The sequence below is a fragment of the Lygodium microphyllum genome, chromosome 4 (genome assembly GCF_053477565.2).
Source record: "Lygodium microphyllum isolate KBCC chromosome 4, Lygodium_microphyllum_v1.1.10, whole genome shotgun sequence".
Taxonomy (NCBI): Eukaryota; Viridiplantae; Streptophyta; class Polypodiopsida; order Schizaeales; family Lygodiaceae; genus Lygodium; species Lygodium microphyllum.
In genome coordinates, this window is record NC_141138.1 from 107619126 (window position 1) to 107907483 (window position 288358).

At 43.1% G+C, this 288358-nt stretch overlaps 1 protein-coding gene across 2 annotated transcripts; it reads right to left on the reverse strand.

The window, feature by feature from the left end:
• Nucleotides 1-40216: 40216 nt before the first annotated feature.
• LOC148037447 (putative methyltransferase At2g41040, chloroplastic) lies at nt 40217-229232 on the reverse strand. 2 transcript variants are annotated; one of them, XM_087676387.1, is made up of 9 exons: nt 228901-229232; nt 169739-169839; nt 167613-167753; nt 152717-152798; nt 151028-151221; nt 76731-76846; nt 64802-64905; nt 64525-64646; nt 40217-40527 (listed from the first exon to the last, which is right to left on the reverse strand). In XM_087676387.1, exons 1-9 carry the CDS (start codon nt 229102-229104, stop codon nt 40461-40463), a joined length of 1131 nt encoding a protein of 376 aa, XP_087532513.1. In that variant the 5' UTR covers nt 229105-229232; the 3' UTR covers nt 40217-40460. The 2 variants fall into 2 exon arrangements, with proteins under 2 accessions (XP_087532513.1, XP_087532515.1); XM_087676389.1 differs by lacking the exon at nt 40217-40527 and adding an exon at nt 60714-60774.
• Between the last annotated feature and the right edge of the window lie 59126 nt (nt 229233-288358).

Genomic DNA, 288358 nt, shown 5'->3' on the forward strand with positions numbered 1-288358 from the left:
GTAGACTTTGTTTGACTAATGTTCCACAATACATTTTGTTTAATGTCACAACATTCCTCATGTTGGGTATATATGCATTCAAAGAACAATTACATTAGTCAATGGATTTTCTAATGGGAAAAAAATGTGAAATTACATGGAGCACAATGTATAATTGTGTAGCCAATAATAGGGCACCTTAAGAAGGCTAGTTTACTTCATATATAGGAGATACTTGATGCTAATGGGTAGACTATCCATTAATTGCTTTATGACATACTGATCATAGTTATGATATCATATGAGTAGCTATGGATAGACTTGCTAGATGGCAAATTTTATAGCGACAATACTAACTACAAAAAGAAAGGGCTTGAATTTTTCATTTTTGATAAGTTATCTAATCTATTGATTTCTAGAATATATTATTTGTAATAAAGACTAAACCAATTATGGAAAGCAAGGACTTAGTTATTTTATTTCTTGATAAGTTATATAATCTATTGATTCCTAAAATAAATTGTTAGTGATCAAAACTCAAAGTTCATTATGCATTTCTTGTGAGATGTCTTCATTCATGTTGGAACAAGATTGTGTCCTAATGTGAACATCATGACTCATAAAATAGACTACAAGGACTAATTAGACTTTGAAGGACATGTTATGGTAGGTTGTTTGCTTTCTAGATCATTTCTCAAACCCAGATTCCAAGGATCAAGTCTTATTTAAGTGACAAATGCATACATTAGAAAGATCTAAAGGTAAAGTTCATCTTTTAGATAAATTTCATCCTAGGGATACAATCATCTTATAAATTATTCTTTGCTACATGGAGCCATGAAAGAGTTTGCTAGAGCTTGCGGTAATGTTGACTGGGATAACAAAACTAGTATAACTCCAATTAAAGAGCTCTTTCCATAATTGAGAATCTTGACTTCAATCACTACACAATTCTTCTAGGTTGTCTTTGAGACTTGAAATCCATATAATGCAATAATGAGGTAAAATTACTCTAGGTTGTCTTTCAGACTTAGAATCCATCCCAATGCAATAATGAGGTAAAATTATGTGGATAACCCTATTCATTACAACAACAAAAAAATGATATATTTTAGCAATCTAAGTATAGAATACTATAGAATACACTCATGAGAAGCATCCAAACAAAGTAACACATGCAAAAGCCTGAACAATGCAAGTTAACATGCCAACTGGTAATTTATTATAGGAACAAGAGCGTAAATAATACAAGTTACAAATCCAAACAATTATAGGCATATTGAAGGTGTGGTGCTTAAGATAAGCATAATAAGTTAGCATGCTTTAGCTTAACTTGAAACTACAATTATATGATTTGGACATGACCTCATTAATAACCAATCACATATTTTTAATGAAAAATAGGTTGATAATGGCTCTATGTCACCATACTAGTGGTAAATTTAGTAAACTTTGTTTACACATTGATATGCTTATTCACAAATGCACAAGCATTGGAATTTCCTTGGTTTGTAGAAATTGCTAAACTTTGTTTACACATAGATATACTTATACATAGACACATAAGCATTAGAGTTTCCTTGGTTTGTAAAAATTAGGCATTAAATTGGACCAAAAAAACATAATAATGAACAACCCCTCAAATTGATTGATATATATAAATTGGACATTTGATTAGGTTTATGATGGAAAGATTTGTCTATCTTAATGCAAAACCTACACTTCCACCATAAAATCTTCAACCAATACTTGAAGGAATGTAGAAGTTAAATATAAAAGAGTAGAGTAATCCATGAGGTTAGGCATAGCTCCCTTACTAAAACAAACTTGCGCCACAAAATGTTTCACTAATGGAGGTTAATAAACACCTCGATGTATCAAAATAACAAGTGTGACAATGGCCACCCTTGCTAGCACCATTTTTTTAGTAAATAAGAATTTAATGCATCTCAATAAATGAACAAGACACTTCTACTTTAAATATAAACATTGGCATAGTGTCTAGAGACTTAATTACGATATAAACTCCTATTGTTAAGATGAATATTAGAAGAAGGTCTAGAGACTACATCTTCCATGATTGAATATATAACTAACAAAAATGCATGAAATAAATGTTCGTATATTATTTGTTTTTTTGAAAAATTTGAGTGTTTGCTATAGTTATAGCAAGACATGTGTTTGTTTAAATATATAGCAATCAAGATTCTCTTGGGTGTGGTGCACCCTTTATGCAAGGAAAAAGAGACACACCCTTTTTTCTCCTCAAGTGCAAATCTCTTTTTTACTAAACCAAATGTTAAGAAATGACCATTTCCTTAATGTGTAACGTGTATGCATAGACATTGCATGTTAACAAGTAGTGAAGTACTTCCCACTATAGAGTGGACTAATTGTTCAATAAAGAGTCATATCGACCTTTATTAACATAAAAAATAATGATAGAAGCTAATAACTACTTTATGTCAATCTCTTTAGTAAGAATTAAAGTGGCCAATATACTCAATCAAAATATGTTTTATTATATAAAAAATATAGTTGTATTAATCCTTATTAGAAATCCATTGTTGTTGTCTCCTATGACAGTCAAGCTATCATATAATCTAGTTTCCATATACATTGAGATATATCAAATGGTAGTTAGCATTTGATGTGCTTATATTCCCTACTATCAAAAGTGCCATGGCATGTTTACATTTTGTTATATAGGGTATGTAGGAATTCTATAAATTCCCTACTACTCTAGGTAGGGAATCAACTTGTATTTTCTTAGGGAAATTTGAAAGAACGTAGGAAATTCCCTACGTTGACCTATAATCCTCTACTATCACATGTGGAGAATGTAGTTCCCGACAAAAAATGTAGGAAATTCTGTATGTTGACTTGTAATCCCCTCCTATCACATGTGGGGAATGTGATTCCCTACATATACATATGGAATGCATACATACATGCATAAGAGATTTGGAGAATTTTCTACATTTTGTGAAATTTCCTATGTATAAAATGATTTAAATTTCCTTGTGTGAAGATAGGTATGCAATTAGATTAAGTGCCGAGCATTATTGCTACATTAAAGCAACATACATACACTAACACTTAACACATAACAATTTTATTGTTTCATGCTCGTATGCAAATAGAATATTTCTAACTTCATTGGAAACTTTGCATCTCAAATGATGAGAGCATATCAACCTATCATAACCCTTTTCATAAAATGAACCAACCTTAAACATGTCCTACACAAACCACTTATTGGCCACCTCTTCATCTCAAACCAATAAAATAAAAAGACATATATGCATGTCAACGTTCTCACACACTCAACAATGGGACATGATTGGATCTCCTATTGTTTCAAAACTTCAACTCCTTTGGATGGCTAGCTCTCATCTAGCCGCTCTCCTCTCCTCTTTAAACTAGCACGTTCATAAGCAAGTAAGAAAACTAGTGATTCCAAGATTGTAGTAGAATACCTCCAACTCCATGCCATCATAATTCATTCAATTCGGAGTGAGATGGTTTCACAATCCTTATGTAGCTCCATATGCTTCAAGAGCTCAATCTCCACTTTAGTCCACTTCAAGCTCTAAGAAGAATATCATAAAGAAGACAAAGAAGTTGGAGATGGAGAACTAGGAAAATTCTTATCCTACACTACAATGCACATGTTAGTACTCCGGAGTTGGATCAAATCCTAGTGACTTGGGATAATGTCCCACACTTGAGGACCTAATTACGTGCCTTTGTGGATATTGTGTAGTGCCAAGGTGATAATTCTATAGTCAAATTCATGGTGTTCTAATCCCCCTCGACAGCCAATAGATCCGCGAGGTGGCGAAGTTTAGGGAGTGGCTAGGGTATACCCAGGTGCTGTGCACATGGTCGTGCTTTTTTCTTTTGCAATGACATGGAACATAGGGAGCTTATCGCTTAAGAAGTGGAAAACTGTTTATTGAAGGTGACCTTGTGTGATTTTTTAATCCTAAATAAGACACATTCCTTTCTATTCAAGTTACAAATAATCCATTTATATGTTAAAATTATATTTAAAAAATCCCTTATATGGTTGGCTTCCAAGGCTCGAGTGAATCCCTTGAGTCTAGAAAGCCAATCATATCCATATAGATTTTGGCTCAACTCTTGTCCCCTAACAAGGATAGAAGCTTCAGACTCTTTAGTCTCAAAGGACCAAAATATATCCATAAGACGAGTTGCTCAAGGATCTTGGTTCTCTTAAGATCTCATAATATGAATGACATTCTCGATGTCAACTAGGAGACATCCATGCTATTTGTCTGGGTCTCCACAAAAATTTGGGCAAAAAATAAACTTGAATACCATCAAGTGGATAGAAGGGCAAAAATAGCAATCACTCAATACCTAGACCAAAGCATACCTTTGTAGGCCAATTAAGAGATAACTTGTCCAAAAGATGGCACATAAGGTAGCATCCTTTACAATGTCTACATGCTCAATGAAGACAACTCGAGTATTTGTAAGGGTAAAGGCCAATGGCTAATAGCCAAGCGGGCATCTCTTTTATATGTACACATGGTATAGTCATATATAACTGAAGTTAACAAGAAACAAGGGTATAATTCATTTTACACCCACATAATTTTTGTGTTTTTCTCTCTCTCAATCCTCATGCACTTTAGAGCTTCTACCTTACATTCCACCATTGCTTCCCTCTTAGAGCTCCCATTAGCATCAAACACTACTCTAATACTAGTTTTAAAAGGGAAGCAATGGTGGGATACAAGAAGCTTGAGGAGTGAAGCTTTGTCGCCAAGGTCAAGGATTCAAGTTGCTTCTTCAACATTGACGCTTGCTTTTAATATATTGGTAGATGTACGATTCTCATTGCCAAAATCTAAATCTAAGTCATGCAAATACTAGAGCCATTAAGACTTGATTTAGGACTGTAATAGTCCATTTTGGTAGTGATTTGGCAACCATTTGTGATTGGTTGTGAAGCAAAACAACTTGGTGTCGAATACTTGGGAAGAGATCTTAGTATATGATTTTGATATATGCAAGCATGTGGCCTACATAAGCACAAGGACAACTTGTTTTAAGTAAGGGATTTATTTGGATCTAGAAAAGGGCTTTCTTAAGCTCAAGCTCTATAGAGGATTTGCTTGTGCTTGTAACAGAGAGAGAGAGAGAGAGAGAGAGAGAGAGTTGATGATTTAATTTTTATGGGCTATATTGTTGATGCATTTTTGTCAATCCATTTGCTCGTATTATTTCTTCACATTTTCTCATTATTCGGAAGCCAAAAGACATTCATTTTTTGTTACAAATAACCTTCTAGAAGATTTATGCATTAGTTCACAATGACTAGTTTGCACTGGGAGACTCCCAAATTGATTGGACACAGATTTCGATGAATTTGTCATCTTGGAGGATTTATCATGTTGATTTATACTCACTTTGTAAAGATTATACAGGCCAAAATCCATTTGTAAAGACAGTTTGCATGCATTTGGTCTCTAGTGGTTATTTTATACTAAAAAGTTGTCAAAAGCTATAGAACTACTAGTAGAAAATTTATATTTCCTTGGGAGTGCTAAAATATTATTTTTATATCAATTTTATGTTAGTTTGATATTTGGATAGCCCTTGCTTTGCTTTGATAACACTCAATTTTGTAGTGCATTGGTCTATCTTGAGCTTGCAATTGGTATACTTAGTTTTTTAGTACACAAATATACTTTTTCCATTATGGCTTATTTATCGAGTTCAAAGAATTTAAAAGCTTAATGGTACAAACTTTTTATATTGAAAATAGCAAATAAACAATATATTGGTCCAAAAGAAGTAATTGAAGCCAATCAAATGTAGTGGAATTAAACCTAAGAACATGGATACAATTGTATGGATACAATTGGATGAGCTAGTATACTCTACTTTTATGTTGACACTCTCAAAGTCTATATATTTTAATGTGAAAGATATGGCAGGTGCATATGAAATATGGAAAAAGCCTACTGACTTATATGAAAAAGAAAGTGCAACTTCATAGGTTTATTGCCTAAAAAAGCTCAATGATCTACGCATGGAGGAGGGGGCTTCATGTGTAATCACCTCAATGAGTTTAACGTTGTTTTCAACCAACTGACATCTCAAAAGATTGTCTTTTATGATTTAGTAAATGCCATGTTTTTGTTAGTCACCTTGCTTAAGAGTTGGTATACTTTCATGACTCCCATTAGTAACTCTCCACACACAAGTGGTTTCACGCATATTAATGTTGGGAGTAATTTGCTCATTGAGGAGGTGAACCAAAAAAGTAATACAAGGTCAAAGCTCCCAATGCACTTATGGTGAGAGAGAGATTAAATGCAAGGGGGAACTCTTGTTAGAGGGGCAAGTCAAGAAGTAAGTCGTGTCGCAAAAATGATCTAGAATGCTACTATTGTAACACAAAGGGACACATAAAAAAGCAAGTAGAAATGGAAAAGCAAGCAAAAATGCAAGAAGCCAAATGAGGATGATGGCAAAGAAAACAGCAAGGAAGAGGTTAAGGAGATCAATGCATGTGGCATCGATGATGGTAATATTTTGTTTGTTTCCTCTTTTGGTGATACATTCTTGGTTGCCATAGATAATGGTGTCTCAAAACTAGCCTATGGGTTTTGGAGCATCATTTCACATTTCCTCACATATGGAGTAGTTCTCTACTTATGATGCAGGAAAGATAGGATACATCTATCTTGAAAACAACTATGCATGCAACATTGTTGGCATTGGGAATATATATCTATCATTACCAAATGGTTTTACTTTTGTTTTACGAAATATATGTTATTTTCTAAGCTTTGACAAAAATTTTGAGAAGTGCATGACAACTTCATGGATATGGTTATAGAGTGATCTTTGATGATCATGTATGGAAGATTTACAAGGAATCTCTTATTATGGCCAAAGGGTCAAAATCTAGTTCTGTACATTCTTTGCATGTTTCTAAATTAAAAACCATGTTATAGCTGTCATTTCATCTCTTTCTGTATGTCATCACCATGTGGGACATATATCAATAATTGGAATGAAAGATTTGTGCTATTTGACTATCTTCCTTATCTACGTTCTTCGAATCTTGGTTTTTGTGAGCATTATCTCTTTGGAAGGCAAACAAAAATGTCGCATAAGAGAGAGAGAGTAGAAGTAGAAGATCAAAATCTTTTGATTTGGTTCATAGCAATTTGTGTGGCTGAATGCCTATAGTTTCATTGGGTGGAGCATTCTACTTTGTTACATTCATAAATGATACCACAAGGAAGATTTAAGCTTATCCTTTTTGTAAGAAGAGTTGCGTGTTAGGTGCATTTCAAAAGTTCTTGGCATTTACAAAGAATCAATCATGCACGAAGCTTAAGTGCTTGAGGATTGAGAATGGTGGAGAGTGTACCTCACATGCCTTACCAACTTTTTTGTAAGTTGTGGTATCAAGAGAGAGTTGACAACTGCTAAGAATATTACTCAAAATGGTGTGGTTGAGAAGATAAACATCACTATTTAGAAAAGTGTTCGTAGTATGCTCTTTAATACTACTCTCACTATTGGATTTACGGCTAAAGATGTAAAGGCAGCAATGCATTGGCTTACTAGGTCTTCGAGCAAGTCATTGGACAGCAAGATACTAAAGGAGGTATGGTCTATTATGATCACTTGCATGTTTTTGGCTATGAAGTATTTATGCATATACCTAGGGACAAGCAAAGTAAGCTTCATAAGTCCAACAAATGCATTTTTCTTAGCTATGGAGAATCCAAGTAAAATGACATATTGCTTGTGGGATCCTTAATCAAAGAAGCCATGATGTTATCTTTAATGAGGATAAAATGTATAAGCAACTTGGCTTGGACAATCAACACATGCTAAGGTGAAGTGCCACGAGATGATGAAGAACCTTATGACTTACATAAAAGATAGATGAGACAACAAGTTGTCAAAAATAATAGATATGCTCTAATACCATGTCAAAATAAGTGACATTGTAGAGAGACAACAGGGTTTGTGGGGAATAACACAGAGTGTGTATAGCAAACATTGAGAGAGAAGAGAAACTCAAAAATACAAGAACACAATGATGATGCACTGAATCATTCTATGAGAAGAAAAGCAGATACAATGGAGCCGAAGCTCAAAAGATAATTGCACTATCCTATTTGAATCAAGCGGCAGCACCTATGGGAAATCTGCATAGTGAAGGGATCAAACATAGTCTTTAGGGCAATGGGCTATATTCAACAAATCGTTGGAAGGTGAAAGACAACTGTCGAGGGAGCAGATTGCAATGATTTGATACCATCAGAGATATGGAATATGATCATCAGCTACTATCGAGGAAGTGAATCGCAATCCTTTGATGTTGTGGAGTGACCTCGGCAATAAAATGCACATCCTGTACTGTCGGAGTTGTCAAACGTAGAGAGTAGCCCCGATACTGGCACCATGTAGATAATGATGACACCAAATGATGGAAGATGAGCCGGCTGCAAAAACGCAAGTCCCGGCATTCTCCATAACAAACAAGTGACGCCAGGGGATGGAGGAGAAGCCAAGTTGCAAAAGTGCAAGTCTTAGTAGGCCCTATAATAGACGAGTGATGCCAGATGATGGAGAAGAAGCCAAGCTACAAAAACGCAGGTCCTAGTAGCCGCTATGATAGATGAGTGACACTAGGTGATGGAGGAGAAGTCAAGCTGCAAAGATGCAGGTCCAAGCAGCCCCTATGATAGATGAGTGATAAAATCATTGACACTCGGTCATGTAGATTGTTGCCACAAACTAGGATGTTGACGCCAAGCTAGAGATGCTAATGCTAGGCAAGGAGAAGATCTCCACACTGAAAAACATAGGTGAAGGTGGGGTGGAGCCTGATGGAAAAGGGTGCCGATGCTAAGCAAACGATGGTGACACCAAGTAAAAGATGCTTCAAATGCAAGGTGTGATGATGGAATAGGGCACCTGGAGCAGAAGAGGAAGGATAAAGGCAGCCACGAGCCACGAATTGCAATGTTCTCCTGAAGGGGTGTAAAGGCAGTGGAAGGGGTTGGTGAGAGAGAGTAGAGTAGAGTAGTTTATTATCGTCCACACAGAAGGCCAAATTATGACCCATGGGACCTTTCCAGATATACAATGATTTTCCTCCCCCATGGTAGGAAAGGGTAGCTATGGTGAAAGAACGATCTATGCAACGTGGCTCTCCTGAAAGCGTAATATGCGGGTGATGAGAGCCCCTAACTTCGATATAGGAGTAGTGGTTAGAAACTAGTGAAGCAGCCCCAAAGGGATATCAAAGTCAACCCGTATGTGTGCATATGCTGGGCATGTCATAATTATGTACTCTAATTCTAAACTCTGTAGTACACAACTTGCATAACCTCGTCTCTCTTGCCTGTCCACTCTATGCACCTATCTCGATCAATAAAGTGTGTGATCGAGTTCGAAGTCGTGCCGACTCTCTAAATACCACTGAGAGCGGGTTGGCTATGTATGGCTGTGTGTGTGCCTCTGCCTTCATGTAGAATTCCCAACATGAAGTATAGATATGCATACTATAATAAGCAAGTTTGTCATTTGCTCCCTTGCTTTGATGTTTTTCTTGATGCGCTCATAACAGGTCTGATTGAAATGTGTCCATGCATATATCTTCAGATGCCATATCTAGATATCTATCCACTCCCCACTCTTTAAACCATTTTCGCATATCCAACACCCATCCTATTGAAAGCACTTTACTTTTCCACGTTTTTTGTAGACGTGTGCTAGCATCCCATGCCCGTTTGGGGAGCCTACTGTTATCTATTTGTCATACTCGGGTGGCATATCTTAGTACTCGGACCATAGCATGTACCTTAATTGACCGACAACCAATTTCCAAAAGCATAAGTACATATGGTGTGGTGCTTTTGATGCCCAAATGTCTATGAATAAAAGCTTTTTGCAGCTACTCAATGTCATTCCATGCAGATAAGAAGATGCTCCCCCCCTACACTTCCACTCCATATAATACCATCTGTAGAACATATGCATCAAAAATCATACAACGTATTTTCCAGCATTTAGTACCTGTACGATTGTAGTCGTTTTCAAAGTGATAATACTTACTTTTCCCTGCCGCTAATCGCCGCTCCACACATGTATGCCATCTTTAGTCTGTAGGTATCTCAATCCCCAAGTATTTGAAAGTAGATACTACCTCTATAGACTGTCCCATATAATGTACTTTTGGTGGGGTCTTTGATTGCTTGGTGTGCATAGTCATTAGCTTTGTTTTTGATACATTCACCATCAAACCACTCTTGAAAAAACCGTTCTTGAATCCCCATGAACTACTGCAGACGTTCCCCAATATATGTAAAGAAGACCACATCATCTGCATAAAGCAAGAGCAAGATGGCAAACATACCAATATACGGATTTTTGGCTTTCTCTTCATTATAGCTGTGAGAAGTATTTCCTCTAGCTTATCAATGCACAAACCAAATAATGTAGGGGAGAGCGAGAAACCTTGTTTGATTCCCATATTACTCTCAAATACTTGTGACAGCCCGTTGCGACCTCTGAGGCGGCACACCACTCGTTGATATATCCTGTAAGTTCCCATGCAGTTATCATTTGGGACCCCTTATTCTTGCATTCGTTGTGAAGTGGTGGTGGTGATCAAAGAAGGTGGTCAATGATTGAAGAGAGAGAGGTAGAAGTGAAGAATGAATGAAGTGACTGCCTATTTATAGGCATAAGCTGTCTAGGGTGACATACCATTGCGTGGGCGCCCACTGAAAAAGTGGCCAAAATGTGGACACCAATCCTTTTGGGGCTGTTAGTGAGAAACCCTAAATGAAGTGTATAAACTGAAGAAGTGGTTTCTCAACACAAGAGGCTCCTATTCAGCTAGATTTACACAAGTCTACAAGGATTTTTAGACCGCCAAATAGATATACTCCCTCTCTAGACTGTCATGGTCATTGATTGTAGTGAGCTTGAAGAGAGCTAAGCAATTAGAGATGGATTCTTTGGAAAAGAATGCTACTTGGAAGTTAGTTCCTTTGCCTAAGGGAAAATATACACTACTATGTAAGTGGATCTAACTTAAAGGTATCTCCATCCGATGCATGGTCTAAACACAAAGCAAGATTGGTGGCCAAATGATTTAAGTAAGAGAAGTGAATTCAATTCAATGAGATATTCTTAGTGGAAGTCAAGATAACCACCCTTCATATAGTCCTTGCTTTGGTTGCTAGAGAGGTTATGGAGTTGGTTTAGATGGATGTAAAGATCATTTTCTTGCATGGAGATTTGGATAAGGATATTTATATACAACAACTTGAGGGGTTTATTGTGGAAGGCAAGGAGCAATTGGTATGTAAGCTACATAAGAGCTTACATGGTTGGAATCATAAGTTCGATGCTTTTATGTGGTCTTAGGGGTACACTAGAAGTGAGAATAATAACTACCTATACATGAGGAAGCCTATGGATAGTAGCCTTATTATCTTGATTCTATATGTGGATGAAATGCTAATTGCTAGGAAATCCATTATGGATATGGATGCTTTAAAAAAGAAGTTGTATAAGACATTTGATATGAAGGACTTCGGGAATACTGGTTATTTTCTTAGTATGCGCATTATGCGAGATTGAGACAAAAAGATCCTCGATTTGTCTCAAAAGAAATATATTGAACATGTATTTGAACATTTCAATATGGAGAGGGGGAATGCTATCAGTGTTCCATTGCCTCCATATTTGAAACTTAGCCAAGAGGACAACTCCAAGTCATATGAGCAGTAAGACTGCAATGGCTAACGTTCCATACGTATTCGCAGTTGGTAGCTTGATGTATACCATGGTTGCTACACATTGAGACATTGCCTATATAGTGGGAGTGGTTAATAGATACAAAACAAATCCTAGCAAGAAGCATTGGGAGGCAATGATGAGTATCATGAGATACTTGAATAGCACTAGATGTATATGCATATGCTTTGGAAGAAATGATGCATTTGTTCTCGGATATGTAGATATTGACTTTGCAGAGAGTGTAGACTCTAGGAGCTCGACTTACGTTTTGTCTTCACTTTCATAGGTGGTGCAGTCTTTTGGATCTCTCGATTGCATCCATGTACGGTTTTATCTAGCACTTAGACATAGTATGTTATAACAATTGAGGCCAGTAAGGAAGTTATATTTTGCAAATAAAATATGGCTGATTATATTACCTAAAAAAAACTGATTACAATGGAGTGCCCATGCTCAACAGACTAGTTGGAGTTGATGCAAAGTCACAAATACATCATGTATACAAGCCTCTCAAGGTGGTCTGGGGGGGATGGAGGCAAGAAGCCATGGAGGGGGGGTGTATTGCCATTTGGGGCTGCCTGCCTGCATCATGAAAAACAGGTCCTGGCCGGCCCAAGTATGCATGAAATGACAATGGAGCTCCCGACAAGCCCTGGACTCGCCTTGCACCTGATCCCAACAGCCGCGGAGGGAGTGGATGATGGAGGTCTAGAGCTCTGCTAAGGTCGCTTGTACTGAAAATCTCTCTCTGCTGAAAGCCTCCTAACATTGCACCTTCTAGATATGGCATCCAGTAAGACTCCCTATGATCTCCCATACCTCAGAGCGGTCTCTGCTATGGGCTCCAGTACTTGGCGGATGGGTAGAACCTCAAAAACCGACCACTGCACGCAACCTTTTCTCAATGATGAATATTGTGTCTTGCATCCCGGCCTCGTACAGAAGGTGACGGCCCTGGCTGATTGCCTGCCAGCAGAAAGCTCCCCATTAGATACATCCAAGGCTAGGTGCTATACGACGAAGAATGTGGCAAGCTCCTCTCCACATGAGCTACGCCTCCTCACATGAACAAAGGCAGTGCTTTGGGGTTTCCAGAGGTTGTTGTATGCAGCGCATACAACCTCCCTCCTTTTGCATCTGGGAAAGCCAACTTCCCATCGCCAAGCCTCCATCTGCCACCAGCCATAGGAAATACGATACCCTCCTCGGCCTCCGGCTATCCCATAGGCGGCGCCAGAAGGTCCATCGGAGCAGATCCATGATGCTGTGCTCCGCCCCGTGTCTGCTACGTGACGAAGCCCAATCCATATCCTCTTGCATCAGTATGGTCTGCCAATCCTGGCAATGTACTCCAAGAACCTCCGTGGCTTCTTGGCGACTACAGTGGCTGGCCATAGCCACTCTCCTGGATCCCACTCCAGCTCATCAAGTGGTCTGCCCTTCCAGATCCAAAGGCGCCACTCCCTGAGCTCCTTCTAGAAAACATAGGGGTCCAGTTGCCATGTCTTTCCCTGAAGGCCCACCACTCAAATCCTCCTCCATGAAAGGGTAGCTATCCCCTCATCCTACTGTCCTCTCTCAAGGGCTAGACGCCCCCCCTCCTGAATGGTGAAGAAAGTCCCTTGCGGGGCGCCACCCACTCTACCTGCTACCTGAAGGGGGATGCCTGCTAGTGAAAACCTAGCGGCCCATACCTCCCTAGGCTCTATTGGCACTTGTATTGGGGGAGCAAGCCACTCCAAAGGTATTGCTGCGTCTATCTCCCTTCTCCTCAACTCCACTCCTCTCTGGTAGCCTGATACTTGCTGCAACATCTCCTCATCTGCCATCCTATATACCTCCCGCCATGTCCTGATGGTACGAGCTGGGCCGGCCTCCCAACCAACCCATTGGATGTGGGGGCACTTGCCAATCTGTGCCCCTTCCCAATCTTTGACCTGGGGGTTCCAAATCACCGGTTGACGGTCTATCTCCTTCTAGCAGCCTAGGGGGCTCTAGATGTGTAAGCTCATGGGGAAACCTGCGACTGATCGAACAAAAATTTGTTCGGTGTGGAGGCTGTTGATGAGGAGGAGAAAGTATGGGGCATGCAAATACGCTTTGCCACAGGTCTAGACGGTGAGCTCCAGTCCCCCATGGTGGCCCTCGGCCGACCATAGGAGTGATAGATGCTCTAGGTGGTACTATCAATGCATCTATCAGCCATGCTGAAAGTCGTGACTCCGTACACTGGTAGCAACGGGCCGCCTGTACCAGGGGCTACTCGATCACATCCCTCGAAGCTCTCCAATGTGGAGGGGCTCGAAAGATAATGCTCAAATATGGGACCTCAGCATCAGCCTACCAGTTAATGTCCATCATGCAACCAGGCCATTGCTGTGCAAATAGTGCTAGTCCTTCTCCCATCCATTGGGAGATGTGGTCTGCCACTTGACTCTTCAACTACTCCTCTATCTATGTCGTCGTCCAATCCCCTGAGTGAGAGGACTGAAAGAAAAAGCGTAGTTTGGTCCGTCCGGTGGTGCTAGTAGATAGACCTTGCCCCTCCTTGATTTGCGAACCACGAAGATCCCCACCTCTAGAGGTAGTGGGAACTATCCGCGCTCCGCAACTCTCACGTAGAACCATGGGCCACTGCAGAAGAACTCTTGTGGCAACAGCTGTGCCTATCTTGGGAAGGTGTAACAGGCGACAGGGGCAGATGAGCTGGTGGCTGTGTAGGAGGGGGAAGACTGCTGGTGCGAGGAGGATGTAGGCGTGTGTGGCTCATCACCTCCTGTGGGAGGAGCAGGAGTGGGTCTGGGAGGGGATCACTTGAAATGGGTGCGGATCAGGATGGGTGCTCGGCAGGGTAGGTGGTGGGGAGGAAGAGGGTCAAGGGATGGTGGGATGGTCAGAGGTATGTGGCGGGTGTGGGGGGGGAGGGGCTGGTGGCCCTGGAAGGGGGGGTTGTGGGCCAGGGTCAGCAGGGGGAGCCTCGGAGATCGAGGGGGTGGATGTGGGGGTTGTGGGATCTTAGGTGAGGTAGTCTGTGGTGCGGGTGGTGGTTGTGGGGGACTGCGGGTCCAGCCAGATGGGACGGGCAGGGGGGGCTACGGAGTGCTCTGCCGAGGGGCGTCGCTCACCCTTCTGCTCCCTGCTGTCGAGGCTGCATTTGAGGAGTTGACTGCAGCCTCCCCTGCTATCTCCCTCTCTATCGTTTCTGGACCCGTGTGAAGCCGTCAACGTCCACCTGCGGGCCTGTCGGTAGAGTTCCCTTGGCTCCGAAACGTATACAATCTGCTGCCTGGTGCCCAAAGTCATGGCAGCGCAGGCACTGTCCTGGTTGCCTAGTCACAATGACTTGCTGCCTAAAGGAGTGACCTCCTGCCTCAATCTCCAGGAAGTTTGGTATACTCTTTGTGTCTTTCATGGCCACTCGTACCTTTGGGACTCCTGTAGCTGTCACTGCATTCGCAAAGGAAGTAGGAAGAACTGTGCCGAAGAGCCATCCAAAGCCCTCCACTAATTGGCAGTACTCTACCGCCAGTTCGGGAAAAAGTAAAGTGACTGGGTGTCTGAGAAAACTGTTGTGGAGCGCAAATGTCTCCACTGTGAAGCCGCTATACTAGGGAACCATGTAGATGACCCCCTTCGTGGAGGTATAGGGCGAGCTCTCCACTAACTCACGAGTTGCATCCGCAGAGGTGAGTCGAACCATGAAGATCCCTTGGCCCATGAGGACTGCCTCCACAATTTGTACTGTGCCAATGCGCAATGTGGAGTGGAGCCAATCTTACAGCTAAGACCTCCATGGAGAATGTCCAACGACCTGACCGAAGATTGTTGTTTCTTCCAAGTCCAGCTCTGTGGCACGGATGGCTAAGAGCTGTTCCTCAAAGAGGATGATGTGCCAGTTCGGGAAAAAGTAAAGTGACTGGGTGTTTGAGAAAACTGTTATGGAGCGCAAATGTCTCCACTGTGAAGCTGCTATACCAGGGAACCATGTAGATGACCCTCTTCGTGGAGGTATAGGGCGATCTCTCCACTAACTCATGAGTTGCATCCACAGAGGTGAGTCGAACCATGAAGATCCCTCGGCCCATGAGGGCTGCCTCCACAATCTAGGCTGTGCCAATGCACAACGTGGAGTGGAGCCAATTCTACAGCTAAGCCCTCCATGGAGAATGTCCAACGACCTGACTGAAGATTGCTGTTTCTTTCAAGTCCAGCTCTGTGGCATGGACGGCTAAGAGTTGTTCCTCAGAGAGGATGATGCGCAAGGTGTTTGATTGGGGGGCACTCGCAAAATGCGCCGGCGTCTAACCAAAGGTTTTCATTGCGCGTCCTTGCTGGGAATCTACCTAGCATGCTGCTGCGCTACCGGGTGGGGGAGTTGCTGTAGAGGGAAGGAGCAACTGGAGGTGGGGGGGGAGGGGGGAAAGGGAAAATTGCTGTTTTCAGAAGGCGGAAGAGGCGAGACAGTGCGCATGCGGGGGGGTGGGGATGGGTGGGGGATTGGTAAAGGAAAAGGCAGGGGGGGGGACAGCGGACAGCCAAGGGGGGGGGGAAAGGCTGAGCGCGGGCGGTCCCAGGGTAGGCAGCGGGTGGAGGGGGTGGGGGGGACACAGGGTGGGCATGATTGGGGGAGGGGGCATAGGGAGGACAGGCAGCCAGAGAGGGCGGGGGCAAGCTGTCGAGTGAGAGAGAGGACAGGCGGCCAGGGGGGGGGGGGGGGGAGGACTGTTGACGCGATGGTGGGAGCTGTCGGGGATGCAACGCGATGCGATGGTGGGCGGCAGGCGAGAGACGGGGGGCGCAACGCCAGTCAGCAGGGGGGCGGGTTCGATGGGTTGCGATGGCGGGGGTGAGAGCAACGGTGTGTCGGTCAGGAGTTTTTTTCACAAGTATAGCTCCTTCATCACTAGAATTGGAGCTTTCACATTGAGTTATGACTGTTATGCTATTGGGCTAGCGAGGAAGTTATATGCCTTACTCGTCTAGAGGGAGACTTGGATATTATAGGAGAGAGACCTACGTTGCATTGTGATGGTTAGAGTGTCATTTAATTGGCATAGTATCGTGTATTTTATGCAAAGACAAAGCACATTGAAGTGAGCTAGAGGATCAAATTTTGGTATTTTGTATTATTTGCATACCTTTAGCATTAAAGACCATTAGTTGTCATTGAACATCCATCTATTTTTGTATGGCATTGTTGTTTGGGACATATGTTAGTCATTGGAATGAAAGCTTTGTGTCATTTGAACCCCTTGTCTCAAATATTTTAATCTTAGTTTTTGTGAGTATTGTCTCTTTAGAAAGCAAGTGAACATGTTGCATAAGAGAGTGTGGGAGCAGATTAGAAAGTCTTGATTTGGTTCATAGAGATTTGTGTGGCCCAATAGCCATGGTTTGATTGGGCAAAGCATTGTATTTTGTCACATTTGTAGATCATACAACAATTAAGTTTTGGGCTTATTCTCCTCACAAGAAGAGTGATATATTCGATGCATTTCAAAAGTTCATGGCATTCGCAAAGAATTTGTCACACAAGAAGCTTAAGTGCGTGGGGATTGATAATGGTGGAGAGTATGCCTTGCATGCATTCACAAACTTTTGTGCAAGCCGTAGTATCAAGAGAGAGTTGACAGCTCCGGAGAATCTTGCTCAAAATGGTGTGGCTGAGAAGATGAAGAGGACCATTCAAGAAAGGGTCAGTAGTCTGCCCTCTAATACTGGCAATCATAGATGGATTCCTTGGAAGAAAAGAATGCTATATGGGAGTTGGTCTCTTTGCTACGGGTAAACATGCATTGCTATGCAAGTGGGTCTACAAGTTGAAGGTATTTCCATCTGATGCATTGCCTTAGTACAAGACAAGATTGGTGGCCAAAGGATTCAAGTAAGCGAAGGGATTGACTTGGATGAGATATTTTTACTAGTAGTCAAGATGAAGACCCTTCATACAGTCCTTGCTTTGGTTGCTAGAGAGGATATGGAGTTCATTCAAATGGATGTAAAGATTGCTTTCTTGCATGGGACTTGCATAAGGATATTTATATGCAACAATCTAAGGGGTTTGTTCTGGAAGGCGAGAAGTAGTTGTGTGTAAGTTGCATAAGAGCTTATATGGTTTGAAACAAGCACATAGGGAATGGTATCATAAGTTCAATGCCTTTATGCGATCTCAATGGTACACTAGGAGTGAGACCGATTACTATCTATACACGAGAAAGGCTAGGATGGTTGTAGAAAACATCATACTTGGTGAGGGGAGATGTGGCAAGTGTCACAACCATCTCCTTAGACTGCATGGTCTCCAAGGGATGCCAAATCATCCCAAATCTCCATCTTGTTGATATGATCCTTGACGGTGGAGGAATCAGAGACAGAGAGTTGTCTCAACCACATCTCAAGGGTCATCTGATGTATGAAAGTGTTCACTTGATAGATTTTTGATGATCTAGTCAATCTCGAAGGCTTCACAGATGCACTAAATGTGCACAACATTTGGATCCTTGTAGTTTTGAAAGAAGGATTGGGCACGAGAATTGAGCTGAATCCAAAGAGCAAGCAAATCTACAGAAGGACCTGACTTGGGGTCCACAATCTGAAAATGCAAGACGAAAGTAAAGAAATACAAGAGAAGAGAGAGAAAATGAAACACAAGAACCTAAAGAAAAACACTCTACTCTGGACGCAATACTAGGCTGTGAACAGTCAGCCCCTGTACATGTGAGATACACATTAGTGAGGCTGCTGGACTGATGGGCTGACTGCGAAAGATGAGGAAAAATGATGGTTGGATGGAATGTGTTCTGAAGGCATGCGAGTGGCTGCCTATATGGGCAATGGGCATGACACAGGCCGACCTGACCGACCAAAAGCTGGTCCTATGCCAAAATTGGCTGCCTTCAGAGAAATGGTACCCATGCTGCCCACATGGCTCAAATCTGCAATGCACTCCACTATCTGCGATGTGAAAAAGTTGTAAGTGACAATGGATGAAATGATCAAGGCCTAGAAACTCTAATCTCTACTTGATATGTGTGTAATGGAGGTATGGAACACACAAGAAAGATTGACAGATTGTGATAGTGTTAGAGCTCCCAATATTCTCATTTAAGTCGGACCCAAGCCTTAGACCCACATTCATACGTAAGATTAGAGTGAACAAGACACTGAATAACATATCTGCTTACTCCCTCTCAAATCTGGTTGTGGCAGAATGTAAGAAAATCTGACAAAAAATTGGAACATATGAATGTTGATAAATTCTATCGATGTAGATAACCAATAGTTGAGAAGCATGAACTACTCTCTACATGAAAATCTGTTTTTTTCCAAATAAAGTGTGGCTAATTATATTACTTCAGAAAAGGTTAATTATATTACTTCAGAAAAAACCTTGAATACAAAGAAGCGCTCATGCTCAACAGACCAAGCTGGAGCTGGTGAGAGTCACAGATACATCATATATACAAGCCTCTCAAGGCGGTCTGGGGGGGATAGGGGCAAGAAGCCATGGAGGGAGGTCTTGGCCGCCCCAAGTGCGCATGAAATGACCTCGGAGCTCCTGACGAGCCCTGGACTTGCCCTGCACCTGATCCCATCGGCCTCGAAGGGAGTGGATGATGGAGGTCCAGAGCTCTGCTAAGGTCACCTATACTAAAAGTCTCTCTCCGCCGAAAGACACCTGACACCACGCCTTCCAGATATGCCAACCAGTAAGACTCCCTATGATTTCCCATACCTCAGAGCGGTTTGCTATGTGCTCCAGTACCTGGCGGATGGGTAGAGCCTCTAAACCCACCACTCCACATGACCCTGCCTCGATAATGAATATCGTATCCTGCATCCCGGCCTCATATAGATAATGAATATCGTATCCTGCATCCCGGCCTCATATAGAAGGTGACGGCCCTGGCTGACCGCCTGCCAGCAGAAAGCACCCCAAGAGATACATCCAAGGCTGGGTGCTATGCGGCGTAGGATGCGGCATACTCCTCTCCACACGACCTGTGCCGCCTCACACGACCAAAGGCAGTGCTTTGGGATTTCCATAGATTGCTGTGTGCAACACTTACAAACTCCCTCCTTCTGCATCTAGGCAAGCCAGCTTCCCACCACCAAGTCTCCATGTGCCACTAGCCATAAGAAATACGATACCCTCCTCGGCCTCCAGCTGTCCCATAGGCGGTGCCAGAAGGTCTGTCGGAACGGCTCTGTGATGCTGTGCTCCGCCCAGTGCTAGCTACGTGACGGCACCCAATCCATGTCCTTTTGCATTAGTACGTGTCTGCCAATCCTGGCGGTGTACTCTAGGAAACTCGGTGGCTTCTTAGCGACTGCTGTGGCCGGCCAAAGCCACTCTCGCGGATCCCACTCTAGCTCATCAAGTGGCCTTTTTTCCCAGATCCAGAGGTGCCACTCCTTGAGCTCCTGCCAAAAGACCAAAGGGTCCAACTGCCATGTCTTCCCCTGAAGGCCAACCACCTAGATCTTCTTCCAGGAAAGGACAGCTATCCCCTCGTCTTGCTGTCCTCTGTCAAGAGCTAGATGCCCCCCCTTCTGCACTGTGAAAAAAGTCCTTGGTGGAGCGCCACCCACTCTTCCTGCCACCTGTAGGGGGATGCCTGCTGGCGAGAACCTAGCAGCCCACACCTCCTCGGGCTCTATCGGCTCTTGGAACAAGGGAGCAAGCCACTCCTGAGATATCGCTGCGTCTATCTCCCTTCTCCTTAGCTCCACTCCTCGCTGGCAGCCTGATACTTGCTTCAGTACCTCCTTGTCCGCCATCCTGTACACCTCCCATCATGTCTTGATGGTATGAGCCAGGCCAACCTCCCAAAGAGCCCACTGGATGTGGGGGCGCTCGCCAACCTGTGCCCCTTCCCAGTCCCTGACCTGGGGGTTCCAAATCACCGGTTGATGGTCTATCTCCTCCTGGCAACCTGGGGGGCTTTGGATTAGGGCCTTACGGAGGCCCTACCACACGCGGAGCAAGCTGCGTAGGAAGGGTGATCTAGGGGGGTGATCTGGGCTGACGTGAAGATCCATCTCAGGGATGGCCTCCACTCACCGCCAAGCCTCAATCTACAGTCCTGAAGACCCTCCTGCAATAGGATCTTCCAGGTCTGCCCTCTCGCTTTGAGGCCGTGGACAACTAGCTTGCCCAGGAGGGCCATACTCTGATACTCTGGGTCGATGATCCCAAGCCCTCCCTCTGACCGATGTCGTATAATGGTCGCCCACGCCACCTTGGCCCTGGAATCCCTAGAGCCGTCTGACTTGGATCAAAGGAAATTCCGCACTAGGCGACGAAGCTGCATTACGCAGGAGGAGAAGTACCAACACGAGGCGATGTACCAGGCTGTCGCTAGGAGAACCTAGTTAACTACCAGGGCTCAGCCGGCTAGTGAGAGGCGAGCCGTGCTCCAATAGGTCAGCTTCCTTTGAATAGAATCGAGGATTGGAAGAAATTGCTCAGTGGGAGTGATGTCAAGTCCCACCTGGAACCCTAGGTACCGGACGGTTTGTCCTCTGCTCACCCATCTAAATCCCAGGTGGACGCCCCACTCCGTGCTAGAGTCCGGGTCTGTGAGGAAACCAACCGACTTTCGCCAGTTGATTTTTGCTCCCGCTGTAGAACAAAACACCTCAAGAGCCAACCTCACTCTCTCCACCATCAACTCGTCGTCCTCTATGTGGAGCGTTGAACCATGTGCATACTCTGAGTCTAACAACTCGGTCTCCTCTCTTACTCGAAGTCGGAGGCCACGTAAACCGCTCACACGTGACCTGAGGAAGTGAGACATCGCCTTTGCAAAGAGAAGAAACAGGTATGGGGCCAGGGGGCAGCCCTGTCAGACCGATCTCTCCATCCGAAACTCCTCCCCTCGCCTCCCTCCTATGAGAACCGTGTTGGTGGCCGATCTATAAAGTGTGGAGACCCCGAAAATCCAAGCCTGGGGGAAACCCAACCTCACCATGGTGCCCTCTAGGAAATCCCAGTCTACCCTGTCATAGGCTTTCTCAAAATCCAAGAGTAGTACGGTCAGTCTCTATACTGGGCCCACTTTGTCGCCTCAAAGAAGGTGAAGACATTGTCTAGGATGCTTCTATCCTGGACAAAGCTTGTCTGTGTATCATGGATGATGTCTGGAAGCAAGGGGCGTAGTCACCTACCAATCATCTTTGCCAATGCCTTATAGGCCACTAACAATAAGGTGATCGGTCTCCACTGGGAAAGCTCCTACTGGTCTCCCCCTTTAGGGAGAAGACTGATAAGGCCTGTCGATAGACTCCCTGGCATCAGTCCTGAAGTGAAAATCTCTTGAAAGGCCATCAGTAGGGGGTCCTTTACCACCTCCCAGAAGGTAGTGAAGAAAGCCTTAGAGAGGCCATCCTCTCCCGAGCATTTCTGCCCGTCTTGTATATGAAAAGCCTTCTCTAGTTCCTTCTCTGTGAAGGGGGCTAGGAGAGAGCGTCCCATCTCCTTTGTGACGAGGGACGGGATGTTATACCAAACCTGCTGTCTACATCGCTGTACTCTAGCTGAGGCTGTCTCCTGCTGAAAGAGGCGACTATAGTAGTCGGTGGCAATCTCCATCACCTCGTCTGGGCTAGAACGGGTTCTCCCATACTGATCTCGGAGGCTGCGTATCTGCTCTCCTAAGGTGCGAGGCTGGTGCACTTGAAAAAACTCCCTGCACATCGTGTCCCCCTTCCGCGCCCAGAAAGCTCTTGAGGTGCCGAAAGAGAACTCAGAGCGCCTGTCCTCTAGGCCAGCAATGGCTCGTCGTGCACACACCTCCTATGCGTGGAGAGTAGGATCCCCTGGTGCCTCTTGTAATAATCTCCACGTGGCTGCAAGGTCCCGCCGGAGTGCTCTCTCCTCCTCCTAGCTCTGTTGCCTGGCCTGTATGGCTGCCTCTTGGCAGATTCTGTTTGGCTCAACTAGGGCCTCTGCAATCTCCTCTGCGATCTGGCCCCTTCCACCCCACTCTCTGGTCCAAATCTGCTCTATCTGTCTCGTCACCTCCTCCCTCCTGTAGATTGAGTCAGGGATCTGACAAGATCGTGTATCTAGGGCAGATGATAGGGGATCTAGTATTAGGAGAACCGGGCAATGATCGGACAACGTGGTGCCCGCCAACTGCCCAATTTGGCCTCCCCGAGAGCTTCCCCACTCTCCCACATAAAGCCTGTCCAACCGCTCAAGCAGGACTCCACCTAGCCGCCTGTATCCTGAAGAGATGTCCAGGGACCTCTCCCTCCTGTGGAAGGCAAGGTCTCTCCAGGCATTGCGTGCTTCTACTGCCAGTAGAAACACCTCCCATGCCTCCTACTCCTACCCAGCCATGCCCTGGTAGTTTCTCCCTCTGCCTTGCTGGTCCTCCAAAACCTCCAGGTTGTTGAAGTCTCCTCCAACAATCCAGGAGTCCACCTCTGGGAGTCCTGCGATCTCCACCCAGAACTTGCTGCGTGCCCTAACCTCCGTAGGGGCATAGATATTAAGGACTCCAAGGCACGAGTCCCCAATATCCAATTTGATCTATAGCACCCTCCTTGCGACTATCGTGTCGTGGTCTCGAACACAAGCGGTAAGACTCGGACCAATAGAGGTGCACACGCCTCCACTTCTACTGTGGGCACCTATGGCGTGCTCCCAGTAAGTGTGCGAGCTGCCTGGGAGTACCTTCCCTATCTGCTTGGCCTGGGTGGGGGTGAGCTTGTGCTCTTGTAGAAGTAAGATGTTGATCCGTTCGGCAAGGGCAGGCTGCAACTCCTGCCGAACAATCAATTTCTTGGAACCACGTGCCCCATTGTAGTGGAGGCTATTCACATTCCAGGATGCAAGGTGTAAGCTCATGGGGAAGCCTGTGACTGCCCGATCAGGCATCTATTCGATGTGGAGGCTGCTGATGACGAGAAGCTATGAGGCATGCTGCAGGTAAGCTTTGACGCCTGGACGGCGAGCTCCATTCCCCCATGGTGGCCCTCAGCCAGTTGGACCATAGGGGTGATCGAAGTTCCAGGTGGTACTATCAATGCATCTATCAGCCAGGTTGAGAGTCCAGACTCTGTGTATTGGTAGAAACAGGCCGCTTGTGCCAGGGGCCACTCGATCACATCCCTTGGAGCCCTCCACTGTGGAGGGGCTCGAAAGATAATGCTCAAGTGAGGGACCTTGGCACCAGCCCACTAGTTAATGTCCATCATGCAACTTGGAAATTGCTGTGCAAACAATGCTAGTCCTTCTTCTCCCATCTACTAGGAGGTGTGGTCCGCCACCCGACTCTTCAACTCTTCCTCTATCTATGTCGTCGTCCACTCCCTTGAGTGAGAGGACTAAAGAAAAAAAGCATAAATTGGTCCATTCGGTGGTGCTAGTAGATGGACCTTGTCCCTCCTTGAGTTACGAACCACGAAGATCCCCACCTTTAGAGGTAATGGGAACTCTTTGCGCTCTGCAGCTCTCAAGTAGGACCATGGGCCGTTGTGGAAGAGCTTCTGTGGTAACAGGTGTGCCTGTCTCGGGAAAGTGTGACAGGCGGCAAGGGTGGATGAGCTGGTGGTTGTATGGGAGGGGGAGGACTGCTGGTGCGAAGAGGATGTAGACGTATGTGGCTCATCATCTCCTGTGGGAGGAGGGGGGGTGGGTCTAGGGGGGATCGTCTGAACCAAGTGCGGATCAGGGGGGGTACTCGGTACAGGAGGTGGTGGATGATCGAGGGATGGTGGGATGGACGGAAGTACATGGCGGGTGTGGGGGGGGGGCTGGTGGTCCTGGAAGTGGGGGGCTGTGGGCCAGGGTCAGTGGTGGGGGGGGCATGGGATGTGGAGGGCGGTGGGTGTGGGGGACTGTGGGGACTCTGGAGAGGTAGTCTGTGGCATGGGTGGTGGATGTGAGGGGCTGCGGTTCTGCTGGGTGGGGCGGGGCTATGGAGTGCTCTGCCGAGGGGGTGTCACACGTCTATCTACTTCCTGCTGCCGAGGCTGGGTTTGAGACGTTTCCTACTTTCCTATAAAGCATTGTACTTGCTTCCTTTCTTAATGCAATGATAGTACTCTTTTCATTTCAGTAAAGTGTCAATGTCATTGTCCACATACACAAGATTGTGTTTATGAGTCCAAGTCTCAATCTTGGAACCTAATTCACTTGTGTAACAAACAGTGTCCATTCCATCACGAGTCTACACTTCTCCTTCCATCCTCCATAGCTTCCGGTTATGTCATGCTCTAGATCCCGCATTTCTAACATGGTATCAGAGCCCAGTTGGGCATGGCATTGCTTCTCCAGCCTCTCTTGATTCTTTTGAACCTCCATCCAGCTCAGTGTCAGTGTATGACTTCTTTTCTCAACTCTACTCTCACTGAAGCTTCCATGGCAGCCATAGCCAGCAGCACCCTGTCAGATTGAACTGCTTATATCTCACTCCACAGGTCAAATCTCTTGGAGCTTCCTTCTGGAAAAGTATTCCCCAACTCATAAAGCTTCCCTGTATCACATCAATCCAGGACATTGGACCATCTGGAGCTCAGCATTGTGAAAATCCCCAATCTCTGCTCTATGTCTGCCATAGCCAGACAGGACCTACCTTGCTTGGAGCTTCCATAACTCTTCAACCAGGCCATTTCAGCCCACGATTTCTTCTGGAGAGTTGTTCCTCTGCTCAAGGCGCTTCATCTTGGCACAATAATCGATGACATTGATGCTCCCTGGCTCCAGCATTGCAGAAATTGACTGTCGCTGTCCAGATCTGCGCCGATTCTGTTCGTGGCCTCTGCGTGCGCCGTACAGCCCGCGATCTGCACAATCTCCATGGGGCTTTGGTAGCCCATGACATAAGCTTCCTAGATATGTAAAAAGTTTTGAAAATGATGCACTGTAGCTCCTGCAATAAGCAAAAAACCAGGCCCCTGTCTCAGAAACCCTAATTCCACCATAGCCAAAAGCTTCAAAATCTTGACATTTTTCACTGTTTCTCTCACTGAAGTTATCAACAGTGATTTTAATCACTGAGCAATACTCTCTGAAGTTCGTTAAAGTACTGTCACTCAGATCTGAAGACATCAGCATCAAATCAAGAAGGGGAAGATCACTTGGAGTAAAAGACTTTTGCAGATTTGGTATTCATTGACACTCAGTTAGTGCTTTTTAGCACTTGTGTCTCTCAATCAATTCTTCTGTTGCTCAAATCTAATAAAGTCTGAAGTTGATTTGCTACTGTTCCCGTAAATCTAACATGGGCAAAGACTCGCCAAATGCTCGATTTAAAGGAGTCGGATTCCACACTTGGCAAACCCGCATCAAGCTCATCCTGATGAAGAAGGGTCTCTGGGCCATCACAAATGGCAAAGAGAAGAAACCGCGGGACACGGACCTTGCAACTACTTGGCAAAAGAATGATGACAGAGCCCAGGCCATTATCAAATTGGAGCTAGATGGCAGTTATATCCATCACGTGGATAACTGTGAGACCTCACAGGATACATGGAAAAGACTTGACACCCTGTTCGGTGCACAATCTAAATCATCAAAGTATGGTCTCCTAATTGAATTCTTCAGGCTTGAAATGAAGTCCAGCACATCACTTGCCACACATCTTAATTACATGGAAGGACTCCTAACCCAACTTGCAGGAATCAACATTAAAATGGATGAAGATGTTTGCATCGGTGTTCTACTTAAGAGCTTGCCTCCTGAATATAATAACGTATCAACAACTTTAATCAACATGCCAAATCCTGAACTTGTTGATATCCAGGCATCACTGTTAGAAGAAGAAAAGAAGCTAAAAACTAAAGAAGAACCAAGTACCTCTAGAGATGAGCATGCATTATATGTTGGCAGCAGGTACAAAGGCAAGAAAGATCAGCTCTTTTGTGACTTCTGCAAAAGGACCGGACACACCGAGAAGTTCTGCCATACAGCCTCTACACACTTTGTGCCTTTCCTAGTTGTGATTGAGGAGGGGTGTTGAGAATCAGCAATCATACTCAAACAGCCTCTTTGTATGGAGTCTCAGGGTCAAGGACATGCAGGCTAACTTATCCCATATGCACAATGGTGCCTACTGCAGTTTCCTACTTTCCTATAAAGCATTGTACTTGCTTTCTTTCTTAATGCAATGATAGTACTCTTTTCATTTCAGTAAAGTATCAATGTCATTGTCCACATACACAAGATTGTGTTTATGAGTCCAAGTCTCAATCTTGGAACCTAATTCACTTGTGTAACAAACAGTGTCCATTCCATCATGAGTCTACACTTCTCCTTCCATCCTCCATAGCTTTCGGTTATGTCATGCTCTAGATCCCGCATTTCTAACAGCGAGGGGGGGAACACTACTGTGTTTGCTACGGATGGGTCCGAGGTTGCGGACGGGTGAAGCGCGCCCGGGGGGGATCTGGAGCAGAAGATAGCCTTTGGGGGGGGGGGGGGGGGATCTAGAAACAGAGGGTAGCCTTGGGGGAGGGGGGGGAGCGAACTGTCTGGGCTGGGGGGGGGGGGGCGCGAAGGGGGGGCGCAGAGTGTCGGGGCGAGATGGGCAAGGCGGCCAAGTGGAATGGGAGGCCAGACGGGTGGGAGGGGGGTCGTCGGGTGTGGGCAAGCAGGCCAGGTAGTCGAGTGGGGGTCATCGGTGTGGGGAGTTGGGTGTGGCCAGTCGTGTGGGCGACGGACAGGGCAAGGACGAGGTGACAAGGCGGAGTAGGTGGGGTGGCGGCTGGGGGGCTGCACGGCAGGACCAGACAGCAGACGGGCTGGCAGCGGTCAAGGGCTGCAGGGCAGGAGCAGGCGATGGGGGGGCTGGCGATGGCCAGGAGCAGGTGGAGTAGGCACTATGGGGCAGGAGTAGGCGACGGGCAAGGGCTGGCGGTGGCCAAGAGTAGGCAATGGGCGGGCTAGCGGTAGCCAAGATAGGTGGAGCAGGTGAGGGGGAGCAGGTGATGACGATGGGGACAGGCGATGGTGCTGGCGATGGGGGATCAGGCGATGGCGATGGTGAGGGGGCACGCGGACTAGCGCGAGAGATCAGGCAGGGGGCAGGATAGCGGACGCGACAAGACGGCAAGAGCTTTGTGTTTCAGATGAAAATCTGTTAATAGGGTTGGCATGAAGATGCCAATGGCAGTGGAAAAGCCTCAAATGGGGCACACCAAATGTATCTAGTCGAGAATGGATGAGCCAAGTCTTGTGTTTGACCAGAAGGAGATGGGGAGAAGCTATTGAAGTTGCCAGAAAGCACTCCTACCAAAGATAGATATTAGCAAGAAATGGTGCCCGAAGAAGAGAGAGAGAAGTTGCTACATGAGATAAAGATCTTGTGAAGATGTGACTGCCTAGAAGAGCTCCTCGTGATCCTCAGAATCCCCCTCTAAAACTAATAGGACTAACAAATTTATCACCGATATTGGTATCCCCCTTTGAATGGGATAGAGGGTCTGAGAGAGCCATTAAACAACATATTAGGGGATGGGCAGGAACCTATAGGAGAGAAGGTTGGACATAAGAAGGTTAATGGAACTGATAAAGCCCATGCTCCCAACAATCTGTCCAAAGAATGGCTCCTGAGGTAGCATCCTCTACAACAATGGCCTAGTTTGTAAAGATAAACCAAGTACTAGGATAGGTACAGCCATAGGTGGAGAAGAAATGGAAGCTCAAATCTAGAACATGGAGGAGCTCTGCTATGGAACTCAAAGATGGACAGTTGGGTAGAATCGGCATGGTGTCCACACCATTGATAGGCATTGAGGATATGCTACCAATGGTGATCGTACCATCCCCATAACAAAGATCTTTGAGCCAATCACACTTGTAAGCCGTGTGACTCAAAGCACCACTATCCACGAGCCTAGGTCTCCCAGAAGATGGCAAAGCTGAAGAAGAGTCTTCCACCTGATGAAAATGAATGAGATTGACAATGAGCTCAAGAATGGAGTGTGTCCCACAAGGTTGTTGAATCCATTTGAACCCAATTTGAGGGTCCACAATGAGACAGGGTTTTAGGGAGTGTCAAAATCCTAGCAATCAAATGTGTCAAGAATACACTCAAATTTGCATGACCAAATGGCCGAGTTTGAGCTGTTGAGTTTGTCTTTCTCCGAGAGATTGGAAGGGTGGGCATCTCAACAAGTGGTGCTATGATGGACATTTGCAGAATAGAGGGCACAAATGGGGAAGGGGATTATCAAAGATGAAGGGATGCTGGATGATAGGGAGAGTGGTCACAGTCTGCAACTTGATCCACATAATGAACTCTGGGGTCTTCGTATAAATATACTCAGTCACCATTCTGGAGGGTCTTCACAATGACCTTCATGGTCATGACAACCAAAAATACTGCTCTTCACGGACTTGATCATCACTTTTGTGGTCCTATCAGTTACAATTTAATCCCTGTCCATCTGATCTTGCCAATCATACAGGTCTGCCATGTGTATCCTTTGAGAAAACTTGCAAAAAAGCAAGAAAATAGGCTGCTGCGTTTTGAGGGGGACTCCTGGAGTGGAAAGTGACTTGCTTATTGCTAGATTTTGATGTTAGAGAAGACCTAGCTGCCTGCTGCAATGGGAAATTTGATGCAGGACAAGCAAATTTGTCTTAGAAATTGCAGGAATTTGTGACATTTTGTACCCGACATTTGGGGCTTTTCAAGTACATGCACAAATTGGGCTGAAATTAACCGGATTTCTCGACATTGAGGTACATTGGACCCCGTGCAATTTGGAGCTTTTGCAATTTGGGCAAAATTTGTGCAGCATTTGGTCATTTTATGTACATGCAGGTTGAATTCCGCGCAATTTGGACATCAACACTTGGTGAAATTTGGGGGTTTTGCTGAAATTGCTTTATTTTGGCAAAATTGGATAGTCCTACGCATGACAGAGGAAATGCAGATGTGTGTTTGATGCTTTTGAGTACAAAATTTTGGAGCTTTTGACCGTTCGTGTCAAATTTTATGCCCGTGGGTACACGTACAACAGAAATTGCAGCTGAAATTTTGGGATTTCTCATGTAATGTGATGCACATGCCCTTTGGAACAGCTGTAATCAGTTGGATAGTGCTGTAGCACTTGGTTTGGTGCTTCTGAAAACTGAAATACAGATCTGAATTCTGTACTTCTGCATGGTCATTATTGCTGATTGGTACTTGTCTGTACCTTGGTCACTTGGGTAACAATTTGGGCCTGCATTTACTGGTTTTTTGGTCACTTTTGAGCTGAAAAACATGGCTGGCAGCAATGACAGCAGTAATTTGATGCATATAAAGAAGCTTGAAGGCGCACATAATTTTGCAGTGTGGCAAAAACATTGCTACAATATCCTGTTACAAAAGAAGCAGGCAAAGCCAATCAAAACTAAAGGGGCAAAGCCTGTGGACATGGATCAGGACGATTGGGATGAGTTGAATGAGCTTGCACGCTCAACCATAGAGCTATCAATTTCTGATGCCTTGCTCTTCAACATTGAAGGTTTGGATTCTGCATATGCTATATGGACTAGACTGGAAGAACTGTATCCATAGAAGAGCGCTGCAAGTAAAGTGTATTGACTGAAAAAGCTTATGGATTTGTGTATGAAAGAAGGTATAGCAATGTCTACTCACTTAAGTGAGTTTAACTCCATTTTCAGCCAGCTGGTTGCCTTGAAGTTCATGATTGATGAGGAATTTAAGGCTACTTTCTTGCTTTGCACTCTACCAGAGAGTTGGGATACATTCAAGACTGCTATGAGCAATTCTAATGTGATCCTTTTGTATGCTGATGTAGAGAGTGCTCTACTTATGGAAGAGATGAATCGGCAGAACAATGCATCCAGTAAGTCTTCCAGTGCTTTGCATACTAGGGGCAGATCACAACAAAAGGGCAAATATGATGGCAAGGGACGCAATAAATCAAGTGGCAAAGATGTTGAATGCCATCATTCTGGCAAGAAGGGTCACTTTAAACGTGACTGCTACAAATGGAAGAAAGAGAAAGGAAAATGCAAGAAAACAGATGATTGCAAGGAAGAGAAGAAGGACAGTCAACCTAAGAAGAGTAGTGTAAAAATCGAAGAGGTGAATGTAGTCACTCATGACAGTGACAGTGGGAGTGATGTACTCTGTCTCTTCACATTTTGGTGCACATGCTCTACTTGCAGATACAGATGATGACATACCTGGATTCTTGATTCAGGTGCTTGCTTTCATGTCACCCCTCATTGTGAGTGGTTTTTCGCATATACAAGGGGTTGACATGGTGTTGTCCATCTTGGGGACAACTATGCATGTGAGATTGCAGGTATTGGCAGTATGCAGTTACAGTTTCAGCATGTACGGCATGTACCTCAGCTCAAGAAGAGCTTGATCAGCACAGGGTAGCTAGATGATGATGGTTTTCATACCACCCTTGGTGATGGAAAATGGAAGATTTGTATAAGGGATCTAGGGTTATTGCCAGAGGTTGCAAGAGTGATATGTTGTATCCACCCTTGGTGATGGAAAATGGAAGATCTGTAAGGGATCTAGGGTTATTGCCAGAGGTTGCAAGAGTGATACGTTGTATCCACTTCATGTATCTAGTGTGTGTGACCATGTTGTTGCCGTGACCGAGCAGCCGTGTTTCTTTGTGGCACGGCCGGTTGGGACACATGAGTTAAGCAGGAATGAAAGTGCTTTCTCATTTGGGTTACTTGCCTTGTCTTCGTTATGCTGATTTTGAGCACTGTGATCATTGTATTTATGGCAAACATGCACAGACTTCTCACAAAAAGTCTCTTTCTTTGAAATCTTCTCCTCTAGAGTTAGTACATTCTGATGTATGTCAAATGTCAGGATTATCTTTAGTGAAAAAGAAATATTTTGTCACCTTTGTCGATGATGCTACATGGAAAGTATGGGTTTATCCTATTTGTAGCAAGGATGAAGTGCTTGACAAGTTTAAAAAATTCTTAGCATTGGCTGAAAATCAGACAGATAAGACACTTAAGTGTCTTCGCTCTGACAATGGTGGGGAATATGTGTCCAAAGCCTTTCAGGCATTTTGTGACAGCAAAGGGATAAAGAGGGAGCTCACTACCCCTCATAATCCACCCCAAAATGGAGTTGCAGAGCGTATGAATCGGACCATACAGGATAAGGTCCGTACGATGCTGTTTCATGCTGCATTACCCCATGGTTTTTGGGCAGAGGCTATTATGACAGCCATTCACTTGATTAATCGGTCACCAAACAGGTCTTTTGGGGGGGGGGGGGGGGGGAGTTCCCCAAGAAGCGTGGTTGGGCAAGCCACTTTCATATACTCATCTGAAAGTGTTTGGCTGCGAGGCTTTTGTGCACATTCGTAAAGAAAAACGCAACAAACTTGAGCCAAAGTCCTGTAAATGCATTTTCCTAGGATATGGTGACGAGGGTGAAATGGGGTATAAATTGTGGGATCCCGAGAAAAGGAAAATAGTACATAGCAATGACGTTATCTTCCGGGAAGATCGCATGCACAAACAACTCGAAAAGACTGAGGAGGTCCGTAGGGTTGTATTCCCGGAAGAAATACCTTTCGGACAGCAAAATGCGCCCGCTGTACAGCAGCAAATACCTGCTGTAAATGAACCTGTAAATGCAGGAAATGATACTGGAAATGATCAGCCAGCTATTGCCCATGAAAATGAGCCATTACATGTGCAGGAACAGCTAGGACAGCAAGCTGTTAATGCTGATTTGCAGGTTAAAATGCCAGGACAGCATGCTGAAAATGGAAATTTGCAGGAACAGCCAGCAAACAATGACCATTGGGTTAGGAGATCGTCTAGGGCTACTAGATAACCTGACAGATTTATTCCTGGTGCAATTAAAGTGGCTAAGTATGTCATGTTGACAGACTGTGGTGAACCGTCTTGCTTCAAGGAAGCAATGGACAGACAGGACAGCAAGAAATGCTATAAAGCCATGCTGTCAGAGATGGAATCTCTTGAAAAAAATGACACTTGGGACTTGGTTCAGTTGTCTAAAGGGAAAAAACCCTTCCATGCAAATGGGTTTACAAAATGAAGGTCACTTCTGGTTCCTCACCCAAGTACAAAGCAAGATTGGTTGCAAAGGGGTATAAACAGGAGCATGGGATGGACTTTGATGAGATTTTCTCTCCTGTAGTCAAGATGACAATATTGAGAACCATTTTGGGCTTGGTTGCAATTGAGGATATGGAGCTCATACAGATGGATGTAAAGACTGCGTTTTTACATGGTAATCTGCATGAAGACATATATATGCAGCAGCCTGAAGGGTTTGTTGAACAAGGGAAAGAACAAATGGTATGTAAACTCAAAAGGAGTTTGTATGGGCTGAAACAAGCACCAAGAGAATGGTATCATAAGTTTGATACATTCATGCAGTCCCAAGGCTTTCATAGAAGTCAAGTGGATCACTGCTTGTACACCAAGAAAGCAGCAGATGGCAGCCTGATTATCTTGGATTTGTATATTGATGACATGCTGATTGTTGGCAGGGATACTCATGCCTTGGATTCATTAAAGCAAAGTCTTCATGGCAGCTTTGACATGAAGGATCTGGGTGATGCAAATCACATTCTTGGCATGTGAATACTCAGAGATAGATCTAAAGGCTTACTCTATCTATCTGAGCAGGAGTATATCTCCAAAGTTTTGCAACGTTTCAATATGGAGGGGGGGAAAACAATTGGGGTTCCATTGCCTCCATATGTGAAACTTAGTGTAGAGGACAACCCTACATTTGATGATGAGAAGGCTGAAATGGCCAAGATACCATATGCTTCAGCTGTTGGCAGTCTGATGTATACTATGGTTGCTACACGTCCTGACATTGGTTTTGCAGTGGGAGTGGTTAGCAGATACATGGCAACCCCTGGCAAGAAGCATTGGGATGCAGTGAAAGGTATTATGAGATACCTCAAAGGCACAAAGGAGTTGTGCATCTGCTTTGGAAAGCAAAAGGCATCTGTTATTGGCTTTACGGATGTAGACTATGCTAGTCATGCGAATTGCAGGAAGTCCACTTCTGGGTGTGTGTTTACTTTCACAGGAGGAGCAGTCTCTTGGATCTCTAGGCTACAAAAGTGTGTTGCATTGTCCACTACAGAGGCAGAGTATGTAGCTGCCATTGAGGCATGTAAGAAGGCCTTATGGCTTTCACGTTTGGTGGGAGAGCTTGGCATCACAGAGTTACCTGTTCTCCAATGTAATAGTCAGAGTGCTATCATGCTAGCACGGAATCCTGTCTTTTATGCAAAGACAAAGCACATACAGGTGAAGTATCACTTCATTAGAGATGTACTTGACAGCAAGAGCATTGAGCTTGTCAAAGTGCATACATATGATAATCTTGCAGACCTTCTCACAAAGGGTCTTCCAGCAGAGCGGTTTGCTCATTGCCGACAGATGATGGGAGTTGGATAGATATATTTATTTCAGCTTTGTACATACTTAGACTTAGCTGATTCTTTTCTCCTCTTAAAGCACATTGTCTTTAGGTGGGAGATTGTTGGGAATAAAGGGCCATCGTGCCTTTTATATGTGCACGAGTGTGAACACATCCTTAGCACATTGTACTTTCATATATATATCTATCTAAAACCTAAAGTGGTACACTCGTCATTGTACAAAAAAAAACGTGTTCACTCTCTACTCTGCTCACTCGCACTCTCTCTGTCTCCCTCGCTGAGCATAAGGTCTGTCTACCTCTATCTCCGTGCCTAATCGATTCCTTCACTAGCTGCCATAGCAAAGGCAGAAGTCTGTAGTGCCCTTAAGGTATCTCATGATACCCTTCACGGCATTCCAATGTTGCGTGCCAAGTGTTGCAATATTATGAGCCAAAACTTCCACTATAAATGCTATATCAGGTCTAGTGGCTATCATGGCATATATCAAGCTACCCACCATAGATGTATACACGGTCTTGGCCATCTCAGCCCTCCTATCATCTTACTAGGGACAATCTACTTGACTGACCTTCATATGAGAAGGTAAAGGGTGTCAATTGGCTTAACACGCTACATCTGGAACTGCTCAAGTACGTTATGAATATACTTCTCCTACGACAAGTAGAGAAGTTCCTTAGAGTGATTGCGCGTAATGCACATACCAAATATACATGAGACAAGCTCTATGTCCTTCATCTCAATGCCCTACTTGAGCTGACTCTTCAAAGCATCTAGTTTAGCATGAGCAGTCGCAACAATTAGTACGTCATCAACAAATAGTATCAAAATGACAAGGCTACCATCATGTGCATTCTTCATGTAAGGACATGGATCTAGATCAATGTGGGAATAGCCCTATGAATCCATAAAGGTATCAAACTTTATGATACAATTTTCTAGATGCCAGCTTAAGTCTATAAAGACTTTTCCCCAATTTGCACACTAGGTGTTCCCTTTCCTTTTCTACAAAGCCCTTAGACCATACATATAGATATCCTCATGCAAGTCCCTAAGGAAAAAAGCCATCTTAACATCCATCTCGTACGAGTCGAGATCCATCTATGCAACTAGGCCAAAACCAAGTGAAGGATATCCATCTTGACCACAGGGGAGAATATCTCATCAAAATCAACTCCATTTTTCTATTTAAAACTCTGAGTAACCAAATGGGTCTTATGTGCTACGTTAGGGCCACCAAGAGTGCCATTCTACTTATCACTTGCACGACAATGCATGTTTGCCCCTAGGCAATGGAACCAATTCCCATGTATGATTCTTTTGCAATGAATCAAACTCAAACTGCATGGCCCTCTCCCAAGGGTGATTACCACCTTTGTGCATAGTCTCCTCATTAGTAAGGGGTTCACTAGAATCTGCCATTATAACATAATGCATAGGGGGTTCATAACGATTAGGAGAATGCAAGGCTCTAGTAGAGCGTCATAAGACTAGCTCGAGGGCTTATGCATCCTGTCCTCTCTATCCAACATCATGATCTTACACAACAGACGGATCATGATCCTATCTTACTAGGATAAGCTATACAATAATAGGAGGCTTATTCTCAAAGATCATCCTACGCATCTCAATCACTTGCTCTAGTTGCTTATGTATCTTACCCTCATGAAAGACAACATCATAGCTACGAATAACCTTCCAAGTCTACAGATCCCAAAGGCGATAGCCCATCTCACTTGCATCACCATATCCGAGAAAGATGCATTGTAAAACCCCGAATCTAGCTTGTCATATTTGTCTTTGAAAATAGGGTAGAATGCCTCACATTCAAAAACTCATAGATGGATATATAAGAGAGGCTTACTAGACCATACCTCCTCTGTAACTCTACCACCAAGGCAATACAGGAGAATCTGTTAATTAAGTAAATGGTAGTAGTAACAGTCTCAGTCCAAAATGTATATGGTAAGTCTACTTGACTAAGCACACTATGGACTCTTTTTTAAATAGTCCTATTCATACACTCAGCAATATCATTTTGGGGTGTGGTGTAAGGGGCGGTCAACTAACAATTAATACCCCTCTCATCACAAAATTGCTCAAAAGCATATGAGACATATTCACCACTATTATCAAATCTTAGGCATTTTAGCCTATGTTGCGAGTGGTTCTCAACCATACCGAGAAAGCACTGAAAAGTAGGCAAAACTTCTAACTTCTACTTTATGGAATAGGCCTAGACTTTATGTGAATAAGCATCAATGATTGTAATGAAATACTTTGCACCACCCAAGAACTACCATGGCATGGGACCACAAACATCCGAATAAACTAGAGCCAAAGGCTTACCCTTGTGCATAGTGCCAGGCTTTTTATGTGTATTACAAGTTAGCTTGCCACATAAACAATGATCGCATGAATTAAAACATGAAAAATACAAGGGCGAGAGATAGTGCAAATGAGTCAAGACTTTCATTCCTTTTAGAGACATATGCCTAAGATGGCGATATTGAAGAGATACATCTGGAAGATCAGCTGTAGCCCAAACATGATCAGTAGTGCTAGATACAAGGGATAAAGGTTGTTGATCTTGGCACTTCTAGCCAAAACAAGATTGCTACAAGTGATTTTTCATGCAGAATCACCAAAGGAAACACAATACCAATATCGTTTGACTGTGCTACACAGAGATAAGGCTTTTAAATAAAGTTGGCACATGGCATACATTATGCATTACAAATAAAGAACCAATACCCAATTGCAAACAGACATCTCTGATGCCAACAATATCACAAACATAATCATCTCCTAGTCTCACAAAACCTATCATAGGACGATACGTATAGAATCAAGCATGATGCAAGGTCACATGAAAGGAAGACTCCAAATCATGCAACCAAATGCTCGGAGAAAGATGATTGAGAATCAGTCAACTAAACATCAGAAGTAGTAGCCCAAATGTACTCATCAGAACTGTACTTTAGTGCATTTATCACCTCAACCTTGACTGTACACATTGTGATAGTACAATCATCCAAAGTATTAGCATTATCTTGCACTTTTCCCTTGCCTTTATCTCACCTATCCTAGCACATTTTATGGCATTGTGGTCGAATATGACCCTATTGCCTACAATATGATATGCAAGAGATGACTTGGAGAAACGGGATTTACTCCGACCCTACCCACGAGATCTAGACTTTGACTTGCCTTGCTGTGCATCTCTGTCATAGTAGTCATTAGCATATTTTCCATCATTACGGCCTCTAATAGTGAGTGCATCGGAGGCACGGGCTGCATCAATATTCTTTATGTTTACTTCCTCTATAAGCAAGGCACCCTCTAATCCTTGATCTTAAAACCATTTGTAGGAGCAATAGTATTTATGGCACTGCGGAAAGTATCCTAAGACTCAGGGAAAGTGACAAACAAGAACATGGCCTTGACATTTTTCTCAAAGATAATCCCCTGCAAAGTAAGCTAGCTAGAAATTGAATGAAACTTATTTAACGAGAAGACATATTGCCTTCCTTCATACAAAAATCCATGAGTTTCTTAAGCCAATACAATTTGAAGCAGGGCTTTGTGAGATGCAGCATAGTTTAATGGGACTGCAAAACCACCACAGAGCCTCAAAAAGAAAAAAGGCACGCTAGAGAAGACCAACATCTATAAATGCAGATGGGGTAGCTGTCATGAGAATATGTATTTTTGAAACCTCACTTAACATGTGGATTAATTTTTAATCACATGATTAAGTAGATGTTGCACATGTGAGGTGCAACTGGGGTTAAAGTAAATTTACAAGCCCAGGACCTGGAGAAATCACGGGATATCAAAGACAAAAGTTACTACAAGTTATGCCGCACTGGTATTTGATACCAGCTATTGGCCTAGGTCATTCATTTGGCCATAAGTGTCAGTTGGTGATACTAGAGAAGTGGCATTTAGTGGTACCTAACACCAATCTGATGGTCAAAGATGGTGCAGAGACACTCGGGAATGGAAGTTACCTACCCAATTTAATTATTGGCCAATCAGATTATTTTTCAGGGCACTGAAATAATTATTAGATTAATTTTCAATACTTAAAGATTGAAAATTAGTATTTAACTATGAAAAATGTTGGAAAAGCCATTTGGGAAGACTGCTACTTGTCAAAAATGCCCATGCAAGACTGAAAAACGTCTTTAGAGGCTGGAGAGAGGCATTTTTATAAATTCAGCCTGTGAAAGAGAGGGAGAGGAGACTGCTGGTTTCTTTTGCAGCCATTGGAGGACCTTCTGAGGCTGCCAAGGGTAGAAGAAGACCAATCAACAGTAGGAGACAACATCTACAGGTTGTTGAGATAGGGCAATAGCAGTAAATGATTGATTTTCTTCAGTTCTTTGCATCTACAAGCTGTTGTGGCAAGGCAACAACTGCATTTGACTAGTTTTCAGTTATTTGTCACGACAAAAACTCTGAATTTTCTCTCTCTACAGCTTTCCATCTCATCTCCCAGCCATTTCACAGCCTTGCCTTGAAGATCTCAGCATTTGGATCCCTGAAGGCTGAGAAATTTCAGATTTCTTTGTTGTAAACCCTAATCTGCACAGAAATTAGGGTTTAGCAGTAGCCTCGGGAAGCATGCCAAAAACTGGAAGCTCTAAGACTTGGATTCAACAAGGCTGAGGCTGTTTTTAGCCTATTCAAGTGGAGGGACCAGCAAATAATTTAATTTGGGGCATTTTCCATCTCCATCAAATCGAGTGAAGGCCAATTGATTGCCCGAATCAAGGGGCAAATCAAATTAAAGGCTTGCTGGTGATTTTGAACAGCAAGGGGAGTTGGAATACCGAAAGGGATTGGGAGAATCCCATTGTAAATCAACTTCTTTTTCAATAAAGGTAAAGAAATACCGAAAGGGACGCCAATTTTGGGGCCAATCGGGTGTGCATTGTCCAAGATCAGTAGGTAAGTTTGTATTTTCAGATTTGCATTAATTGTTTGCTGCTGTAATTAAGTTGTAATCAGGGATTTACCACCCATCCACGGAAGGAAGGCTGGTTAGAGTAGCCTGAATATTGTCCAAGATCAGTAGGTAAGTTTGTATTTTCAGATTTGCATTAATTGTTTGCTGCTGTAATTAAGTTGTAATCAGGGATTTACCACCCATCCACGGAAGGAAGGCTGGTTACAGTAGCCTGAATATTGCCAAAGACACTATGAATGGAGTGTTGTTTTGCTATGCATGACCCACCAATTGTGTCCCAAAAGGGCCAGAATGAGCACAAATAGATTTGAAAGGCATTGAGCTAAAAATGCAGTCCAGCCTCAATTAGCTCTTAATTACAGCCCCAAAACTCAAAATTACCAAACTTTCATTAAAACGAAATGCAATCGAAGGGAGTGTTTGTGTCCCACAAGCAAAACCCCAATTTGGTAGGACCCATCTATAAATAGACACACCTTACCATTCATCTCAATCTTGTTTTGCAGATTGCTAGAGCTTGTCTCTACTATCCACACCCCATTCACGAAGGATATCTCAATTTGAGCCGCTATGTACCACTGCCCATCATCTGTCCCCCTACTCTCCAGCCTTTTACATCAGCTGGTGACCTCATTCAGCCTGCTGTCATTTGCCAGTTTGCTGCATTACTGCCATATTAGCCATTGCTGCTTGCTTTTGGGCCCTGTTTGCTGTCGCCAAACTGCCATGTCATCAGCTGTACCTGTGTTTACTGTCTGCAGGTGTGCCACATAATCAGCACCTTGCATTTATCAATTTCCAGTTATCACCCTGCTGCTACGTCATCATTACAGCCTGTGTTTGCTGATTCTGTACTCCAGCTGCCCATCCATTCACTGATCCGAGCTGTGTTTGCTGCTGCAGACATTCACAAAGGCTGTCTACTACATTGTGGGATCCATCAAAACACAACACACTCTTAGCTCATACTCTTTGGCCCGGTCCTAGAGACATAGGAGTTTGGGGGTTAGTATTTCACCTTTACATAGTGTGTTTGTTGCATTGAGCATCATATATATTCAGCATTCATTATTCATTCATTATCTTATCCAATGTTCATTGACTCTGAGTTACCCTAACCCGAACAGTGTTCTTTATAGACTGTGCTTTGTCATATGATTGTGTTTGTTATCTATAGATGAGTATTTCTTTACATGATATCAAAGCTAGATAGTCAAAGAAGAAACCTAGAATTTGGATTGAAGAGCTCATCATCAAAAATACGTTCACAGAGGGAAGATGACTTCAAACACATCTATACCGCTTTAGTCTCCAAAACCCTCCATGCAGAGATTGAGCAGAAGTGGGCTTCACAACTTGCTCTGCAAGGATTCAAAACAAGAGGAGAGGCATTAGACTACCATGGAGTCAACAGACCATTTGAGATTACACAAGCAGAGCACGATCTTATCCTTATGCATCGATCTCAACATGTGGAAGGTAAACCTTTGTTATCACTTTTAGATTTGGTGCACTGATCTAATGATTTGTAGGAAGGATAGACACTTCATGTGGGACAAGCCATTCCACTAGAGAAACGAGCACCAAGTAAAAGCCTCAATTTTCTACCCCTCCATTCACTCCAATGCTAGGTATGCCTATTTATTCTTCATCTTTCAAGTCCCTACTTCTTTGTAAAATTTTGATGATACTCACAAAGGGGAAGAATTTGTTCGATAAATACACAATAGTTCAAGTCCCAAAGAGGACCATTATTAGCATGTAAAGAAAAGAGGTGCTTATAAGGAAAAACCTGTAGAACCTTCTATACGTTTCCCTTCTACTTTTCCTTCAAGTTTTGTTTCTCAAAGTCAGAAAGAAATTGGTGCATACAAATTTCAATCCCACTTTTCTTTGCTACACCCACATCTACATTCACACCATTTTCCACATCACCATTCATCATTCCACGTCTACAACCACATACCATACTAAGGGGATCTTCAAGCATAGGCACATCCTATCCCTTTAGGTCCTTTGGTTTTGCACAACCAGGTGGTGGAGGTGCACTGATGGTGGGGGTTTATCCCCCAATCCAACCATTCATGTAGACATATATGCACAGATATCGCAGCCCCGCATCATAAAACCCACCCTATTCTCCCATCACCTAGGTGGCCACACTCTTTGCCAACATGACAATACCTAGTGAGCCATCCTATACCTTTTCGATATCCATTTGCATCAACCAAGCATGCATTTACAGATAGAGTTCATTTCAATGGGTTTACCTTTACTACTTGGTCTAATCTAATGTGACATGTCTTGGATTACGAAGGCTTATCCAAACTTGTTCAAGGGCAAGACCCCCAACTTAGTTCTCATGTGAGGTAGTTTGCTCTTGGAAGGGTAGAAATACCATAAACAAAGTTGAGTCTCTTATGCCTGAATTTCACTCCCAACTACAACACTTAGACCTTGCTTCTAAGCATTGGACACATCTAGTCAACCACTATGCAGCTCACAATCGTACCCAATGGATCAACCTTGACCATGAGCTCCAAGAGTTCAAAATCACTAAGAGGGATGATTTGACTGTCAAGTTGGCTGAGTATTGATGATTACTCGCTAAATTCGCCACCATTGGCTCACCCGAGTCTATTGATGATATCATTTTGTTCTTAAACAAATTACCACAAAGATATTCAATTTCATCCAACAAGTCATCTCACTACCCTAGTTACCCACCTTCTATGAGTTTGAGTGTCAACTAGTATGATACACTCACCTATTCAATCAATTTCATAAGAAACCCCAAAATTCAGAGGGGGCCTTGACATCCTAGAAGGTAAAGCAAGGTGGTAGAAAAAATGATATCAAGACTGAGGAGCAAAGTAACTCCCCTTGAGGATTGAAACTGGGTTGGAAAAATGCCCCCCAAAAAATAAGGTGTTGTCAACATTGCCACTCAAAGGCCAAGGGCAGTCCACCCTCTTTCTCGCCTAGAAAATCAAGCACATCAAGTGAGGACACTACAACCCCACCTCCATAGCATCCATTACTCACAGGGTGGCTAGACCATTTGCCCAGGTTCGATCAAAGGGGTCATCCAATTTATCCACCCATGCCACTACTTTCGACGTCAGTCCTCAAGTGCTCCGGGCCTCCCTTCAGGAGAGACTTGATGAGTTCCTATCTATTTCTAAGTTTCCCTCTACATCATGCGTACAACAAGAAGCCAGGGTTGTCTCCGTACAAAGTACGGACTGATCCATACGGTACGGCATGGTACGTATCCTTCTTTTTTCTTTCTCCTTTCTTTTTTTTTCCTTCTTTCTTCTTATTTCTCCCCCAAGTCTCTCTCTCTTAAGCTTCTCACACCCTCTTTTTCTTTTTTTTCGTAAACTCTCTTTTGTTTCGTAAAAGGTAATTGTATTAATTACGAAAAAAAGGTACAAGTTTACATGATTACAAGATACACGATGGCTCTAAGCCAACGTGTGTAAACTGTCAGTACAAAACCAAGAAAGAGTTACACAAGTCATGGCAAAGACACAGAGGAAATTGCCATATGCGAGGGAAGTAAGTCTTCCCGAGGGAGCAAGTCAGAGTGCCGAATGCGATCTATCTGTCAAAGCAAGAGGCCTTTAAGCCTGGCAATGTGTCCCGGAACATTAGAGGCCGAATCAAAAAGAAAGGCATTCCGAGTGGTCCAATTGTGCTAGCATCCCCAGTATCTAAGAAAGTGGAACAAGATCTTCATATGCAATTGAGCCAGTGTGGGGTATTTTGGGCGTACAAAAACCCAATCAAAAGGGCTTAGTGAGAAACCAACCACAGCTCGCCAAACCGCTGACAAAAGCGACCAGACCTTCTTTGTGAGAGGGCAAGAAATAAATCGATGACGGGCCGATTCCACAGTAGTGGTGCAAAAGAAACAATTGCTGTTAGAGATTCGACGCTTGGAAAGGGCCAAGGCAAGAGGAAGACCACCAATCATTACCCTCCAAAGAAAGACCTTGAATTTGAAAGGTGTCTTGTTCAACCAGCCCTCCATCACAGTTGCCTTTCACCATGACTGAGATTTCTGCAACCCCCATACAGTATTAGCTTTAGTAACCAGCTATTGATGATCTTTAATCAGAAGATGGTACACCTGGTTAGCTGAGGCCTTTTCCAAATTCAACCAACCTGCAAAGGACCCAGTCCTGCCAAGGACGATCCACAGCAAGGGCAAGAAAGGGTTGCCTGCTCTGGAGCACTAACAAAAGTTGTTTTCAAAAATCACGGTATCCACGAGGGATTTTGAAAAGTCTCTTGGCAAACGGGCCATGCGGTTAAATTTTGGTTTGAGCTCATGTTTGCCTTCCCACGAAAGTAATCTCGAGGCTACCAACAATTCCAGTTGAAAAGAGTTAGTATGTAAGCGGTCCTCTGCTGGATGCCAACGCGCCTTCTGGAGAACCAATTGCCACGAGCCGACCAAATGAACAAGCAGGGATGAGGAAAGACTCGAAAACTGAGAGTCTGCATTAAGAACATGCCACGAGGAGCTTCGAATTTGTGTATTACCATGCAGAAGCTCGCAGTCCTCAAGAAAATAACGGGCTATAACGGCCCATAGGTGATGCTCCGCACACATGGCATGAAAATGAGACCAACGAAGTGCCAGCATATAAGTTTCGGCATCCAAAATAGCCCCACCACCCAGGCGTTTGGGGGTACATGTATGTGACCACCAAATCCACGAAATACCTACATGCAATGAATCCTTCTTCCATAACATGAAACGAATGGGCCGAGTGAGAGCATTCAAAGTAGTAGGAGTCCAAGGCAGCAATGGTAAGAAATATGTGAGCATTGGCAGCATAATTATCTGAGTCACTTTGAGGCGAACATGGAAGGGCCAATCTTGCAACTTCCAATATAGAAACTTAGCTACTAGTTTCTGTGAAATCCACTGTAGTAGTTATTTTGGCGGAACATCAACACCCAAAGGGTACCTAAGATGCCTGACAATGGAACCACGGAAAACCAACTGTCCCTGCCAGCCCAATGACTGTAAATCGAGCTCCGTGCAACTGAGAATGGCTGATTTCAAAGCATTGATACGAAGACCAGAAGCATGACCAAAGAGCGTCCAAACATCTAATGCCTTGCGAATATTGTCCTTGTCCGCACGCAAAATCATAAAGCTGTCATCAGCCAAAGATTGACTAATGAAGTGCTGGCCAAAAGGAAGAGACAATCCGGCCAACTGAGTAGAAGCTGCCATGGAAGATAACATTGAAAGAACCGGATGAGTCGCTAGGAAAAAGAAGAGAGAACTCAAAGGGCAACCCTGTCTCACAGAGCGTGCAAGGACAAAGGGCTCTGTAACACCACCATTTAGCATAACTCGCGAAGAAGCCGCAGCACTAATGGTGTAGATCAAGCGGGACATCCGAGTACCAAAGCCCATAGTAGACATAAGTTCTGCAATGAAAGACCACTTCTTGATATAAGTGGTCTTGATTCAATTGGCTCTGGAAAATGGTGTAGATCCACCGCGACCGTGTAGTTGCATATTGCGCCGAATGTAAAGTAAACCCTGTAGAAGAAGGGTGTAGCCAAGACCATAGATCTTGCTTAAGCACAGCAAGCGCAAACGCATTCCACACCCGACTTTCCGGCGCGTCCATCACCGAATGCTCTAAAGTGGACTGTGAAGAATCAACACACATTAAAATCCCCCATCAAAAAACCCGGTCTGCCAAGTGACAAGGAGGTCTTCAAAGTATTCCAAAGATCCCGGCGGGATAAAGGGTCATTCGGAGTATAGAGGCCCAGCAACCATAAGATCTCTCCTTCAAATAAAACTTCAACTACCACAAAGCGGCCATGTACATCATTTTTAATAAGAACAGGCTGATATTTCTCATGTACAATCATAAGCATACCAGAATAATGCCCGGCGTATGTCCTTGCATAAAACAAGCGAAACCCATGGCAATCCACAACTTTTCCTGCTTCACCATGACTCTTGTGCTCAACCGCACAGAAGACATCCCACTGATTCTCATGCAATACAGTCCACATGGCATGTTGCTTATGGCGAGAGCAAATGCCGCTCACATTCCACGTGGCTATCATCATGTGTATTCAAAAAGAAAATCAGGAGCGAGGCATCGCTTGCCTCGATTACCCTCTTTTTCTCTCAAGCCTCTCTCTCTCTCTCTCTCTCTCTCTCTCTCTCTCTCTCTCTCTTTCTCTCTCTCTCTCTCAGTCAAAATTACAAACCACACCGGAACTACAAAAAGAAATGGATGTTTTAAAAAAGGATATGCACACCTATGCAAATGTGGCGGAAGGCACCCAAAAGAAAATGGAGAATGTTGAGAATACCGTCAAAGAAAATGCAAAATGGATAGATGTGGCAAAAAATAACAAAGGAATGCATGGCAACAAAGTGGAAGTTATGAATGCCACCTTGGAAGAAGAGGTAAAAAGACAGGTACGCGCACTCCACGTAAGAGTGGTTGGACTAGATGAGAAAAGCTCCCCAATGGAAGATGCTACAGCTCTTGCCACCAAAATTGGGGCTACAGATATACCCATCATTGGGGCTTGGCGAGTCGGGAAAGTTGACACAAAAACAAAAGTCCTCATCTTGAAGTTTGGAGACCTGGAAAAGAAGAGAGCCTTCCTCTCCAAGAGGATCGCTCTCAAAGGAGAAAAGATCTACCTAGATGAAGACCTCACCCCAGCCCAGTTAGCCCACAAGAGGGAAAATATGCCACGTGTTCTATAGGCACGGAAAGCAGGTAAATGGGCTGTATACAAAGATGGAAGAGTCATCATCACAGAGAAAAGGACGGCATGACGGTGCGCGGCCTATGAGACCCTGAAGTTCACACTGTGAAATTGCAATGGCTCCCTTAAGATAGATGTAGGTTATTTTGAGGATACTTTCAAAGGGATAGACATTGCTATGTATACTGAGACACATCAATGTAAAGACAGCCGTCTACCTGATGTATATGGATATAGATGGGAAAGTGTATATCGCCCTCAGCCTAGACGGCCTGGAGGGACGAGGGGATTAGGAGGTGTGGCAATTCTATTTAGAGAAGAGCTCCGAGATACAGTCCAAGTCGTACATAGAGATGTAGAGGCAAGATACATGTGGATCAGGTTACGTACAAGCAGAACTCCAGACATGTTTATTGCCATATGCTATTTTCCCCCTGCATACTCTAAGTTTGCTCCTAAAGAGGCATCCCCGTATACACCACTATATGAGGACATAATGGGATACATGAGAATTGGGCATGTTCTACTAGTAGGAGACTTTGATTCACGCACAGGAAACAACCAATCTACTTTCTTTGACACTAGTGATGAGATGTTCAGAGATATTGCATTAGATGAAGTGGGATTAGTTAGATCAGCCCAAGATAGAGAGATAACAGAATATGGAACACACCTACTGGCATTGGGAAGTGCACATGGTTTGGCCATCCTTTACGGGCTACCACAGTGGCCGAGATCTAATGGCTTCACATGTTGGAATAACAAGAAAGGATCAAGCATAGTGGACTATTTGATTGGATCACCCAACTTGCTACCTGACATAAAAAGCTTTGAAATCTCAGACAGACCAATTGGATTAGTAGCAAACCATGCTATTCTAGCTTTCACAATGCAATATGGGCATATACACGAAACATAGTCACACATACCAAAATTACCACGCTATGATTTTATGGAAGCGACCTCAAACATATACAGCACTATGGCGCGAGATGCATTGAGGGAGCTAGACACACAGGCCTCTTTGGAGGAGTTTACAGGACAGTTGGCCGAGATAATACACACTTCAGCAGCATACGCTTTCCCACACACTACACCGTCAGATAAACCTCCACGAGGTAATGCCCCACAGAATGGCTGGTATGATGATGAGTGCAGAGAGACACGAGCACGTTTTTAGCGAGAGATGGCACTTGGCATATGTACACATAAGCATGCTCGAACACTCTTCAGACGGTTGGTACGCAAAAAGAAGCGGGATCACGTGAGCAGACTAGAAATAGAAATGTATTCCATGTTCTTGGGGCAGGACATCAAGAGAGCATGGAAAAAGATGCACGAGAACCAGCCACCCCTGCAAATTACTAGACCGGATGATTGGCATGGATATGCTTGCACACTCTATGATATTCCTGGCCAAGAGCCTATGCCACTCCCCTCAACCTTAAGACCAGCAAATTGCAGATTTTTCACAGAAAAAAAAGTGAGGAATGCCATATGGAAACTGAAAAATGGAAGAGCCCAAGATCATGAGGGTTTAGTGGCTGAACACTTCATGCCTGCCTGTGATATTCTGGCACCAACGCTGGCCCACATCTTTAATAGAGCAGTTTGTGAGGGATTTTCAACCTGTTGGTCACACCATATTATTGTGCCGCTCTTTAAGAGTGGAGACCCCATGCTACCTAGTAACTACCGAACTATCATGATTGGACACATGCTAGCTCTATCGTGGAACAAGCATTGAGTGAATGGGCCGAGATACATGGCCTGAGATCAAAAGGCCAGGCTGGCTTCAGGAGGGGATATACAACTCTAGACCATATCTTCACATTGAGGGCAATCATCGAAGAAGGCAAGGCATTCAAGAAAAAGATCTATTGCTGTTTTGTGGACTTTCGCAAGGCCTTTGACACAGTGCCACGTGCTAGACTCATGAGAAGAATGCAAAACATTGATGTGCCCGTAGAGATACAATGGAGTATCTATGCCTTGTATGAGACAGTGACAGGCACAATACGAACACCTGAGGGCATCTCAGATACAGTCAATAGCACCATTGGGGTGAAACAAGGCTGTCCACTTTCACCGACACTATTTGGGCTGTATATAGATGAAATTTCAGAATATGTGGATAGGACTGGTGGGGCCGGAGCCAGCCTAGCTGGAGTGCTGATACCATTACTGCTTTATGCCGATGATATTGTACTTATATCTGACTCACCTGAGGGACTAAATAGACACTTGGATGCATTATCAGCTTTTTGCAGAGATAGAGATCTTAAGGTGAACCTTGGGAAAACTAAAGTTATGGTATTTAACACTTCAGCTGCTTGGGTGACAAGAGCTGAGCACCAATTTACCTTTGATGGAGAGCCAGTGGAGATGGTTAGGCAGTATGTCTATTTGGGGGTCACATTGAAGGGACCACAGTTCTCTTGGAGAGAGACATCAGAGGCTCGTTTGGCAAAAGCATATGCAGCCTTAGGTGCATCGGAGAGGCAATGTGCTCACATACAATTTCATGAGCCGTGCACCAAACTGTGGCTTTTTCACACCCTGGTTACACCCACACTCCTATATGGGGCAGCTATTTGGGGTCCGAGTCTCTTTCACACAAGGAGACAGCCTTTGGGAGACCATGATGGACCAGAGAAGGAACACTATGACGGATGGGAGCATATGGAAAGATCACTAGTCATGATGATCTCACGCATGATACGAGCGAAAAGCTCGACCCCACATGAGATTATCAGAGATGAGTTGGGAGCATCACCCATGGTGGCTGAGGCCTTGGTCCAGGCAGTGACTTTCATACATAGACTATGGGAGCTCCCCCAAGATAGATACCCACGGCTAGCCCTGGCCTCTTCTAGACAACTAGCAGCAGACGGTGACAGACACTGTTGGTATGCTTAGATGAGTACATGGATGAGTCTACATGGGCTGTAGATTGACAAGACTACCCCCCTTTGACTATAGCCTGGATTGCCCTACACTTGACCTAAGCCGATCAGAGCTAAACCATGTGATCAGAGCAAACATACTAAAGTTAGATACAAAGAAGACCTGGATCCGACCCCCCTCCCCCCATGGCACGAGGATGGCACACTACCAGACCCACTTCCTTCAGGTATCTGAGGATGGTTTCATCACCCGACCCAATTACATGGACACACAGCTGCCTCATGGACTACGCACAGTTATTGGTCAAATCCGCACCTATCCCACCACCTGAGGATTGAGACAGGCAGATGGGAGGGTATACAGACAGAAGAACGCATATGCCCACTGTGCGACAGAGAGCCAGAGACAGAGGAACACTACATCTGCCGATGCACTGTATATTATGACATGTGAGGTAGATACCACTGTCTGTTTCGAGAGGGTTTTGGACCCTGAGACGGATCATGTAGTTTGAGGATCAAAGATGCTTGGGATTTTTCCTCTTGGAGCGCTAGAGGCGCAGAGCAACAATTCTACGGAGTTGGAGGACCCCACAGCTCAGCTCACATAGACAGAGAGCAGTCACTGACTTTTTCACTGATACACGATAGAGTATGGCAGATACCACTACTAGTGCCACACAGCCTACAGGAGTACACCATCATTGGAACTCATCTTTTGTAGGTGTCCCTCAGGATAGAGCAGTGGCACTTAGCCGGTCTAGGCGCCCACGTCCACGCGGAGGAAGGCCTAGACATCCACACCACAGACAGATTAAAGCCATCATTGAGCGCCACAGGAGACAGATGCCGAGACACCTCAGCCATGCAGAGATACACCTCCCTAGAGAACAGACATATCATTGATGGAGAGTTTTCCTTTCTCTACTCTCACTTTCAGATCACTGACATGTTTCACTTTTATAAGACACTATTTCAGTCTTTTTCAGTCTTATAGGCATGTTTGTCATCTTTTTCTCGTTCCAGATGAGAAATAAACCACCATTGTATGTACTACTTTGGTCTCGTAGGCCACATTGGCCTTTTAGAGACGTTAATATACTCTCTCTCTCTCTCTCTCTCTCTCTAGTCTCTTCTTCTTTCTCAACCCTTAGTTGCACTAGTAGCATGTACGAATGTATTAGTACCATAAGGTACCAACTTAATGGATACATCTTTCCCATTCGAACTGCACTTAGGGACAAGCTAAATGCTCCTTATATTAATATGATTCTCCCATGAGATTAGGTTATTTGAGATTCAAACAATTTCTCTTAACCTTCTCTCTCTCAAGCCCACACTACTCTTATTTGTATGATCATGCATGTATGATGTATCCACTCCCCATCTATGAAGTTTATATAGAAGATTGAGACAAGGACTCCTACCAATGCGCCACTGCCCTCGCCCTCGTCGAACTGCGCCCCCGCTACTGCCATCGCGCCTCCCCCATCCCTTTCACCTACCTCCTCGCGATTGCGTTGCCCCCTCCTCTTCTCGTCATCAAGCTGCGCCTCTCCCTCCCTGCTATTGCATTGCGCCCCTCCCTTCTAGCCATCACGATCCCCCACCCTGTGGCTCCCACCTGGCACCTCCCCCCTTGCATGGTACCTCCCCTCCCCACCCTATGGCTCCCGCCGTTATGCTGCCCCCCCCCCCCCCCCCCCCCCCCCCCCCGCCTTGGTACCTCACCTGCGTTCTCTCCTGTATCCTCCACTCTGCAGGCACTTGCCTACAGGCCTCCCATGCCGTCATCCGTGGCGCCCCACGCCTCTATAGGTATCAGAAAATAGAAATCCCCCCCCCTTTTTTTCTCCTCGCCATCGCCCTCCCCCGCCCCCTTCAGTTGTTCCCTCCATTTGCAGCAACACACCCCCCTCTGGCAGTACAACAGTGTGTTTGGTAGGTTCTTAGTAGGGAAGCGCAATGGAAACCTCTGGTCAGACGCCGGTGCATTCTACGAGTGCTCCCCAGTCAAACACCTTGCGCGTTGTCCTCTTTGAGGAACAACTCATGGCCATCCGTGCGCCACAGAGCTGGAGCTTAAAGAAACAACGATTTTTGGTCAAGTAATAGGACACTCCAGCCAAGGCCAAGCTTGGGATTTTGGCTCCACTCCACCCTGCGCATTGGCACAGTCCACATCGTGGAGGGAGTCCTTATAGGCCGTGGGATCTTCATGGTTTGTCTCACCTCTATGGATGTAGCTCGTGAGTTAGTGGAGAGCTCGCCCTATGCCTCCACGAAGGGGATCATTCACATGGTTTCCTAGTATAGCGGCTTCACAGTGGAGTCATTTGAGCTCCACAACAGAACACCCAGTCACTTTACTTTTCCTCGGCCTGGCGGTAGAGTACCGCCAGTTAGTGGAGGACTTTGGTAAGCTCTTCAGCACAGTTCTTCCTGCCTCCTTCACGGATGCTCTGACAGCTGCTGCAGGAGTTCCCAAGGTACGAGTGGCCGTGAAAGACACAAAGAGTATTCCCAAGTTCCTGGAGATAGAGACTGGAGGTCACTCGTTTAGGCAGTAGGTCACAGTGACCGGGCAATCGAGGCAGTGCCTGCGCTGCCATGGCTTTGGGCACAAGGCAGTAGATTGTACGTGCTTCGGAGCCAAGGCGGCTCCGTCGACAGGCCCACATGTGGACGCTGACAGAGAGAGAGATAGCAGGGGGGCCACGCCAGCTCCGCAGATGCAGCCTCAACAAGAAAGTAGGAGGGCGAGCGATGCCCCCCCGGCAGAGCACTTTGAAACCCCCCCTGCCCGCCCCACTCGGAAGGACCGCAGCCCCCACGCCCACCACCCCTACCACCCGCGCCACAGACTACCTCACCTGAGATCCCACACCCCCCACACCTCCCCCCCACCTCCCATGCCTCCCCCACTAACCTGGGCCCACAGGCCAACCCCCCTCCCTTCCAGGGCCACTAACCCCCCCCCACACCCGCCATGTACCTCCGACCATCCCACGATCCCTCAATCTTCTCCCCCCCACCCCCCCCGCCCCCCCCGATCCGCCCCCGGTTCAAGTGATCCCCCCCCAGACCCATCCCCCCTTCTCCAATAGGAGGCGATGAGCCATACACGCCTACATTCTCCTCGCACCAACAATTCTCCCTCTCCCACACTGCCACTAGCTTATCTGCCCTTGCCTCCCGTTACAATTTCTCGAGATAGGCACAGCTGTTGCCACAGGAGTTTTTCCGCAGTGGCCCATGGTCCTACCTGAGAGTTGAGGAGCGTAGAGAGTTCCCACTACCACTAGAGGTGGGGTTCTTCATGGTTCGTAAGTCAAGGAGGGGCAAGGTCCATCTACTAGCATCGCCGAATGGACCAAGCTACACTTTTTTCTTTCAATCCTCCCACTCAGGGGTTTGGACGATGACACAAATAGAGGAGTTGAAGAGTCAAGTGGAGGACCACATCTCCCAGTGGATGGGAGATGAAGGACTAGCATTGTTTGCACAACAGTGGCCTGGTTGCATGATGGACATTAGTTGGTGGGCCAGTGCCGAGATCCCACACTTGAGCATCATCTTTTGAGCCCCTCCACAGTGGAGAGCTTTGCAGGATGTAATCGAGTGGCCCCTGGCACAGGCGGCCCGTTTCTACTAATGTACAAAGTCATGACTCTCAGCATGGTTGATAGATGCATTGATAGTACCACCTGGATCATCTGTAATCCCTATGGTTCGACCGTGGGCCACCATGGGGGATTGGAGTTCACCATCTAGACCCGCGGCAAAGTGCACTTGCATGCCCCATAGTTTCTCTTCCTCTTCAGCAGCTTCCACACCGAATAGAAGCCTGTTCAGCCAGTCGCAGGTTGCCCCATGAGCTTATACCTTGCATCTTGGAATGTGAACAATCTCCACTACAGTGGAGCACGTGGTTCTAGAAAGTTGATTGTTTGGTAGGAGCCGCAGCCTGCTGCCCTTGCCGGACGGATCAACATCCTACTTCTATAGGAGCACAAGCTCACGCCCACCCAGGCCCAACGGATTGGAAAGGTACTCCTGGGCAGCTCGTGCACTTACTGGGAGCACGCTATAGGTGCCCACAATAGGAGTGGAGGCGTATGCACCTCTATCGGCCCGAGTCTCACCACTTGTGTTTGAGATCACGGGACGATAGTGGCAAAGAGGGTTCTATGGATCAGACTGGATATTGGGGACTCGTGCCTTGGAGTCCTCAATGTCTATGACCCTACGGAGGTTAGGGCACGCAACAGGTTTTGGGTGGAGATCGCAGATGGACTTCCAGAGGTGGACTCCTGGATCGTTGGAGGAGACTTCAACAACCTAGAGGCTTTGGAGGACCAGCAAGGCAGAGGCAGAAACTACCAAGGCATGGCTGGGGGGGAGCAGGAGGCATGGGTGGTCTTTCTACTGGTAGTAGGAGCACATGATGCCTGGAGAGACCCTGCCTTCCACAGAAAGGAGAGGTCACTAGACTTCTCTTGGGGATACAGGCGGCTAGGTGGAGTCCTGCTGGAGCGGTTGGACAGGTTTTATGTGGGAGAGTGGGGTGGCTCTTGTGGAGGCCAGATTGGGCAGTTGGCAAGTACCACGTTGTGCAACCATTGCCTAGTTCTCCTGAAACTTGATCCCCCAGCATCTGCCCTAGATACACGATCCTGTCGGATCCTAGACTTGATCTATAGGAGGGAGGAGGTGACGAGACAGATAGAGCAGGTTTGGAACAGGAAGTGGTGCATGAGGGACCGAATTGCAAAGGAGGTTGCACAGGTCCTAGCCGAGTCGAGCAGTATCTGCCAAGAGGCAGCCATACAGGCCAGATAGCAGAGCTGGGAGGAGGAGAGAGCACTGCGGCGGGACCTTGCAGCCCTGTAGAGACTATTACAGGAGGCATCAGGGGATCCCATCCTCCACACACAAAAGGCATGCGCGCGAACAACCATTGCTGGCTTAGAGGACAGGAGCTTGGAGTTCTCTTTCTACACCTCCGCAGCCTTCTGGGCACGGAAGGGGGATACGATGTGCAGGGAGTTTTTCCAGGTGCACCAACCTCGCACCTCAAGAGAGCAGATACGCAGCCTACCAGATCAATATGGGAGGATTCGTTCTAGCCTAGACGAGATGATGGAGATTACCACCGACTATTACAGGTGCCTTTTCCAGCAGGAGATAGCTTCACCTAGAGGACTGCGATGTAGGCAACAGGTCTCAGATCACACCCCGTCCCTCGTCACAGAGGAGATGGGATGCTCCCTTCTAGCCCCCTTCACAGAGAAGGAACTAGAGGAGGCTTTCCATACACAGGATGGGCTGAAATGCCCGGGAGAGGATGGCCTCTCTAAGGCATTCTTCACCACCTACTGGGAGGTGGTGAAGGACCCCCTACTAATGGCCTTCTAGGAGATCTTCACGTCAGGACAGATGCCAAGGAGTCTTCGGCAGGCCTTATCAGTCTTCTCTCCAAAGGGGGAGACCGGTTGGAGTTTTCCCAGTGGAGACCGATCACCTTATTGTTAGTGGCCTATAAGGCACTGACAAAGATGATTGGTAGGCAACTATGCCCCATGCTTCCAGATATCATCGATGACACACAGATAGGCTTTATCTAAGATAGGAGAATCCTAGACAATGTATTCACCTTCTTTGAGGCGACAGAGTGGGCGTAGCACAGTGGGCAGAGACTAGCCGTACTACTCTTGGACTTCAAGAAAGCCTATGGCAGGGTGGACTGGGATTTCCTAGAGGGCACCATGGTGGGGTTGGGTTTCCCCCAAGCTTGGATTCGCGGGGTCTCCACACTTTATAGATTCGCGGGTTCTCATAGGTGGTAGGCGAGGGGTGGAGTTTGGACTGGACAGATCGGTCTGGCAGGGCTGCCCCTTGGCCCCCGTACCTGTTTCTACTCTTTGTAGAGGCGATGTCTCATTTCCTCAAGTGTGTGTGAGCAGATAACGCGGCCTCCCACTTCCCGTGAGGGAGGAGACTGTGTTGTTAGACTCAGAGTATGCAGATGATACAACACTCTACATAAAGGACGATGAGTTGATGTTGGAGAGAGTGAGGCTGACTCTTGAGGTGTTCTGTTTTGCAGCAAGAGCAAAAATCAACTAGCGAAAGTCCGTTGGTTTCCTCACAGGCCCGGACTCTAGCACGAAGTGGGGCATCCACCTGGGATTTAGATGGGTGAGGACCGTTCGCTACCTAGGGTTCCAGGTGGGACTCAACATCACTCTCGCCCAGCAGTTTCTCCCAGTCAGGAGGTTTTTGGCGGAGAGAGACTTTCAGTACAGGCAACCTTAGCAGAGCTCTGGAACTCCATCATCCACTCCCTCTGCGGCCGAGGGGATCAGTGCAGGGTGAGTCTAGGGCTCGTCAAGAGCTTCGATGTCATTTCATGTGCACATGGGGCAACTAGGACTTGTTTTTTATGATGTAGGCAGGCAGCCCTAGATAGCGATACACCCCCCCTCCATGGCTTCTTACCCCCATCCCCCCGAGACCACCTTCAAAGGCTTGTATACATGATGTATTTGTGACTTTCATCAGCTCCAGCTAGTCTGTTGAGCATGAGTACTCTGTTGTAATCAAATTTTTTGAGTAATATAATCAGTCACATTTTATTTGCAAAAACAAAAAAGCAGTTTCTCCCAATCCTCGATTCTATTCGGAGGAAGCTGACCTACTAGAGTACGGCTCGCCTTTCACTAGCACGCCGAGCCCTGGTGGTTAACCAGGTACTCCTAGCGACGGCTTGGTACATCGCCTCGTGTTGGTGCTTCTCCTCATCCTACATGGTGTAGCTTCATCGCCTAGTGCGGAATTTCCCTTGGTCCGGGTCAGACGGTTCTAGGGATTCCAAGGCCAAGGTGGCATAGGTGACCATCATATGGCATCGGTCAGAGGGAGGCCTAGGGATCATATATCCAGAGTATCAGAGTATGGCCAAGCTAGTTGTCCGCGGCATCACACCAGCAGGGTAGATATGGAAAGTCCTATTGCAAGGGGGTCTTCAGGACTGTAGACGGAGGCTTGGCGGTGAGTGGAGGCCGTCCCTGAGATGGATCTTCACATCAGCTCCAATCACCCTGCCCAGATCACCTTTTCTGCGCAACTTAATCCGTGTGTGGTAGGGCCTCCGCAAGGTACTAATCCAGAGCCCCCCAGGTTTCCAGGAGGAGATAGATCGTCAGCCCGTTACATCTGGAATCCCCAGGTCAAAGATCCGGAAGGAGCACAACATGGCAAGCGCCCCCACCTCCAATGGGTGGGCTGGGAGGCCGGCCCGACTCATACCATTAGGACATGGTGGGAGGTGTATAGGATGGTGGACGAGAAGGTGTTGCAGTGAGTACCACGCTGCCAAAGAGGAGTGGAGCTGAGGAGAAGGGAGATAGACGCAACAATACCTCAAGAGTGGCTTGCTCCCCTGAGAGGAGAGCCGATAGAGCCCGGGGAGGTATGGGCTGCTAGGTTCTCACCAGTAGGCATCCCCCTCTGGTGGCAGGTAGAGTGGGCGGCGCTCCATCTGGGACCTTCTTCACCGTACAGGAGGGAGGACGTCTGGCCCTTGATAGAGGGCAGTAGGATGAGGGGTTAGCGGTCCTCTCATGGTAGAGAATCTAGGTGATTGGCCTTCAAGGGAAGACATGGCGGTTGGACCCTTTTGTCTTCTGGCAGGAGCCCAGGGAGTGGCACCTCTGGATCTGGGAGGGCAAGCCGCTTGATGAGTTGGAGTGGGACCCGGGAGAGTGGCTATGGCCAGCCTCAGTGGTCACCAAGAAGCCGCCGAGGTTCCTAGAGCACACTGCCAGGATTGGCAGACAGGTACTGATGCAGGAGGATATGGATTGGGCACCGTCACGTAGTAGACATTGGTCAGAGCACAGCATCACGGAGCCTTTCTGACGGACCTTCTAGCGCCGCCTATGGGATAGTTGGAGGCCGAGGAGGGTATCATATTTCTTATGGCTAGTGGCACATGGAGGCTTGGAAATGGGAAGTTAGCTTGTCCAGATGCAAAAGAAGGGAGGCTGTATGTGTTGCACATAGCAGCCTCTGGAAACACCAAAGCACTACCTTTGGTCGTGTGAGGCGGCGCAGCTCGTGTGGAGAGGTGCATGTTGCATCCTTCACCGTATAGCACCCAACCTTGGATGTATCTCATGGGGAGCTTTCTATTGGCAGGCAGTCAGCCAAGGCCGCCACCTTCTGTATAATGCCGCGATGCAAGACACGATATTCATCATTGAGGCAGGGTCGTGCACAGTGGTCGGTTTGGAGGCTCTACCCATACACCAGGTACTAGAGCCCACAGCAGACCGCTCTGAGGTATGGGAGATCATAGGGAGTCTTACTCGATGGCATATCTGGAAGGCGCAGTGTTAGGAGGTTTTTCACGGGAGAGACACTTTCAGCACAAGCAACCTTAAGCTCTGTTGTCATTTCATGTGTACTTGGGGCTGCCAGGACCTGTTTTTCGTGATGCAGGCAGGCAGCCCCAGATGGCGATACACCCCCCCTCTATGGCTTCTTGCTCCCATCCCCCCAGACTACCTTGAGAGGCTTGTATACATGATGTATTTGTGACTTTGCATCAACTCCAACTAGTCTGTTGAGCATGAGCACTCCGTTGTAATAAGTTTTTTTGAGTAATATAATCAGGCACATTTTATTTGCAAAAAAAAAAAAGTATCCACTCCTACCTATGTAGTTATAAGTTGTAGGTGGTAGTAGCGCATGTTGCGCATACAACATTGGGTTTTGGCATGTTAACCTCAAGTACTCATCTTATATACTGTAATAGCATTGCTATTTAGACTTGAAATATCTATTCTATTATCTTTAGTCCAAAATAATCAAGTTATTATTTTTTTTGAACTAATATCGTACCGAACCTTATAAAATATTATGGTACCATTTAGTACCGTATTTTATTGTATTGTACCGTACCGTATCGTATTTTTCGTACCTGACAACTATGCAAAAAGCAATGGAGCCCACTTTCGCTAGAGATACTTTGTCCAACGGATCGTGGAGGCTTCTTCCAATTCAGATGTAGACAACATTGGCTATAGACCTATCACACCTTTTGTCTACATATCTATTGATTCTTGCAGGGCACACTCTAATCTATGATTCTTGCATACCATGCTCTAGTCTATCTTCACTATTTAATTGCACATTTCTACTCTTATTTTTCTACATCTTTAGCGTGCCTACCTTTAGTAGTGGGACCTTCTTAAAATCTAACTCATTGTACTTACAATCACCTTTTTCATTGAAGTGAGAGATGCATGTTTTATGGTTTTATGTGGTATTTTTGCTCCTAACTTGTCTTTTGCAACTTGGCACTAACCCTTATGGGACCTACCAGTTGATCAAAGCAAAGCCTTGGTTCATTCATGCACTTCTTGGTTTCCCTTGCTAGATGGGGCTTCTCACCCTTTGTCCAACAAGGAGTCTTTCCCTTCCAAGGCACAGTTCTTGTCTCCTTTGAGACGACCTTGGAGACCATTCATTTCATAGGTTTTCGGCTCGACATGTAGTTCGCTCTTCTTCTTTGGGTGTTTCTACTTTTCCTCAACAACATCAACATCTTAAGGAGAGAGGGGATACTTACTTTTCCTTCCACTAGTCAACAGTGAGAGGGGGCAGTCTTATTCTCCTGGTGGTTGACAAGATTTTGATTACAAATTACTTCATTGACATTATTATGTTCTGAATTATTGCATCATCATCCATATCATCAAGATGACTATGATAGTCAAAGGGTGCCACAGCAAGTGAATAATTTTCCTATGAGGGCATTGCCCAAGTGGCATTGTTGATAGCATTTTGCATGAGCATGATGATTTGCATTGCTCTTTGCATACCTCATGCATTGTTATGTTATTCTTGTCAACATGCATTTCCATGCATTTATCCATTTTCAGTCAAAGAGTGGTCAGCTCTAGGTCCATTATATTCGCGGAAACTCCCATGGTAATCTCCTAGGGCAGTCTTCCTTGCTTTCTTTACCACATACTCCCCATAGCTTCTTTCTTCATCGGCATCCACAAGTGGTCCATATAGCTTGTCTATTTTGTGATGCGTTGGGTCTAACCATCCCTTTTATTCTCCCCCACCAAGGGTATAAATTTCTCAATAGGATGAAAACAATTTTAAAAAATACAAAAAAAAAAAACAAAGAGCATGTCTATTGTGCTTCCATCCCCCCTTACAAGTCTTGACAGGTGACTTGGTAGCTGATGAGCACCCTTTGTCCGATGCCTTGGCCTCTCTAAGGTGATCACCTAGGCTCCCGTAGTAAATAACTATTGCCTTTATAGTCTTGGTAAGTCATTGGGATTGGGCAATGGCATGCACCCTTTGCCCGATGCCCTATGGCTACTTTGGGATGGGACACCTTGGGGGCTTGAGTATAGTCACCATAAATGTTTCGTTCTATTTCGTGTTTTGAGGTTTTGAGGTTTTGTTTCATGTTTCATCTCATTAGCTACCTTGAGATTTAGAAGTTTCAAAAAATATTATGGATAATAAATAAAATTACTATATATTACTAATGTTAGAGAAAGAAAATTAGATCCATATATACTATTATTGGAGGAAGAAAACATATCCATAAAATGAAAACATTCATTCCACCTAGATTCTTGAGATGGAGGCCCAAGCTAGAGGGGAATGTGGAGGAGTGTGTAGAAGGGGTGAAGGACAAAAAGGAGGAACAAATGAGGTGGAGATGGAGTACGATCACATGAAGTAGTAGTAATAGTAGTAGGAGTAGGAGTAGGAGTAGGAGTGGGAGTGGGAGTGAGAGTGGGAGTGGGAGGCGGCGGCGGTGGCACACATAAGGTGATGGAGTGTGCAAGGAGGACATAGAAAAAATGTGGGTTGTAATAGGAAAACTGCCCAAACATTCTTTTAATGCAAGAAATCCTTTTAAAACTTTTTCATTTCGAGACCCTGTTTTGTAAAAGAAAAAAAAATAGGAAGAGATGGAGGAGGTGATTAGGCACGTAAGAAGGCTGGAAAAAATACGAATTGTAAAAGGAAAACATCCCGCAAATTGTTTTTAATAAAAGAAAACCTTTCTAAAGCATTTCATTTTGTGACTTTATTTCATGAAATGAAACAAAACGTTTTGCATGTTTTGAGGTTTCACATTTCTCCAAGACAAAACACTTTTTTTGGTTACTCTCGGTGTGAGCTATCTTGAGTATCTCTTTTTGGCTCCAATTTCGAGCTTGAGAGGGGATGTTGAGCTAAAAATGCAATCTAAACTTAAGTAGTTCTTAATTATAGGCCCTAGATTCAAAATTATCAAAGTTTCATTAAAAAGAGATGAGATCCAAGAGTGTGCATGTGTCCTATAAGCCAAACCCTAATTTGGTAGGACCCATCCATCCACAAATAGAGAGGCTGCCCACCACTCAGCCCAATCCTGTTTTGCAAATTGTTGGAGCCTATCTCTGCAGTCCACACCCCATTCACAAAGGATATGTCAGTTCAAGCTGCAATCTATTACTCCCAATCATCTAGCGCCTGCTGTCCAGCCTTCTACATCAGCTGGTAACCTGGTTCTGTCTGTTGTCATCATCCAATTTGCTGTGTTCATTGCCACATCAGCCATTGCTGTCTACATCAGCTGATGACCTGATTCCACCTGCTGTCATCACCCAATTTACTGTGTTCATTGCAACATCAGCCATTGCTGTCTACATTTGGGCCCTGATTCCTGTTTCCAGCTTGCCACATCATCAATTGTACTTTTGTTCGCTGTCTGCAAGTGTAGCACGTCATCAACAGCCTGTGTTTATCAGTGTCCAGCCATCACCTTGATGCCACGCCATCATTACAGCCTGTGTTTGCTAATTCTGCACTCCAACTGCCTGTCTATCGCTAATCCAGCTACACCTGAGCCACATTTGCTATTGTTAGACATTTAGGAGGCTGTTTGCTATGTTTTAGGATCTGTAAGAGCATAACTCACTCTCCAACTCATGCTCTATGCTCCAATTATAGAGACATGGGAGTTCGGGATCAGTATTTCACCTTTGCATATTGTGTTTTGCTGCATTAAGCACCGTATATATTCAATATTCATCCATTATCCTATTCAATGTTCATGGTCTTTGAGTTACCCTAACCCTAACTATGTTCTTTATTAGCCTGTGCTCTATCGTACCATTGTATTTGTTATCTGTAGACAAGTATTTCTTTACAAAAGGAAGCAAAAAGAGGAAAACACAAGAGCAAAACAAGTAATTACAACAGTCTCTCACGAATGCAACAAACTTGGTGATGATACCATGTTCATGCACATGTGGAATGCGACTTAGAGACAAGAGGAATGCATAGAATAGGATGCAAATGAACACAAAACCTGAATGATGATGCAAAAACTAGGACTACATACAATGCTAAAGATGACAAACTAGGCCCCTACATGAGTGTCAACAAAGTTTAGGATGAGTGAGGGTGCCTGATGTAGGATGAAAGTGGATAGAGAAGAACTGATGATGCGGAACAGGAGAGAATGATGGGTAAATGGCTGCGACAACAATGGAGTGATGACTACAAACAACAGGAGAGAATAGACTGAAATGTGAACACTAGCACAAAAGGAGAGCAAGACCATAAATTGGGAGATGTAGCCAAACTAGACGATCGGACAACTGAAAAGACAACTGCCTTCCTACCATACTACTAACTTGTACATAAACATAGCTACCAGAAACGTTAGAAATGTTTAGAAACAAAATGTTAGAAACATGTCTCATGAGTTTCTTTCAAGAGGGGGAAGAATAATAAATGCGGATTTTTTTAATGTAGGGATTTTTTATAGCTTTAACTAGGGAATGAAGTTTTAAACCTCTATGGAACTCTCTCTTAAATAAAGAAAGGCCAATTGAACTAGAGTAATAATACATAAGAGTCAATCGATAATAATACATTACATATCCATAATCCATTATTGACTTGTAAGTTGTCACTTATGTCAATGTTAGTCTTTGGACAAGTTGTACTATAGTTTAGAACTCAAACATTATGATGCATGTATATCACATGAAGAAAATTGAAATAAACGTACAATATGGACTGAGTCAAGTTGCAACATCATGATTCTCATTCCAAAACAAATTGACAAAATGTCAAAATCTAGAGACTAGAATGAATCATAATATATCACAAGTAACTCATAAATGAGACTAAAGTGTTGTATAATAATTAACTCTGAAGACAAGCATAGATACTAGATTGACAGAGCCCAATAACTAAACAAAATCCCAAAAAAGTCAGTCTTTCATCCAAAATCTTGAGCCCTCACGAGTCATTACTCATCATCATCATCATGTTTGACATTTTCAACAGTTTTTGTAAAAAAAAACCATGTTTTGGGGTTCCAACTCTAGAACAAAAACCCACATTTTTTACAGCCAGAAACGTTTCTTACTTCAAGAAACGTTTCGTAAGTTTCAAACTCAAAGAAACACGTTTTTTTGCTGCTATGCACATAAATGTGCTGATGTGATGATAAATGTGCCACCCTGCATGAAGAGACCTGAAATGTAAGTAAATAGGTGACATCTGGTGAGAGAAGGCCATGAAGCATGCTGGGAAGTAAGTGGGCAGGTCTGGGAAGCCAATGGGCAGATATGAAAGCCTAATGTGCTGTTGCAGCATGCTGTACTGCAAGTGGGCAGATCTGGGAAAACAATGGGCAGATCTGAAAGCCTAATGTGGCTGCAGAAGGATGCCCATAGACTTGGCATGCCTCCATTTAATGTGCCTAAGCTGAACACTTCTGACACATGCAAAAGGACTGATGGACATGAATAGTGCCAGAGCTGCAAACACCCTCAGTGACTTAAGATGGAAGCTCACAATGAGGAGCTGGACACAAAGAATGATTGGAAATGACATGACTGCTAACAATTTCATGGCATGCCAAAAACACTGATACTGACTTGAGGTACAGTTGCTTGTGTCATGGAAAGAATCCCAACCTGTGGATATGAGGATGTACAAGGGAGTCACTCCTATCTCATCTCTGATTAGTTCTTGAGCAGGATTGCCATACTTCATTTTTCAGAGAGAGAATGGACCGAGGGAGACTGTCACAGATGAGAGCTGATAGCAAGATTATTGCTTAGAATATTTGGACCACTAGATGTAGTCATGCTATAGATTCATTGGACGTATCCATTGCAGAGGCTCTCCAAGATTTTGACAGGCATTGGCCAGATAATGTTGTTGATGGTTCTGTATGTAATGATTATAAGAACATGCACAATAATAATGAAATGTCTTCCTTAATGGCATCCCCAATAGTCACTTATCACAAGAGTGATGTCGAGCATCAGTCCCATCTTCATCTCTCAATTGCACTCTCAACACCAAGCTCTAGTGTTACCTTTACTGTAGAGGATAACATTGATAAGAAGAAAGAGGATTGGAAGGAGATCGATTATGATGCTGAGAAGGGTGCATCATGCCAGTGATGAATGATTATCGACAGTTAGATATAGTCCTAGAACCTACCTCATAGCCTTTATCAAAATGGGCATTATGCCTATGCACATGAAACTTAGAATCACAAAATCATGGCCATGGCCATTTACATTGGAGATTTATTCTTTAAAATTTGTGTTCTTGTTTATGGAATGTTAAATTTTAATATCAGTTTACTTGTTAAATGAAAAGAGGTTGCATAATTCCTAAGTCATTTAATAAACATTAGGACCAAGAGCCTATTTATAGGACTCAAGGCCTCACTGTGCACATTCATTATGTTCTCACCACTCTTGCACTCTTGTCATGTTGGCCGATGCATTCATACACTGGGATGGTGTGGGTTAGTGGTACGGGATGCCAACCCTTGGGGATGTGGTCATGACCCGTGCTACTAGCTCACAAACTATGGGGTGAGCCCATTTGGCCCTATGGTTGAGGTGAGTCTGCTATCCAATCCCTTCTATTTGTGGATATGGCTTATGTCGTGTCTCTGTGTAGGTTGGATCTTTGGGGGATGTATCAATATCGTACTCATTGCCAGTGCTCGGATCATATAGACGATAACAAGGTCCAAGGTCATACACCTTGATATTCACCCCAAGTATAATTCCCCCCAAGGTCTACTCTAATCATGCTTCAATAATTGTATGTGTTTTGTATGTGTTTGCCTACAGAAAAAACCGCTGCACAAGGTGAGATGTTAAGCACAATACAAATGACCTGGCCTAGAGCAGCACTGTGTCCCTAAGAGAACAAGAGCCAAGAAGGCATCAGAGTATTGAACCAAAAAATTCAAGGATGGCAGCAATCGGCTTACTGATTCATGTAGCATGTTGGGACTTCAACAGACTGTTTCTCCTGTTCTATTTGCATTTAAACCAATTTGACGTTTACAATGATTATTAATGTAATGCAATTGTTTAATGGTAGACAGCACTTCTTTCAATAAATCAGAATACCAACAATTGAGTTTGAAATGAATTGTTTTGATGCTTCAAGGAAATCCATACAAGCTTGTTTTAAGCACAGTTATTAATCCTTTTTTTCAGAGAAGAGTAATGTACAAGTACATAATGAGGCTCTACTCAATCAAAAATACTATACAACCTTGAAATCATCATAGACTAAAGTGGTTTTGTTGCACTTAACATGATAAAATTACTTCTCCTGATTTTTTGGTAGTTGGTTAAGCCACATGAGTTGCAGAGATCTTCCAGTTCATTTTCAAGCCAATATCTTAGCGATGAAGATGAAGCTCTTCTTCTGATAGCCTGCTTGTTCCAAAACATATTCGCACTTAAAAACTGAATAATGAACAATGCTCACATTTGCAAACTGAATAGACACTGTTTTGAGGAGCAAAATGAGTTATTTTTCGGACAAGCAAGCCTGAACATCTTTCATAATCGATCCAAGATAGATAGACCTGTTGAAAAGGTTTCAATATGTCCAGCTGCAAATCAGTTGTTGGAAATAGGAAAGTTGTAGCCACAAACACCCCCCCAGGCTTTAGAATCCTACTAACTTCTGCTACCTGATGACAAAATTTATTCCTTCAGCTGTGAACATTAATTTTATAGTTTCATAGCAGGATCAGTTCAGATCTGAACCTCCTCTTACACATAATTCATTAATCAATCTTGTGTATGTCCAAACCATTCATGTGGAATAATGCAAAAAGCTGCTATTTGTGGGTATTGGAAAGTGGATTTAACAATTTGTCATGTTATGAGACTGTCAATCTTGTGCCGACAGCTGAGCATAATGTCATGATGTGCATGCTTAACTTGAAACACACGTGGTAGGCATCAGGACTGTGACAGGTGGCAGGAGAGGCTACGGTGACATCAAAAGGGAAGTCAACTTCATGCTCATCAAAATGCAATTTTTAAAATAAAACAAAAACCCATGACAGATTGACTTGTATGTTTGTAAGGCTACTTTCATGGACTTATGTCAAATGCAGGGAATGGACTTCAATCTAGAGGAGAAAACTCCAGCTTAGAAAACATTGCTGTTGTTGTGCTAATTTCTAGTCACCATTCATAGACAAATGTTATGCAAGAAAAGTCACAGAAAGTATTCAGACTTCAAAATGTGTACGTTATAAAGTAATCATAGACTCACTAGATATGCCGATACAAGAGGATATCATGAGATTCTTTGGTCTAGGTTGATTTTCTAGATTTTCTACTGTTGGGGGATCTCAATGCATGACATGTTGTGAACATGCAACCCTTTGTGTTATTGATGAGCTTATATGCAGGAAGTTGGATGTAGTTGTAAGTGGGTTTATATACACCTCACAATAGAGATGACTATGAGAGACACTTTCCTGCCTTAGGTAGCACACATGGTCCATAAATTTTCAATCCTTAATCTTTCTAGCTATCTATAGATGAAATTTTTGGAACAATAGAGTAGGGGCCACAACAATAGACCACCTAATGGAGCTGGTCATATGCTAGTACACGATGCTGTTGCTCTTGCTGCTCTGGAGATTGGTTCATTGACCGAGGTAAATTGTATTGGTTGGATGCTTCAGGATGTTTCTGTTGATTGTGATAATGATTTCTTGGATGATATGGAAGATGGATTACTTGGTTCAACATCGCAGTAATTACAAGCTTTACAGTTTTAGAGAGGGAAATTGCATTTTCACAGGAGGGGTACCTATCAGAGGACAGTTCAGATGATATCATGAGTTCACAGGATTCTAGATAAGATCTTGTAGCAAGACATTCTGGTCCCACAAGGGCCATCTACATTCCGGTCCTAGAGGTGGCCATCTACATTCCAGTCCTGGAGGCACCTCTCATAGTCCCACTCGAGGCTACAACAGTGTTGGATTATCTAATGATCTTTTTGTAGGTTCTGGACATAACCAAGGTCAACATCCAGAGATTATAGAAGTTGGCCATTTCTCCTTTCCAAAGGAGTTACAAGAGATTCGAGGAGCGCTCTGTTTCCACACAGATAGACCTTGAGTTCTAGATTCTAAATCCCAAGATCAGCAATGAGTTTCTTCAAAGTTCAGTCCCATGCTCCATTATCAAGATCATTTCATAGTGGATCTTCATCAGATTTGGCACTGAGAGGAGACTAAGGTTTTACCCCTCATTCAGTTTTATATTTCCGGAAGTGCATCTCCAACTTCATTTGGGTTTCTCCATATTCATTTTGTTTTGAAAATGTTCCTGAGTGGGTGTTGGATAGTGTCAAGATCCATTTTGGGCACATCATCTTTTGTCTCAAGTGCCCCAGTATTTTGCACTTTGTGCACACTTGACACACATATTGAACTAAGAAATGCATTCCATGCTGATTAGCCTCTTGAACAGCCCCAAAACATGCTTATTTAATGACAAATGCAAAATCGGTGTGCAGTTTGAGAGTGTTTCTATGAGACTCTAATTTGGGAGGGTCCATCCACATCTATAAATAGATAGGCTGCCCCCATTTATTCTTCATCCCTTTGTGTTCTCACTCTATCGTGCAGATTTCAGCCATCAGCAACCAACCATTTGCTGTGCAGCCATCACCAACTGCTACCCATCACTATCCAACCCTAGGCAGCTTGTTTTCAGCCATCGCCTTGCTGTTTGGAGGTCTCAATCTGCTGCATCATTATAGCACTTGATCAGCCTGTGTTTTCAGCATTAGGTGCCAGGCAACAAGTTAGTGCCATCTCTTCCATCAGGTGACTGCTGCAATACCTATGTTTTTGCTGTCCAGCAGGCCGCCTACATCAACACACACCTCTCCTATTGTCACCTGATAGTTCCCTGCCTCGAATGACCAATATTCAGCCTTCTCTCGTGGTACACTGTTGTGTTTACAAGGTTTCAGCCTCCGACTGCTTTGTTTTGGTGACCAACCTACTGCCCTTCATTATTCAGCACTCTCTTGTCTCCAACTAGTGGTCACAACACTTGGGATCCATCTCCTGTGGACGTCACTCTTCGACACCTCATTGCTTTGCCCTTGGGCATTTTGTACACTCTTACGTTCATTTACAACATTCATTCACTTCAAAGTTACTTCTCTGTGTGTTTGAGTTTTGAGTTTTGTGTTTAGCGTTTTGCATTTAGGATTTGATTTTTGCTTGACTCTTTTTGAGTCTTTATGCTTCAGTCTTAATTGCACATGATGTGTTTCCTCAATGCAAAACCTAGCATATCTTCACATAGTATCAGAGCCGGTGCTCTTCTAAAGAGTATCCTATGGTGATTGTGGAGGCTAGTCTTTGTGCAAGACTCACATACGATACGACTCGATTCTGACTCAAAATGTCTCAAGCACTTGTTGGGATAAAAGGCCCTTGGGCCTACCCGTGTACACTGACCACCAATAATTTTTTATTCATATATATGAGATAGTGCAATAAGGCTATCATACATCATGCTTGAGAGCACCTATGTTGTGTGTGCTCTTCTCTCCCGCATCTTCCTCTTCTCCTTCTCCATTGCCATTGCATCCCCTTCAACTGGTATCAGAGCTTTGGATTAGAGCTTGATCGTGGAGCTTGGCCCAGCATTACTTCAGCCTGAATTGAAGACCTAGAGCTTGGAGCTTCAATGTCAGCCATGGCTTCTTCCCCCCGAGATAAGATTTCATCTTCCACCTCTCCCCGGCCCTCATAGGCTCTTTGTAGATGTTCCTTGGCTTCATTGGGCACCTTGTATGCCCCCTTATCCTCAGGATAACTAGCAGGCCCCACTATAGCAGCTCACGTTTTTTTTGCGCCTATTTCAAAATCTGACTCAAAAATCCAAATTTTTCTCATATCTCGGGCATCCGGAACCCGATTTAGGCAAGGTAAGAGTCTAACATGGGGTTTTGGTACACTTCGGACGCAATGGCGATGTCAGATCTGCCAAATTCTGACCACAAAATTTTTTGCAACAGATCTGAGTTGATTTATAGCAAGAAAATGTCATGCTCTTAGCTTATGTGATGCTCCCAAGGCTTAGTATTTGATGCCCAGATGATTTGGGGATATTTATCCAATGTTTTGAGATGCTTTGGGACTTGGTTTGAGCTTCCATAGCTTGATTTATGCAGGGATTTACTACTGTACATTATTTGGCCAACAAGGTTTTATCAGGGACGGCTTATGCATAATGCTCTTTATTGAATGGTGTCTTGTTGGATGTATTGATGCTTGGTCATCACGGTTTATGCCCGGATATGCTATTTGAGAGCTATTGAGCCTTGATTTGGATACGGACACTTCATTGTTGGTTGGGATTTATGCTACCTTGGTTGACAGGTTATTCTACCTCCAGTTTGGTTGTGCCTATGGTCTACGGGTACTCTCGACTACTCGGGATGATATGCTGATGTATTTGGATGATGCCACTTTAATGTTTAGGCTCCCGAATGCTTCTTGAGCAAAGAGTAGAGCTCAATTCTTGGTTCACTGTCATTTTCTTTGCAGCTCGCATTTCACTTGACAAGGTTTATGCCCCGTGCTACCCATTATGGGACTGATGTCTGATGTGGATGCTTTTGGGTTCGGCTGCAGTATGGTAGATTTTTGGGCTTGAATCATCTTACATTTGAGAATTTTGTGGAGCAGTTTGTATTTGGTCGGCTTATCACTTATGCAGCGAAGATGCTATTTGGCCCTTAATGCCTTAATTATGGATCTTGGATTTACTTGGATGCAGATACATGTTTGAGCAGTGCTTGCTCCATTGTCTTGGCAGTTGGTTATTGAGCTTTCATTGCTCATTGATGCTTGGTTCTTTGCGGGTTACTCCTTGATCAGTGGAATTCTTCACAATGCTTGGATTTAGCAGTTATGGCTTTGTTACTTCTGTGTTGCCTAGCTTCTATGCTAGTTGGGTTGCTTTTGCCCATATAGGTCAGAGAGTAGTTGCTCTTGATGCTTACCTGGCTATGCACTTTGTCTACTGTCATGTACTTTACGGAGCCACTTATTTGGATGTTGTTATACAGATACTTGGGCTTTTCCTTGAGCTTGACTCTTGCAAGATTTTTTGCCTCTTGCCGGTCTTGTCTTGACTTGGCTTTTCCCAGATGGCATAATGTTTTGCAGAGCTATGCTTATGCGTATGGTTATGAGCTGATTTTATGGCTGAAATCTGTATGCTCTTATAATAGATGCCTTTTGCTTTATGCTACTGTGGTTGGCTATGCCATGCCGTTGGTTACGACTCTTCTTCATGTGGGAGCTTTTGCATCCTTGGTTGATGCCTTTATGTCCTCCCGTCCATTGAGGTTTCATGAGTCTTTGTAGTATGCTTCTACCACTGATGTACTTGTAGATGATTGTCTTTATGAGCAAGTTTCCTTTGTTGGGACAGCCCTTGACTCCTTGAGCTTTGTGGATGCTATGGATAGCCCTATTCATGATGACTTGGATTCCTATTGTCTTCTACAAGTTCTTCAGTTACAGATGTTTATACTTCCATTGTGGAAAACTTGGGTATGCTAGAAGAAAATGTTTTAGACGGATTACAGAGCAACAGAGACAAAGACGGACTCGACATGAGCAGAGAGTCAGCGATGCAGCATGTGTTACCACTTTTTCTAGTGGTGAGGTACATGTAGTTACTCATGATGATGTAGTTAAGTATACCCTCCCTATCATCTAGTTTCCCTACAACTTACTTACTTAATGATCAGGCCTATGTATTTGATTGGTTGTTGGATTCTTCAACCTCTTGTCATGTTACCCCTCATAGAGCATGGTTCTTTTCTTACAGGGAGGTTGACGAATGTATTGATTTGGGCCTTGAGTAGTCTTATGCTATTATTGGTACAGGGAATGTACACCTAGCTTTGCCTAATGGGACTTCTCTTATGCTTAGGGATGTTTTACATATTCCCATGCTCAGTAAGAGCTTGATTTTTGGCAATCAGTTGCATAATGCAGAATATACTGTTTCACTTCAGGATAGGTCATGGAAGATCTATCATGGTTGCTTGGTTTTGGCCAAAGGTTCTAGAGATGGTTCTCATTACCTAGTGCATGTCTCTCATGTGGGAGATTCTATGGTTGCAGTTATCCGGATACCACATGCATTGTTATGGCATTATCGCCTACACCATATGCACCAGAGAGAGATGGAGCTATTATCTTGTATGGGCTCCTTGTTGCCTCTTATGTCACATGTAGATCTTGATGCTTGCCCTGATTGTACTCTTGGTCCTTGCAAAGGCCCCTTGGCTTATGGCGATCGTGTGAGGTATGCTCCTCTAGATCTTGTCTGTGTTGCAGTATATGGACCTATGCCTTCCCAGTCACTTGGTGGAGCGTCATATTTTGTGACCTTTGTGGATTATGCTACCCATCGTGTTTGGGCTTTTCCCTTGTTACGGATTGAGAATGCCACAGTTATGCTTGATAGGTTTATGGATTCTGCTCGTTGCAAGCCTAGGTGCTTGCAGATGGATTATGAGAGTCATGCTATCTCTCCTAGCTTTCAATCCTATTGTCAGCAGTTTGGTATTGATTTCTTATGCCCACCGTATTATGGGATTGCTCATGGTATGTGCCTAACTTTACAAGCAAAGGTTGCTTCTATGCTTACCAAGCTGGGCTATCTTGTGGCTTTTGGGCTGAGGCCCTTATGACGGCAGTCTACTTGCTTAATAGGACGCCGTGTCTAACTTTGGATAGTATTACACCACACGAGGCATGGAGTGGCATGAGACCCTCCTATGATTGCTTAAGGATGTTTGATTGCCAGGCATTTGTATGCATGCCGGCTATGCCTATGTCACGCAGATGTATCCTCCTTGGTTATGGAGATGGTAACTTTCAGGCTTACAGGTTATGGGATTTGGTTGCCCAGCAGGTTATACGCAGCCGTCATGCTGTCTTTTATGAGACACAAACATCTCTCAAGCCTCTTGATGTGTGTTTAGTGCGCTTTATGGTTGATGCTACAGCCGTATGTCAATCTTCCACTTCGCTGAGGCTGCTTACTATCTTGAGATCCCGTTTGACATGTGTCCGGGATGTTGGCCCTTCTTCTATGGTCGACTTTGGAGAGTCTATGTGCTCTCAGCTGTCTTTTATGCGCCACGCAGATGCTATGTGCTATTCTGATGCTTATGCATTACAACCTTGCACTCATAAGTTGTGCTTGCTTCATGAGAAGCATTCTTGGATTGCTCCACGGTATGGAGCTGCGGGATTGCTTATCTCTTGGACATCATGGACTCGAGGATACTAGACTCTTCTTTCACAAAGGTTCCTGCTTATTGCACAGCTCGCTTTCTGATTGGGCGTTGGGTGAGATGTTATGATTCCTCACCTTGTCTCTTTTTTTTTCCTTTGTTTTTTTTTCACTCCTTGGCCCATTGGCCTTTCAGTGGGAGGTTGTTGGGGTAAAAGGTTCTCGGGCCTACCCGTGTATACTGACCGTCCATATTCTTTATTCATATATATGAGATAGTGCAATAAGGCTATCATACATCATGCTTGACAGCACCTACATTGTATGTGCTCTTCTCTCCTGCATCTTTCTCTTCTCCTTCTCCACTGCCATTGCATCCCCTTTAGCACCTTCTTCTAGGGATTCTATAACATCCTATCAAGCTTTTCCATCATTGGAGGCTCAAAGAAGGCATTATGGTCTCAAGGAGGTAGACACAGCTTCATTTTTATCAACTTCTTCTCGTTTTGGTCATCTTGCATATAAAGAGTTTGAGGAGTACTTGCACATCATGTACAATCAGGTTTACACCCCTCCAATGAGTACTACTACTCCGTTTAGACCAATTGGTGAGACTGGCCATCTCTCTAATCTTGGAGGAACCACAATATTCGGCATGTTTGACGATCCATCTCCTTCATATCAGCCAAGCTTATATCAAGTTCGTATAGCCTTTTGAGTCGTATGAGCCAAAACCCTCTCTTGTTTCTCCTTTTGGTATGCAAGATCCAAATAATTTTCAGTATGTTAACTTTAATAGAGGAGACTCTCCAAGCAAATACCCTTCATCAAGTATATCTCTACCATTTGTTTCATTTTAGTAAGTAAACCACACTTCTCAACTCCCTCCCATCCCACCACTATCTTCTCCCCATTCTGATCTACTCACATCTTCATTCCAAAATCCTGGATTACACTCCACTTCCGCTCAAAGCATAGTAGGGGTTGGTGTTGCAAATCAGAGTTGGAAGCCCAAGAGTGTGCACAAGAGGGAGAGAGAGAGCTCAAGTATAAGAAGAAGATCTTGTTTAGTAAGTTGCTCACGGTACAACTAGTACACTCTCCTCAACTATGAGGGTGTACTTTAGGGAGTTTATATAGACTCTGGAGAAGTTAGGGTTAGGGTTTCCCCTTGCTCCCCTGTCCTCTAGTCCATTTACACCTAGCTATCCTTATCCTCTCCAGTATAAGGAGAGTTCACATGCTTACTTCTCAACAGTTGGATCTTCCATCTCAGCTTCTAGCACTTTCTCACCCCTCCCCATTGGTTGTATCTTCTATACATCACATGATTTCATCATCTTTATACTAGGCGCTTGGAAAAGTGAACAATTTTCCCATGACGGACATTGGCCAAGTGGCACCTGCTGCATGAGCATTTTTCAGCATATAGCATACTATGCATCCCATTGTACAGAGCACCACTGGACGGATCCTTGGTCAGGTCGTAGGACACTCCCCCTCCAGGGCTCAACTTCAGGATAGGCTTCACTCCACGCTGCGCATTGGCACGGTGCAGATCGTGGAGGCAATTCTCATGGGGCAAGGGATCTTCATGGTACGACTCACCTCAGCTAACGCAGCCCAAGAGTTAGTGGCCAGTTCACCCTATGCCTCCACAAAGGGGGTCATTTACATGGTCCCTTGGTGCAGTGGTTTTACAGTGGAGACATTTGCCCTCCACAACAGTTTCCTTAGACACCCAGTCACCCTACTCTTCCCTGGACTGGCAATAGAGTATCATTGGCTTGTGGAAGACTTTGGACAGCTCTTCGGCACTGTCCTTCCCGCCTCTTTTGCAGATGCAGTGATAGCCGCAGGAGTCCCGAAGGTACAGGTGGCAGTGAAAGAGACAAAGAACATACCACAATTTTTAGAGATTAAGGCAACCGCACACTTCTTCAGGCAATAGGTTATTGTGACGGGGCAGTCCAAGTGCCTACGTTGCCATGATTTTGGGCATTTGGCACTAGAGTTTACGCGCTTTGGAGCCAAGGCAACTTCGCCGACAGGCCCATAGGTGGACACAGACGGCTTCATATGGATCTAGAGACTGCAAAGAGGGAGATGGCGGGGGGGCCACAGCCAACCCATCAGACACAGCCACGGCAGCAGGGAGCAAGAGGGCGAGCGTCGTCCCCCCAACAGAAAATCACACAACCCTCTCCTCTTGGCCCCACCTGGCAAGATCACAAGCCTACACATCCACCCCCCACAAAGGCATCATAGGCGACCTCACCCGAGGGCCCACATCCCCTATCCCCTCACCCCCCCCCCCCCTTCCCGACCCTAGTCCACAGCCCCCACCCTCCAGAGCTACTGGCCCTCCCCCACACCTACCATGTGTCTCTGACCATCCCACCATCCCTCGATCCTCCCCCTCTCCACCACCACCCCCGCCGACCAGTATCCCTGATCCCCACCCAGCACAGGCGACCCCCCCCCCTCCCCACAAGAGGTGAGGACCCCCATACACCGACACCCTCCACCCACCCATAGTCTAGCCCCCCCCCCCCCCCTCCCTCCCCACACAGCCACCAGCTCTTCGGTCCATCTAAACAGTAGGCTGAAACAGTGTCTGAGAGTGTCAGGGCCTGGAATGCTGAAAACGCAAGCTGGCTGACCCTGGAGATGATGGACAGCAGGCTGAACAGCAGTCTGGAACAATTTGGAGCAGTCGCCAGGAGCTGAGAGCTAATGCCTACAGCAATGGACAGGCTGAAGATGATGTGGTTGCAGTCGATGATGGCTGGACAGCAGATGGAGGCGGGCTACGGGCTGGAAATTGGGCACCAACAACAGCAAAGGGTGTGTGGGCTGGTGTAACCTGCAAAACAAAGATGGTAGCTGAATGGGGCCAGCCTATCTATTTATACATGTGGAAGGGCGCCCCAAAAACTAGGTTTTCCACTAAACTTTCTTGAACCACTCCCCGTTTTAGGGTTTCCACTGAACTCTCTCGAACCGCTCCCTGTTTTAGGGTTTTACTCTAAAAGAGCATTTTTAGTGTGTTTTGGGGCTATTTAAGAGGTTAATCAGCAATAAGTAATGCATATTTTAGCTCAACATGCCCCACATGGGACTTTCTTCACCGTACAAGAGGGGGGGTGTCCAGCCCTTGACAAAGGGCAGCAGGATGAGGAGATAGTTGTCCTTTCATGGAGGAGGATTCGGGTGGTTGGCCTTCAGGGAAAGACATGGCAGCTAGACCCTTATGTCTTCTGGGAGGAGCTCAGGGAGTGGCGCCTCTGGATCTAGAGGGCAGGCCACTTAATGAGCTAGAGTGGGATCCGGAAGAGTAGCTATGGTCGGCCACTGCGGTCACCAGGAAGCTACCAAGGTTCCTGGAGTACACAACCAAGATTGGCAGACACGTACTCATGCAGGAGGACATGGATTGGGCGTCGTCACGTAGCAGGCACTGGGCGGTTGGCTAGCCCAGATGCAGAAGGAGGAAGGTTGTAAGCGCTGCACACAGCAGCCATTGGAAACTCCAAAGCACTGCCTCTGATCGTGTGAGGCGGCCATGGCTTCTTGCCCCAATCCCCCCTAGACCACCCTGAAAGGCTTGTACATTTGATATATGTGTGACTCTGCATCAGCTCTAGCTAGTCTGTTGAGCAAGAACACTTCCTTGTATTCAAGTTTTTACTGAAGTAATATAATTAGCCACACTTTATTTGCAAAAAAAAAGAGTATAAAAGAGTGTTTTTATCTCACAATGGAATTTGTTGCAGGGTTACTTTAAGCCCTTGACATGGCTGAGTCCAAGGCTATTTCTTGCCTTCCAGTATGGGAGGGTACTCAGGTCCCACATTTGGCTTGTGCAAACTACAATAACTTTGAGTGAGTTGGTTAAGAACACATCTGACTTATCACATATGTTGTTAGAGCAGAAAATAATTCTGGCACAAACCTCATGGCTTTGAAAGATTATTCGAAAAAGTCCATGACAGATGTGAAGGCTTATTCATATCACTATATTAAAGTCATACACAAATTATCTTGCACAACTTTCTTAAGGAACTAAGCATTGTAAAGCATCTGCTTTCTCATGCTGCACAAGATGAGCATGCTAAGGAATGGACAATGATGCGCTTAAAATTTTCAAACATTATGCTTGCAATCTAAAAGTCATACCGACCAGTCAGCCAGCAAACATAAGCTAAAAAGAAGCCATCCATTTATCTGGAAACCAAGAATCTTGAGGTTGTCACAGGCACCACATTTTCAGCATGCTAAATCCCACATACTTCTACTCATGCTCTTGTAATTAGCAATGTAGCCAGGGGTTTCAAATACGGGACATTTCATATTTCATATGTAAAAAACAGTTTCCTAATATGCAAACAGTGCAGATCAAATTTTGTCCAAAATAGAGAAGTTTACATGCAATAACTTGGAAAGTATCAATAAATGAGAAAAACTAGCCTTTTTGTGATTTTTTAACACTTCATGAGCTTCCCCCGCCCCCCCTGCCCCCCCCCCCCCCCCCCCTTAAAGTCAAGTTTGTCTTCCTTCTCGTACAATATATGCTCTTCCTCTCTTCTTGCTCAAGTGACTATTTATATTGCAAGGTTTCAAGAGACCAGATTGCTATTTTTGAGATCTGAACAAAACTGTGCTACAATGACCTGTGGGAATGCCCAATGCCAAGCAACTCTATCTCACAATGCTACACCCATCTAGTTGCACATAACTTTGAAAAAAACCAAGCAGAAACAAGTTTTGAAAATAAAAAAGGTGTTGACCTTGGAGAGAATTGATGGGACGTATATACGCATACAAATATGCTCCATAGTTTTAGCTAAGAAGAATGAGATTATGAGAGAAGCGAGAAGTGGCTTACTGCAAAACCCAATAGTACAAGAAGATGAGCTTCAAGCAAGATGGTGATGATAAAGGGCCATGTGCAAAAATTGAAGGATGTAAGGACTCAAGGGTTGAGAACCAAATGTAGAATATAGGCCTATCAGTTTTGGGGGCATGAACTGGTGGTTTTGTCCAACTATACAAGCACACAAGGTTGCCTCAATGCACGAAGTTCTTCTATTTTTTGTTTATATCAATCCATAATATTCCTTTGGCTTCATGCACATTTTGAGATTTTAAGTCTCTTGTACTAACCATCATCACAGAAAACAGCAAGCAGCAGAAAGATACCTACCCCGGCTGAAGGGGAAGGCCAACAATGAAGAGCAGCACCTGCATGCACAGCATCAATAGTTCCTGTTGCAAAAGGAAGCCTTGCCACATCTGCCCTCACCAATGCAAGGTTCCTGTACAGGAGAATCAATTGAACAGCAGCCATTTCATGAGTCCTGTATGGACAAAATTTAACAAATAAATAGAATTTGTTTGGGGTAATAAACATCACGAGAGGGAAAATTTATGGGATGCGCACAAATCAGCAGGCAGAAGACTAAGCATCAAGCATCAATATTTTCATGCAGAATTGATAAAAGCAGGAAAAAGGCATTCCTGGTTCTACTCTCCAAAGTAAACTTATTGTAGACATAGGACACAAATCACAGCCTTTAAAATATTCAATACTTTATAATTGCTGTGTGAGCCAGGGAAATAAGTAGTAAATCTACTGGCCCTTTATCACAAACATTTTATATTGCGCCATAATTATTTTACCCATTACCTACAAAAGAGGAATCTTAACGGTCATAAAGATTGTCTCCAGAGATTCTGCATGCTGTGGTAGTCTCTAAACTGTGTCCTGTACCTGGACAGTGTGCGCAAGTGAAAGTTTACCTACCAAGATCCCCATGTCACTACCTCCTCCTTTTACTCCCAATTCTCACATGGGCTTTTCTCTTGCACTATCATCCCCTGGTTTCTTCTTTTCTCGTCCCTCTACCTTCAAAGCAGTCATGGAAGACAAATAAACCATATTCAATCACAGTTTTTAAGCACAATGCTTTCACTTCAAGATGTGGGATTGAATCATTCTATGGGGATCACCAAGTATTCTGTAGCACAAAACTTGTTGCTGCAGAACATCAAGCTCCAGTATTATCCCCCTAGTGCTACTCCAAATACTGTAACCTCCACCTTGTTCCCTGTCAATCTACAAGCTTTTCCTTGAACATATAGGCTGGCACAGACTGCAACTAGAAAATGCACATTGTAAAATTATTTGTGCCTTTTACTTCTTTGAAAAGATCTAAAAGGTTCATGTGCCCCTATTATCAATCTCCTAGAACTTATGCTACCAATCACACAGCACACAATCGACACAAGTTGGAAACAGCCAGTGCAGAAACAAGAGAAAGAAACAAATATGTATTAATGCCTGTAAAAGGCCAAGGTGACCTATGACATCTGAAAAAATAATACAAGCGAGGTGTGATCTTGTCAATAGAGTATAAAACTATCAAGCCAGGTCACATTTAAAACATATTGTGAGACAGTGCAGACCATAATATCTAAAAAGGGCTATGAAAAATCAGGATAAAGCTGTATAGCTGAAGTGAGTGATATGCAACAGAGATGCAATGGTCAGCAATGGCGATGGCAGACAAAGAGAAAAACATGGGCAACAATAGAGAGTAGAGAGTGAGAGAGATGCACGATGTGTGGGTACAATAGAGTATACCTCTTTAAGGTTTTTGAGATAGATATATAAAGGTACAAGTGTTAAGGGTGCATTCACACCCATGCACATATAAAAGGCACGGTAGCCCTTTATTCCCAACAACCTCCCACCTAAAGGCAGCATGCTAAGTCTAAGTATGTACAAAGCTGAAATACATATACTATCCAACTCCCATCGTTTGTCGGCGATGGGCAAACCGCTTTGCTAGAAGACCCTTCATGAGAAGATCCGTAGGGTTATCATTTGTATGTACCTTGACAAGCTCAATGATTTTGATGTCAAGTACATCCCTCATGAAGTGATTTATTCAATTATATGTGCCTTTTCTTTGCATGAAAGATGGGGTTTTGTGCTAGCATGATAGCACTTTGACTATCACAATGGAGGACAAGGATCTTGGTAATGCCAAGCTCTCCCACCAAATGTGAAAGCCATAAAGTCTCCTTGCATGCCTCAATGGCAGCCACATACTCTACCTCTGTAGTAGACAATCCAACACACTTCTGTAGCCTAGAGATCTAGGAAACTGCTCCCCCTGTGAAAGTGAATACATGCCTTGAAGTAGGCTTTCTGCAGTCAGCATGACTAGCATAGTTTGCATCCATAAAGCCAACAACAGATACCTTCTACTTTCCAAAGTAGATGCACAAATCCTTTGTGCCCTTAAGATATCTCATGATACCTTTTACTGCTTCCCAATGCTTTGTGCCAAGATGTGCCATGTACTTGCTAACCACTCCTACTGCAAATGCTATACTAGGATGTGTAGCAACCATAGCATACATTAAGCTACCCACAATTGAAGCATACGGAATCTTAGCCATTTCAGCCTTGCCACCATTAGATGTAGGGTTGCCCTTTGCACTAAGTTTCATATATGGAGGCAATGGTACGCCAATTTGTTTCTCCCCTTGCATATTGAAACATTGCAAAATCTTGAATATAACTCATGTTGTGACACATAAAAAGACGTTTCGATCTGTCCCTAAGTATATACAAGCCAAGAATATGATTTACCTCACCAAGATCCTTCATGTCAAAACTGCTATGTAGGTTCTGCTTCAATATGTCCAAAGCATGAACATCCCTACCAACAATCAACATATCATCCACATACAAAACAAATATAATAAGACTACCATCTGGTGCCTTCTTGGTATACTTGACTCCTTTTGAATCCTTGAGATTGCATAAATGTATCAAACTTATGATACCATTCACATGGTGCCTGTTTTAGCCCATACAAACTTTTGTTTAGTTAATATACCATCTTTTCCTTCCCCTTTCTAGTTGTTGCATATATATGTCCTCATGCAAATCACCATGTAAGAAAGCAGTCTTTATATCCATCTATGTGAGATCCATATCCTCACATGCAACCAAGCTCAACATGGTCTGCAAAGTAGTCATCTTGATAACATGAGAGAAGATCTCATCAAAATCAATCCCATGTTCTTGCTTGTACCCCTTAGCAACAAGCCATGCTTTGTACTTTGGCAAGGAACTAGAAGTGACCTTCATCTTGTAAACCCATTTGCATGGTAGGACTTTATGCCCCTTTGGTAAATGCACCAAATCCCAAGTACCATTCTTCTTTAGAGATTCCATCTCTGACAACATAGCTTTATGTCATTTCTTGCTATCCTCTCTAACCATTGCTTCCTTGAAGCATGATGGTTCACCACAGTCTGTCAACATGGCATAATCAGCAACATAATTAACACCATAAACCAACCTATCTGCCTATTTTGTATTTCTAGTCGATCTACGGAGCCAATGATCAGTGTTTGCTAGCTGTTCAATCTACAAATCTGCATTAACAGCTTGCTGTTCAAATAGTTCAGCATGCTGTCCTGCCTGTTCTAGCTGTTCTAATGGTACATTTTCTTGCTGAAATTGTGGTATATCATGGGCAACTTCTTGCTGATCAATTTCAGCATCATTCCTTGCATTTATGGTGTCATTTACAACAGGTATATGCAGCTGTACAAGGGCACTCTTTACTGTCCTACAAGTATCTCTTCTTGGAACACAACCCTTTTGACTTCCTCAGTCTTTTCAAGCTATTTATGCATGCAATTGTCTTGGAAAATAACGTCGTTGCTACATACAATTTTCCTTTTCTCGAGATCCCATAATCTATACCCCATCTAACCCTTGTCACCATATCCTAGGAAAATGCATTTACAGGACTTGCTACGTTGTTCCTTGCATATGTGCACAAATGCCTCGCAGCCAAACACTCTCAAGTGTGCATATGAAGGTGGCTTTCTCGACCACACTTCTTGAGGGACCCTTGCCCCCCCAGACTTGTTTGTTGGCGACCGATTGATCAAGTGTATGGATGTTATAACAGCTTCTACCCAAAATCCATGGGGTAATGTAGTACGAGACAGCATGGTATGGACCACCTCTTGAATAGTCCTATTGATACGCTCTGCAATACTGTTTTGGCATGCATTATGAGGGGCAATGAGCTTCCTCTTTATCCTTTTGCTGTCACAAAAGGGCTGTAAAGCTTTTGACACATATTTTCCATCATTGTCAAAGTGAAGACACTTTAATGTCTTGCTGGTCGTATTTTGAGCAAGTGCCAGGAATTTTTTGAACTTATCTTATGCCTTGTCTTTACGATGGATTGGATAAACCCATACTTTGCATGTGGCATCATAAAAAAATGTGATAAAATATTTCTTTTCTCCTAGAGACAACCATCATATCTCATACATCTGAATGTACCAACTCTAAAAGGGTGAAGACTTTAATGAAATAGATTTTTTATGTGACGTTTGAGCAAGCTTATCAATTATACAATGGTCAAAACCAGCATACCTACGACAAATAAACAAAAAGAGAAAGCACTTTCATTCTAGTTTGACTCATGTCCAAGAATCCAAGCATGCGTATCATCACAGAATCTACACAATAGTTTTGACATGAAGAATCTTGGTGAGGCAAATCACATTCTTGGCATGCGTATACTCAAGGACAAATCGAAAGGTCTTTTTTATTTGTCATAGTAAGAGTATGTATCCAAGATTTTGTAGCATTTCAATTCGGAGGAGACAAAAGCAATTGGCGTACCATTGCCTCCATATGTGAAAATCAATGCAGAGGACATCTCTACATTTGATAATGAAAAGGTTGAAATGGCCAAGATTTCACAAATTTTGCAAAAGCCCCAAATTTTTCTAGGGTCCAATGTGCTCAATTTGCATAGAAATTATATAGCAAGTGCATTTTAGGAACAAATTTGACACAATTTTTGCAAATTTTGCAAAAGCCCTAAATTAGGCGCAGTCCAATGGGTCAAAATTTCAAGAAATTGTTATTTTCACTATCAAAATACTTCAATCTGTGCGTAGCAGCACGTGACAGCCCGGAAATTCGTCCAAAAAAATGAACCTTAGAAAAAAAAACATTATTTTTACTAGGAAAAAACATGAACCGCCAAACTGTTACATGTGACCTAGAAGCTGTCGCCTGACCTGCGCTGATTGAAAACAGTTGCCACTTGTTGTCGCCTGACTTGCACTAACTGAAAAATTACTGCCGCATGCCTAGAACAGGTCACGTCTGACATGCGGACTAACTGAAACAACTGCGTCGGACCTATGTGTGCTACCTTTGATCTGAAATGAAGGCGACCTATTGTTTTCTTCCCATTGGACGAGCTGACACAACTCGCTCCAAGAAGCGCATTCTCAATAATTGATGCTATGATACCAATTGCAAGTGAGCAATATGCAACAAAGATGCAATGGTCAACAATGGCAATAGCAAATAGAGAGAAAAACGTGAGTAGCAATAGAGAGTAGAAAATAGAGAGTAGAGAGTGAGAGAGATGCACGATATGTGGGTACAATAGAGTGTAGCTCTTTTAGGGTTTTGAGATAGATATATAAAGGTATAAGTGCTAAGGGTGTCTTCACATCCATGCACATATAAAAGGCATGGTGAGCGATACACAATGGAGACGCAATGGTCAACAATGGTAATGGAAAATAGAGAGAAAAACATAAGCAACAATAGAGCGTAGAGAGTGAGAGAGATGCACGATGTGTGGGTACAATAGAGTGTACCTCTTTCAGATTTTTGAGATAGATCTATAAAGGTACAAGTGCTAAGGGTGCGTTTACACCTCTACACATATAAAAGGAATGGTGGCCATTTATTCCCAATAGGATATTAACTGCCTTCCGCCTTTTGACTACAACCTTGATTGTACTACACTTTCTCTCAACCGATTAGAGCTGATATCTTGAGGGTTGAGATAGCAAGGACATGGATCCACCCACCACTCCCTCTAGGATCGAGGATGGAGTTCTAGAGTAGTCACTCCTTGTGCCTCTCTAATGATGGATTCACTATTCGGCCAGCATATATGGACACCCATCTCTTCCACAATATGCACGCTCCTATCGGACAGATTCGTACCTCCTCTCATAGGCTACAGATGGAGATAGGAAGATGCATAAATACTCTAGGAGAGGATAGGACTTGTCAGCTTTGTGGTTGAGAGCCTAAGATAGAGAAGCATTACATATGCAAATGTATAGTATACTATGAGATACGAGGAATGTACCATTGCCTCTTTTGTGATGGTTTTGGATCTCTTCCTCATGTCATGGAGTACGAGGACCAAAGATACCTAAGTCTCTTTCTCCTAGAGCTCAAGAGGAACAACACGGCACTAGTGCAAGGCAAGAGGCCAGCTCATCCAGAGGTACCCATACAAAGAGTAGTGACAAATTACTGGCCTTGCAGAGATAGATCCACCCTGCCACACACCTCCCATTCCACGGTGTGGAGTCACATTGGATAGAGCCATTTCACTTCATTGGGCACGACCCATTTACCAGCACTATGTCCAAGGAGACTGCACTACGATTAAATCAAAGCCATTATCACGACACACCGAGGACTCACCACCAGGCATATCAGTTGAGGAGTTAGGGACCACATCATAGCTGGAGACCATGTGTAGACCTTGAGAGTAGCTATATCCTACAATCTCCACCACATTTTTGTGTACATAGTTTTGTCAAATTTGGGTTTTCTTTTCTTTCTATTATGGAACAACACTAGATATGGTTCTACTGTAGCATAGTTCCATCATAAAGTTATTCTTAGCATTGTTTCATAGGCTACTTATTTTAATGTTATCTTCACCTTATTTGATGAGATGATATTAAACATGGATGTACTTGGGATTTTGTCTCATATGCCACATTGGCATTATGTAGACATTAATATATATTTCTTTCTTTCTTTCCATCCTCAATAGGTGTGAAGATGTATGAATTTAGTATATGGCACATTTGAGGCTGTGTGACAAAGGGGTGGCCATATAGACTAATGGTATGATAAAAGCGTCCTCAAATAAGCGTAGAAAGTTTGTTCATATAGCCTAAGAGAGAGAAATGTAATGATACATTAACATCTACAACAAGCCAAAATGACTAATGAGACCATAAATTCCAACCATCTGTGTGATGATGCAACTATTTAGAAGAATAGTAAAAGAAAATCAACTGAAGGCTAAGGCTATAAGTTATGATAAAATAAGAAACCCTAGCTAAGAGAAGAAAGATGCATTTATGTCTCTAAAAATCTAGAATGGCCTATCAAACAAAGAAATGAGTATATCTGACCATGTTGTCTCGACTTGAGAACAACAATGAAAATGAAAACAACTAACTATGACAATACTTACAATCCTAGGGACTACAAGTGTAGGCCACTATCATGTACAAAATGATCTTCGTAGTCCTCTAATTGGCTAGTAGGATCCTGTATCAATGAGTACAGTTCACTAAAAATGTTCTACTCTTCTTGAAGTAAGAATGTTTGTTATGGGGTGATCCAAGATGACAAGTCTACTAAGCAGAGAGGATGTCAAACATAATGATGGGGTGAGGGTGTCATGCTTTGCAAGGTGTGACTGCCTAATTTGTTGTGACCCCTCTCACTCGTGGGTGATGTGTCAGTGCTGCTATAGTGGTAGTCAAAGCTAGCTTTGAAGCTACTGCTGAAGAAATCTTAAGAACCATGGCTCGCTGGCTCTGCGTGTATCTTTGTCCTCTGCTCCTCAAAAGTTGCTCTCTGTGTAACACAGTACACAAGAGCTCCACTAAAAAATTTCTCGTGCATTTCTAATCCTCATACTCTATCACCCTACATAGAGGCCCAAACCCATATTGAAAAAGGCAATGAAATTTCCCTCTAATCTCAATAATAAACTCTGTGTGACACAGTACACAAGCTCCACTAAAAATTGTCCCATGCATTTCTAATCCTCATACTCCATCACCCTACATAGAGGCCCAAACCCATCTCGAAAAAGGCAATGAAATTTCCCTCTAATCTCAATAATAAAGCGTACATCTGAAAATAAAGTACTCCTTGGACTCAACCTCTTGATGCCATAGCTAGCAAATGCATGCATCCTTAGACAAGTGTGAATACCATCCTATCTTGATCCTCAATTGGTGTGATGACGTGCACATCTATCCAATACCACCACATATCCAATGGGGGAGGTGTACATCTGTGTATATTGGCTTAACAATCGATCCCTCTGCTGACACGTGCAAGAAATGATGGTGGTATTGTGTCATCTTGGCACTGAGGGCCTCTAGGGGGTGCACCCATGTATGATCCATATCAATCTTGATATTATCTAGCTTGATAACTCAATTCTGATCTGGATGAGTGAGATCTAAGTATGGGCAATCCAAACTATACAATAGTGGTGGCCAGCAATTCTGATCTGTATGAATGAGATCTAAGTATGGGCAATCCAAACTATGCAAAAGTGGTGGGATTGCATCCATCTATAATCCATGTGTCCTAAACCATGACTACATCTCTGCATACCAGCAATGTGGCTACACTCTTTGCTATCTGTCTGGATGAAGTCAATGCCAAGTGTGGATATCTATACATAGGAAGCTCCCATATCCTCTATAAGCAAGTCATCGACTAAACTAAGGCCTGCATAATCACAACTGTAGCTCCTAGTTCTACTCTAACAATCTCATGAGTTACCAATGGTTTCCTTTGCAAGTATCAATATAACAGCCAAGCTTGCACATGGATCCCCTAATCTATCCACATAATTTGAGAGCTCATCGTCAACATTAACACCAAATAGAGTAGGTAAACGCAAACACCGTCACTAGGTATCAAAATTTCAATCAAGCTTGTCTATGTGTAATAGCTCCTATAGCTATCTCATGTTGTGACTATCTCCATGTCTCATGACACTCATCATTATACCAACTATTTTGTGGGGCAGTACTTTGTCAAGGGGTGGAGGAAGGCATCGTATGAGGGAAAGCATGTTGTTGATGCATTCAAAACCTCTCCCAATCTTGTCGTGATCTCACCCAAGGGGCAATGTGAATCCATTGTAAACAATCCATCATATACTGCAATTCTATGTATATGAGTTGTCTCCTATAGAAATTGGTATCTAAGGTGTCTTGAAACTCAAAGTAACAAGTGAGTACTTGCGGCAACCACTTGCCACTATGAAACTCAAATATGCATGACCTATTGCTAAACCAATAGGTCTGCCAACAGGGTAAAGTCAATGATACCATGCAATAAAGAGGGTGACCTCCTCACATAGTCTACTTTACTCTATTTACCCTTGGGGTTCCAATATGTGAACCCTCTTGAACCTAACCATTGTCATATGCCATCAAAGGTGACCATTATATGTGCACTTCTTAGTGCAATGAAATGTCTACCTTACTATATTATCTCCCTAGTGTGACATTATGATCTTGACATGTTTCCCTTCGTCTAGGATCACCTCTCGATACGTGCGGTCACATGTGTCATATAGCATTGTCTCAATGGCACCTGTGCACGCATTAAAAATCCCCAACTAGAAATATGTCACCCATACTAGCAAACTGTGAAATATCCTCATATAGTAAGATCTAAGGGGACCCATTTGCTACATTTCTCGATGGTGCATATGTAGAGCTAGCTAATGAAAAATAGCAAACTACTATGTACAATTCTCCAAGTCCAAGTCTACATACTTGAATCCATGAGTATTATGCCTCAATCTCTCTATATACTATATGTACTCAATCATGGAGCTCATCCCAAAACAACATTGCAACACCTCCAAATCCTTTGGTTCCCCTGGGCCCTAGTTCTATATGGTTGAGAGCAAAAAACTAGTTCCCACCTGTATCCTTGTACTTCAATATAGAATGCAATATCTCCATTCTCAAAAGTATCCTCCAAATAAGTTGCATTGGTATGGAGAGCCCCATTACAGTTCTACAATCTAAGTCTATATGTCCCACAAGCCGTGCACGATCATTTAGTGGACCATAGTTGGTGAAAATCCACCATCCATCATGATACACTACAAATTTCCCTCTTTGCAAACTTAGAGTAAGGCGTTCATCCAAGTATATCTTCTCCCCTTTCAAGGATCCCCTCTCTGACAAGAAATCCTTCTTTTGTTCCATATCCTCAAACTTAAGAATTAAGACCATTACACCAACAGCCATGGCTATTAAGACCATTTTTGCCTCAAGTATTTTTGCATCTTCTTGTGGGATGCCTTTCTCGAGCCACCCCTGACGTGCACACTCGCAAAGCATATGCACTATGGTTTGTCTCCTCAAGAGTGACATTCATGATCTCCACTTTGTGGACGGATGTCATTTTTGCCATTGTGGTTTTCTTGACTTGTGCTTGCGTTTGTTTTGTCCATTTTATCCCATGAGTTAATTCATTTTTCCATGTGTACACGAATCTCTTTTCATACATCCTGTATCTTGGGGGCAATCGCCCCCTCCTCTTGGACATACAATTCCATATGCTTTTTACGTTCTTTCAAACCCTTTTGGAGTTCTACCATTATACGAGGACGTCTCTGTTTACCATTTCTAATAGACTTTTGCATTCCACGAGTTTTTCTCTCAAACTATCACTAGGACCCACCTACAAAGGGATATTACACTAGGGACATGCACACATGAGCAGGACGGAATGTCTTGCGCGCCGTCCTGTGCGAAAAAAGAAGAGAGATTATTTAGCCAAACTAGAGTCAGAGATGTATCAGCTCTTTCTAAGCAAGGATAGTAAGAGGGCATGGAGGAAATTTCACGGGAAACAACCCCCAATCCAGTTGACATCACCTATGGTTTGGCATGAACATGCTAAGGAGCTATACGATGTTCCATCACAAGAGCAAATACCCTATCCATCAAACTCTAGGTCAACGCAGTGTGGTTTCTTTATCGAAAAGATGGTGAGATATGCCATTTGGAGGTTGAAGAATGGGAGAGCACATGATCAAGATGGCCTTGTGGCAGAGCATTTTGCACATGCATGTTATGCACTAGCCCCTATCTTGGCGAATCTCTTCAATAGAGCCGTATGTGAGGGGTTTCCAGTAAGTTGGTGGACCAAACAATAGTGCCCATTTTTAAGAGCGGAGATCCATTGGTCGCTAACAACTACCGCACTATATGCACTATTATGATTGGCCATATGCTAGCAAAGATATACGCCTCTATTCTGGAGTATGAGTTGAGTTGGTGGGCTGAAACAAAGAGAATACGGTCGACAGGACAAGTCGGTTTCCGCTAGGGATACAATATGCTAGACCATATATTCACGCTAAGGGCCTTGACTGAGGAGGGACGATCACGGAGGCAAAGAATCTACTGTTGTCTTGTGGACCTCTGCAAAGCCTTTGATACTGTGCCACGTGCAACGCTCATGCAAAGGTTGCGAGTCATTGGGGTCCCAAAGGATATGCAGTGGTGTATTTATGCATTGTATGAAACGGTGACAGGGTGAGTGCAAGTGCCTCAAGGCACAACAGACTCAATCTCTAGTACGGTGGGCATAAAGCAAGGCTGTCCCCTCTCTCCTTTGTTGTTTGGACTATACATTGACAAGATCTCCGATTATATGCATAGATGGGGTGGTACAGGAGCCAGCTTGGCTAGGGTATTGATACCAATTTTTTTATATGCTGATGATATGGTGCTTATCTCCAATTCACCAGAGGGACTACAACGGCATCTGGATGCATTGCATGTGTTCTGTGAAGAGAAAGGTCTCAAGGTTAATCTCGGAAAGACTAAATTCATGGTCTTTAACTCCTCAACAGCTTGGGTGACACGGTTAGAGCATTACTTTATGTGTGATGGCCAGCCTGTGGAAATGGTGAGACAATATGTATACCTCGGGGTCACTTTCAAGGAACCACAGTTTTCATGGAAGGAGACTTGAGAGGCTAGGCTTGCACGAGCATATGCAGCTTTGGGTACTCTAGAGTGGCAATGTGCACACATACAGTATCAAGAGCCTCGTACCAAATTGTGCCTTTTTGACACTTTAGTTAAGCCCACACTGCTCTATGGCGCAGCCATTTGGGGCCCAAGCCTTTATCATACTATATGGATGCCACTTATGGACTGTGATGGATTGGAAGCACAACATTATGATGGCTGGGGACACATGGAAAGACCGTTAGTCATGATGATAGCATGCATGATAAGGGCAAAAGCCTCAGTACCACAGGAGATCATCCGGGCAGAATTAGGCGCTGCACCCATGGTAGTTGAGGCATTATTCCAAGCAATTACTTTCCTTCAAAGGATATGGCAGCTCCCTAAAGACCGATATCCTAGACTAGCGCTGGTGACTTCAAGACAGCTTGCACCAGAGGGAGATAGACAGTGTTGGCATGCACACATGAGCACGTGGCTAAATTTGCATGGCATGAGTACAAATAGACTACCACCATTTGATTCCAGCCTCGACTGCCCTACTTTGAGCCTTAGTCGTGCAAAGCTGAATAGTGTGATCAAGGCAGATATCACTAAAGTGGAGATAGAAAGGACTTGCTCCAAGCCCCCTTTCCCATTACGCACAAAAACGGCACAATACCAAAGTCACTTTTTCTTGCAGCTTTCCCATGAGGGTTTCATAGTGAGGCCTAGATACATGGATGCTCAACTGTCCCACGAACTCCGAGTTGCTATTGGTCAGATCTACACCTCATCGCATCAGCTGATGATTGAGACAAGTCGATGGAGCCATATTGCAGCCGATGAGAGGATGTGCCAGCTTTGTGGATGGGAGCCAAAGATGGAGGAGCACTACATTTGTAGATGTACTGTATACTATGATATCCGAGGCCGCTATCATTGCCTCTTTAAGGAGGGCTTTGGACCACTGAGACGGGTGATGGGCTATGAGGACCAAAGATGTCTGGGCCTTTTCTTGCTGGAGCTCCAATGACGTAGAGCATTATTGTTACAGGATAGGAGGCGACCCGTGCATCATCCACCCCTCTAAAGAGCAATTACAAACTACTTCAACGTAGATGAACCCCCAGCCACGACCACTCGAGACACTACATCTCCTTTTGATAGGCGTTGCCAAGATACATCAGGAGGCATCACAGTTGACAGAACTACAACGCTATGCAGAGCACGATGCCCTAGAGTACCTACACGGCAACATAGGGGTGCCCATATGCGCCACATTCGCATCACGATTGCTCAATACACAGGCAGATTGGCAAGATGACTCTGTCGGAGGTAGCTTGCAGAGTCTTGGTGGATTCCATAGACTGAGGGAGAGATACCCTACACTCTTGATCTTTTTAAACTTCGGTTTTTTTCCAACTTTTTCAGTTTTTTCAGTTTCCATACATCTCATTCCAATATACCATGTAAACTTACACATAAATTTTATCTCTTCTTATCTGATGAGAGATGATGGTACCAGTTGTATTAGTTATGGTCTCATAGGCCACTCTAGCCTTTTAGAGACGTTAATAGATCTTTCTTTCTTTCCTTTTTTTCTCAACTCAATAATCCCTATTGTCTTTTGCTTTCCATAGTTATTCTCCGAACTCAATAATGACCACATTTCTTTCATGCACACCCTTCTCTATGTCCTCTTTTCACGATAAAATTATGGACACAACTGTCCCTCTATTTTTGCCTCATGTTTCGAGAGCATTTGTGCTATATCAACCTGTAGAGCCTCCTAGATTGTGCCTAGCACTTCATCTATAAATGTCTTCATTTTCTTTTGAATAATTTCTAGCTCATTATGCTCTCGTACACGCATCATGCAGAGATTGTAGGACATTGGAGTACCACAGGGTATACGATGGGGTGTCTATGCATTATATGAGGCAGTGACAGGTCATGTACGAGCACCTGGGGGGACTATCAGAGAGGATTCACAGTACCATAGGAGTGAAACAAGGATGTCCACTTTCACCCACATTGTTTGGTCTATACATAGATGAAGTGTCTAATTACATAGACTGAGGAGGAGCTGAAGCCAGCCTGGCAAGGGTGCTAATACCGATATTACTTTATGCAGATGATATTGTTCTCATTTCAGATTCACCGAAGGAATTGCAGTGCCATCTAGATGTTTTGCACATCTTCTGTAGAGATAAAGACCTCACAATGAACCTGGGGAAGACCAAAACCATGGTTTTCAATACTTCAGCAACATGGGTGACTAGATCTATGTACCAATTCACATTTGGGGAAGACATACTCGAGCATGTGAGGGAATATGTCTATTTGGGAGTCACCTTCTCTGGCCCACGTTTTTCGTTGAGAGGGGCATCAGAGGCACATCAAGCACGTGGATACGCAGCACTAGGGGCACTCCAGAGTCAATGTGCTCACATACAGTTCCAGAAGCCCCGCACCAAACTCTGGTTGTTTGACACCTTGATCACATCTACATTACTAGATGGAGCAGAGGTATGGGGTTGCAGCTTGTACCACAGGTGTCTTAGCCCACTCACTGATCAGATTGGAATAGAGAGGGATTATTATGATGGTTGGGATAGCGTGGAAAGGCCATTGATCATGATGATAGCACGCATGATTAGGAGTAAGCCCTCCATCCCACATCCCATTGTTAGAGCAGAGCTAGGGGCAACACCTATAGTTACGGAGGCACTCTTCAAGGCAGTGACCTTTTGGCACAAACTATGGGAACTTCCATGCCATAGATACTCTAGATTCGCACTAACCTCATCTAGACAACTAGCAGGTGGAGGCAAGAAGAACTGTTGGTTTTCATAGATGACTATTTGGATGAGCCTACATGCTTTGGAGTCTTTCACCTTTGGATTATAGCCTTGATTGCCCTACACTTTCTCTCAGCTGATCAGAGTTGAGAACCAGGTGATCAGAGCTGATATCTTGAGGATTGAGACAGCAAGGACATGGATCCGTCCACCACTCCCTCTAGGATCGAGGATGGAGTTCTACAAGAGTCATTTCTTGTGTCTCTCTGATGATGGTTTCACTATTCGGCCAGCATATATGGACACTCATCTCTCCCATAGCGTACGGGTTGCTATCGGATAGATTTGCACCTCCTCACATAGGCTTCAGATGGAGACTGGCAAATGGACAAATACCCTAGCAGAGGATAGGACTTGCTAGCTTTGTGGTCGAGAGTCTAAGACGGAGAAGCACTACATATGCAGATGCACAGTATACTATGACATACGAGGATGGTACCACTGCCTCTTCCGTTATGGATTTGGACCCCTTCGTCGCATCATGGAATACGAGGACTAGAGATGCCTAGGTCTTTTCCTCCTGGAGCTCAAGAGGCGCCGAACTGCACTACTGCGAGACAGGAAGCCAACTCACCCAAAGGGACACACACAGAGTAGTGACAGACTTCTTCTATAGAGCCGACCCTACTAATACTACCAACCTAGCAGAGACAGAGCCACCCCGCCATACATCTTACAAGCCACACTGTGGTGTCACATTGGATAGAGCCACTTCCCTTCGTCGAGCACGACGACCCCGTCTACCAGGACCACGTCCGAGGAGGCCACACCACAGTCGGATTAGAGCCATTATCACGAGACACCGCAGACTCACCACCAGGCATATCAATGAAGCAGCTAGGGACCGCATCATAGCTGAGATCATGTGCAGATCTTGAGATCAGCTATAGCCCATAGTCCCCACCACACTTTTGTACATGGTTCTATCAGATCTGGTTCTCCTTTCCTTTCCTTTTCTTTTCTATCGATGAAACAACACTACACATGGTTCAACCCTAGTATAGTCCCATCATATAGTTGTTTTCAGTATTGTTTCATAGGCCACCCACCTATTTGTAATGTTATCTTTACCTTACTGATGAGATGACATTAGACATGGATGTACTTTGGATTTTGTCTCATAGGCCACATCTCTCTCTCTCTCTCTCTCTCTCTCTCTCTCTCTCTCTCTCTCTCTCTCTCTCTCTCTCTCTCTCTCTCTCTCTCTCTCTCATGGTCTCATAGGTCATTTTGGCCTTTTGTAGACGTTAATATATCATTTCATTTCGAGAGGGGTCTCAGGAGATGACCCTACCATTCAAATTGAAAAAACACTTGCTCTTACTAAAACATTTTAATGAAAATATATTTTATTGATATTGTAAAACAACTGATTTTGTTGCTGATATTTGTAATTGTGGGGCAGGGGAGGGTGAGGGGGTGGGGGTGGGAGGAGGGGGAAGGGCAAGTTTGGGCTTTTTTGTTGTGGGGGTGTCAGAATATGCAACGATGCAAAGAGAGAGTAGGATTTGCAAGGAGAAACACAAAGCGTATATAGCAAACACTGAGAGAGAAGAGAGACTCAAAGACACAAAAGACAGGATGATGAAGCACTAAGTCATGCTATCTGAAGAAAAGTTAATACAACGGAGCCGAATCTCAGAAGATGACTGCACTATACTATTTGAATCAAGTGGCAGCAGCTATGGGGAATCTGCATAGTGAAGGGAGCGAAACACTGTCTTCTGGGTAGTGGGCTATCCAAGTAATCATTGGAAGGTGAAGGTGAATGACAGTGGCTATCGAGGAGTGAATCACACTCCTCTAATGCCGTTGGAGATGAGAAAGATGATCACTAGCTGTAGACGGAGCGAGGCATAGTCCTCAGACACCAGGAAGATGGCTTGGGAAAAAAGTGCAGATCCCAGAAGCCAAAACGCTGCAAACACAAACTCTAGGAGCCAGAAGAAGCTGACGCTTATGTGGGAGAAGGTCACCAGATGTCGAGGCAATGCTTGATGCTAGCAAATGCAAACTATAGAAGCTTGAATGTTGAGACCAGTGATGAGTGAGCTGACGCCAAGCAGGAGAGAGAAGATCCAAGCTGAAACGCACATGTAAATAGCATTGAAGATGACACTAGCAACCTATAGAAGTAACGCTAGGTGGAGAATCTCAACACGCAAGCAGTGTGATGGCTGCCAAGTGGGAGAGAATGTTGCTAGCAATCTAATGATGACACCAGCAGGGAAGGAGCCTCCAAACATAGCCTGAAGGGGGAAGGAAATAAGGCACTTGAAGGAGAAGAAAGAGGATGGCCATGAACTACATTGTCCTCTGGTATAGGCAGCAATGGTGTGGAGAGGGAAGATTGTCGCAGTGACAAAAGAAGACTAGTGGAGAATGACTCAAGAGGTGTGGAATGAATGGAGAGGTAGCCTATTTATAGGCCTCATCTGTCTAGGTGACACACCACTATGGGGGTGGCCATTGATAAAGTGCCTAGAATGAAGGCGCCATCTCTTTTTGGGGTTGTCAGTGCGAAACCCTGACTGAAGTGAAGAAACAAAAGAAGTGGTTTCTCAACACCCCCTCTCATGCCCAAATAGGGATGAAGAAAGAGGAACAAAGAGAGATATGACTAAGATATAGAGAATCCTAGAGATCTAAGATTTCCACCTAAAAAGTAGCCTATAGTAAGGAACAGTAGATAGGATGAATTGTAGAACCCGACTCCACCTTGGGAGAGAAGCCACTAGCTCCATAACCCCATGTTAGAAGGAATTTGAAGCCCTTGTCACCAAGTTGCAGTTGAACCTCCAAGGCTCTGATCTCGTTGGTACCTGAAGATCCTGAGTATCAAGAGGAGGAATGATTGCTCAAAGACAAACATCCCCAAAGAGTTAATGGTGGGTGAAGAACTTCATGATGAGTGGGGTTCCCTCTGGGAGCGTGAAGACGTAGGGGCTTGCTTTGAAGCCAAGAAGTAGGAGCCCCCTCTTAGGGAAAAGAGAGTGCATCCCCTTCTACAAGAGATATGGAATCTAAAAACTTATGGATTACGGACTCCAATTCTTTTGATGATTAAGTAAACGTCGCCGGTCATGCCAAAGAAGGTATATGGGGTGCCAAAGATGTCGAAGAACTCCCAAAGAGTGCCTCCGTAACTATAGCTCCAAGAGGAAGAGACCTAGGCATCTCTGGTCCTCCTACTCCATGACACGACGAAGGGGTCCAAATCCATCACGGAAGAGGCAGTGGTACCATCCTCGTATGTCATAGTATATTGTGCATCTGCATATGTAGTGCTCCTGTGTCTCACGCTCTCGACCACAAAGCTGGCAAGTCCTATCCTCTGCTAGGGTATTTGTCCATCTGCCTTTCTCCATCTGAAGCCTATGTGAGAGGTGCGAATCTGTCCGAGAGCAACCCATACGCCATGGGAAAGATAGGTGTCCATATATGCTGGCCAAATAGTGAAACCATCAAATCAGAGAGAGACAAGAAATGACTCTTGTAGAACTCCATCCTCGATCCTAGAGGAAGTGGTGGATGGATCCATGTCCTTGCTATCTCAATCCTCAAGATATTAGCTCTGATCACCTGATTCAACTCTAATCAATTGTGAGAAAGTGTAGGGCAGTCAAGGCTATAATCCAAAGGTGGAAGACAATCAATATCCAAACCATGTAGGCTCATCCAAATAGTCATCTGTGAAAACCAACAATTCTTCTCGCCTCCTGCTGCTAGCTATCTAGATGAGGTTAGTGCCAATCTAGAGTATCTATGGCGTGGAAGTTCCCATAGTCTGTGCCAAAAGGTCACTGCCCTGAAGAGTGCCTCCGTAACTATAGGTGCTGCCCCTAGCTCTGCTCTGACAAGGGGATGTGGGGTGGAGGGCTTACTCCTAATCATACGTGCTATCATCATTATCAATGGCCTTTCAATGCTATGCCAACCATCATAATAATCACTCTCTACTCCAATCTGATCAATGAGTGGGCTAAGACGCCTGTGGTACAAGCTGCAACCCCATACCTCTCCTCCATATAGTAATGCAGGTGTGACTAGGGTGTCAAACAACTAGATTTTGGTGTGGGGCTCCTAAAACTGTATGTGAGCACATTGAGTCTCGAGTGCCCCTAGTGCTGCGTATCCATGTGCTAGACGTGCCTCTGATGCCCCTCTCAACGAAAAACATGGGCCAGGGAAAGTGACTCCCAAATAGACATATTTCCTCACATGGTCCAGTATGTCTCCCCCAAATGTGAACTAGTACATAGATCTACTCACCCATGCTGCTGAAGTATTGAAAACCATGGTTTTGGTCTTTCCAAGGTTCACTATGAGGTCTTTATCTCTACAGAAGATGTGCAAAGCATCTAGATGGCACTGGAATCCCTCTGGTGAATCTGAAATGAGAACAATATCATCTGCATACAGTAATATCGATATCAACACTCCTGCTAGGCTGTCTCCAACTCCTCCTCGGTCTATGTAATCAGACACTTCATCTATGTATAGACCAAACAATGTGGGTGAAAGTGGACATCCTTGTTTCACTCCTATGGTATTGTCAATCCTCTCTGATAGCCCCCTAGGTGCTCGTACATGACCTGTCATTGCCTCATATAATGCATAGACACCCCATCATATACCCTCTGGTACTCCAATGTCCTACAATCTCTACATGATGCGTGTACGAGGCACTGTATCAAAAGCTTTGTGAAAGTCTACAAAGCAACAATAGATCCTCATCTCGAGTTCGACCCTCCTCAATAATGGCTCTAAGTGTGAGAATATGGTCCAGCATAGTATATCCTCATCTGAAACCTACCTGTCCTTGTGCTCTCTTGCCTTTCATTTCAGCCCACTCACTGAGTTCATGGTCCAATATAGATCCATATATCTTGGCCAGAATATGACCGATCATGATAGTCCTGTAGTTCATGGTCCAATATAGATCCATATATCTTGGCCAGAGTATGACCGATCATGATAGTCCTGTAGTTGCTAGGAATCAAGGGATCACCACTTTTAAATAGCGGAATTATAGTATTGTCTGACCAACTCATAGGGAAACCTTCACATACTGCTCTATTGAACATACGTGCTAATATGGGTGCTAATATGTCACAAGCATGTGAGAAATGTTCTGCTACTAGTCCATCTTCATCCTATACCCTCCCATTTTGTAATCTATAAATTGCATCCCTAGCCATTTTTCATGTGAAGAATGACCACTGTGTTGGCCTATAAGCTTCTGGGGGCTGCATAGGTGGCTGTCCTGGCAAGTCATACAACTATCTCGCCAAGCATCTGGTGATGTAATCTGTATGGGGGGCTGTCTTTCATGAAACATCTTCCATGCGCTTTTGCTATCCCACCACAAAAATAGTTGATATATCTTTGCTTCTGCTTTCGCTAAGTAGTCTCATTTCTTCTTCCGCACAAGGCGTTTGAAGAACGCCTTTGCTTGGCAATGTGTCTGAGTGCCTAGCTCCACTTCCCTCTATAAGCGAGCTCGAGTAACTCTACACTCATCATCATACCAGCTATTTTGGGAAGCAATAGATCGTGTGGGTCTACATCGGGGCAAGGTGTGTGGGAATGCATACATGGCTGACCCATATATGGCCTCTGCTAAATCCCTTGTACATTCTTCTAACGATCTACTGAAGTCCAATGTATGTAAACTGGTCTACGAAGAATCATTGTAGATGTGTGAGGTATCTTCTGTAAGGTAGTATTTGGAATATTTAGGGAGGCATGGTGTTTCATGTTTCATATATACACAAGAGAGCATGAGTGTCAAAAAAGCATGATCTCTTGCTATCCCAATTGGTCTCTTAGATATCTTCAAGTTTTGGATGTCTGGTATCAATGCTGGTGAGCCTATCAAGTAGTCCATAGTACTTGCCCCTCCTTTGTGATTCCAACATGTCAAATTGTCAGATCCTGGCCATTGTGGCAAACCATTAAAGATGGCTAGTCTATGTGCACTTCCCAAAGTCAATAGGTGTGTCCCATAGGTACTCACTTCTTTATCCTGGGCTCTCCTGCGTAGGCCTATTGCACCTATGTCGATCTCTTTGAACACAACATTATCATGCATATAAAAGTCACTCTGTCTATCTCCAATGCGTGCATTGAAATCTCCTACTAATAATATGTCCCCAATGCTAGCATATCTCATGATATCCTCATAAAGTACATCAAAGGCAGATCCATCTCGTGTGGCATAGGTAGAATTTGTAGGAGGAAAGTAGCATATTGCGATGAATATATCCCATAGTCTTCCTGCATGTATCCTAATCCATAAATATCGTACATCATTATCTCTTTTCATTACTTGAACTATTCCTTTGAGGTCTTCCTAGTATAGTATGGCCACACCTCTAGAACCCCTAGCGCTTCCTGGTTTTCTAGCTGCTGGACGAAATGCACTTTCCCACCGGTATCCCCGCACGTCGGGTAGTCGGCTATCTTTACATTGGTGTGTTTCTGTGCACATTGCTATATCTATGTTTCGGAAGCTATCTTCAAAATAACCAGCATCCAAGTGTAGGGCTCCATTACAATTCCATATTGACATCCGAAGTGTCTCATAGGCCTCGTACCATCATGAAGTCCTTTTGTCAGTGATGATGACTTGTCCATTCCTATAAACAGCCCACTTTCTCTCTTTGCGAGCCTCCAATACCTTGGGCGTGTGTTCTCTGCGATGCGCTATTTGTATTGGGGTAAGGTCATCATCCAAATAAATCTTCTCACCCTTGAGAGCTCTCCTCTTGGAGAGGAAGGCCTTTTTTTCACTATCCATCCAAAGCGAAGAATTAGAGCCTTGGACTTAAGAGTCCTCTTTCCCCACTCTCGAGGCACTGACGATAGGCACGTCTGAAGCCCCAATTTTGTCAGCAAGTGTCTTAGCATCTTCTTGTGGGCTGCTCTTCTCCTCCCATCCTACTACCCGTACATGTAAAACCCTAGCCTGTCTCCTAGCCTCTTCTTCCAAGGTAGCATTCATTACTTCAGTTTTGTTCATTGATGTTCCCTTATTCTTTTTGACTACCTCAATCCATGGGCTGGCTTCTTCTATCTGCTTCTGTATTGTCTTTGCCACTTCTGCCCATGAGTGAACCTCCCTTTCACATGTCTTCAAAGCCTCTTTCTCTTTTTGTAATTCTTCTTGCACATTCATTTCTTTTTTCTTAAATGTACTCAATTCTTCCCTCAGTTCTAAGATTTCAGATTTGTAGGCATCTACAACTTTCAACATTTCAGTTTTCAGCGTGTGCATTTCAAACAGCATTTGTGCTTGTAAGTCATTCTTAATCTTTATCTGCATGTCTTGCATTTTTGCCCCTTGATTTACCATTAGTTCGGCTTTGAGCTGCTCTCGTATTTCTTTCTCCAATTCTTGTCTCATAATTCGTAGTACAGAGCAAATCATGAGATGAATTTCTTCGTATTTGTTTTCATTCATGGTGCGTGGGGTCTTTCCATGCCTATCAGATGCTGGGGAGATGGTCCAATCACGGACCCTACGGCCATACGTCTTGTACCGTGTGTTCTTAGAAGGGGTGTTGAACATTGCTTCCATGGACAATTGTGTTAGTTATTGATCAAATTCATCTCCCAGATATTCATTTTCCACGGTTTGATGCTTGGATTTGTCTACATTATCCATCTCTCACACACCGTGAGCAAAGCCACTCAACTTGTAATTTGTACTGTCAAATCAGAGTAATTTCTGTGATTCCTGCAAATTTCCAGGGTTTCCCTAAACCCTCACTAAATTTTTGTAAGCCCAGTAATCTTTTACAAGCCCAAATGCCTTCACACAGTTTACAGTCACTGCAGAAATACAGATTGTAGCCCTAGTTAGTGCATTACTACATACTCCAGGACATGATCAAAATCAAAGTCAATGCATCATTGCCTAGTCCACAAGCCACTGCATCAGTACATTCACCCAAGTCTACATTCATGTCATTCTGAGTACATTCGTATCATATCAATCTGATTACATCTGCAGTCTCAGTACATTGGCATCTGGGTCTGTGTCATTACCTTGCTGTACAGTACGCCTGCGTCAATGCATTCAGTACATCTCTATAACACTACTACTAACGACAGGTCTGCCTCACGCCACGCACATTCCTGCGCACGACAAGTCTACCTCATGCCAGAGAGGTCTAACGTCACGCTAGGTACGTCACGTCAGGTCCTCACAACACATCTATCAATAGTCGGTACAAGCGTCCCCATCACGCCAGACACGTACAAGCATCCCCAACCTGCTAGACACGGCCCCGACATGCTAGACACATCAGACACATATGCCAACATCATGTCTGTCTCGCCCGCATCCGTCCCGTCACGCCAGCCTCGTCAGCATCCATCACACCAGTCTCGCCAATATCTGTCACGCCAGCGTCACACCCATCTCGTCAGCATTCGTCATGCCCATAGAGAGAGAGAGAGAGAGAGAGAGAGAGAGAGAGAGAGAGAGTATATTAACGTCTCTAAAAGGCCAATGTGGCCTATGAGACCAAAGCAATACATACAATGATGGTGTGTTTCTCATCTGGAATGAGAAAAAGATGAAAAACATGCCTATAAGACTGAAAAAAAAATGAAAGTGTCCTATAAAAGGAAAACATGTCAGTGATCTGAAAGTGAGAGTAGAGAAAGGAAAGCTCTCCATCAATGATATGTCTGTTCTCTAAGGAGGTGTATCTCTGCATGGCTGAGGCGTCTTGGCATCTGTCTCCTGTGGCGCTCAATGATGGCTTTAATTTTTCTGTGGTGTGGATGTCTAGGCCTTTGTTCGGGTGGACGTGGGCGCCTAGACCGGCTAAGTGCCACTGCTCTATCCAAAGGGACACCTACAGAAGATGAGGTCCAATGATGATGTACTCCTATAGGCTGTGTGGCAATAGTAGTGATATCTGCCATACTCTGTCGTGTATTAGTGAAAAAGTCAGTGACTGCTCTCTATCTATGTGAGCCGAGCTGTGGGGGCCTCCTACTCCGTAGAATTGTTGCTCTGCGCCTCTAGAGCTCCAAGAGGAAGAATCCCAAGCATCTCTGATCCTCAAACTGCATGATCCGTCTCATGGGTCCAAAACCCTCTCAAAACAGACAGTGGTATCTACCTTGTATGTCATAATATACAATGCATCGGCAGATGTAGTGTTCCTCTGTCTCTGGCTCTCTGTCGCATAGTGGGCATATGCGTTCTTCTGTTTGTATACCCTCCCATCTGCCTATCTCAATCCTTAGGTGGTGGGATCGGATCTGACCAATAACTGTGCGTACTCCATGAGGCAGTTGTGTGTCCATGTAATTGGGTCGGGTTATGAAACCATCCTCAGATACCAAAAGGAAGTGGGTTTGGTAGTGTGCCATCCTTGTGCCATGGGGAGAGGGAGGTCGGATCCAGGTCTTCTCCATATCTAACTTCAGTATGTCTGCTCTGATCACATGGTTTAGCTCTAATCGGCTTAGGTCAAGTGTAGGGCAATCTAGGCTATAGTTAAAGGGGGGTAGTCTGTCAATCTACAGCCCATGTAGACTCATCCATGTACTCATCTGAGCATACCAACAGTGTCTGTCACCATCTGCTGCTAGTTGTCTAGAAGAGGCCAGGGCTAGCTGTGGGTATCTATCTTGGGGGAGCTCCCATAGTCTATGTATGAAAGTCACTGCCTGGACCAAGGCCTCAGCCACCATGGGTGATGCTCCCAACTCAGCTCTGATAATCTCATGTGGGGTCGAGCTCTTCGCTCGTATCATACGTGAGATCATCATGACCAATGGTCTTTCCATATGCTCCCACCCATCATAGTATTCACTCTCTGGTCCATCCTGGTCTCCCAAAGGCTGTCTCCTCGTGTGAAAAAGACTCGGACCCCAAATAGCTGCCCCATATAGGAGTGTGGGTGTAACAAGGGTGTCAAAAGCCACAGTTTGGTGCACGGCTCATGAAATTGTATGTGAGCACATTGCCTCTCCAATGCACTTAAGGCTGCATATGCTTTTGCCAAACGAGCCTCTGATGTCTCTCTCCAAGAGAACTGTGGTCCCTTCAATGTGACCCCCAAATAGACATACTGCCTAACCATCTCCAGTGGCTCTCCATCAAAAGTAAACTAGTGCTCAGTTCTTGTCACCCAAGCAGCTGAAGTGTTAAATACCATAACTTTAGTTTTCCCAAGGTTCACCTTAAGATCTCTATCTCTGCAAAAAGCTGATAATGCATCCAAGTGTCTATTTAGTCCCTCAAGTGAGTCACAGAGAGAGAGAGAGAGAGAGAGAGAGAGAGAGAGAGAGAGAGCTATTAACTTTCTAGAAGGCCAGAATGGCTTATGAGACCATAACTAATACAACCAGTATCATCATCTCTGATCAAAGAAGAAAACATAATTATGTCTAGGTCTACATGATAAATTGAAATGGAAAGTGAAAAATATGGAAAAGTGAAAAACTAAAAAGAGTAGAATATCTCCCTCTCAGTGTATGGAATCCACCAAGACTTTGCAAGCTACTTCCGACTGACTTGACATGATAATTCTCGTCTCGTAATGAGCAATCGTGACAAGAATGTGTCGCATATGAGCATGCCTACGTTACCAAGCAGATACCCTAGGGTGTGGTGCTCTGCATAATACTGTAGCCTTGTCTATTGTGATGCCACCTGATGATGTCCCTCGATGGTGCCTGTCGATAGGAGATGTATCTAAGGTGGCAATGGCCGGGAGGTCAACTATACTGAAAACGTGTGTAACTGCTCTCTGGAGGGGTGGAAGTGGCAGGGATTGCCTCTGATCCTGTAACAATGCTACTCTGCGCGGTTGGAGCTCCAATAAGAAAAGGCCCAAACATCTCTAGTCCTCATAGTCCATCACCCATCTCAATGGTCCAAAGCCTTCCTTAAAGAGGCAATGGTAGCAGCCTCACATACCATAGTATACAATGCATCTACAAATGTAGTGTTCCTCCGCCTCCAGCTCCCATCCGCAAAGATCGCATATCCTCTCATTTGCTGCAACATGACTCCATCGACCTGTCTCAATCATTAGCTCATGTGATGAGGTGACGATTTGTCCAGTAGCAACTCGAAGCCCCTGAGAGAGTTGAGAATCCATATATCTCTGCCTCACTATGAAACCATCATGGGAAAGCTGCAAGAAGTGACACTGGTTTTGTGCCATCTTTGTGCCTAATGGGAAAGGGGGCTTGGACCAAGTCCTCTTTGTCTCCACTTTAGTGATGTCTGCTCTAATCACTCTATTCGACTCTGAACTGCTGAGACTCGAAATGGGACAATCGAGGCTGCAATCGAACAGTGGAAATCTATCTATATTCATGCCATGCAAGTTCAGCCACATGCTCATAAGTGCGTACCAACACTGACTATCTCCCTTTCCTGCAAGCTGTCTTTAAGACTCTAGAGCTAGCCTAGGTTATCGGTCTTTAGGGAGCTGCCATATCCTCTAGAGGAAGGTGATTGCCTAGAATAGTGCCTCCACTACCATAGGTACTGCACCCAATTCTACTTGGATGATCTCTTGTGGTACTGAGGCTTTCACCTTTATCATCGTGACCAACTGTCTCTCCATATATTCCCAGCCATCATAATGTTGTGCTTCAGGTCTGTTCCAATCCATGAGAGGTGCCCATCTAGTATGATAAAGGCTTGGGCCCCAAATGGCTGCTCCATAGAGTAGTGTGGACATAACTAAAGTGTCAAAGAGCCACAATTTGGTACGGGGCTCTTGGAACTGTATAAGTGTGTACATTGTCACTCTAGAGTGCCCAAAGCTGCATGTGCACGTGCAAGCCTAGCCTCTAAAATCTCCTTCGATGAAAATTGTGGCCCTTTGAAAGTGATCCCAAAGTAAACATATTGTCTAACCATTTCCACAGACTGACCGTCATACATAAAGTGATCACAAAACACATGCAATGTATCTAGATGTCGCATGCCGCTATAGCCCCTCAAGTGAAGTGGAGATGAGCACAATATCGTCTATATATAACAGAATTGGTATCAATACCCCAACCAAGCTGGCTCCCATACCACCCCGTCTTTGTATGTAATCTGAAATCTTGCCAATGTACAATCGAAACAGCAAAGGAGAGAGTGGATAACCTTGCTTTACACCAACCGTGCTAGACATTGAGTCTGTTGTGCCCCAACTCACTCGTAACCTACCTGTAAGTGTCTCATACAATGTATAAATACACAATTGCATATCTTTTGGGACCTCAATGGTTCGCAACCTTTGCATGATTCTTGCACGTGGGTACCATATCAAAAGCTTGCGGAAATCCACGAAACAAGGATAGAATTTTTGCCTTCATGATCGGCCCTCCTCAATCAAGGCCCTTAGTGTGAATATATGGTCTAATGTATTGTATCCTTGCTGGAAGCCAGCTTGTCCTGCAGATCATATCCCCCTTGTTTCAGCCCACCAACTCAACTCATGCTCCACAATAGAGGCATATATTTTCACTAGCATATGGCCAATCATAATAGTGCGGTACTTGTTAGTGACCAATGGATCTCCGCTCTTAAAAATCGGCACTATTGTGTGGTCACACCAACTTGCTAGAAACCCCTCACATACAGCTCTATTGAAGATACTTGACAAGATAGGGGCCAATGCATAATATGCATGTGCAAAATGTTCTGCCACAACGCCATCTTGATCATGTGCTCTCCCATTCTTTAACCTCCAAATGGCATATCTCACCATTTTTTCCGTAAAGAATCCACATTGTGTTGGCCTAGAGTTTGATGGACAAGGAATCTGCTCTTGTGATGGAATATCATATAGTACACTAGCATGTTCATGCCATACCGTAGGTGATGTCGTCTGAATTGGGGGTTGTCTTTCACGAAATTTCCTCCATGCCTTCTTGTTGTCCTTGCTTGAAAAGAGTTGATACATCTCAAACTCTAGTTTGTTGGATAGATAATCCCTCTTCTTTTTCTACACAAAACGATGGAAGACATTCCGTGCATGCTTGTGTGTGCATGTCCCTAGTGTAACATCCCTCTATAGGCAAGTCCTAGTCTATCTGCACTCATCATCATACCAAGCATTTTGAGGGGCAGTGAATCTGTGTGGTGCAATAGAGCCCATCTCACATGGGAATGCCTCTGCAGTTGTTGTATGCAAAACCTTCGCTATAGATTTAGTGACATCTTCTAATGGTTCATGCTGGTCAAGCTCGCTTAAGCCATCTCATACTGCATTACTATAGATATGCGAAGTTTACTCTAGAAACTCATAGTGCAGAAATGTGTATACATGTGTGCATGTTTTCTGTATTTGACCACACGCTAGAGTGAATTTTAGGATTGCATGTTTGGTTGCTAGACTAATCGACTTGTCAGATATCTGAAAATGCTTAATTTCTGGAATAAACGCTGGCGAGCCCATTACATAGTCCATGTTGGCTCCCTTTTTGCTATTCCAACAAGTGAAAGCATCCACTCCTAGCCATCTCAAAAAGCCATTGAATATAGCTAATCCGTGAGCACTTCCTAATGCTAGCAAATGGGATCCATATGCTATCATTTCCTTATCTTAAGATGTCCTGTCATGCCCTAGTTCATCCAATGCCAACTCTTTAAACATCTCATGTTAAGTATCATAAAAGGCTAACTGCTCACTTCTTGTTTAAGCATTAAAGTCTCCCATTAGTAGTATGTTCCCAATGCTTGCATACCTCATAATGTCCTCATGTAGTACTTCAAATGGTGATCCCTCCCTACGGGAAAATGTCATGAGGATATGTATTTTTGAAGCCCCACTTAACATGTGGATTAATTTTTAATCACATGATTAAGTAAATGTTGCACATGTGAGATGCAACTGGGGTTAAAGTAAATTTATGAGCCCGAGACCCAAGAAAATCACGGGATTCCAAAGGCAAAAGTTACTATAAGTTATGCCGCACAAGTACTTGGTGGTATCTTGTGTCAGTTGTTGGCCTAGGTCATTCATTTGGCCATTAGTGTCAGTTGGTGACACTAGAGAAGTGGCATTTAATGGTACCTAACGCCAATCTGATGGTCAAAGATGCCGCAAATACACTCGGGAATGAAAGTTTCCTAACCAATTTAATTATTAGCCAGTCAAATTATTTTTCAGGGCACCAAAATAATTATTAGATTAATTTTTAGTATTTAAAGGCTAAAATTTAATATTTAATTATGGAAAAAACCATTTGGGAAGGCTGTCACTTGTCAAAAATTCCCATGCAAGACTGAAAAACGTCTTTTGAGACTGGAGAGAAGCATTTTTATAAATTCAGCCTGCAAGAGAGAGGGAGGGAAGGCTGCTGGTTTGATTTGCAGCCATTGGAGGACCTTCTAAGGCAACTAGGGGCCGGAAGACCAATCAACAGCAGGAGACAGTATCTATAGGCTGTTGAGACAGAGTAGCAATAGTAAATGACTGATTTTTCTTCGGTTCTTTGCATCTACAAGCTGTTGTGGTAGGGCAGCACCTTAATTGACCAATTTTCAGTCATTCTTTGCGACAAAACTCTGAATTTTCTCCCTCTACAGTTTTCCCTCTCATCTCTCTGCCATTTCACAACTTTGCTCCAAAGATCTCAGAGTTTGGACCCCTGGAGGCTGAGAAATTTTAGATTTCTCTGCTGTAAATCCTAATCTATAGCAGAAATTAGAATTTAGCAGCAGCCTCAGGAAGCGTGCCAGAAATTGGAAGCTCCAAGACTTGGATTCAACAGGGCTGAAGCTGTTTTTAGCCTATTCAAGTAGAGGGACCAGCAAATAATTGAATTTGGGACATCTTACATCTCCATCAAAGCGGGTGAAGGCCAATTGATTGCCCGAATCAAGAGGCAAATCGGATTAAAGACTTGGTGGTGATTCATTACAGCAACGGGAGTTGGAATACCGAAAGGGATTGGGAGAATCCCATTGTAAATCAACTTCTTCAATAAAGCTAAAGAAATATCGAAAGGGCCGCCAATTTTGGGGCCAACCGGGTGTACATTGTCCAAGATCAAAAGGTAAATTTGTATTTTTAGATTTGTACTAATTGAAAATGCTGGAAAAAACCATTTGGGAAGATTGTCACTTGTCAAAAATGCCCATGCAAGACTGAAAAACGTCCTTAGAGACTGGAGAGAAGCATTTTTATAAATTCAGCCAGCAAGAGAGAGGGAGGGAAGGCTGCTGGTCTGATTTACAGCCATTGGAGGACCTTCTGAGGTAGCCTGGGGCAGAAGAAGACCAACCAACAGCAGGAGACAACATCTATGGGCTGTTGAGACAGAGCAACAGCAGTTAATGACTGATTTTTCTTCAGTTCTTTGCATCTACAAGCTGTCGTGGCAAGGCAGCAGCTGCATTTGACTCATTTTCAGTCATTCTTCACGATAAAACTCTGAATTTTCTCTCTCTCTACCTTTCCCTCTCATCTTGCAGCCATTTCACAACTTTGCTTCGAAGATCTCAGTGTTTAGACCCCTCGAGGTTGAGAAATTTCATATTTCTCTGCTGTAAACCCTAATCTGCAGCAGAAATTAGGGTTTAGCAGCAGCCTCGGGAAGCGTGCCAAAAATTGGAAGCTCCAAGACTTGGATTCAACAGGGCTGAAGTTGTTTTTAGCCTATTCAAGTGGAGGGACCAGCAAATAACTGAATTTGGGGTATCTTCCATCTCCATCAAAGCGGGTGAAGGCCAATTGATTGCCCGAATCAAGGGGCAAATCGAATTAAAGACTTGCTGGTGATTCATCGCAGCAAGGGGAGTTGAAATACCGAAAGGGATTGGGAGAATCCCATTGTAAATCGACTTCTTCTACAATAAAGCTAAAGAAATACCGAATGGGGCGCCAATTTTGGGGCCAATCGGGTGTGCATTGTCCAAGATCAGAAGATAAATTTGTATTTTTAGATTTGCACTAATTGTTTGCTGCTGTAATTAAGTTGTAATCAAGGATTTACCACCCATCCACGGAATGAAGGCTGATTACAGCAAATGTTGAATAGGCATGTGGGAAGTAACATACTACAACATATAGATCCCTCGGGCAATAGCTCCCTGCCCGTTGCGTGCGCCTATTATCCCGTCCCCAACTAATCCCTCATGCCTGCCCCACATGTCCTTGCCCGTTGCATGTGGCCCGTCTGTGGCCCCGCCTATGGCCCATGGCCCACACCTATGCCCGTCGCCAAAGGCCTGTGCCCCTAGCTACCGTCGCCCCCTGCGCCATCCCTTGCGCCCCTCCCTCTGCTGCCCCTGCCTCCCCCGCCCTACAACCCCCCAGCCCTATATCGTAGACCCACCACCCCCTTGGCCCTGTCTCACCCTTCCCCCCCCGCTTGCCTGCCCGTCTTGGGCCACCTGCACTCCACCTTTCCCTCTGGCCGCCCACTGCCCTTCGCCACCCCTCCCTCTCCCGGGCCAACCCTTCGCCTGTTTCCTCCCCCCCCCCCCCCCTATGCGCGTTCTCCCACCTCGTCCGCCTTGAGATAACACCACCTCTTTGAAAACGAGAACAAAATTTCCCCTCCCCCCCTTCTCCACGCCATCGACTCCCCCTCCCCCCCGGTAGTAGAACAGCGTGATAGATAGATTTCCAACAGGAAGTGCAATGGAAACCTCTGGTCAGACACCAGCGCATTTTGCGAGTGCCCCCAAGTCAAACACCCTGCGCATCATCCTCTCTGAGGAAGAGCTCTTAGCCGTCCGTGCCACAGAGCTGGAGTTGAAATAAACAGCGATCTTTGGTCAAGTCATTGGACACCCCCCATCAACGAGCTGTGGGATTGGCTCCACTCCACGCTAAGCATTGGCACAGCGCAGATTGTGGAGGCAATCCTCATGGGCTGAGGGATCTTCATGGTTCGACTAACCTCTGCGGATGTAGCGGAGAGCTCGCTCTATGCCTCCATGAAGGGGGTCATCTACATGGTTCCCTGGTATAGCGGCTTCACTGTGGAGTCATTTGCGCTCCACAACAGATTTCTCAAACACCCAGTCACTTTACTTTTTCCTGGGCTGGCGGTAGAGTACCGCCACTTAGTAGAGGACTTTGGACGACTCTTCGCCACAGTTCTCCCTGCCTCCTTTGCGGATGCAGTAACAACTGCAAGAGTCCCAAAGGTACGAGTGGCCGTGACAGACACAATGTGTATCCCATAGTTCCTGGAGATTGAGGTAGAAGTTCACTCCTTTAGTCAGCAGGTCATTGTAACTGGGCAACCAGGGCCATGCTTGCGCTGCCACGACTTTGGGTATCAGGCAATAGATTGTACGCGCTTCGAAGCCAAGGCAGCTCCGTCGACAGCCCCGCAGGTGGATGCTGATGGCTTTCCACGGGTCCAGAGACGATAGAGAGGGCGACGGCAAGAGTGCCACAGCCACCTTCTCAGGCGCAACCCTGACAACAGGGAGTAAGAGGGCAAGTGACATCCCCCTCGGCACGCAGCGCACTCCGCAGCCCCCCCCCCTGCCCGCCCCACCCGGCAAGACCACCATCCCCCACAGCCACCACCCACGCCACAGACTACCCCACCTGAGATCCCACAACCTCCACACCCACCCCCCCAACCTCCCAAGCTCCCCCCACTAACCTTGGCCCATAGCCCCCCCCCTCCAGGGCCACCAACACCGCCCCACACTCGCCACGTATCTCCGGCCATCCCACCATCCCTCGATCCTCTTCCCCCCCACCACCCCCCCTGCTGAGCACTCCCCCTGATCCGCACCCGTTTCACGAAATCCCCCCCAGACCCACCCCCCCTCCTCCCACAGGTGGCAATGAGACACACGCCCACATCCTCCTCACACAAACAATGTTCCCCCTCCCACACAACCACCAGCTCATCTGCCCATGCCGCCCGTCACACTTTTCCCAGATAGGCACAATTATTGCCACAGGAGTTCTTCCGCAGTGGCCCATGGTCCTATCTGAGAGTTACGGAGCACGAAGAGATCCCACTACCTCTAGAGGTAGGGATCTTCGTGGTTCGTAAGTCAAGGAGGGACAAGATCCATCTACTAGCACCAACGGATGGACCAAACAACGTCTTATTCCTTCAGTCCTCTCACTCGGGGGATTGGACGATCACACAGATTGAGGAGTTGAAGAATCAGAAGGCGGACAACATCTCCCAGTGAATGGGAGGACTAGCACTGTTTGCACAGCAAAAGCTTGGTTACATGATGGACATTAACTGGTGGGCTGGAGCGGAGGTACCACACTTGAGCATGATCTTTCGAGTCCCCCCCAAGGTGGAAAGCTCCAAGAGATATGATTGAGTGGCTCCTAGCACAGGCGGCCCGTTTCTACCAGTGTATAGTCACGACTCTCAACATGGCTGATAGACGCATTGATAGTACCACCTAGAGCATCTATCACCCCTTTGGTTCGGCCGAGGGCCACCATGGGGGACTAGAGTTCGCCATCCAGACCTGCGGCAAAGCGTACTAGCATGCCCCACAGTTTTTTCTCCTCATCAGCAGCCTCCACACCGAACAGATGCCTGTTCAGTTAGTCACAGGTTTCCCCATGAGCTTACACCTTGCATCCTGAAATGTGAATAGTCTCCACTACACTGGGGCACGTACTTCCAAGAAGATTGTTGTTCGGCAGAAGCTGCAACCTGCCCTTTCCGAACAAATCAACATCTTACTTCTACAGGAGCACAAGCTCACTCCCACCCAGGCCCAACGGGTTGGAAAGGTACTCCCATGCAACTCGCACACCTACTAGGAGCATGCCATAGGTGCCCATGGCAGGAGTGGAGGCGTATACACCTCTATTGGCCAGAATCTCAACGCCCGTGTACAAGACCACGGGATGATAGTGTCAGGGACGATTCTATGGATCAGATTGGGTATTAGGGACTTGTGCCTTGGAGTCCTCAATGTCTATGCCGCTACGAAGGTTAGGGCACGCAGCAGGTTCTAGGGGGAGATCGCCATGAGCTGATGCTGGAGACAGTGAAGTTGGCTCTTGAGGTGTTCTGTCTTGCAACGGGAGCGAAAATCAACTGGTGAAAGTAGGTTGGTTTCCTCACAAACACAGACTCTACCACGGAGTGGGGCGTCCACCTGGGATTTAGATGGGTGAGCAGAGGGCAAACCGTCTGGTACCTAGGGTTCCAGGTGGAACTCAACATCACTCCCTCCCAGCGGTTTCCTCTTGTCCTTGATTCTATTCGGAGGAAGCTGACCTACTGGAGCACGGCTCGCCTCTCACTAGCCAACCGAGCCTTGGTGGTTAATCAGGTCCTCCTAGCGACGGCCTGGTATATCACCTCATGTTGGTGCTTCTCCTCATCTTGCGTAGTGCAGCTTCACCGCCTAGTGCGAAACTTCCATTGGTCAGTGTCAGATGGCTCCAAGGATTCCAGGGCCAAGGTGGCGTGGGCGACAATCATACGGCACCGGTCAGAGGGAGGGCTTGGGATCATAGACCCAAAGTATTAGAGCATGGCCCTCTTGGGCAAGCTAGTTCTCCGCAACCTCACACCAAGCGGGCAGACCTGGAACGTTTTATTGCGGGGGGTCTTCAGGATTGTAGACCGAGGCTTCCCCGAGTGGAGGCCGTCCCTAAGATGGATCTTCACGTCAATCCAAATCACCCCCCCCAAATTACCTTTCCTATGTAGCTTACTCCGTGTGTCGCATAGCCTCTGTAAGGCCCTAATCCAGAGCCCCCAGGGCTACCACGAGGAGATGGATCGTCAACCGCTGATATGGAACACCCAAGTCAAAGATCGGGAAGGGGTACAAATTGGCAAGCGCCCCCACATCGAGTGGGCTGATTGGGAGACCGGCCCAGCTCGTACCATCACGACATGACGGGAGGTATACAGGATGGCGGACGGGCAGGTGTTGCATCAAGTATCAGGCTTCCAGAGAGGAGTGGAGTTGAGGAGAAGGGAGATAGACACAGCCATACCCTTGGAGTCGCTCCCCCAATACGAGTTCCAATAGAGCCCGAGGAGGTATGGGCCGCTAGGTTTTCACCAACAGCCATCCCCCTACGAGTGGCAGGTAGAGTGGGCAGCGCCCCGCAAGAGACTTTCTTCACCGTTCAGGAGGGGGGGCCTCTGGCCCTTGACAGAGGACAGCAGGATGAGGGGATAGCTACCCTTTCGTGGGGGAGGATTCAGGTGGTCCTCCCCCATGAAAGGGATGAGGGGCCCACCCCACGAAAGGGATGAGGGGTCCTCCCCCACGAAAGGGATGAGGGGCCCACCCCTATGTTTTTTGGAAGGAGCTCAGGGAGTGGCACCTTTGGATCTGGGAGGGCAGACCACTTGATGAGCTGGAGTGGGATACAAGAGAGTGGCTATGGCTGGCCACTGTAGTCACCAAGAAGCCGCCGAGGTTCTTGGAGTACACTGTCGGGATTGGCAGACACGTACTAATGCAGGAGGATATGGATTGGGCGCCATCACGTAGCACGCACTAGGCGGAGCACAGCATCACGAAGCCGTTCCGATGGACCTTTTGGCGCCGCCTATGGGATAGCAAGAGGCCGAGGAGGATATCGTATTTCTTATAGCTGGTGGCACATAGAGGCTTGGTGGTGGGATGTTGGCTTGCCCAGATACAGAAGGAGGGAGGTTGTAAGCGCTACACACAACAACCTCTGGAAACCCCAAAGCACTGCCTTTGGTCATGTGAGGAGGGACAGCTCGTGTGGAGAGGAGCATGCCGCATCCTTCGCCGTATAGCACCCAGCCTTGGATGTATCTCATGGGGAGCTTTCTGCTGGCAAGCAGTCAAACAGGGCCGTCACCTTTTGTATGAGGCTGGGATGCAGGACATGATATTCATCATCGAGGCAAGGTCGTGCGCAGTGGTCGGTTTAAAGGCTCTATCCATCCGCCAGGTACTCGATCCCAGAGCAGACCGCTCTGAGGTATGGGAGATCATAGGGAGTCTTACTAGATGGCATATCTCGAAGGCACGGTGTCAGGAGGCTTTCGGCGGAGAGAGACTTTCAGTACAGACGACCTTAGCAAAGCTTTGGACCTCCATCATCCATTCTCTCCACGGCTGCTGGGATCAGGTGCAAGGCGAGTCCGGGGCTCGTCAAGAGCTCCATTGTCATTTCATGCGTACTTGTGGCGACCAGGACCTATTTTTCGTGATATAGGCAAGCAGCCCCAGATGGCGATGCACTCCCTCTCCATGGCTTCTTACCCCCATCCCCCTAGACCGCCCTGAGAGGCTTGTATACATGATGTATTTGTGACTTTGCATCAGCTCCAGCTAGTCTGTTGAGCATGAGAATTCCGTTGTAATCAGTTCTTTTGAGTAATATAATCAGTCACATTTTATAAGCAAAAAAAAAAAGATCCCTCGGACACCCTATCCTTAGCCTTACCCACATATATCTAGCCTACATATCTCGTGACACCACATGAATCCTGTCTTGGCGGCTCTCACAATAAAAAATAGCCACCCCACCCGACCCTCTGGTTCCCCCTGGCCTACGAGGCTCAGACTTGTAAACATTCTCTCATTTTGAGAGCGGAATTTTGGTGCCGGGAAGTGCTTAAAAATAGCTAAAAATTATGAGTTTCAAGGGAAAAATATTCTTCGTCAAAGGCGGCGGCTCGATCTAGGACGATTTTAAGCATAAGCAGTCGACGAGCGCCCAAGTGACACATCCAGATTTTAAGTAATTTTTCTGTCAGTCACGACGAGATGTAGGAGCTGCAGGCCGGTCCGGAATGCCGAGAGGGACGCCCAGAAATTTACAGCACGACAATCGGAGTCCGTATAAGGAAGTGGCCAAAAAACTGGCCGGGCTTGTGGTATTCTGGAAAACCTTCTGAGGCATTTTCCACGACCAGAAATTCGTGTTTAAGACATTCAAATCAACAAAGAAATCTCCAAAACTTTTATTTTTGGAACCGAGATATTTCCCGTGTTTCAATGGCTTATTCTGGTTCCACTTGTGGCCATTTTTGGTCCTTCATTATGTCCAAATGGGGAGAGGATATCCCTAAAAAACTGCTGGTAATATTTCCAATGGAGTCGCAAAAGGAGATCCCACGGGTGAATAGAAAGTTGAATCCCCATAGGATTTCACCTGAATCGCGGGGTGCCCAAAAAGGGACCAAAAAGCAAATTTCAAAGGGTGTGAAGAGAGGGGGGTGACCTTTGGCAACCCCCCCCCCCCCCCTCTCTAAAAAAAAACGTCATGGAGGGGGGGCGGCGGCTGTTTTTTCAGCCGCCGAAAAAACGCGCCCCCCCCCCCCCCCAAATGAAGATCTTTTCTGTCAAGCAAGCCATGAATTCAATGGCAGAGGGCTTCCACATTCGATCCACGCTCCATATCGCTTCGATCCACGCGGGGAATGGTGGCCTGTAGAGGGAGAGAGAAAATCAGTCTTTCTCTCTCCTCCCTCTCTCTCTTCTAAAGGCAAGTTCATGTGGGGAGAAGAAGGAAGAAGAAAGAATGATGGAGGCTTGTCCGGCATGGATCGAATTGCTCCACGGGCTGGAAATGGTGATTGGTGATTGTGCTGAACATGAAGTGCTGCTGATTTCCAAATTTGCAGCCATGGACATGAAACCCGAAACACGCAAATAAGCGGTAATTTAAAATTTTCAAAGGGAATTTGAGATTCTATAGCTTTTGATTGATGAAATGTTGTTCATGTGGGCTAAAAATTGTTTATGTTGCTGTTTTCCATGAGTTCTTGCTGGTCATAATCAGAAAATCAGAAAAATATGCATCTTGTGGTTCAAAATAACATGCTAAAACACGTAAAACATGAAAAATCAAGGGAAAATTATGGTTTTTTGGCATAAAAATGGGGAAGTAAATAGGAACATCAACTAAACTTTCATTTTTCTGCAAGAAGGAACTAAGGGCCACAGTCCATAACCTGTTTTGAATTTTCAGTAATTAAATAACACAGGAAAATAAGGAAAAATACAAGAAAATGGTGAAAAAACCCTAAAAAATAGGGGAAAAATACATTTTGGGTTTCGAAAAATAAGGATAAATAAGAACAATGTTTGTGAATGTTTGTGGGAACTGAAGCATGAGGATTTGCCTCAGTTCAACCCCACCTTCTTGTTCTAGTGTGTCTTTTTCCGCTTTCTACACATAAAATGATGTCAAAATACCCTATAAACCTATCCAACGATGCAATATTTAAACGGGGAAGGGTAGAGGAGTTGAAATATGTCTAAATGCCGTGTGAGATGATGGGAAAGTTGCTGATTTCTATGCATAGCATTTAGGACGGATGATAATTAAAATTAAGAGCTTAGTAGCACGAGGATCACCTCGGTGCTAGGCCCATGCAACGAAGCACGAACGGTAGTTGGAAACCATTAAAAGAATGTTTTTTGCACTTGTGCACGATACTGTTTGCTAAATGTTTGAGCACTAGGCATCCACCAAATGCATGGAGCATGAAAAAGAATTTAAAAGTATCAGTGATCAGCTCCTGGACATGCATTGCAATTGGTTTATTAGAACATGACCTACGATGAGAGGCAATGAGGTACCCATGCTGTAGGTAGACGCGGGTCCCAAAGGGGAAAGTACGTGAGGAAGAAATGGTACATTCCTGGACGCGCTTATTTGGTACCTTGAGCGACTTTTGTGCGAAAGATGTTGAGCGACGCATCGAGGGGCCAATCCCCAAGGTGTAGGAGAGTCACAGAGGGTTGACGGCATTCAGCCGTAGGGGGAACCCCATGTGTATGTGATTCGAGCCTTTTGGCTATGTGAAAGGGACTCCCTCTGAGGAGTAATATTGGGTTAGGATCAGTTGGACTACAACGTATTACAAACACAATGGTTAGGAAGGCGGAGATTTTGATAGACGCTCTTGGCCGCGAGGCTGAGGGGTTGTCTTGTGCGTAGTGACGAGGCCCGGCTAGTGCATGAGCCAGTGCCGGCCCGTTTTTAGGTCCATCAGTGGTGCATCTGCCGGGAGCCGCTTAAAAGTGGCGGTTCTCGAATCCTGGTTGTTTAGGGACCAACTAGCAGTTTATGCCAAAGGATACTGAGATTGATCCGTTATTTATTAATAAGCATCGTCTAGCAGAAATCCAAAAGCAAAAAAGAGACGAAAGAGCTAAGCGACGTGCTGAAATTTTTAGGAGATATTCCTCTAAGCGTAGCGGTGCTGAACCCTTACGAGGGAGTGGATCTAGTGGTCTTAGTACCACAAGCAGTAAGTTAGGAGAAGGTGGAAGCTCTAGTGCTCCCCTTCCTTCTATAAGCCAGTCCACGTCAAGTACGGGAGGTGTAACCCCACCGTCCCCTATTCCTAGTGCAAATACAATCCTTGTCATGGCACAGCCTATTGCAATTCCAGCAAGAACGACGGATTTGCCGGCTCTAGGTTACCCGCTACCCATTTTTAATGGGCTAGTTGAGGAAGATACGGAACTCCACATTAGGGAGTTTCAAAAGCTGATGTTTAACTGTCGCATCCAAGAAAAAGGACATTTAATGATGTTCTTCAACATGACTCTCAAAGGAAGAGCCGCTATATGGTATCATGGTTTAGAAGCCGGAACCATATTGAACATTGATGCATTTTATGGAGCTTTTCGAAGGGAGTTTGCCCCTGAAAGGGGTGGGCAATATTGGTTGCGTGTACTCAACGTGACTCGCCAAGAACCACACGAGGATATTCGTGCTTATGCGAAGAAGATAAAAGAGGTTCTCTGTAAGTTGGACACCTCTATTCCTATCCCCGCAGCTGCCCAATTGCAATATTTTCTACATGGTTTGGACTTTAATATCCAATTGCAGTTGAGTAGTGTTCCCTTGGGGGATATAGATACTGCCATTACACGAGCACAAGAGGTGGAATCCCGACTACAAGCAGCCTATGCTTCTCGAGGCAATTCGAACATGGGTTTAGTATTGGGAAATAATGTGGCAATGGCCAATGGCAGTGGTGGTCAAGGGATGGCGATGGCTAACCCTAATGGGAGAGGAAACATGATACAGAATGTCCCTTTATTACCAGCTCCCCCTAGCATATCGATGCCTACGGGCAGTCAAATGGTTCCAAATGGTGGAGGCCAGGCGGTCAATTCTAATACCATGCCTGTGGCTCAACAACCAGTGCCTAATCGAATTGTTAGGCCGATGGAACGACAGGGTAATGACCAAGGCTATAAGTCGAGTTCTTCCAATGTTCTTGGCGAGGTTAAGAACATGATGAAGCATTATACCGACATGATTACGGAGCAGTATCGACAAATAGCCGTTGATGTCAACTTCCTTAAAAAACAACAAAATTTGATAGGAAGTAGATACCCAGAGGAGGGTGCACCTTCGAGGTTTAGTTGCAAATGGTGTGGTGGGCAGCACTATCCAAGGAATTGCCCAAATGTTAAGTGCGACATCTGTGGGAAATCCGGCCATTTAGCAGCTACTTGCTGGAGTAAGATCAGTTCCCTCCAGCGAGGAAGTCGGCAACCAGGGCCTGTTAATCATCGTGCCCAAGGAAATGATTCCCAGCGAGAGGACGGGCCTAAACAAATACTTCAACAACCAAAGACTACAGTGGAGGAGCTACCAAGTGGTAGTGGGGTCAGTTTGATCGAGGTTGTACGCGTTAATGATGCTGAAACCTCTAATCTGCGAGCTGTCCTTACAAGAGGTCAAAAGGGTAGAGAAGCCGACAAGGATAAGCCTGTCGACGGAAACCCTAAACAAGGCGACAAAGGAACGCAAGTGTTGGATCCTGCCATGGAAGGGGGACCTTTGAAGCCCGTAGAGAGTAAAGCCAATAAGGAACCATCAAAGAAGAAGGTGAAAGTTAAGAAAAAGGCAATAAATCCGGTTCAGCGACCTAAAGAGCGGATGGTTTGGGGTGAAAAGCGAGCTCTATCGAACTATCATGAATTCGATTTGGCGAGCTCTCTTTGCGAAGTCAAGCCGGATGTGAATTTTTTACAGCTTATTAAGCTTTCCCCAGGAGTACGCAAGGAATTTAGAAAGATCCTACGTACCGGGTATATCGTAGAACCTTTGGGTATTGCGCGAGTTGGTGATGACTGGTTCGAGCATGCTGAGAAGCATTGCCCAAGGGTTGCAGCCTATGTCGATGGGATATTAGTAGATCATGCCATTGTCGACACGGGATCATCTGTTAACATTATGAGTTCTGAACTGATGGAAAGGTTGGGTCTTGCGATCCAGAAAGATACCTCCACAATTCTCAGAATGGCAGATGATAGTTTGAGACAGCCGGAAGGCTGCATTACTAAGGTCCATGTCACTGTTGCAATGTAGAATGCCTATTGGACTTTAGGGTGATTCGTTTTGCAAGGCGTCCAAGTTACTAAGTATTACTCGGACGACCTTGGATCTTGCAAGCGGATTGCCAAGTAGATATACCTGCCGGTCGACTGATATTCGGCAGAGGTGCCCAGCGTGTGGTGGTTGATGCTTATCCTGAGTCCCCGCAGAGTGAGAGAGCTCCTCTATCTTCTACAGAATTGGAGACATTAGAAGATTTATCTGCCAGTGAGACATCATCGAGTGATGAGTCCAAAGAGGGATCCACCACGGAGGACATCTATCAGATCACTTTGAATGAGCCGATAGAGGGCCAAGATCGTATAAGAGATGCAGATGTTATCGAGCTAGACCTTGGTACGCCTGATGATTCGCGGCCAATCAAATTAGGTTCTATGCTCAGCTCAGCAGAAAGGGAGGACTATGTGGCCTTGATCCAGGAATTCCGTGATATCTTTGCCTGGAGTTATGATGAGTTGAGAGGCATCCCTCCTAGTCTTGCTGTTCATATAATTCCGTTGAAAGAGAGCAGTCGTCCTGTACGACAGAAAGTAAGGCGTATGCCTTTCGAACTGAGGGACGGGCTGTTTGAAGAGCTACAGAAGCTTCGAAAAGCGGGTTTGATTTTTCCTGTGCAACACACGAAATGGTGTTCGCCGGTTGTGATAAGAAAGAAGAATAATAATCAAATCCGATTATGTGTAGACTTTAGGGAGCTGAATAAGCAGACAGTTAAGGACTACTACCCGTTGCCATTTATTGACCAAATTTTGGATCAATTAGCGGGTAGGGAGATATATTCATTTATGGATTGCTTTGCAGGATACAACCAAATGGCAATTGCAGAAGAGGAAAAATTGAAAACAACTTTCATCACTGTATTTGGTACTTTTTCGTACCATGTGATAGCCTTTGGGTTATGCAATGCGCCTGGTTCGTGGCAACGAACAGCAAATAAGACATTCGGTGACATATCCCCTAAAGAGTTGAAGGTGTTTATTGATGACTTAGGGGCTGCCACCGTGAGAGAAAGGCAGTTGATCATTCTAAGAAAATGCTTTGAGCGCTGTAGACAATTTTGCATCGCCCTAAACCCACGAAAGTGTGTTTTGGAGTACCTTATGGACTATTGCTGGGTCATGTGGTCAGTTCGGTAGGAATTGCGACAAACCCCGAGAAGGTCAAAGTTATAGTTGCCATGGGTCCACCACGCACTCCGAAAGAGGTTCATAGCTTTCTGTCTTCGGTTGGTTACTATCGTAGATTCATCAACGCCTTAGCAGAAAGAACGTTGCCGCTTACAAATTTATTGTCCTTTAGCTGTTCGTTTGTATGGGGTGACCCTTGTAAGGTAGCATTTGAGGATGTGAAACAAGAGCTAGCAAGATCACCCGTTTTAAAAGCACCTAAAAGAGGTGAGGTGTTTTGTATATTTTCAGCAGCCACGATGTATAGTATCAGCTGCTGTTTAGTCCAAATTTGGGAAGAGAAGTGGTACCACCCGATTGCTTTTGCTAGTCGGAAGCTAGGGGTATCCGAAATCAATTATACTTACATGGAGAAATTGTGTCTAGCGATGGTCTTTGGGACCAAGAAATTCAGGCATTACATTCTCTATGAGAAAGTCGTGCTTTATACGAAGGCGGAGGGACTTCGACTATTGATGAATAAGCTACAGCCGCCTGATCGTCTAGCAAAGTGGTTGATCACTTTGCAGGAATTTGATTATGAAATCAAGAGTAAGCCACCAAGGTTGCAAGGCATCGTGGAATGTCTTGTGGACTTTGGGGAGCCGAAAGAATCTGTGGCTGAAGGTAGTGACATGGAGTTGTTATTTAAAATAGATACGGCATCTATTCCCTCCTGGTATGCTGCAATAATGCATTATTTATCGACAGGAGAGGCAGGATCCGAATTATCTAAAGCTGAGAGAAGGAAAATTAAGCAGCAAGCGTTAAAGTTTGCTTTGATCGCAGGTACATTATATCAGCAAGGGGTTGATGATATCTATCGCCGGTGTGTGATGCCTGACGAGGTGCCATTCATTTTGGAAGAGTGCCATGATTCTGCTTGCGGTGGCCATTTTGCTGGACGGCTTACAGCACAAAAGGCTTTAAGAGCAGGTTATTGGTGGCCTGCCATCTTCCAGGATGCGTTTGCGTATGTTAAGAGATGCGATATTTGTCAACGACATGATAGTCGAGAGAATAGGAAACGACCACTCACCCCTATTATGGCGATACTTCCATTTGAGAAGTGGGGAATAGACTTTGTGGGTCCTATTACTCCATCGTCGACTACGCAAAAGAGGTATATCATTGTAGCAACCGACTACTTCACGAAGTGGTCAGAAGCACGTGCAACAAGGAAAGATGATGCTAAAGAAACTGCTAGTTTCCTTTTAGAGCAGATAATATGCCAGTTTGGTCCGCCGAAAGAATTAGTGTCAGACCGCGGAACCCATTTCCTGAATAAGGTGATTAAAGGTTTGACAGAGATGTGGCAAATTAAGCATAACAAAACAACCCCATATAATCCGCAAGCCAATGGGCAAGTTGAAAGCACCAACAAGCAGCTTGTGGGCATCCTGTCCAAAATTGTGTCGGAAAAGAAACGGGATTGGGATAAAAAGTTATACGTGGCAGTGTGGGCTTATAATACGACTTTCAAACGAGCCACTGGCCATACCCCGTTCAAGTTAGTATATGGGGAGGAGTGTGTCTTGCCTTTAGAAATTGAGCTGCCGACTATTCGGTTTGCCATCAATCATTCTTTGAGTGATGAAGTCGCACTTTTTGAGCGCTTGACGACATTGGCACATTTAGATAAGCTTAAGTTGCAGAGCTTATTGCACCAAGAAGTGGCGAAGCGCCGAATGAAGCAGCTGCACGACATCAAAGCCAAGAAATACACCTTCAAGAAAGGGCAGCTTGTTCTGTATTATGACGCACGACGTGAATTATTCCCAGGCAAGCTAGAACCCAAATGGGATGGGCCCTATAGGATCGTTAGAATAGGAAAGAATAAATCCACAGTCTTGTTAGCTGACCTTGAGGGGATAGAATTTAAAAATAAGGTTAATCTTAATAAGATTAAACCTTATTACTTCTGATTGCACTAATGCTATGACTGCCTTGCAGGTCTAGGCGAGATCGATCAAACATCTGCAAGGAAATCGTGAGAGGTTGATGGGTCGTCTGATCCCTTATTTAGAACACCCATATTTAGAACAGAGGTACCATCAGGGAAAGCTCATTTGGTGGAGCAAAGGATACAAGGTGATTGAGCAAGAAGGCGGGACATTTATTTGGGAGATCAAGGTCTTCTGCCATCAGTGCCTACAAATTTTGACGAGCATCCCTCTTGATTTCAATGATGATGGAGGGATGGAGCCTACAGTCCATCCATTGAATATGCTGAATTTCGATTACCATAATTACGAGTAGAGTTCAGGATGGCGGGGTATGTAAACCCTTTATGGACGTACACCTTGTACTTTGATGGGGCGTCCAGGAGTCCATGCAAAAAAGGAAGTGTAGGAGTTGTCATCCGAGACCCCCGACGACGCATTGTCATGAAGTTAGCTGCTTATCTCAGGGCGAATTTTACCAATAATATGGCAGAATACAAAGCCCTGATTATGGGTTTGAATATTGCAAAGAAGGGTGGTATCCGCCAGTTGTTGGTGAAAGGGGACTCTCAGTTGGTTTTAAATCAACTCAATGGGACGTACATGGTACGAAACCCCATCCTTTGCATGTACCATCATACTGCCATAGCCCTGCTAGACGAATTTGATAGCGTGTCTTTTCAGCTGATTCCACGGAATTGGAATCAGTTTGCCGATTCTTTGGCTAATTTCGCGTATGAAGAAGATCTCTTCTTCAATTGTGGCCCTTGTCCCGATATATCTATTGATGGTGAGACAGGACCTGGTCGTTTGTGGGGTATGCTTTCTGAACATGCCCTCTTTGGCAGACGATGGTTGATTTGGGTGATGCAGAGGGTAAGCGAGACTCATTTGCCTTTATTATCTTGGACCCATAGACTGATTCGACGACATGTGATGCGAACACCTCTTGCGATATACGCAGGAGGGATAGGTCATAATTTAATGCACCTAGTTTAGGGCTACGAGCCTCTGTTCTCCTGGGAATAGTATGCTTTGTTGTCTATCATAGTTGTTTCCAGGAGGATGTTATGCGTAGTATTGTTTGATTTCATTAGGCCAAGAGGGCCAATTCAGTTTTGTAGTGAAGTATTGCATTTCATTAGGCCAAGAGGGCCATTTGCCTGTCTAGTGCAGGTGCGTTTAATTGGGTTTTTGTTTTAAGTGCTGTGCTAGACAGGTTTGAAGGCAAGCTTGGAGGGAGCCTTTGTCGCGGCATCGATGGAAGCTTCTTGTGGCCAATCCAGGTGATATCTCTCCTTTACGAGTACCTTTCTTTCCTGTTATATGTATATTTGTACTTATCAAGGGGATACATTTTTGTTCGGGACCAGCAACCAAGGCATGAAGTCCCAGGTTGAGGTTGAGTATGTTTGAGGGAGGTCGGAGTAGTCATTGCCTCCTGCAAAGACATTGTTAGACATTGAAAGACCTGTTTTAGAAGGAAGTCCTAGTGGCCCTGTCCTGCTAGCCTACTAGGCAGCCGTTCTAGGAGTTCTTGTCAGTAGTGAGGCAGTTAGAGAGGCCTGCCAACAGATAATAATGATGATGCCCAAAAACTCTGTACATCCTAAAGGAGGAATATAAATACGAAGGTGTGTAAAAAGGGGGTTCTAACCCCTATCAAAGAAAAGCAAAGGAATGAAAATGGATAGGCAGTTGATCATCGCCTTGCAAAGGCCTGGTAGGTTCCTGGGGACGAGTCAGACCCGGGGCCGATACCTTGTCTTCCTAGGGGTGGCTTCTTACTGGAAAAAACAAAAATGATGACAAAACAAGAAAGGTTGGAGCAAAAATAAAAGTGAGCGTTAGAAAAGGATTAAGTGTCGCCTTGCGAGGGCTTGGTAGGTTCTTGGGTGCCGAGACAGGTCCTGAGCCCGATGCCCTGTTCTCCTTGGGTCACTACGCTCAGCTCCCTCCTTTTTACATGCCTAAGTATGGTCATCCAATACAAACCCTAAAAGAAGACATGTACTGAAAGAAAATACTCTTTGATTAGGCTATAGGAGTCCTCGCCTTGTAGGAGCTCCTAGTTGTATTGTCTTTAGTTGATAAGTAGTGCAGACTACCACTTAGGGCAACCTCTTTGATAGGTTCTTCTTAGTTTGGCTGTGTTGGAGCAGCTGGTTAGTGACTCACTTCGGATCTTCCATTAGATGATGCTAGGCCTACTCCTTGTGGATGTCATGCCTTGGTTCTGTCCAGGGGTCGGGGGAGCATTGTGCTGAGTTTTATTATATATTTGTTTTGTAGCAGCTTGATGCTTCTTTGGTTGTTTATGTGCAGATATGTTCGTGGATTCGACAGGCTGAGTCGCCCTATCCCGTGGTCGCCAATGAGAGCGGAATTTTGGTGCCCGGAAGTGCTTAAAAATAGCTAAAAATTATGAGTTTCAAGGGAAAAATATTCACCGTCAAAGGCGGCGGCTCGATCTAGGACGATTTTAAGCATAAGCAGTCGACGGGCGCCCAAGTGACACATCCAGATTTTTAGTAATTTTTCTGTCAGTCAGGACGAGATGTGGGAGCTGCAGGCCGGTCCGGAATGCCGAGAGGGATGCCCAGAAATTTACAGCACGACAATCAGAGTCCGTATAAGGAAGTGGCCAAAAAACTGGTCGGGGTGCCCAAAAAGGGGCCAAAAATGAAATTTCAAAGGGTGTGAAGAGAGGGGGGTGACCTTTGGCACCCCCCCCCCCCCCTCTAAAAAAAAACGTCATGGAGGGGGGGCGGCGGCTGTTTTTTCAGCCGCCGAAAAAACGCGCTCCCCTCCCCCTAAATGAAAATCTTTTCTGTCAAGCAAGCCATGAATTCAATGGCAGAGGACTTCCACATTCGATCCACACTCCATATCGCTTCGATCCACGCGGGGAATGGTGGCCTGTAGAGGGAGAGAGAAAATCAGTCTTTCTCTCTCCTCCCTCTCTCTCTTCTAAAGGCAAGTTCATGTGGGGAGAAGAAGGAAGAAGAAAGAATGATGGAGGCTTGTCCGGCATGGATCGGATTGCTCCACGGGCTGGAAATGGTGATTGGTGATTGTGCTGGACATGAAGTGCTGCTGATTTCCAAATTTGCAGCCATGGACATGAAACCCGAAACACGCAAATAAGCGGTAACTTAAAATTTTCAAAGGGAATTTGAGATTCTATAGCTTTTGATTGATGAAATGTTGTTCATGTGGGCTAAAAATTATTTATGTTGCTGTTTTTCATGAGTTCTTGCTGGTCATAATCAGAAATCAGAAAAATATGCATCTTGTGGTTCAAAATAACATGCTAAAACACGTAAAACATGAAAAATCAAGGGAAAATGATGGTTTTTTGGCATAAAAATGGAAAAGTAAATAGGAACATCAACTAAACTTTCATTTTTCTGCAAGAAGGAACTAAGGGCCACAGCCCATAACCTGTTTTGAATTTTCAGTAATTAAATAATACATGAAAATAAGGAAAAATACAAAAAAATGGTGAAAAAACCCTAAAAAATAGGGGAAAAATACATTTTGGGTTTCGAAAAATAAGGATAAATAAGAACAATGTTTGTGAATGTTTGTGGGAACTGAAGCATGAGGATTTGCCTCAGTTCAACCCCACCTTCTTGTTCTAGTGTGTTTTTTTCCGCTTTCTACACATAAAATGATGTCAAAATACCCTATAAACCTATCCAACGATGCAATATTTAAACGAGGAAGGGTAGAGGAGTTGAAATATGTCTAAATGCCGTGTGAGATGATGGGAAAGTTGCTGATTTCTATGCATAGCATTTAGGACGGATGATAATTAAAATTAAGAGCTTAGTAGCACGAGGATCACCTCGGTGCTAGGCCCATGCAACGAAGCACGAACGGTAGTTGGAAACCATTAAAAGAATGTTTTTTGCACTTGTGCACGATACTGTTTGCTAAATGTTTGAGCACTAGGCATCCACCAAATGCATGGAGCATGAAAAAGAATTTAAAAGTATCAGTGATTAGCTCCTGGACATGCATTGCAATTGGTTTATTAGAACATGACCTACGATGAGAGGCAGTGAGGTACCCATGCTGTAGGTAGACGCGGGTCCCAGAGGGGAAAGTACGTGAGGAAGAAATGGTACATTCCTGGACACGCTTATTTGGTACCTTGAGCGACTTTTGTGTGAAATGTTTAGATGTTGAGCGACGCATCGAGGGGCCAATCCCCAAGGTGTAGGAGAGTCGCAAAGGGTTGACGGCATTCAGCCGTGGGGGGAACCCCATGTATATGTGATTCGAGCCTTTTGGCTATGTGAAAGGGACTCCCTCTGAGAAGTAATATTGGGTTAGGATCAGTTGGACTACAACGTATTACGAACGCAATGGTTAGGAAGGCGGAGATTTTGATAGAGGCTCCTGGCCGCGAGGCCGAGGGGTTGTCTTATGCGTAGTGACGAGGCCCGGCTAGTGCATGAGCCAGTGCCGGCCCGTTTTTAGGTCCATCACATTTGTATCCCACAACATCTGGTAATCTTGAACTTATACATTGATGTATCTCTGTCTACATAGCTATGTCTATCCCATGGAAAGTATCCTCAAAATAACATGCATCAAGTCTCATTGAACCATTACAATTCCAAAGGGATATCTTTAACATCTCAGAGGCCGCATACTGTCGTTGTGACCTTCATTCTGCTATGATTACTCTACCATCTCTATACACAGCATACTTGCCTTCTTTACGTGCCTCCAACACCGTTGACATGCTAGCACTTCTATGCTCTAATTGTGCAGGTGTAAGATCCTCATCGAGATAAACCTTTTCGTCTTTCAAAGCCTTTCTTTTTTAGAGGAAGGCCCTCTTATTATCCATGTCCTCAAATTTCAGCATGAGGATCCGACCTCTTTTGTCACTTGGATCACCCACCCTCCAAGCATCCATAATGTGTGTCTCATTCGCACCCATCTTAGTAGAAAGTGTTTTAGCATCCTCTAGGGGGTTCATTTTTCAACACACCCCACCACACAAACGCATAATGCGCGGAGTTTCCTTTTTGCTTCCTCTTCTAGTGTTGCATTCATCAATTCTACTTTGTTCTGAGGCATCCCTTTGTTTCTTTTAACTACCTCAATCCATTGTGCATTTTCTTTCATTGTATGCTTGACATTTTCTACTTTCTTCTAAGCTCCCTCTACCACATTCACCCATGTTTACATGTCCTTTTTTAAACTTTCCACCTTTTTCTTTAATTCCGATGCATTTGGCATTGCTTTTTGTGTATCCATCATTGACCTGTGTGTCACTAATTCTTTTTTACATGCCTCTAACTACCTTTTTAGATTAGCAATCTCTTGGCTACTATGCGTGCATTTGTATCATATTTCAATGCATCCATATCTACTTTCCAGGCATCACTTACTTTGTTCAAGTTATCTGTCATATCAACCTGCAGGTCAGCCTTGATTTCTTTGTTTTTTGCATCATCACAACCATTGATGTATGATTTCCTGTTTACATCTATAGCAGCACTTAGTTCCCTTTTGAATGTCTCTTGCAATTTGTCATATATGTCTTTTTGCTTTGTATCCATGTCATTCATGACTTTTTGTTACATACTGCCCCACACCTTCATACATGCTTTCAGGTTTGCATCCATTTAAGCATTTAATTCCTTTCCCCATGTTTCATGCATTGCATTCATGTCACTTGTCACCTTGTCAATCATTGGCATACATATTGCTGCAATTTCATCACTTATGAGGGCTTTCATGTCGTCCAAATAGTTTCTTGCAATCTGCCTTTGCATCTTTGTCCATCTCTTGGCACTTGTGGGAGTGCCATTTTCACGAGCTTTCCTTCTATTTTGTCTATAGTGAAACTTTTCATTTTTAGTTGGAGGCTTGTACTGCCCCTCTGATGCACTGCCTCCTCAGCCCAATTGGTTGTTTCTCAAGTTCGGTCTCATGTCCACTGGTTTCTCTTTCAGTAGTCTCTGCCATCTCAGTAGTCTCTGCCATCTAGCAATCTAAGACATCCACTCAATGCCAAGCAAGCAGGCCCCCTGCCTGTTTGACTGATGAGCAACCCCCTGGTGGGAACAGACTCATTGTTGTGCTGGGAACAGACTCACTGTCGGTCAGTCAGTACATTGCTCATGACAGGTATCTGTGTCAGTACATCCCGGTCAGTCAGAGCCGTCACTAAACTGTCACTGTAGCATAAAATGTCAATGTGTCTGCAACATAAAATGTGGCTGTAGCTTAAACTGTCACTGTGACATAAGCAATCACTGCAGCATTCAAGTATCATGGCAGTATTCTTGCCTTTCACACTGCAGACATTCCTGTCAGTCATCACTCCAGGTACATTCCACCAGACCCAAATTGTCCTGTCAGTCACTGGAGACAAAAACGTAAGGTCCGCTATACAGTTCATTGCATATACATCGTTACTGTTGCATTACTCCAGCAGAGCTTACTGTCACAGAGCATTACGAGAGCATTACAGCATTACTGTCGCAGAGCATTACAGTATTACACCGTTACAGGAGCACTACAGCATTACATGCCACTATTCATTGCATTACGAGAACATCATGCCACTGTTCACTGCATTGCACCACTGTTCACTGTTCATAGCACTATGAGAGAGAGAGAGAAAGAAAGAAAGAAAGACCTATTAACATCTCTAAAAGGCCAGAGTGGCCTATGAGACCATAACCAATACAACTGGTAACATCATCTCTCATCAGATAAGAAAAGATAAAATTTATGTGTAAGTTTACATGGTATATTGGAATGAGAAGTATGGAAACTGAAAAAGTTGAAGAAAACTAAGTTTAAAAAGATCAAGAGTGTAGAGTATCTCCCCCTCAGTTTATGGAATCCACTAAGACTCTACAAGCTACCTCCGATTGAGTCACTGCGCCAATCTGCCTCTGTAATGAGCAATCGTGATGCAAATGTGGTGCATATGGGCATGCCTATGTAGCCGAGTAGGTACCCTAGGGCGTCGTGCTCTGCATAGCGTTGTAGCTCTCTCAACTGTGATGCCTCCCGATGTATCTCAGCAACGCCTATCAGTAGGAGATGTAGTGTCTAGTGTGGTTGTAGCCGGGGGTTTAGCTACGCTGCAATAGTCTGTGATTGCTCTCTGGAGGGGTGGATGATGCTGGGGTCCCCCCCTATCCCGTAACAATAATGCTCTGCCTCATTGGAGCTCCAATAAGAAAAGGCCCAAACATCTTTGGTCCTCATAGTCCATCACCCATCTTAGTGGTCCAAAGCCCTCCTTAAAGAGGCAATGATAGCGGCCTCCAATATCATAGTACAACAATACATCTACAAATGTAGTGCTCCTCCGTCTCTGGCTTCCATCCACAAAGTTGGCACATCCTCTCATTGGCTGCAATATGGCTCCATCGACCTATCTCAATCATCAATTGATGCGATGAGGTGTGGATCTGACCAATAGCAACTCAGAGTCCGTGGGAAAGTTGAGCATCCATGTATCTTGGCCTCACTATGAAACCGTCATGAGAAAGCTGCAAGAAGTGACATTGGTATCGCATCGTTTTCATGCCTAGCTTGGACCAAGTCCTTTCTGTCTCCACTTTAGTGATGTCTACTCTAATCACACTATTCAGCTTTGCACGACTAAGGCTCAAAGTAGGGCAGTCGAGGCTGTAATCAAACAGTGATAGTCTATCTGTACTCATGCCATGTAAATTCAGCCACGTGCTCATATGTGCATACCAACACTGTCTATCTCCCTTTGCTGCAAGCTGTCTTGAAGACTCCAGCGCTAGTCTAGGATATCGGTCTTTAGGGAGCTACCATATCCTCTGGAGGAAAGTAATTGCTTGGAACAATGCCTCAACTACCATGGGTGCAGCGTCTAATTCTGCCTGGATGATCTCATGTGGTACCGAGGCTTTTGCCCTTATCATACGTACTATCATCATGACCAACGGTCTTTCCATGTGTTCCCAGCCATCACAATGTTGTGCTTCCTGTCCATAACAGTCCATAAGCGGCATCCGTCTAGTATGATAAAGGCTTGGGCCCCAAATGGCTGCCCCATAGGGTAGTGTGGGCAGAACTAAAGTGTCAAAAAGCCACAATTTGGTACAAGGCTCTTAAAACTGTATGTGTGCACACTGCCACTCTAGAGTACCCAAAGCTGCATATGCCTGTTCAAGCCTAGCCTCTAAAGTCTCCTTCCATGAAAACTATGGCCCCTTGAAAGTGACCCCGAGGTATTACACAATAAATGTTTCAGTCATCTTCAGGAAGTAGGCTCGAAGGAGAGTATCAACACAATAAGGGTGGTCTATGTTGGAAACATTACAATTGCGGTCTGCTAGAAGACACTCAGCTTGGCATTGCTCCTATGGTGATTGTAGCTACCACAACAACAATAGTAGGAGGTCATCTTGATTTTCAATGGGTCACTTGTAAGATACACAGCAATGTTTTCAATAGTGTCTAAGGAAATTTGTTCAAAATTATAAGTAGTTTGTTATCTATATTCAAAGCAAATTATAGCATCTCCATGCATTATTGCTGATAGCATGATAGCAAGCTGTCAGGATCTGATCATGTTGAATGATAGCAAGAGTGAAATGCAAGATAAATCTTGGTTAATACCTCAAACAACATGTCTGTTTTTGTGCTCAAGGTCATAGAAAAGATAGTGACAATTGACAATTGGAAGTGTACTATGATTAGCATGCCTTTTTGTGCTTGAGGTCATAGAAAAGACAATGATAATTGAACATTGGAATTTCACTATGATTAGTATTCTAAGATAGAATGAGAGCATAAATGCAAATAGAATGGGGCAGATCTAAGTTCTCTTTTGGACCTCTGATTGAGAATACCAAACTCCTCTTTGATTCTTAAAAATGGATTATATTTGGCAAGTCTCTCATATTTGCACGAAGCACCAATCTTTATTTGACATGTAGCTAGACCAACAGCCAAATCTGCAATTAAAGTGTCTTCTGTCTCCCCACTTCTGTGATTGGTCATAACTCCCCAACCTACTTTCTTGGCCACCTTCCATTGCCATTGCTCTATTGCTCAGATTTTAAATCTTGTGCATGTGTAGGGTTTCAACAAATTCCATATTCTTGAGTTGTCCTCTACAATTTATGACACGTTCATACTTCATGAGATCTATTATCAGTCAGGGCTGATCCGGTCTTTGGAAACATACTGCCAGCTACAGCAAGTGGCACCATTGTTTGAAGAGCTCGCAATGTGTATTTAGCAATCCCCTTAGGGGAGGCCTTGGTGCATCTGACCCTAGTGTCACCATGTTTGGTTTTAGCAGAGTACTGCATATATTTATCTTCTATTGCAATCATAGAGGGATTACTTGGCTACTAATTCACTCAGTGGTCAATTCTTAACAAAGATTGAAGCAGATCCTTCATTTTTTTGGCATTCCTTCTTTTCATAAACCGTATTGACAACAAAACAATGTGATCAATGGGAGAAAGGTAGAAGAAGACTAAGAAGTAACACAATTTCTTGGACATTTCATGGAGATTTTCTTATCACAAATGATGCATTGATACATATGGGAATGCTAATATCATTATACCATTGTGTTGTTGGTCATTTTGCAAATATTGCAAACATTACCAATGAAAAAGGATTCAAGAGGGGCAATGATGAAGGGAAGCTATACAACTAGATAGAAGCGTGTTTTCAAGAGTAGTTGTAGCCCTATTATGGAGTGAGCTCAAGTATGTCTATTGGAGCAGTATTTTCATCTAACACACATCCTACTCAAATCAATATAGGTGAACCTTACAGTACAAACATTTGAGGATTGTGCATTTCCTGGAGTACACTAATCAAGCTTATTGGTGCAAATTTGGGCTCATTCCATGCTATAACAACAAGCATCAATCTCTTATTTGAGAGCCTCAATCCTCATGGAGAGTAGGGTAGAATTGGTATGAAGATTTCATTACTGGGCATGATAGGATTATTCAACCATTTCAGATTGGGAATCTAGAGCAAACAACCTAGGTAAGGCATAAAGACCACTTGCAAGGTTTAATTTGGAGCCATTAGACCCTACAATGATAGCAAGAGTAACAATTTACCATAGTAGTAGCAACAACAATTTATCACAATGTGAGCAATAGTAGTAACCATTTCCACAGGCTGACCGTCATAGATAAAGTGGTGCTCTGAGCATGTCACCCAAGCTGCTGAGGTGTTAAAGACCATGATTTTAGTCTTTCCAAGATTAACCTTGAGACCTTTATCTTCATAGAACACATGCAATGCATCCAGATGCCATTGTAGTCCCTCTGGTGAATTTGAGATAAGCACCATATCATCAGCATATAACAAAATTGCTATCAGTACCCCAGCCAAGCTTGCCCCCATACCACCCCATCTCTGCATGTAATTAGAAATCTCGTCAATGTACAATCCAAACAGCAAAGGAGAGATGGGAGAGCCTTGCTTTATGCACACCATGCTAGAGGCTGAGTCTGTTGTGCCTCCAAGCACTCGTACTCTCCCTATCACAGTTTCATACAATGCATAAATACACCACTGCATATCCTCTAGGACCCCAATGGCTCGCAACCTTTGCATGAGTCTTGCACGTGGCACAATATCAAAGGCTTTATGGAGGTCCACAAAACAACAGTAGATTTTTTGCCTCCGTGATCGTTCCTCCTCAATCAAGGCCCTTAGCGTGAATATATGGTCTAGCATATTGTATCTGTGGCAGAAACCAACTTGTCCTCTGTAGACCGTATTCTCTTTGTTTCAGCCCACCAACTCAACTCATGCTCCACAATAGAGGCATATATCTTTGCTAGCTTATGGCCAATCATAATAGTGTGGTAGTTGTTAGCGACCAATGTCAAGAATCGCGTGGTGCGGGAACTTGCTCAACATGCTACGCCAAACACACACAAAATGCACAATGAGAAGCTCACTCAAGAAACAAGAAGAGAGATGGAGGCCAAAACGTTTTCTTGTTGGTTTCTTCTTCTTTTTCCACACACTTTACAATGTACACAAAGTATAGATAAGATACAACATAAAAGAAAGTGGCCTACTAAGTCAAACACTGCATAACCGACTACACTAGTCGACTCGCGCTATAACTATGCCAACTGTAAATAGGTGTAACAACCTGAATATAATAGGTAATGAGTCAGTGGCCATGTGAGAGTCATAATGACCACCAACGTGCTAAGCGTAGACATATGGACCCATCTAACCAAGCGGTCCATCATCAATGTCCGCGTGTGTTGAGCTTGTCATCTCAACACTCCCCCTCAAGCTCAACTGCATCTCTGCAACTCCAAGTAAGCTTCGAAACTTTTGAAGCTTCTCTGTATCGTGAAGATGTCAGCTATCTGATCTTGTGTGCTGACATACACCAAGTCAATCTCACCTGCTAGTACCTTCTCTCTCACAAAGTACTAGTGTACCTCAATATGTTTTGTCCTGGCATGGAACACAGGGTTCCTAGCCAACTGTATACTGCTCATGTTGTCACAATAAATGATAATTGGACATTCCACCTGCACATCCAAATCAGCCATTAACTTTTGTAGCCATACTACCTCACATGCTGCAATAGCAGCACCTCTATACTCAACCTCTGTACTCGACAAAGCAACTGTAGATTGCTTTTTGCTGCTTCAAGCAACTGCTGCACTACCAAGAGAGAATATGTATCTGCTGGTAGATCTTCTATCAAACATACTACCAGCCTAATCTGCATCTGTGTATCCAAACACCTGTACATCTGTACCTGCCTCACAGAAAAGTCCATAATGTAATGTGGACTTCACATATCTCAATATGCGTCTGACTGCATCCAAATGTGGCTTTCTAGGTACTTGCATAAACTGACTCACAAGACCAATAGCGTAGCTCAAGTCTGGCCTTGTAATGGTCATGTAGATCAAACTCCCCACTATCCTCCTAAACATAGTAGGGTCTTCTATCTCATCCCCAACATCAGCACTCAACTTTACATTCTGCTCCAACGGGACTGAAAGTGGTTTGCATGCTGTCATACCATACTTAGACAACATATCCAACCCATGCTGTCTTTGGGACAGCCATATACCATCATCACATCTGATCACCTCAATGCCAAGGAAGTAACTTAGCTCACCTAAATCCTTCATCTCAAACTTCTTCTTCAAAAAATCCTTGACTTCAACAATCCCACTATCACTATCACCTGTAATAATCAAGTCATCCACATAGATGACTATGATGACCAAACCTGCATCTCCCTTTCTCACATAAAGTGAGTGATCAGCATCAGAAACATAAAAGCCAATATTGACAAGATACTCTCTGATCTTGTCAAACCATGCTCTAGGTGCTTGCTTGAGCCCATAGAGCGCCTTCTTCAACCTGCACACATACGTGGGATGCTCTAAATCTTCATAACCTGCTAGTTGATCCATATACACTTCTTCCTTCAAATCACCATGCAAGAAGGCATTCTTCACATCTATTTGTTGCAACCTCCAACCTTTGGTTGCTGCCAAAGCAATCACACATCTGACAGTTGCCATCCTAGCAACTGGATTGAAGGTTTCTTCATAATCTATGCCATATGCCTGGGCATAGCCTTTTGCAACCGGCCTAGCTTTGTACCTACTAATAGAACCATCTGCATTGTGCTTAATCTTATAAACCCACTTACATCCAATAGCTTTCTTGCCCTTCGGCAATGATACTAGATCCCAAGTCTTATTGGCCTCTAATGCAACCATCTCCTCATCCATTGCTGCATCCCAATGAGCATGACCAACAGCCTCCTCAAAACATGTGGGCTCAACATCCTCAACTAGTTTCACCATATAAGCATAATGGTGAGCTGCATAACCTTCAAAACCAAATCTTTTAATAGGGTATCTGACCCTGCTAGATCTGCGTACCACCGGATCACTCAATAGAGCCTTTACATTACTATGAGCTCTCTGTACACCTGGTACCCTGACAGAAGGAATACCAAGCTCATCATCCAAGCTCTCTAAGCCACTGGAGTCTCCATCAAGAACTGCATCAATGCCATCTGACACTTTATTCTTTCCTTTGTCTTTACCTGTACTGCTACTAGATGCATCTAAAGATGTAGAGGTACTCCTTAGTCTCCCAGACCAAGGACTACCAGATGATGTCTCTGGTCCACTAAGAGTCCGTGATTCATGCTTTTTAGCCTGCACATGAGTGTTATGATCATCATCATCATCCAATGCATCACCAGTAGATGCATACCAACTGCTCATTTCATCAAAGATGACATCCCTGCTGACTCTGAACTTACATGTGACAGGGTTATAATAGCGATACCCTTTTTGCTCTAAAGAGTATCCAATAAAAACACATTTTTCTGCCGTTGGATCAAGCTTCTTCTGTAGCTTATCTGGCACATGAACGTATGCAACACAACCAAATACCATCAAGTGCAATACATCAAGTTTCTTGTCAATAAAGCATTCTTCAGAAGTCATCCCATGAACTGCAGCTATGGAAGTTCTGTTCATAATATAAATAGCAGTATGAACAGCCTCAGACCAAAAATGCTTAGGCATATTCTTTTCAGCCATCAAGGCGCATGCAACTTATGCAATATGTCTGTTTTTTCTTTGTGTAATCCCATTTTTCTGTGGAGTATATCTGCATGTGAAATGTCTCATTATTCCATAAGACCTCAAAAAATCATTGAACTCATTCGAGAGGTACTCTTCCCCTCCATCTGACCTCAAGCACTTTACTTTCAAGCCTGTTTCTCTTTCAACTGCAGCCTTGAAAGTTCTAAAGTGCTCAAGCGCTTCACTATTTTCCTTCCTAAAATATACCCACAGCTTTCTAGAACAATCATCAATGAATGTAACAAAGTATGATCTGCCTCCAAGAGATACATTTTGTGTAGGCCCCCAAATGTCTGTATGCACAACATCAAGGATATTTCTGCTTACATCTCTGTCATGTGAAAAGAGTTGTCTTGCATGCTTACCAAACTGACATGCTTCGCATACCTTATGAAATTCTGCAACTCTAAATGTAGGCAAACTTGTAACCAACCCTTTGGACTGCATTAATTTCAGCATTTGTACATTTGCATGTCCAATGCGTTTGTGCCAAATTTCAATATCTGCAATAACACATTTTCCTTTAGCATACATAGCAGCATTCATAGTAGGAATTCCAGCATCCAGAGTAAACATACGTCCAACTCTAATTCCCTTTGCTACCAACCTGCACTTATCATTGAAGTCTTCTACAAAGCAGCCGTTTGCATTAAATCTGACTTGCAGCCCTTGCTCGACCATTTGACCGACTGACACCAAGTTCTTTGTAATAGATGACACATGTAATACATCTGAAAGACTCTTTGTCTTAACATCATACAAGGACAAGGGAACTTTTTCAATGTGTGAAATTAGGTTGTATGAATCATCGCCCATCTGCACATAACCTGCATTTTGCAAATCCTGTATCTCTCCAAACCTTCAGCATTGGATACACCTGAATCAACATACCAAACATCATCATGTGTTCTCTTTCCTGTAACAGCATTCAACATATGCTGCATAACAAACAGACGTTCATTTTTGTCTTCATTCTGCGTGAAGACGATGCATAGTTTCCTTGCTGCAACTTACCACTGCCAATATCATCTTTCTTAGCATAACATTGGGTTGCAATATGACTTGTTTTGCCACAGTAGTGATACACAATACCAGAGTTGTTAGAGCCTTTGTTCTGCCATCCTTCTCTTCCTCTAAAGCTCCCCTTGCCTCTAAAGTTACCACAACCCCCTGAAACCTGCATATCGCCAAATTGCTCCATTGTCACTACCACGCCCTGTACCACGGCCTCTTGAAGAGAACCTACCACGTCCCCTTCCTGAACTGGAGTAGAAAGCTTGGACCTATTCACCACTTCTTTCAGATATCTCACTCTGCATGTTGATCTCTTCATTGATCAAAAGGGAGACCAACTCATCAAAATCTGGATCATCATCATCATCATCATCGGGCATTGCATCAATCATCGCGCATTGCATCAATCATCATCATCATCATCATCGGGCATTGCATCAATCGCTGCCAATGCATCTGCAATGCTCATTACCTTCAGTGCATACTCATTGATAAGATAAGATACAATGTACACAAAGTATAGATAAGATACAACATAAAGGAAAGTGGCCTACTAAGTCAAACAATGCATAACCGACTATACTAGTCGACTGGCGCTATAACTATGCCAGCTATAAATAGATGTAACAACCTGAATATAATAGGTAATGAGTCAGTGGCCATGTGAGAGTCATAATGACCACCGACATGCTAAGTGTAGACGTGTGGGCCCATCTAACCAGGCGGTCCATCATCAATGTCCGCATGTGTTGAGCTTGTCATCTCAACAACCAATGGATCTCCACTCTTAAAAATCGGCACTATTGTATGGTCATACCAACTTACTGGAAATCCCTAACATACATAACTATTGAAGAGATTTGCCAAGATAGGGGCCAGTACATAACATGCATGTGCAAAATGCTCTGCCACAAGGCCATCTTGATCATGTGCTCTCCCATTCTTCAACCTCCAAATGGCATATCTCACTATCTTTTACAAAAAGAAACCGTATTGTGTTGGCCTAGACTTTGATGGATAGGCTATCTGCTATTGTGATGGAACCATAGGTGCCCTAGCATGTTCATTTCAAACCATAGGTGATGTAAACTAACTTGGGGGTTGTCTCCCGTGAAATTTTCTCAATAGAGAGAGAGAGTATATTAACGTCTCTAAAAGGCCAATGTGGCCTATGAGACCAAAGCAATACATACAATGATGGTGTGTTTCTTATTTGGAACGAGAAAAAGATGAAAAACATGCCTATAAGACTTTAAAAAAATGAAATAGTGTCCTATAAAAGGGAAACATGTCAATGATCTGAAAGTGAGAGTAGAGAAAGAAAAACTCTGCATCAATGATATGTCTGTTCTCTAAGGAGGTATATCTCTGCATGGCTGAGGCGTCTCGGCATCTATCTCCTATGGCGCTCAATGATGGCTTTAATTTGTCTGTGGTGTGGATGTCTAGGCCTTTGTCTGGGTGGACGTGGGCACCTAGACCGGCTAAGTGCCACTGCTCTATCCAAAGAGACACCTACAGAAGATGAGGTCCAATGATGATGTACTCCTGCGGACTGTGTGCCAGTAGTAGTGGTATCTGCCATACTCTGTCGTGTATCAGTGAAATAGCCAGTGACTGCTCTCTATCTATGTGAGCCGAGCTGTGAGGGCCTCCTACTCTGTAGAATTGTTGCTCTGCACCTCTGGAGCTCCAAGAGGAAGAATCCCAAGCATCTCTGATCCTCAAACTGCATGATCCGTCTCAGGGGTCCAAAACCCTCTCGAAATAGACAGTGGTATCTACCTCGTATGTCATAATATACAGTGTATCGGCAGATGTAGTTTCCTCTGCCTCTGGCTCTCTGTCGCATAGTGGGCACATGCGTTCTTCTGTCTGTATACCCTCCCATCTGCCTGTCTCAATCCTCAGGTGGTGGGATGAAATGCTGATATGACCAATAGCTGTGCATAGTCCATGAGGCAGCTGTGTGTCTATGTAATTGGGTCGGGTGATGAAACCATCCTCAGATACCTAAAGGAAGTGGATCTGGTAGTGTGCCATGGGGGGAGGGGGGTCGGATCCCGGTCTCCTCCGTATCTAACTTCAGTATGTCTACTCTGATCACATGGTTTAGCTCTGATCGGCTTAGGTCAAGTGTAGGGCAATCCAGGCTATAGTCAAAGGGGGGTAGTCTGTCAATCTACAGCCCATGTAGACTCATCCATGTACTCATCTGAGCATACCAACAATGTTTGTCACCATTTGCTGCTAGTTGTCTAGAAGAGGCCAGGGCTAGCCGTGGGTATCTATCTTGGGGGAGCTCCCATAGTCTATGTATGAAAGTCACTGCCTGGACCAAGGCCTCAGCCACCATGGGTGATGCTCCCAACTCAGCTCTGATAATCTCATGTGGGGTCGAGCTCTTCGCTCGTATCATGCGTGCGATCATCATGACCAGTGGTCTTTCCATATGCTCCCACCCGTCATAGTATTCCTTCTCTAGTCCATCCTGGTCTCCCAAAGGCTGTCTCCTCGTGTGAAAGAGACTCAGACCCCAAATAGCTGCCCCATATAGGAGTGTGGGTGTAACCAGGGTGTCAAAAAGCCACAGTTTGGTGCGCGGCTCATGAAATTGTATGTGAGCACATTGCCTCTCCAATGCACCTAAGGCTGCATATGATTTTCCCAAACAAGCCTCTGATGTCTCTCTCGAAGAGAACTGTGGTCCCTTCAATGTGACCCTCAAATAGACATACTGCCTAACCATCTCCACTGGCTCTCCATCGAAAGTAAACCGGTGCTCAGCCCTTGTCACCCAAGCAGCTGAAGTGTTAAATACCATAACTTTAGTTTTCCCAAGGTTCACCTTAAGATCTCTATCTCTGCAAAAAGCTGATAATGCATCCAAGTGTCTATTTAGTCCCTCAGGTGAGTCAGATATAAGTACAATATCATCGGCATAAAGCATAATGGTATCAGCACTCCAGCTAGGCTGGCTCTGGCCCCACCAGTCCTATCCACATATTCTGAAATTTCACCTATATAAAGCCCAAATAGTGTCGGTGAAAGTGGACAGCCTTGTTTCACCCCAATGGTGCTATTGACTGTATTTGAGATGCCCTCAGGTGTTCGTACTCTACCCGTCACTGCCTCATACAAGGCATAGATACTCCACTGTATCTCTATAGGCACATCAATGTTTTCTATTCTTCTCATGAGTCTAGCACGTGGCACTGTGTCAAAGACCTTGCGAAAGTCCACAAAACAGCAGTAGATCTTTTTCTTGAATGCCTTGCCTTCTTCGATGATTGCCCTCAATGTAAAGATATGGTCTAGAGTTGTATATCCCCTCCTAAAGCCAGCCTGGCCTTTTGATCTCAAGCCATGCATCTCGGCCCATTCACTCAATGCTTGTTCCACGATAGAGCCATATATCTTGGCCAGCATGTGTCCAATCATGATAGTTCGGTAGTTACTAGGTAGCGCGGGGTCTCCACTCTTAAAGAGCGGCACAATAATATGGTCTGACCAACAAGTTGGAAATCCCTCACAAACTGCCCTATTAAAGATGTGAGCCAGCGTTGGTTCCAAAATATCATAGGCATGCACGAAGTTTTCAGCCACTAAACCATCATGATCTTGGGCTCTTCAATTTTTAAGTTTCCATATGGCATTCCTCACTTTTTTTTCTGTGAAAAATCTGCAATTTGCTGGTCTTGAGGTTGAGGGGAGTGGCATAGGCTCTTGGCCAGGAATATCATAGAGTGTGCAAGCATATCCATGCCAATCATCCGGTCTAGTAATTTGCAGGGGTGGCTGGTTCTCGTGCATCTTTTTCCATGCTCTCTTGCTGTCCTGCCCCAAGAACATGGAATACATTTCTGTTTCTAGTCTGCTCAGGTATTCCCACTTCTTTTTGCGTACCAACCGTCTGAAGAGTGTTCGAGCATGCTTATGTGTACATATGCCAAGTGCCATCTCTCGCTAAAAACGTGCTCGTGTCTCTCTGCACTCATCATCATACCAGCCATTCTGTGGGGCATTACCTCGTGGAGGTTTTTCTGACGGTGTAGTGTGTGGGAAAGCGTATGCTGCTGAAGTGTGTATTATCTCGTCCAACTGTCCTGTAAACTCATCTAGAGAGGCCTGTGTGTCTAGCTCCCTCAATGCATCTCGCACAGTAGTACTGTATATGTGTGAGGTCGCTTCCACAAAATCATAGCGTGGTAATTTCGATATGTGTGACTGTGCTTCGTGTATATGCCCATATTGCATTGTGAAAGCTAGAATAGCATGGTCTGCTACTAATCCAATTGGTCTATCTGAGATTTCAAAGCTTTTTATGTTAGGTAGCAAATTGGGTGATCCAATCAAATAGTCCACTGTGCTTGACCCTTTCTTGTTATTCCAACATGTGAAGCCATTAGATCTTGGCCACTGTGGTAGCCTGTTAAGTATGGCCAAACCATGTGCACTTCCCAATGCCAGTAGGTGTGTTCCATATTCTGTTATCTCTCTATCTTGGGCTGATCTAACTAATCCCACTTCATCTAATGCAATATCTCTGAACATCTCATCACTAGTGTCAAAGAAAGCAGATTGGTTGTTTCCTGTGCGTGCATTAAAGTCTCCTGCTAGTAGAACATCCCCAATTCTCATGTATCCCATTATGTCCTCATATAGTGGTGTATACAGGGATGCCTCTTTAGGGGCAAACTTAGAGTATGCAGGGGGAAAATAGCATATGGCAATATACATGTCTCAAGTTCTGCTTGTACGTAACCTGATCCACATGTATCTTGCCTCTACATCTCTATGTACCACGTGGACTGTATCTCGGAGCTCTTCTCTAAATAGAATTGCCACACCTCTTGATCCCCTCGTCCCTCTAGGCCGCCTAGGCTGAGGGCGATATACACTTTCCCATCTATATCCATATGCATTAGGTAAACGGCTGTCTTTACATTGATGTGTCTGAGTATACATAGCAATGTCTATCCCTTTGAAAGTATCCTTAAAATAACCTACATCTGTCTTAAGGGAGCCATTGCAATTCCACAGTGTGAACTTCAGGGTCTCATAGGCCGCGCACCGTCATGCCGTCCTTTTCTCTGTGATGATGACTCTTCCATCTCGGTATACAGCCCATTTACCTGCTTTCCATGCCTCTAGAAAACGTGGCATATTTTCCCTCCTGTGGGCTAACTGGGTTGGGGTGAGGTCTTCATCTAGGTAGATCTTTTCTCCTTTGAGAGCGATCCTCTTGGAGAGGAAGGCTCTCTTCTTTTCCAGGTCTCCAAACTTCAAGATGAGGACTTTTGTTTTTGTGTCAGCTTTCCCAACTCGCCAAGCCCCAATGATGGGTACATCTGTAGCTCCAATTTTGGTGGCAAGAGCTATAGCATCTTCAATTGGGGAGCTTTTCTCATCTAGTCCAACCACTCTTACGTGGAGTGCGCGTGCCCGTCTTTTTGCCTCTTCTTCCAAGGTGGCATTCATAACTTCCACTTTGTTGCCATGCATTCCTTTGTTCTTTTTTGCCACATCTATCCATTCTGCATTTTCTTTGACGGTATTCTCAACATTCTCCATTTTCTTTTGGGTGCCTTCCACCACACTTGCATAGGTGTGCATATCCTTTTTTAAAACATCCATTTCTTTTTGTAGTTCCGGTGTGGTTTGTGGTTCCTTTTGTGCGTCTAGTTTCTTTTTGTATTCCTCTAGTTCTTCTTGTAGATTAGAGATCAATGAGTCTTTCTCTGCCATGCGTGCATCCAATGTTTGTTGCATCTCCTTTTTTAGTTCTTCCATCATTTCAGCTCGAACCCGCTCTTGTATGTCTTTTTCCATTTCCTTCCTCATGGTACGTATTTCAACACGGAATATGGTCAACATCTCCTCATATAGTGTTTCATTAATTTTGCGGAATGTCTTCCCATATCTACTCGACCCTGGAGAGACATTCCAATCTCGGGTTTTACGCCCACAGGTTTTGTATCTCGTGTTCTTTGGCGGTGTATGAAACATTGTCTCCATGGTTGGTTTTGTGATTCCTTCATTGTCAGTTTCTTCCATCGTAATTATAGTCTGCGCTATAGCATAAAATTGTTTACAGTCCGAGTAGAGTAGTAAACCAGTGACATAAACTATCACTCTAGCATGAACTGTCAGTATATCATAGACTGTCAATGTGGCTGCATCATAAGATATGATGACTGTAGCATGAAATGTTAATGTGCGTCAATCTAAAATCGCGCAGGTTTCCAGTCCACACAACATGCAAGGTTCACATCAGTCTGAGTACATCTGTAATCTCAGTGCATTCACAGTGTCTGCATTCATGTCAGTCTGAGAGAGTGTCTGCAATCTGAGAGTGTGTCTACATTCGTCACTGCTGCCAGAGTACATTCACAGTGTCTGCATTCATGTCAGTTTGCATTCGTGTCAGTCTGAGAGAGTGTCTGCATTCATCACTGCTGCCACAGTACATTCACAGTGTCTACATTCATGTCAGTCTGAGAGAGTGTCTGCAATCTGAGAGAGTGTCTACATTCGTCACTGCTGCCACAGTACATCCGTCACTGCTGCCACAACATTCATTCGTCGCTGCTTCCACAATCCGTTCGTCACAGTGCACTCGCGTCAGACTTCATTAGTCAAAGTACACTCCTCTGCCAGATACGTGTGCTCGTGTCACGTCTGTCTTGTCTGCATCCGGCTCGTCACACCTGTTGCGTCAGTATCCGTCCGTCGTGCCCGTCACACCAGCATCACGTAGCTCATGGTCCCGTCACACCCGTCACGCCTGCCAGCGTCACTCCCGCCACGTCACGCCCGTCACACCAGCTTCCCGTCGCGTCAGCTCCCCGTCATGCCAGGCACCAGCTCCCCGTCGCGTCAGCTCCCCGTCAGAGCATGCCCGTCCGACCCATCGGAGAGACCCGCCAAGCGTCAGAAAGACCCGTCAGAGAGAGAGAGAGAGAGAGTCTGCGACTGCCTCTGAGGACTGTCTGGCCATCGCCCACACGCCCGTCGTCTGCGTCAGCCTCTAAAGCCCCGTGGGCTTGCGTTTCGCCCGTTCCCCCTATGCGTTAGGGTTTTTGCTGACGTCCGGCCCCTGCCCTGCGCCCCCAACTGTCCCGCTCTGCCGTCGACTGCCAGCCCTGTGTTCCACCCTCCTACCCCTGCACTGTTAGGGTTGTGCCCTGCCACACGCATTCTTGGGACAGACAGGTCACGACTGAGGCTGACAGGTAAAGCTCAGGTTTCATCAGCTGTGATTGTAGAATCCGCCCCTTGATAGCGCAGCTATACAGAAAAGCGAGAGAGAGACAGTGTGAACGAGAAAGAGGCCTGCGTGTATCTGCCTCCCGTGAGCTCTTCACTCGGCCTCTGACCGGCATACATACTGATACAATATGGCTGGCCTGGATTTTATAGACCAAACAGTGGCAGCTCTTGGTCCGGATTCTGATACCGAGGAACCAGAGGATATGGTTCCGAGCACAGAAGAGATGCCCCCTGCTCCTGACTTCCAGCCTGCGGGCAAACGCACCAAGCATACTTCGGCCGAGACAATGGATCATCAGGATCGTTCCTATGCTCAAGTTGCTTCTGATTCGGTGGACTCTCAAGATGTTGACTATGAACATTTGCTGGAGTTTGCCAACACTCTGCTTGGCGATTATGTTCAACACAATCAAGAAGTCTTTTCTGACTTTGCAACGGAAGATGTTCCGGAAGCTACTGTGGACCCGAAACATGTTTTGCGCTCCTTTTCAGTGTTTTATGAACGTGCTGTGATACTCTTCTTTACTGGTCGGATCCCACTGCTTTCCTGTATTCGCCAGTGGCTGCACAGCCTGCTACAAGGGGAATGTGTTGAAGAGATTTTTATTGGGCCCCGAGGTTTTTTTGAGGTGTTGTTGAAATCTGAGATGCACCATGCTGCTCTCTTGTCTAAACTGCCATTGTTCGTTGATCGCCGTTTGGTCCATGTTGTGCCATGGCGCCCAATGGCAGATTTTCAGCGCCTGTTGCAACGTGAATGCCCTATGTGGGTTGAAGTGGAAAACTGCCCAACTGTTTATTGGCCACTGTTGAAGGACGCCATGGCCGCTGTGGGCACTGTTCTGGCCCCCCCAAGCCTATGGGCCATGAATCACAACCGTCTGTGCATGCTATGGGACACTGCTAGGAAAAGGCTTGCTTGGTTACATATTAATTGCTCTGGCATGCATCCTTTACATTTTCGTTTGAAATGGGGCAACTTTGCAGGACATTGCTTTTCGTGTGGAAAATTGGGGCATTTTATCGCTAAATGCCCAGAGAAACATCACACTTCAGATGCCGAGCATGTTGCACTACCCATGGAAGACATGGTGTGTGATGCTCCGTTGCAGGATGACACCCAGCCACCTAAAGTTTTGGATAAAGGTAAACAACAGGTCTCGAGTTTGAATTCCTGTGGTAATGACTGGGTAGATGTACACGCGAAAAAAGGCAACAGGCTTGTTGCTGGCATGGTGGATTCTGTGCCTACTGCCTCACCAGATTCCATGCGCACGTATATGCGCAGGAAAGAAATGTTGTCTTCAGAGCACTCTGCTTCTGCTATGGTTTCCTCTACTCCCCATCAACAGCCACCTAGGAGAGTGTATTCGGATGGTCCAAAGGGTCCACCTGCTAAGCTGGCTTTTGATACTAGAGGTAACGTCATTACCCCATGGGATCATCATTATCCCCGTTCCATCCCTAAGACAGTGGATATGCCATCTACCTCCAAATCTGGTCGTCAGAACTCTTTTGCCGTCTTAGCTGATTTTTTGGATGAGGGAGTCCTGGACATTCTCGCCGAAAAGGTAAAATCGAGGCACGCTGTGCCTCGTACCTAATTTTCTTTTGAATACACATGAAGATAGCCACGTGGAATGTGTGAGGAATTTGTTCTTGCCACAAGCAACATGCCATGTGGACTATATTGCATGAGAATCAGTGGAATGTCTTGTGTGCTGTTGAGCACAAGAGTCACGGTGAAGCAGGAAAAGTTGTGGATTGCCATGGCTTTCGTTTGTTCTATGCAGAGATACATGCCAGGCAGTATTCTGGGGTGCTTATGATTGTGCATGAAAAATATCAGCCGGTTCTTATTAAGAATGATGTACATGGCCGCTTTATGGTGATTGAAGTTTTATTCGAAGGAGAGATCTTATGGTTACTTGGCCTCTATGCTCCAAATGATCCTTTATCTCGCCGGAAGCTTTGGCATACTTTGCAGACTTCCTTGTCCCTTGGCAGACGAGGTTTTTTTATGGGGGATTTCAATATGTGTGTTGATCCGTCACAATCCACATCAGAGCATTCGGTAATGGATGTGCCAAAAAGTCGTATGTGGCAGGAGTTGGCTCTTGCCGTTCTTAAGCAAGATCTCTGGTCGTGGCTGCACCCTTCTTCTACAGGGTTTACTTTCCATTCCGCCCAATATGCAACAACATGGTTGCGGTTAGACTACATATATATCATGCAAAATGATGATTTTCTTCCTGAGATGCTCTAAATGAAAGTGTTGCAACAATATGCCTTATCGGGCCATTTTCCTCTCCAGCTTGAGCTCCTTGCACAACCCATTGCACCTTTCAAGCAATTTCTGGATAGACTCCCTTTGCATTTCAACTCGTCTTATTTGAAGCAAGCAATCTTTCAGGGCTATATGCAGCAATTTATTGATAGATTCTTATCGGACTTCTCCTCGCAGGGCATTGCTTTGTTTGAAAGATTGCTCTCTAATGTACAGCGGGTTGCTCGGCAGTATGGGATCCATCATGCCTCTCTTTGTCCGCGGCATCGACAAGCAGCGGAGGACCTGCTGGCTTTGGTTCGTTCTTTGCTGGTGGACACTCCAGATGATGTATTTCTGTTGTCACTGGCAATGCGTCTGGCTGATCTTATTAAAGAGTTTCAGCTGAAATCTTATCAACAGGTCAAATTGCAACATCTGACGAAGACTTTGAAAGATAGTGCTTGTCAGACTCATAAGTTCTTTCAAGCTCTCCATGCCTCTCTTGCTCGAGAGAATATGACTAGACTCCAGAGTGCAGAAGGTCATATGATCCTTGATCCGCAGACTATTGTGAATATGTGTAGGAATTATTTCCTCGACCTTCTTGGTTCCACTTCTGCTCCTTCAAGCCAAATTGCTCATGCTTGTTCATTCTTTTATGATCTGGTCCGCAATCAGGTTCCGCAGGACATGCAATCTACTCTGGAGGCAGATATTTGTGAGGCGGAGGTTATGGATGTTCTGTTACACTTGCCCAAGGATAAAAGTCATGGCTGGCCGGGATGGTCTCACCAACGAGTTCTTTGAGATTTTTGCCACTCAGCTCGCGAAACCATTGACGGCTTTGTTTCAGCAGAAGTGGGAAACAGGGATCATGCCTTCCTCATGGAAAGAAGGTCTTATAAAACTACTTCCAAAAGTCCCTTCACCATCTATGTTGAAACAGTGGCGCCCAATTTCTTTGATGGGTTCTATGTATAAAATCTTTTCCAAAGTAATGGCGAATCGGCTCCATAAGCATCTTCCTGCCATTGTGCATCCTCTCCAATATGGTTTCATTAAGGGCAGAAACATTTTGCACAATGTATTAAATGCGCAACTGGCAATTGATTATGCAAGGCATTCTAATCAGGAGGTCGTACTGGTTCAACTAGACCTGGAAAAGGCTTTTGATTATCTGAACTGGTCTTTCATTGCAGAACTCGTGTCTTCTGTGGGCTTTGGTGCTCGGATGTCTCGTCTGATCTACACTATCAGTGCTGCAGCATCTTTGCGAGTTATGCTAAATGCAGGCCGACAGGGGGTGCCCTTTGAGTCCTCTCTTCTTTGCCCTTGCGACTCATCCAGTTCTTTCGATGTTATCTCACATGGCAGCTTCTACTTAGTTGGCTGGATTGTTAGTTTCCTCTGGACAGCACTTCATTAGTCAATCCTTGGCTGATGACAGCTTTATGATTCTACGCGCGGACAAGAATAACCTTCGCAAACCTTTAGATGTTTGGGCTCTCTTTGGTCAAGCTTCCAGTCTTCGCATCAATGCTTTGAAATCATCCATTCTCAGCTGCACGGAGTCGGATTTGCAATCATTGGACTGGCAGGGCATGGTTGTTCTCTGTTGCTCCATTGTCAGGCATCTTGGGTACCCTTTGGGTGTTGATGTTTCCCCAAAGCAGCTACTACAGTGGATTTCACAAAAATTGGCGGCTAAGTTTCTATATTGGAAGTCTCAGGCCTAGCCCTTCCATATTCGCCTCAAAGTAGCCCAGACAATTATGTTGCTAATGCTCACATATTTCTTGCCATTCCTGCCCTGGACTACTACTACACTCAATGCTCTTACTCAGTCTATTCGTTTCATGTTATGGAAGAAGGATTCCTTGCATGCAGGCATTTCCTGGATTTCTTGGTCGCATGCGTGCACCCCCAAACGCATGGGTGGAGGGGCTATTTTAGATGCCCAGACTCATATGCTAGCACTCCGTTGGTCTCTTTTTCGCACCATGTGCTCGGAGCATCATCCATGGGTCGTTATAGCCCGTTATTTTCTTGAGGATCATGGGCTTCTGCATGGCAATACTCAAATCCGGAGTTCTTGGTGGCATGTTCTTAATGCAGATTCGCGGTTCTCCAGTTCTTCTTCATCTCTGCTTGCCCATTTGGTGTGTTCCTGGAGACTGGTCCTCCGAAAGGCTCAGTGGCATCCAGCAGAGGATCGCTTAGCTACTAATTATTTTCAATTGGAATTGTTGGCAGTCTCGCGGTTAATTTCGTGGGAAGGTAAACATGAGCTTCGACCAAAACTCAACCGCATGGCACGTTTGGGCTTAACTTCGGTAGTGGATGCCACCCTTGCTAGTCGCAATGTGTTAATATCATTTCGTACAGCCAGGAGGCTTTTCAGGATCCCTCGTGGATACAGGTATTTATGGGAACAGCTTTTGATGGTGCTCCAGAGCAGATAGCCCTTTCCTGCCCTTGCTACGGATCGTCCCTGGCAGGACTAGGACTTTGCAGGCCAGCTGAATTTAGAAAAGGCTTCAGCTAACTAGGTGTACCATCTTTTGATTAAAGATCATCAATGGCTGGTTACTAAAGCTAATACTCTATGGGGATTACATAAAACCCGGTCATGGTGGAGGGTAACTGTGATGGAGGGCTGGTTGAACAAGACACCCTTCAAATATAAGGTCTTTCTTTGGAGGGTGATGATTGGTGGTCTTCCGCTTGCTTCAGCTCTTTCCAAGCGTCGAATCTCCAACGGCAACTGTTTCTTTTGCACCACCACTGTGGAATCCGCCCGTCATCGTTTTATTTCTTGCCCCCTCGCTCAGAAAATCTGGTCATTCCTGTCACCCGTTTGGCGAGCGGTCATTGGTCTCTCGCTACGCCCATTTGATTGGGTTTTTGCGCGGCCCAAATATCCTGCACCGACACAGCCACACATGAAGATCCTGTTTCACTTTCTTCGATATTGGGGCTGTTGGCATAACTGGAACATTCGGAATGCTTTTCTTTTTTATTCCACCTATAATGTTCAGCAGCATATTGCTCGACTTAAAGGTCTCTTGTATTGGCAGATAGATCTTCTCCGACACTCGGGCATGCTCCCTCGCGAGGACTTACGTCCCTGGCATATGGCAATTTCCTCTGTGTCTTTGCCATGACTTTGTAACTCTTTGGTTGTCTGGTTCTTGTAGAGAGTCAGTGTGTACACACGATGGGGTACAGCCATCGTGGTTCTTGTAATCATGCAAACTTGTACCTTTTTCGTAATTAATACAATTACCTTTTACAAAAGAGAGAGAGAGAGAGAGAGAGAGAGAGAGAGAGATTAATGTCTCTAGAAGGCCAGGATGGCCTATGAGACCATAACCAATTCAACTAGTATCATCATCTCTCATCAAAGAAGAAAAACAAAATTATGTCTACATCTACATGATAGAGTGAAATGAGAAATAAAAAATAAGAAAAGAGTAGAGTATCTCCCGCTCAATCTACGGAATCCACCAAAGCTCTACCACCTATCTCCGACTGAGTCAGCGTGGTGATCTTCATCTGTAGTGAGCAATCATGGCGCAAATGTGTTGCATATGAGCATGCCTATGTTGCCGAGTAGGTACCCTAGAGCGTCGTGCTTTGCATAACACTATAGCTCTATCTACTGTGATGCCATCTCATGATGTCCCTCGATGGCGCCTGTCAGTAGGAGATGAAGTGTCTAAGGTGGCAATGACCAAGGGGTTAGCCATATTGAAAAAGTCTATAACTACTCTAGAGGGGTGGACATGGTTGGGATTGGCTCTGATCCCGTAACAATGCTACTCTGCATCGTTGGAGCTCCAATAAGAAAAGACCTAGAAATCTCTGGTCCTCATGGTCCATCACCCATCTCAATGGTCCAAAGCCCTCCTTAAAGAGGCAATGGTAACGGCCTCGCATATCATAGTATATAGTACATCTACAAATGTAGTGTTCCTCCATGTTTGGCTCCCATCCGTAAAGCTAGCATATCCTCTCATTTATTGCAACATGACTCCATCGACCTGTCTCAATCATTAGCTAATGTGATGAGGTGAGGATTTGTCCAATAGCAACTCAAAGCCCATGAGAGAGTTGAGCATCCATATATCTCCGCCTCACTATGAAACCATCATGGGAAAGCTGCAAGAAGTGGCACTGGTATTGTGCCATCTTTGTGCCTAATGGGAAAGGGGGCTTGGACCAAGTCCTCTCTGTCTCCACTTTAGTGATGTCTGCTCTAATCACTCTATTCAACTCTGAACTGCTGAGACTCAAAGTGGGACAATCAAGGCTGTAATCGAATGGTGTAAATCTGTCTATATTCATGCCATGCAAGTTCAGCCACATGCTCATAAGTGCGTACCAACACTATCTATCTTCCTCTGCTGCAAGCTGTCTTGAAGACTCCAAAGCTAACCTAGGGTATCGGTCTTTAGGTAGCTCCCATATCCTCTGGAGGAAAGTGATTGCCTAGAATAGTGCCTCCACTACCATGGGTGCTGCACCCAAATCTGCTCGGATGATCTCTTGTGGTACTGAGGCTTTCACCCTGGTCCCTTATCATACGTGCTATCATCATGACCAGTGGTCTCTCCATATGTTCCCAACCATCATAATGTTGTGCTTCAGGTCCATTACAGTCCATGAGAGGCACCCGTCTAGTATGATAAAGGCTTGGCCACCCGTATATATATATATATATATATATATATATATAGAGAGAGAGAGAGAGATGTCCTGTGGAGGCCAAAACTGACCTAACGGACAAATCAAGTAAATCAATCATCATTTGTACATTCCACTTCAGGAGCCAAAGGCATAGTCAACTAGAAAACCAAAGACAAAAAAGTAAAACTAAAACCTAAGATCAACCTATGGAGATCAATGTCTACAAGAAGCCAAATTAGCCTATGAGGCCAAAATGGATACTTCTAAACTCAAGGAACTATCTTGTTTCCCAAGTATATTAAGGAACATAAAAGTGAAAAGAAACAGCTAAGAAACAACAAATAGCTGCAAAGAGATGAAACCTAGGGATTTTATACATTTGTAGATATGACAGCTTGTGGAGAGAAGATACAGACGATGGTGCCTTCCAAAACTCCTAATTAATACAGTCATAAACCTTCTGGGAATCAAGAAGTTACACAATGAAGTCCTATCCCCTCAAGGATGCAAAGGTTCAAAATTCTCAGAAGGTTAAAATATTGTCCAAGATATTGTGCTCATAAACAAAACCTGCTTCAGTAGGGTGGATGATAACTGACATGAGAAGAGTTAGTTTGAGATTCATCCCTTCAAGCTGTCCTAATAGGCTACTTAAAGGATACAAACTCCAAAAAATAGAAGGGAAATACCTCTTGAATCTTAAGGAACCTATTACTAAGGTGAAACTGAAAGCTATTGTTTGTAATAATAAAGTAACAAGGGAAATGCTCCAGTTTAAAAAGAAGCAGGCACCCATGCTTCAACTTGATTCCCTCAGAATCTGGAGATATCAGACAAGAATCCTTTACATTTCTTGAAGGAGAAGATTGTAATTGATATCCACAAGGTGAAAAGGACATTGAATCGCTTGAATTTAATAGTAAAAAACCAACAATATGGTCTCTCAATTCTGATTGCAGCTATGAACCAATTAGGAACTGAGACCACAGTCCTTAACGGACTAGAAACTCTGAAAGATACAATGCCTGCTCCAAATTCCTCGGTAAGGGTGCAAGTCACAACCCAATAAAGACTCTGAGAGATAAAACTAAGTCACAGCAGAAATCACACACTCCTTTTTCAAACAGCAAGTTTTAAGAAAACATTTCTCTACCTACTTCAGGAGAGAAAATGTATGCTAGAGAAAGCCTACTGACTATTTCTACAATACCAATTCCCTGTTTCAAATGTGGTATCTATTGAGAAAACAAAAATAGAGTACAGGCAGAACTCCCAGAACAGTGTTAAAGATTTGACAAAAGCGTATCATCACAAAACCTGAAACAAGATCATAAATTTCTCCAATATTAGTCAAAAAATTCATACATGTATGGAAATCCTTAAATGAGAACAATGGCATGTGAATAGGGAACATACTCCTGTCTAAGGGAACGATCTTGTTTTATGAACTCATCACACTGGCGAAGCATGTTCTCAGAGAAGTCCAGTGCAATAACAGCAGAATAAAGCTTAGACTTTGCAAAACGACGAGAGAAAAGCCCACTTCCACAGCTGACATCAATGATAGTTCCCCCTATGCTGGCCTTCAAGAAGTTCTCAGCCATTTTAACCTACAAATTCTCATCAACAGAAACCATGTCCAATTACATATGCACAAGCTAATAATCTATAACATATAAAGCACATTAGCTCCTAGTTCAAAATCTCGCATGTTTGTGTTTTAAACGGTCAAACACACCTACATGCAACATTGATCTGAAACCAAGCAGTAAAGTACAACTCTATGAAACAATCCCCTCTCCACCTTTTTCCTCCACAGTAGGTGACAAAATCTTTTCAGATATATGGCAAGATCAACAAGTAAGCTTTTCTTTCATCCAAAATGATGCTAGAATTTCCTTATCAGCCCAGGTTAAAAGAACCCCATTCTTCCGCAAATCAACAAGGGGTGGAGCAATTTCAACAAAGTAATTAATGAACTTCCTGTAGTATGAACATAGTCTCAAAAAGTTGTGTATATCATGCAAGATTCTCAAATGAGACCAGCTATGAATTGCATGTACCTTATCAGGATCAATGTGTACACCAACCCTAAAGACAACGTGCCCCGAAAAGGAAATATCTACCAATAAGAATTCAGTCTTTTTGACATCAATGGCCAACCTATGCTTTCTGAGTTCTGCAATTACACTAGCCAAATGCTTCTAATATCCTACCTATTCTCTGAATGCACAATCATGTCATCCAAAAAGGTACCTTGCACATTCATCATTGTGAATGCACCAAGGACTTTAATTTAAGTCATGAGACCCTTCTGCTCTTAATCTTATCGCCAATGAGTTTGGAAAACTTGGGCCTTATTTGAGGAGATTGTCTCTCTGTAGCCTCCCCTTTCATTTGATTCAATACTTAACATAGATGGATGCTGCAACCTCTTGATACTTTCAATCGTTATGGTGTGCCATAATCCATTTCTCGAGTCCTGAAAGACACGCAATTCTACCATAAAATAGAATGTTAAGTCTTCAATTTTTGCCTTTCTTCCCACATATTTAGCCCTCTCGATACTCATAGCCTCACTAATTCAGCTACTTAGCACAACTCTTGTTTCAGCAAATGGCTGGTAGTCAGTACTGTTGCAATACAAGGTTCCAACCTTCAAGCCAGAAATCTCTGTCCTTAAACCCACATTTGCACCCCATTCACCTAATTCTGAGATCCGCTTCTGTCACTCTATTTTACTGTACAATCCAGTCTCAACGGCTACATCTCAAACTTCATGTTCCACAGGATGGAAAAGTGCAGGCATTACACAGTTGTCAGCATGCTAAAAAACTTCCAACTTGGAAACTGGCCCTGAACTTGGAATCACTGAGATTTCAGTGGGATTCACTAAAGGAGAAACAAAGTCAAGACAACTAAGGAATATATGTAGTATTCTGATGAGCACGGTATAGAAAAATCATGCAGAAAACCTAGAAGCCCAATTACCATCTTCAATAACCACTACACCCCTAAAACAGCAGCCAACAGACATGCAAGAAAAGCAAGAATGTGATTATCTTCATGCCTTGAAAACGGAAGCTTACAGAAAAAGATAACAACCTCTTCATCTGGCCCAGGAAATCCAGATCTTGCAAAGCCTTGTCGCCACCCCCGCTCATAAAAAAATGATACAAAAGGATTTCTGCATAAAAACGAAACTAGATATTCTGTTCTTGTCCCAGAGAAGAGAGGCTCTTTATTAAAGCCCCTCAATGATAAAATCATTAAGGCAAGATATGAACCAAAAAGCTCAAATAATGAGAAATACACAAACAAAAAATGCCAAATAATAAAAAGTAAGCATAGGGGATAGACATTTCCAAAGCTGGCCATTCTCTAGGGAGAATACAAGTCTATAAGAAAAGTAATGTCACCTACAAATTGCTTGTTCTTATAACATTATGTTCTTATTCCCAAAAAAAACGGAGAAGTCAAAGAACATCATTAATGGGCAATGGAATCCATCAAGACCTCATTGTGCTTCTTCTTGATTTCGAGAAGGTGTATATTCGTGTAAATTGGGATTTCTTGGAGGGCACCATGCTACATATGGGATTAAGCAATGGGTCTAAGGAGTTGCAGCTCTGTATTCTTCAGCTAGACAGGTCCTTGTCAATGCACCTAAAGGGAAGAGATTCAGTATTCAGAGATTAGCCAGACAGGGATGTTCATTAGCCCCCTTCATGTTTCTATTTGTAGTCCAAGTAATTTACATATTTTGGGGTTGTTTTAAAAAGCTAATCAGTTTGTAATGCATTTTTAGCTCAACAGCAAGATGTTAGTGATGGGTGTCGAAGGCAAAAGCTGTAATAAGTTATACAAGTCAAGTAGTAGGTGGTGCTTGGTGTCAATTTCGGCCTAGGGTATTTATTTAGCCATTAAATGTTAGTGGGTCACATTACGCACTAGGCCTTAATTAATTTATTAATGCCACTTCATGGGCTAATTAATACTCAAGACACACAACATTTGTTGAATTTCAAAGGAGCCTCATATTTTACTCACAAATTGAAAAGAATTTTGAAAAACTTTATCAAATTTTTACCTTGATAATACCAAATGTCGTCAAAAGTTGTCGAATGTTGCACCTCAGGATGAATTGAGCCTCTAAACACCAAATTCTTGAAAAGCCCCAAAATTTTCAATGAAATTTGAGCAAAATTTGACCAATTTGATCAAAAGCCCCAAATTTGGAGAACATTGAGGTCGAATTCAATGAAAAACTTAATTGTTTGGATGAAAAGCCCAAAATCGGTGGCTAACAGTACCTAGCAAGACAAGCACCCCAGCTATAGACAATATGGGTGCACAAAGATCCATGTGGCATTATTACTAGTTGCAGATCACACGAACGGCAACCACAAGCTTAGGCTTGGCAACTCTACACTATTGTTTCAAAGCAGCTCTATTTCAGCCATTGCAACTTCAGGGTTTTGAGTCATTTTTTATGGCCCCCAATGTGTAGTATGTGATGATCAAGTTTCTTCTTCCATTGACTTAATAGGCACCCTCACTAAAGGCCTCTATTATCTTGATACATATGATCCGTAGCTTGTGGAAACTCCTTGATCATGCCTTATTAACAAGTTATCTTTCCAAGATACACATGTATGGCACAAAGGCTTGGCTACATCAACTATCGAACATTCATAAAACTCCAATAAGAGGATATGGTCAAGATCTTACCAAAATCCACCTACCAGCTAATCACATTTGTGAAGACTGCTTACTTGGTAAGATGCACAATTTTTTCTTGCCCAAGGATTCTCATGTTGATTCTCCGTCTATTTTGCATCTCCTTCACAATGATGTTTGTGGTTCTACACGGACCAAATCTCTTAGTGGAATCCTCTATTTAGTCACCTTTATTGATGATGACAAATCTTGATTCACTTGGGTATATGGGTTGAAGTCTAAGTCTTAATTTCTCTTGCTTCAAGACTTTTATTGCCATGGAGGAGAATCAAAGTGGTGGGTGTGTGGAATATCTTTCTAAGTAGTTTTTAGAGTATCTTGTATCTTGAGGTATTCATCATCACCACACCATCCCTTACTCCCAGAACACCTCAACACAAATAGAATTAACCCCTCGAGAAGGCCCTTTCCCTAGCGTTAAGGTGGATGCTACCCATTCCACAAGATAACGGAACAAAAGAATAGATTGCTAACGGAGATGGCAAGATGCATGATGAAAAGTAATAATTTACAAAATTATTTTCGGTTCGATGCTATTCTTTGTGCTACTTATGTTTTGAACAAGTGTCCCACAAGAGCTTTACACACCATTACTCCTTATGAATCATGGAAAGGCTCCAAGCCTTCTATCTCTCGTATGAGGACTTTTGATTCATTAGTGTATGCTCATGTGCCTTCTCACAAGAGGCACAAGTTGGATGATAAGGTTGTCCATTGCATATTTATTGGGTATAGTAATGAAAGCATAGGATACCAACTTTATCAACCCTCTACATGCAAGATTATTGTCTTCTGAGATGTTATCCTTGCTGAAAATGCTTCTCATCCTTTGATAGGATTTCAGAAATAGCTTATTGTTGATGGTTCAGACATCTTTGACAGCCTATGGTACCACTCTTTCATAATGGTTCCATGGGTGATCCTACTACTCAACCTTCATTTCCAACATCTCGAGGTACATTACAGCAGTTGAATCAGCCTGATTAAACAGCCACAAAAGCAACTTGATGCCCTGTTCCCTCAGCAGCCCACTATTGATGATCATTTGGAACACACTAGTGTTGACATTAAGAAGCCTTAACGAGTCCCCCAATCGACACTCTTCGAGATAGTAAGCAGCCTAAGCAGCCTCTTCCTTTGGCTGCCTGCACAAGAGCCTTTGCTTGCAAAGAACAAGGTAATCTTCCTGCATGTGCATTGGTGGTTACAGCATACAATGAAGGACCTTAATGCCTCAAAGATGCTTTTTCAAATAATCATTGAGTGGAAGCAATGTGGGTCTAACGATCCCTTTTCATTCTCCCCGGAAGGCACAGTTACTTAATAGTACCAAAACCCTCCAAAACAAAGAAAACACAAAAAGTTTAATGTGGTTCCATCTGCCTTTGCAGGTCCTGATAGACCATTGGGAAGCCAAGGAGTGCCCTTTGTCATAGCCCACTAGACAGCCGATGTGCACCCTTTGTCCAATACCTTAATTGCTTAGGGGTGGGATGCCTTGGGGTAAAAATAGTATTGATCCTTTCTTCCAGTCTCTTTCTACTTGCATTCTAGGCGTAAGAGGATGTGCTCAGCCAAAAATGAATTTTACTCTTTAAAACGGCCCTAAAACATATAATCACCAAAACTTTCTTACACAAAAATACATTCTCGGTGTTTCTATGTCCCATAAGTCAAACCTTAATTCGGGAGGATCAACTCATTTATAAATAGACAAGCTAACCACCATTCCGCCTATCCCATTTTTGCAGGTCATCGCTCTTCTACAAATTTTCAGGCATCAGCTCACATCAATTAGTGGCTGTGCATCCCTCACAACTGCTGCCACGCATTCCTCAACTGGTATATACCTTGTGGCTGCCCCTTTCTTGCTGCATTTATTCCTGCGGCAAGGCAGGCCGCCATGCTGTCTAGTACCTTGGGCATCAGTTTCCAGCCTATGTTTGGCTGCTGCACAAGCTGCCCAGACCTCTACCAGCTATCACCTAGTCCTCCTTTGCTGGTGGTGATCAGCTGACATCATCTTCCAAGTGGTATATTACTGCATTTACCAGTTCAAGCCCTCTAGACTCCTACATTTTGGTTTCCAAACTGCTGCCCTTCCAGTTTTAGCAATCTCTTGGCTCCGACTAGTGGTCACAACACTTTCGATCCATCTCCAAAGGACGTCACACTTTAACTACTTTCATTGCTCTCACTTACAGCATCTTGTACACTCTTTGACATTTGTAACCAAGCCTTCCTCCTCGAATAGGGTGGTAAATAACCTGATTAAACAATATTTACAGCAATTAAAAAATTCACAAAACTGAAATGCACACTTTACTATAGAATCTTGGACAATGGACACCCTGTTGACCCCAAAACTAATGCCCCTTTCGGTATTTATTTAACTTAATTAAAGAACATGTTAATGTACAATGGGATTCTCCTAATCTCTTTTGATATTCAAACTCCCCTTGCTACCCAAAATGACCAGTAAGTCTTCAATCAAATTTTCCCCTTGATTCAAGGAGTCACTTGGCCTTCACCCACTTTGATGGAGATGGAAAATCCCCCAAATTCATTGATTTGCTAGTCCCTCCACTTGAATTTGACTAAAAACAACTTCAACCCTGTTAAATCCACGTCTTGAAGCTTCCAATTTCTGGCACACTTTCTGAGGCTGCTACTAAACCCTAATTTCTACTGCACATTAGGGTTTACAGTAGAGAAATCTGAAATTTCTCAGCCTCTAGTGTTCTCAATACTGTAATTCTTGGAGCAAAGCTGTAGAAAGGCCGGAAGATGAGAAAGAATGCTAAGGAAAGAGAAAATTCAGACTTTCTTTGCCAAGAATCGAAGAAAATCTTTCATTTATTGCTGCTACACTGTCTCGACAGCTTGTAGGTGCAAAGAAGACTGGAGTGAAGAAAAATCAGTCATTTACTACTACTACCCTGTCTCAACAGCTTATAGATGCTATCGCCTGCTGTTGATCAATCTTCTCCTGCCCCTGGCTGCCTCAGAAGGTCCTCCAATGGCTGCAAATCAAACTAGCAACATGTTCTCCCTCTCTCTTGTAGGTTGACTACACTAAAAAGCCTCTCTCCAGCCTCTAAAGACGTTTGTTAGTCTTCCATGGGCATTTGGGACAAGTGGCAACCTTCCCAAATGGTTTTTCCAGCGTTATGCATAGTTAAATGTTAATTTTTAGTCTTTAAATACTAAAATTTAATCTAATAATTATTTCAATGCCCTAAAAAATAATTTGACCGGCCATTAATTAAATTGGCTGGGCAACTTCCATTCCCTAATGTCTTTGCGTCATCTTTAACCATCAGATTGGCGTGAGGTACCAGTATACACCACTTCTCTAGTGTCACCAACTAACACTTATGGCCAAATGAATGACCTAGACCAACAACTGGCACTAGATACCACCAAGTACATGTGTGGCATAACTTATAGCAACTTTTGCCTTGACATTCCATGATTTCGTCGGGTCCCAGGCTTGTAAATTTACTTTAACCCCAATCACACCTCACATGTGCAACATTTACTTAACCATGTGATTAAAAATTAATCCACATATTAAGTGAGGTTTCAAAAATACATATCCTCATGACAACCCTTCCCCTTAAAATCCTTGTAGATGTCCTCGATTGCACTGTCAAATGCATCAAAAGCAAAATAATGGATTGGAATTTCCACAAGGCATCATAGTTAACACAACATTGTGCACTGTTACTCAACCATTCCATATGCCCAACACATACTAAAAATTACCAGTCAATCATAACATAACATAAGACTCACAAAGAATCTTAAAAACGTTGCCAGATTATCATGTGACATGTCTATTTCTCATGAGCTCAACTCGTCTGGCAAAACCAAACCATAGCATAGCATAACCAAGCATAAACCATGGCTAAAACATCAATGGCATCATAACATATGCTATTTTCCATTAGAATCAAATATAAACCATTGAAAATTGAGCATAATCTGATCATAAACTGATCACTTGTTGATCTGAGAACTGATCACAAACTGCTGCAAATGTAACCCCAACCTAGTCACAAACTCATTGCAAAAAAACTGACCAGAAATCAATGCAAAATCGATCCCAAAAGTGACCATAAACGGTTCTCAATAATTTGATCAAAAACTGAGCTGAAACTTATTAGAATTTTTGTCTCAAATTGAGACAAAATTCATGCCAAATTGATCATAAACTGATGCAAATATATAGTTCCAGTGCCCGCGTGAAACTCATACTCATCTGCATACATCCCACAGTGACTAGTACACTAAGTAGTGGTGACCTCATGGCAAACATACTGTCAGTGCAGTATCTTGCATACATGTTGAATACATCCGAGATTCATTACATATAAGAGTTGTCCATAATTGGAGGAGTAGAAGTGCTAGCAACAAGCCAACTCCTATTAATCCATGTGAAGCACTTGACTCTACGTGAGTTAGGACATATCAACCTTCTTGGGATAAATAAAAATGGCCAATAATCCATAGATAACCCTTGTAAAAGTACACAGTCTATAGTCATATATAAATGAAGATAACAAAGAATAAGAGTGACATTCATTTTTTACTCACATAACTCTCTTGTTTTCTTCTCTCTCTCTCAACCCTCTTGCATTCCATAGCCTCTACCTCATATCCCACCATTGCTTCCCTCTCAACTAGTATCAGATATGCATTCAATATTCATGGGAGCTTATGCTTAGAGTAAGAAGTGCAAGGAGTGAAGCTTTGCATGAAGGTCAAGGATTTGAGCTTCTTCGTGAACATTCATGCTTATTTCTTGTACATTGATGGAGGTATTATTCTCATCACCAAGATCTAGATTTGAGTCAAGCAAGTGCTTCATACATTGAGGCTCAATTCAAAGCTACATTAGCTCACTTTGGTGGTGATTTGGCAACCATTTGTGGCTAATTTTGGAGCAAAATAGCTTGGCTTTGGATGCTAGGATAAGATCTTAGTATATGGTTTTGATGCATGTAAGCATAGGTAGGAGAATCATGGACTGGTTGGAGAAGCTCTTCTCCATAGCTTGCTTTATTTCTTTTTCTTCTTTACATTTCCTCTCCACAATGGAGCCATTCTGGATTGAATCGAGTATGAAGAAGTAGAGGAGATAGATCGAGGAGCACCACATGGATCGTGAGGCCCCATCAAACCTTCGATAGCATCCAAACTGCAATGCAACAAAGGTAAGTAGATACGTTTACTATACCCTCTTGAGTTATTTGGTATTTTTGCTTGTATCGGGAGTGCAAGAAGGAAACAAGGATGACTTGGAGTTTGGAGCATGAGCCAACTAGATGAGAGATTGTTGAGCTGCAAGTGTGTTGAGAGCTTGAAGGAATAAGAGTTTCCGTCTAATGTCTCATCATTGAGCTCTCGTAGAGACCAACATTTTGGTTCCATTGTTAGCATCCAGGACAAAATCGATACTCATAGAGAACATTCTCACTGTTTGATGGAATAGCATGCTTAACTGCATGAGTGGGTTGGAATAGTGAGGAGCCAATCTCCCATTTGTGCACCTTGCTTATTTTGAAACATACATGGCTACTAGGACACCAATCAGTGAGGAATCAATTGGATAATTGAGAGTAAATTAGGAAGAGATTAGAGTACATTAGAGAGATTAAAGAGAGATTAGAGTAAATTAGAGTAGAATCACGTAGAGAAAAAAAAACTCATAAAAATTTCCAAAAATACCTTACCAGCTCTATGGGAGTAATATAGGCTTGAAAGCTCATTAATGTGTAGCTTACTTGATAGGATCATTGAGTTTCATGGATTTGAGTACCTTGAGAGCATTTGAAAGTTGGTAGAGTAGCAGAGTGTTGTGTAGACACCGTGGTATAGTACACCAACAGACACACAACTTATAACATTACATATGTATAATGCCACTCACTACACACCCCCGAGTGCACCCTTTCTTTCACCACCACACCACCCAATCCTTTCTTGTAATTTCCCTCTTGTCTCATGAGTCATCCCACACCTCACACTACCTCAGCACTTACACCCTTACCATCACCACACACGTCTATCGTTGTGGCCACTATCTCACCACATTTCTGTGCTTCTTAATCTTAATATACCCTTATTCTCCCAACTCACATATAAACCTCCGTCACAAAGGCGTAAAATTATATTGCTCTGCTTAGCATTTGATTAAAACTACTAGAGCGGTTATCCATGAGTCACTACATTTTAGGCATTCAAAAATGCGCTCACGCCCATCATGTCGCAAGCTCCCCCCCCCCCCCCCCGTCACGTCTGATCGCCCCACCCAAATCAATCGCGCCGCTACGTCAGCTCACGACAACCCGACGCTCCGCCTATCCATCTTCCCCCCCCACCTCGACAGTTCGCACCCCCCCTCCCCCCGACGGATTCGGCCACCAGTCTCTGCCTACTCCGTCCCCCCCCCCCCCCCTCCGGCCCACCCCGCTGTCCCAGCCATTACCCCCCCGCCCCGGCGCACTACCTCCGTCCGTGATCTCGATTCCGTCCGCAGTGTCCAACACCCCCCCCCCCCCCCCAAAACTACCAAAAACAACAGCCTCCCCCCCCCCCCCCCCCCCCCGCCATTGTTCCCCCCACCCTCTAGTTGCTCCCTCTCCTGCAGCAACTTTCCACCTCAGGTAGCACCGCGATGTGATTGGTAGTTTTCTCAGAAAGGTCAGACACCGGTGCACTCAGCGAGTGCCCCCCAGTCAAACACCTTGTGTGCCGTTCTCTCTGAGGAGCAACTCTTAGCCGTCCGAGCTAAGGAGCAGAAGCTAAAGAAAACAACGATTTATGGTCAAGTAGTAGGACATTCCCCAGTCAGGGCCCAGCTTCGGGACCGGTTTCACTCCACGCTACGTATCAGCACAGCGCAAATCGTGGAGGCAATTCTAATGGGCCGAGGGATCTTCATGGTCTTGCAGACGCAGCTCGCGAGTTACTTGCCACTTCACCATATGCGTCCACGAAGGGGGTCATATACATGGTCCCTTGGTACAGTGGCTTTACTATGGAGGCATTTGCACTCCACAACAGGTTTCTTCGGCACTCGGTCACCCTTCTTTTCCCCGGCCTCGCGATAGAGTATCGCCAGTTGGTGGAAGACTTTGGACGGCTCTCCAACACTGTCCTTCCCGCGTCTTTCGCGGATGCAGTGACAGCAACAGGAATCCTAAAGGTACGGGTGGCAATGAAAGAGGTCAAGAATATCCCACAATTTCTAGAGATTGAGGTGCACGGGCACTTTGTAGGTAGCACATCATTGTGACAGGGAAGCCACGGCAGTGCCTGTGATGCCACGACTTTGGGCATCAGGCAGCAATTTGTACCCGTTTCGGAGCCAAGGCAGCTCCGCCGACATGCCCACAAGTTGGACGCTAAGGGCTTCACACAAATCCAGAGATGACAAAGAGGGAGAGAGCGGGGGGGGCGTAGCCAACTCCTCAAACACAACCTCGGCAACAGGGAGCAGGTGGGTGAGCGACGCCCCCTCGGTAGAGCAATCCACAGCCCGCCCCACCCGGCAGGACTGCAGGCCCCTACATCCACCACCCGTGCCACAGACTACCTCACCTGAGATCCCACAGCCTCCACACCCATCTCCCCCCCTACAACTTATCCCCCCCCCCCCCCACTAACCCTTGCCCATAGCCTCCCCCCCACACCCTCCATACACCTCTGTCCATCCCACCATCCCTCAATCCTCCTCCCCCCACCACCTCCCCTACCAAGCACCCCCCCTGATCCACACCCGATACAGGTGTTCCCCCCCATACCCACTCCTCCTCCCACAAGAGGTGATGAGCCACACACGCCTACATCCTCCTCGCACCAGCAGTCTTCCCCCTCCCATATAGCCACTAGCTCACCCGCCCCTACCACCCGTCACACTTTCCCGAGACAAGCACAGTTGTTGCCACAATAGTTCTTCTGTCGTGGCCCATGGTCCTACCTAAGAGTTGCAGAGCGCAGAGAGTTTGCACTACCTCTAGAGGTGGGGATCTTCGTGGTTCGTAAGTCAAGGAGGGGCAATGTTCATCTACTAGTACCACCAGATGGACCAAACTCCGCCTTTCTTCTTCAGTCCTCTCACTCAGGGGAGTGGATGACTACATAGATAGAGGAAGAGTTTAAGAGTCAGGTGGCGGACCAAATCTCCTAGTGGATGGGAGAAAGACTAGCACTATTTGCACAGCAGTGGCCTAGTTGGATGATGGGCATTAACTGGTGGGTTGGTGCCAAGGTCCCACACTTGAGCATTATCTTTCGAGTCCCCCCCAAAGTGGAGAGCTCCAAGGGATGTGATCGAGTGGCCCCTCGCACAGACAGCCCGTTTCTACCAGTCTACAGAGTCACAACTCTCAGCATGGCTCCTAGATGCATTGATAGTACCACCAAGAGCATCTATCATCCCTATGGTCCAGCCGAGAGCCACCATAGGGGACTGGAGTTCGCCGTCCAGACCGGCGGCAAAGCGTACTTGCATGCCTCGTAGCTTCCCCTCCTTATCAACAACCTCCACACCGAACAGATACCTGTTCGGTTAGTCACAGGTTTATCCATGAGCTTAAACCTTGCATCCTAGAATGTGAATAGTCTCCACTACACTAGAGCATGTGGTTCCAGGAAGTTGATTGTTCGGCAAGAGCTACGGCCTGCCCTTGCCGAACGGATCAACATCTTACTTCTACAGGAGCACAAGCTCACCCCTACATAGGCCCAGTAGGTTGGGAAGGTAATTCCGGGCAGCTCGCACACTTACTAAGAGCACGCCATGGGTACCCGCGGCAAGAGTGGAGACGTATACACCTCTATTGGCCCAACTCTCACCGCCTGTGTACGAGACCACACGACGACAGTGGCAAGGAGGGTTCTATGGATCAGATTGGATATAGGGGACTCGTACCTTGGAGTCCTCAATGTCTATGCCTCTACGGAGGTTAGGGCACGCAGCAAGTTCTGGGTAGAGATCGCGGATGGACTCCCAGAGGTGGACTCCTGCATCATTGGAGGAGACCTTAACAACCTGGAGGCTTTGGAGGACCAGCAGGGCAGAGGCAGAAACTACCACAGCATGCCTAGGGAGGAGCAAGAGACATGGGAGGTCTTTCTGCTAGCAGTAGAAGCACGTGATGCATGGAGAGACCTTGCCTTCCACAGGAGGGAGAGGTCATTGGACTTCTCTTGGTGTTAATCCCCGGTGGAAAAGCCGGAAAATCTAAAGCAGAAGACAAGGCCAAGGCAAAAGTAAAAAAGAAGACGAAGGTGTGCCAAGAAGAATTTGGAAACATAAGAAGTGCAGAAAAGTCCTAAATCAAGGAGAAAGGCGCACGAGAAACAGCGCAAGTGAATACTTTTGTAAAAAAGGCGCAGGGCGTACCATGATTTATTTTAAGAGTGCCGGGCTCTCACCCGTGCAATTTGTAAAGATAGATGAGCAGTAGGAAGGAAGCTAGGAAGATAGAAGGACAATGGGAAAAAGGGCCTAGGCCACAGCCGGCCATACAAAAAAGGGGATAAGGGGATGACCGCCCAAAAGGGATTTAGGGCTTTGTATATAAAGTTGAAAACTGAATGAGAAGCTCATTCTTGTGTGTGGCCAAAAGTGGCTCTCCTCTTCTTCTTCTTCTTCTTCTTCTTGCTTGCCTGAGCTTGTGCTTGAGAGAGGAAGTGTGAGAGTGTGAGGGAGTGAGCGTGTGAAACACGGAAAAAAATTTGGCAAAAAATGAAATTTTGGATTAAATATTGGTGGGGGGAGCAAGACTAAGGTGAGAACACGTCTGGGCAGGGTGATAAGGGGCCAGAAGTGGCAAGGAAGACCATATTTTGCATTGTAGCGTTTCAGGAGAGGTGGAGAGAGAGAGAGAGAAAGCTTCATTGCGTGGACCTGTTTCGATCTTGCCATCGAGGAGTTCTTTGTCCACCACAGGTAATTCCACACCTTCCCCCACATGAGTAGCTTGGATCAAGAGATGCTCAACCAGTAGGAAGGCCTCAATCGCTCGGCGCAACGAATTCTGTGGAGTCCAGTGAAAATTACGTCGCGCTCGGCCCGTCCAAGTGACGGCGATTCTAGGCCGAGTCCCAGAATCGGCACTCGGCCCCATCCTGTATTCGGCCCTCGGCCTAGGGCCGAATCAACCATTCGGTCCATCTTACTCGGACACGTAAAGAATTTGATCCTCGGCCTTGCCGACTTGACCCAACCCCACTCGAACAAGTTAACATTTGGCCATCGACCCACCTGACTCAGGCCACCTAACTCGGCCGTTGGCCAATCGGCCAGTCGGCCCTCGAATAACCACATTCGGACTGGCCGAATTTGACATTCGGTCCAATTGTATTCGGCCCTTTCTCATTCGGCCCTCCACCATTCGGACAGGCCTAATCGAGCATTCGGCCCCTGTGATTCGGACCTGCTGGGCCAAATTTTAATTTTTTCAAAATTCTAACCTGTAGTTTCTGAAACTGATCAGAGATCCCATAGAGCCAAAAGCACATCATAAATCTATCACTAGATTGAAATCTAGAGCAAGTAGTTCAAGACTTGGCTATAAACGGTCCTTCAAATCGCACATGGTGTTTACCGTAACGGCCTTGCGGGGCGGGGGGGACTGCCCCCCCCCCCCCCCCCGAGACCCCCGCAGAGGGGCCTCTGTCCCCTCCGCACCTCCCCCAAGTAGGCTGGAGAGAAAACGCACGCGGCAACACATCCTTCAAATTAGATCCTGTGTAGTAAGGGCTCTGCACAACCATAGATCCTCACTTACAAAACAGCAACCAAAAGCCCATGTCCGAACAAAGACAAACAGAGACCTTAGAACCTCAATGGGCCAATCTAGCTAACAAGGGCAAAAAGGCCATACCACAAAAACACGTATGTGTTGCATTCGGACTGCATCTAGTCAAAGCAGAAAGCAACAACATCAAGCTACAATTGCGAGGATGACTAGATATGACAATCCTGACGATAGATGCACCTTGAATAGCACTGCAGAGACGATCCAAGACATCAGTGGAGAATCCACATCTGGTCGTGCAGTTGGAAACTCAAGGGCATTTGTCAAAAGGCTTAAATTTATAAGCCAAGACCCGGAAGATGAAGACATAGTACCACCTGCTTATCTTAGGGTCAAACTCACTGCGAAAAGAGAGCACACTGTCGATGCTCCGATTGATGAAGGAGCACATTTTAATATCTTGACCTATGAAGCATGGACCCTACTAGGCCAACCAGAGCTCACACTGACTAAGGCAACTCTTAGTCCTTACGGGGGACACCCACAAGCACTTATAGGGAAGTGCAAAATCCTTGTGACAATTGAAACTAAAAGCTTGTCTATCCTATTTCATGTTCCTCCAAATAGTGCCGATTGCAGAAAGGAAACCCTCCTAGGAAGACCCTTTAAAAGGGCGACCAAGTGTGAGGCCGATTATATAGCACAGAGGATACACTTGACACTACCGAGTGTGAGGATAATCGCAACCTTCAGCAAGGGTGACCTCATTAAACCTCGAGGGAAAGAAAATGAATATTCCGACATGCCAAGCAAGCCTAGTAATGAGAGCAATGACTTGTTAAAAGAGTTGGTACAAGTGCATGTTGAACAGAGAGAACCAATGAGCGAGGCCATGCTTGAAACAAGAAGGTCAGGAGACAATGCCAAGGATAGGCTTTGGACTTACAAATATCGTAGAAGACCACAAAGAGGCCCAAGTCTTATAGACAAAGGTATCGATGGAGAGCCAACACAATGGCGCGATGGATATCCAAAGCGTTGCTAGGTGCTCAAGGATATTACGCAGGTAACCAATGGATTTGGGTGCCAAAACCCCCGGCTAAACCACCTTTGTCAGCTAAAGGCCAGATCGTATCAAGAGCGAAAAAGCACAGAAGGAAATCTAAACGAAAAACCAAGTCTCGAGTCAAAAACATTGGAGTGACCGAGCCCCTCACGATCGAAATCAAGAAACCAAACAGGACTAATCAAAGTGTAGATCCTCAGCCTAGCATGCTTGACAAGTAGATATCAGATGTAATCGTTGAGGGTACGCAAAAGCACTAGTGCCCAAGGAGCCTTTGATTCTCCAAGTGGATAACAAGCATCATAGGCACAACATTGCTCATGACAAGGCTAAATGCTCAACAAAGCAAATGGCAGAATCATCTAACAGTCACGAGCAAATCTCCCAGCCAGTGTCAAAGCCACTTAGGAGTCCCAAGTCTCCTACACCCTCTTTCCCTAAACGGACACAGGAAGCACAACAGCAGTCGTCAAGTGCAGCTGCTCAATCCCAATCTCTATCTCCGTCTAAGCTTCCAAATGTCCAAGAGGTGGAACATGACACCACCCATAGCTCTCGGCCCAAGGATATGCCAATGTAATCTATTGTGACTAGATCAATTGAGGCTCGATCTGCACAAGTGAATGCTCAAAAGGCAACAAAAGACACAACCACTTCCGATCTGCTTGAGGACCTTACACTGCAATCTACTAACAGTAGCCAGTCCACTGAACTAGCTGCTACTACTTCCAATCAGGAATCACAGCAATCACACTCTTTGGCCATGGCAATGCCCCTTGCAGAACATGTCCTTAGCAATTCAACCGTGGAAGAGGTGTCGCAACCAACATCCTTGACACCTTCAGCACTACCGAAGCACCTAAAGCTTAGGCTTGAGGAGAAATCTCTTGAAGGTTTGGCCAAGGAGATGGCGCATAAGACTATCCAAGCTCCAGATAGCATAATCCATTCTGCAAGGTCCTACTCCTTATCCAACATAAGACTATCTCCAAGCTCCAGATAGCATAATCCAAAACATTTCCCTCAGCTGCTCATGACTTGTGATTTACCAATGCTCCTCTCTTCAGCTTTTTTAAAAACCTATCTTATACATAGATTCTATAAAAGAGATTGATTTCAAGTTAAGCCAAAAATATTATGTGTTTTGAAAAATAAAACTCATGATTTAGGAGGCCATGCAGCATGCATAAGGCAAACTTAAAAATTCTCCCACAGAAAAGGATGAGTTAAACATGGAATAGCTTAGTTGCTGTTGTTTGTAAAATATCTTGATCAGTTTGGCAGAACATGCACATATGCTTTCTTCGCTTCATGGGTGAGGGAGACACAGGAAATGCATGACCATCTATTATGATAAAGCAGAAAAAGCATGTTAAAGACACAGGTCAGGACGTAAAAGAGAACAAGGATCAGTAATAACCTGAACAGTTCCACACCACCTGGTAAAAACTCTTCATACTCTTTTGTCCCAGCTGTGACCGTAAGATCAAGGAAAACATCTCTGGTGGAATAGGCTTTCTTGCATACACTACACTGAAATCCAGACCTTGAAATAGCAGTTCTGCACAATAATGACTTGTAAATGAAACAGTTTATAGGATATCACACACAAGAAAAAATTGCAACTCGGATCTCAAGAATTCACTTGAATTGGAACAATAAGACATTCAACATTACAGACTCTGTTTTAGAGACAGGAAAGAGTTCTGTGTTTTATCATTAAGATTCTTCAGAGCATTGCATGCTAGATTCTCGAGACTTGAATCATTCATATGTCATGATTTACAAGCTGCTTCAAGATTCAATAAATCTACCTTAATACAAGCACACACACACTGCTTTTGGACAGATCCAACAATGAGGTTGGAACATGTCCAGAAAACTTAATACATAACCACTCTTTTGGCCTTGGACATGAAAGGTCATTCTAACCTATTGCACTACAAACTCCAAGGTCCTACCCATGTCCAGCACTACTAATGCAATGTCATCATGCCTACTGCTAAGAGTAAGTTCACATGCTTATAACATTTCCTCAATATCCACAATCTCTCACTGCTATCTTTCAGGACAGCAGACCTACAAATTCATTTTCAGCCTCTTTTGAAGCACCCCCACTTCTCTTCTTCCACTTTGGAACTCTGAAGGGAGCCATGCCAATGTAGTGTTCATCAACTGTGAATAAAGGCTAACTTTCACTCTCTCTTGCTCTTTTCAACCTTCAATTGCAGACTTAATGTTAAGCGCCCCCTACAATTTAGTATGCTTAAGGATTAGAATATTTGCTTATTCCATGACTGAACATTTCGAGAAAATGGAAAGAACAAACACTTGAGGCTGAATATGACAATGTTCAGATCAGCCATCAGTAGATAAATGGGATGGAGACAAATTGAGGGTTACATTCAGCCTCAAGTTTTCATTATTCCAGTTCAGTCATGGAAATAAGCAACTATTTTGATTGTCTAAATTCTTGGGATGATTACATTAAGTCTGCAATTTGTGTTCATTTTCGGCTTGGTTCACTGTTTGCAACTCACTCTCAGGGTCAATATCAATGTTCGCAACAAAATTCACTCCATTTAAGACTGCATTCCAGTGAACATGACAGCTGTTACAGCATTCACAACTAAATTCAGTGCTTCACAAATGCATTCAGTGCGCCCAGCAAGCATCATAAACAGCGTGAGTTCAGTAGTGCATACAGTTCAGCATCAACAGCATCCAGGGTAGCTCCACCATCATGTGGCCAGCACCATCTCCTTCACAACCAGCAGCATCCCCTTCATGGGACCAGCAGCATCAAACAACTAGAGAACATGCGTCCATGAGTAGCTGTGTTTTGGGGCCCTCAGTTTCAGCATCAAACAACTAGAGAACATGCGTCCATGAGTAGCTGTGTTTTGGGGCCCTCAGTTTCAGCATCAATGAAGGTGGCATTGATGCTTTTCACGATGAAGGCCATGCCATAGGAAAGAATGGGCATTGCTACTGTAGCACTGCTCTTCACAATGCCTCTAGTTAAGCTTTTTTCTTAAGGATAAATGTTTAGAGGGATTTCTCGACTGGAAGCCCCTTCCCTTCAAGATCCTCCGCACATTTTGAGCCACCAAGTTAATTTACCTTCCACAATACATCATGATTCCATCCAACTTCTTCATGAATCCCAAAGACAAAATAGACACAATTCCCTAGATTGCTCGCTCAACACTCTTTGTTAACACAAAACTCAACCCAAATTACTTGTATTTTAAGCCCACAACTTCACCAACTTCCATACCTATGTTTGGTTGTCATCCATATGCCCTTTCTACAAGTTTCCCAAAAATGAAGTTTAATACAAATTTTCAACAACCAAACTAACGGAATTCCATCATTAGATACATATACCTTGTTTAAGTTGTATATTCATACTAACCATAATTTTCCATGAGCAAGCTAGTAAAACATTGTGGCCCCGCTAACCACAAAATTAAACATGTTACCAAGTTGAGTTTGTTGACTTTGTTATCAAATAGCCAAAACAGAGGGGGAAAACACACATACTGGTTAAGACCTGAAGGTCCTTTCCGAATCAAGGGCCTGAAGCAGATGGGGCATGCTAACAATTCAGCTTCTGATTGCAATGACTCTTTACTAGCTTGATCCTGCATTTTCAACAAGACCCTATTGACTGTATCCTCCCTCTATTGAGTTATTATTTATATCCAATATACATATGAATGTATGCATGTTAGCTGTACATAATAACATATTAAAACATTAATATCTAAGTTATAGTAATAGTATTATTGTCATCACAAAAAAGCATAGTCAAGTTATAATTACTATAAACTACCATCATCAGCACTCATAGTCCATCGAGGTCATGCGTTTTTTTTGGTGCATTAATGCTTTAAGAGCTATTCAAGTCAATTGGGTTCAATTGATATGCACACCTCATACCAAATAATAATCACAATTTGAAAGATCAAGAGAACCTCAAACTAAGGTTAACAATGTGTGGATTGAGAATGTGCATGGTTCAGAGAACGATTTTAGACTAAAATGGGTTGATTTCATACATGCATGTTTCAAGAGTCATATGTTTGAACATAGAGCATGCAGTGGCAGTTGAGCGTCCAATTTGTTCAATTGCCCCAGGGCATGTTACTACTTAGTCTAATGTTGACGACCTTGGGAAGAAACCTGCTACAGGTACATGCTATTCCTCTACACATGTGCAAACAAGCTAGGCTGGTCAATTGGCATGAGCTCCAAACAAGCAATGCAGTTGCCAGAACCTACATTTTGCACACAAAAATTCATCCATCTATCAATTTATGCTTATTAGCTGTTTTACAGCCAAAATTGCAGGCTTTTGGACAGCAAAATTTGAGTTTCAGGTTCGGGAATGCAAGGACAGCATGTTGGAGTGCTGGAACAGCAGCATCAGGAGCAATTAAGATCAGGAAGGTATTCTCTCATTTCTGAGAGCTTTCTAGACAATTATGTCATGTGAAAAGTCATAAATTGTGAGAGAATCACTGGACAAAGCCAAGGAGATAAAGGTTGAAAATTTTTGGACGGATTGCTTTATGAATGGATATAGGTTTGGTGGATGGCTATTCCGCCTAGAACAGAGCCTCATAAGACAATATCTTCATAGAGCACTAGTTGGAGGGTCGATGGACTTTCTTATGCCACACAAATGCAGTGGGAAGTTACTACCATAACAAGGTTTCACATATTGGGCTCCTGTTGTAGTGCCTCAAAGACTCGAGCGGGAGCTTGCATTTGTGCCAATGCTGCACTTAGTGCAGGATTGGGGCATCCTAGTCTTAGGGAGGGCCCTATGGGTGGCCCATGAGAGTAGATGCGGCACTCATTGTCTTCCACATCAGGGGACAGGACCCCTAGTCCATGGCAGAGTTTGGTAGATCATCTGGTTCTCTTTAGTTCTCCAAAAGAGACAAGGTAGTTGAAGATAGGATTTTCTCCTGGAAAGACAGGTTTACATAGATGACTAGGGCTGTAATAAAGGTGGCTTAGTTGGGTTTCTTCTAGGACCACTCTATCAAACCACGCACTATAGTTCGTATGAAGGGAGAAATGCAAACACTTGATAAAACAATCAGTGTCATGTTATTTCTTCTGATGCCAAACCTTATCCACCCTACCCAAACAGGTGGTGTTCAGGTGTGCAACTAGTCACCAGCATTCTGTGGCATTGAGGCACACGCTTCTTGCTCTAGACCCACATTTTCTCCTAGTGCCCATGTTGTGTGCTTGTTCCAAGATTAGGTGTTGCATTTCTGCCAATACTTTGTGAACTTTCAAACTATGAAGTATCGCCCACGACTTAAACTAAGCATGCAAATTCTCTAACTTGCACACAAGTGCCTCGGGCTCATCTACTCAAGGGAGCTGATGTATCCCAGCAATGGAACCATGAAACTGGTCTTTCTTCTCGAAAAGTGTGGTAGATAACCTAATTTAACATAATTTATAGCAAGTAAATGAACTCACAAATCTGAAATAAAAATTAACCACAAATCTTGAAAAGCCCACACCCCATTGGCCCTAAAACTAACGCCCCTTGTGGTGTTTCTTTAGCTTGTATTGCTATAACTTTGTAGCACACCAAGCTATCAACTGATCTCTCTACAAATTCCAATACTTCGGGCTGTCGCCAATGATCAGCAACATCAAGACCCAATTTGCCCCTTGATTCTAACACAATTCGGACACAAATTGAATTGAGAACACTTGCATGCAGGTCAACTTCAATGTGGATGTACAATCTCTATCAAATCTGCTGTAACTACTTCAATTCCAGCAGCTGCTCTAATCTTTGAGCTTTTGTTTAATGGGCACATTTCCTGAGGTGGCTGAGAAACCCTTATTTCTACTATAAATGTGGATTTTGGCAACACAAACATTGCTGTCCACCTTCAGACAGCTAAGCAAAACTGAGAATGGCTGAGGTTCAATGGCACACTTCTCAAAAACGATGCTGAATATCTTCAGATTTGCTGAGATGAGAGAGAAGGACAGCAAAGGAGAGACAAACCTTCAATCTGATGCCAAGAAAGTGTGCTATAACAGCAATCCTCTCCCATTTTAGAGAGAGAAAATCAAGTCACCTGGTGGTTTTTAGGGTTTTGTTACTATCTGAGATCCTAATCACTCTGCACCAGCAACTGTCAATGATGTCATTTTTAAGGTTTATTGCTGTTACAGCCCTAGGGACTGCTCCAGATCAGGTGGCCTCATGCTATCCTGAAGCTTCAGCAGGTTTCTCCCTGCCCATAACTGAGTTCTCCACCCTTAAGAGTTGCCCCCAATCTTCTCGAATGAGAGAAAAACTGCCCAATATGGAAGATACACTTGCATGCAGCCCAAAAAATATCCAAACTTGACATTTGGCAAATTTTCAGTTTTACTAGGGCCTCCAAGTGTAAAAACGAGATACCTAGCCCTTTGGCCCTACCCTCATTTAAAATGACATTCAATGCCGTCCAACCTCACTTTTAAATCCTAACCTCTTTGAACTTGAAAGTATTTAAAACTTTTCACAAACCTTAGTCTAGGACATTAAATCATTTTAACTCTTAACCCCCATGACACCAAAAGTCATTTCCAAGGAAAAATTTGATATCCTTGATAAAAATCTACCCAAATCACCCCACTCTCACCTGTCCACAATAACTACAATAACTTCTACTAATGTCCCCTAGGCCCCACTACAAAGGCTAGGATTGTGTGTCAATGTGACACAAATTCAACTTAATCTCACATGTGCACCTCACACGTGCACACGTTAAGTGTCACAACTTAAATATCGAAAGAGCATCAAATTAATCTCCCATGTACACCTCACATGTGCACACCTTAGGTGTCACAACTTAAATACCCAAAGAGCACTAAGTTAAAAATTCAAGTACTTGTGACATTACAAGATTCCCCTCTGAAAGTACAAATGGAGAAGAGGACTTCTCATGGAGTTGAGCAAGGAACCTTATGTAACGCAACAACTAGCATTTGAACTCATAGAAGGTTGGTAGTCAGCGGTCAAGGAGATGACTCCAACTATTGAATGCTAGTAGAAGATAAAACCAACCTTCCTCTTGGGATAGAGTGGTAAATAACCCGATTAAGCAATATTTAGAGCAATTAACAAATTCACAAAGCCGAAATGCACACTTTACCAAATAATCTTGGACATTGGACACCATATTGGCTCCAAAACCAGCGCCCCTTTCGGTATTTATTTAACTTAATTGAAAAACAAGTTGATATACAATGGGATTCTCCCAATCCCTTTTGGTATTCCAACTCCCCTTGCTGTCCAAAATGACTAGCAAGTCTTCAATCTAATTTTCCCCTTGACTCGAGCAATCAATTGGCCTTCCCCCGCTTTGATAGAGATGGAAAATGCCCCCGATTTATTGATTTGCTGGTCCCTCCACTTGAATTTGACTAAAAACAGCTTCAGCCTTGTAGAATCCAAGTCTTGGAGCTTCCAATTTCTGGCACGCTTCGCGAGGCTACTGCTAAACTCTAACTTCTGCTTTGCACATTAGTATTTGCAACAGAGAAATCTGAAATTTCTCAACCTCTAGTGATCTCAATGCTGTAATCTTCAAAGCAAGGCTGTAGAAAGGCTAAGAGATAAGAGAAAATGCTGAGAAGAGAAAAAATTCAGAATTTCTTCGCAAAGAACTAAAGAAAATCTATCATTTACTATTATTGCATTATCTCAACAACTTGTAGGTGCAAAGGATTGAAGAAAATCAATCATTTACTACTGTTGCCCTGTCTCAACAGCATGTAGATGTTATCACTTGCTGTTGATTGGTCTTCTCCTACCCGTGGCTGCCTCAAAAGGTCCTCCAACGGTTGCAAATCAAACCAACAGCATCTCCTCCCTCTCTCTTGCAACCTGAATACACTAAAATACCTCTCTCCAGCCTCTAAAGGCATTTTTCAGTCTTGGATGGGCATTTTTAATAGGTTGTAGCCTTCCAAATGGTTTTTCCAGCATTATCCATAATTAAATATTAATTTTTTGTCTTTAAATACTGAAAATTAATCTAATAATTATTTTAGTGCCCTGAAAAATAATCTGATTGGCCAATAATTAAATTGGCTAGGCAACTTCCATTCTCAAGTGTCTCTTCGCTATCTTTGACCATCAGATTGGCATTAAGTACCATTAAATGCCACTTCTCTAGTTTCACCAACTGATACTTATAGCCAAATGAATGACCTAGGCCAACAACTAGCATCAAATACCACCATGCAGCATAACTTACAACAACTTTTGCCTTTGACATCTCGTGATTTCCTGGAGTCTCAGGCTAGTAAATTTACTCTAACCCCAGTTATACCTCACATGTGCAACATTTACTTAACCATGTGGTTAAAATTTATTCCACATGTTAAGTGAGGTTTCAAAAATGCATGTCCTCATGACAGAAGATGTAACTACGAGTGAAACTCAAGAAGTAACCCCTATGTTATCTCGATATTTATTGTAGCATTGCAAGTTTTCTATTGACGGATTTGATCATGGTGGGCCAAATGAGAATCCGCCATAGGCTTTGAACTAACTACTAGATCCCAAAGGCCCTAAGACTCAAGCACTTGTTGCACAAGGTTAAACCAACTAATGAAATTAGACCCATTAAAATAAGTCTGATCCATAAAGGCATTCTTGGCCATAGCAATTGGAGTATTAGTGCTAAATGAGGAATAGGGAGGATAGGGTGTGTAGGGTGGGTCAAGTGGAAAGTGGAGGACAGTTGGGTATTGACCCCGAAGTGCCCACTATGCATGCGGGATGTATGCACAGTGGATCCATAAGTGGATGTGGACTAACTAGGCATGGGAATGGTAGCCACATGACTAGCCCAAGGAGGGTGGATAGGCACACTATAAGTAGAGGGTGGAAATCTTTGTGTTGGAGTGATCCATGGAGTATATGATAGCATAGCATAAGTAGAGGCTAATGGAATGGGTGGTGCATGTCCAAGTGGAGGGGGGATACCAAACAAAGTCATCCCAAGATACATGTGTGCTCAGTTGCAAATGTGTGTAAGGTGTTGTGTTAATGGGTGGGATTCCTGCTAGCTAAGCTATAGAGTGGCATTTCTTAGAGATTTAGTCATCCGCTAGACTGGCATTGTCATGCTGTAGTTGTACAGTTAGTTCTCTTGGGCACAATCACACATTTTCTATCAGTTTTGGACATTTTCAGCAATCAGTTTTGGACAATCAAAATGCTCTAGCTCTGGCCAAGAACCTTGTGTTTCATGCTCTTGAATGCTGAAAATGCAACAGAAGAGAAACATGAGCACAGAGAAAGCACACAGAGAGAGAGAGAGAGAGAGAGAGAGAGAGAGAGAGAGAGAGCAAGCAGAAGATGAGGAAAAAATATTGCACTAATTGAAGCAGAATGTTGATACAATGATGATGGACTAATCAATCCCTGCACACATCCCAAAGCATCAGTGAGGACACCAGATGAGGCTGATGACGATGGCAACATCAAGCACGGAGAGTCGGAGTGTCAGAGTGTGCATCTGCAAGGGGAAGACTAAAGACTAAAGAGTGTGTTTACCGAGTGGGGAATGTAGCTATAAATAGCAAGAACACCAAAAAACTAGCTAACCTAATGTAGAAGAGGCAATAAAAATGCTGCCATACCAGCAATAAATGTCGGTCACACAGAAAGAAATGCCAGAAAAAATAGGGGACACCCCAGAAAAATCCCAAATGGCAATGACAATGTTTGGCAAGCGTTGGCAGACTGTGAAAAGCAGTAACTAGCCTAGGAATGCACACACGAAGCCGACAAATAAAGAAAATGCACCTAAACTGCCAAAGCTCCTATGTCTCCATTAGACTCTAACAAGAGCTCACCACCAAGAGATGACAAACTGACATGACTAACACAAGCATGCTAACATGCCCCCTCAAATCATGGGAGTGTCTGAAAACCCAACAACCCCATGTGATGAAGCATAAAAGCCTTGGGCAAAAGCTTCATGGAAGAGATCAATTGCATTCTCCTCCCTAGAATAGTAGGCCACTGCCAACTCGGAATCCACGGTACGCTCTCGAACATAGTAGTACTGAACCTTGATGTGCTTCGTGCGAGCATGAAACACAAGGTTCTTGGCTAAAGCTAGAGCATTCTGATTGTCCACACGCAGCTCTACAAGTCATGGTTGAGGAAAGTTGATCTTTGCTAACATGCGGTGAAGCCAAACCGCCTCCATAGCTATAGAACATAAGACACAATACTCTGTCTCTATAGAAGAAAGGGCCATAGTAGGTTACTTCTTGCTACTCCACAAGATAACTCCCGATCCAAGGGAGAAATCATAACTTGTAGTGGACCTTCGTGAATCCACATCACCTGCCACTCAAAATCACTCCAACCAAAGAGAATAACCCCCTCTCCATACATGATCCCGAAGGATTGAGTCACCTATAAATAACGAAGAATGTGCAAGGCCGCATGCCAATGTTCTTGAGTGGGAGTCATCATGAAAGAAGACAATAGAGCCACAACAAAGGAAATATCTGGTCGAGTGTAAATAAGCCAAATGAGGGAGCCAACAAGACACCTGAAACAAGTGGCATCTATAAGGGGAACTCCGGTTGCCAAAAGCTTGGACTCTAGGTTCATGGGGCATAAAATAGACAGACAATCAGCTATATCAAACTCCGAGAGAAGCTCGAAAATGTACTTGTGATGCAAAACAAAGATGCCTTATGCCATCTGATAAATCTCCAATCCGAGGAAGAAGTAAAGGATCCCTAGATCCGTTATGCCAAACTCCTGTCGCGAGTATGATCAACCTCCTGAGTATGGCTCCTTGTAATGATGAGATCATCCACATACAAGATGAGCAAAACACACCTATCACCCTCAACTTGGAAGTTTAGGTTGGGATCATAAGCAAATTGATACAAGCCACTCTAAAGAAAAAAGCGATCAATCCTCTAGTACCAAGCTTTGGGAGCTTCATTCAGGCCATAGAGAGCCTTCCACAATCTATAGACATGGTTCTCCTTCCCCTACACAAGAAAACCGAGAGGCTATGAAACATAAATCTCCTCCTCAAAGATACCATCCAAGAAGGCAGACTTTACGTCCATCTGATAAACAGGCCAATGGTGGTGGGCTGCAAGAGCCAAAATAACCCAAATAGTAGACATCTGAGTTGTAGGTGCAAAAAGTCTCAAAATAGTCCAACCCTGCCCTCTGAGCAAAACCCTTGGCAACAAGTCTAGTTTTGTGCTTGTCCAAGGAACCATCTACAAGGTACTTAGTCTTAAAGACCCACTTCACACCTATCACCTTCCACTTCTGGGGATGCGGAACCTACACTCAATGAAATCAAGCTCCTCCTACGCGGCCTGACGCCAAATATCCTGTGCAAGAGCCTGCTCAATGGTAGTAGACTCATGATCATGAAGAATATGTGACATAAGAGTATAGTTCACACAAAGTGAACTATTCTATTGGGCCTATAAGCGAGCTAATCTATGTGGACCTATAGAAGAAGCAGGAAAATGAGAAACATTTGAATCCTGCATGAGCTATCAGTACCAACGAGGAATCCGAATGGGCTCATCCTACTCCAAGAGAGATTGTCTAGTCTCCAGTACCTGTAATGCACCTGTCTAGGGTAGGGACTCCCCCTAACCAAGGGAAGGTAAATCCTCCTCATCTAAAGAAGGCGCCCCCTCTAATGGCTTGATCACTCCAAGAAGACTCTAGAGGGAAGGCAGAAGGGGTGAAAGTATGCGACGACATAGTAGTTGCATCCGTCAATGGTGGTAGGGAAGCCGCAATAGAGAAAGGAGAAGAAGGGGGAGGAACCATAGATGAAGAAGGGGTGCAAGGAGGCAACCTCGAGGGGAGAAGAGGGACTAAGGATGGGGGGATCAATCGATGACGAAGAATCACTTGCAATAGAACCATCAATCGGATCCTCAGATGCTGAAGCCTCATTGAAGATCACAACCTTGCTCACCACAAGCTTCCATATCGTATCATAGAGTTGATAGCCCTTCATAGTAGTACTATAGCCCAGAAAGATGAGCTTCCTTGACTTTGAATCAAGCTTTGTTAAAATCATCAAGAAAATGAGCATCCACAACTTCTCCAAGGAAATCTTGTGAACAAACGTCTTATGCTCATACAAAGACGCAAGCTTCTTCTACACTTCCACCACGGTCTTCAACCTGTGAACATGCACAAGGATAGAATCCTGCAAACTCATAAAGAGGAAGGATCGGACTCGAGAGTTGAGCTGATCCCATAAAGCTGCACTATCCATAGAAGTTCCATCTGTGGGATCCTCCTTTGGACGAAGAAGGGAATCTGAAACAAGAGCCCAGAGATTGAAGGTGTCAAGTATGCACTCCACCTTACACGACCACAACGAATAGTTCATGAACCATCCAATTTGTCTTCTTTGGGTGGCGAAGGTAAGGCAGGTACCTACACGAAAGGTATCAAGAATAGCATCTTCAGTAAGGATGGAGCCTTTTTTGAAAGATGAATAAAAGTGGGACAGGTGCAAACAAGGGACTCCTCATGGCGACTATAATCGTGATAATCGTGTCTTTGCTCAAAAGAGTGTCCGGAAAGAAGCTCCTCTGAGTCATCAAAGCTCATAAATTGGTAAGGCATCTTCAAATCTGCAATCACCCAAAAGGTTGTGTTTGACAGAGAAACCACTATCATCTACCACCACGGTCCAGGAGGCTGTCACGTGCACAAAAACTGTCACCCACAATAGAAAGCTGTCACCTATAGAAATGTGCTGATACCTACAACAGGAAGGGAACACTAGCGAAAATGCCAATTTGAGTTTTGGGCAAATCGCAAAAGTTGATGCCACTTGATGTAGAAAAGCTGCCACCTAGTCCCTAGAGACTGTCGCCTGGCTGACTTAGGGTAAAAACAAATAGTGGACCACCTGTTCATGCTACAAACACAATAAACATAGGTTGAAAATCTGCATTTTGGAAATCTAGGCTGCTCCTCCGAGATGAAAACCTCCTCTTCTATAAGACATCTCCAAACTGTATCCTCACTTAGGCAATAGTACCATTTGAGAGTGTGCAGCAGAAGAGAAATAGCGACACAAAGAGAAGCAAAAAGAGATAGAGAGAGAGGAAGCAAAAGATGAGGGAAGAATACTACACTGACTGAAGAAGAATGTTGATACAATGATGATGGGCTGATCAATCCTTGCACGCAGCCCAAAGCGTTAGTAAGGGCACCAGATCAAGCTGATGGCGATGGTAGCACCAAGCACGAAGAGTCGGAGTGTCAGAGTGTGCACCTGCAAAGGGAAGACTAAAGACTAAAGAGTGTGTGTGTCTACCAAGTGGGGGGCGTAGTTATAAATAGCAAGAGCACAATCAAAAACTGGCTGACCTGATCTAGAAGAGGCCATAAATGCTGTCCAACCAGCAATAGATGCTGGTCACAGAGAAAGAATTGCTAGAAAAAATAGGGGACAACCCCGAAAAATCTGAGATAGCAATGACAATGTTTGGCAAGTGTAGGCAAACTGTGGAAAGCAATAACTCACCTAGGCATGCACACAGGAAGCAAACAAATAAAGAAAATGCACCTAAACTACCAAAGCTCGTATGTCTCTGTCAGACTCTGGCAGGAGCTCACAACCACGAGATGATAGATTGACATGACTAACACATGCAAGCTAGCAATGTGAACATGGATGAGGGTGATACACATACAAGATTTGCGTGAGCAGCTCCTCATTATTGATGAGGTCATTCAGGATGCAAAATTGGTAAACATCACAGTGAACTCTCTTTGCAAGTCATATCTAGGTTTCCACACCTCTTTGATGTTGTCTTTGAGGGGAGCCAATAGCCCCTTACAGTTGTGCAGTTGGAAAGCCTCTTACTGCAAAAGGAACAAACTCGAAAGAATGTTGCATTGCATTCAGGTGATGTGGCTATGTTTTCGAAGTATAAAGGCAAAGGAAAAGTCGCGCAAAATATAAAAAATCAGCTAAAGGCCGATGTCAAATAAGGCTGCCCAAGACACACATAAGTCCAAGAAAAACAGAAAATGACATTATTGAAAGAAAACTGGTCATTATATTGATGAATGCAAGAAGCAATTGGCCAAAGAGGACTCCGACTTAGCTGTCCAAAAGACATTAGCTAGCAAATCTACTGATGGTGATAATTCAGTTGACTTTGTGGAGGAGAACTAAGCATTTATTACATGCAGGTTTGATTCTTTGATGGCTGGTTCAGCATTTATTGCTGCTGAAATGCAGCACACATGGTATATTTTGTTAGTGGGGTGTCGAAGCATATCACTTCTAAGAAGTGTATGTTTACCTTTTTGCATTCACCCCTTGATGGAAAGAGTGTTACCTGTGCGCAGCAGTTATGATGTATGTGGCATTGGTTTCGTCATGGTTACTCTTGCAAATGGTTTTGATTTTCTGCTTCTAGATGTTTCGTTTGTGTCTAGCATTACAAAAATTTATTGTTTGTATCTGCTTTGAATAAGCATGGCTTTTAGGTCATCTTTGAGGATGACAAATACATTGTCAAAGATAGAGAGATGGATTATGCACATCAGCATACTGTTGCATTTGCAAGCCCCACCTGCTGCCGCCCTATAGATTTTTTCTCTCCTCAAGCTGTCACCATCATCTCCTCAGCCCGTCACTATTGTTTTCTCTCTTGCAGCCTCCGTTTGCTGTTTTCTCTCTCCATTAGATGCATCCTGCAACAATTGATTTTTCTCTCTCCATTAGATGCATCCTGCAACAACCGATTTTTCTCCTCTTTCCGTTCCACAACTCCCACTTCTGCTCATGCTGCAGCCTGCATTTGTTGTTTTCTCTCTCCTCGCCTGCGTTTTTAGTATTTCTCTCCTGCACTGCCGTCTGCATCAAATCCAACCTTCCTTGACTGCGTTTGTTGGTGTTTGACATCTGAAAGTTGCCTTGCTACAATTTGGGGTTCGTTCGGAGTAGGACACTCTCCAACTCATTACATCTGCCTTGATCCTTCAGATATAGGAGTTCGAGGTACAGTATTCATTCACTGCATAGTGTGTTTGCTGCATGAGCATTGTATATTCCATAGTCATATCATTTCATTCATTCTCTATGTTCATTGTCTCTAGGTTACCCTAACACTAACTGTTTTCTTCTATCAGTCTTTGTGAGATGGAGAGAGAATCGTACAACCCTTAAACCTCAAGGTTTTAGAGGATGTTCACACCCAAATACGACAAGTGCCCGTAAGTGTGTGACATAAGCACATACAAAAGAAGACTGATTCTAGGGGGAAAAACCTCTCATACCGAGAGTAAAAAGTGCTCCAGTGTCCTACTAATCACCAGCACTCCACTATGAGCGTAGGCATGAGTGAAACACCCAACAAACCCCCCTGGAGTAAAGAGTGATCAAGAGTACAAGGATCATCCACCACCAAAGGAGATCAAATTTAAAGCATAGCAAAATGCTTCAAATTTTTCACGAGGAAGAGCTTTGGTGAAGATGTCTACCACATTACTGGTGGTAGGACAATAGACAAGGCCGATATCACCTGCATGTAGTCTCTCTCTAACAAAGTGATAATGTATCTCAATGTGTTTCGTGCGTGCATGAAACATTGGGTTCCGTGCCACTACCATGACACTCTGACTGTCAGTGAACAAAGGAGTAGGCTCCGTAAATGGTAACAGATACATCTAGATCAACTAGCAAGCGTCTAATCCATATGCTTTTAACTATGGTAGTGAAAGCTGCCTTGTATTCAGCTTCACATAACGATATGGCAACAATGGATTGTTTCTTACTAAGACAAGATATGCAAGATGAGCCAAGAAAGAAACAATTGCCACTAGTGGAGTGACGTGAATCATAATCACCACCCCAATCAGAATCATTGTAAGCATGTAACTGCAGTGGTTCCCCCTTGGCATAAAGCAATCCAAGAGATCTAGTACCTTGCAAGTAACGAAAGACACACTTAACAACTTGCCAATGTGACATGCGTGGTTGATGCATATATCTGCTCAGGGTTGAAATTGCAAATTGTATGTCCGGTCTAGTGTTGCATAGGTAAATAAGGCATCCAACTGCTGGAGCGTATGTGTATATATCAAACAAATCACTTTCATCATGTAATGATAACTTTAGTCCATGTTCCATTGGTATACATACTGGCTTGCAATCTTTTAAGCCAAACTTCTCAAGAAGTTTACCAATGTATCTTGACTGTGATAAACCAATGTATCTTGACTGTGATAAACCAATACCTCTAGCATTATGTATGAAAACTCAAATGCAAATAACCCGCATGTATGTCTGTGTGTGGTAGCTCATATGAATGCTTGCTTGTGTGTCTACATTGTTTATGTATGGAGAAACTTCTAAAATGATGACAAGGGTTTTAGTGTCAAGATAAGCGGGAGCTACCAATCCTATTAGCTCATTGTATGTTGTACCTGCAATCAGAAGTCACATCCAAGCTGACAAGAAAACTACTATGAGACATGAAGATGGAGACTTAAACACTCCCAAGGAATTGTATGATGGTGGTAATGTTGACAATCATGAGGCTAACAAGAAAATTGTTGCTGATGCCAGGAGGCATATTTCACAGTGGATTCCGTGCTGAATGCCAAGTAATAATGCAAAGATCTCAAGTATGACATTTCAAAAGTTTGCTGCAAATTGCCCAAGTAATAATGCAAAGACCCCAAGTCTGACATTTCAAAAGTTTGCTGCAAATTTTGTTTGAATGCTGAAATATAATCAACATGTGTCCCTATAAGCAAAAGATCATCAACATATAGACAAATGATCAACATGGATCCCCCTCTTTGCATACATAAAGGTAGACTTAGATGAGCTGTTTGTAAAACCTTGGCTTAGTAAAAAGTATCAACCTTTGCATACCAAGCTCTAAGAGCTTGTTTCAAACCATATAAAGCCTTTTTCAACTTGCAAACCAAGTGTTCAAATCCCTCAACTGCAAAACCAATGGGCTGCTGTACATAAGCTTCCTCATGAAGTTCCCCATGTAAAAATGCAATTTTAATATCTAACCAATGCACAGTCCATCCATAATGGGCAGCCAAAACAACCATAGACCTGATGGTAGTCATTCGGGAAGTAGGAGCAAATGTCTCCTCATAGTCAATGCCTTTCTTCTGTGCATAGCCTACAAGCCTTGCCTTATATTTATCAATGGATCCATCTGCATTCCATTTTAGCTTGTAGACCCATTTTGTTTCAATGGCTTTCTTCCCAAACGGCAAAGATACTAAATCCCATGTTTGATTTTTAGTGACAGAATCCAATTCAGCTTGCACTGCTGCCATCCAATGCATACTTTGCTATGCATCCTCAAAACATTTAGGCTCCTCATCATCAATTGTGCTTTGCTGCCATAACAAACTCCATGGTATGTGCAGTATCATGCATACGAGTTTGCCTTCTAGTACAACCAGCCATGGGTGCATCCAAATGACTATCTTTCATTGTCTATAAATATCATCTAGGCATTTGTCTTGCCTCATGACTATGCATAAGCTCTTGCTGAATTTCAGTTTCAGCACTTTGCTGAATATTCAGATCAACCAGTGGCTGATTTCTTGCATTTTCCAATGGAGCAACTGGCTAAACATTAAGTTCACTTTCTGAATCACCAAATGAAATGGGTAGCAGCCCTTCAAATACATCACGGGCAGCCTGATATATGTCAAAACCAGCGAGGGACAATTCTAATTTTTCATCAAATAGTACATCTCTACTGACAAACACCTTTTTAGAGGCAAGATCATAGAGTCTGTAGCCTTTGCTCTCACTACTATATCCCACAAAAATGCATTTGACAGCCTTGTTATCCAACTTTTTTCTAAGTACCTAGGGAATGTGTACATATGCAAGACACCCAAAGGTACAAAAGTGCCCAACAGAAGGTTTCCGACTGTTCCATGCCTCAAAAGGCATAATATTCTTTAATGCTTTGATGGGGTATCTATTTAAAACATGGCAAGCACACATTACAGCTTCCATCCAAAAACTGTGTGGTAGGCTCTTTGCTTTCAGCATACATCTGGCCATCTCCATGAGTGACCGATTCTTCCTCTCTGCAACCCCATTCTGCTGTGGAGTGTAAACAATAGTGAACTGATAAACCATGTCCTTTTACTTCAAAAAAGAATTCAACATAGAGGACATATATTCCCCACCTAGGTCCGAATGGAGAGTCTTTATTTTACAACCAAATTGTTTCTCAATAAGTGCTACAAAAGCCAAGAATGCATCATACACTTCTGACTTTTTCACCAAAGAATAAACCTAGCAGAAGCAAGTAAAGTCATCAATAAAAGTCACAAAATAGTAACATCTACCCAATGACTTTGTCTGCATATACCCACATACATTTGAATGCACTATCTGTAACCTGGTTGTGGCTCTAAAAGCAACATCATGGGGAATCGAAGAATAATGCATTTTTCCCAAAATACATCTTTCGCACAAACTCCAGAATAGGTAATCCATCTAGCATTTGTGTACGATGTAAGAGCATCAAGCTACCATAGTTCACATGCCCCATCTGAGCATGCCATAACTCTGCCTCTATCATAGCAGGAGTAAAACTGGATGCTAAGTACGCTGACTGATCAAAAGCCCATGATATAAAGTGCCAATCAAGACCAAAGTCATGTGTTCGTTGTCTCTTACCATGCATCTGTCATCATCAAAGGTGACCTGCAATCCACAACGTGCCAAAGAAGAAATAGAGAGCAGATTCTTCTTTATATCTAGCACAAACAAAGCATCCTATAGGTGGAGAAGAGAGCTATCAATGGCTATGAGCACAATCTCCCCAATACCTCTAACAGGGTATGATGCATTGTTGGCACACTGTACAGACTTGCCAACTGGAGCTGCACCAACAAAAGAAAATAAATCTCTGCGAGATATGATGTATCTAGAAGCACCATTGTCCAAAAACCAAGTGTCTGCATCCTCAGTAGAGCTAAATACTCAATCAGCCCAAGAAGGGTCATAACTGTATGTGTAAAAGCAATAGTCCCTATCTCCAACAAAGAACGGAAACTCAATAGCAGTGGAAGGAGCATCAGAAACAGACATTCTAACTCCTCCTCCTTCTCCTTGGCGATGCGCTTTCTACACTCAGTGATGTAGTGGCTTGGCTTCTTGCAATAATGGCATTTTTTCTTTTTGGTTTGCGTGACCCCTTGTTTTCCATTACCCTGTGAAGTACCTAAAGATCTAGAGCTTTGCAGAGCATTCTTTACTTGGCTACCTTTGCTCTTCTGTCTAACCATAAAAGCCTGCTCAGAGGCTATGACATCCACACCACTATTTCTTCTTGTTTGCTCCTCCTCTAGAAGCAAACTGACTAACTGAAGAAAAGTAATCAACTGTGAGGCAATCTTCATTGTGGGGTTTAGGGCCGTATAAAAAGCCAAGTACGAAGGAGGTAATGAGTTCAATGTAGTAGATATCAATTGTGCATTTGAATAGAACTCATCGACATTCATAAGTTACTCACACAAGTCCTAAATTTTGTTCAAGTGATCTTGCATGCAATCACCCTCATCCATTTTCAATGTCTCAAGCTCTTTCTTTAAGAAAGAGATATGGGTCTCATTCTTACCAGCAAACATCTACTTTAAAGTTAGCCAAGCTTCTCGTGAAGAAGCTGCCAAATGAATGTGGGGAATGGACCGATGAACTACCAATGCAATCAGCAACAAAGCTTGTGCATCCCGTGTGTCCCCTGCTTTTTGAGCTATTGATCTTTGGGGAAGTGGCTGAAGTGGAGCAAGTTGACTGTTGAACAGGCTGAGGTGCCCATTGTCCACATCCTCCTGGAAGAGAAGTAGTAAGAGCCACAACTTCGGGCCTAACTTCTTCGCCGCTGACATAGTTTCAAAGATTTTTCGCAACAAGTACATTCTTCATCATGAAGGACCAAAGTGAGTAATTGTTACCATCCAATCTGTCCTCCTTGGATACATAGGTAAATACATCTCCCTGATTTGCCATGATAATCAATACCAAGAGAAGGCAAAAGAGCAATGTCCAAACCGGAATAACTTGGAAATCTCCAAAATTTCCAAAAATTACAGCAAATAGCTTGCTGCAATTAGTACACTGATGTACACTCTCTCTAAATTGTCTAGAATGCACGCAATCCAAGGTGCATTCACTGTTCAGCAACACTGTATGAGCAAAAGCCCCAAAATCTCTTGCCCCAAAATTGTTCAAACCAGTCTATTTCTCACTGAGACTGCTGTACATGTGCCAATGTGTTACCAAAATACAAAAACCCCAAAATTTCTAATAAATTTGCCAAGAAATTTACATCAACCGTGTCCTAGATACATACTCAGAGTTCTATGCCTGCCCAGGAAAAAGCTCTTCTTTCCAAAAGTGGATCTGGAATAAAAAAGTAAATTTTTAAAAAAATACCTCTGAAACCAGTGAACCAAGTACAGTACAGGCCACAGGGTGTGGCGGTGCAGGTACAGGTGCAGACGGCACTTCAGGCAAGTGTGGCACAAGGTGTGGGTGCCGAACGAAGCACTGGACAAGCGGATGGAGCAATGGCGGGTGACGCAGGGCGCTAGGGACTGGGGACTGGAACGACGCAGCAGACTGGCAAGTCACAACAACAGTCAGGTGGGCTCCCTTGCTGAATGGTGGCAGGTGAGCTGGCGGGTAGCTGGGCACAGGCAGGCTGGGCGTTTGTTAGGGATGGGCGTGACCAGAGGCGGCGTGGCCCAGGTTGCTGGTCAGGGGCGGAGCAACAGGAAGAGGTGCTAGAGGCACTGAAGGCAGTATATCCAGGGCGTGGCGGCTCATGCACAGGCTGTAGGGCGGCTGCAGGGCGTCTCAGCTGGCAAAGCTGACCAAAACATTGACGGCCGGTGTTGTGCAGGATACACGGGCAGGGCTTCTCCTGTTGGAGTGACAACTTCTGATGCACCTATCAGCTGGTATTACTAATGAACAGCTGACCAGGTTCAAGCTAGGGCACAAAGAGAAGTCTGAGCTGAACCCAGAGAGAAGACTGAGTTGTACTCTGCTCTCATACCAAATGTGAGATGGAGAGAGGATCGAAGCTCAACTGAGAGTGCAGTAGACAGTGTGGAGTGTGAAGCACGACACCCAAGGCAATAGATTAAAAGAGTGTAACCTGAAAGTACAAAGTACAACCCGTAAACCTTAGGGTTGTAGGGGGTGTTCACACCCAAACACGATAAGTGCCCGCAAGTGTATGACATAAGTGTTGGGTATTTCACTCACGCCTCACGCCTACGCTCACATAGGAGTGTCGGTGATCAGTAGGACACTGGGGCACTTTTTACTCTCGGTAGGAGAGATTTTTTCCCCCAGACTTATGGTATTATTTCGTATGTGCTTATGACACACACTTACGGGCACTTACCGTGTTCGGGTGTGAACACCCCCCTACAACCCTAAGGTTTAAGGGTTGTACCTTGTACTTTCAGTTTACACTCTTTCAGACTATTGCATTGGGCGTCGTGCTTCACTCTCTACTGTCTACTGTTTTCTGTGCTGAGCTTCAATCCTGACCTCCACTCTCACATTTGGTATCAGAGCATTGGCTCTGTTTACCTCAGCTCTGTTCAACATTCGGGATTCTCTGCTCAGGCCCAACCTCAACCTTCAGAAGGAGACGCACTACTCCTCTGCCTGCACCGTCAGTACCCTACTCATCACACCCAGCACCAGTGCCCCGCCAATCTTCATCTGCCACGTCAGACCAGTCTGCCCCACCCATTAACTTCAGTCGTCAAACAGCCGCCAGACGTCCCGTCAAATAGTCGCCAGCCTGCCTAAGCCCTCGCCTGCTGCACCGTCCTTGTCTAGTCTTCAGACGCCCAGCCAACTGATGCAGGCCCCAACTGTCAATCACACTGCCTGCGCCTAAGAATGGTCGCCTGTCAAACGCCACGTCAGCCGTTAGCTAATAAACGCCACGCCACTGCTGCGCTGCCCATCATCCGTCAGCACCACGCTGACCATTCCTCTGACCTGACACGCGCCAGTAATCAGCGACAGCCCGTCATTACATTAGGTATTTTTAAATTTTTTTTAATCCAGATAAATTTCTGGAAGAGGGGGTTCCTACGCAGCAGGCACAACATTCAGAAACGTGTCTGGGACACTTTGGATGCAAATTTCTTGGGCACATTCATCAAAAATTTTGGGGCTTTTATATTTTTTGAGGACATTGGCATACGCACTGCAGTTACAGCCACAAAAAGACTGTTTTGAACACATTTGAGGCAATAAATTTTGGGGATTTTGCTGATACAGTGTTGCTGAACACTGATTGCACATTGGACTGCGTGCATAACAAACAGTTTTGACAGAGTGCACCTCTGTACACTAATTGCAGAAAGTTATTTCCTATAATTTCTGGAAATTTTCAGATTTCCAAGGTAGTCCTGCTTCGACATTGCTCTTTTGCATTTTTTTGGTAATTAAAAATCATGGCAAATCAGGGAGGAGATGTTTTCACCTATGTATCCAAGGAGGACAGATTGGATGGAAATAACTATTCACTTTGGTCCTTCATGATGAAAAATGTACTTGTGGCCAAAAATCTTTGGGATTATGTCAGTGGAGAAGAAGCTCGACCTAGAGTTGTGGCTCCAGCTGCTCCTCCTCCAGGAGGACGTGCACCACGGGCACCTCAGCCTACTCCACTTCAGCCACTTCCCCAAAGAACAACAGCTCAAAAAGCATGGGATACACGGGATGCATAGGTTTTGTTGTTGATTGCATTGGCAGTTCAGCGGTCAATCATTCCCTACATTCGTTCAAGAGCTTCTTCATGAGAAGCTTGGCTAACTTTGGAGCAGATGTTTGCAGGCAAGAAAGAGACTCGCATCTCTTTCTTGAAGAAAGAGCTAGAGATTGAAAATGGATGAAGGTGATTCTATTTACGATCACTTGAACAAAATTCAGGACTTGCGAGAGCAACTCATGAATGTTGATGTTTGATGAGTACTATTCGGACGCACAGATGATATCCACCACTTTGGACTCATTACCTCCTTCGTACTTGGCTTTTCATATGGCCTTAAACCTCACCATGAGGATTGCCACGCAGCCAATCACTTTTCTTCAGTTAGTCAGTTTGCTTCTAGAGGAGGAGCAAACACGGAGGAATAGTGGTGTGGATGCTATAGCCTCTGAGCAATCTTTTATGGCTAGACAAAGGGGCAAAGGTAGCCAAGTGAAGAATGCTCTGCAGAGTTCTAGGACTTCTGGCACATCCCAGGCAAACAAAAAACAAGGGGGAACGCAAGCCAAAAAGAAAAAATGCCATTATTGCAAGAAGCCAAGTCACTACATCACTGAATGCAGAAAGCGCATTGCCAAAGAGAAGAAAAAGGAGTCAAGAATGTCTGTTTCTGATGCTCCTTCCACTGCTACTGAGTCTGCATCCTTTGTTGCAGACAGGGACTACTGTTTTTACACATGCAGTTATGACACCTCTTGGGCAGATCGAGCATTTAGCTCTACTGAGGATGCAGGCACTTGGTTTTTTGATAGTGGTGCTTCTAGGCATATTACATCTCGCAGAGATTTATTTGCATCTTTTCATGCAGCTCCACTTGGCAAGTCTGTACAGTGTGCCAACAATGCATCATACCCTGTTAGAGGTATTGGGAAGATTGTGCTCACAGCCATTGATGGCTCGATTCTCCGCCTACAGGATGCTTTCTTTGTGCCAGGCATAAAGAAGAATTTGCTCTCTATCTCTTCTTTGGCACGTTGTGGATTGCACGTCACATTTGATGATGACCGATGCATGGTGAGAGACAAAGAACACATGACTTTGGTCTTGACAGGCACTTTATGTCATGGGTTATACGAATTGGATGCTCTTTGAGTTGATCAGTCAACGTATTTGACATCCACTCTTACTCCTACTATGATACAAGCAGAGTTATGGCATGCTAGAATGGGGCATGTGAACTTTGGCAGCTTGATGCTCTTACAGCGTACGCAGATGCTAGATGGATTACCTCTACTAGAGAGTCCTCCTGAGCACTTGTGCGAAGGATGTATTTTGGGGAAAATGCATCGTTTTTCGTTTCCCCGCAATGTTTCTTTTAGAGCAACATCCAGGTTGCAGTTAGTGCATTCAGATGTATGTGGGCCTATGCAGACAAAGTCATTGGGAGAATGTTACTATTTTGTGGCTTTTATTGATGACTTTACTCGCTTTTGCTGGGTCTACTCTTTGGTCTAAAAGTCAGAAATGTATGATGCATTCTTGGCTTTTATTGCATTTGTTGAAAACCAGTCTGGTTGTAAAATTAAGAATCTCCGTTCGGACCGAGAGGGGGAATACATGTCCTCTATGCTGATTTTTTTTTTGAAGCAAAAGGGCATTGTCCATCAGTACACTATTGCTTATACTCCGCAGCAAAATGGAGTTGTAGAGACAAAGAATCGGTCACTCATGGAGATGGCCAGATGTATGTTGAAGGCAAAGAGCTTGCCTCACAATTTCTGGATGGAAGCCGTCATGTGTGCTTGCCATGTTTTGAACAGATGCCCCACCAAAGCATTGAAGAAAATTACACCTTTTGAGGCTTGGAACAGCCGGAAACCTTCTGTTGGACACTTTCGTACCTTAGGGTGCCTTGCATATGCACATATTCCAAAGGTACTCAAGAAAAAGTTGGATAACAAGGCTGTTAAATGCATTTTTATGGGATATAGCAATGAGAGCAAAGGCTACAAACTCTATGATCCTGTTTCTAAAAAGGTGTTGTCAGTAGGGATGTACTATTTGATGAAAAATCAGAATTGTCTCTAGCTGGTTTAGATACATATCAGGCTGCCCGTGATGTATTTGAACGGGTGCTGCCCATTACATTTGGTGATTCAGCTGGAGTTTCAGCAAGTGAACTCAATGTTCAGCCAGCTACTCCTTTGGAAAATGCAGAAAATCAACCATTGGCTGATCTGAATATTCAGCAAAGTGCTGAAACTGAAATTCAGCAAGAGCTTATGCACAATCAGGAGGCAAGACAAATGCCTAGATGGTATTTACAGACTATGAAAGATAGTCATTTGGATGCACCCATGGCTGGTCATACTAGAAAGCAAGCTCGTATGCATGATACTGCACATACCATGGAGTTCATTATGCCAGCAAGCACCTTCGATGATGAGGAGCCTAAATGTTTTGAAGATGCACAACAGAGTGTGCATTGGATGGCAGCAATGAAAGCTGAATTGGATTCTATCACTAAGAATCAAACATGGGATTTGGTGTCTTTGCCATTTGGCAAGAAAGCCATTGGAAAAAAATGGATCTACAAGCTGAAACGGAGTGTAGATGGATCCATTGACAAATACAAGGCAAGGCTTGTAGCTAAAGGCTATGCACAGAAAAAAGGCATTGACTATGAGGAAACATTTGCTCCTACTTCCCATATGACGACCATCAGGTCTATGGTTGCTTTGGCTGCTCATTATAGATGGACTGTGCATGAGTTGGATATTAAAACTGCATTTTTACATGGGGTACTTCATGAGGAAGTATATGTACAGCAGCCCATTGGTTTTGCAGTTGAGGGCTTGGAACACTTGGTCTGCAAGCTGAAAAAAGCTTTGTATGGTTTGAAACAAGTTCCTAGAGCTTGGTATGCAAAGATAGATGCTTTCTTGCTTAGCCAAGGGTTCATAAATAGCTCTTCTGAGTCTACCCTTTACGTATGTAAAGAGGGGGGATCCATGCTGATCATTTGTCTTTATTTTGATAATATCTTGCTTACAGGGACACATGCTGATCAGATTTCAGCATTTAAACAAAACTTGCAACAAACTTTTGACATGTCAGACTTGGGATCTTTGCATTATTACTTGGGCATTCAGTTTATACATGATGCTAGAGGTATTGGATTATCACAGTCAAGATACATTGGTAAACTTCTTGAGAAGTTTGGCTTACAAGATTGCAAGCCAGTTTGTACACCAATGGAACCTGGACTTAAACTGTCATTACATGATGACAGTGATTTGTTTAATATACACACATATGCTCCAACAGTTGGATGTCTTATTTACTTATGCAACACTAGGCCAGACATACAGTTTGCAGTTTCAGCCCTGAGCAGATATATGCATCAGCCACACATGTCACATTGGCAAGCTATTAAGCGTATCTTCCGTTACTTGCAGGGTACTAGATCTCTTGGATTGCTTTATACCAAGGGGGGACCACTGCAGTTACATGCTTATAGTGATTCTGATTGGGCTGGTGATTATGATTCACGTCACTCAACTAGTGGCAATTGTTTCTTTCTTGGCTAATCTTGCATATCTTGGCTTAGCAAGAAACAGTGCACTGTTGCCACATCGTCATGTGAAGCTGAATACAAGGTAGCTTTCACTACCACAATTGAATGCATATGGATTAGACGCTTGCTTGCTGATCTGGATGTATCTGTTATAGAGCCTACTCCTTTGTTCACTGACAGTCAGAGTGCCATTGGAACCCAGTGTTTCATGCACGCACGAAACACATTGAGATACATTATCACTTTGTGAAAGAGAGGCTACATGCACATGATATCAGCCTTGTCTATTGTCCTACCACCAGTAATGTGGCAGACATCTTCACCAAAGCTCTTCCTCGTGAAAATTTTGAAGCATTTCGCCATGCTTTAAATTTTATCTCCTTTGGTGGCGGATGATCCTTGTACTCTTGATCACTCTTCACTCCAGGGGGGGTTTGTTGGGTATTTCACTCACGCCTCACTTACGCCTATGCTCACAGGAATATCGGTGATCAATAGGACGCTGGGGCACTTTTTACTCTCAGTAGGAGAGGTTTTTCCCCCAAACTTATGGTATTATTTCGTATGTGCTTATGAAACACACTTACGGGCACTTACCGTGTTCGGATGTAAACACCCCCCTACAACCCTAAGGTTTAAGGGTTGTACCTTGTACTTTCAGTTTACACTCTTTCAGACTATTGCATTGGGTGTCGTGCTTCACTCTCTATTGTCTACTGTTTTCTGTACTGAGCTTCGATCCTGACCTCCACTCTCACATTTGACATAAGCACATACGAAAGAAGACAATAAGTCTCAGGGGCAAAAACCTCTCGTTACCGAGAATAAAAAGAGCCCCAGTGTCCTACTGATCACCGACACTCCTCTCTGAGCGTAGGCGTGAGTGAAACCTAGCAAGTTTGTGCTTTGTCGTACAGTGTTATTTGTGTTTCTATGTTAGGGTATTTTGTTCACATGGTATTAGAGCTGAGTTCTGTGAGAGAAACCTAGGCCTTGATCTGAAAGCTCTACACAAGAAGCAGGAACAATAGAAGGGCAGATGACTTCCAACACTACTTCTGTACCACTTCTTGTTGAGCTAAAACATGCATTACTTGCTGATTAACCTCTTAAACAGCCCCAAACACACTTAAAAATGCTCTCTTAGAGTAAAACCCTAAAATGGAGAGCGGTTCGAGAGAGTTCAGTGGAAACCCTAAAACGAGGAGCAGTTCAAAAGAGTTTAGTGGTGGAAACCCTAATTTTTGGGGCGCCCTTCCACATCTATAAATAGACAAGCTGCCCACATTCAGCTTTATTCCATCTGTGCAGATTTCACACTCTCCAATGCAGATTTCAACCATCAAAAGAGTTTAGTGGTGGAAACCCTAATTTTTGGGGCGCCCTTCCACATCTATAAATAGACAAGCTGCCCACATTCAGCTTTATTCCATCTGTGCAGATTTCACACTCTCCAATGCAGATTTCAACCATCAATCTCCTCCCATGTGGTTGTCTAACCCTCGAGACTATTGCCACTCCATCCGTGTTTGATCCTGCTGCTGGTGCCTTCATCCATGCTGACGTCAACTGGTGGTGACATCATCATCTGCTGCGATTTGATCATCCAGTCATCGCCAGTCACATCAAACACTGTTTCAGCCTGCTGTTTACAGCAAACTGTGCACAGTTTCCAGCCTCCGATCGGTGGTACACTGCTGCGTTCACCTGTTCCCAACCTCCAGACCACTGTGTTTTGGTGACCAGCCTGCTGCCATTCACTATTCAGCACTCTTACACTCCGGGTGGTGGTCACAGACTTGGGATCCGTCTTCGGTGGACGTCACACTCCAACATTGCTCTGCCTTTGAGCACACTGTACACTCTTACTTTCATTTACAGCATTCATTCACTTCAAAGTTGTGTTCTCTCTCTCCCTTCTTCTATTTGTGTCTGAGTTTCTGTGTTTGATTTTTGAGTTTTGCGTTTAGGGTTTGAGTTTTGCCCTCTATGTCTGTGTCTGACTCTTTGTGTTTCTATCGTGGTCGTACACTCTGTGTGCCCTCAATGCAAACCCTAGCAGTTTTCTTCACATGGTATCAGAGGCGATGCTCTTGTAAAGAGTAGCCTGCAGATATTGTGGAGAGCTAGTCTTTGTGCGAGGCATGCAATACGACTCGTAACCGAATCACAATGTCCCATGCACCTTCTTCTCCAGTTCCTATTATGCCTTATTAGGCTTCTCTATCATTGGAGGCCCTAAGATGGCATTACGGACTCGCTGAGGAGGACGACACTCCACCTTCACCAAATTTCACTAACATGACAGAGGACGACTTTGAGGAGTACTATTGCAACAAGTACGGTGATGTTTACAGCCCTCCTGCCAGTTTTGCTGCCACATTCGGACCGGTTGGTAAGGCTGGCCACCTCTCTGATCATGGAGGACATACGGCATTCGAAATGTCTGGCGATCCATCTTCATCATCTCAGCCACGTCCAATGTCAGGTTTGTACAATTCTTTTGTGTTGCATGAATCAAAACCCTTGCATGTTTCTTCTTTTGAGGTACAGAGGATCCGGATGGCTTTGTGTATGTGAACTTCAATAGAGGGGGCTCACAAAGCAAATGGAATTCAGGTACATCTACAACATTTGAGCATATCACACACACTTCTCACTTCCAAGTTCGCTACCATCCCATCCTCTTCTATATCACACCTTGATCACCTCATCCTCTTTCCAAAACCTTGGATTACACTCCACATCTGCATCACACACCCTAGGGGCTGAATCTTCCGTCTCTGCTCCTAGCACCTTTTCCTTCTCCACCCCATTCTCTACCTCTTTGCACCATAGTACTTCGTTAGGGGGAATGCCACCCTTTAACACAATGTCTCTCACCTTTCAGCAAATGAGCACACCTATAACTCTTGGGTCGACTATGATGGCCACCCCCCTCACTATCCCCAGCTTCACATCTCCCATGACCACTCATACACAGGGGTTTCCATCCTCAGCTTATGGTGCGTCTTCACACTCTCCTTGGGTTACACCTACGCAGGGATTCCCATCTTCTGCTTCCCATGTTCCCGTCCCACCTCCTTGGGTTCCTCATGTGGCTACCATGCCCATCCCTAGTAAGCCCATCCCTATCTATGGATCCACCTTGCACACTATCCGCATGCATAGTGGGCACTTTGGGGCCCATTCCCAAGTCTGCTCCATTCCCCCATCCTACCCATACTACACTTTTTCACACTATCCATCTCCGAGCACTACCACTCCTATTGCCACGGCCAAGAATGCCTTCACGGATAAGGCACGTTTTAACGGGTCAAATTTCACCACTTCGTCTAATTTCATGCAACAAGTGCTTGAGTCTCAGGGTCTTTGGGACCTCATCATTGGTCTAGAGCCTATGCCGGACCCTCGACTAGCTCACCTTGATTACATCCGTCAATGGAGAGCCCGCATTGCCAAAGCCAATGTTGAGTTGATGCAAGGATTGCTTCCTGAGTTTCACTCTCAGTTGCAGCACTTCCCGCTCACGTCAGAGCATTGGAGTCACCTTCTCGACCGCTATGCGGCTCATGATCATACTCGGTGCATCAATCTCGACTTTGAGCTTCAAGAGTTCTCTATTAAGGAAGGGGATGATCTGAAAGTCAAGCAGGCTAAATATAGGTGATTACTTGCCGAGTCCACCACTACTGGCTCTTCAAAGTCAGATGACGATCAGGTTACATTCTTCTTGAATAAGTTATCCAAAAAGTACTTCAATTTCATTCAACACATCATCTCCCAACCTCGATTGCCAACCTTCTACGAGTTTGAGTGCCAGTTCTTGCGTTACGCAAGGCTACATGATCAAGTCCACAAGAAATCCTCATCACAGCCTTATTCAAAGCAGAGGGGGTTGATTGTCTCTTCTTTGGGAGGGAAAACCACCAGTGGCAAGAACTCGCAAGATATGAAGGCAAGCCAATCAAAGGGTGACTCCTCTTCCTCAAATGGAACCAAAGAATCTAGACCTATCTGGCAGCAACTCCCTAAGAAAAACCGGTTTTGCACACACTACCAGAGACCACGCTATATGGACGAGGAGTGTCGCTCCAAGGCCCAAGTTCTTCCACCTACAAAGCCTTTGCGGACCGCTGCGATTGCACAGTCCAATGGGGCTACGCCTTCGGCTCCTGCTTCATCTGCTCCTTCAGCACCCGCTGTTGCTACTAGACATATGGCTCGAGTACAACCTCAGCAGCCCATCTCTTTCACTACCCCTAAGGGACTGGCTGATTGGTCTACAAGTTTCGATCCCATTGCACTTCATGCATCTATCTCACCTTCCCCCCCACCTCGTCAGGCATTCCCTTGGCAGAGCCCTGCTATCGGACATACGCGATGGTAGCCACCTTCTTAGACTAGTATGTCTCTAGGTCCTTTTGGATATCCTAGATCAGTCTAGCATTCATTTTTTGCACTCTTAGAGTCGGGCCCATAGGATTCATTGTCCTTAGCTTTTCCATTCTTTTAACTTCCGCTGCATTTACTCACACACATACACATTCATTGCATTTATTTTGCGTACCATTTTCTTTCTGTTATGTTTTGCTTTGGAACATCTCACCACTAACCTTTGTGTTTGCAGATTCTCATCTCTTTTGTAGGGTTTTGTCTTTCAATGTAGGACTAACTTGCAGATTCCTTTGGTCCTACCTGGGCTAGAGACATGGGGATGTGCACCGTTTCTTTCATGGTTTTATCATCCTCGGAGTGCTTGCTCTTCTTCCAGCATGGCGGTTTCCCCTCCAAAGGTGAATCATGCAGCATCTCTCTCGACGATATCATGGCGATGACTTCTACCTTGCTCTTCTAGCGGGATGCTTCATTCACTTCATCCACTTCCTCTTCTTTCATTCCTTATGGTTCTCGGCACCATCCAAAGACCAACATCAGGCTCCTCTTCCTTCTTCGGCATCTACCTCCAGGTTGAGAGGAGGTTCCTACCCTTCTTGGTATTCTACAGGTTTCAACACTTTGTCTTCAACATAGGCTTTTCCCCCCTATTGTATCTTACTCTTTGCATTGCATGATTTCATCATCTTTATACTAGGGTGCTTGGGCAAGTGAATAATTTTCCCATGAGGGACACTGTCCAAGTGGCACCTGCTACATGAGCATTCTTTAGCACGTAGCATACTTTGCATCTCATTATACAGAGTACCCCTTGAGCGGATCCTAAGTTGTTTCCACCGGCAACTGTTGTTATTCCACCACCATCCTGCTTCATCACATGGATACCTCATCACCTATTTTTCCTCATCATCAACACCCTGAGTGGATGAGTTAGCTTATACTGTTTTGTGATATGTTGGGTGTACCCTCCCTACTCCCATCTTTTGGGTCACTATTACTCAATCGGCCGCATTCCATAAAATTTACCTCACTTATTTTCAACAAAAAAAAAGTTCCATGTGGTTCCATCCGCCTTTGTAGGGCTTGGTAGGCCACTGGGCAGCCGACGTGCACCCTTTGTCCGATGCCCTATCCTCTCTAGGGTAACTACTTAGATTCCCTTGGTAAGTTCCATCGCCTCTGTAGTCTTGGTAGATCACGGGGCAACCGACGTGCACCCTTTTTCCGATGCCCTAGCTGCTTTGGGATGGGATGCCTTGGGGTCAATAAGCATCATAGTGGTTGGCCTAACCTTTCGGCTATGTTTTGGGCTTAAGAGGGGGTGTTGAGCTAAAACATGCATTACTTGTTGATTAGCCTCTTAAACAGCCCCAAAACACACTTAAAAATGCTCTTTCAAAGTAAAATCCTAAAACGGGGAGCAGTTCGAGAGAGTTCAGTGGAAACCCTAAAACGAGAAGCGGTTCGAGAGAGTTTAGTGGAAACCCTAATTTTTGGGGCGCCCTTCCATATCTATAAAGAGACAGACTGCCCCCATTTAGTCCTATTCCATCTGAGGAGATTTCACACTCTCCAATGCAGATTTCAACCATCAATCTCCTCCCACGTGGCTGTCCAGCCCTCGAGACTGCTACCACTCCATCCATGTTTGCTTCTACTACTGGTGCCTTCATCCATGCTGACATTAGCTGCTGGCATGTCATCATCTGCTGCGATCTAATCATCTAGTCATCGCTAGCCACATCAAACACTATTTCAGCCTGCTGTTTACAGCAAACTGTGCACAATTTCCAGCCTCCGATCAGTGGTACACTACTGCCTCCGATCAGTGGTACACTGCTGCTGGCATGTCATCATCTGCTGCGATCTGATCATCTAGTCATCGCTAGCCACATCAGACACTATTTCAGCCTGCTGTTTACAGCAAACTGTGCACAATTTCCAGCCTCCGATCAGTGGTACACTGGCTGTCCAACCCTCGAGACTGCTACCACTCCATCCATGTTTGCTTCTACTACTGGTGCCTTCATCCATGCTGACATTAGCTGCTGGCATGTCATCATCTGCTGCGATCTGATCATCTAGTCATCGCTAGCCACATCAAACACTATTTCAGCCTGCTGTTTACAGCAAACTGTGCACAATTTCCAGCCTCCGATCAGTGGTACACTGCTGCGTTTACCTATTTCCAGCCTCCAAACTATTACGTTTTGGTGACTAGCCTGCTGCCATTCACTATTCAGCACTCCTACACTCCGACTAGTGGTCACAGACTTGGGATCCATCTCCGATGGACGTCACACTCTAACATTGCTCTGCCCTTGAGCACACTATACACTCTTACATTCATTTACAGCATTCATTCACTTCAAAGTAGTGTTCTCTCCCTCCCTTCTTCTGTTTGTGTTTGAGTTACTGTGTTTGAGTTTTGAGTTTTGCGTTTAGGGTTTGAATTTTTGAGTTTAGTTTTGCATTTAGGGTTTGAGTTTTGAGTTTTGCGTTTAGGGTTTGAGTTTTGCGCTCTGTGTCTGTGTCTGTCTCTGTGTTTTTGTCGTGGTTGTACACTCTGTGTGTCCTCAGTGGAAACCCTAGCAGTTTTCTTCACGCTTCTCACATCTGAGCTAAATCCATCAAGGAACGAGTCAGAGTGGGCCTCATACCTTGCTTCACAAGCTCCCAACATGGCCAGACAGACATTGAACTTATTCTCTCCGGTGCCAAGTATGTCTATCATTTCAGATTCTATTAATGCTAATTCCCCTTTTCCTATTGGTATGGATGATTTTCATGATGAAGGATGTATACAGAACAATTTTTGGTTTATGAGTAATGAGGAAGACAGATATTTATTTATGAACTCAAGACTAGGTAAGCAGTTGAAACAAGAAACGAAGTGCCCCTTCCCCTTCTTTTTCTTTAAACAATTTTGTTTTCAAATATCAAAATGAAGTCAATGTATCTTCATCATTATCGTTTCAATTTAATGCATTTAATGGATAAAAGAAACCCGCATTATTTCCCATATCTACACCTATCACAAATCCATTTAATCTCCCTCCCAGCCCACCCTCTTATTCCGCAGCCACATCCTTTCAACCTCCATTAAGTGCACCACATGTTGCATCTCATGTAGAATCACATGTGTTTTCATTCACCACACCGGGGGGTTCTTCAAACTTAGGCACAGCCATTAGAACCTCATCTCTTCCTCAGCCAAGTGGTGTTTAACCTTTTCCTCATACACTTTAGAAATCATTGCGACTTGGGTATCCCCCCCAATCTCTCCCGAGTGTGAATCAGTTGGTGCCACAGTTTGCCTCCATGACATTACCTAATGGACCCTCTAGTCATTATGTTGTGTCCCAATAGACATTTGGACGTAGCTTACATGTCCCAGTGCATCCATCTCCACCGACATCTTATGGAAACATTCATGCTCCAATGCCTCTACATCAATCGGCACTCGTTGGACATTTAGAGCCTATTTCTACCTACCCACCTCTTCCCCCTCCTTCCCCTTATTAGACACATCTACCACCATCACCACCACCATCTTATCCTCCACATCCATCTTACCCCACATTCCCGACACCTCATGGTTCTACCTCATCTTCTGGCAAGCATACATTCAATGACAAGACTCATTTTAACGGGTCAAACTTTACAACCTCATCAAACTTGATGAGATATGTCCTTGACTCACAAAACCTATGAGATCTTGTGCAGAGCTTGGAACCCCAACCCGATTCCGCACTTATTCCATACGAGTTCGTCCACTCATGGAAGGCTAGGAATGCCTCCGCTATTGTCGAGCTCATGCAGGGCTTATTGCCTGAGTTTCATTCTCAGCTTCAACATTTTGACTTAGCGTCAAAGGATGGGCATACTTGACTAACCGCTATGCGGCTCGGGATAGGATCCGTTGAATAAATATTGACCATGAGCTTCAGAACTTCAAAATCTCTGACCAGGATGACCTAAAAGTCAAGTTGGCTGAGTATCGGCATCTCCTTGCTGAATTCTCCACTACAAGGACTCCTAAGTCCTCTGACGATCAAGTCACATTGTTTCTTAACAAGCTCCCGCATAAACACTTCACTTTTGTGTAGCAAGTGATTTCTCTACCCAATTTACCCAAATTCTATGAATTTGAGTATTAGCTATTGCATTTGCACGGCTGTTCTATCAATTTCATATGCATTATCTCTCAAAGGGGCTCTTGTTACTCATTCTCATAAGGGGCAGCAAGGGAATTACAAGGAAACTCCCAGTCTCAACTCAAACCCGGGTGGTAGAATGTACCTAAGAAGAATAGATATTGTCAACATTGTCAAAAGGCTAGCCATTTTGACAACAGGTGTCAATCAAAGGCATGAGGCACAACACCAAAACCCAATTCACAGACCCCGCTCCTTAGTTGGGCAACCCTCATCAGGAAAGGCATGGTGATGGCAAGGGGCAATGCAAAGGTCACACCCACACTGCCACCAGTCAACCATCTCAGTCAACAACATTCTCAACTCTATAGGGCTTGTCCGACTAGTGTGCAGAGGCCCACATCGTCTCCGTAGCTAGAGACATCCAATGCGACTCTCATCTACATTTGTGAGTTGCTCCCAACGAGATTACTGCAAAGGCCCACTCGTCAAAGCCGAGCACATTAGCACCTGTTTGGATTGTGGACAGTGGAGCTATACATCACCTATAGAGGACATCATCTGTATTCAATCCTCCACAACAACCGAGTGGGTCCAGATAGAAAACAACTCCTCGGTCAAGATCCAAGCTCAAGGTTGCATCAGTTTTCGCACTGACAAGCGTCTAGATGTGGCTTCGATGGACAATGTATACCATGTCCCTCGGCTTGGGGTGAAGTTGTTATCTGTTCACCAGCTTTGCCGGTTGGTGTGAGCAGTTTTCTTTATGGCAATCACAGTCAAGGTCCTTGACTCTCAGACTAGTTTAGAGATTGCTCGCGGTGAGGCACAGCCTAATGGCGTATACCACATGACCCATTTTCTTTCCAAGCCGACAACCGAGGGCTCCGTGTTCCATAGCTTCCAAGCATTACTACATCTTGGGAGCCTACGAACAATGAGCATCTTTGGCATTTCTGCCTAGGGTATCTTGGCTATGACTCTCTTTATGAGTTGTCTCATTGTGAGCTGGTTGAGGGCCTTCCTCGCCTAAAGCTAGCTTGAGATGTCTGTCAAGCATGTCAGCTCGGGAAGCAACACTGTATCCCATTCCCTCAACAATCTACACATAGAGCTGAGGCACCTCTTAGATTGATTCATGTTGATCTTTGTGGGCCCACATCCAGTGCCGCCTTGAACGGCACACTATACTTCTTTCTGATAGTGGATGATCATTCGAGAGATACATGTGGGTGTACTTCCTCGAGCATAAGTCCGATGCTTTCACATATTTCTCTGCTTGGGTGCTGCTGGTTCATAACTAGATGGATCGTCGTATTGGTTGCATGAGGAGTGATAGCAATGGTTAGTTCATCTCCCACAAGTTTTCCAAGTTTCTATAGTAGCAGGGCATCTCTTGCCAGCTCACCTCTATCAACTCTCCCTCTCAAAATGAAGCCATAGAGCGTAGGAACCAATAGTCATGGAAATGGCATGCTCTATGTTGTTTGCAATAGAGCTCCCTAAGCACCTTTGGGTTGAGGCTGCTAACACTGCGGTATACATCCTCAACTAGTGCCCTCAACTAGTGCCCAACTATGGCTCTTCCTCAGAAGATCCTGTACGAGGCATTCTTTGGCTCTCAGCCTATCATATTCCACTTTAGAGATGCGCATACCTATAGGTCTATTGTAGGAAAACTTCTTTGGTTAATTCATACAAGGCTAGACTTAGCTTACTCAATCAGCATTCTCAATCAGGAAGACCTAAGATGTCACCTCGGATTGCATATCTGCATGTGTTGCATTATTTACAATGTACTTATTCTTTTGGCCTCAGTTATGATTCTAGTTTATGTTTGCAGGGATACACTGATTCCGATTGGGTAGGAGATCTTGACATCCGGCATTCCCATGGCGGCTACCTCTTCACTCTTGTTTCCTAGTCCAACCGTAAGCAAGAGACAGTGGCAACTTCCACAACCAAGACTGAGTATAGGGCTCTCTTCAATGGCACCACCAAGGCCATCTACCTCAGGAGCCTACTGGCGGCACTTCACTTTCCTTGTGACTATCCCACCGTTGTCTACTATGACAACTAGAATGCCATAGCCCTTGCAGGCAATCCAACCATCACACCATGGACGCAACATGTGGAAGTCCACTTTCACTTTTTCAAAGAGCAAGTTGAGCTAGGCACTATCCGCCTAGAGTTTATGCCTTCATCAAACAATTTTGCAAACATTTTGACCAAAGCGGTCAACCAGCCGGTTCTTCAATACCTTCTACCCAAGACCAGCTTGAATACACCCTCCCTTACCTCTTCAAATTGACAAGGAGAGGGTGCTTCCCTCTTGCTTTCCCTTCCAGTTTGAGAGGGAGCGGCTACTTCTCTTGATAGTGATAGTGATGATGCCTACAGTTTTTAGGCATTCATTTATTCGTTTATTCATTTATATTGTACTTATGGGCATTTGTAACTTCATCCACACTATCAAAATGACATGATTGTAAAAGAGCACTTGGACAAGTAAACAATTCCCCTGCGAGGGCACTGTCCAAGTGGCACCATTGCATTGCATTTTGCGTAAGCATAACATCTTGCATCTCCCTTTGCATTATCCCATGCATTGGCATTCAATTCATATAAACATGCATCCGTGCACATTTATCCCTTTTCGGTCTTTTGAAGTGGTCGACTCTAGATCCACCATATTTATGGCATTGCACATAGCAATTCTTCCTAGCTTGCTTCCTTGCTTTGCTTGTCTTGCTTGCTTCGCATCTTTGCTATATTTGTGTCACCCACACCTTAGCCATTTTCCTTCTTCACCGATATTCAATAATGGTAGGAATAGTATGCTTGTTTTGTGAAGGTCTTAGATTTGACGATCCCTTATCACTCTCCCGTTTAAGGCACAGATAATCAAAAGAACGAAAACTAATTTAAAACCCTCCCTCAATGTTAAATCTATCAAACCTACAAAGCCCTCTAAAAAAAAAAGTCCATAGCTGATATCATCTGCCTTTGCAAGACTTGGTAGGCCATTGGGCAGCCGCCATGCACCCTTCATTCGAGGCCTTGGCCTCTCTAGGGGGTGATCACTTGGGCTCCCTTGGTAAGATAACCATCGCCTCTGTAGTCTTAGTAGGCCACTAGGCAACCAACGCGCACCTTTGTCGAATGCTCTAGCTGCTTTGGGGTGCAACGCCTTGGGGTAAAAGATTTTTTTTTTTAAGAGATTGACTGGCCTATTTCTCCTGGCGCCGTTGTTGGGCTTGAGAGGGGGTGTTGAGCTAAAAATGCATTAGCTTTAATTAAACAGTCCCAAAACATGCTTAATTAAGAAAGAAACCTTGTTTATTTAAAAAGAAATGCGTTCCTAGAGAATGTCTGTATCCCATAAGCACAAACCCACTTGGGAGGGCCCAAACTTTCTATAAATAGATATGCTACCCTCCATTCAGCCCTAATCTCATTCTTGCAAGTTCAAGTGTTTCTAGCTTGCTGCCACACCCCCTTCGCAGAGGACATCATGGCCCAAGCTGTCCATTGTAGTCTTCACTCATCTAGCGCCTGTTTTCAACCCTCCATCAGTTTGTTATTGTTTCCAGCTAAGCGACTGCTACTATCTGTTATCCAGCTGTTGTACAACCTGCCACATCAGCATACTACTGCATTTGCAAGCCCCAGCTACCGCCTTGCAAATTTTCTCTCCTCCAGCTCTATCACCATCATCTCCTCAACCTGTCACTACTATTTTCTCTCTCCTGGAGCTTGCATTTGCTGTTTTCTCTCTCCCCACCTGCATTTTTAGTCTTTCTCTCTCCTCACCTGCGTTTTTAGTCTTTCTCTCTCCCACACTACTGTCTACATCAGATCTAGTCTTCCTTGGCTGCACTTGCTGGTGTTCAACATTCAGAGGGCGCCTTGGTGCAATTCCGGATCCATTTAAAGTACGACACTCTCCAGCTCATTACCCCTATCCCGATCCTTGAGATACAAGAGTCCGAGAAATAGTATTCATTCATTGCATAGTGTGTTTATTCAATTAGCATTGTATATTCAATAGTCATATCATTTCATTCATTCTCTGTGTTCGTTGTCTCTGAGTTACCCTAACACTAACTATGTTATTCTATCAATCTCTGCTTTATCGTACGGTGTTATTTGTGTTTCTATGTTAGGGTATTTTCTTTACAATGGTCCCATGAGGACACGTGCACTTGGGGGTCATCTTTATTTTGTCACCTTTATTGATGACTACTCTCAATATACATGAGTGTATGGATTGAAAGAAAAATCCGATGTGTTTATAAATTTCAAAGATCTTGTTGCAAAGCTTGAAGTTGAAACTGGTTTGAAAGTGCAAACACTTCACACAGATAGAGAGAGGGAATACATGTCTCATGCTTTTGCGACATATTTGCTTAATCACAGCATTACGCATCAAGCCACTATCACAATGACACCTCAACAAAATGGTATTGCTAAAAGGAAAAATCAAACACTTATGGAGATGACTCGATGTATGCTGAAAAACAAGGGGCTACCTCATAAGTTTTGGCTAGAAGGCCTTCAATGTGCGAATCATGTATTAAATCGTGCACCCACTAAGACACTAAAGACAACCACACTGTTTGAAGCTTGGCATCCCAAGAAACCCAGAGTTGACTACTTTCCAATGTTTAGATGCATAGCCTATGCACATGTTCCAAAGAGCTTCATGGAAAGCTCAATGACAAGGCTTAAAATGCATATGTATTTTCAAAGAGCAAAGGCTATCGCTTGTATGGCCCACGTACAAAGAAAGTTTTTGTCAATAGGAATATCATATTTGCTGAAAATACTGCATTTTCACATTATGAGTTTCAAATGCCATCTATCCATGACATTGGCGACATCTTTGAGGATTTTCTGCCACTTTCTTTAGAGTCCATGCCTGCAGTAAATGGCCGAATAGACATAATACAACAAGCTATTTGTGCACCACATGTTCTTGAAGAGCAAGGTTATAATGACAGTTTGCGTCATGCAGCGAAAGATGCAGTACAACGTGAAAGAGCTGCACTCTCTAGGATAGTAGGATAGATGCTCCCTTACCTCAACATTGTAGAGCGGATGCTAGGAATGCAGCACATGATGCAAGGGGGGCCATTGGACTGATTTTATGGAAGTAGATAATTGTGATGAGCATGTGTTTATGAGATCACTGCTAGATGACGATGAGCCTACTTCCTTGGACGAAGCTCAACAAGATGTACATTGGACATAGGCCATCCAGGATGAATTAGAATCTATTGCTACTAACTCTACATGGAATCTTATGGATTTACCGCCTAGAAAAAGGCCATTGGCATGAAATTGAATTTTTAACTTGAAACGCTAGGCTGATGGCACTATTAACAAGTACAAAGCACGTTTGGTAGCAAAAGGCTATGCGCAGAAAAAGAGCATAGATTATGAGGAAAACTTTGCTCCAACATCCCGTATAAGCACGGTGAGATGTATGATTGCCATGGTTGCAAATTATAGCTAGAAAGTACATCAATTGGACATTAAGATAGCATTTTTGAATGGGGATTTACATGAGGATGTTTATGTGTCACAATCTCCCAAGTTTGTGATTAAGGAAAAAGAGCACATGGTTTGCAAGTTGCACAAGGCTCTTCATGGTCTCAAACAAGCTCCTCATACATGGTACTCTAAATTTAATGCTTATTTGGCTAGCAAAGGGCTCAAAAATAGTCCAACTGCTCCCACTTTACACATCAATAGCAAAAAGGGGGTGGCGGAGGAAACTTGTTGATTATCATTCTTGATGTGGATGACATATTGCTCACTGAACCTAAAGAGAATAAAATTACAAATTTCAAAGCTAAATTGAAACATGCATTTACTATGTCACATATGGCCTGCCTTCACTACTATTTGGGGATTTAGTTCACCCAAAATTGGCATCGCATCATCATGTCATAGTCACAGTTAGTGGACAAGCTTGTTATATAGGTTTAATATGCAAGATTGCAAACCGATGTGCACTCTTATGGAGCCTATCTATGCATGATGGTGAAGAGATGTCTGATGTTGCAATTTACAACCATGCTATTGGCTTTCTCATTCATCTTTGCAACACACGCCTTGGCATTCAGTATGCAGTATCTCAAGTGAGCAGGTATTTGCATTGCCCACAGACCACACATTGGCAAGTTGTTAAGTGGATCTTCAAATATTTGCAAGGTACTCAGTCACATGCACTATTATTTTCCAAGGAGAGAGACTTGCGCTTCTAGGCTTATAGTGATTCAAATTGGGTTGGTGATACAGAACTAGGCAGTCTACTAGTGGATATTGTTTCTTTATGGACCGCTCATGCATTTCATGGCTAAGCAAGAAATAGCCTATAGTGGCTACCTCGTCTTGTAAGATTAAGAACAAGGTACCTTTCACAACAACAGTGGAATGTGTATGGCTGCGTAGATTGTTGGTTAATCTACATTTACCATTGGAGGATCCTACACCCATTCTTTCTGACAGTCTGCGTGCTATCATAGTAGCACGAAATCCTATGTTTCATGCAAGGTGCATCACCATTATGTCAAACAAATATGCTATGCAGGAGAGATTAGCTTGATGTATGTACCCACACAAGAAAATGTTGCTAATATTTTCACCAAGGCATTACCACATGAGAAGTTTGAGACTTTTCAAAAGTCCTTAAACTTATTGCCCTTTGGTGACTAATCATACTTGTACTTCATCACTTTGGCATTGCAAGGGGATATTAGGGGCCATGCTCATGTAATTTGTGTGGTGTGGACACCAAAGTGTCGATTTTGTGTGTGTGTGCCTAGTGTCTTGACATTAAGGTAGTGACATTAGGGACTAGAGTAAGTTAGTCTAACTCTAGTTAGTTGGTGGAAGGCTAGTTAGATCAACCCTTGACCTAACTTAAGTTGTACCTTCACTCTATCTTTTCAATTTGGCAAGTACACTCTACTCTCTTGCTTCAGCCCGCTCATTGTTACTATCTTGTTTCTCTCTCCTCCATAGCTAGTGTATTTCTCACAAGGGAGTCATATCTTACAATGCCGAAGTAGGGAACCTGTTGCGGAGATTTACCGCGGTAGCCATTACCTCACCTCCTAGAAAAAGGGAAGACCCCTACACTCCAATATTGATTGGGCCATTTCAAGCATGGTTCCATTGGCGCATTCCACCAAAGCATTCTCTAATGGTGTGCTCAGATGGGAGTACTCCACCCAAATACCATGATCCTTGCAAAACTGAGAAAATAGGTTAGAAAAAACTTACCTCTATGGTCTACTCGTACACTACGAACCTTGAAAGAGATTTGCATCTCTGCAAACACCTTCCACTCACAAGTGGGAGTATGCCTCGCTCTTGTACTCCAAGAAGTAGGGCCACACATAATGACTAAAGTCCTAAACAATCAGCATGAGACACTTGGCCTTCCCAAGGGAGGCTGTGTCCATAGGTCCACAAAAGTCAGTCTGAACCAACTCAAGCGGTATCGAGGCCCTCCAAGTAGCAACCTATGGATAAGGCTGCCTATGATGCTTGCCCCCCAAGCACTTAGGGCAAAGAGTGTGAACGAGAAGGAAATTTGAAAGTCCCTCCACCATCTTCTTCCAAAAAGCCCATCGAAAAGCATCAAGGTTTAAATGCCCATAACAAGCATACCGAAGCAGTCCAAGCTTGTGGGAAGACTATGTAGCAAGGGCTGTAAGTGTGTAAAGTCCACCCTCTTGTGTACCTATCCAAAGAGCAGCTCCTGTAGATGCATCCTCCACAGTGACTGCATCTTGGGTAAAGATGATGTGGGTACCTAGCTGTGTAAGACCATAAACAAACAAGAGGTTAAAGCCCAAATTTGGCACATATAGGACTTTGGCCGAAGAAGTATGATGATCGGCGAGTAATAGAGGAAAAGTCCCCACTCTTCGCATAGGGACGGAAGAGTTGTCACCAATGGTGATGGATCCCCCGCACAATCTCATGTCTTGAGGCCAATCTTGGCAGTAATTTATGTGGGAAGAGGGCCCACTATCCACGAGCCGAGAATTCTCCTCAGAAGAAGAAACAAATGTTATATCCTCCAACTCGAACAGCTGTATGAAGACAGACTCAGTGATATAGCACGTATAGCCTTCGAATCCTTGGATCCCTCCTCGGGCTTCAAATGGAGGTACTTCTGCCAGCAATTTTCCTCCAAATAAGTGCCCTTCCTCAGAAGAAGAAACAAATGTTATATCCTCCAACTCGAACAACTGTATGAAGACAGACTCAGTGATATAGCACGTATAGCCTTCGAATCCTTGGATCCCTCCTCGGGCTTTAAATGAAGGTACTTCTGCCAGCAATTTTCCTCCAAATAAGTGCCCTTGCCACAATAGGTGCACTTGGGATTCTTCTTGGGATCCTTTGAATCATCCTTCTATTTCTTAGCCTAAGGCTTCCCCTTCTTCTTCCCTCCCTCCAAACCTCCTATAAAAGTCTTCATGGAGCCAAATCCACTAGTACGTGTATCTCTAAGCCACTCGTCATGCTCCAAGTCTAGCGGGGCAAGATCCTCCTAAAGAACTGTATGTTGAGTCCTCAAAGTCAAAAGACTAGTGTAGAATACATGAACTTTGGAGATGGCAATTGAGTCAAAAGAATCATGGCCACATCCTCGAAAGATAAAGTCCATCCAAGAGATGCAAGCTCATCTCTCATATCCTCCAATTTGTTGATGTGGTCCTTCATGGAAGGAGAATCATCGAGATTATGCATCTGAAGCTTCTTCTCAAGGGATATGTGGCAGACAAAAGTCTTCTACTAATATAAAGACGTGAGCTTCTTCCATACTTCTGTTGCAACCTTCAATCTGCAAACATGCATTAGGACAAAATCCTGTAAGCTCATAAAAACAACGGATCTAGCTCAAGAATTGAGCCAATCTCATAAGGCAACACGATCCATTGTTGATCCCACTGTCGGATCCTCCACAAGATGGGATATTGGATGGGAAACAAACTCCCAAGGGTCAAAGGTGTGGAGAATACACTCCACCTTATGTGACCGCAATGAATAGTTTGAACCATCCAAGCGGTCCTCCTTGGGCAAAGAAGGAAATATGGGCATCTACACTAAGGGTGCCATAGGAGGCATCTTAAGACCATAGTGATGGTGTTGAGCTAAAAATGCATTAGCCTGACTCAAACAGCCCCAAAACACGCTCAACTAATGAAGAAACCTTCTTATTTTAAAAAGAAATGTGATCCTAGAGAGTTATTGTGTCCCACATGTAAAACCCTAATTTGGGTGCCCCAAACTTTCTATAAATACGCATGCAACCTACCACTCTCCCTCAATCTCGTTTTTGCATGTTGTTTCAAGAGCCTTATCTTTGCTACCCACACCCTATTCACAAAGGACATCATGGTCAGAGCTTCCCCCATCCATCTACCACCATCTGGCACCTGATTCCAGCCTTCGCCACCTATCTACAACTATCACATGGTACCCTGGAGCTGTCGCCTACTGTCAGATTACTAGGTTTACTATTGACATCATCTTTTGGAGTCTGTATTTACAGTCTAGGGCCGCCACCTTGACATTCTCTCTTCTCCCCATGCTGTGTTTACTGTTTGTGGCTGTTGCCCTGACTTTCTCTCTCCATCCAACATTTGTCACCTGGTTTCTCTCTCCTCAGGTACCTGCATTTTTAGACTTCCTCACTCCTACACTGCCGTTTACATCAGATCCAACCTTTCCCGGTTGCGTTTACTTGTGTTCAACACTTAGAGCCTGCTTTGCTACAATTCAGGATCCATTCCAAGTACAGCATACTCTCCAACTCATAGCCTCTATCTCGATCCCAAAGATACGAGAGTTCGAGGTTCAATATTGACTACATAGAATGTTTGCTGCATGAGCTTTGTATATTCATTATTCATTCACATTATTATTCGTTGTGTCCATTGTCTCTGAGTTACCCTAATCCTAACCCTAACAATGTTTTGTGTTTATCAATCAGTGCTTTGTTATACGATTGGTTTTGTGCTTTCTACATTTAGAGCATTTCTTCACATGGTATCAGAGCTAGGTACTCTCTAAGAAACCTTGGAATTTGATCACAAAGCTCATCCACAAAAACAAAAACAACAGAATGATCAGACGACTTCAAACACATTCACAACACCGCTCTAGTATCCATAGCCAAACATGGACAGAAACGATCAAGAGTGGGTCTCCTAGCTTGATTCTACCTAATCTAACATAGGCACAAAACTATTAGACTACCATGGAGTCCACAGTCCATATCAAATTTCTCTCTCTGAGTATGATCTCACCCTTATGCATAGGGCTCAACGGGAGGTTGAAGGTAAGCCTAAGTTTTCTCCTTTAGATTTGGTGCACAGAACTAATGATCTTATAGGATCTTCGAAATCTCCATTACGGGCTGGCTATCCCCAAGTGAAACGTAGCTCAGATTGCACATCACTTCCTTAGTATATCTTTTCTCCAATGCCAGTTACAAATCCTATCATTTCAAATTCTATGCCAACTGATTCTGTATTTTCTGTAGGATTGGGGGATATTGGTCAAGAATGGACTCTTTAAAGCAACCTTTGGTTTCTAAGTAATGAGGAAGACAAGTATTTCTTTATGAACTCAAAATTAGGTAAGAAGCTGAAAGAAGAACTTGTAAGTATTCCATCCCTTCCTTATCCTTCAAATGATTTTATTTCTTATAGTCAATTTGGAGTAAGTGCATCTTTATCTAATGCATTTAATGGACAAAAGAAACCAGCCATATTTTCCACAAACATCCATTACAAATTCATTTCAGCTCCCACCCATCCCTCCCTCATCTTCCATTGCACCTTCCTTTCTGCCTCCATTAGGTGCACCACATTATCCACCACACCACACCAGGGGGTTTTGCACATTATTTAGGCACAGCCTTTAGGGCCTCTACTAAAACCAGTCTTCCTTCCGTGGATGGGTGGTAATTCCCTGATTACAACTTAGTTATAGCAGCAACATTTATTACAAAACTAAGGAATGCAAATTAACTAACAATCTTAGACAATGCCCACCTTGTTGGCCCCAAAACTGGTACCCCTTTCGGTATTTCTTAACATAATTGAAGAAGAAGTTGATGTACATTGGGATTTTCCCAATCCCTTTCAATATTCCAACTCCCCTTGCTGTCCAAAATGACCAGCAAGTCTTCAATCTGATTTGCCCTTTGATTCGGGCAGTCAATTGGCCTTCACCCACTTTGATAGAGATAGAAAATGCCCCAAATTCATTGATTTGCTGATCCCTCCACTTGAATTTGACTAAAAACAACTTCAATCCTATTGAATCCAAGTCTTGGAGCTTCCAATTTCTGGCATGCTTTCCGAGGCTGCTACTAAACCTTGATTTCTACTGCTGCAAATTAGGGTTTACAGCAGAGAAATCTGAAATTTCTCAGCCTCTAGTGATCTCAATGCTGTAATCTTTGAAGCAAGGCTGTAGAAAGGCTGGGAGATGAGAGAGAATGCTGAGGAGAGAGAAAATTCAGACTTTCTTTGTAAAGAATTGAAGAAAATCTTTCATTTACTACTACTTCCTTGTCTCAACAGCCTGTAGACGTTGTCCCTGCTATTGGGAACCCTCTTCCTGTTGTCGCCTGCAATAAATGCTACCACCAACAGCCCAGATGTTGTCACCTACAATTTGGGGGTTCCCAAGAGCTATCGCATATAGCTAGTCTACTCTTTGCTACTAGAAAATGAAGGAAAAACAGTCCCAATCAGCTCCAAAAACTCCCCATGATTCACAATAACAGAATGGTCATGTTTTTCTTCTTCTTCAACCTCCCACTAGCTTTCATGGGCAAGTTTGCCAAATAGCAACCTTTCCAAATGGTTTTTCCAACATTATCCATAATTAAAATATAAATTTTTAGTCTTTAAATGTTGAAAATTAATCTAATAATTATTTTAATGCCCAAAAGAATAATTTGACTAACCAATAATTAAATTGGCTACGTAACTTCCATTCCTCAATGTCTCTATGCCATCTTTGACCATCAAATTGGCGTCAAGTACCATTAAATGCCACTTCTCTAGTATCGCCAACTGACACTTATGGCCAAATGAATAACCTAAGCCAACAACTTACACCAAATACCACCAAATACCTGTGTAGCATAACTTATAGCAACTTTTGCCTTTGACATCCCATGATTTTCTCAGGTCCCACGCTCGTAAATTTACTCTAACCCCAATTACATCTCATATGTGCAGTATTTTACTAAACCATGTGATTAAAAAGTAATCCACATATTAAGTGAAGTTTCAAAAATACATGTCCTCATGACAGCCCTCCCTCTTAAAATCCTTGCAATCATCCTCCATTGCACCACCAATGCATCAAAAGCAAAAGAGTGGACTGAAATTTCCACAAGGTATCATAGTTAACACAACATTGTGCATTGCTACTCAACCATTCCATATGCCCAACACATGCTGAAAATTACCAGACAACATAGCATAACATAAGACTCACAAAGAATCTCAAAAATATTGTCACATGATATCTATTTCTCGTGAGCTCAACTCATCTGGCAAAACCAAACCATAGCATGCATAAACCATGGCTAAAACATCAATGGCATCATAACATATGCTGTTGTCCACAAAACCAGCTAAATACCACTGAATATTAATGATCATACATTGAAACCCAGCATTTGTTAATCAATCCCCAATGATGATTAATCAATGCAAATGTACAGTTTCAGAGCTGCAATGAAAACCATACCTATCTTCATACCAAACATAATGACCAGTACACTGAATAGTGATCTCATGGCCAACATGCTATCAGCTATCTACAGTACCCTGAATGTATGTTGAATACATTTGAGATCCACTATATCTAGAGCTGTCCATCACTGAGAAGTAGAGGTGCTAGCTCCCTCATGAGCATCAAGTAACACTCTAGACCCCTGCTCCGTTGAACCTGATTAAGCCCGAACTAAAGTCGTCTCTAATTGGAAAGCATCAAGGTAAAGCTACAACAACTGAGGATGGTCTACCAAATCATCCTCCTCCGTCAATCCTTTCCAAAACAAACTTATCATCTGTGGGTTACGATTACTAATGATCGATTCTGGCATACCATGATACTTAAACACTTGTTGTATAAAAAGTCGTACCATATGATCAGCCTTGATCTTTTTCCTCACGGGAATGAAGTGGGCTTGCTTATTGAACCTGCATATGATAGTCCATATCTCATCATTCCCTGTAGATGTGTGTGAAAGCTTAAACATAAAATCCATAACAATGCTTTGCCAAGGCCTATCAAGAATAGGCAAGGGCTGCAATAAACCTAGCATCTTTTGCCTATTATACTTGACTTTCTAGCACACTATGCATGTCTTGACAAACTACTCAACATCCTGCCTCAAAGCTGGCCAATAAAAGAAGTGTTCAACTGCCTTAACTGTCGCATCAATATCTCTATGACCCACATAAGGAGGAGTGTGACTCTCAGTTATTACCTTGGCTCTCAACTGCTTTGTGACACATTCATCCATGCATCATCAGAAAGCCCTCTCGAAGTACGAAATGATTGTGCCTCTCTGTCATTGCAAACCTGATCAAAGGCATTTCCAAAGTCTGAATCAGCAGCATACAAATCCTTCATGGCATCCAATTGAGTGTGATAAACCATACTGACAATCGATAACTGAGGCTTATGTGACAATGCATCAGCCACTACATTCTTTTTGCCATCTATGTGCACAATTTGAAAGTGAAACATAGACAAAAAGTTTGCCCACCGCATATGCTTCTTAGATAACTTCATCCGAGTCAAAAAGTAACACAAAGTCTCGTAGTCTATCTACATTGTGAAATCAGCTCCTAAATGATAATGTTTCCATGTAAAAAGTGCATGAATTATAGCCAAGAGTTCTTTCTCATAGACCTGCAAATTCCTCTCTACACCATGGAGAACACGACTCTCATAAGCAACCACACAACCGTCTTGCATTAAAACAGCCCCAATGTTGTTTCCACATGCATCACACTCCACAACAAATGACTTCTTGAGATTAAGCAACACAAGCACAGGATCCGAAGTATCTTTTCTTTTAATACATCAAATGCTGAAATTTCCACTATTGTCCATCTGAATGCCATATTCTTCTTCTACAAAGCATGTTACGGAGAAGCAATTTCAGCAAAGTTCCGTACATACTTTCTGTAGTAGGAACATAGACTCATAAAGCTGCAGATCTCATGAACATTTTGAAGATGTGACCATGAACGAATTGCCTCAATCTTAGTAGGATCCATACGAATGCCATCAACCAATACAATGTGGCCCAAAAAGTGAATTTTATGCAAAAAGAATTCACTTTTCTTGTCATTAATCAACAAGCGATGCCTGCGTATCTCATTGAATATTATAGCCAAATGCTTGCGATGCTCAGCCTCATTCTTTGAAAAGACAATCATGTTATCAAAGAAAGTGCCCACAAATTCCCTATGCTGCTGAAAGATGTGATCCATAATTCTATTAAACATGGCAAGAGCATTCATAAGCCCAAATGGCATGACAAGAAACTCATACAAACCAAAAGATGTTCAAAAGGCTAGCTTGGCTACATCCTCAAGCCTAATCCAAATCTGATGATAACCACTTTTAAAATCTATATGGTTGAAGATGGCTACCCCCAACAATCTATCCAAGATATCATCAATCCTAGGGATTGGAAATCTATTCTTTATCATGATTTTGTTCAAAGCACGATAGTCAATGCACATATGCCATAACCTATCATTCTTTTGCACTAAAAGCTCTAGAGAACAAACAGAGATAAACTAGGCTGAATCAGCCCTTTTTCTAACAACTCATTGACCTAACTCACAATCTCCTCCTATTGGACTGCACTAACCCTATAAGGTGGCTTATTAGGTGAGATACTGCCGAGGATCAAATCTAAGCCATGATCCTCGGGCCTTTCAGGCAGTAAGTGTCTTGGAAGTGACTAAGAAAAGAAATCAGCATACATTTGCAAAAATGACATGCAATCTGTATCCAAACTAGTCACATTCCCAACATTTCCATTATCACTCTTATCCTTAGTGAAAAACAAGTAAGCGGAAAGATGATTTTTCATTACTTTGGAAATAGCAAAAGCAGATACAACAAGGACAAATTCCCCTTTCGATTTTACATCCAAAGTATGAACTTTGCCTCTATGGAAGAGGGTCACAATATTATCACGAGCATCAATCACTGCATGCACACAATGACACTAAGGTATACCAAGCAGAACATCACATCCTTCCAATGGAGCAATAAAGAACTCTTTGCTATCCACATAACTCTAAATGTGCAAACGAAGCTTTCCAATGATAGAAGTGACTGGCTCTGCGTGTCCTTGCATGCCATACCAACCTCACCCATGGGCCCATCTCGTCCTCTTTGATACCTAAACGGGCTACCATATCAAGAGAGATGAAATTTGATCATGCCCCTGGATCAAGAAAAATCAATGCATGCTGATCTTTGATTTTGCCCCATGTCCTGCAAAGGTCAATGCTATCATCATTGGGTTGATCTGCCACTACATCAAACACTAAACCAATAGTGGTTTTGCCTTTCTTTCCCTTATTATCATCCTTTTCAACTTCCTGTTTATTAGGATAGTTGTGTGCCATGTGTCCTTCCTATTCACAAATAAAGCATTTATTTGCAGTCATTAGCTCCTTACATCGTGCATCATTTTTTCCCACTCTTTCTCTACGATCTGTTCCTCTTTCCAGCCCTATTTTCAGATCTTCCTTGATTTTCAGCTTTATTTTCAGATTTACCCTTTTTCTCAATCTTGGCCTCAGTGAAATGTGGCTTGGCATCACTATCTTGGAATCATGCATCCTTTCCACACAACAATATGCCAGCTATAGTAGCAGTTTCTATAAGCTGAGACATGCTGGAAACAGCGGACTTAATGCAAAAATCCCGAATACCCTTTGGCAAACCACAAATATACTTCTTTACCTGCTCATGGAAGGATACTGTGCAATAAGAAGTAGTTGGAAGCAATGCATCCCAAAACTTCTTATTATATTGATCCAAGTTATTGCAATCTTTGGAATTCAACTGATTCCAAGCTGTCATAATGTCTACTTCAAAGGTACTTGTCAACCAATTTGAAGCAAACATTTGCTTGAACTAGACCCAAGTAGTAGGTAAATTCCCTTGAATAAGAAGTGTAGGCCACTCCTACAATGCATTTCCCTTTAAACATGTGACTGCCTTTTGTATCTTAGATGCCTCTATGAAGAGGCCTCCAAAGTAGGCTGCATCAAACTACTGAATAAAAACAAGTGCTTTCAGCCTATCTTGTGCACCACTAAAAGCCTCAAACTTCACACTTTTGCCACCTTCATCATAGTCTTTCAACAGACCTATGGGAGTCAAGTATATTAAATAGGATGCTGCAAAAAGGGTGCATTTGCTGTATTTACATGATAACTAGCACTCTCAAATGCTCCTACGTGATCAGCACCAAATCTTTGTGCTCCAACAATCCCTGGGGATGCAGATACATATCATATGGCCCACTTTGTGCCCTAGGCATCATGCCTATGCTGCCATACATGGGATTAGGCATTCCACTTGCATTACCCGCATACATTGGGTATTGTGAGCCATGCATTGGCTACTGCATAACCATAGGGATTTGAGACATACATTCCCATTGCAGTGCCTATCCAACCATAACATGAAAAATGGTACCACCACCAAAGTATCCTTGTTGTTCCATGCTTGCATGTACATAATTACCTTGTTGCCCATGTTCCCATGGATTGGCACTACCAAGTTGGCCATACATTTGCACTTGCTACCCCTCAGGTACCAATTGTTTGTGGTCATGAGGCATTTTGGGCTCTTCCAAAGAAGGCTTAGGCATTTCCTTCAATTCTTGTGGTTGTCCCAAAGTTGTAGAAGGTGTCTTCTTCTCTTTGCCCTTTCTGTCCTTCCTTGGGGCATTAATGAATCAAGAAAATTGGGGATCCTTTGCTAATTCAGCAAAAAGATTTGTTGTTGTACACATTTGAACTTTGAAGCTATCATCAAATTCTTCAACCCCTTGCTGGTCATCAACCTCTTTATGCATTGAAGTGCCAACATTTGGGTCATCCTCATGCTAAGAACCATGCCCAACATCGGTCATTGCATTTCCCCCTTCACCACATGACTGACCAAGGAGTGATGCATTCTCTCCACTTGATCCCATATCACCATGTGAAGACACGCTTGCTGTAATTCACTGCTGCTGAGAGCAATTTCCACACTGATGCAATAGTCCCAAGTTGCAATCAAGTGCCATGAGCCCACCAATTCAAAGGATTTCATGGTATCCTGGCAATGGAACCATGAAACCAACCTTCCTTCTGTGGATGGGCAATAATTCCCTGATTACAACTCAGTTACAGCAATAACATTTATTACAAAACTAAGAAGTGCAAATTAACTAACAATCTTGGACAATGGCCACCTTGTTGGCCCAAAACTGGCACCCCTTTCGGTACTTTTTTAACTTAATTGAAGAAGAAGTTGATGTACATTGGGATTTTCCCAATCCCTTTCAGTATTCCAACTTCCCTTGCTGTCCAAAATGACCAGCAAGTCTTCAATCTGATTTGCCCCTTGATTCGAGTAGTCAATCGGCCTTTACCCGCTTTGATGGAGATAGAACATGCCCCCAAATTCATTGATTTGCTGGCCCCTCCACTTGAATTTGACTAAAAACAGCTTCAGCCTTGTTGAATCCAAGTCTTGAGCTTCAAATTTCTGGCATGTTTCCCGAGGCCGCTGCTAAACCCTAATTTTTGCTACAGATTAGAATTTACAACAGAGAAATCTAAAATTTCTCGGCCTTTGGTAATCTCAATGCCGTAATCTTCAAAGCAAGACTGTAGAAAGGCTGGGAGATGAGAGAGATTACAAAGGAGAGAGAAAATTCAGACTTTCTTCACGAAGAACTGAAGAAAATCAGTCATTTACTGCTATTTTCCTATCTCAACAGCCTGTAGATGCTATGACCTGCTATTGGAAACCCTCTCCTTGTTGTCGGCTGCAATAAATGTTGCCGCTAGCAGCCCAGATGCTATCGCCTGTAGTTTGGGTCCCCAGGAGCTATCACCTACAGCCAACCTGCTCTTCTCTAATGGAAAATGGAGGAAAAACAATCCTAATCAGCTCCAACAACTCCGCAAGATTCACAACAGCAAGATGGTTACGTTTTTCCTCTTCTTCAACCTCTCACCAACCTTCATGGGCAAGTTTGCCAAATGGTAATCTTCCCAAATGGTTTTTCTAGTATTATCCATGATTGAATATTAATTTTTAGTATTTAAATTCTGAAAATCAATCTAATAATTATTTCAGTTTCAGTGCCTAAAAAAATAATCTAACTAGTTAATAATTAAATTGGCTTGGTAACTTCCATTCCCAAATGTCTCTATGCCATCTTTGACTATCAGATTGCCATCAAGTATTATTAAACTCCACTTCTCTAGTGTCACCAACTGAATGACCTAGGGCAACAACTTGCACCAGATACCACCAAGCACCTATATAATTTCGGGCTCGGGCTTTGACATCTCGTGATTTTCTCGAATCTCAGGCTCGTAAATTTACTCTAACCCTAGTTACATCTCACATGTGAAACATTTATTTAACCATGTGATTAAAAATTCATCCACATGTTAAGTGAGGTTTCAAAAATGCATATCCTCATGACATCTACATATGCATTTCCAGGTGGTGCATCTATGACAGAGGCTCGACCTCCCACATATACACTTTCAAGTTATCCCTTTGGAAGTGCATCCCAGACATACTCAAGTGTGGATTGTTTGGTATGATAGTTTGCCTCTATGGCATTACTTAGTGGACCATCTACATATTATGTTGTACCCCAACCGATATTTGGACAAGGCTATTGTGTCCAAGTGCCTCCACCTACACCTACGGTATCATATGGACCTATGTCCGTTTCGGTACCTCCGCAACAATACTCATTAGACATCAGTAACCTATTTCTCCCTATCCATCTTTACCCCCTTCTTCTTATCCACCACTACCACCACCATCTTAAACCTCTACCTTTCCCATCTTATCCATCTTCTCAGACACCTCATGGTTCTAGCTCTTTATCCGCTATGCATGCTTTTAATAACAAGACTCATTTCAACATGTCAGACTACACTACTAGGTCAAATTTGATGAGGCATGTCTTAGACTCTCAAAACCTATGGGATTTAGCGTAGGGGTTGGAACCCCAACCTGATCCTACACTTCTTCCATATGAGGTTGTCTGCTCGTAGCAAGTTCATAATGCCTCTACTATTGCCAAGCTTATGCAAGACTTATTGCCTGAGTTTCACTCTCAACTTCTATATTTCAACTAGGCATCCGAGTGTTGGGCACACTTGACTAACCGCTATGCGGCTCAGGATATGACTTGTCATATCAATTTGGATCATGAGCTTCAAAACCTTAAAATCAAAGACGAGGATGACTTAAAAGTCAAGTTGGCTGAGTATCAACGTCTCCTTGCTAAGTTCTCAACCACTAGGGCTCCTAAGTCCTTTGACAAACAAGTTACTCTATTCCTTAACAAGTTGCCATGAAAATATTTCCATTTTGTGCAACAAGTGATTTCACAACCTTATATGTCCACATTTTATCAATTTGAGTGTCAGCTAATACATTATGCATGGTTATTCAATCAATTTCATGACACGTCCTCGATAGAGGTGGCTCTTGTTGCATCTTCTTAGAGGAAGCAACAAGGCAAGGGCAAACAAAACTCAAATCAAAATCCAAATCAAAACAAGGCTAGTGAATCTTAAGGAATCACTCAATCTACTCTTAAACCTAGATGGCAGAATGTACCTAAGAAGAGCAGATATCGTCAACATTGTCAAAAGGCTGGCCATTATGACGAGGAGTGTCGATCTAAGGTAGAAGGCACGTAGCCAAAATCCAAAAATCAGACCCCTTGCACCCCAATCAGGTAATCCCCAATAAGGGAAGCAGGGTGGTAGCAACCCCCAACAAGGGCAATGGTAAGGCCAAACCACACAGTGCCACTAGTCAATCATCATAGTCGACGAACTACTCAACTCCAAAGGGTTTGTCTAACTAGTCTACAAAGATCCACATCATCTCCTTAGAGACATCTGATGTGTGAGTCTCGTTCATATTTGCGAGTTGCCTCTTGATAAGGTGTCTACGAGGCCCACTCGTAGCCGAGCACTTTAGTATTTGTTTGGCTTGTGGACAATGGAGCTACCTATCACATGAATTCTAGAGCGGATATTGTCATTTCCCAAGCCCTACAGCCTTATTCATGTAGGAAACAACTCAATCAAGATTCAGGACCAGGGTCGCGTCAATTTTTTCCCACTGATCTGGGTTCAGATCTCGCTTCATTGGATGATGTCTCCCAACTTGGGGTAAACTTGTTGTCCATTCAACAACTTTGCCAATTGAAGCGAGCACTTTTCTTCACCATGATTATCATCAAGATCCTAGACTCTCAGGCTTGTTTAGTGATTGCTTACAACAAGGCATAGCCTAATGGCCTTTACCACATGACATTTTCTTACCGAGCCAATTGCCGACGATTCGGAGTTCCATCGCTTTTAGGCCTTAATCACCACATGCAAGTCCATGACTCTGAGCGTCTTTGGCATTTTTCCTTAGGGCATCTTGGTTACAACTCTCTTTATGAGCTGTTCCATTAGGGAATGGTTGAGGATCTTCCACACGTAAAACTATCTTGAGAGGTCTGTAAAGCATGTCAACTAGGTAAGCAACATCGTACACTCTTTCCTCAATAGTCAGTCACTCATGTTGCTGAACCCCTTAGGCTCATTCATGTAGATCTTTGCCATCCTAGATCCACTGCTGCCTAAAATGACACATTCTACTTCTTTTTAATAGTGGATGATTTTTCTAGATACATGTGGGTGTACTTTCTAAAGCAAAGTTAGATGCTTTTACTTATTTCAGGGCTTGGGTGCTACTAGTCCATAACTAGACTAGTTGTTGCGTGGTTACTATGAGGAGTGATTTTGGTGGCGAGTTTACCTCCTACAAGTTTTTTGAGTTTCTTCAGGAGCAGGGCATTATACGCTAGCTCACCTCTACCAACTCCCCTGCACAAAATGGAGTTGTAGAGCATAGGACCTGAACAGTCATGAATATGGCATGCTCTATGCTATTCGCAGTAGAGCTCCCTAAGCCCCTTTGGATTGAGGCTATTAACACTTCTGTGTACATCCTTAAGCGATGTCCAACTGTGGCGGTCCCCAAAAAGACTCCATAGGAGGCATTTTTTGGCTCTCGGCCTATTATTTCTCACTTCAAAGTCTTCAATAGCCGTGCTTATGTGCACACTACTGATGACAAGATAGGAGAGCTCACCCCTCAAGTAGATCTCTTGATCTTTGTGGACTATTCTTGCCAAGCAAAAGCCTACCATTTGTTTAATCCTCAGACAAACAAGGAGATCATTAGAAGGGATATCATCTTTGATGAGAGAGACATGGTGCAATCCTCTGCACTGGACTCTTCGTCCTCACCTCCGCTCACATCATTTGAGATCATGCCTACTAAGCCGGGTCTACTACCCACTCCTGACCTTCCTACAAATACTTCAACTCCCATGCCTCCATTGCAAGACCCGTTACCTCACTGGTACCAACAGACCATGTGAGATTCGAGGATCCTTCCACCGGATTTCACTCCGAAGGGCCCTGGAAGGTCTACTCGGCTCACCCCTCATGCTTCATATGCATCACTATTTACAGCTGATTAAATTGCACATTCTAAGGTGCCAGGAGGCTTTCCAGGACCTTCTATGGTGCGAGACTATGGAGAAGGAATTGGATAGTATTTATTGAAATAGGACTTAGACATTGGTGGATCGTCCTCGTCACAAACCAACCATCGGGACAAAATGGATTTTTAGGACCAAGCTAAAGGCTAATGGTACTTTAGACAAATATAAAGCTCGCTTTGTAGTGCAAGGTTTCAGGCAAAAGCATGACACTAACAGTGAAGAAATCTTCACACCTACCACTCGGTTGACATCATTTTGTCTGTCGATTGCGCTCACCGTTCACCACGGTTGGCCAACCTATCAGATGGACGTCAAAAGTGCCTTTTTGAACGATTATCTGGAGGAGGAAGTCTATGTGGAGTAGCCTCCCAACTTTTCTTCCACTGACCCCACTAATAAGGTATTTCGCTGCAAAGAGCTCTCTATGGGCTGAAGCAAAGGCCAAGGTATTGGTACCACAGGATGAATGAGTTCTTACGAACTCATGGATACCATTCTACCCCCTATGATGATCCAAATCTATATGTGCGCACCACTAGCATGGGGGTCAGCTATATCTTGTTGTATGTTGATGATATATTATTCACTAGCTTAGATTTTGTGTCTATAGTAGAAAATAAGACACAGCTTTGCTCTACATTCGAGATGACCAACTTAGGTTTGTTATCTTATTTTTTGGAGATAGAGATTGTTAGATCTGAGGGAAGTATCTTTCTGTCACAACAGAAGTATGCTCTATTCCACTGATCAAACACAACCCATGGCCACGCCTCTAGATCCCCTTATCCATTTGTACAAGGATACCTCGGGTCAGCCTTTTGATACTCACACTTATCGTTCTATTGTAGGGAACTTACTCTAATTGATTCATACTAGGCCAAACCTTGCATTGTCAGTTAGTTTGCTTAGTTAATATTTTAATGCACCTAGAATGTCTCATTGGATTGCTTATCTTCGTATGTTAAGATATTTAAGATGTACCTATAATTATGAACTAACTTATGGCTATGGTTTACACTTGTAGGGATACACTGATTTTGACCCGATGGAAGATCCTGACACCCAACAATCCCATGGAGGCTACCTCTACACCTTGGGCATGGCACCCATCTCTTGGGCTAGCCATAAGCAAGAGATGGTAGCAACTTTCTTTGTCGAGGTGAAGTATCGGGCTTTCTTCGATGGTACGACGCAAGCCATCTATCTGAGAAACTTGTTGGCCACACCACGATTTCCTTGCAAGTCACCTACAGTTGTCTACTATGACAACCAGAGTGCCATTGCCCTTGCGGGTAGGCACCATTCACCTAGGGTTTATACCATCCAATGACAATTCTGCACATATTTTGACCAAGGCAAGCCAGTCGACTTGGGTATACCCTCCTCTACTTCTTCTTCCAATTTGACAGGGGGTGGTTTTCTTCTCTTGATACTAAAAGTGATGATGCTTACAGTTTTTCAATTTCAGGCAATTATTTATTTTGTTTTGTATATTTTGGATATTTGTAACTTCATCCACATTGTCAAGATAACATGATTATAAGAGGGTGCTTAGGCAAGTGAACAATTCCCCTACGAGGGCATTGTCCAAGTGACACCGTTGCATCACATTTTGCATGAGCATAAATTCTTGCATCTTCCTTTGTATTACTCCATCCATCGACATTTTGTTCATGTAAACATGCATCTATGCACATTTATCCGTTTTTGGTCACCCTTGCAGTGGTCGACTTTGGATCCACCATACTCTTCGCATTGCACATGGCAGTCTTCAAAGGAATTTTTTTCTATACTTGCATTGTAGCTTTGCTTGTTTTGCTCATCATGTCGTCGTGCTTGTCTCTCCACATATTCTCCATAAGATTGGCACACACACACATACTCTCTTAGTAATCCCTAGATACTTATCCTAATAGTTTGTGGAATTGTTTTACTTGTTTTCTAATGGTCGTGGGGCTATCCATTCTTCTTTCCCGTACTTCGGGGCACAGTGACTCAATGGAACGAACGCCATTTTGAAACCCTCACTTAATGCTAAATATTTTAAACAAATTAACCCAAATCCCTCAACAACAACCACAACAACAATTTTAAAAAAACAAAAAAAATATCCATTGCTGATTTCATCCGCCTTTGCAAGACTTGGTAGGCTCCTAGAGGCAGCCAATCCACACCCTTGGTCTGATGCCCTGGTCTCTCTAGGGCGATCACTTGGGCTCCCTTAGTAAGATAATCATCACCTGTGTAGTCTTAGTAGGTCGTTGGGCAACTAGCGTGCACCCTTTGCCCGATGCGCATGCTACTTTGGGGTGAAACGCCTTGGGATATAAGAAAAATCAATATAAAGGGCTTATTTCTCATGGCTCACTTTTGGGCCTAAGAGGGGGTGTTGAGCTAAAAATGTACTAGCCTAACTTTGATAGCCCCAAAACACCCTTAATTAATGAAGAAACCTCCTTATTTTAAAAAGAAATGCAATCCTATAGAGTTATTGTGCCCCACATACAAAATCCCAATTTGGATGCCCCGAACTTTCTATAAATAGATACGTAGTCTACCACTCTCCCTCAATCTCGTTTTTGCATGTTTCAAGAGTTATATCTTTGTTGCTCACACCCCATTCAAGAGAACATCATGGTCAGAGCTTCCCCCATCCATATGCCACCATTTAGCACCTGATTCCAATCTTCGCCACCTATCTAGAGAGTTGTTGCCTAGTACCTTGGAGGTCAAATTACTGTGTTTACCGCTAATATTATCTTTTGGAGGCTGTGCTTATAGTCTAGGGCTGCCACCTTGACGTTCTTTCTCCTCTTAAGCTGTATTTACTATCTATGGCTACCGCCTTGACTTTCTCTCTCCTCTATCAATTGCGTTTGCATCCAACAATTATCACCCAGTTTTTCTCTCTCCTCAAGTACTTGTGTATTTTGCCTCTCTCTCTCTCCTACACTATCGTCTACATTATATCCAACCTTCCCTAGCTACGTTTGTTGGTATTCAATACTCGAAGGCTGCCTTGCTGTGATTCGAGATCCATTCGGAGTACAACATACTCTTCAGCTCATAAGCTCTACCTTGATCCCAGAGATATGAGAGTTCGAGGTTTAATATTCACTACATAGTATATTTGTTGCATGAGCTTTGTATATTCATTAATCATTCACTTTATTATTCATTGTATTCACTGTCTCTGAGTTATCCTAACCCTAACTGTGTTCACTATTTATCAATCTGTGCTTTGTCGTATGATTGGTTTTGTGCTTTCTACATTTAGAGCATTTCTTCACAGATGGATCTTGTGTGAAACATGGAAGGAGAAGGGAGAAGAAGATTGCCGCACAAATGGACTAGGTGACCTCCATTCTTCTCGATCTTTGTGAGAACTAACATAATAATCTCTCTACCTTTCAGAGGAATGATGAGAGACCTTATTCTCTGAATCATCAAAGCTTACAAACTAGTGATAAGACATCTTCTAGAATTTGCAAAAATACCCAAAAACCTACATTTCCTGTAGAGAGCCCCTTAAATAGTGAAATGAGCTCTACAAATCACATATGGGAAAATGTATCTCGGTACTCGAGTAAATTTCGATATATAAGAAAAGAAATATCAAAGGTAAAGTTTCCAGGAGATGGTGAAATTTCAAAATTATTTACCAATGGATGTCAAATGAATAGAAGAGGATGACTTGGCAAACTATCCTTAGTTATTGCAGTCTAAATGCCTTTTAGTTAGAGCATGACTTTAGTTCAGGCTCAATCAAGTTCAGCAAAGTAAGGGTCCGATGTATTGTCTGATACTTAAGGGGGAGATAGCACTTCCACTCCACTTGTGGATAGCTCTTATATAGTGGATCTCGAATATATTTAGCATGCACTCAAGGTACTGTGTTGACCGTATGTTTGCCATAAGGTCATTACTTAGTGTACTAGTCACTATGAAATGTATGCACATGAGTATGAGTTTCACCTAAATACTAGAACTATACTTTTGCATTAACTTATGATCTGTTTAGCATAAATTTTGCCTTAATTTTGAGACAAAAATTCTGATCAATTTTAGCTTAGTTCTTTATCAATTTGACATCCATTTATGGTCACTTCTAGGATCAATTTTTCCATTGATTGCTAGTCATTTTTTGCAATGAGTTTCTAATCAATTTGAGGTCAAATTTGCAATAGTTTGTGATCAATTCTCAAATCAACAAATGATCAATTCATAATAAGTTTATGCTCAATTTTTAACGGTTTACAATCGATTCCATGAACAACAACATTGGCAAATGCCATTGACAGTCTCAATCATGGTATATACTGAAAATATGCTTTACTATGATTCAAAAGTCAGAACAATTGAGAAACATGAGCTATGGAGGTATCCAATGGATTCCTAACAATAGCTCTAGATTGTTTATGCTGCTGAAAATTTTCGGTAAGGTTTGTTGGGGTCATATGGCATGGTTGGACAACAATGGCTAATGTTGTAACTATCAAACCTTTAAAAAAATTCGGTGCAATATGCTTTTCTTTTGGCACAATGCAATGCAATTAAGGATAATTGCAGGGATTTCAAGGAGAAGGTCTGTCATAGGGATGTAAATTTTTTAGATGCTTTAAACGTAATGATAATATTTAATTAAGTTATTGATCAAATATGCAAGGTTATTTAGTACATGTAATGCACATGGCAATTATTTCATAGTAACAGACCAAGGATCCCAAGGATGCAGTGAGTGCCAAGAACAAAAGTTATAATGAGTTGTGCTTAACAAATACTAAGTGGTACTTGGTATCAAATTTTGGGCCTAGACCAATTTGTTCACCACTAATGTCAATAGTGACATCAAAGACTAGGCATTAATTAATTAATTGATGTCGATCTAAGGGTCAATAACTGCTCATGGATACTTGGAAGACAAATTGGCCTAGCCTAGCCAATTTAATTGCTAGCTAGTGAAATTAATTTTTTGAGCACTAAAATAATTCTACAATTAATTTTTAAAAGCTGGATAATGGTAAAAAATGGGATTAGAAGTCTACTACTTGGCAAAACTTACCCATGCAAATGAAAAAAATGTTTGTTCTTCTTTGTGATATCTAGCCTTCTCTATGAGCTATTGGGGCCATTTCAATGCATGTCGTATCTCTAACTTTTCAAGAGATTATGGCATCAAGGGCTATGCCAAATATACTTTTTGAGTAACTAATTCACCTCATTTCCAAGGGAAGTGAAGATAGATTGACGATCACATAGTGGAGGCTGATCATTGCTGTGCTTGGAACTATCTACAAGATCCTTATGAATGTGATCAGTCTCAAACTAGCCTTGTTGATGCCAAACGTTATTGACCCCAACCAAACTGGTTTTGTCTGAGACTGTAGTATCTTGGACAACATCATCAGCCTCTGCGAGTCCGCTACTCATGCTCGTACTGTAGACTAGCAGAAACCAATCTTCACAAGGTAGACAAAGCTTGCTCCAATCCAAGTTTCTTCAAGTGCGGTCATATGGGATTGCGAGACATAAGATAAATCCACGCTTCTACTATCGAAAATTAGGTGCCGTTGTAGGGAACGAATCTTGTGCCAACTCTAATTACGGCAGCCCTTAAATCAAATCCTAAGTATGCCGTATTCATGGAGGGTACGGTGCTCTTCATAACCAATGTTACAAACGCCAAACGAGAAGTAGCTGCGCCGCTTCATTGTCGTGCTAGGCATCCAGATATTGCAGCTATTTGTGATGGTGATAAGCATGCACGCTGATATGCAGGGAAAGAAAGAGAAGGAAACCGAAAATGAAGAGCTCGTACAACTTCAGCGATGGCTGAATTGGAGGCAGAGACCCGCAGCCGCAGGAAAAAACGATAAGGATGCGAAGGCGATGAGGAGCCTTCTCCATCGGGAGGCATGCGCAGGCGGCTCGGACGGCGTGACAGAGAGCCTGCAAAGCCATCGACAAAATGACGGTGATGGCGACGAACGGGTTGGGGACGGGGCAAAAGGAAGCACGCCATGATTTGGCTCGCGTTATGGAACCTCACGAAGCTGCAAGCTGCAACTGCATTTCGAACGCAGAGTGTGTGCCTGTCCGGTGTCCACGTTCTCGGTTGCTGGATCTAACAGACTCGTGAATAATGAATGTTTCGCTCTGCGTTGCGATCGTATATCGAGAAGGCGACCAAGTCCACGTGGCACAAGGAGAAGCACTCTAGTATTCAAGAAATAAAGACCGTTTTTCCTAGGGTAAAGTGGGGATTACCTTTATCTTGTATCACCTCCCCCACCCCAAAGACACATAGTGTCTCTCTCTTTTTCTTCTTTAATTGAATACTAGGTGCTCCATGCCTAGACTCAGCCCGGCGCGCTGGGGCCGGCGCTATGCGTCAGTTTTCTCCTAGCGTTTCGTGTCGGGATGTGAAGCACAAATGTTATAATTTGTTCACACATTCTTTCACTTAGTAATGAATCAAATAGTCTTGCAATTTTTAAACTTCATTATAAAATCTAACAATTTAATACAATAACATTGATTATCTCAACCATAATAATTGGAAAAGATAACTGAAGCAAAATTGATTTTTAAATATCACTGAAATAATTCCAACTATAACAACAGGTAAATGGAAAAGAAAGTATATAATGTTTTCAAAAAGATAATTGTACTGTCGAAAATGAATTATCGAAAAGAAAGCTTTCTCTTCTTAGATGAATTATCAACGGTGGATCTAGCATGGGGAACATGTGTGGGTGAAGCTGTGACACGCCCCGCCCCAGATTGTGCTGCAACATCTAAAAACGAAAAACAAAAGACTTTAGAAATAACAATATTAAATTTATAAAACAAAACATTAATAAAAATGGTGAGTAAGTATTACCTGGGAACGTGATATGATTGGCTCTAATATTAGTAGAGCAGTCGATGGAATTTGGATGAAACTGATGCAAAGTTACAAAACATGATAAATCTTGAAACTCCCATTTACTCCAGTCATTCGGTATGTGTCTAGTGTGAGACCGAGATATGAAATACTCAACATCTGTTTGTCCAACATAGTAGCATTGGATCCATCCAAAATATAAAATTTCTATATATAAAGGAGTGTTTCCATTAGTAAATCCATCATTGGGTAATCTTTCGATTACCTAGCCAAAGTTATATGGATAATATCATCCGTAGTAATAGTTTACAATGCTTCTTGAAGTCTCATTTGATAAGGAGAGGCACGATAATATTCGAATATTGTTTGGGCCATCTATTAATAAAATTTAAAAAACATAAAAATTAGTAATATTGATTAAATTTTTTAAAAAGGAAAAAAAATAACTTTATAATATTGAAATTAGAAGACCAATTTAGAAGAGAAAAAGAGTTTGTAATGCATATTGTATAAAAGAACTTTATACATGATAATTTCTCAAAACTTACTTTTGTATAAATGTAAACAAAATTTCATAGAAAATAAGTCAAACATGGTTTTATTCAAGAAATATAATATTTCAAAAGAGCATAAGAGATTAAAACATTTCATTTTTTGTTAAAGAAAAAAAGTTGAACTTACTTTTCTTTGAATACCTTAATACTTAAAAAGAACAGGAGACAGTAAAATAGTTCATTTCTTGAAAATATATGATAAAAAAAGAATAAATAAACTTTGATGATATTGCACCAAAATAATTATGCAGATATAATATGAGAAAAAAAACATTACAGTTATGATAGAAAGTTCAAATAACTTTTTATGGTAGAAATAATTTAAACACTATGTTATCATATAGTAAAACAAATATACGTTTAACTCTACATAAAATCATGAATATCTATCCATACATGAGAGATATGATTAAAATATTAAAGTATTAAATCAGAGAAAATAAGTCAAACTTGCTTTTCATCGACGAAGAACTCACTACTAAAAAAAAGCATAAGAAAGTACAACACTACATTTTATAGATATGTGAACAAAGAAGAAAAAAATACTTTGATTATATTGAAATAAAAATATTATGCAAATATAATATGAGAGAACAAAGATTACACTTTTTAAAAAATAGAGGTTACAATACTTTCTATAAAACTTCTTTATATACAATATTGATGGTACCATTTACCATGTCCTCTTTCTCATCAATCAAGACTTTCAATCTATCCGGAGACTTTACTCTTGAGAAAGCAACATAGAGTTGACCATGAGTAAAGACTGGGGTTTTTAAATATATCCCCAAACATGATAATATTTGGCCTTGAGATTTGTTGATTGTCATTGCAAACGCCAAACGGACTAGGAATTGCAAGCGTTTCATTGAGAAAGGAAGTTCCAGTGTAGTTGGGATGAAAGTTATCCTCAGGATAAAAACTATGTCACCAATATTGGTCCATGTAATTATCTCTGCATCAATGACCTTGTTATTGAAAGCCTTGCATACCAGCCTAGTACCATTGCATAAACCTTTAGAAGGATTCAAGTTCGTGAGCAATATTATTGGAGCATTTACTTTGAGCAGCAAGATATGAGGAGAAATACCTCCACCGAGGTCAAGGGAATTTAGATATTCCACAAAATAGAGGAATGAGTTCTCCTCAGTTCTATCCACAAAATCAGCACTGTAGTATTATTTAACCTCTCCCGGCATCAGCTGCAATGCATGATTGTTTATCATTTCCACATCATTGTTTCGAGGTGCAAGAATGGCATGTCCACTAAAGAACGTTTTATAATCAATTACACAATTCATTTCACAATAGACAAAATTGATCAAGTCTTGCATAGATCCTCCCTTTAACAACAATGCAGGTGGAATTTGCAATATATTATTAGTATGTGTCAAATCTTTTCCATCTCCAATGTCTTGCAACCATGCAACAAATTGATCCTGATCTAATGCGACCCGCATATTCTGTATAAGTTTCAAAACATTGAAATATTGCCACAAATTGGAACAACATATAGCAGCACCGACAATATCCTCACAGGTACCCTTTGGTACAATAGGTAATATTTGCCTAAAATCTCCACCTAATAGAATAACTTTACCACTAAATGGCATATCACACTGCATTATATCCTTTAAAGTTCTGTCCAATGCCTCAAAGGTATTATGATGCAACATAGGAGCTTCATCCCACAAAATAAGACTTGCCTCTTTTAACAGTGTTGCAAGGTGACTTTGAACATGTATATTGCATGTAGAATTATTATCTGCTTGCAATGGAATTTTGAACTTTGAATGGGCAGTACGACCATGTGGCAAAAGCAATGCAGCAATACGAGAGGATGCTGTAGCTATGGCAATGCAACCTTGACTGCGAAGCTTTGCAAGCAAACATTTGTATAGGAAGGTTTCTCCATAACCGCCTGGGCCATCTAAGAAAAATGGTTTACCCAAACCACTATCAATAGCATTCATTATTGCCATAAAACAATTTCTTTGTCCATCATTCAACATAGCTTGCATTGTTAAGAAGGCATTCTCTTGTTCTACCTTATCATATAGTTGTTCATCAAGGATCAAAGGATTTGTGTACTCTTGCATTGTCACCTCAGGCAATCCATGATACTCTGCCAAATTGCATCCATGTTGATCTAAAAGTTTTTGAATATGCATCAACGCATGATTATTGGCCTCATCTTGCATATCAACATTTCACCTATTTTGCAAGGAGAGTCGATGTTTTATATCCTCTGTCAGCGGAACTAAGAACTCTTCCCATAGAGCCCCAGGTCGGGCAGGCAAACAAAATATAACCAAGATGGATGCAAACAAATTTCTTAATTGAGCACCAGTTTGCATCAATGCAGCTTCACGCAAACACATTTGCCATTCATCATCCGTTTCCAACATTCCTTTTGCAATGCAAGCCTCGTTAAAAGTTGAATATACCACATTATCAACCGTACGCAATGCCTCAAAGGATGTGCACCCCTTGCATACAGTGAGTAGTAGGCGCAAATAGTATTTTTCTCCACACGTAGGTGAAACAAAGTATATTCGACCACATGCGTTTCCTTGCTTTCTCTTTGTCCACATTTTTTTGTATGCATTCCAAACCCAAAACATTGGAAAGTCTTGATAGAGAACTGTGTTAGCGTCAAGGTGCAAACAATTGCATGTAAACCATTCTGTGAGAGTTGTTTTTTGAGCATTTTCATTTTGCACCACATCACAAATGTTATCAGAGTCACGAAAGAAAACAGTATTCTCTCCAAGTAAATGTATTTGCAATCGTTGAATATCGAGTTTCTCATCATGAAGTTTGAATTCAAATATTCGCCAACATGCTTCAGAAGCTGAAATATATCGTGCATCTAAGTACCTCTCAATCTCATCAATATTTTGTGCATCAATATTTTCTGTGTCAATATCATTGGATCCGGAACCACGCGTACTTGTAAACTGAATGGTTGCTCGATCATGGCCCTTATATATATATTTATACAAATATTTGACAGCTGCAATTGTCGAGCAAACCTCAACATTTATGTGAGCACTATACTTGGAACTCAAATAAGGATTGCAAGGCATTATTCATTGGTTATCCAAGAGGTTACCATTAGCATTATGAGTCCTTCCGTCCACCATGCAAGCACTTTTTGGATTGAACTCACCACACGGACCATGTATGTTACATTTAGTAATAATTCGATACAAATCCGAAAACCTTTCCTTATCAAGTAGCTCAGCGCACACCAGTCTATCATAATGACGTGCTTCTAGTGGCTTAAAGCGTGGTTCTAATATCAAGAGCGTATGTGAATGAGGCAAGCCTCTCTTTTGGAATTCTATGACGAACACATATCCAACAACTTTACCAAACAACTCCTTTTTCACTATCGACTGCATCATGTCCTTATGTTTCAAATGAAAAACTCTAGCAGTTAAATCTGGTCGATCATGTGCAGTTTGACTAGGCAACAAAGCATCTGTAATTTCAGACCCTGGCAAAAAAAAAATTAACAATAAAAAAAATTGTACAATATGAATCAAAGCACATTCAAGATTGATACATATTTATGTTTCTAGGAAGCGAGTTAGAGGAAGACTTGTTAAAAGACAACCGCTAAAGATGGAAACTTTAAATGACATGGTGAGGAGTATTAAAACCAGCCTGGCAAATTTTGCAAAGTCTGTGGCATATGAAATAAGAGAATGGTTTCCAAAAAGTGAACTACTAGAGGCAATGTCAATAGTATATCCACAATTTTGGAAGCACAAACAAGATATTTAAGTTCTTCAAGTAGATTTCAAGAAAAGAATCCAGGTTCTTAAAGACTACTTTAGAAAAGTTGTACAAGTATAGGAGTCCGAAGAAACTATCTCAATATTAGATGGGGATGCACTTTGGCAACAATCACAATGCTTTGGAGATACTATCTGGCACTAGTTCGGTGAGCTTACAGAGCCTATAAAACCAGGTGCCATCACCCAATTATGGAGAAAGTTGAGCATGAGACAAGTTCTCCAAGAACGCATGCTTTAATATTTTTTGACTTGGTGACTTGGCTCAAACAAATGATTTTAGGGTCAGTGGAGGATGAAAGAATGTTTAGCATTATGGGGTTTTTTTAAGAATAAGGTGTGCAACAAGCAAAGTACAATTGCATGTCATGGTGATAAACAAATCAGGTTTGCCTTTGCTACGCACAATTGCCATAGCATCTTGATATAATTGGTAGATGAATCTTGGTCCACTTGTAAAGCTAGATGGCAATACTATTCTCCTGCCCACACCAATCCCAGCGATATTAGTATCAACTGCATCTGAACCATTGACCATATCAGCCAATCCCCTATACATTTCAACTCGCAATGTTGCTTGATTACGACGACACCAAGCCAATCTACATTGTTCAATGCTACACTAAGCATCGACAATGTATTGTTGTAGCAAGTGACCACCACGCAAAAGACATGCATTAATATCATCTCGAATCTGAAGTCGAAAAGCGTAATACTTCATTTGAGTGACACAATCTTTATTTGCAAGATTATTGGCATTAATATGAGCATCCATAAATGCATATGGAACTTTAGTATGCCATCCATCCTCTCCATTTGGAAAAAGAAGAACATATAACAGTGGCATATATACCTTGTGTAAGTTAGAAATATAAATCAAATAGCCTTGTCGTGTGCAAACTTGAATGCTACGATGATCAAGTGTATCATCATCACCTTGTCCAGGCATGATCGCAGCAACCTCACTTGCAGTGGGAACTGAATATCGTCTAAAGGTGGATCGATTTTGAAAAATGGACATTCTTATTTCTACTGATGGATTGCGTTGCAAGCTTGCACCAATTGCTATAAAGGCATGTGCGTAAGCATTGTGATCATGCATCATTTGTTGAAGCTCTTGTAGTAAGTCTGGCAAAAGCCCAAGTAAAACCCCCATGCGATTCAATAGCTCATGATCAGTGTCATAAATATAAAGTTGTGCAAACTTTGGTATTCGTTGTCCATCCTCACTTGGCAATAGGGAACCTATTCGATGATATATTGATCCATGAACTCGAAAAGTATAACCATTTCCATTTTGAGGCAAAAGCTCATCAAATTTTGCACCTATTGAAACAAAAGCCAATGTGCTATTATAAGCATGTTTATTTTTTTTGAACTCTCTACTTTGTGGATGTGTGCCATCAAGCAAATTACATAGAGGTTGTGGTGGCTGTTGTAGAGGTGGTAAAATTACTTTCCCTTCTCTACAACAATGCTTTCCAATCGAAGTTGTACACATTGATTTAGTTTCACCGTGCCACAACTTAGCCATGCAATGGTGACAAACCTTGCAAAGGGTACCAATTGCATGCAAATTTGGTTTTTGGAAGAGCAAAATTGTTACTGATGGATGAATATCCAAATTAGGTGGCATGTCATGGAGAATTGAACAAAATCCACCATTTTGAGGTAGAAATATAGGAGCTTGAATCCTGTATTGGTCATGTACCATCTCAGTACTTGCACCTGCATTATGGATATGTTCATTCTCTTCTTGAATAATGCGAGGCAATTGAACATCTAAGGACAGTAATGGTGCACCAGGCATTTGAGCACTTATGTCAATTGTATTTGTTATAGTGCGATGCAATTGTTGTAATTGCGTTCTCGCTCTTGCCCTGTATCTACGTTCAGCTCTAGTAGCATCAAGCATTTGCCTACAATTGCATAATCCACCATCTGGATTATTTGTGTTTCCATTTCTTTGTCGACTTGTGCTACGTACCCTCACTCCGAAGGGTAGCAATTCATGGTTATCTAACATCTCAACATCTATATTGTGGATAGTTGCATTGTCTCCTTGACGAATAGGAGGTGGTTGAACTTCCAACGACAACAATGGTGCAACTGGCATTTGGACACTTGTAGCTTGGATGCCATTGTATCTATCTCTATCTATGGTAGCATGATGCAGTTGTTGTAATTCTGTTCTAACTCTTGCCATGTGCATAGGTTCAGCTCTCATAACATTAAGCATTTGCCTACGCACACTCAAGCCACCATTAGGATTGTATTGTCGAGTTGTGGTAGACATCTGAACTTGAAAGATACTAAATCATGAGCAGCAGAGCAAGATGCAGCGCGTAATTGATTGGTTTGATATAGCTGATTTGGGATTTGAACATCCATATTGTTTCCATTTGCATGATGTTGTTCATACATATCTCTTGCATGGTCACGAACATGTAATTTAGTCCTAACTCTTGCAATGTGCCTACGTTTATGTCTAGTAATTTTGAGCATTTCCCTACGTGCATGTAACGATCTCTAGGCATAGAATGTGTTGGAAGTACCATTGTCGAGAAAAACCTGAGATAAAAAGAAAAATGTACTTTGATATTAGTATTTACAAATGCGAAGTTTTTTGAAACGTTATTATAGTCTATAATATGATAAAGATTATAATTTCACATAGGGAACAATGTAATCTCACATAGGCAAGAATATAAATTGAAATAGCATATTACGTCATTGTCGTGAGGGATATATAAGTCCAAATCACATGAAATTTCTCAAACCCAGCAATAGAATGACATATCTATTGGAGGATTTGTCCAAAAAGTCTTGAAGGAATTAGATATGTTAAGAGAACTATGCATTGGACGATGAACTCGTATGACGATTCACACCAAAGTTCTGGTAGAAGGAGATTGAAGCTCTTTGAAGTTTGATTAAACTCTTCATTTGCTTCTTAACTGTATCCAACCGATGCATGCATACGTTTATGACCTAGGTGTACTAAAATTTCTTCCTATCTCTTAGGGAAGACCTTAGCAAAGATATACCTCAAGATAAATTTGTTCTAAACACTATTTCAATATAAATTTTGAAGATTATAACATCACATAAGCAACAATATAATCTTACATATGCAAGAATATAAATTGAGAGAGCATATTATGTCATTATCATGGGGGATACAAAAGTCCAAATCACATGAAAATTCTCAAACCCAACAATAGAATGACATATCTATCGGAGAATCCGACAAAATGTTATTGAAATCCTTAGATATGCTAAGAGAACTATGCATTGGATGATGAACTCATGCAACGATTCAATAGGTTCAACATTGCAGAGAACCTATTGAGGCAAACTTTTAGAGATGTGACATGCACATCGAGGCAAATGCTCTTAGGTGCAAGCACGCTTGCATTCTTTTGAGCTAGTAATTCACACACTCGATCCTCTATATGATCATTGCTCTTAGCAAGGTCTCGCAGCTTTTCTGCATGGTCTTCCAAAGTACACCGTGGCCAGTGCTTGCGAACCAACTCGTAGATTTCTCCTATATAGCCCTTTATTTCATCTATCTCGTCTTGCAAAATTATCCCATCAGCCAAGCCTCCTTCATATTTTTCTGCCAGGATTTTTTCGATCCTTTGAAGGCGATCACCAAAGTTTTGACAGAAGGAGTTCGAAGCTCTTTGACGTTTGTTTAAACTCTTGATTTGCTTCTCAATTGCATCCAACTGATGCATGAGCTTTAGGGATACGACGGAAGTGTTGTGTCCTTTGACATGTTTGAGGGCACACCGTACTGACTTCCTCCTAGCCATGTCTTTGACTTTACGCACATTCATTCGTGCATTGGGAGTACACAAAACAATGTCTGGTACATGGACATTCTTTCTTGCATCAAATGTTTCAGAATGCTCCATACTGCCATGGTTACACAAAGTATTAAGAGATCACACACACACACACACACACACACACACACACACACACACAGAGAACATTTTTAAAAAGTAATTGAATACTTTCATGAACTAGGTGCACCAAAGTATTACAATATTTATGCATACATGAGAGAGACACAAGTCGAGAAAAATATTTGACACGTCTTTTTCTCCACATCAAAGCATGAATATCCATACACACATGAGGGACATCATAAAAGCATTAAACTATTAAAGTATTCAAGCATTAATTAAAACTTAAATGAACAAAATATTAAGTTTTTTAAGTTTTAATAAACAATCTAATTACTTTATTCATCAACATTAACACATCTTTAACTCTATATTAAACCATGAATATCCACAGGTATTTGAGAAAGACAAAGTGTGTATCGATAAAGAAAAACATTTTACATGCAATAAATTACAATATTTAAATTTCAACTTTGTAACTTTTAGACAACACATAATACACATTAATTAATAGCTCACATACACATATCAATACATAACATTAACACAAACATAACAATATTATCACACATCCTCTTCATAACACACTTAACACACATTCATTTTTAAATGCATAATACACATTAATTATTAGCACATATATACATATGAATAGATATTATTAACACAAACATAATAATGTTATCACACATTTATACTAAAACACATACACACATTAATTAGTAACACGCTTAAAACACGTAATACACCCTAACAATGTAATGACACACATAACACATTTATTAATAGCACGCATAAACACATTAAGAAATAAGATTAACACACTTTCATATCAAAAGACATGGCATGCATACATTAATAACACGCATAATACACATTATTTAATAACACACATTCATTTTCAAATGCATAATACACCTTAATTATTAGCACATATATACATATGAATACATACTATTAACACAAACATAATAATGTTATCACACATTTATACTAAAACACATAACACACATTAATTAATAACACACTTAAAACACGTAATACACCTTAACAATGTAATGACACACATAACACATTAATTAATAACATGCAGAAACACATTAAGAAATAATATTAACACACTTTCATATCAAAAGACATGACATGCATACATTAATAACACGCATAATACACATTATTTAATAACACACATTCATTTTCAAATGCATAATACACATTAATTATTAGCACATATATACATATGAATACATACTATTAACACAAACATAATAATGTTATCACATATTTATATGAAAACACATAACATACATTAATTAATAACACACTTAAAACACGTAATACACCTTAACAATGTAATGACACACATAACACATTAATTAATAACACGCATAAACACATTAAGAAATAATATTAACACACTTTCATATCAAAAGACATGACATGCATACATTAAAAAATTAAACATGCAATAAATTAAAATATTGCAATGTTAACTTTTATAACTTTGAGAGAGAGAGAGAGAGAGAGAGAGAGAGAGAGAGAGAGAGAGAGAGAGAGAGAGAGAGAGAGAGAGAGAGAGAGAGAGAGAGATGCCTACATGAATACTTAAATGAGACACATGATCAAAGTGCTAGAATTTCAACTTTCTAATTAACTTTATGAGAGAGAGAGAGAGAGAGAGAGAGAGAGAGAGAGAGAGAGAGAGAGAGAGAGAGAGAGAGAGAGAGAGAGAGAGATGCACCTGAGAAGTATTGACGATGACAAAAGAGTAGAGTTGATGACAAAAGCAAAAGTACAAAAATTGCATGAAAAAATGGAAATGATGTTAGAGAGCAACGTCAAATATATTTAAGTGCATCATAAACATTGGCAATGTAATAATGCACATTAATTATTAACATGCCTACACACATCCCCCTCTCTCATTCTTCACAATGGCATTCACACAACACACACGCACTCACTTGCACTCACACACACACATACACATGCACATGCGCGCGCACGCACACACACACACACACATGATATGTGTACACACAATGGCATGCACACAACACACACGCATGCACTTGCACACACACACACACACACACACACACACACACACACACATGATATGTGTACACACAATGGCATGCACACAACACACACGCACACACTTGCACTCACACACACACATACACATGCACATACACTCACACACTCACACACACACACTCACACTATGTGTACACACAATGGCATGCACACAACACACACACACGCACATACTTGCACTCACACACACACATACACATGCACATACACTCACACACTCACACACACACACACACACACACACACACACACACACACACACACACAATGCACATACACTCACACTCACTCACTCACTCACTCACACACACACACTCACTCACATTGATGATCATCAGCCCCGCAGGCAGATGATCATCAGTTCGGTAGGCAGATTCGTCAAAGTAGCGCGGGAAAGTCTTGCTCCTTATATAGAGCTGCGCAGCTTGCGTGCGTAGCTCGAGGAGGAGGGTCGTCAGCCGAGGCGGGGGAGTCGAGACTCGTGCGTAGCTTGAGGAGGAGGGTCGTCGGCCGAGGCAGGGCTGCAGGTTGAGGAGGACTTAGGAGGGTCATCGGCGCGGCACCCTTTTCGCGGTGAGGGGGTGCTGGACAAGTGGCACCCCTGCGATTCAGTCAAGGGGAGGTCAGGGGCTGCAACATGGCAGCTCCCAACCTCCCCTTAACTAATAATAGAGATAGGATATGATCTTGGAAAGGGGAAAGGTAATGCGAGTCTTTGAAAATTTGTATGTGGCTTAAGAGAGAGAAGATTTTTTTAAAAAATTATGCATCTTGCCTACGTCAGCCGCCCTCGCTACTGTGCTTTGTGCAATGTGGATCATTGCGAAGCTCGTGAGACTACACTTCACTCACTTCGTTTTTTTTTCTCAATATGATTATATATTTTAAGGTGCATTGCGAGCACAAAGATATGAATCTAAAGCTTGAATATTTCCAAAGGAATTCAACGCCATGTACCCATTGTAAAACCCAACTCAAAGTCTTCTTACAATTAGTAGTTTGGAATACTCAATACATTGCAAACGTTCTTTTTAAAACACATCACAAAGTACACATTGCACCCAATAGTTAATTGTAGCATAGTTTCTGAAGGAAAGAAAAAAGTACATGTAAAACTATAGAACCATTCAAAATAGTTTTTTTCTACAAACGGGCGTTGTTAGTGAGGATCCATGACATTGTGTAGTAGTGATGCTCTCATGTTTTTTCCACACAATGGTTGTGATGATCACACTCTTTGAGCTTCTTTTTTCTTGGAAAGAAAATGTTAATCACATATCAATGGAGACTTGTATCAAAGAAGAATTAAAATCAAAAAGATTATGTAGTTACATTTACTTGAATTAGAAGAAGGCACACGAATCTCACCTCCATCAGACACAATAATGTCAATGTGCAATTGATACCCTAACCAGACATGAAATATCTATGAATTCATGATGCTAGGAACATCATGGGATGCTCAAAGATTTTTTTTTTGAATCAAGAATGCATCCAATGGGGCAAAAACATAAAAGCATTAGAAATCTTAGTCAACGTGCTTACAAAGGTAGTGTCTACTTCAAGAAGTGATTGGGACAACAAGCTAATGGCGGCCTTGTGGGCCTATTGCACAGCTTATAAAACGGCTGTAGGATAGACGCCTTTTAGGCTGACGTACGGAACTGAAGCCATTTTACCCTTAGAATTCTTCATTCCTAGCTTAAGAATAGCAGTTCAGGAGCATTGGGAGGGAAGAGAGGCTTGGACCAATCGCTTAGTGGAGTTAGAGCGCCTAACGGAGACCCGACTCCTCGCCACTCACTCTCTGATTTGTGAGAAGGCTCGATGAAAGATGTGGTTTGACAAGCATGTCAAACATCGAAACTTTGAACAAGGGGACCTTGTTCTGCTATGCTCTGTAAAAGGACATAAACAGAAGATGAAGTTTCGGGGGCTAGGGCCTTTCAGAGTACACATGATTGGTAGAACATGGAATGTTGAGTTAGAGACACTTGAAGGCGAAGGAATAGGCTTTTTTAATGGCAGTCGCATAAAGAAGTACTATCCTCCTTCTCATCCATTACATGAGCCACCCATGCTAGAACCCCCAATGAACGTCTGCATGGCTACTATAACCGACCTTACAGATCAGGATGAAGAAGCAGTGGCACCGACGCATCTACGAATCACAGTCACAGCAGGAGCGACGTATTCTTTCGATGCCTTGATTGATGAAGGTGCCGACTACAACATCTTGACGCATGACCATTGGACACGCATTGGTCAACCGAAACTACAGCCCACTAATGCCAAACTCACCCCGTTTGGGGGTAATGCTTATTCACTCCTAGGGAAGTGCAAGGTAGTCGTTTCTATCGATTCTGAAAGTTTACCAGCTTTCTTCCATGTGTTGCCTGACACTAAAGGAGCCGGTAATATGTCATTATTAGGTCGTACTTTCAAGAAGCAAACGAACTGTAATGTGGATTACAACCTAAACCGCATTCATCTTGCTATAGGCAATGTACGTATAGTGATGACTTTCATCAAGGGCTGTCCTGACTCCTCCACCATTAGGAAGCCATCGGTAGAAACCCCTACGACCACGCTTCAGCCCAAGTCTAAACAGAAGAAAACTAAGGCCTCATGCCAAGCTCTCGACCCTAGGCCCAAACCCTCCAAGAGTGCTCACAAGGCCAAGGAGTCCAAGCTTATATGGGTGCCAAAATGGCAAAGACCACATTCGGGTAGACCACCCAAACGTGATTCTAAACGCCAAAATAATCAGCCATCACGGCCTAAGAGGCAGTCTAGACGCTATCGACATAGACACACAACCACGCCGCAATGGATCCCCAAAGATCTCTTGCGAGCACAAGGATACTAAGAGGGAAACCCTTGGATTTGGGTGCTTAAAAATGGCAAGTTTAAAAGCTTATCTACAAGCAATCTCACCCTAGTGAGGGAGGCTTGCACACATGGTGCCCAGGGCATAGTCAGCAAATCATTGCCCGCTGTGGCTAGTAAGCCCCAGCTTATCTATCGACCAAAGCAAATGCCACAAGCCTTAGACTTACCTAATCCAGAGAACTTAAATACCCCCATGACTGCTCACTCAGAACCCAACACAACTCCCACGTCCCCAGAGCTTCCTACAGCATCTCAAAGTGCTTCGGAGTGCAAAGCCACACCTGTGACACCAATGATGGAGTCACCACTATCCAGTCCATTTGCACCATTCCCACCAGCAGGTTTTAAACCTTCCTACGCGGTACGACCTTTCCTTTCCTTGGCTAAAGACCTCGCCGTGACTTCTGGGGATGACTTAGTAACCTGCATCAAGATGTTGGACAAAACTTTCACTACATTCGCTAGAAGTTATGAGAGGCTAGACCTAGGTCGTCTTGACAAAACACTTGCTTCGGATGTTCGTGCATTACCATGCACTTGGGAAGAATACGAACTTATGACCGGTAAATTCCCTAAAATTGCTGCTGAACTGATAGCAAACGACGAAATCTCAAAGGAGCAAGCTGCCCTCAGAAGACTAATCACTTCATATCGTAAGCCTCCTCGTTCTGTTCTTGAGCACAAGTTGCAAGAGCTCATGCAGATGGCAAGCTCGCCTTCCACGTTCTTGCAACAGTGGTTTGCTCTGAGAATCCAATGGGAGAAAAAAGGTTGCCGGATAATGACCAATGCTAAGCAACACAGGGCAGTTAAAACCATCAAATATGACCCTACTTATGTGGCACCTATCTCGTTTAGGGTTTTGGCCATCACCTGCAACCAGCATTTAGACGACCATGTGCTCGCTCACCCTTACATTGACCAATTCCTTAGGGAAGAGGAATTACATGTTGCAAGCCGCCTTAATACTGGAGATCTCTTTCACGATGTCTTGACCTACATCTCCCAAGTCTCCATCCAACCATCTACTCTTGATTGTCATGCCCAACTCGAATACAATCCAAGCTTCTATGATTGGTTATTGGCTAAGTAAGTCAATCCACGAAAAAGAGCATTTGCCTCGTACTTCCTGTGCTAATCCTAGGAAGGATTCCTTAAAAGATCCAAGACGGGGGGGAGCAATGTGAGCAAGAGCAGAGCAAAATGAGAGTCATGCTATCTAGCAGAATGTTATGATTAATTGAGTTTCAATGGAAGATACTGCAAAGGGAAAACAATAGCAATTGCTGCTATGAGCCTGTCTCTAAAATTCAAGCCTCTAAGCAAGTATACCAATTTTTGACACATACATTTTTCTCTCAAAATTGAGTTTTGTTAGAAATAAGCCGATTTTTAAGCATTAATGTTGGCATGGTGTGTTGACAGGTAACCACCATGGTAGGACAAGACAAAGGGGGAAAACTCCCATTTTTCGAAAAAGAGATGACCAAGTTTGGCATCAACGTCGAGACACGAGGATTCAGTCAATTCACCTTTAAGCACACGCTGAACCTGGATGAGGCTATCTTGGAGGAACCTGCAGTCAAAGAATTGGTGGACAGATGCCACCTCCACAAGTATGTGGAAAAGGTGGGGTAAGCCATGGATTACGACGTGTGTTGAATTTCTTAGGAACTTTGACAAGGACAGGAATTGTTGCACCATCACAGTGAGGACAGAGGAGCAGGAAAGAAGAGTTGAAGTGCCCCTCAATGTGGCAATCGTAGAGAAGGCCTTGGGGCTCGTACCCAAGAAAGAGAGGCGGCCGAGAAGGGATGTTTATGCCATGCTAGGGGTAAAGAAAGAAAAGGTGCACACAATGGATGGAATCAGCTTGGTTGACATCCCGGATCCAACAGTGAAGGTGCAAGCGAAGATGATCCACACACTCTTCTCGGGCCAAAGGTACAATGCATTGATGAACAGGATCGGGGTCCCGTTGTTAGAAAGCATCGCAGCAGGAGTCCCTGAGGAGGTAGACTGGAATGGATTTGTGCAGAAAACCATTCAAAGCTCAACTGCCCTTCTCACTCCAGCAGAAGCACCAGCAGGAGGAGAATCCCTTGCCTCAACAACACGCTCCACAAGGAAGAAACCTGCCTTAAAGGCGGCCACAATTAGATATGGTGGTGTTTTGACAGCCATCATAAATGAAGCAATGAAGGATGCTGGAGTCATGGAAGAGCAAGCTGCACATCAAAGCCCACCGCATCAAAGCCCACCTCACCACGAAGGAGAAGAATCAAGTGAAAGAACGATAAGTGACAAGGGAGAACATGAGGTGCCGCCTACATAAGCAAGCAAACCAGAAGGACAAAAGAAAGGGGACAGGAGACAGAAGGAAAGGAAAGAGGAATTAAGCAAAGAAGAACGAGCTGAAATCAAGAGGGCTCAAAGAGATTCTAGGAGGGCTGAGGAAGAAAGAAGGAGGAAAGAGGAGGAAGAGCTTGCAAAGATAAGAGAAGAATCAAAGAAGGCAGAAGAGGGCAGGAAAAGAAGGGCGGAAGAAGAAGCTGAAGAGCAGAGACTGAAGGAGTTGGCCGAGTTGGCAGAGGCTACACGAAGATCTGTGGAAGAGACCCACGGGGGTGGAGAGCTCGAACCTATGAGTCCCCATCATAAAGCCGAAGCTAGTTCAAGTGTGGAAGCAACTCCAGTGGCTGTAGGCAAGGGCAAGTCCCTACTACATCCACTTCCTTCCTCTTTTGTGCCTGCAACGACTGAAACCACGACTACAACCACCACACAACCCACACCTCCCCTCGACGCGGCACAACTAATGAACATGATGCAAATGCTAGTGAGCAAAGTGGCCGAGATCGTGCCAAAAATCAGATTGAAAAGGCCCGCTGCTACAGTTGTAGAGTCACGGCAAGACCCTAAAAGACAGGCTGGAGGCATCAACCACCACACCCCATACTCCCATGCCTGCCGACACTGACTATGACGCATATGTGGCTGAGCTACTGGCACAACTAGACAAGGCGAAGGAAGAGAAGAAAGTGGCCTTGATGGAGCTAGGAAAAGAAAAAGAAACGTCAGCTACTCGTAGGCTAGAAGTCTCAAGGCAGGGAGCCGACCGACGAAGAGAAATGAAGGCCTTGCAGGACCAGCTAGTAGCAAAAGCAAAGGAAGCCCAAGACAACGAAAGCCGCCTTAGACAAAGGTTGGAGGACGAAGAGCAGAACCTGGTGGCAGAGAAAAGAAGTCTAAAGCTACTAGTGCAGCAATACAATGATCTACAGCAAAAGGTCGCTCAAGTGGAAATGCTAAGACATGAGGTTCAAGAAGGTGAAGCCAGTACACCACAAGAACATACCATGGAGCTCCGTTTGTGGCAGGAGCTAGAAGAACAAAATAGATTAATAAGTGAAATCGAGTTTCTGAAGAGTGAAGGGCCAAGAGTCTCAGCAGTAGAAGCAAAACGGCTACAAGATGAAGCACAAAGATTACAAGATGTGTTGGAGATCTCCCAGGAAGATGTAGAGGCCCTCATGGCCATGGCTTTCAATCAAAAAAGGCTATTCCTTGCTTAGATCCAAAGCCAATAGCAGCTGGTGCAGGAAAAATTAGAAGTACTGGCCAAGGTGCAACAAAGGCTCAGCATTGTAGATCAAGCCAAAGGGATTGCTGAAGAGCAGCTAGCTCAGAAGTCAAGAGAAAGGAACCAGTTGTGGTTTTTAACAAATGAGCAGCAAAGGTAGTGACCACCCTGGCGAGCCAACTGGAGGAAGAGAGAAAAAGGATGGAAGAAAGAGCTATGGATTGGGAAAGGAATAATTTTGACATGGTGAGAGACTTGACTGAATGCTTGGCAGTGGTGGCAGAATGCGAAAGGGTGCTTGCAGAAGCCAGAGTTGAAGCTGCCAAAATAACTACTAAAACACAACGACATGCCTTCCTCAACACGATACTCCATGTCACACAAGCTGAGGGCGATGATCCAGTGGAAAAGGTGAAAATAAAGTTGGAGCTGACCACCTGAGCTCTAAGATATGGTCTTCAAGAGCGGGAGCTCCCAACGAGTACAGGGATCACTAAGGAGCAACAATTCCACCACTTACGCTATACGGGCCTTTCCACTGCTGAGCTCAAGGAGCTAGGTTTTGAGGAGCATGAACATCCACCACCACCACTGCCAGTCATCCCATCTGTGGTTGAGCGACATGTCAAAGAGGGTCTAGATTTCGAGCAAGGTGATGAAGAAGAGCAACAAAGAATGCCGAGTCCGCCTCGACCTGATCTTCGACAGGAAAAACCTGCAGATGCCCATCTGCCTGAGCATATAGTTGCAACAAGGAGGAGAAGACAAGAATTAGCTGAGGAGGCCCAACGCCGAGCACGCACAATTCCAAGACAACTTCCTGAAGAGCCCATGCCACTGAGAGGTGATGCACATCTTGTAGACTGGCCCCAGGAGTTGGTCATCTGGCGCGTCAGCAAGAGTTCCAGAAAAGGCTGTTTGAGCTCTCATTTGCTTTCCCACGCTCTCTGGACCGGGCCTGCCTCTAGGAGTCTTAGCCAAGATCAAGGATCTGGCTAATGAACTTGCAAACAGGTGGATTAAAGAGAGGAGCCTGATAATAACTAGGTGGCGACAAGAACCACATGATTACTGGGAAGATAAGGTCAATCTGGTTCCCAAAACCGTCCAAGGCTACGAGGCACAGCCGAAATGGCGGAGGAGGATTTGGGACACCAATTTTGATGCATGGACCACCTTTTGCAGTTCACTCCCCGAAGAGCATAATGATCCTATCTACATGCCCTACCCCCGTAGGCATGGAGTGGACTATGATAGAGACTTGCATGGGTATTACGACTTCCCAAAAATATATAATGTAAATGCTAGGAGCCCTGAGGAATGCTTAGTGTTTAGGTTAGAAGATATACTTCCTTCTATAAATCGTTTCCTTGCAAACTTCTCTTCCTGCCCAGATCTAGCATTTTTGACCACTTGTAATTACCTCCGACTTATCAAATTCCTGCTATTCCAAAAACCCACAGCAGAGGAAGCCCATCTCCCCTCACTCTTCTTTGATATCAACCTAGGAATAGATAGTAGAGCTATGAGTAGGTTAATGATGCAGGCTACTCTCATTCCTTCCTTCTGTCTAGAGCTCTTAGAAAATATGAGTGACACCCGCTTCACAAGGTGTAATCACCCTTTCTTGTCAACGACTCCTCTGAGAGCTAAGGCCGATATTAAAGAATACCTACAAAGTCACACATTCTTATCTCAATGCCTGTGACTGCCTCGTGATTAAATGGGTGTGATATGCCTTGACAATTGTACTCCCTCTCTCATTCTTAGAGAGATGACTGGAGAGAAAGACAAGAGCAAAAAATAGCAAAGCTGAAAGATGAATCTACTACTAAGCAAGTTAACAAGGAGAACACTTCACATGTGCTTACAATCTCCCTTTATTGTTATTGTGCACCACACTCACTGCATCTAGGTTCTCCCTAGCCCCTTCCCCACTTCACACTTAGGGCACATCAAGGGTAGGACTTTCAGACCTGTCACCCTAAGTTTTGCACCGCACCTCCAACGATACATGAACTGGGTCCTCAAGTGTGGGACATTACCAAGGGCTTGCCCAAGGTTAGACCCATCTCCCAGTTCCACTGGCATAGGTACCATACACTACATAGTGAGACAGACACACCTCCTAGGAAGTGCACAACTTTTCTTGCAGGTTATGTTCGTGTTTCAAGAATTGGCTGCTTGGCTGAAGAAGATCATCCACTACATCCTCCAATGACAAGGAATTTTTCCATGAGTCGGACATGACTCCATTACTGCAACTTCAGGAGCTTCGCTGCGAAGGTTTAAATGGCTCAACAAATTTCATGTTGCCAATCATCCGCCTACTGATGGCTGCCATGACTGAACCAAATCAAGCAAAAGGAAAACCCAGTGATGGATCTACCATTGGCTTAGAATTTGGAACCTCATCTTCCAAAGATGCATGCCTACCGCCTCAAGATCTACAGATTGCTTATTGATTCCACAAGCCTGAAGATTTTCAATGCAAGGTTCAAGATCTTCAGCTCAGCACTGAAGATCTTGAAATCAAAGCTGAAGATCTTCAAATGGAAGACAAGGATCCTCAGGATAACAAGATCTTCAAAAGAAAGACAAAGATCTTCCATGCAAAGACAAAGCAAACCTTTGTCAAGATAGAGTTCAGGGGGGTTTCTCCAGGATAAATCCCTCCAACACTATTCTCCTAAGGGATTGCTTATTGATCAAGCGTTTCTGTTGACCAAAGGATAACCGGCTACCTATTTTCCACCAGCCAATTGGAACCTCTATCAGCCGTCGCAAAATGGGAGCCACAACTGTGTGTGAAATCCCGAGCATTTTCATGAAGTCTAAAGCATGTCGGAATCTCTCCTGGTCATCGTCATCAAAATCCATCACCTCTCATTCACAAGCATCAGTGTCATCTACCCACCAGTTCCACCTAGCAACAGCATCATCTATCCCACTACTTCCCACCACAGTGCCATGGGACTGGCACTTAGCTACAGACCCTGAAAAAATTAAAAGCACGGGCACGACCCTCAGGAAGTCTTAGAGTCGCCCAAGGAAAGTAAAATAGTAAAAAGTGCACGATTAAGTGTGAAAGCGCTCCCGAATCCTTGTAAAAGAGCGCCAGGCTCACTCCTATGCAAATTGTATGCATTAGTTGGGAATAGGATAGATTAGAACGGTGGGAAATGAGAAATGGGCCTAGGCTAATGGACGGCCATGTAAAAAAGGGGATGACCGCCCATGAAAAGTAGGGCATGTATATAAAGTTCAAAAAGTGAATGAGAAGATCATTCTTGTGTGTGGCCAAAGCTTCTTCTTCTTCTTCTTCTCTTGTTTCTTGCCTTCTTGCTTGTGCTTGAGAGAGGGATTGAGAGAGTGTGAGGGAGTGATTGTGTGAGAGTGAGGGATCTTGGAGAAGAAGCTCTCCATCTTCTCTCTTCATCTTCCCCTCCTCTCTTCTCTTCTCTTGTCTCGCGCGTGGCTATGGAGGATGAAGCTCATGGGAGAGGGATTGAGGTTGCTTGAGCTTGCCTCAAGGATCATGGAGCTACCGGTGTGCAAGAAAGAGGAGGGTACTCGATCGAGCATCAAGGTAAGCTCACTATACCCGTAAGGTAGGCATTGTGCATCGGCTATGTGAGAGGTCGCCATGGCTGCTCGGTTCAAAACACTTGAGCAATAAGTGGTCCGTAGGTCTCGGGGTAGAGCTTGTAGCTCCCCTTTAGTTGAAGAATGACAAACTGAGGACCAATGGCTATATATACATCCAAAGGATATAAAGGCAAGGCTTTGGTCTCAACAAGTTGTCAAGTAAAAACTCTTCTAATGGGTAGTGACAATGTTGTCCATTGTAGACCTTGATATACTAAATCAACAATATCTCTTGATAGGCTGATCCAATTGGGGTGTATGATAGCTCAAAATGAAGCTCATTTTGTGCAGCTTCAATGCATATAAGTTGCACTCCTCTGTCATTGAATCGGCATCAGTTCTAGTCCAAAATAGAGACTTCGTTTTCAATTAAATCAATTTTGATCCCTTGAAGATATAGGAAGCATTCCAAGATAAGCATTGGTCTAAACAAAGGCTTCCTTTTCAAATGTAATCCTCTATCCTCCAGGATCAAAAGGAAAAGTGGCATCCCATCCATGCATTATATTTATGACCATCAAGGCATAGGTATCATCATCCATGAAATACTACGCATGTATTTGTGAATCTACAAAAGCATAAGCAACTAAGTCAAACAGAAACCCATGGTCATGGTCTTCCTCATTAGAAACTTCATAGGCTACAACTTTAAACCCTTTATCTTCCTCTTGACCTACATCAAAATTTTCCTCAACATGATTATCTTCATCCTCTTCATTTGAATAAGTATCAATAATATCCTTGCATTCTTTGCTTTGCATGTCTTTGTGATTGGAATTTTTCGGTCCTCGAAAACTAATAGCCAATCCTACTCTAAATTGGTTGGTATGCCATACAAGATTAGCCCATATACCTCATGCAACTCCTCTGTTTTGTATAACAGAACTAACGCAAGTGAGGATACTCGAAGTTTTGGCTATTGCACCTCCCTCCATCCGAGACTTGTAAATGTGATATCAATGCCATGCATTGAGCACCTAGGAAAAATGATTTATGAACAAACTAGAATATGCATTCAAGCTAGCTAACATAACTTTCATAGCCCAACAAAGATTTACCTGATAAATACTTGGCCCTCTTACCTTATGAGGGAGCCTTGCTGGAGTTGCCGAGGTTAATTGGACTGAGGAGGTGGTAGAGGGAAAGAGTGTCAATCAATGAATTGGAGAGAGGAAAAGAGGAGAGAGAAGACTGTAGAAGAGAGAAAAAGAGAGTGACGAGGAGAGAGAAAGACTAGAAACAGAGAGAAATATTGAAAAGAAGAAGAGAGATGGCTAGAAGCCATGAAAGGACAAGAGAAGCTAGAGAGAGATGAAGGACAAAGATGTATTATTATGTCAAAACTAGTTACAAAATGATTGGTACCTTCACCTTTCATACCTATCCTATGTACCCTATTTTCCATCTCTTGTCAAGAGTGAACTAGAGAGAAGAAAAGAGGAGAGAGAAAACCGCATAAGAGAGATGAAAGAGTGTAGAAGAGAGAGAAAGAGAGTGATGAGGAGAGAGAATTACTAGAAATGGAGAGAGAAATACTGGAAGAAGAAGAGAGATGGCTGGAAGCCATGAAAGGACAGGAGAAGCTAGAGAGAGATGAAGGACAAAGATGTATTATTATGTCAAAACTGGTTACATAATGATTGGTACCTTCACCTTTTATACATACCCTATGTACCCTATTTTCCATCTCTTACATTTCATCCCCACTCAAAGAAGGTTTTGTCCTTAAAAATATTGGTGGACTATTTACAATGGCTAAATGTAAAGGAAATCAGAGTACTACTCTAGTACAAGTGGTTACAAAAAGAAGAAGAAGCACTAATATGTACTAAGTAGTGGATGGAATCGAAAGTGGAAAAGTGAATAGACTATATGGACATCCATCTAAAATGATAAAACAGAAAACTAAAGCACCATAACCCTAAGAAAAGACACCTGCAAACAATAGGTAACTTGTTGTCTACTACAAAACCTACTGTAGTAAAATTGAGATTTCTTTTGATAGGCACATCCAAATCAAGTGTGCTATGAGTCAAAAGAAAGCTCATCAAGTATACTTGCAACCCATATAGGTATTACTCCTCTGTAGTCAAATTAGAATTGAAACTGAGTCAAAATAGTAAGTTGTCCATAAACTATCTGTAGTAGAACAAGAGATTAAATGACTAGTTTTCAGCCAAATAAACCTCTGAAAAATAAAGATTTTGAACTCCAATATGGTTGTTGGCCTAATGAAGGTGCAAAATCCTGCCCAAAACCTCCTGGATCAAAAGGTATACCATCGTAATAATGATCAAGAGGTGAAGATTTGTCATCAAACTCATTGTCTTAACCACCCAGGTCAAATGGGTAGGAAGAAAGATCCCCATAATCATCACCATAAGCATATCCATCATCCATCATATTATAACCATCATGAATCTCATGTACATCCTCATTATTAGCATACCAATGATCAAAATCATTATCCAAGCTTTTATAACCATGATCATATGCATCCAACTCCTCTTCTAGTTGATGTAGTTCCTGATTGAGTATGAACTGATGCATATCCTCAACTGATCCATCATAAGCATGATCAAGAACTTTAGAGTCCTCATTTTCAGCATGCACATTTTCCTCCTCAAATGGTCCAAAAGGTTGATCACTTGCCAAGCAATCTTCATACACATTGCCTTCTACTAGAGCATAAACTTGCTAATCATCTTGGTCTTCTTCATATGGTTGATCTTCATGCTCTTCCTCTTGCCCATCATAGAACCCATTGTCCACTTTAGCGTCATTGTTATAGAACCCATTGTCCACTTTAGCATCATTGTTATAAAACCCATTGTCCACTTTAGCATCATCATTACCTTGAAGAGACAAAGAATCTAACACTGCAATTGGTTGATTCCCATTGATTTGTTGTCCAAGATCTATGGAATAATCCTTTGCATCTTGGATTTGTATAAAGTATACTTGTTGTCCATGATTTACTTCTGTAGATTTAGATATAAGAGCAGATCAAAATATTCCAAAAAAGTAATCACATCTTGTAGAGTAAGCAGAGCACTATCCTTGAAGTGATTGCACCAAGTAGCACTTAATGCAAGCATTTTCTTTTTCCATGAAGCATGTTTCAGCAAAAGATTAATAGCCATCTTTAGAAAATGGAAAATATCATCATGGTAAATACATAGACAAATCAAGATGAAAGTAGCATATTCCTCTAGCTTGGTAGAACATTTCCCAAGAAGTTTGACCAATGAAAGCATATCAACATCCAAGATTTCCCATGTTAGCTGTCCTTCTAATGAATTCCATGATCGCCAACTAATCAATGGAGGTGTATGAACCATCGTAGCCCACTGATTAGCATCAATCTTAGCAAAGAGAGTAGAAAGAAATACCAATGCATATTATAATTTTTTATGAGATGATTGATTAAGCAATGATATCAACCAATGTAATGCATCCTTGCCTTGAAAAGACTGAAAAAGAGTAGTACCACTATTGCAAAAATACTTCATTGATGCCCACAAATAAGCTTGAAGCTCTAGTTTCTCCATGGTTTAGTGGTCCCAACAACATGCATTTAGCTTCAACATTACATATACATCCTTGTAAAATACTGTTATAATAGAGATTGATAAGAGCTTGCATTATACCTTGTTAAACCAACTGAGAGGTATGCGGTTGTAACTGATGGACAAGTACTTGCTCAACCAAACTCACATCTATTACGTCCAATGCCATTTGAGAATCATCATAACACATAAAAGCACGTGCCAAAGTACCCATAATTTCTACCAAAGGAATATCCAACCTATTAGAACCAACATCTCTAATTAGACCTATAATACTCTGTTTCCTTGCCTGTGGAAAGTGCAGTCTTGCAGTACCTACACGTACTAAATTAGCCATAACTTTTGATTGAAAGCTCCAATCGATAAAATTTTTAATTCAAATTGAAGCTAACACTTTCCTCTTTGAACATAGCACTTAATAGTAAATTTCAAAGCACGTTAAAAAAAGATATGATATCCCAAAGTTGACTGACTGAAACTGTCTACAACTTGCCCTATTTGAATGATTCTATAAGAGGGCTTTGACCTTGTTGAACCTTGAATGCTCACAAATAGAATTATTGAACATTAGAGAGTGCCTCTTGGTTACTTCAAGTATTGAAGAAGTTGAAGAAGAATTTGATGATTCCGTGCTGCTTAATTCAATAAAAGAAGCTCCATGTTGCTTCAATGGAAGAGAACTAACCTTCAATCTTCAATGTATGAGCTTCAATGTTGGCCATGAAGAAGCAAACCATGTAGAATCCTTGTAATGGGAAGACTTCAACTCTCTTTATACTTCAAAAACCAATAATTTCAATCTTGAAGAAGAATCCCCAAATTTATCCTCCATGGAAGCTCTTGAGCTTCAATCTTTGTCCATTCATGCTCAATCCTTGCAATTTCTTGAAGAATCCTTATTGAAATGATCCCATGGGCTGAGAGGATGAGAAATCTTCAAGAAATTTTTGAGAAATGAAAGCTTGAGCTGAAGTTTTCATGGATGTCCATGGACTGTTCATCTAGGGTTTACAAGAAGGCTAAAGATTCAAAGATGGAGTACAATCTTGAGAGTTTGCTGAAGGATTTCACTTGCCAAAGGTCTGAAGTAATGCCAAGAGCTGAGGAATCAACATGTACAGAAGGGGGCAACAGGCTAGAATGGGCCCAAAAAATGCATTGCATTTTTTGGGGTTGTTCTTGGCTCCATAGCTGAGCTCTCAAGTGACAAATGGATTATCTTGTGGAAGATCTTGTAGGGAAGCTATATCATGTGTTGTTTGGCCAAGAAGAGCAAGGATTTGACAGTTATGAAGAGATCTTGATGATAGACTCCATGAAACCTACAGGAAGCTCCAAGAAAGGAAAAAGAGAACCCTCACTTTTCAAAGTAACCATAGTTTGTTTCCAAACTAAGCCCAGTTAACTCCCATTTAACGTAGTTACCTCCATGAAGATTTGATGACGACTTACTATTTTAGCCTTCCATCACCATATCTGACCTTGAAGATCTCTAGATATAATCTCTTGCTAACTGTAGATGATTTACAAACCTCTGCTAGTCACTGTCTATGTCAAGTACATGTAGTACTTGTCTGAAATTGTTTTTTATGGAGAAAAATTGGACTGAAATAGAAGGAAAAATGGATCAAAGACCAATGCTCTGATACCGCTTGTCAGGATGTAAACTAGAGAGAGGAAAAGAGGAGAGAGAAGATTGTAGACGAGAGAGATGAAAGAGTGCAAAAGAGAGAGAAAGAGTGATGAGGAGGAGAGAGAAAGATTGGAAAGAAGAGAGATGGCTGGAAGCCATGAAAGGACAGGAGAAGCTAGAGAGAGATGAAGGACAAAGATGTATTATTATGTCAAAATTGGTTACATAATGATTGGTACCTTCACCTTTTATACCTACCCTATGTACCCTATTTTTGATCTCTTACAGAGAGCACAAATTAGATGTCTGCTAAAAGGTGAGCTCTATTGCAGGCAAGAATGGAGTGCAAACACAGAACCAAGGGGAGGGGAGAAAGAGCTCAGAAGGAAACTCTACTGTTGGGATGCACATGGTGACAAGATCTTTCAAAAGTGAGCTTTATTGCAAGCATGAAAAGAGTGCAAACATATGTCAATGGAGTGTATAGAGCTAGGGGAAGAGGGAGGGGGAGGGAAGAGCTCAAACACATAAACATAGGGCGGAGGGGAGAGCTCAAACACATATGAGAGGTCATATCAATTGGAGGTGTAGGGTACTAAAGCTACCTTAATGAGCAACTATTCCAAGTGTCCATCTTTGCATGCCATGAGTAACTCACAGTGCCATACTTTATCCAATTAAATCCTTTTATAAAATCCTTGGGCAAGGAAGAAACCCTTTTGAGACCACTTTTCAAGACCACCAAAATAGTGGAATTTTAGTACCATCTAATCGTGCTTCTACACATACACTTGGAAGTTTTGTTTTAGCACTTCATATTTGTCTCCATTGTTTTAATGATGTCAATCTCAAGACCCGAGATCACTGGCTGTCGAGTAGGATATATGTGTTCACCTATGTCATCTTTGAATATGACCACACTCTATCCTATGGCTGTGATGCTCATACCCAATTGCACAACTCAATCAAAAACCATCATAAACTAACTAAATGTATTCAACCACCAAAACTCTTCAAAAAACTTTTAAAACCAACCAAATCTAATAAATCATGTACTAAAATTGTTAAGGAGAGGATTGAGAGGTGAGAGAAAGAAGAGCAAAAGAGAGAGAAAAGAGGAGAGAGAAAGAGTGACAAGGAGAGAGAAATACTAGAAAGATAGAATACAAGAGAGAGAAGCCATGAAAGTTGTGAACAAGGAGGTGAGATGAGAGACAATAATTGTATATTGATAAAAGATGGCCAAAATTACATGTCTCACGTCTTTTATACCTATATTAGTATGACAAGGTATTATTAATAATGCTCACTCACTACAGATATATTCCTTGCCTAAATGTTTTTGCCCATAAAACAAAGTTAGAATAGCAAAGAAGGACGGATGAAATAGAGTACTACTCTGATTTCAGCTCTATAAAAGATATGATGGGAATTAAATAGTGAAGAGTTAGTAATTGAAATGAGGACATTAAGGAAAGCCTCTGCCATATACAAAATTTGGATGCCTTAAAAAAATTTAGAGCTTTCAAATCTTCAAGAAATAACCTTTGTAAAGAGTAGACAACTTGTATAAAATAGGAGATGCGAAAGAATACTGCCATAACTTTTGATAGAAGTGTCCAAATTAAGTGTGCCACATGTCAAAATGTAGCTATTGAGGAGTACTTTGACCCTATATAGTTGGCTAGATTCTAAAAATTAGATAGAATAAAATATATTCTAAAAAATCTATTGTCTAGACCCAATTTAGAGAGTAACTAGCTCCCATATGATTATATCTCAATGAGCAATGCATCCCTTTACATAGGGAAACTCATCCAAGATGGAATTTGGCCTCTTAGAATCTTTCTCAAGTGGTAAATCCTTCCACTTAATTAGATACTTGATGATAGAGCAAGTGCAAACCTTCTTTTCACACTGATCTATGATCTCCTCAGGAATATACTGAATCGGTCCTTCTTCATCCATAGGAGATAGCTCATCAACTATTTCCACCTAAGTACCATAAAAGGGTTTGAGCTAACTAACATGGAAGACATTATGAATCTTAGTGGAAAAGGGAAGTTCCAATCGATATGCCAAGTCTCCAATACATTTCAAGATCTTGTAGGGCCCATAGAACATGTGAGCAAGTTTGTTGCTAGAGCCATCCTTTAGAGTACAATATCGAGACTTGGGTACTTTTAAGAGAGCTAACTCTCTCTTCTGGAACTCCAAAGGTCACCTATTCTCATAAGCATACATCTTCATCTGATCTTGAGCTATTCTAAGATTCATCTTACATTATTGAAGAAGGACTTGCATTCTTTCCAATTCCTCCTTTCCATGACATCTTCTCATTGAAAATAACTGTGGGTAAGTGTACCTTGTAGTTATACATAGCCTCAAAGGGTGAAACTCCAATGCTAGCATGAGTGGAGTTATTATAGGCAAACTCAACCAAATAACTATGAATTCGACGCATGCTATACATCAAAACAAAAAGGACAAATGTAAGTTTCTAACCACTTATTAACCCTTTTTGTTTGACCATTAGTCTATGGGTGATAGGTTGTAGAAGGAGCCTTTAGTTCCCATGGAGCTGAATGCTGCTTGCCAGAAGTTACTCATAAATTTGATATCTCTATCATGCACAATCACATGTGGTAATCCATGTAATCTAAAGATCTACTCCATGAGCTATCTACCACTTGTGAAGTAGTGAACTAAGCCTTGGTAGGAAAGAAATGGCCTGCCTTAGTGAGTTTGTCCACTACTACCATATAAATGCTATTCCAAACCTTTTTGGTAATAGGCAGATCGATAATGAAGTCCATGGTAATGTGTTTGCTTGCCTTCTGGAATAGGCAATGGCTGTAACAAACCATCTAGCTTACAAGTAATATCCTTATTCTATTGATAAGACATACATTCATAACATAATCCTTAACATCTTTCCACAATTCTTTCCAATGAAAACTCTTGCTAATTTGATCGTAGGTCTTAAATACTCCAGTGTCTAGCTATGGCAAAGAATGTAACTCCTCAATAATTTTCAACCTAAAAGGAGAAGTAGATGGAATAATAATCTTGCCAGTAAGCCAAATGAGGTCATTTTTAAGATGATAATGGGAGTTTTTCTCCATAAGACATTGCTGTAATTTCTTAAGTACATGGCTGAGGTTATCATCCAAAAGATAGGCTTCCTATAATTCATCAATCCACTCAACATGTAACTCAGTCATATAGCTGAAACCCGACATGCCTACATTCTAGAAAGAGAATCAACTACCACATTGTCTTTGCCCCTTGCATAAGTGTTAAAATCATTATTTTGCAAGGTAGCTACCCACCTACGCTACTTAGGGGTAAGATTTGACTAAGTAAGGAAGTACTTTAGGACCCTGAGATCACTTTGAACTCTAAACTAGCTGCAATACAAATAATGGTGCCATTTTTTAATAGCATTTATAATAGTCAGCATCTCTTGCTGCTCATAGACATTCATAGCCATCTCTTTATCTATAAGCTTACAACTTTCAAAGGAAATCACTACATGCTTATGTGGCGAAATAGCCCCTATGCCACGGCCACAAGCATCGCATTGTATGATAAACTCTCTAGAGAAATTTGAGTGTACTAGAATAGAAACAAAAATAAGTAATTCCTTTAACTAGTTCACTACTATCTGCAAGTGCATCCCAAAAGAAAGATTTTTTATTTAACCTGTCAGTCAAAGGAGCTCATACAATTGCATAATGCTTAATGAGTTTGTAGTAGAATGACGATATTGCCAAACTTCCTTGATCTGCAAAGTATGGACCATGTGCTTCAAGTATATGCTGCACAAGAAAAGAGATTAGAAACACAAAGTAATTCGAAATGATGGTTTTTTTTTTGCAATGGTGATAATATTGACCATGTAGTGTGTTATGCTATTTGTAGTCCATGCCTCCACCATGGACTTATGAAATTTAGCAGTTGTCTCTTTAAATGCATTGGCATCACCATCCATAAACCTCAACTTCTGTAAGAGAGCTGCTAATCTATCTAGGTATATCCACACTTCTGCCTTCGCAATCCTCGTTCGTCCCCCATTGCTCCAATCTGAAACAGCAAGGTGCAACTTTTTCCATGCTTCGTACTTCTCTGGTTGTTTTACTAGTATATTGCCTTCCTCATCTCGAGGTGGAGATAAAAAAATCCTAGCCTTGGGTCCGCCAAAACATGGTTTACAAGGAACATTTCCACTCTTCCCCGATTTTTTCTCGTCCTTTTTAATTTCTACTTGGCCTCCGTGCAATCCAACTTCAAAGAGGACTTGTTCTACCTTCTTGCATGTAGCATCAGATTCTGACACAGGCTGCATCTTGTATGCAAAGCATATATATTCATATACTAGCTTCTCAATTATTCTAACCAAACAATGCAATGTGCAAAAGTGAACCCTTGTTAGTGGTATTTCCAAAATAGGGCACCAGTTTGGATCCACTGGAATTAGCATTCCATTTCTCATGACTTTCTGATCACGTGTCGGAGCACCCTATTGTCCTACCTTGGCAAGCCATTCTTTCTTTCCATCTTTCCGTTTCTTCCTAGTTTGCATGCAGTATATGCACGGAAATTTTTCATTTGATGCATTTGATAAACCAAACATACACTTCAATGTTTTTAAATCACCTGCAAGATGCCATTCAACTTGATAGTCCCCAAACCCCTCAACGTGTAAAACTGCTCCATTATTTTGCTGTTGAATAACACTGGGTATATTAGTGAGGTTAAAAAAAACTTTAAGTACTTCATGGTCCTCCTTTGGTACTTCAAATGCTGCAAGCCACCATATTTCATTCTCCGATTGTACACTGAAGTATAAATGACGTTTTTCATCGATGTTGGGATCCAATGCTCGATTCATAAGTGTTATCCTCACACGCTCAAGTTTTTGCCCCTTGATAATCTCACTCTCATCAAGTTTGAGGACAAACTTAAGCTTGCCTCTACATTCTTCCATAGACATATTGTAGAACTTGACCATAGCAATCTGAACCCTACATATATCCAATACAAAGTTGTTGGATGCATTCAATACAAAGGCAACTTCTTTGGAACCATACTTCAATATGTGTGTGTGTTCCAGATGCGTAGGCTCACCAATTAGTTCTAAAACTTTCTCATTTAGTTGTTTTCGAGCCTTCTTCATGTGAAATGGTTTTGACAGAGGCATTACTCGCTTAGTATTGAAGACTTGCTTAAAACCTGTATCCAATTGTTGATAGAGCATACTATATGACTCAGAACTCATTCCCACCTTGTCACATAATCCCTGAGCATCTGTAGTAGTAAACAAGTTGCTCACATCCCTAAGACGTTCACTAGCAACACCATCCACAATGTCCCTGAATTTACGATTTTCCAATGCATTTTTGACCATATCCTTGCTAAGGACTTTGGCAATAGTATCATTCTCTGCATGAGGAAACATATTTCTCATTGTAGTAGATTGAGCATATATCCGTCTATGATATTGTCCACTTCCTTTGGCTAATTGGCGAATTGGTTTAACAGATCGGATGCGCCGATGTGCCTCTTTGGTTTTTAAAGTGGGCCCAATCTCCAAAGTTTTTGTGAGCTTCCTCTCTATGTTTCGATTCTCCTTCTCCAAGTCATTGACTTTAGACTGTAACTCCATATTCTGCACGTGTGTAGCATGCATAGCATCTTCAATGACAGACATTGCTTGTTGTAGGTTCTGGTTCTCTCTATCCTTCTCAGCCAATAATCTATCCTTTTCCATCAAAGACTGCATATTCCCTTGTAATCTTGTCTGCATATTTGTCAAGGTTTGATGAGCCCCTGCTAATCCTTGTGTGACAAGTCTGCATGTGTATCCATACAATCCTTTATTGCCTTCACAAGCAAACTTTACAAATGATGTAAGCCTTTCAAATTGTGGTGGCCTTCGAGTGAGTGGATCGGGTGGATAAATGCACCCATCAATCCAAAGGTCCACATTTTTTTTCCTTGCATTTCTTTCTTGTTGCATCCTGCATCTTATTGCATCATCTCTTTCCACAGTTCTTTTGAACATTGGTGCATATTCATCCTCCAATTGAAAGTGAATATCTCTCTTTCTCTTGGTACATCCTGCACCTGCATTCTGCAAAAAAAAAAGTATGCAAATGTTAACTTGGATTAACATTCAAATCGTAGAACTACACCCCTTTGATTCACTATATCTGTGTTTTTTTTAAAACCCAGTTGGTTCTTGTCTCTTTCTTTTGCTTTCAGTCTTGTGATAACCCAAAATTTATGCAAGAAAAAGGCACAAAATGTGGTCTACATCGGCAAAAAGAAAATTCAAGCAGCTATCATTGATAATATTCTTTGTAATTTGCCATGGTATTTTAGTGGGTCCTCATTGTAAAGCCATGAACATGAGAAGTAGTGTGTGTGTTTTGCAAAATTTGAAAAGTTTTAATGTTTCAATCTTCATAGACCTCATTTCTAAGGTCTAAGAATGCTCATGTAAACAAACCCTTAAAGGAATATGAAAGGGTGAAAATGAAGAGCCATGCAATTTGTGGAAAAAGGTGGTTTGGGGAGTTACAACTTCTCTTCCTCTCCTTTATCTAGCTACTTGCACGTATCTTCTTTTCTCTCTTGCATTGGCACAACTCTTGCTCTCTTTCCTTTCTTGTGCTCTCTTGCTTTATCTCTTCCATGGAAGAAGGAGAGAGTGAGGATGAAGATTATGGTTATATTTCTTGTGTGCTAGATTCTTGTGTGTGAGCATGGTTTCTTGTTGAGAGGAAGGGTGTTTCTTGCATGTTTTTGAGGGCATGGGCATTATAGATGCCACCATGAGGCCTGCTCTCTTGGTAGATTAGGTGCTGTCCTTGGGCTGTTCATCTTGATAGACCCTAATCAACCCCTAATCAACCTTTAATCTTGGCTTTTAATCTACCTCTAATTAGCATCAAATCTTATCTTTTGTTCTATCCAAAATATTCTCTCTTTCTCTCTCTCTCTCTCTCTCTTTCTCTCCAAAAATTCATCAAGGAAACCCTAAACACATTCATACCGAAGCTTGGCTAGTGGAAAACAATAACATCATCTTATCTTCTGCCCTAATTTACTATCTGTCACTCTATCACTTATTTTCTTTGTTCATCTCACACAGTCCTCTCTGTCCCCCCCTTCTCCCCTCCTCTCTCTCTCTCTCTCCCCCCCTCTCTCTCTCTATGAATTGATGCTTAAGGACTGAACAACAACTGTGAAGAATAATAACATCACAAAGATTAAAAAAATAAAGATACCTCCATTATCAATGGATTGCTTGTAGTATAGACTGTTGAAGACGGAGATTTCTTACTGCATATTTCTGAAGAGGAAGATGGCTTGTAGCAGGGTAGAGTGTGTTGTAGATAGAGATTATTTGATTTCAACAAATGGTATCAAAACTACTCCTCAATGCTGCTTCAGAAGAACTCGTATGCAAGAAACCATATTCTGGAGGGAAAGAGAAGAATGCACAAAATTTGGGACAAAACTAGAGCTTTCTGAGGGAATGAAAAAATGCCCAGAAATAGGTATATACTTGTCCAAAAAAGATGAAAATTTACAAGGAAACTCTCGAGTCAAAAGGTGTCTCTGGGTAAAAAATAATCTTAAAATATGATGTGTACATCATTTTATATCGTTTTTTAACTTTTGCCCTTTTAAGAAGCGAGAATGAGAATGATTCTAATATATTTTAATGTTGAAAAGTCATGGGGGCATTAAAGAGTCATGTATCAATGATTGGCTGCGTTTTTAGAAAAAATAGAATTGTTTTTTTTTTAGTTATGAGGATTTTGAGAAAAAGTGACCTTATCCTGCAATTTGGGAATAAAATAATAGGTGAAATCTATTGAAAACACAAAAACGAGATTTGCTTGATTGTAGAAGATCCCCTTAAGGGGCAAAAAAGAGAGTCCATATTTATCCTAATGAATAAAACCTCGAAGGGAGGTAGTAGTGGTATGTGTTGGCCAATGTTTGACATATTGCACCTTATTAGGGTCAGCATGTATCCCTAGTTCATTGACAATATGACCCACGTACTCCACTTCAGGTCAGCATAAAAGAGTATTTCTTCTTCTTAGCAAAGAGTCTCTGATATCTCAACACATCAAAAGCCTTCCTCATATGGGATAAATGGTCCTATAGAGTCTTGCCGTAAATCAATATGTCATCAAAGAAGACTAGGATGAACTAAAAGAGGAAAGGTTACAAAAACTTATTCATTAGACTCTAGAAGGTAGCTAGAGCATTAGTAAGCCCAAATGGTATCACTAGAAAATGGTATAGCCCAAGATTAGTCCTAAAGGCAGCCTTCACTTCATCACACTCTTGCATACAAATCTAATTATATCCAGACCTCAAATCAATCTTGATAAAGAATCTAGCTCCCTTGAGCTCATCAAACAAATCATCAACTCTAGGTATTGGATATCTATTCTTCATTGTGATCTTGTTTAGATCCATGCAATCAATACACATCTTGAAGGATCCATCTTTCTTTTTCACTAACAAGATCAGAGATGCATAAGTCAAGAACTAGGCTCAATAAATCCCATCTGTAAAAGCTCCTTGATTAGCTTGGCTACTTCCTTACACTTGCATTTTGACAACCTATAGGGTGGCTTATTGATTGGCTTTGAATGAGGCTCTAAATCAATAGGGTGATCCACTATCCTCTTAGGAGGTAAAGAAGTAGGTACTTCAAACAAGTCCTTATACTCCTCAAGTAGAGCTTTCAAAGTAGGATGCTTTATTGAATTCTTGGATTGATCTTCTATCTCTTTATTCAAGTGTAATACAAAAATATGAGCACTTCTTGTACTTCTTCTTAAGTTGTTTAATTATGATAAGGTAAAAATCAGATTTACTTGGGATTCCTTGTAGATGGATAAACTGCCCATTAATGGAAAACTCCATGTATACTTATGAGAAAACCATAGTAATCTTCCCTAAAGTCATCAGCCAATCACAACCAAGTACAATATCAATGGGTCCCATTTCCAAAGAAATTAGGTTCACTTGTACTTCATAGTTTTCAACTAACTATATGGAAACATGTAGGCATGTTTGAGTGCCAATTTCCTCTTCTCCATTAGCTATTTGTACTCTTATGGGTTGTTATAAATTGGTGGGAAAGAAATGTAACCTATCCACAACTAACTTATTTACAAAATTGTGTGTACTACCAATGTCTATTAGGATGAACACATCCTTTCCATGAATGATATTCTTCATACAAAGTATATTAGGGGTTTTTGAACTTATCCAAGCATCCATGGAAATCAAACAAAGGGTAGTGATAGAAAGGGGTAGATTTGTACCACCAAGGTCAAAAGGAATATGCCTACCTAGGTCAAATGGAAATCCATCTACAACCTCATAACACTGATCGAGATCAAGATCCTCATCGTTGCTCTTAAAATTTAGCTTGTGCACTCACTGTTGGTTCATCAATAGCCTCATCATCCCCATCCTCAAGGACTATCATGTTATAATTCTTAGCCTTGGCATTCTTGAAAGTATACTTTGATGCATGATCAGCCGTATACTTTTCACATCATTTGAAGCATAGACTCTTTTTCTTTCTTTCCTTGAAAATATCCATAGGTATAAACTTGGCATTGTTTGTTGAATTCATTCGGGGTCTATTGTCACCTTGCCTAGGCTCCACTTTATGAATGATTGCCGGCTTTGAAGCACTTTGCTGTCTTGAGGCATTGAAAGTAGGGACTTTGAGGCTGCTAAATGAAGTATTGGTACCTCCATAATTGCCACCAAAGTTACCATGTTTAGCAATAGCCAGCCCTTGCTATCCAAAAGAAGCCTACATAGGAATATCCCTCCTACACTTTTACGAGCATACCTCTCAGCTAGCTCAATAGCATGGAATATTGTGGTGGGTTTTTGGGCCATAACATCAATTGACAAATTGGGCTCCAGACCATAGATATACTAATGCAAATTTACATCATTGCTCACACTCTCTACATACATGGTAAGATTTAAAAACTAATTTGTATACTCCCTAACTGATATGCTTCTTTGGTCCAACTAATACCATATTCTTACCAACTTCTCTTTCTCAATGGGAGATACAAACACATGAGCCATCTTAGCATTGAATTCCTCCCAACTATCAACCTATTGATTTTTCCCTTTTATGTATCTTCACCATGCATGAGCAAAGCCTTCAAGGAAGAGTAGCAAAGTGAATCTTTTGGTCATCTGACCTAGGGAAAATATCAAAGTAGGGCTTCAACTTGGAAGTCCACTCCTCCAAATGCCCACTATATTTGGTTAATACAATCTTATCTTGAAGTTCCCTCTCAACAAAGCCTTGTTTTCCATTAGTTACTTGGGCCTACATGTCTATATAACTACCATTAGCATTTGAAAGATTAGAGGCCCTCCTATAATATTTTTTTTGAAACCTTCCTAGAGGAGTAGTTGGTTGGTTTCCAGTGGCTTGAGGAGGAGTTGACCCATTAATACTCAAAATAGGCTCATCAGCTCTAAAAGAAGACTTCCCAATCACATAAGTGCTATGTGGCATCGTTTCTTTCTAATAATACTTGATTGAGGATTATTGTTTGATGGCTAAAAGGATTGTTTATCTCTACTTTCTTTGTCTGCCATCTATGCTACCACAAGCATAGAAATCTAAGAGCTAAGTTTATCCAAAGAATCCTTAGTAGAAGAGGAAAAATTATCCAAAGAATCCTTGGTAGATTGAGTCATATGCTCCATGACTTCCTTGGTCTACATGTTTGATTGAACCAATTGTTCAACCACCTGATCCAATTTAGAAACCAATTCTATGTGTTTGATGGAACACCTAGTCTCACGGTTATAAAGAGTGGCATTAAGAAACTGTAAGTGCCATTCTTGAGAATCTTCCTCATCTTGATGTGCCTCAGGTATTGCCTCATGTGCTTCTCTAATTTGTTACTAAACATCATCATTAAGCTTGTTCTTTTCCTTGTTTCTAGCCATTTTTACTCACTAGTAGTACAGTGTAGTCATAGTAGACCCCTGCTGCAAAAACAACTATAACTTTTGACCCCAATATCGGAATCAATAATTTTTTAATGGAAATTGAAGCCTATGAATAGTTCTTCGCGATGAGCTATAGCATTCAATTTCAAAATCAAAATAGAATATTTTGAAAATATTATGTTACTGTTGCTAAGAATAATCCACCACCCTGTAAAAACACTATTTTAGTGTATTCACCTATCTCAAAACAAAGATAAGATCTTCCAACCCTTTTCACCCAGAATTGGCACTTTAAGGGGTTCAACGAGAGGTGGTACAACCTACACCTTTCAAAGACAACTCTCGATTTCTCTAAGTGTTCGGCCCAACTAGAGTGTATGCATAAGTCGTCTACAAACACTTCCAGTTCGTGCCTAAGCATGTCCTTAAAGATAGTGCACATTAGGCATTGAAAAGTTGCAGGTGCATTCATCAGCCCAAAAGGCATGACAATGTAGGCGAATACACCCCATTCCGTGGCAAAGGCAGTCTTGTGCCTGTCGTCGGGGTGTACTTGCACTTGATTATAGCCCGAGAAACCATCCAGAAAACTGTAGGCTTGTTTATCTGCTACCCTCTCAAGCATGTGCTCGGTGTAAGGTAAAGGATAGTTATCCCTCTTTGTGGCGGAATTCACTTTCTTGTAGTTCACACACACTCGAATTTTTCCATTTTTCTTCATGACAATCACGATAGGTGATACCCAGTCCGTGTGCTCGATCTCATATATGAATCCTGCCCTCATGAGTTTATCAATCTCCTCTTTTACTGCATGGGCGTGTTTGGGATTCATGGGGTAAGGTCGTTGTTTCGTTGGCACTGCATCAGGGACCATTGGGATATTATGAGTCATAACCCTAGGGTCGACTCCCTTAAGTTCTATCCAATGTCCAGGAAAATATGTCAATGTACTCTTGCAAGAGTGCAACAAGTTTGGTCTCCTCATCCTCCGTCAAGTCATCTGCAATGAATACAGGTCTTGGCTTTTCACCTTCCCCAGCCAAGTTAACTTCCTTGACTTTGGTGGGTCCCTCGATCGGTTCACTAGTTTGGCATTGTCTTTTCGCACCTAGCAGAATCACCACTCTGTCATCCTTTTTAAATTTTGTAAACTGTTTGAGTAGATCCTGCGGTTTCTTTTGCCTTTCTGCTTCTGAGTCCTTTGCTTGCTTCCTAGCCTCCTCCTTTAGCCTCCTGCGCCTTAGGTGGACTGGCAAGTCTCCCTTGGTGCGTTTGACTTTAGAAGGTTGTGGTATCTCGGGATCACTCTCAGTGTTGACTTCCGACTCTGAGTTAAACTCGCATCCCTCACTTGAGGAAGGTGTTTCCCTAGGGGGTCGTAGTTCAGTAGGTGCATCCGTCTTGAGCACTGGGATTACCCATGGTCGTGCCACTCCGGCTTGCTCGTAATCCATGGCTCCTATGTGTTCTAGCCAGGATCTGTCACACTCCATTCGCATGACTCCTTTTTCGTTCTGACTGGTCCTTCCTCTCCTAGGCCTCGAGTCTGCCCTGATTTGTTCTATCGCTTTTCCTTTCGTGTGGTACTCTATTGTATCTATCTCTTCTTTACTCTCCTCTCTCGTAGAGCGATAGTCCTCATACTCCTCGTCATCAGAGTCCTGTCCTTCTGACTGCTCATCATCACCTAAGCTTTCCTCTCCAGTCTCCTTGTCATCAGTAACTAAAGCCCAGTTATATAACAAATTCAGGCCGTGGACCTTGGTCCATTTCCATTCTGGCTTAGCTAATAGATTTTGTAGAGGTTTTAAGTTAGCAGCCAAGTTGCCTTCATGTTAACCCTCAAACGAACGATGGTGAAAAATCTTGAAAAGCTAAAGCAGAAGACAAAGACAAAGGCCAAGGCAAAGAGAAACGGAAGACAAAGACATGTCAAAAAGGGGAAAAGGGGATGACCGCCCAAAAGGGATTTAGGGCTTTGTATATAAAGTTGAAAAGAGAATGAGAAGCTCATTCTTGTGTGTGGCCAAAAGTAGCTCTCTTCTTCTTCTTCTTCTTCTTGTTCTTGCTTGCTTGAGCTTGTGCTTGAGAGAGGGAGTGTGAGAGTGTGAGGGAGTGAGTGTGTGAGGGTGAGGAACCAAGGAGGAGAAGCTCTCCATCTTCTCCTCTCTTCTTCTCTTCTCTTCTCTTCTCTTGTCTTGCTCGCGGCAATGGAGCTTGGAGGTTGGAGCTGGAGGATGGAGCTTGCTTGAAGCTTGCACTTGGATCGTGGAGCTACCGAAGTGCGCAGGAGAGGAGGTAACTCGAACGGCATGGAGGTAAGCTCACTACACTCGTAGGTATGGATGGCGCATCGGTTATGTGAGAGGTAGCCATTAGTACTCGGCTTGGAACGCTTGAAACAATAAGTGGTCCGAGGGTCTTGGCAGTTGAGTGAAAGCTCCCTTCATTTTGGTTCTGCAACGGATTCAAGCCTTGAGCGCTTGGCGCTTCGAATCAAGCATTGGAGTAGGGTTTTCCTTGAACCGGTGCTTGAGGTAGATAGGTAGGAAGCGAGGGAGTTTGAAGAGGTATTCGATCTCCTTAGCAAGTAGGTTTTTGGTTTTTTGATTTGGAAAAGCATGTTGGAGTAGTGTAGGTGATTACTTTGTGATTTGTATACATTTAGGGTAGGAAAAAAACAAAGAAAAAGAAACAAACATTAGGGTTTTCTGTTGCTGTATAACAGGCTAAAACAGGGAAATAGGGGACCAGATTCAAGTTTCTGGAAGAGACAGGGACAGAGAACTGGTTGTAAGGTTCTGCAGTGCTGGGAAAGGACCTTAAGGGGTAGGGGAGGCCAGGACAGACCCCATTTCCTTGGTTGGCTTTGTGAGAGAGAGAGAGAGAGAGAGAGAGAGAGAGAGAGAGAGAGAGAGAGAGAGAGAGAGAGAGAGAGAGAGAGAGAGAGAGAGAGAGAGAGAGAGAGAGAGAGAGAGAGAGAGAGAGAGAGAGAGCTTCTGGTTCATAGGACGGGGAAGCGCTACCCCGATTTCTAGGCGCCAGCGATTCGTGCTGCTCGAGGTGAGTCCGGTGTTCTCCAATAGTGCTCTAATCAGATCTAGGAAGTTTGTGGTGATTGTGTGAGCAGACAGTAAGGAGGGTTCAAACACGTCAGAATTGCGGTTCAAACGCATGGGAATTGCGCCCGCCCCGCCGAGCAGTCGGACCAACTCGCAGTGGTCCGAAACCCTAAATCGGACCACTCGTGCTCTGGAGTCGGACCATCCGACTTTCAGTACTGGACCGTCCAATTGAGAGTGAGTCTGACTAGTCTGGTCCGATTACTAGAATCGGACCAGCCCAACCCGATGTCCCACATGGCACTCTGACTGCCTTTAGAATCGGGCCATTGGGACCACTCAGATTCGGACCAACCCGTCCGACTCGGACAGTCGGACACTTGGACCAGTTCGGAATCGGACCAACTAGAATCAAACCACCCTGTCTTATCCGATTCTTAGGATCAGACCACTTTGAAAATCGGACCACCTTTTGATTCGACTCCCAGAATCAGATGTGACTAAAATCGGACTACTGGTTCGATCGGACCAACCCAAAATCGGGCGTCCGATTCTGATAATCAGACTCTTGAAAATCGGACATCTTAGAATCGGACCAAAAACTGTCAAAATCGGACAGGTATCTAGAACACAAATTCTGATGCATCTAAACCCCGAAATTGACCCCAAAGACCACGTAGAGCTAAAGGCACATCACAGATCCATCACTGGGCTGAAACTTAGAGCAAGTAGTTCAAAATTTGGCTATAAATGATCCTCCAAATTGTGCATGACTTTTATCGTAACGGCCCTGCGGGCCGGGGGGGACTGCCCCTCTCGGACCCCTGCAAAGGGGGCTCTGCCTCCTCCGCACCTCCCTCGAGTAGGTTGGAGAGAAAACCCGTGCTATGACAGGTCTTCTAAAGTGGACCCTAGTGAAGTAATGGCTCTAGACGAGCATGGATTCTCACTTGCAAAAGAGCAGCCAAAAGCCCATACCTGAACAAAGAGAAACAGAGACCCTAGAACATCAATGGGCCAATCTAGCCATCAAGGGCAAAAAGGCCACATCACGAGAACGCAAAGACATTGTGTTCATACCATGTCTAGTCAGAGCAAAATGCAACATCAGCAAGCTACAAATGACAAGATGACTAGACATGACACTCTTGTCAAGAGATGTACCTTGAGCAACACTGCACAGAAAACCCAAGATATTGGTGGAGAATCCACGTCGGGTCATGCAAGTGGGGACTCAAGGGCATCTGTTAGAAGGCTTAAATTTACAAGCCAAGACTCGGAAGATGAAGACATAGTACCACCTGCTTATCTTAGGGTCAAACTCACTGCGAAAAGAGAGCATACTATTGATGCTTTGATTGATGAAGGAGCAGATTTTAACATCTTGACCTATGAATCATGGACCCTACTAGGCCAATCAGAGCTCACACCGACTAGTGCAACTCTTAGCCCTTATGGGGGACACCCACAAGCACTCATAGGGAAGTGCAAAATCCTTGCGACAATTGAAACAGAAAGCTTGCCTATCCTATTTCATGTTCCTTCAAATAGTGCTAGGCTGTGGGAAAGAAACCCTCCTAGGTAGACCCTTCAAAAGGGTGACCAAGTGTGAGGCTGACTATGTAGCACAGAGGATACACCTGACACTACCGGGTGTGAGGATAGTCACAACCTTTAGCAAGGGTGACCTCATCAAACCTCAAGGGAAAGGCAAGGAAGGTGCTGACGTAATAGTCAAGCCTACTAATGAGAGCAAGGACTTGTTGGAACAACTGATACAAGCACAGGTCGAACAACGAGAACTAGTGAGTGAGGCCAGGCCTGAAAAGAGGTCAAGAGACAATGGCAAGGACGGGCTCTGGACTTACAAATATCGTAGAAGACCCCAAAAGAAGCCCAAGCCTTATAGACGCAGGCATCGATGGAAGGTCAATACAACACTGCGATGGATATCCAAGGCGTTACTTTGTGCTCAAGGGTATTATGCAGGCAATCATTGGATTTGGGTACCCAAACTCCCTGCTAAACCACCTCTATTAGAAGCCCAAATTATGTCCAAAGCAAACTAAACAAAAGGCCAAGTCTCGAACCAAAAATATTGGAGTGATCGAGCCCCTCACTATTGAAATCAAGAAACCAAACATGGCCTATCAAAAAGTAGATCCCCAGCCTGGCGTACTTAGCAAGCAGATATCAGAGGTAACTGTCAAGCGTGCACAAGGCCCACTAGTGCCCAAGGAGCCTTTGACTTCCAAAGAGGATAATGGGCACCACAGGCACAACATTGCTCATGATAAGGTTGATCACTCAACAAAGCTAATGACAGAATCGTCTAACAATCATGAGCAAATTCTCCAGCCACCAGTGCCAAGCCCACGTAGGAGTCCCAGATCTCCTACATCCTCTTCGCCTAAATTGACACGTAAAGCGCGGCAGCAGCAGCCTTGTGCCGCTGCTCAATCCACACAAGTGAAGGTGCAAAGGGTAACAAAAGGCACGACCGCTTTTGATCTGCCTAGGGACTTGACACCGTAGTCTACCAATGGTAGCCAGTCCACTGAACTAGCCACCACTACTTCCAATCAGGGACCACAATAGCCACAATCTCTGGCCGTGACAACACCCCTTGTGGAACGTGTCCTTAGTAGTTTACCTATGGAGGAGGTGTCACAACCAACTTTCTGGACAACTCCAGCACTCTCAAAGTGCCTAAAGCCTAGGCTGGAGGAGTTAAACACAAGGGAGTTGGCTGAAGAGGTAGACTCTTCGAAAAGGGAGGTAGTTGTGCTCTCACAACCTAGCGAGGCTATTCAGCAGGCCACGGCCATGTCCCATAAGGATACTCTAGAGAAGGAAAATGCTGAGGCCCAACTAAGCACATCAGCGATTGACCTAGCCCAGGGTCCTGAGCCGTTAGATGCACCTGCGCTGACCAAGAAAAAGAGGAGAAAACATCGAAAACAACAACTGTTGCAGGTAGTTGCGGACCCCAAGAACATTGGGACGAAGAGTGCTGGAGAGCTGATGAATAAAGCATCGAGTCCATCCACCAATGAACCCATAGATGTCTCCCCTAATAGCGGTGAAATCTCAAACACATCTGTGTGCTCTGAAAAATCAAAGCAGCTGTTGCCACCGACAGTTGCTTCCAACGGTCAATCCACTGACAATAGAACCCACATCGACCAATCAAGGGTGGATACAACACGGTCACAACAAGGTGATGAACTCACACTAGTCACATCCAATAAGAACCATAACGCAACAACGAAGCCTCTAGAGAAACATGGAAACCCCAAGGGCATGAGCAATTCCAACGTTGACCAACCTTGCTCATCTAGGCCTGAGCCCCCAGCTATGCTAAAGCCCAGGCAAACTCCTAGAACCTTGCATGAGATGGCAACCGAGCAAGCCCTTGCCGAACATAGAAGTGTCGCAGAATGCTTAACTGAGTTGGATGCTAAGCTCAAAGTGTTCACACGTATCTACATCCTTGCGGACATGGGTGCATGCCCTAAGGAGCAGCTTGAAGAATACTTGCCATTCCCCTTATCTTGGGAAGAGCAAGAACATCTTGACGAGCACTATAACAAGCTCTTACATGAATGTATGCAACTCATCTCTGACGACGAGGAGGCTAACAAACTGCGCTTAACCGTCACGTTCAATGAAGTGCTCTGCCGATCGAATCTCATAGACATAGAGCAACTAAAGCGATAAGGGCCGAAGTCAATTCGAACAGTGTTGGTGTGAATGCCGCATTGCAATGGCCGAACTAGGAGCTCAGATCATGATAGTCTCTGAGGAGCGATTGGCCAAATGGCGGTCTCAAAGAGACCGAACCTATGTGGCACCAACTTCCCTTCGAGTGCTGACTGCCATTCGAGGTAGGGACTTGGCTGAACCTAGCCAAGAAAACTCTCTGTTTGATAAGGTTCTCACTAAGGAGGAGTTACATGTTGCCAGTAGACTCGGACAAGGGTCCATGCTGCTCGATGTGGCAAAATATCTATTGGTACTAGGTAAGCTGCCACGAGTGCTGGATGCGTGTGCCACGTTCCAATACAACCCCGAGTTCTACAATTGGTTCTTATCCTCGTGAAGTGACATTATGTATATAAATAAACACTGATTCTTGTGTCACCTTGTATAAACAATATCAACACACACAAGCAATGATGGTCAAGTGCAGGGACAAGACTTGGGTCTGACAGGCTAAGCTCCTTAAGTTCTCCTCTCATCACACATTTAAAAGCCGTGTGGCCATCCCCACCTCCAAGTGAAGGGCATGCAACCCACATTACCGCCATAGGAAGCCTTGACCAACAACACTGATGATGTAGACAGGGTGCAGTCCCTTTCTATACACCTTCTTCCCTTTTTGGTCTATCCTTCCGAGGATGTGCCCTATCCCACTCCATGACAACTAGTCCACACAAATTAGCATAAGCCAATATGTGCTAATGGCTGGAGGCAAAACGAACATCATCATAGGGGCCATCCCTCTATGACAAACACTGCATGCCTCACCCCTTCCCTTCTTGTCATATGCCCTTGATACACCACACTAAAATCCCTTCCATGCAAACAATTGTATCCTGTATCAAGGTCTAACCCTTGGATTGCATCTTGCAGGCTTCCAGACAGAACACATGGAGAACCAGGACATCTGGCAGGCAAAGACGCTCTTCACAGATGACGGGAGCATGTGGCACGTGCACCTCCACTGAAGCGCTATGTGCCCACCCTCAAGAGGTATGCTAAGAAGCGAGGCCCTAAGCGACACCGTCCTGGACGAAGGCCGAAGAATCCTCGAGTCAAGAAAGTTGAGACTCAAAGAAATGCCCAGCAGGTGGCAATGCCAGTGGCACAAACTCCCAACGTATGCTCGAGCACCAGATGCTCAAGGGCAGAAAAGGCGGCCCGGGACAGGGAAGAATTTAATGAACTGTTTAAGGACATTTTGGAAACGGTCGTGGCCCGGGACTACACCATTCATGTCCCGGCCAACATGTTCCCTGCCCAGCCTCACGAGAGCCCCGCACTAGCACCGCCCCGGTCGCTTAGCCAACCGGACTCACCCCGCCTCGTACCTATCGACTAAATCCCTATGATGTACAAGTAGCTCGACAAGTCACAATGCCAGAACATTTTGTTTTTTGATGAGTAAAGGGACAAGATCCCCACTTGTACACATTCCTGTTACTTCTTGTTAATGTATGCGACCTTAACAAGCACTGAAATAGGCATCCCAATAAACATCATAGAATTCTAAAAAAATTATGTCTTATCATGTTTACATTGGTTCGATGCACTTAACACAAGCGAGCATATACTCTCACAAAGTGACAAGTGGATGCAGAATGACACAGGTCAAGGTCTAGAAGCGTTTAATATCCAAGTCACCACAAGACCACCAACCCCACAAAGAACCATTATGGAGGAAGTGACAAACATACCAAGAAACCAAAGCCATGACGGAAACGCCACTGGATGAGAACCCAAGGACACCTCTGCAGAAAGCACATATTGCAACTGAGCATGGCCAAAGCCTAATAATCGATTATCTCCTCCTTCTTGGCCAAACTCTATGTTTGGGCAGGAGCCATGGTCTCAAAAAGGGTGCACGTCTCTTCATCATCCAGGATTCAATTTGCAAGATGCTTTGCCCTTGTCCATGCACAGCTCACTCCAAGCGCTACCTCAATTGTTTGATGTCTCACATGTTACAAAGAGGTTTGCAAAATCTCAAGTGTATCTCTTCATCTCAACAACAGTTCCTCTAGCATCAAGGCTGGTGATATAATCATCTCTGTAATATCCATTCTTCATAGCCTTTGGATCCCAACATTTCTCAATCCAAATGAAAGGCTAACAGCCTCAATGTATGGTATTGATTGTATTCATTTTTTTTCACAAAAAAAAAGAGAGAGAGAAAGAAAGAAAGAAAAGAAAAGAAAAGTAAAGAAAAGAAAAGAAAGAAAGAAAGAAAGAAAGAAAGAAAGAAAGAAAAAAGCACACACGATCACAGTACCGCACCTAGGGGTCCTCAAATTAGGTACGCCCAATGACCTTGGTTGGCTGGCTCCATCCCTGATTCCCTAACCCTTAGTACATCCCCCACAATTGTTCAGGGCACATCAAGGGCAGGACATACCTAGGGAGCTCGCCTCGCCTATGGTTAGACCTGTCACCCTGAACCACTTGCCATTTCTTTTGCACTCCATCTCAATGCCATTACAATCAATGGTGGTAAGCAAGGCATGAAAGACAATGGAAAAGTACACCATACTTTTCAAGCACTATGAGTAGCCACTAGCTACCAAAAGCTAAGACATCACAGAGCTTAATTGTGCTGCATTGCCTTGACAAGACCCTAATGATGTCTCAAGCAATCTTCAAGTGTACTCCCCGTCTTCATCGACAAATTTTTCCATCAACTAAGCCCTTGCTTCAGTGACCCATTGCTATACAAGGAACCAGGCCAACAGTCTTCTAACTAAGTAATATCTAAGTACACACAAGCACTCACATAATATCTGCACCGAAGTATATACATAGTTTGGGTCCTCAAGTGTAGGACAATACTCTCAGCTTGCTTAGAGTTCGACCTGTCTCCCAAACTAATTGCACTATCTCTTGTGCACAATAGAGAAGACTAGCACTACCCTTAGGGAGAGACCACATGAGAGGTTTTCAATTGCAGGTGTTGAAGACTCCAACGAAAGTGTCGTTCGCTCTTCATCAACACCCAACTCTGAATGCTTATCCCTTACCATCCAACAAGCCCACAAAGAATCATCATGTGCAGAATCCCCAACAAACCAACAATTGTGTTGGCCATCAATGCAATCCCCAACAAAGAATAGCCCTACCACCAACTCCAACAACCTTCCACCAGCCACCTTGGCCACCAACAGGCCCCCAGGACCTTCTTCCACACCACCACCAACACTCCTCCACGGAAACCCCAGGCGTCCTTGTCACCCACGTCTTCGGTGCATGCTATAGCCTACTACCTACGACGGTGAGTGCCATAGGACTGGCACTCATCTAGGAGGGGGTAATGTTAACCCTCAAACAAACGATGGTGGAAAATCTTGAAAAGCTAAAGCAGAAGACAAAGACAAAGGCCAAGGCAAAGAGAAACAGAAGACAAAGACGCACAAGGAGAAGAGTCCTAAATAAGGGAGAAAGGCGCACAAGGAAAAGCGCAAGTCAAAACTTTTGTAAAAGAGCGCAAGCGCATCATGGTTTAATTCAAGGAGCGCCGGCCTCTTACCTGTGCAATTTGTAAATGTAGCCGGGCGGTGGAAAGGAAGCTAGGAAGATAGAAGGACAATGGGAAAAAGGGCCTAGGCTATGGCCGGCCATGTAAAAAAGGGAAAAAGGGGATGATTGCTCAAAAGGGATTTAGGGTTTTGTATATAAAGTTGAAAAGAGAATGAGAAGCTCATTCTTGTGTGTGGCCAAAAGTAGCTCTCTTCTTCTTCTTCTTCTTCTTCTTCTTGCTTGCTTGAGCTTGTGCTTGAGAGAGGGAGTGTGAGAGTATGAGGGAGTGAGTGTGTGAGGGTGAGGGACCAAGGAGGAGAAGCTCTCCATCTTCTCCTCTCTTCTTCTCTTCTCTTCTTTTCTCTTCTCTTGCTCGCGGCAATAGAGCTTGGAGGTCGGAGCAGGAGGATGGAGCTTGCTTGAAGCTTCCACTTGGATCGTGGAGCTACCGGAGTGCGCAGGAGAGGAGGTAACTCAAACAGCACGGAGGTAAGCTCACTACACTCGTAGGTATGGATGGCGCGTCAGTTATGTGAGAGGTAGCCATTAGTGCTCGGCTTGGAACGCTTGAAACAATAAGCGATCCGAGGGTCTTGGCGGTTGAGTGAAAGCTCCCTTCACTTCTAGTTTATTGGTCAGATACTCTACGATTTCCTGAAGTTCTAGTTTGTTGTTGGGGATATGGAACGAGGTTGGTTTGCCTGGGTTGAGTGAGCTTCCTGCCATCATGCAGAGTGGCACAATTGGCTCCTCAATTGGCATGGTTGCAGCTTTAGCATCCTGCCGATATAGTTCTTCCTCATCCGAGAATGGTAGGTCAATGGTTGCCAAAACATGCATCCAATCCCTCTCATCCTTAGGGCAAGGAATATATTTAGTGAGTGATCCATAGGGTTTGATCGTTTGAGTATCGCCTTTCAACATAGCTGAGATGACATCTAGGTCAACAGGGGTCGTCTTCTAAGTGTCCATCTCTACCCTTACTGCACTAGTTCTGTTCCCTAGGAAAATCAAACCATTGCCCCAGTCCTCAATGACACGCGCATTCCTCATCCAAGGTTGGCCTAATGGTATGTCGTAATCCACTCCCTTCATGATAACGAAGTTTACGAAAAACTACACACCGACAATCTTTACTGGCCAATTCTTTAAGACCTCGAATGGTCTTACCTTCATTCCATTTGCTAACGTGACGTTAAACCTGGTAGTCTCTACAGGAGGGTTTCCCCATGCCTCTAAGACTGCATGGCTTAGTACACTAACACCTGCGCCTGTGTCTACAATTCCTTTTCGCGTCATATCTCTTAAGGCTAGGATAGGTAAAACTGCATGCATTTCAGTGCCTTCCCAAAAAGCATTGATGTGGAAAGACTTAGGAGTTGAGTGTAGAGTTAGACTTGGAATTTGTGTAACCGCATCATGATCTTGCAGATCAACACCCGCAAGTCCTGTGTGTCCCTCCATCAAGTCTTTTAACTCCTGCCATAAGGAATGATTCTGCCTAAGCAGGTCTTCCAAGCTTAGAGTTACTGGAGTAGACAACAAGGTTGTGAGGAGGCTACTGGGCTCTTGTCTTCGCCTGAGGCTAGCATTTCTAGGCCATGCATGCCCTGACAAGTTTCCCCTTGGCCTTATTGCTGAGTTGCCCCCAGTGGTGCAGGTATGCTCGCAGCTTGTAGTTTTGAAGGTGACACTGGCGTGCTCACGCTGGAGAAATCGTCAATAGGATATTCTAATATGGGTTCAGCATCCTTGAGGTGCTTTTGGGCATCCTTGACCCACTCCTTGACCTTAGCTATAGCCTCGAGCTGTCATTTGGGATGGGGATATTCCCCTACCTTGGCACTCCCTAGCTCGGCTGCCTTAGGAGCTGAGGTCTCCACCTCTGCGTCTGTGACCCTCTTTCCCGTTATCAACGTAGTCGCTTCCTCTATTTTAAGAGTTATCTTTACATCGGTTCTCTTTTTCCGTCTCCTCCGGCTTTTCTTTCCTATTGAGGTTGCGTCAAGGTTACTTGGCCCTGGCAAAGAGATGCCTGCCTATTTTGTTTGAGCTCACATCATAACATGTAGTGGGATGGGTGTACCCTCACTGTCAAATGTTTCCACTCCAAAAAGCCCCAAAGGCACCGATGGCATGTTGGCAGAGCTGGTTGATAACTTCCACCTAGGACAGTCAGGAAATAGATATGTAATTCCACACTCTGTGCATCGAAGATCCGCTTTGTCCTTGTTAGCTTGTTCTCGTTCTGGGCAGCGTGATGAAATGTGGCCTGGGTGGCCGCAAGTCTAACATGTGACTGGATCTTGGCTTGGCCCTCCAAAGCCTCTGCCTCTTCCTCTTCCTAAAGCCATCACCAGCACCGGCCGATAGTCCATCAGGACTGGGTTGCCCTCCTCGTCATAGGATATGTACGGGTTGACATATGTTTCTTCCTCATTAGGCTCCTCCACAAAGTGAACAGGAGTATCGCTAGATGGGTGGGTTACAAAAGGCCCTGGTGGTCTGGGTATACTAGTTGGGTTCATCTCCAGCCTAGGTATGGCAGGTCTTGAGTCAGTCGGTTGTGCTGGGAGAGCTAACTGGGCTCCCCTCCCAAAGAAATTGGGTGGCCTATTACCTAAGTATGGAGGGTTGTACTGCTACGCGTATGGGAATCTCCTCGGCATTCTGCAATGCACTGCACCATGCCCAAATCTACCGCAATTTGAGCACGGCCGAGATCTAGGATCTTGGCACTCAATTGGGAGGTGATTGCCGCCACAGTATATACATTGTACATGCGATCTCATAGGCTTCCTTACCAGCTCTTGCAATTGTGCAATCTCCATTCTAATTTCTGCCATCCCCTGGTCGTGGTCTACACTCTTTCCCTTATCTTGCACACTAGCAATTGCTTTTCCCCCCGAAGTAGTTGATCTCTCAGGGTCCCTCTGGCTTGCACTCTCTCAGTTGGTAGTCCTCATGTTGCGTTCCCTGAGTTGATCATCTACGCGTATTGCCTTCTCGAAAACTCTAGCTAGTACGTCTCGTTGCAAGGTGGACTTACTGGCCAAAGCCTTGTAGAGCTCCTCACTCCGAATCCCGTTCATGAACACTATAGACACTGCCCTCTCGGTAGGTCGCTCATTGGCAGGGATTCTCTTGTAGAGGCTACGCACCTGAGTGATGTAATCCCTAACGTCTTCCTTCTCCCTTTGACTGATATTCATCAACCTAACAATGAGGTTATCCGAATACCCTGCCTCCGAAAACCTCTTGATGAAGAGGCCCTTAAGGCGAACAAAGTTTGTACGTTTTGCGTCATCTAGACTAGAATACCAGGTCCTCCCCTTATCGCCTAAGCACAGGCCGAAAGCTTGAGCTTGCTGCGCAGGGTCTGTAAGAGGTTATAGACAAGCTTATTCATATTTACATGCACTATGTCTACAAGTCCCAATAGATAGGCCCCAAGTGCAAATTTTCCTTGGGCAACTCTAAGACTTCCTGAGGGTCATGCCCGTGGTTTTAAATTTTTCAGGGTCTGGTTACCGGTTAAGGCGCCTTTTTCTTCCTTTTGTCCTGTGCCTTTTGCTATTTCCTTTTTTCCATTTCCCGCTCCTCTGTGCTGCGGTAAACATAAACTCTCATGTCTATTTTTGAAGATTAAGGAGTCTTTAACGTGTCTAAATAGAGTAGTATCCTACCCCTTTCAACTACTTGGAAAGTTGTAATAAGTTTCACTTTTGTTTTTGAGGACAAAAACATCAGAGTAGTGGAAATGGAATATAAAGAGTTAAATCAGGGGTATATAAAACGAGCAAAGTATATATGTACAACATCATATTTTTAAAATAATAATATAATCTTGTCCTTCATCTCTCAAGCTCTTCCTATCCTTTCATGGCTACCTACAATCTCTTTCCTTCTTTCCAATCTTTCTCTCTCCATTTCCAATATTTCTCTCTCCTTATCTAGACTTTCTCTACCTCTGTGCTTTTCTTCTCTTTTTCTTGCAGTCTTCTTTCTCCTCTTTCTCTCTCCTCTCATGTCCCTTCATGACACAATCATACAATATTCATGGCTCAATAACTAATGTATTAGCAAACACAAATAAAATGCACCATATTTTACTAGGATTTTTAAATAATAAATCAACTTTGATAATTGGAACAAAACAAAAAATAGAATATAAAAGTGCTTATGCAATAGGAAAAGTTTCATATGAACAAGCAATATATGCTTTAAAAAATATTTTACCTAGTACTTTATATAAAAATAAAATATGTATTAACAATTATTTATTAAATTATTTGTATATATTGAATAAAATAAAAACATATAAAAATATACAACTAAATGATATTAATGATAATAATACTAAAAAATATGAATATATTACTATCATTGAAACTAACAATTTATTACATGATGTCTTAACATCTCAAGAAATCATAGATTATGAAACAAAAAGTTAGTTTATAGCACCACACAAAAATAACAACCCTCTTGTCTTGGTATATTCAAAGATTTACATTCTAAATTTTCAAGGTTACTTTTTAGTGAGCAAATGTTTAAATTAGAAATCCAAAATTCATATGAGAAATAATCTAAACAGAACATTTTGCATTACAAATAATAATTTGTCACAACACATACCAAACCCTTTTTTCAAAGCATTAAAAATATTAAAATAAATTGATTCAAAAAATCTAAGAATGCATAAATATACATTAAATGGTAAATAACTAACTTCCAAAGACATTCAAAATAATACAAAATATAAAAATAAATATTACAATCGAACATTGGATTTAAAGATTTTGAAAAAATTCAAGTATCACAAAATTATAAGATTTCACTAAAGAAAAAAGTTCTTTCTATGATTAGATAATTGGGATAATCAACATTTTTTATAGCTTTATCAAATGTATAACAACTTTGGGAACCTTTAGTTGATTGCTTACCAAATTAAAAAACAAAATTAGACACTAATTTTTCAACTAAGTAAATAAATTCAAAATAATAACAATCCTTACCATACATTCATTTAACAAACTATTTTCAATTGTATAGTGTACAACTTGAACAATACATCAACTAATGTTAAAGGACATGGAACTGTATATATAGAATTATCACAAATCAAAGATTGAATAAACTTAATTTAACTATGAGAAATCTGATGAATACATTACATAAAACAAGAAAATAGAATCTTACAATTTTAAATTTTAATATAAGAAAAATAGATCTAAATTTATGTTCATTAAATACGCGTTCATAAAATAAATATATACTAGAAATTAATAGTTATTCTTATTTAATAAATATTTATATACTTTCTCTCTAAGAAATAAGAAAATTAAATAATGCATAATATACAAATAATACTTTTAAAATAATTATAAAAATAAGATTAGTCTAGTATTATATATATAATCATAATATAAACTTATCAATAATTTGCAAAGCTCATAATTATTATATCTTGAAATATTTTAAAATTAATATTAATTTATTATATCATGATAAAAAATTAAATTTATTAATAGATAAATATAATATTCAATCAATTACATTTAAAGAAGATTGTATATTTAACATGAATAGATCATTAATGGACAAACATAAACAAAGATATAAGTAAAATAGGTTCCATTCTAACATATTAGTGGAATCATTCAATAAGTTATGCAATACTTTAAAAACGTATATAGTTAACATTATTTCTTATAAATAAAAAACTCATATAATGGCACTAAGTCTCTCCTAATGTTATTAAACCATTTATATAATATAAGCATGAACTACTCTCTAGATGAAAATCTGTTACAGGATTGGCATGAAGATGCCAATGGCAGTGGAAAGGCCTCAAATGGGGCACACCAAATGTATCTAGTCGAGAATGGATGAGCCAAGTCTTGTATCTGACCAGAAGGAGATAGGGAGAAGCTATTGAAGTTGCCATAAAGCACTCCTACCAAAGATAGATATTAGCAAGAAATGGTGCCCGAAGAAGAGAGAGAGGAGTTGCTACATGAGATAAAGATGTTGTGAAGATGTGACTCCCTAGAAGAGCTCCTCGTGATCCTCAAAATCCTCCTCTAAAACTAATAGAAGGACTAACAAATTTATCACCGATATCAGTATCCCCCTTTGAATGGGGTAGACGGTCTGAGGGAACCATTAAACAACATATTAGGGGATGGGCAGGAACCTATAGGAGAGAAGGTTGGACGTAAGAAGGTTAATGGAACCGATAAAGCCCATGCTCCCAACAATCTGTCCAAAGAATGGCTCTTGAGGTAGCATCCAGCTGGTTTCTTATTGCTAGATTTTGATGTCAAAGAAGACCTAGGAGTGAATACCACCTGCTGCCTGCTGCAACAACTGTGTTTTACTAATGGCTGCCCCTTGGATGAAAGAAACCAGCTGGATGTGTAAAACAACTGCTGCAAAAGCTCCTTCAGGTGTGCTTTTCTATGAGAGAACTACTGGATGCTGCATTTTGATATGAAAACCTGCAGAATGATTACAACGATCCACTGAATGTTGGAAACAACTTGCTGAATGTGATATCACTTGCTAGAACTCCAAGCTCAGGTCCTAGCTGTAGGAGGTTAAAAGGCAGCAGTTTTGTTAGAAAGCACAGCATGTTTAGGACTCTCCATGACTTCATTTGAGGTGATACCATGTGAGAGTGTGCAATGGAAGAAAAGGAACATGGAGAGAAGAGAAGCGCAGATGAAATGCAGAAGTAACAGAAGGAGAACACTCTGAATGCAAAGCAAGGCTGTGAATAGTGAATTCCTCCACACCTGTGATCCGTCTCAATGAGGGAAATATGAAAATCTAGCTGAGGAAGAATTATGGCTGGAAGGGTTGTGTGGTGGAGGCATGTGTAGTGGCTGCCTATATAGGAAATGGGCATAATACAGGCAGACCTGACCAACCAAAGCTGGCGCCATGACAAAACTGGCTGTCATGAGAGAAACAATGCGTACATGGTTAAAATCTGTAATGCACTCCACTGTGTGCAAAGTAAACAGGCTAAAAATGGCAGTGGATGAAATGGTCAAGGCTAAAATTCTAATCTCCACCTGACATGCATGTAATGAAGGTATCTCACACACAAGTACGACTAGCAGACAATGATAGCATCTACTATCAAAGCCTCAATGTTGTCATTTGACTCATAATTGGGTTCACAAGCAAGAGATCTACATAGAATAAGATACCAAATAGCATATTTGCTAATACAAAGTGGACTATGTGAAAGGTGGAAAGGATGAGCGAAGAAACCTAGAATTTTGATTGAAGAGCTCATCATCAAAAATAGGTTCATAGAAGGAAGATGACTTCAAACACATCTATACCACTTTAGTCTCCAAAACCCTCCATGCAGAGATTGAGCAGAAGTGGGCTTCACAACTTGCTCCTCAAGGATTCAAAATAAGAGGAGAGGCATTAGACTACCATGGAGTCCACAGACCATTTGAGATTACACAAGCCGAGCACGATCTTATCCTTATGCATCGATCTCAACATGTGGAAGGTAAACCTTTGTTATCACCTTTAGATTTGGTGCACTGATCTACTGATTTTGTAGGAAGGATAGACACTTCATGTGGGACAAGCCATTCCACTAGAGAAACCAGCACCAAGTAAAAGCCTCAATTTTCCACCCCTCCATTCACTCCAATGCTAGGTATGCCTATTTATTCTTTATCTTTTCAAGTCCCTACTTCTTTGTAAGATGTTGATGATACTCACAAAGGGGAAGAATTTGTTCGATAAATACACAATAGTTGAAGTCCCAAAGAGGACCATTATTAGCATGTAAAGAAAAGAGGTGCTTATAAAGAAAAACCTGTAGACCCTTCTATACATTTCCCTTCTACTTTTCCTTCAAGTTTTGTTTCTCAAAGTCAGAATGAAATTGGTGCATACAAATTTCAATCCCACTTTTCTTTGCTACACCCACATCTACATTCACACCATTTTCCACATCACCATTCATCATTCCACGTCTACAACCACATACCATACTAAGGGGATCTTCAAGCATAGGCACATCCTATCCCTTTAGGTCCTTTGGTTTTACACAACCAGGTGGTGCAGGTGCACTGATGGTGGGGGTTTATCCCCCAATCCAACCATTCATGTAGACCTATATGCACAGATACCGCAGCCCCGCATCTTAAAACCCACCCTATTCTCCCATCACCTAGGTGGCACCTTATTAGATGGAGAGGTTTGCCCATGGAGGAGTTTACTTGGAAACCATCATCATACCTTGATTCTTTTCCATGTCTTTTGCAGGAAACAAAGTAATATCCGAACATGACAACTTGCTGTATTAAATTTTTGTCATAAAAAATAATTGCTCTATGGTCATCAAAATTGGATTTTTATGGCACGACTGGATACTAGGGATTGTCCTCTACATTTCTATAGCTCATCCATGATGATTGGGCATTCCTTCTTCAAGTTATGGCCATTCTTGTGCAATAGCCTGTTTTGGATAGTTTCCAGCAGTATATTCAAATTTCATACCTATACGTCATTGATATATGAGATTTTCTTCAGCTTGGAGTTTCATTCAACATGGATTCATCACTTACAAGGTATTCTTGTAATCTTTCTTCATCAAATGTCCCAATTCCAACTTTGAGGACAATTTTAGGCCGGGATGGCTTGTAATAAAGCATAAATGCCTTAGTCTAGGGTAAGTATAAAAGGTGGAGGTGTAACATGTGTAGCATCTTTTTGCCATTTTACAAACATTACTTGTTTGAGGTCTCAACCTCCCACCATCTAAGAGGGTGAATACTCTTGGCCACCATAGCTTGGGGTGCATACCTTGCTGCAGCCTCTCATCATTTGATTCTCAACCAATATTGGTAATACCATTTCTTGCCAAGCCACCTTGGCTATGGCTTCCTGGCATTTTATGTCTATTTCTTGTATTTTCAGTTTCAAAGCTTGCTGTGGAATTTAGCTTTATTACATATACATGAGTGCCAGCTCTTGTTTATCACATCACTCTAAGGGGGGATTTCTTACCATATTTCGGTAGTGATATTTCTTACTACATACTAATTAATAACTATTATATAATAACTAATTAATGTTATTATCACATCACTCTAAGGGGGGATTTCTTACCATATTTCTTACCGAAATTTGCACCATATAATAGTTATTAATTAGTATGTAATAAATTATATAAATATATTAATAATTATAATTAATATATTATTTAAGTAATGTATTATATATATATATATATACTTTTTATTTATTATATAACATTATTATATAATTAAATATATAATACTTATATATATAATCAATTTAAATAATAATAAAATAATATTTAAATATAATAGTTAAGTGTTAATATGTAATATAAATACTAACTATACATATATGCATTGATTATAAAGTATAATTTGTATAATAATAATTAATAGTTAAGAATTAATATGTCATCAATATGGATGTGTGGATGTATTTATGAATTATACACACACATACTTTTTTTTCTTTTTGCATATTCTTATTTTTCCTCTACTTTGTGTGCGTGCGCGCGCACACACGCACACATGTGCATACGTGTGTATATGTATATGTGTGCCTATTTGTATGGTCTCATAAATATGTGTCCTCTCTCTCCCTCTCATCATTTTTATTTTCTCTCCTTTCTCTTTCATCCTATTATATCTCATTTTTCCTTACCTCAAATGTTTGTATATGTACATGTGTATGTATGTGTATGCACATGTTTGTATGCATTGCATGTGTGTGTGTTTTATAAGTGTGTATCCATTCTCTCTCCTTTGTTCTCTCTCTCTCTCTCTCTCCATTTTTCTGTCACTAATATATATTTATGTGTGTATGACCATGTGCATATATATGCACTCATATACGTATGTGTTTGCACTATTGTTTATGTCTTTTTACCATATATGTGCATTTTTGTGTGGTTTTAAAGTAAGTATACATTACGCGAGCATGTTCAACCATTAAAAGTATTATCCATCCCACATAGTCAACCATTAAAATTTATTATCCTATCCCATAATGTTCAATAAAAAAAGCAATTCAACTCTTTGTTTATAGTGTATGTGTATTTGTGAATGTTTTTAGAATATGTACATATATTGCATGCACATATTCAATTATTAAAATATCATATTATTTCATCTATTTAACCTAATATCGACAAAAGTACCAAATCTCATCTTGAGTCTACATGCCACTCTTGTCTAGAAAGCTAACTTTTTAAAAATCAAAACTTAAATCAAATCTAAACTTTTTCAAGGACGTTTATCGCGTCAAGAGAAGTTGAGAAAAGACAAAGCTAACATTTTGAGAATAAAAAAGGATACAAATTGGACATTTTTTATCAAGAGAAGTAATATGTTTTCAAAAAATGAAAAAGGATACAAGATGGGTGTTTTTTGTTAAAGGAAGTTCATAAAAGAAGTTAAGGGTTGAAAATACATATTCATATTAAATGATTTTTTAAACAGGCACCTAAAATGGGATGCAAGGAGTTGTTTACAATTCAAGAGGTTAATGTAAGACCATTAAATTTGGATAGCTTGACTTCCAAGTCTATATAAAAAAAAGGATTACAAGTTAAGGCAACCTTTCCTCCTTTTCCCTTCTCCTTCTCCTTCTCCTTCTCCTTCTCCTTCTCCTTCTCCTTCTCCTTCTCCTTTTTCTTTTGCTTTTGCTTCCCCTTCCTCCTCCTCCTCCTCCTCCTCCTCCTCATCTGCTTGGAAACCTAAGAACCACAATGCACCAGTGTTGTGAGATTGACCTTGGACAATATGAAGATTAGGAACAGTTGCATGATCATGCAAAGACAACATAAAATTCTACATCAATTGTTAATACCTATGATGATGGGGTAAACAATCAGGATAGCAACGTTATTGATAAGCATGCAAGATTGGCAAAGGATTTAACTAGTGCAACCAACCATAGAAATCAGCCAATTCATGGGCATTTGAACACAGTGATTGTAAGGATTGAGAATGATATGACTACTAGGGCAACTACTAGTGTTATGCTCGGTGCCACTCATAACCCTTGTCATGTTGTTCGTAGTAGTAACATGGCTAGTCGCACATCTAGATTTCAACGTTAGATTTCTATTTGAAAGGATTGCTTTGGACATATCTTTGCTTTACTATTGTTTGTGGGAATAGTATTGTTGTTTCAATTATTAGATCTTTTGAATTTTTTGAAGTATTTAAGCTCTCTCTCTCTCTCTCTCATACATATCTATTGTATGGTTGTATATTTATATATGAATTTACATACT

Coding starts and splice junctions, on each gene's coding strand:
- LOC148037447 (XM_087676387.1), bottom strand. CDS start 229,104: ATGGCGTGCTTCCTTTTGCCCCGTCCCCAACCCGTTCGTCGCCATCAC. Junction 76,847..151,027: donor GATCGTTCCCTTAGACAGGA/GTATGTTCCCTA, acceptor TCTCCTGTACAG/GAACCTTGCATTGGTGAGGG. Junction 64,647..64,801: donor TATTGAAACCTTTTCAACAG/GTCTATCTATCT, acceptor TGGAACAAGCAG/GCTATCAGAAGAAGAGCTTC.